The sequence below is a fragment of the Mesocricetus auratus genome, unplaced genomic scaffold (genome assembly GCF_017639785.1).
Source record: "Mesocricetus auratus isolate SY011 unplaced genomic scaffold, BCM_Maur_2.0 Super-Scaffold_6730, whole genome shotgun sequence".
In the NCBI taxonomy this organism is placed as follows: Eukaryota; Metazoa; Chordata; class Mammalia; order Rodentia; family Cricetidae; genus Mesocricetus; species Mesocricetus auratus.
The window spans coordinates 17578435-17865351 of record NW_024429184.1 but is presented as its reverse complement, the minus strand read 5'-3'; the positions used below and the strand labels follow the sequence as shown (position 1 = coordinate 17865351).

General features: G+C 46.3%; 6 protein-coding genes, 2 long non-coding RNA genes and 1 other non-coding gene across 16 annotated transcripts; 6 read left to right on the top strand and 3 right to left on the bottom strand.

Annotated features, from left to right (window-relative positions):
• Positions 1 to 7872: 7872 nt before the first annotated feature.
• LOC121138939 lies at positions 7873 to 10976 on the top strand. Its single transcript, XR_005875803.1, has 3 exons — positions 7873 to 8108; positions 8321 to 9827; positions 10720 to 10976. It is a non-coding gene; the product is annotated as an uncharacterized LOC121138939 (long non-coding RNA).
• A 14426-nt stretch (positions 10977 to 25402) lies between these two features.
• On the bottom strand, positions 25403 to 75510 carry B4galt1 (beta-1,4-galactosyltransferase 1). Its single transcript, XM_005078859.4, has 6 exons — positions 74872 to 75510; positions 47579 to 47814; positions 33697 to 33884; positions 30668 to 30790; positions 28556 to 28660; positions 25403 to 28144 (listed from the first exon to the last, which is right to left on the bottom strand). The coding sequence occupies exons 1-6, from the start codon at positions 75284 to 75286 to the stop codon at positions 28012 to 28014; spliced, it is 1200 nt and encodes a 399-aa protein (XP_005078916.1). The 5' UTR covers positions 75287 to 75510; the 3' UTR covers positions 25403 to 28011.
• A 64549-nt stretch (positions 75511 to 140059) lies between these two features.
• Positions 140060 to 148135, top strand: Spink4 (serine peptidase inhibitor Kazal type 4). Its single transcript, XM_040740176.1, has 4 exons — positions 140060 to 140172; positions 145513 to 145553; positions 146175 to 146287; positions 148011 to 148135. The coding sequence occupies exons 1-4, from the start codon at positions 140112 to 140114 to the stop codon at positions 148054 to 148056; spliced, it is 261 nt and encodes an 86-aa protein (XP_040596110.1). The 5' UTR covers positions 140060 to 140111; the 3' UTR covers positions 148057 to 148135.
• Positions 148136 to 152876: 4741 nt separating this feature from the next.
• On the bottom strand, positions 152877 to 165630 carry Bag1 (BAG cochaperone 1). Of its 3 annotated transcripts, none has more exons than XM_040740156.1 (8): positions 165436 to 165630; positions 164453 to 164790; positions 163112 to 163240; positions 160064 to 160146; positions 158335 to 158448; positions 155076 to 155183; positions 153610 to 153672; positions 152877 to 153136 (listed from the first exon to the last, which is right to left on the bottom strand). In XM_040740156.1, exons 1-8 carry the CDS (start codon positions 165588 to 165590, stop codon positions 153047 to 153049), a joined length of 1080 nt encoding a protein of 359 aa, XP_040596090.1. In that variant the 5' UTR covers positions 165591 to 165630; the 3' UTR covers positions 152877 to 153046. The 3 variants fall into 3 exon arrangements, with proteins under 3 accessions (XP_040596090.1, XP_040596092.1, XP_040596096.1); XM_040740158.1 differs by having other exon boundaries at positions 164453 to 164785; positions 165436 to 165559; XM_040740162.1 differs by lacking the exon at positions 165436 to 165630 and adding an exon at positions 165017 to 165104.
• Positions 165224 to 181612, top strand: Chmp5 (charged multivesicular body protein 5). Its single transcript, XM_005078856.4, has 8 exons — positions 165224 to 165413; positions 166184 to 166288; positions 167213 to 167259; positions 169340 to 169433; positions 170029 to 170100; positions 175030 to 175138; positions 176924 to 177036; positions 180916 to 181612. The coding sequence occupies exons 1-8, from the start codon at positions 165345 to 165347 to the stop codon at positions 180964 to 180966; spliced, it is 660 nt and encodes a 219-aa protein (XP_005078913.1). The 5' UTR covers positions 165224 to 165344; the 3' UTR covers positions 180967 to 181612.
• Positions 181613 to 188324: 6712 nt separating this feature from the next.
• Nfx1 (nuclear transcription factor, X-box binding 1) lies at positions 188325 to 251362 on the top strand. Of its 2 annotated transcripts, XM_040740142.1 has the most exons (24): positions 188325 to 188440; positions 193806 to 194795; positions 200742 to 200900; positions 203063 to 203140; positions 207389 to 207494; positions 210064 to 210135; positions 211220 to 211359; positions 214859 to 214958; positions 215247 to 215464; positions 217633 to 217730; positions 219111 to 219141; positions 223495 to 223574; positions 225453 to 225561; positions 226271 to 226390; positions 230087 to 230166; positions 237195 to 237425; positions 237971 to 238044; positions 240272 to 240373; positions 240889 to 240930; positions 246020 to 246118; positions 246598 to 246664; positions 248146 to 248291; positions 248905 to 249009; positions 250620 to 251362. In XM_040740142.1, exons 1-24 carry the CDS (start codon positions 188416 to 188418, stop codon positions 250690 to 250692), a joined length of 3345 nt encoding a protein of 1114 aa, XP_040596076.1. In that variant the 5' UTR covers positions 188325 to 188415; the 3' UTR covers positions 250693 to 251362. The 2 variants fall into 2 exon arrangements, with proteins under 2 accessions (XP_040596076.1, XP_040596084.1); XM_040740150.1 differs by lacking the exons at positions 237195 to 237425; positions 237971 to 238044; positions 240272 to 240373; ... (4 more) ...; positions 248905 to 249009; positions 250620 to 251362 and adding an exon at positions 233326 to 233863.
• LOC121139052 lies at positions 224700 to 224826 on the top strand. The gene has a single exon (XR_005875907.1).
• A 9444-nt stretch (positions 251363 to 260806) lies between the features above and the next one.
• Positions 260807 to 274231, bottom strand: Aqp7 (aquaporin 7). Of its 5 annotated transcripts, none has more exons than XM_040740103.1 (8): positions 274079 to 274230; positions 273091 to 273167; positions 271153 to 271270; positions 262836 to 262962; positions 262301 to 262438; positions 261980 to 262098; positions 261621 to 261838; positions 260807 to 261338 (listed from the first exon to the last, which is right to left on the bottom strand). In XM_040740103.1, exons 2-8 carry the CDS (start codon positions 273114 to 273116, stop codon positions 260861 to 260863), a joined length of 1224 nt encoding a protein of 407 aa, XP_040596037.1. In that variant the 5' UTR covers positions 273117 to 273167; positions 274079 to 274230; the 3' UTR covers positions 260807 to 260860. The 5 variants fall into 5 exon arrangements, with proteins under 5 accessions (XP_040596037.1, XP_040596055.1, XP_040596045.1 ...); XM_040740121.1 differs by having other exon boundaries at positions 271153 to 271240; XM_040740111.1 differs by lacking the exon at positions 274079 to 274230 and adding an exon at positions 273929 to 274072.
• On the top strand, positions 271396 to 282737 carry LOC106021830. Its single transcript, XR_001196984.3, has 4 exons — positions 271396 to 271501; positions 271838 to 271948; positions 281412 to 281513; positions 282170 to 282737. It is a non-coding gene; the product is annotated as an uncharacterized LOC106021830 (long non-coding RNA).
• The last annotated feature ends 4180 nt before the right edge of the window (positions 282738 to 286917 follow it).

Below are 286917 nucleotides of genomic sequence, written 5' to 3'. Positions count from 1 at the left end.
CTACAACTATTTGTAACTCCAGTTCCAGAGGAACTGACACCCTCACACCAATACACATACAATTATTTTTAAAAAGCAATTGAAATGGAAATTCTAGAATTAAAAAACACAAGTTAATAGTAGGCCATTGATAGATTTACAGTTCACTTGGTAAGCCTGAGAGACTTTCTGAATTACAAAATAACTTTTAAAATAACCAGAGATGGGTGCAGGAAAGCAATACAAAAGAAAGGAGATGGTTCCCAAAGGGTATGGATATCAGTTCTCACACACACACACACACACACACACATCCACACACACACATCCACACTCACACACACACAGACACACACACACTCACACACACACCACACACACTCACACATACCACACACACTCACACACACTCACACACAGACAGACACACACTCACACACACTCACACACACACAGACACACACACACTCACACACACATACCACACACACTCACACACACACAGACACTCACTCACATACAGACACACAGAGACACACACTCACACACACAGACACAGACAGACACACAGACACAGACACACACACTCACACACACAGACACACACACACTCACACACAGACACACACACACACACCACACACACCCCCCACACACTCACACACACACAGACACACCCCCACACTCACACACACAGTTCAAGTGCCACGAAGGCAGATAAGAGAGAAACACAATGTGAAAGGCTAGCCACAAATTCAAGGAGGAAATCCGAATAGGATTTCAAGGGACTCAACTAGGTGCTTTATCTAGTACGAGTCTAGGGACAGACCTGACAGGGGTGTCAAGGGAATGAAGAAAAGACAAACGCAGATACTCAGAAAGCTGGGGTAGGGTGGTCTGGACTCTTGGCTGGAGAAACTACAGCACTGTAAAAGCTCAGCATGTTTATTATATAGAGTTGAACAGAGAGTCAAGGTTATGTACAGCTGAACAAGGAGACAGGGTTATTACACACAGCTGATCAAGGAGGCAGGGCTATTACACACAGCTGATCAAGGAGGCAGGGCTGTTACACACAGTTGGTCCAGGAGATGGGGTTAGCCAGTCTCTGGAGGGCGGCAGTCTTCAGGCTGAAAACATCCAGAGAGGAGTTATGGTGAACCTTTACTGACAACATTTGCACATGGACCAGAAGAAAAGGTTTTGCCATTTCTCACTGAGCCTCATCCCCAGGGAAGGCTTTGCTGTTCCTCCATGAGTCTGATGAGACTCTGGGGTCCCTGACATGGCAGGTTCATGTCAACACATACATTCACTCAGGCTTCCTCTGCTCCCAGCAACTGTGGTCACTGACTTTGCCAGTCTGAACAATATGCTGGCAGCACAGGGCCAGTTCTTCCAGGACTTGTGGGTGCTGCTCTGGATAGTACCATCCATTACACACACACACACACACACACACACACACACACACACACACACACACACCCGGTATATTTGGAGAAGAGGGATTTCTGGTACATAGTCTTTCTTGAGTCATAAATGGAAGAGTAGAGTACCTGTAGTTACCATCTGTAGTAGCCCGATGTTGTTGTGACAATCTGTAGAAGCCTGTGAGGGGCCGTCTGTGTGAGCCTGTCTTTTGGGTGCTTCTGTTGGATCCAGCCTACTTTCCTGGTTTGTACATGAGAGGGGGAGTATGGATTAAGAAAGATACAAAGGAAAAGACACAGACATAGAATAGAGTTGGGAGGGCAATCCAGTGGACACTGAACACACCAAGTTTATTCTTCAACATTCTAATATACCCAAACCAAAAAGGGGGAAATGGCAAAAGACTTCTTTAGCATGATACAAGGAATAGAGTTTCTTTCTTAATTCTCCAAACATTTAGTAACAATGCTTTAGACTAAATCTCTCAGTATCTGGCCTTGAGGGTTAAGAGTAACCACACTTTAGACCAAGTTTCTTGTTATTTAGATTGGACATCCATGCCTAAGATCAAACATTCTACAGTAGCCACACCTTAGGACTTTAGGTCTTACAACTTGGATCTTGGAAGAGTAAGGATAGTTTTGAAACCTCTGACCTGAAGCCAAGTTGAAGGGAAGCCATTTTTATGAACCTCAACAGGTACCTTCTAAAGTAGAGGTATTTCTCAAATAAGGACAACACATGAGAGCCAGAAAAGAACTGGGATTGCTTGACATCACAGCTGAGCTCCAAGTCACAGCAGCACACGAGACAGACACCTGGATCAGAGGGCAGCAAGTGCTAAGCCCATCCTGATTCAGAAGACAAGGAAGAGGAAAGCAAACCAAAGAAGAAAGGACCCAGAAACCAGGAAGCTTGGGCCTGCAGATGGAACCAGTTATGGGAGGAATCAGTTCCAGAGGAGCGCTCATGCACCCATCAAAACAGGCAATCGAGAAACCCTGTCTCCAAAAAACAAAACAAAACAAAAAACAACCCAAAACAAAACAGGCAAGGCCCGGAAGGCACGCCTGGTTGTTTTTTAGGTAGTCTATGTCAAGTGCACACAGGGGACCATCCTTCTACTCGGAAAAGTTGATGTGGCATTTCCACCTCTTCAGAGGCAAAGGAATCATAAGTTCAACCAAAGATTGCCTAGGTTACAGAGTGAGTTCAAGGCTAACCTGAGACCTGAGAGAGACCCTGTCTCATAATAAAGTGGGAAAGGGGAGTATTGCCTAATGGTAGTATTGCTTGGAGTGAACAAGGCCCTGGGTTCAATCCCCAGTACTGAAAGAAAAGAAAAGCATAGAAGAGGAGAGGAGGGGAGGAGAGCAGCCAGATGCCCAAATGTCCTCAAGATGTTCAAAGATGTGTAGTTTAGACACAAAAGGAAAACAAGGTTTCAAAGCAGCCCATGCTGTAGTTAAAAAGCAGCAGGCCTTCTGTGAGGGAGTAAACTTGCAGAATGGGATGTGTGGGACCGTACAAAGAAATCATAGCTCTTCAAAGAACATATCCAATGACCCCCAGCTTTCTTCCCAATAGTGTTACCTCTATTTCTTTTTTTTTCTTCCGCCCCCCCTCCTCCCACTGGCCTAAAACTCACTGGATAGAACAGGCTGGCATTGGCAACGAACTCACACCGATCTGACTGCCTCTGCTTCAGAGTGCTGGCATTAAAGCTGTGTGCCATCATGTCTGACTTTACCGATCCCTGTAGACACATGTGTGATTTGGGACTAATGTTGATATGTTATTTAGGGATGAAAAGGACAGGGGAAAGGAAGGGAGATTGAGTAGGAATATTTTGGTTAAAATTTGGAGTCTGACTAGGGGAATGGACAATAATAGAAACAATGATTGGGTTGTAAGTACAGAACATTTTATCTTTTCAAAATAAGTTAATGGCACCGTAAATGAGGACCGGGTCCTACTGTTTGAAAGCTGTCACTGCCTGAAACCCGCAAGCAAAGGTGTCGCTGCTTAACCTTAGTGGTGTTCCCCATAAAACATTAAGCCAGATGTGGCTTGAATTCCAGAAGGGGGAGGCAGAGGCAGGCAGAGTTACAGGCCAACCAGGTTCACGTCGACAGCCTGACTCAAAAACAAAAAGGCTACATCAGTTTCCGAGTTACCAAGCTATCATTTGGTGTGCTGTTTTGTTTCTCAAGACAGGATCTCACTATTGATGCCGCCCTGGGACTGGCTACATAGCTGAGAATGACCTTGAACTCCTGACCCTCCTGCCTCCACATCCCAAGAGCTGGGATTACAGGTGTGCTGAGAATGACCTTGAACTCCTGACCCTCCTGCCTCCACATCCCAAGAGCTGGGATTACAGGTGTGCTGCCACCATTTAGGAGATGGAAACTGAAGGAGAAGTTTTTAGAGAGTGGACACAGGCAAGGCCGATCTGTCCTAGAGGTGTTAATTTTGAAATTAGAGGTGGGGGGGGAGACCCTTTTCTACATACAAAGTTATAAAATCAGTTTGTCCACCTGAGCCACTGGCTGGAGTATTGTGGGAGTAACTGGCGGTCAGGGGTTATGAAGAGGAAAGTCTGTGTTCTAAGGGTGGAAACTCTTGGAGCCTATGTTTTAGGAACTTTGAAACCCAAACCATTAGGGACAGGGTTTAGTCAGGAGGAAAACTTTGCTAGCTGAACATCTAACTGAGGGTTCATTATCTAGAACATACAACAGTCCAAACCTAAGCAAAAAAATCGAACAACCCAATGAAAATGGGCTAATGAACAGATGGATGGCCCTCACCTCAAAAGATGAAGGTCAAGTGGCCAATTAACTGAAATAATTAGGAACAGGGTTTAGCCACTGACTAAAAAGTTTCACCCTAGTCAGTCCAAGGGCTGATTGAATTCGAAAGCTCATATCTCAGATTAACTAACACTGGGGCAACAGTTCACTTGAAAACACAAAATAGCCTTGAAGTAGAAGCTGAAACTCTGCAAGTGGGGGGAGGGGGTGGGGAGCAGGGAAAACAAGTTATAGACACTGTTATGGACTTTCTGCATAAGAATCAAGTTGCTCAACCTGACAGAGAAATGCAAATTAAAACTGGAGATTTTATCTCATCCTAGTCATAATGGCAGTCACTAAAGAAACAGCAAGCAGTTTGGTGAGGATGTGGGAAATCCTACACACAGCTGGTGGGGATGAAAACTGTCGTGGGGTATCCACCTGAGAAGACTCCTCAGACATGGGGTTAAGCCAAAAGAAAGTCTCTTTTAGCTGGACAGTGACTACACTGGGTGTTCGGGATCCCAGTGAAGCACTTAGCCTTTCTCACTGTGAGCTTTCAAGCATAAAAACCATGTTCTGGATTGACATACCTCAGTTAACAAGAACAGTTAGCCTGAAGCAGAACTATGGAAGCCAAAAAGCAAGGTTAGTTCATTCAGAGACTTTCCCAGAACTATGGGCTTCAATGGACCAGGTCTTTGTTTTCATGTTTGGAAGATGGTGCTGTCTATGTACTGAGTATCTATAGCCTGAGTGGCATTTCCATCATAAAATCAGTTGTGCTAAGGTCCAGGGTCCTCCTATGGTCTGAGGCCCTATTGAAAAAAAATGAGTTCAGCCTCTGGAAATCTGTATGGAAGTTTCTCAAAAAAACAAAAAGAGAAAACTAGGCACGGTGGTACATATAATCCCAGCATTCTGAGAGGCAGAAACAAGATGATCAGTACTTTAAGATGATCCCTGGCTACATTGGAAGTTCATGATCAACCTTGGCTACAAAAGACTCTAGTCTCAAACAAAAAAATAATGACAAATATCAAACAACAACAAAAAGTACAAATATCTGGGCATTGGTGGCTCACGCCTTTAATCCCAGCACTCAGGAGGCAGAGGCAGGCAGATCTCTGTGAGTTCGAGGCCAGCCTGGTCTACAGAATGAGTCCCAGGACAGCCTCCAAAGCAATACAGAGAAACCCTGTCTCGAAAAACCAAAACCAAAACAACAATACCAACAACAACAAAGCACAAACAAACAAGCAAAAGACAAAAAGTAGATCTAGAGAGGTGGCTCAGTGATTAAGAGAACTTAATCTCTTGCAGAGGACCCAAGTTCAGTTCCCAGAACCTATATGGCAACCCCCAGCCATCTGCAATTCCAGTTTCAGGAGACCTAACACCCTCTTTTGGCCTCCACAGTCACTGAACACACACTTGAAGTCAAAGCACTCATATACATTAAGGAAAAAAGTAAATCTTGAGAAAATAAAAAGTTAAAAACCAAAACCGAAAAACAGCCACACTGCATGCATGACTCAGTTATACCACTCCTGGTGTTTACCTAAAGAACTCCAAATGAACACATCACAGAGACCCTTGCACATCAGTGTTTACTGCAGTACTGTTCATGGTAAGTAAGTTATGGACCAACCTAAGTATTCCATCAGAAAAACATGGGTAAAGAGTCCCTCTCACACACAAAGGAATAGTTTTCAGTCATGATGAAGAACGAAGCCATGTCCTTCAATGGAAAGTGACTACAACAGAAGAATAAGCAAATTAAATCAGTTTCAGAAAGACAAATACTTTTTCTCCTTTGTGGTTCCTAGATTTTTGTTTGTTTGTTTTTCGAGAGAGGGTTTCTGTATATTGTTTTGGAGGCTGTCCTGGGTTCCTAGATTTTATATAGACAAATACAAACTTTTTTTTGTTTTTTGAAACAGGGTTTCTCTGTATAACAGTCCTGGCTGATGTGCTACTTGCTTGGTAGACCAGGCTGGGTCCAAATTCACTGAGATTCTCCTGCCTCTGCCTCCCAAGTGCTGGGATCAAAGGTGTGCACCATCACCATCTGGCAAGCATGAATATTTTGCTTGTATTTATGTATGTATGTGCACCACATACGTGCCTGGTGCTGGGAAAGGTCAGAAGGGGCCGTTAGATCCCCTGGAACTGCAGGTACAGATGATGTGAATGACTATGTAGGTGCTGGGAATCAAACCCAGACCCTCCAGAAGAGCATCGTGTGTTCTCAACTGCAGAGCCATCTCTTCAGCCCCTTGCTTGTTGGTGGTAGGGTTTCCTGCTCTAGGAACTGTTTGGGAGAAATCAGGAGCTTGACCATCAGACGCCCTCAAGACAGGTTTGGTGTCTCATTTTGTCAGCCAAACTATGTGCCTGCAGCTTCCGTCCTTGGGGTGACACAGACTCATAGGAAAGCCAGTTTGCCAATGGAACTTGCATAAAGGCCTGTTCCAGGTCTCTGTGCCATGCCCTTGGGGGGGCTTCCTTAGAAGTGTCACAAGCTGTCCCTTCTCCCTCCCTCTCTCCTCTGGCTTCCTGGATTTACAAAGTAGATCTTTGTCTCTGTCCTTGAGGTCTTACAGGAGGATGGGAGTCCTGACTAGTTAGAAGGTTCAAAGGAGTAAAGCTGAAAACCTTGGTTTTCTCAGAACCACAGCTTTTGGCTACAAGATCCCTTGCCCCAAACCGCGGGACATTCAGCATGGGGGCTGGAGGGCACCTAGGAGAAAGTTGAGAATAGGCGATACCAAAGAATGGACGTCAAGTCAGGAGTCTGATCAAGGAGACAACTTTATTTCATCCCAAAGGGATTTAAATAAGGGAAGGGAGGAGGGGAAGAATGGGGGTGTGCTGCAGCTGTGATGAGCCTGGCGGAGCAAAGGTCAGGGGGAGGGGTAGCCCTCTGTGCTGCCCGGAAACCTAATTCCCAGGGCAAGAGGGGGGGGGGTAGAACCTCCTGTGTTGCTAGGTAACCTGACTGTAGGTTCTTACTTTATCTAGCTCAATCTTTCCTATGTCCTCACCTAACTCCTGGCGGGATTGGGGGCTTTCTGTTGAGCTAATCTTTAACTGATAATTAAGCTGCAGGCCTGTTTCGGGAATCTAGCAGAGGGAGCAGGGTGGTCCAGAGTCATGCACTCTCTATGAGGGTTGAGTCACATCTTCTCTTATGAGTACGTGAGGCAGCCATATCTGGATGATGGCCGGAGGACCCTGACAACCCCTCACCACCTCGCTGCCCAGACAAGCGTCAGAGATGCCTTGGCCACTCAGGACTACCCGTCCAGACTTCCTCTGCTCCCTTTATGGCACCCCACCAGTGGCCAGCATATGCCATAACCTCAGCAAGAGAAAGGGGACAAAAAGGCTCACCAGTCCTTGTTTCCATGAAGAAGGGCTTAGAACCCTTGGAGGTGGTGGCAGTAAATATGTGCTATAGAGCAGGCACAAAACAGGCTCGGCGCCCAGGCTCACGAAGAAGGCAGGCCTGAACCTCACCAGCCACACTCGACATCCCAGCCAGGGACGGCGAAGGATACAATCTCAGCACCAGATACAGAGCTGGGATCGGCCCAGGCTGGTGTCTGTGATGGCTGATCCACAGGGCACATTGGTCACAAGGGCGGTTTCTCCTCTCAACATGCAGACCTTCTGTCCTCCATTCCAGTCTCACTGTGGCTGGGTAAATGTCTATCCAGAGTAAGGCACATGGAATCTGAACCAATGAGGTCTGGAGCTAACGTTAATGCAGTTAAGCCCATCAGCCCTCGTGACTCATAAGAATAAACCACTGTCGCTTGGCTTGCTGAAGACAAGACAAAACCTCCCCAAATTCCTTTGCCTGGGACATGCAGGATTTTAAGGAAGACAGCGGTAGTTACTCTCCTTTTAGGGAGAGGGGGCGTGGTGGGCAGGAGTGGAGGGTTAAGGGAGAGGGGGCGTGGTGGGGAGGAGTGGAGGGTTAAGGGAGAGGGAGAGCTGGGGAGGAGCCAGCTCCGAGGGATGGCATCTCTCCACCCTCCCACCCCCGCTTCGGGTTCCTGCAGCCTTGTGGCAGATGCTACATTGAACCCTTCTGGTCCAAGGCAGGGCAGTCCAGGAGGATGGCGGAGCTGTGCTGTCTGTGAACCAGGGATTGGTGTTGCTGCTCACTGTGAGTTTCATGAGAGAGAAATTTCCTTATGTTTCATGTCCATGTGGGTCCCCAGTGCCAGGGAGCCCCTGTTTCCCTGTCTCCCCATCTCAGTGCTCTGTTGAGGGCTAATGAGGCTGGGTACAGAGCTGAGGGAGGAGAAGTAGGAGTCTGTGTTAGATTAACTCTGCGTCACCTCTTGTAGCACATGTGACCTCCTTGAGTCTCAATTTCCAGTGATGGGGTTATTGTGAGGGGCATCACAGAGCAGGGGGGGTTGTAAGTGTGCAGCCGCTCTCTGAGTCCCCCAGCCATTTCCCCCACATCCCTCTGGGATTGGCCTTTGTGATGTTGGGAACTAAGAAGGTGTTGGAGATGGCTTGGGTGCTGTGCCGCTGTCATCAGAGGAGACCAAAGTTAGGCAGGAAGCACTGTGAAGGCCTGTAATGTTCCAGCGGCCTGGACTGGACACTTCTAGTGGCTCACTGTCAAAGGCTCTCGATGTAGGAAGCTCCAGCTGCCTGGGCGAGGCCAGGCACGCAGGATCCAAAGATAAAGGCATGCCCTTTAGTTGCTGTGTCTTGGCATAGGCCTCTGAAGCAGGGACTGAGTCCAGGAACACAGGCCATTTGGCCAGCATTTACATCTGGCCCGGAAACGAAGCTCCCATGGCTCTGGGACTTGTCTATATCAAAATCCAGATGTCAGGGTCTGCCTGGGCAGAGTCCAGGGCTCCTGGATTCTAAGACCAAAGCTCTTCTGGCACTGGGATCTGCTCACTTCCTCCCATGCTGCTGCTTCTCTTTTTATTTGTCATCTCTCTATCTATCTATCTATCGATCTATCTATCTATTATTAATTTTTTGAGACGGTGTTTCTCTGTGTAACAGTCCTAGCTGTCCTAGAACTCGCTCTTGTAGACCAGGCTGGCTTCAAACACACAGAGATCTACCTGCCTCTGTCTACCGAATGCACCCAGAAAGGCATGCAGCACCAGCCTCTCCCCAGTCCTCGGCCAGAGCGAGCACGTTACCCCTCAGCCCCATTTGCAGGAGCAGGACAGTGCACCCAGCCAGAAAGCCGCGGCCTAGAGGTCTACCGTGATTCCTGCCCCGAGCATCTCAAAAGCCGAGCGGTGCAGGGCACGGTGTTCGCTTACCCTCTACCTCCCGCTCACCTCTCCTCCGTGGGTCCCTCCTCTCCTCCGTGGGGCCCGCCCTCTCCTCCGTGGGTCCCGCCTCTCCTCCGTGGGGCCCTCCTCTTCTCCGTGGGTCCCGCCTCTTCTCTGTGGTGTCTGCCTTCCCTACGCGGTGTCTACATCCCTTCCACGGCCCACAGGATAGGGCCAGTTTTCCTCCCTTTTAATAAATTGGCTCGCTAATTTTTTGTGGAAGCTGCTTGGAGTTTTCCAGATTCGCCTGAAGATACCTAACTTTCCCGGCGGAGCACGATAACTACAGGTAAAATTCCTCTCATCAACCGAAATTAATTAGAGGTGAATTTTACAACTCAGTACTTTAAAATTTGGTGGTAGGAATACCTTTTTTATACCATGGCAGATAATTTAACAATGCAGAACGTTAGAGATCTCACTGCCAATGTCATGGATTATATATTGGGAGACAATTATGATATATTTCAAATGTATTTGTGTCTGATGCTCATGATTAACTTCCTCATACATATAATCACATGGAAGAGAGTCAATAAGAAGACAGATTGTACAGATGATTAGAAAATTAGAGTCAAAAAATCAAAATCTTCAGGAAAAGGAGGAATTGTCTACCAGAGTAGATAACTTGGAACTTAAACAGAACAACCTTCAAGACACAATTGATTACATGTCCACTGCAATTATGGCCAAAATCGAGTCCAATCAGGAGGAAACTATCAAATTATCAGGAACAATTCATTCCAGGCCTGAAAACAATGAACGACTAGCAGATAGGATGATATTCCTAAAAGGCAACTTACACACCATTCAGGCCTCTAGAGATGACAGTATGAAATGCTTGGAATCATGCTTAACTGACAAGTCCAAGGAACGGGCAGATTCTATTAGGTGCTTAGAAAAATTTTTGAGCTAGGAATTCCAATCACTTAGAGACACAGTGGTTACAAGACTGCAGATCTTAAATGATATACAATCTGACACATCAGATTCAGAAGCACTGGCCACAGGTTGCGGGGAGTGATCATTGGTATATAGGACCTTTTGTAAATATTGCCAGCTGTGGAGGACTCTAAATTAGGATAGTAGGATAATAGAAGCCATCTTACTATTCCTACTGCATTCTTAGAGACTAACAGTTAAGTTTCTGTTTCTCTGTGTCTGCTTATCTTCCTGTACAGCATACTTTCAAGGCCTGCAGGCCAGGCTCTCCCACCCTTCTGCCACCTGGCCTGCAGTCCAGACTCCACTAACTGCAGACTTGTGTCCGTGGAACACACCCTGCCTATCTTCAAGTGACCCTGAATAAGAACATTCTGTGGCCTGGTTACTAGGCAACGACCCCTCCCTCATTGTCCTGCATTCCTCTGCCCCCATCCCCCTGCCTCATTTCCCTATATAAGCTTGTATGAAATCCTCAATAAACAGAGCTCAATCAGCCATGTTGTCTTGCTCCCATTTCTCGTGTCTCTTGTCCCGTCATTCCAGGTTCCCGTGGGCTAGACCTTCGTTGTGCCCTGCCGGTCAGGGCAATAGGTCATGACAGGGGTTCCTGTACACCCTTTAGACGGTGTGAGGAACTTCCTAGGGGTTTTAAGTCACCTCATAAGGCCTTTCCAGTAGCTATGACTGAAAGGTCAGAAACGCTAAGGCACCATAATGGTTCCATCACTTACCAGTGGGAACCGATACAGATGAAGGACCTGAAGGGGGCTAAGCCGGCCATTGTTTCTTATGGGGTCCATAGCCCCTAGGTAAAGGAATTGTTGAACTCTTGGGCAAGCATAAATAAAATAACACCAAAAGATTGGGATCATCTGATGTCAGTGGTACTAGACAATTTGTCTCAAACACAATGGAGGGCTTTGTGGAGGGAGGAAGCAAAGCTGCTCAAACTTCAAGGCCTAAAGAAAGGTTTTGAGGCTCCCTAAGATAAGATTCTTAGTGCTAAGATAAGTTCTTAGTGAAGGTGAGTATGCTGATTCACAGGCCCAGGCTCAATTTGACAACCATATACTTTCTTTATGCCATACAGCAGCTATGAATGCTTTGAATAAGGTTCATGAGCCAGGAGAAAAAATACAGCCATGCACCAAGGTGATACAGGGTCCGAGAGAACAGTTCACTCAATTATTAGAATGACTGTCCAAGGGGCAGTTATTACAGTTAAGAGCACTGACTGTCCTTCCAAAGGTCCTGAGTTCAATTCCCAGCAACCACATGGTGGCTCACAACCACCTTGAATGAGCTCTGATGCCCTCTGCTGGCATGCAGGCAGAAGATTGTATACATAGTAAATAAATAAAATATTCAAAAAAAAGAAAGACTGTCCGAGTAACACAATTACAAGTATCTGACACAGAGTCTAGCAAAAATCCTTATATAGTCTCTAGCTTATGAGAATGCAAACCCACAATGTAAATAAATACTTTGGCCATTAAAAGTTAGATCAGTACCATTGGATAAAGTGGGTTTTACATACAGCAAACATCGAGTATAATGATCAGGACACAGGAACCTGGGTAGGAGAGGTTTCTAAGGGCCAAAAAAGGCACCAAGATGACAAATGCCCTAACTGTGAGGAGATAAGAACTTGGGTTTGAGAAGCAATCTCCAGAAGTTTAAAAAGACATCGTAATATTAGATGTTTTAACTGTGGTAGAATAGGACATGTGAGTAGGAACTGTAGGCAAAGCATTCCTAGAAATAATGCTCTTTCTAGGAATGATTCAAGCAGAAGGCCTCAGCCTTTTGGATTATGTAGGAGATGTGGCAAAGGCTGATACTAGACCAACGAATGTGAGTTGACCACAGACAAACAAGGTGACCTTTTACAATTGGGGAGCTCCTCAAGGGGCCTCTTGAAGTCCCCCATGTCTAAGTCCAGTCATTCCCAGTCACTGTGGAGGACAATTTCTCTCAGGACAATTAGAAGATCCACTGCCTATTGTAAAGACTATACTGCTGTGGATGACAGATTAGTTACTGAGGATAAACCAATCGATACTGGAGAAAACAAAAAAATGTGTATTTTGGCAGACTTCTTTTTTTCTTCTTCTTCGAGACAGAGTTTCTCTGTGGCTTTGGAGGCTGTCCTGGAACTAGCTCTTGTATACCAGGCTGGTCTCAAACTCACAGAGATCCGCCTGCTTCTGCTTTCCGAGTGCTGGGATTAAAGGCTTGTATCACCACTGCCCAGCATTTGGCAGACTTCTATAAATGATAAGAGACACAAATTAAAAGTGCAGATAGATAACATTATTCTGGAAGGCTTAGTGGACATAGAGAGGACATTATTATTATAACTCAAGAATCTTGGCCCTCCAGATGGCCCCTACAAGAAGTAAATGTTCAATTGTTAGGGATTGGAAACCTATCTCAAATAAAATAAAGCACGAGACGGATTGAGTATATAGGGCCCGAAAGACAAAGACGGAGGCCATATGTCGCAGATATTGCTATGAATCTCTGGGGTCGTGATTTATTGCAACAATGGAATACTCAGATTAACATCCCTCTTATGTCAGATATGAATCATAAACAACCTCTTAGTGGTAGAAAAAATATTGTAAGACACTATAGTAAACAGATGCCAAACATACAGGCTGTACATAAACAGGATGCTAGTGCCAAACCTACAGAAGAACCAAAAGCCCCACCCTTAAAATGGCTGACAGATGAACCTGTCTGGGTAGAGCAATGACCTATGACCTCTCAGAAGCTAGAGGCATTAGAAAAGCTATTTCAGGAACAGTTAAATGCTGGACATATTGAAGAATCCACCAGTGTGTGGAATTCTCCTGTTTTTGTTATTAAAAAGAAGTCTAAGTAAATGGAGAATGCTTACTGATCTGAGAGCCATCAATAAAGTTATTCATCCTATGGATTCTCTACAGCCTGGGATGCCATTACCTTTCCTGATACCTAAAGGATGGCCAATTATAGTAATTGATCTAAAGGATTGCTTTTTCACTATACCTTTACAAGAAAAAGACAGGGAAAATTTTGCTTTCACAGTGCCTACCTATAACAATTCTCAACCAGTTAGGAGATTTCAATGGAAGGTTTTGCAACAGGAATGTTAAACAGTCCTATTTTATGACAGTATTTTGTACAAAAACATTTGGAAATAATTCACAGGCTATTTTCACAATCCATAATTTACCATTATATGGATGATATATTGCTGGCTGATTTGAAGGAAGGAATGTTGGAAAAGATGTTTGAGGGAGTAAAGGAAATTTTACCTTGCTGGGAATTACAGATTGCCCCAGAAAAAACACAAAGAGAAGATTCTATTAGTTATTTAAGTTATAAAATACATCTACAGAAAATTGGACTGCAAAAAGTACAGATCAGGAGAGATCATTACCAGATTCTTAATGATCTCCAAAAACTAGTAGGAGAATTTTCTCAACTACAGACAATTATTGGAGTAGAAGGGCATGATTTAAAACACCTGAAAATGGCCCTAAAAGGAGACAAGGACGTAAATAGTCCAAGCATATTATCATTTGAGGCTGAAAAAGAATTAGAATGGGTAGAACAAAGAATATTAGAAGCACATGTGGACAGTGTGGATCCAAAACTAGACTGCATTCTGGTTGTTTTACCATCTAGAGAATACTCCTCTGTAATATTAATGCAGATGGAAGACATCATACTAGAATGGCTATTTCTGCCACATAAACCGAACAAAAAACTAAAGGCATATAGAAAAGATCTCTGATTTGATATTAAAAGGTAAGTTAAGTCTTCATCAACTAACTGGAAAGGACCCAGCAGAGATTATTGTACCTTTAAAAAATGAGGAAATTTCCTCCTTATGGGAGGATAATGAATATTGGCAAAGGACTTGCAGTAACTTTTTGGGAACGATTAGTAACAATTATCCCAAAACAGAGAGAATCAAATTCATAAAGAAAACAATTTGGATCCTTTCACATATTGTAAGAAAAACACTAATCTCTGGAGTTCTTAAATTCTACACTGATGCAAACAAGTGAGTAAGGCAGGTTATAAATCAGGAAATATAAGTAAAGTAGGTCAAAGCCCTTACAACTACGTACAAAAGGCAGAGTTGTACGCCATTCTCATGGTACTTAAAGACTTTACAGAGCCTCTCATATAGTTATGGTTTCTCAGTATGCAGAGAGAGTCATCTTACACATTGCGACTGCAGAATTTGTTCCTGATGATACAGAATTAACCTCATTGTTTCTACAATTACAGGAAACTATCAGAAATACAACTCATCCTATATATATAACATACATCAGATCCCATACAGGTCTGCCAGGTCCTCTAGCACAAGGCAATGATGAGATTGATTGTTTATTAATAGGAAGTTTATTAACAGGAAGTGTGTTGGAAGTCTCAGAATTTCATAAGAAACACCATGCTAACATCAAAGCCTTAAAGAAGGATTTTTCTATCTCTTGGCAATAAGCCAAGGAAATAGTAAGAAACCGCCACACCTGTTTATTCTATAATCAAACTCCATTACCAGCAGGCAGGAATCCCAAGGGTATTCACAGAAATGAAATTTGGCACATGGACGCATTTCACTCTCCAGAATTTGGAAGTTTGAAATACGTACACCATACCATAAACATGTTTTCAGGCTTCCAACGAGGTACTGCTTTTACGTCTGAACAGGCTGATTCTATTGTTACACACTTCTTAGAAGTGATGGCTGTTATGGTTATACCTGCACAAATAAAAACTGACAATATTGCAGCATATGTCTCCAGAAAATTGGAACAGTTTTTCAAATATTATAACACAAAATACGTGACTGGTATACTTTACAATCCTACATAACAAGCAGTGGTTGAGAGATCTAACTGAACCTTAAAAGAAATGCTTCATAAACAGCCAGGGGGAGCAAAGACCCCCAAACACAGGTTACATAATGCTTTACTAACGTTGGACTTTCTTAATGCTAATGAGAAAGGACAAACAGCAGCAGAAAGACACTGGACTACAGAAAAAACTACTGAGCTAAACAACCAGTGTATTTCAAGGATGTTATGACCTCAGTTTGGAAACCAGGATATGTGTTATGTTGGGGAAGGGGTTTCACCTTTGTTTCCACAGGGGAAGAGAAGCTTTGGATTCCATCAAAATTAATCAAGATTCGATCTGAACAGGAGAAACCTCCGGAAGAGGAAAGATGACAGCTCATCCACAAGGTCATATTCTACTATGTGTAAGGAGACCTCATAAAGGGGAAGAGAAGTGTTTTGTTTTTGTCTTCACAGGAAAACCCATCTCTGAACAAGTGAGAAAATACTAAACGTATGGATACCTGAAGAAGCCAGGATAGCTACCCGAAGGACCATCAAACACACAAGAATCCACTGCTTGGTATAAATGTCTAACTCTCTCCATCTTGTTCTTATAATATCCATTTCTCCTTACTTCCCTATACTTTTAGTCCCAATTCACTTAAACTGAAGCTGGCCTTGGAGTTGGATTGGCTCTCCTCCTCTAAATCCAAGCATGTTGTTAAAATAAAATTCAGATTGTCTGTATTATATCAAGGAGACACTGATGTAATACAGAAGAAAACAAAACTAGGGACTGTCATCTGTTTAAACTCGGTTCTTTATCTGAAAGTCTAATTTCCCTCACATTTACCAACTTCCTTATTGTTGCCTTTCCTGGTATGCATACATATAAAGGTTGAAAAGTTTTCTGTTAACATTAACGTTTGAGTTTTCCACAGAGAACAAGGAATTTTCCAACAGCAATCTTCGAAAACTTCATAAAGAAAATGGGGCCCCACTTCATCGATTCCATCTGATCCGACTTGATGCATCTGAACTGACAAGTACCACCCCAAAACCAGTTTGGGACTATATCGCTCAACACAACTCCCGACCAATGGACTGATACGGTATGCCTGCTACAATCTGGCCAGAGCCTCAGACAAGAGCTTCAGTCAACATTAGAACTTCAACCAAGCAACTCCCGACCAATGGACTGATACGGTATGCCTGCTACAATCTGGCCAGAGCCTCAGACAAGAGCTTCAGTCAACATTAGAACTTCAACCAAGCATCTCCCACCAACAGAGACTTTCGTTACACTAACATTTTCTTCCTACAGATCCCATGAGGTTGTCGTCATCCCATTTCAGCAGAAAGTAATCTTGAGAACACTATGCCCCCTTCCCCTCCTGTTGAAACTGCAGGATAGTTTACATCTGATAGGGTTAGTTTTCAATTATTTAGGGTCAGAATTAGAAGGAGGTGTTTAGGCTTGGGCATCTCTTTCAAATAAGTTTAGGGTTTAGGTGGATAGATATACTTAGGACAGGACATAAATAGATTATAATTTGCTTATCATCTTCTATGTATATATGCTGTATATGTTTGAGTTTTGTAGAAGTCTAAATCTTTTATTTAGACCTAAAGGGGAATTGTAGGTACTTGCAACTGGCCATGAGCCCTCGGGGTGTGGTCACGTGTACACGGGAAGATTCAGGACATAAAAGAAGGAATAGGTGGGCGCTCCTGCTCTCTTGGAGGTTGGCTGTATTTCAGAGGGCAGAGCGCTTCCCATGTAAGTGATTTCTCCCTTTAATAAATAAATATCTTTGTTTCCCCATTGCATTGTTGCCTTATCTGGGATCAAAGGTGTGTGCCACCACCGCATGGGCCTTCCCAGTGTTTCTGTCTTTAATGTTTTTACTGCACACGTGTAACAGGCATGAGGGTTCTGCTGCCCTCAAGAGAGCAGCAAGAATTTTCTACAAGTCTTTCCAACCTGCGCAAAGCTCCTGTTCAAGCTCCACAGGGATTCCACGGGGAGGCCACAAGCTACCACATGTGCACAGTGAGGCCACAAGCTACACATGTGCACAGCGAGGCCATAAGCTACCACGTGTGCACAGTGAGGCCACAAGCTACACATGTGCACAGCGAGGCCATAAGCTACCACGTGTGCACAGTGAGGCCACAAGCTACCACATGTGCACAGTGAGGCCACAAGCTACACATGTGCACAGCGAGGCCACAAGCTACCACATGTGCACAGCGAGGCCACACCCTACTGCATATACATAGGACTCAGGCTTCTGTCACACACACCCATGGAAGGAAGACTTTCTCTCCTCCCAGGCGTTGTAAGATTTGCAGCTTTCCAAGTGGTAGCAACCCCAGTCTGTCCATCTTCCCCCACTACTCCTCTTTCTCATTTTTTCTTGTGACTGAGAACCTGGGGCTTTGTCCACGCTACACCCTTAGTCTTCAGCTCGTTCTCTCAATGGGGACAGTCCCTAAAATGCAAACTCAAGGTACCTACCCCTGGGGTACCAGAACACGAGAGTGACCCCAGTCTGTGAAGAGAAGGGAAACTCACCCTCAGTACTCTGTTTATGTTTCACCCCTGGGCACTTTTTCCTTTTAAAACCATTAAGCCCAACCCCTAGTTTCTGCCGCCAGCAATTATGCAATCATATCTGCACTAAATTGTGCAGAATTTGACACAACTCCCTGCTACGTGTGGAAGTATTCTGTTTTGTTTTCTCTTAGACCTCTTTGTAGTAAATGAATACAGCCCACTTTATTCTCTATACTGCAGTAAAATGTGCTTCATTTCCTTAGCACAGCCCCCTCTTCATGACATCTTCTCATTTCCAGGCCTAACAGCAGGGGAGATACGTCTTGTGAGAGGAAGCAGATTAGTTTCTTCAACTAAATTCCAAGAATTGGAATTGTGGGCCCAGACGATAGGTCCCACTCTAAGATTTATGCCCCCACTAGCCACTCCCAGAAACACTGTGCCCGTATGGAATTGATGTAGTCTTGGGGTCTTGGTTGGGTTCATATTCTCTACCAAATAAAAAATTAAAAAGCAGGAAAATTCTCGAATGCAACAGCTGAAAAATTCCAAACCCTGCAACAGTGTCAACAGTTGAAGGAGGGGGTTTCTTGCGTGTGAGGAAACACACAGAAAGAGCAGGCACTAGGAGAAAAAGACCTTCTGCAAAGCAAGGGGTACTCTAAAAGCCAGAAAAGGCCCGTCTCTTCTGGAGGGCTGGGGCTTTTGAAGTCTCTGAACTTCCCTGTACTACTTGGGTTGGTCAGTTTGAAGAAGACAGGATGGTAGATTGGCCCACAACTTGTGTAATGCGTCCTGATGCAGCCTGGAACTTGCAGAGCCTGCTGGTGGGAGACAAGAGCCTACAAGACCTTTGTTTTCAGCTGCCAGACTTTTGTCTCATTTCAGGAGGTTGAGGAAGAAGCTGGCCATCTTGGAATTAACCCTTTATTACCTAGCCCCACCCCCTCTCCCTGTGGGATGTCTGCCTAACTCCTAGGTGTTCAGTCAGCATCACTCTCACCAATACCAATACCAAGTCATGATCCCATCTCTCAGGAGCATCTCCCCTGCCCTCCAAACTCCAGTGTGACCCAGAACTCAGTGTTCCACCACCAGGGAATCTTTGTCTCTACCTCAACAAAACTTGTCTAGGTGACTCTCCCTGATTTCACCCCTGGGCATAATCCAGCCCTCAATTGTCACTTCTTCCTTTTAAAACTATTAAGCCCAAGCCCTAGTTTCTGCCAACACTAGATGAAAACGAGTGGGCTCTTGCTTTCTGGTCTGTGCTCTGCCTGAGTCCCGGTTTCACTTTTTCACACTCGATTCCCACCTGACTAAGGGACGGCTGTACATACGTCAGAACCTTGCAGTCTAGCCTCTGGGGGAGGAAGGATGTTTGTCTTGGGGAAAAGTAGCAACTCACAAGTCAGTCCTCTGGGGCAGACTGTCAAACTGGATTTAGAAATCAAGCTAAGCCTCTACCATTTGACAGTCCTCAGGTGGCAGGCCCTGTGTGGCCAGCCACCTCCCTTGCTAACCTTCTGGTGGATGCTGGGGCTAGCCACTGCACCCTGTCACCCCCTTGACCTGGGTTCAGTGCTACCCGAGTTCCGATGGGAGTTAGTAATAAAAGCCCAGAGTCAGGCATAGAGGTAGAAGGTGAAGGATGAGAAAGATGAAGGAGCAAGTCACAGCCACACCTCACCTCACCAACATCCGTGCTGAAAAGAGTGAGCTCCTGTTTCCTCCAGCCCATCATCCTTCCTCTGGCCAGCCCTCTTCCTGTCTGTCTGCCAGCTAGTGGCAGGCTCCACCCTGCGATCTTCAGGCACTCTTTATTCGTACAAACAAGACATCACCACAGTTCAGACCCCCACCAGGCACGTAAGAGCCAGGCGTGCCAGTACTCTTACAAACACAGCACAGGTGGATCTTCAGGGCTCGCTAGCCAGCCATAGGAGCTGAAAAGCTAGTGAGAAGATTCGGTCTCAGACAACTGGATGGAAAGCAACGGAGGAGGACACCTAGTGACCATGTCTGGACTCTGCTTGTATATGCAGGGGCACACACACCTGGTACACGCACACATATACACAATTTGTGGAATATATTTAACATAGCACACCATTTAAGAAAGATTTATCATGTGTGTGTGTGTGTGTGTGTGTGTGTGAGAGAGAGAGAGAGAGAGAGAGAGATTGCCATATGTGCAGGTGCCCTAGGAGGCTAGACGGTGTTATCCTTTGAGGCTAGAGGTCTAGGAGGTGAAGGGAGCCGAGCTGAGGTCCTCTGGAAGAATAACGAGTGCTCTTAACCACTAAGTCATTCCTCCACCGGCATGACCGTGTGAAGAGGTACAGCTCTGTGTGCAGCAAGCACACTCATAATGTTACGCTATCATCACCATTCGTCTCCAGAACTTTGCCAGTCTTTTTAACTAAAGTCAGCGTTCATCCACCAACTCCTTACCCTCCTCCCCCTGGAGCTTTTGGCACTCATGCTCTGCTTTCTGTCTTTATGAATCAGACTGTTCCATTTAACTCTTGTACATAGAACAATACATCTCATTGTTTTATTTGCTTGGCTTTTTAAATTTTGTTTTTAGACTTATTTCACATGTGTGGGTGTTTTGCCTGCATGTACACCATGTGCACGCCTAGTGCCCATCGCGGTCAGGGATGTGCATGCCTAGTGCCCATCGCGGTCAGGGCGGTGAGTCGAATCTTCTGGAACTGGAGTTACAGACACTTGTGAGTCATTAATGAAGGTGGGTACCAGGAACCGGACCTGGGACTCTGCAAGAGCAGCAAGTGCTTTTAACTGGTGAGCCATCTCTCTAGCTTCCTTGGCTTTGTTTTTGAAACAGGGTCTGGCCACTATAGCCGAGGCTACTCTGGTACTCTCTCTGTAGCCAACACTGGCCTCTGAATTTTGCTGCCTGAGCCTTTCAACTGTTGGAATTACAACCCTAGATCAGCAGATCTGGCTACAGCCTAAGGAATGTACGTCACTGGGCTTTGTTTTTGTTTTTTTTTTTATCTGCATTTCCACTGAGAGTCTTCTCTCCAAAGTCCAGCTGCAATGGACCTGATGTGGAGCTTGGTTCCTGGATCGCCTTCCCCCAGGAGCTGAATAGAGACCAGTCCACACTCCACCCCCTTCCCGTGACTCTCCCGCAGGTCCCTCCCTCGGCTGAGCTTAGGAGGGGGCTCATCAACAAGCTGATTTGAAAAGGTAAAAGGTGGATTGGAGGAAAGAAGAGCAGAGACAAAGGAGTATCTGGGGGTGGGGATGCCACAATCAGCACAGACCAAAGGGAGGGGATACCCTCAAGCCTCTCCAGACCTTTCCTTAGCAGGTAGAAAAACACCTCACCCTAAAGTGCAGGCTGGGTGGAGGGCAGGGTTGGTCCTGCTGTTGTCACAAATGAAAATGAAGTTACAGTGAATTTATCCACATCACAGACCAGAGAATTGGGAGGTTCTCTGTTGGGAGGGCAGAGCTACACAGGAGACCAGGGGTGGGTTCTGAGAGCAGCTCACAAAAAATCAAAAGCAAAGTAGGGTGTGCGCATTGTGTGTGTGTGTCGCAGTGTGTGTGTGTGTGTGTGTGTGCGTGTGCGTGTGCGCACTCAGGAGGCAGAGGCAGATTTCTGAATTTGAGGCCTGGTTTACAAAGTGAGTTCCAAGAAAAGTCAGGACCATACAGAGAGACCCTGTCTTGAAAAACAAACAACAACTGATGGGGGAAGTCCTGTGTATATGTCAATAAAGCCCTGTTGGCCAATAGGGAACCAAGATAGGTGGGACTAGGAATCCAAGAGGACTCTGGGTAGGAGAAACACAGAGAGTCGAGATGTAACACCATGTGGTAGGAAGCCGGGAAACTTCTCCGGTAAGAGAAATACTTAGATTAACAATTATGGGGTAATTACTTAAGTCAGAGCTAGCCAGTAAGAAACAAGCAAGGCCAACACTTCATAATTAATATAGCCTCCTGTGTGTTTATTTGGGACTGATGCTGCTCTGGAACCAGGCTGGCGGGAAGGCTTCCCTTTACAAACAACAACAAACAAAACAGAACAAAAAAGACTGGAGAGGTCTGGAAGGGAAACTGATTTGCCCAGAGTCACACAGCAAGGGCGAAGGCAGAGACAGCCAGTACAGTAGTAATGACCGTGGTTTGTGTGCTTTCTGCCTTCCCCTGTAACAATCTGTAACGGGCTGCTGCCCTTCCCCTTCAGTCACCATGGCCTGTGTCTGGGTGATATACGCATGTCCTCAGGAACCTCTGAGTTTGGTCTAATAATGTTTACCCAGTGACACTATACCCACAAAAGTCAGTGACCGTGACCTTTGCATGGGTCAGCCCCACAAGAATGCCGCAGCTATATTCCCTGCCGGGGGACATGGTCAAAGGAGGAAACGAGGCTTGGCTGGAAGAACTGGCTCAGCCAGATCTCATTTCCTTTCTGACTAGGTAAGAAGTTCCAGTTCTTTTTTTCTTCCAGACAGGGCCTCACTGAGTAGTCCAGGTTGGTCTCAAACTCAGAGATCCACTCAGCCTCCTGAGTGCTGAGACTACATGTATGTGCCAACACGCCTATTCATTCTGCCCTTTTAACCTTACAAACTGCCAAGGCCCGTGTCACTGTGGTTGATGGGACACACACTTGGTCTTTGCCCTGAAAACTTTCCTGCCTTTCTTAGCAGTAGTGGCAGGGACTTTAGATCTCACATTTGGCTTTGCTCCTGGCACGCATTCCTTGGACTCGCCTTCAGGACACACATGTCCTTTGTTTTAGGAAGTAACTTCTGGTGGACTCCTGGATGGAAGCTGACCACTAGGAAGACGAAATCATGAGGAGAATGCAGGAACTTGCATCCTTCTCAACCCAGTCACACCAGGAGTAATGACAGGCTAAATAAAGGTTTGGCAGATCACAAATGGGTCACCTGTAATCAGCATCATAAGATGAAGCCTTCAGAACTTCCCAAAAGAACAGTGTTTGAGTGACCCTCCGGATAGATAACACAGGGAGATGTCTGGGGGTACACTCAGAGAAGGCTTGGGGTTCCCTTCCCCTTCCCACAGGCCTGACCCTGTGTGTGTGTGTGTGTGTGTGTGTGTGTGTGTGTACGCGTGCACGGACGGCCAGAGGACGACACTGGGTTTTTTTCTTCTCTCTATAGCTGAGGTTACAGCCATGCCTAGCTTTTTACACGGATTCTGGGAATTCAAATTCAGGTTCTCACACTTGTACAGAAAGCCCTCTTATCTACTGAGCCATCTCTCCAGACCCAATATCCTCTGCTACTACTTATATTTATTATTGTTGAACCCAGAGTTTCACTTACACAAGGCAAGTGGTCAACTACTGAAATATTTCTTTCTTCTTCTTTTTATTTTTCTGAGACAGGGTTTCTCTGTAGCTTTGGAGGCTGTCCTGGAACTTGTTCTGCAGACCAGGCTGGCCTCGAACTTACAGAGATCCACCTGCCTCTATCTACCACCCGAGTGATAGGATTAAAGGTGTGTACCACCACCACCCGGTCACTACTAAGCTATTTCAAGTTTCTTTCTGTATTTCTGAGACAGTGTCTCACTAGTCTGTTCAAGCAGGCCCCGACCTTTTGTGATTCTCCTGGGTCAGCCCTGAGTGCTCAAGATTACAGGCCTGGATGGAGCTATCGCTTTATAACAAGTTGTAAATGTATGCTTCCCTGAGTTCCGTGCACCATCCTGGCAAATTACTTGACCCTGCAGCAAAGATCCTGGGGATTTACAGCCAGCTGGTCAGGAGTGCAGGTCACAACCTATTAACTTGCTGTTAGTGTTGGAGGTAGGACAATCTTGTGGTTGAGTCATTAGCCTGTGGCATGCAATTGTGACTTCAGAATGAGTTACACTAGAGAGAGTCCATACACCTGGTGTCAGATGTGAAATGCTGAGAGAAGTCATGTGTGAGAAGGAAAATACATTTTTTTTTGGTTTTTTTTTACGAGACAGGATTTCTCTGTATTGTTTTGGAGGCTGTCGGACCAGCCCAGCCTTGAACTCACAGAGATCCACCTGCCTCTGCCTCCCCAGTGTTGGGATTAAAGGTGTGTACCACCACCACCTGGCTAATACATTGTTTTTTCATTGTGCTCTATGAGAACACTGTCAAAAGTCCCGAGTGCATCATGTTGGAAGGTCACATCAGAATATTTCCTATGGATTCTTAGGTTAGAAGCCACTGTATTCCTCCAGTAGTGTAGCTAACCCAGATGGTCCCGGGGTGACTAACCAATGTTCGTTTTTCTTGCCTCATTCTCGTAGGACAGCCAGAACAGCATCTCCGGCACACTGACAACTTTGGCCTGTTTCAAGTCTAGTCAGCCAGCCTACGAGAGGCTGTGGTGCCTGACATGGGGTAAAAGAGGACACACCTGGGATGTACTGTTTTAAGTAACTGGTCAAGATGCTTTTCTAATAGTCCCGGGGTAACGAGGACATTCTAAAGAGACACTCCTGGCAGGGCTAAAGAGATGGCTCAGTGGTTAAGAGCACATACTGTTCTTGCAGAGGACCCACATTTGGTTCCCAGCAACCACTTCAGGCTGCTCACAACCTCCTCTATCTCAAGCTCTAGAGGATATGCTGCCCTCTGTTGGCCTCCCCGGACACCTGCACGCACGTGTGCATACACACATAACCCTAATTCAAAATACAAACAAATCTTAAGTGAGGGAGAGGGAGAGACACTTCTGTCCCTTCCTTTAGGAATCACATTACAGTGACAATGCACCCCAGGGAACTGGAATTTTCTCCCGAATCTCATGCTGGGAGGAAAAGGCTAACTTGTCAGCCAGAGAGGAAATGTGTCTCCTGGAAAGAGATTTCCCACACTGCTAGCAGATGACTTGGAAGGAGAGACTAGAGCTGAAGACAATGGAGATAGGTGGGACCACTCCTTGATAAGGACTGTTCTGCAGTGCATTATCTCCTGCCCTCTACTTCAACCTAAGCACACAGTAGGAAGCCAAAGACTTGGGGCAGGACCTCTTAAGTACCCACACTGAACAAATCTCCATTTCCTGCTTTTCACTGTGACCTGTTTAACTGGCTTATTGAGAGCTGGTGGCTCTTAGGTTCTGATCCCCTAACTCTATAATACTAGTTTAAACTCTCTGGGCTGACAAGAACCCCAACATGGGAAAATAGCGTGTAATTTACACTGTGACTCCCTTGCACTGATGGCCCTCAGACCAATCCTGATGTTTGTTGAGAATGGCAGACTTTGGTCAGAGTACTGCTAGGGACAGTTTTATTTTGAACTGGGAATAGAATCTATGTAGTGAGTACCTGTTTAAACATATCATCTGTTTTAAGTCTACAGTAAATAGTCTCTACATTATATCTTCTCACTGTCAGATAAGAAGAATGAAGGTTCTATGAGGAAACTCACGAATTCTCAGAGGCATGTGTAGCCTGTTGCTGCCCTCTTCCCTCTCTACCCAACCCCTTAAATTAGAAGAGAAATCACACTTACAAAGATAGGGTCATTTATTCATGTTATATTACTGCATTTCAAAGGCAAAAATACAGATGTCTGTTCTGAACATCAAGGTCAGAGACAGCTCCCCCACACCAGCCCCTAGGCCCAGTGGTAAATACACACATTTGCATACACAGCATATCAAAGTACATACACAGCATCACAGGTATCTAGAACAGCTCAGTGGTCAGTGTGGACCCTGCCAGGCTGAAGGCCAGCAGAGCATTTCCTTTGACTTCCTGTGCCACTGGTATTTCCCAAAGCCACTCTACACAGGTCAACAGCAAACAAAGACAGAGACAGGCACAGCATGAGACACGGGGATCTGAACTCGCAGGCCAAGGAAATGCTCCCTGACTCCTCAATCCTCCAGGCCCCAAACAGGAGGCTGACATCGGCATCTCCTGGGCAGGGCAAATGTCCATGCCCAGCAGCATCTTAGTTGTGCACGGGCCCCGAGGTGACCCGGAGAATACTGGAAGGAGGAGGAACAGGCAAGACAATTTCCCTTGGTTCTGCAATTGAACTACATTTGACATGAAGAAAACCCAAGAGGAACAGCATTGAGAAAAGGCAGCTTTGCTTTAGGAGGCAAGGAGGTGACACAGACACCGCCACCCAGCATCTGTCTCCCTTCTTTTAAGGCACTTTGGAAAAGTCGGGATCTGGGGACAGAAGAAAAGTCCTCTCCATTTCCCCCAAGCCCTCTCACTGCAGCAGTATCGGTTTCAGTGACCTGCTAGGGGGATGGGCCATGGAGGGGGCACAGATCTTGCACAGCCTGACTGCTTTGGCTGGGGATAAGTCTCTAACCCACACATTAGGAAAGCTTCCGGAACGAGCAGCAAGTCAGCACTGTGATGCTCAGAGCAATGAAGGCACAGGAAGGATCAGAGCCATCCCTCCTCTCGGCATCTACCCAGGCTGCCACAAGGAAGAAGGGGGCTTAGCTCTGGGATTAGACTGCGAATCTTAGGGTGTCAACCCAGGCTGCCTCTTTTAAGCCCTCCCAGCCTGATGCTCTCGATACCTCCAGACACTGCACACCAGCACAGGTGAGTTTGCGAATGACCCCTGTGGATTAGACTGAGGAGGGGCAGCACCTGCTGAAACCCTGAGTGGTGATGAGGGACTTTGTAGGCACCAGGATTCTCAGGAAGGAGGAGGTGTGGGTTCCGGTGAACTTTCTAGGTCTCTAATTAAAAGGCACAATCATGCTGGAGAATGAAGTCTGACCTGAGTGCCACGGGAACTTGTGGGGAAGGAAGCCGAGGAAAAAGAGCAAGAGGGAGTAAGAACTGGTTACTTTGGGTGGGTCAGGGAGTGTGGCACGAGGCTCTGAGGGACGGTGAACAACCTGACTGCTATGATTTCTCAACCCCACAGCCTAGGGCCCTGAGAGGTCAGTTCTAGAAGGCTGAGGGTCCCTCCACCAGGCCCACCTGGGGGAGTGGAGGGAGAGTTGTTCCAGGCAGGCAGAGGCCGTCTCCCACATGCCTGACCCAGAGTCTGGAGGATGATGCTGACCTGTAGGCTTTGCCCTCACCAGGGGACCTGAGGGTAATTTTGCTCTGCCTGCCTGCCGGCCAAATCAGAGGCTCACTTGTGACCACTACAGCATACATTATTTTTCTCCCTAAAAAACACTCAGTTCCTTCCCCACATTTAAAATACTACAATAAAAATACATAGGAAATTCAAGTTTACATAGCATGCCTAGAAAAATAAATTGTCATGACTTAACACTCAATAGCTATTCCAATTTGGATCAACACAAAATCAAGCTATAGAGTAATTAGAAGATCTCGATTTATTTTTTAAAACACCACAAACTGCTTCTTAAAAAACAAACAAACAAACATCCCCAAAGCTTTACATTCAGAAACCAGCCAGGGATCTGGAGACAGGCCATGTGGGTGAGAGGAGCTGAGGTCCCCACTCTGAGTGCAAGGCCTCAGACTCCACACACTAACAGGGCACCAAGTTCCAGGATCAAGTTTTAAATTCTTTTGCTAAGAACACACACATACACACACACACACACACACACACACACACACACACACACACACACACACACAGTGATTGCAATAGTTGCATACCATTGAGAGAACATAGGACAGGGACAGAACATGAGACTGACTGAAATTTTGATTTTTGTATAAAAAAATTCAAGAGTATCACATCAATCTGAATCCAGCAGCAGTCTTCAATTTGTCGTGAAGTCTGAACATCACAGATTAAAGCAAAGTTCTTATCCATTTCAGGATTTAGCAGTTTCACCAGTGGGAATGTGATCCACAGCCACTAAGTTCTGAGTTGTTTACAGTTCTGTTTCTTTGGAGGTGACACAATGGACATGTCCAAGAAGCCTCCAAATGCTTTTACACTGACAAACGCCTTGCAGAATTTCATCCAGTGCCAAGCCAGGTTGGGGTGAATGTTGCATTCGCCATGGGCATCTGGAAAGGTGTCTGAATGACAGCAAGGAACACTATCATTCAGATTGTACAAATGAGAGGGACCAGCCCAGTCTACTGGCAGAGACACACATCTGAGGCCCCTGGCCATTTTCAGGTCTCTTATTCGTTCCAAAATGCTATCTTGGTGTCCCAATGTCCACTGTGATTTTGGTAAATAATGGGTATCTCTCTACGTCCAACACCTTGTATGTAAGTGAGTTCAAACCATCAAACCGCATAGTTTCCTTTGTGTGAGCAATCCGGTCAAACCTACCAGGAGAAAAGTGCAAAGGGAGAATCATGAATCTTAAGAAGCTGGTCAACATCTGAACATCTTCCCCAACAGCCCCTGCCCAGGACAGTTACCACAGATGGAATACCTCTACCTCACTGGAGGAACAGGGCCCTGAGCGAAGCCTGACTAGAGCCTGCCCCACTTGAAAGGAGGGAGAGTGAGTTAGAATGAGGAGGAAGCTGGAAAGATGACCCTGGCTACTCGAGTAGAGGAAACCCACACGGTGGGTCACAAGTCCGATTCCAGAGAACCAGATGACCATTTCTGACCTCCGAGGGCAGCAGGAGCACATGTAGTGCACATACTTACATGCAGGTAAAACACTCATATACATAAAAAAATAAATCTAACATAAACATAAATACAAAAGAACACAGAGAACATACCTCTGAGGATTGGGCTCATTTTTCTTGTCTCTTGAGTGTCGTATCATGCGACACCTTCCGACTACAGCATTTGGGCGTGATATAGACATTCCCTTATGAACTATTCTGCAAAGAATAAACAGACAGCCATTACCGTAGTTGTCATAAGGCTTGGGTCTAGTAGCTCAGCTGCAAGATTGTGGAGTCTTCCATGTACCTAAAAGCTGCTCACTAAGCCCAACCCCTCAGCATCATACTGGTACACAGCCCACGAAGACTTCAGTTAAAATTTAGACTCCTTCCCAATATCCTGAAATGACAGATTTGTAGTGTTTGACTCATTAATGCCCCAAAACCAAGTTAGGGGGAGACTGGCCGATCTGGATGAGCTGCAAGTCTGTGGCAGTGTTTTCCCTGCGGGCTCATCCTCGTGTCTGGCATGGTTAGCAGGTGCATAAAGCTTTTGCCTCTTTCCCCTTCTTTCTAGTCCTGCTCGCAATGCCCCAACCCTTCTGACTGTTCAGGTCTGTGGTATACCATGAGCCCTTGCACTGCCACAGCAGTCCAGAGAGGCTTGGCCAGGTAAGGTTCTGTGGAAGTAGGTGTGTCTGGCTGAACCCTGTGTCAAGGTTCTTTGCATCTTCCCTGCTGGATGGGCCTTGACGTGTTCTGTATGCAATAGATGTTCAAGGTGGGCATGCTTGGTAACCAGTTTGCACACTCTAATACTCAAGTTTCTTTCAAGACCCTTATTAAGGACTTGGAGCTTTGACAAGCTCTCACATACAGGTAACCTTTAATGGCATGGATGCTATTCTGACAGACACCTTCTGCTAACTCATCAAATGTATTCCAATTCAAGTAATGGGTTCAGATTGGCTCCTAGATGAATTTTACCACCAGCAACCTACAGGAGACAGGTCTGCCAGGTTTAAAAGTGTCTGGGGATGTGAATGTGGCAAGATAGGCCACAGCATAATGAGCATGGACCAGGTTCCACACAGGCTCACTAAACTATTGTCTTTGCTTTGTTTGTTTGTTTGTTTTTTGAGAAGGGTCTCACTATGTAGCTCTGGCTGCCCTGGAACCCACTCAATAGAGCAGGCTGGCCTCAAACTCACAGAGATCTGCCTGCTCTGCCTCCCAAGTGCTCCACGATGCTTGGCTGATGTATTTTATTTTTAATTATTTGTGTGTGTGTGTGTGTGTGTGTGTGTGTGTGAGTGCAGATGCCTGCAGACCTCAGAAAAAGGTATTGGATCCTCTGGAGCTCGAGTTACAGGCAGCTGTGAGACACCTAAACCTAAGATGGGTGCTGGGAACAAAACTTGGGTTCTCTGCAAGAGTAGTATGTGCTTTTGACTACTGAGTCATCACTCCAGCCCCGTTTTCTGTCTTTTCTTATTTGTGGTTAAAATATTCCAAAATAAAAATATGGCTTAAAGATTCCGTGGGAGGAACTTGCTTTACAAAAAAGGGACTACAATAAGATGCAAAGTCTCCTTTTAAAAAGGGCCTCAAAGTTGGGTGGTGGTGGCACACGCCTTTAAACCCAGCACTCAGGAGGCAGAGGCAGGCGGATCTCTGTGAGTTTGAAGCCAGCCTGGCCTACAGAGCGAGTTCCAGGCTCCAAAGCAATACAGAGAAACCCTGTCGAAAAACAAAACAAAACAAAACAACAACAAAAGAGCCTCAAATCTGGGGCGACCTCACCAGAGAGTGCTGGGGTCACAGATGCACTCACTGCCGCACCTGGCTTTGGAGGCTTCTGAGTTCAAGTCTCACTTGCATGGGAAAGTGCGTTACCCACTGAGCCATCTCCTTGGCCCTTTCACATAGGACACAGGTTTGCCTCCTGGGTACAGAAAGTCCATGCAGGAAGTAACCCTGCCCTTCCATCCATCCCGCTGCCACCTTACACTTTCCAAAGCTGTTCTAAAAACCCCAGAAGCTCACTTTTCTAAAGACTCTGCTAAGCACCTGTAGGACCTACAAAACATGGACCTCAGCACAGGGGCTGAGTGGGGACTGCTTCCTCCTGGGTACTAATCCTTCCAGAATACCTGAGTACTGACTCAAAAACCAGAAGGAAAGCCTAAGAGACCAGAAAGAGACAGAAACTGTGAGCATTACCTGTTAAAAATGTCATCATCTTCTCCTCCCCAGCCCCAATAATTATTAGGAAATCCATTGATGGCAAGAAACTGTTGTTTGCTGAGAGCAGAGACACCTCCAAAGTACTGGACGTAAGGCAGCCTGGAGAGAAAGCACATACACAGAGGTCCATGGTTAGTAAGCTCTGACTCCAAGTAATGACTGGAATACACCAACGTTTTTCCACTTTGAGACAAGGTCTATGTATCCCTGGATGGTCTGCGACTCACTATGTAGACCAGGCTGGCCTTGAATACACAGAGATCTTCCCACCTGTCTCCCAAGTCTAGGATTAAAGGCACCTGGCCATGTGAATATTTTTGAATTTTTTTCCTTAGGCACTGGGAGGAAATCATTGTTAAATTTCTCTCCACACCGCCTTTAAAAACCCAGTTTACTTGGTCACCATCTTTCCGATCCAGACCCTAACAAAAACCGTTCCTCTGGTGTTTAATTTGCTTTATCAGGGTTCAGATTATCTTAGACACACAGATATGTAGACTCTCTTTTTCTAAGAGTACGGTATTGTACCTATGGTTCTCTAGAAAACAGTCAGTTACAGGGAGGCTAAGCAGCTCTTCTTCTGTGGCTCTGGAATCTGTTTTCCGTGTACCTTGTTCCTGCAAAGATGTCCTCATTCAGGCTGCCCTGCCCACTGTCACACCGTGCTCCTTTGTTCTTCTTATCCCAAAGGCCCAAGGTTTGAACACTGACCCTAACAATGGCAGCTATATCTTTGGAAACCGCCTAGATTTTCTACTTTATCCTGACATAGTTAGATGATGAACCTACTTTTCCGCATTTCCAAGTACTGGGACACTGGGAGATTTTGTCCTTCTATACCCTTTTCATCTTAACATCTTCATGGTTAGGAAGGATGACTCAGCCCCAAAGGCCATATAAAGGTCTGTCCAAGGGCCCTCGAAAGGCTTCAGTTTCCTTTTACCCTAATACAACTCCAAATTACACTTAGGTTGCTACTGGACTCCAAAGAGACTGAGAACCATCTAAGGAAAACACCAGCCAAACCATACAGAACACACACAACTGAAAATCAGTAGTGGCTCCTTTTACTTTTGAAGAGGAAGCTGTGTGTGGAGAAAAGTTCTCACTTTGTATCCCAGGCTAGCCTTGAACTCACAATTCTCCTGCCTTACTTGGCCTCCCAAGTGCTAAGATTACAGTTATGTGCCACAGTGCTTGGAACTCGGAACCCTTCATCACACACACCACACACATCACTCACTAAGTCGCCTAGGGTATCTTTGGACAGATGACCCTCCCAACCTCAGCCTCCAGTTGCTTCAATTACAGGCACAGAATACCTCACGGGTTCGGAAGGACTATTTTTCAAAGATCCCTGAGGTTCTGCGTGGATGAATCTAACGCAATGAATTCAGATTTAGATACTATCACTAAGGGATCAAAGCATCCATTTTTGGCACACCTCACACACCTTTCTTTTGGGGTCAAATGCAGAACTGGGATCTGAATCCAGGGCCTCAAGCATACCAGGCAACTGCTCTATCACTGAGCTATAGCTTCAGCTCCTATGCCTATACCTTTAATGCTGGTTAAAAGCAAAGGTGGCTAGACTAATAATTGGTCTTGTTAACCAGTACTGTCCTAGAAACAGATTTCTGTTTCAGTGGTACATACTATCTTGACTAGATTCAATTATGCTACCTCTGTTATTTCTCTTATCTACCTGCTCTATTTACCAAACACGGCAGGGTGTTCACAAGCCACCACTGGTGTTATGGTAATGAATTCAGTAGTTACTTGGGCCACACCATCACAATTCAAGAGAGGAATAAGAAGGGTCAGAGTACAAACCTGTTAAAGGGAAGGCATTCAAAAAGAAGGAAGGAAGACAAGAGGACACAGATTCATTCCTGGAGTCTAAATGTGATATTCTGTTTAGACCCCGAACAGTTCTGACATAGGGAGACCTGTGCTCTATGTGGTGCTATAGCTCTCAAGCCCCATCAAGCGAGGGAGGAAGAGAGGACAAGAAGAGCCAAGCCTGACAGAGAGCAGCTGTATTCACAAAGGCTCTCTGCACAGTATACTGGGACCCAGCCTAAACCCAAGGAGCTGCAGAACAGCTTCCTGTACCTTCATGTTTACTTAAGGAAGGGAAAGATGTCAAATATGATATGATACTTCAAAAATATTTCTATGCCTAGTGCAAACAAGGATGTCAACTGTGAAACAAAAAGCATATTTATTTACTCACTAACTTTTTTTTAAGACAGGGTCTTACTATGAAGCTCTGGCTGTCCTAAAACTAGGTATGTAGCCAGGCTAGCACAGGGTCTTACTATGAAGCTCTGGCTGTCCTAGAACTCAGTCTGTAGCCAGGCTAGCCTTGAACTGTAAAGATCCACCTGCCTCTGCCTCTGGAGTTCTGGAATTTAAAGGTATACATTTTTATACATGCATACACTATGGTCTGGCCCATTGTCTTTTAAGAGTAAACAACTGACTGTAAGGCTATGTTTTACATGTATCCATAAGGTTTGGATTACACTCCTGCCCCTGGGGACAGGAATATATGGCATCTTCACTAGCACTTTGATAGAACAGTTAGAGCCCCATGTTTGAGCAGAAGCCCAACTTCTTCTTGGAAACAGAACCGTATCTCTTTGACAAGATATCCAAGATATCCAAGCTCTAGAATCTGTGTATCTTGGGGGTCCACTTTGCTTCCCAAACTGTGGGGCAGAGGAGAGTAGAAGGTGAGGAAATCCAGTTGTGGGTCTGTTGGGTGCCCAAAGGTAAGAGCCACGCCTAACACTAATTAACTGTTATCAGGGTACACAGTAGCTACAGGCACTGCTGGACTCTCCTTCCCCAGCAATAAATGACTGCAGACTTTTAAAAAAAGCAACCATGTCTCAGAGGTGGCATTCTCCTGCAGAGCCTAAGGTACTCTAGAACTACATTTTTTAGACCACACTAAAATGTAGCACGTTTGCGGCAGGCTCTTGCTGAGTGTGTCTTACCTAAACCCAAACTTGTCCATTGCAACGGAAATGTGCCGTGGCTGTGCAAAACACCTGTAGGCATTATGGTCGTCCATCGGAATGAGGTCCACATCACTGAACACAAAGCAGTTGTAGTCATGGTCCTTCAAGGCCTCCTGGAAGCCAATGTTGAGGAGCTTGGCGCGATTGAACATGGTGTCTCCGGCCTGGTGTAGAGACAGAAGAGGAATGAGAATGCCCAAGACCTTCAGAGAGAACACTCACAAGGGTCAGTGACTTGTCTGCTACACGTGGCCATCAGTTAACTGGCCGACCTCATTTTTCTGCCCTTACTGCACAAATCAATACTGAGTGTCAACCCTCTGAGCCAACAATCCCATTTCCAGGAATCTGTTCAGGAGAAGGGCTTACATATGTGACAAAATGAATAATGTTGTTCCCTTTGAAGTGTGCAGCAGCAGACTGCAAACAGTTACATACCTAAGCATCCCTGGGAAACTGGCTAAACAACTCATGCATAGCCACATAATGGAAAAGAGCTGCTAAAAAAAAAAATAAGGGCCAGGTGTGGTGGTACACACATGTAATCTGGCTCCCAGGCACTTGAAGTATGTAGAATATGAGTCTGGGAGCAGCCAGGGCTAAACAGCAAATTCCAAAGCAGCTTGGGATACAGTAAGAGTCTGTTTTAAAAAATGTGTGTGTGTGTGTCTAAAGGAAAGATGGGAAGGCATTTAAACATGTCATATGCTATTTATATTATTACAAATAGAATCTAGGAACAAAACATGGGAAATGGTGAAAATTAGGCGTCTCCTCACTTCCACGCTCTATTACAGTCTGACTGTCGTATTTTTGGATGTCTATCAGATCATCAACTCAATGCTTCGGGAATGTGGTGAAGCCCACTCAGTCTTCGCCCTCATAATGCTAACAGTGTATAGCAGGAAGCAGTTGAATACACATGACAGAGTTAGAGACAAAGTGTCTACTTAGGTCCAGCTGATGGGGCCAAGTCGCCAAGTCTGATGATGGAAAAGATCCTTCATATTTAATGACTTACCTTGTTTAGTTCCAGTATCGTCCATGAAAATATAAGTGTAATAAAGAACTTATACGTTGTTTTATATTCACTTAGTGCCCCACTGTCATAAAATAAAGATGTAATAGTTGCTGTTAAGCTGAATGGAAGGATGGAAGGAAGGAAGGAAGGATGGATGGATGGATGGATGGATGGGTGGATGGATGGATGGAAGGATGGATGGATGGAAGGATGGATGGATGGATGGAAGGATGGATGGATGGATGGAAGGATGGATGGATGGATGGATGGATGGATGGATGGATGGATGGATGGATGGATGGATGGGGCAGATGGACAGATTGACTGATGGAGCGGTTTCAATGTACGAAGGCAGACTGTGGCACTTTCAGTAAAGTTTCAACCAAAGCAGCTCTTTGTGGGTACCTCTGGGGGTGTCTGCTCTTATCAACTTCTGGAACCCAACATTAGCAGAGACAGTCCTAACATTTACCCCGCTGCCCTTTGCACTTAGCGGCTCAAAAGCCCTTCCTGAACATGTGCTTTCGCTCTGACCTCATAGTGCCAGGAAGCAGTGAAGGCCCCACAGTCTGGAATCCTCACTCACTCACTGAGGCTCTTTTCCCTGAATCTCGAGATCAAGAGACTGGGGCCCCCACTTTGAGTATCACTGTCCCACAAGGGTCTGTAGTCCATAGATGAAAACTCCTCTCTCCCCGTGCCTGGATGAAAACTTGGAAACTGGCACTCTACAGGCTGCCCATCAGGTAGATAACACAGAAACAAACTATTTACAGCAGGCAGGTACCAGGAAGTCAGAAAACAATAAACGATTTAAGAACCATGTAGCACACAAGAGCTCCTTTCTCCAGTCCTAACAAAACCCTTACCATGCACAACGAAAGAAAGCCCTGCCCAAAGGAACACTGTGTTCTTTGGCTGCTCTACCACAAAGAGTTGATCAGAAATTCTGGGTTCAATTAATTCCATGTAAGCCATGGGGCAAAAATCCAAAGAGTACAAACTGAATAGGAAAACTAAGAAGTTATTGGAACTTCTGTTATTGTAACAACATATTGCTAACGTCCACTGGGGGATGTCATATACAAGGCAGAGTAATTGTTTCTACCCTTGTGGTGCATGGCTTGATCATCTTGACAATCTTTTAACAACCACTGTCCCAATCCAAACTACACTTTGGAACACAAAGCCCCAATGACCACCTTTCTAACAAGTGAAAGGGATGTAGTCCCAAAGTCTCTAACCCCTCTGTAGTATACTCAAAGGGCATACTAACCCCTCTGGAGTATAGTCTAAGGGTATACTAGCCCCTTTGGAGTATAGTCTAAGGGTATACTAGCCCCTCTGGAGTATACTCTAAGGGTATACTAACCTCTCTGGAGTATACTCTAAGGGCATACTAACCCCTCTGGAGTATACTCTAAGGGCATACTAACCCCTCTGGAGTATACTCTAAGGGTATACTAGCCCCTCTGGAGTATACTCTAAGGGTATACTAGCCCCTCTGGAGTATACTCTAAGGGTATACTAGCCCCTCTGGAGTATACTCTAAGGGTATACTAACCCCTCTGGAGTATACTCTAAGGGTATACTAGCCCCTCTGGAGTATACTCTAAGGGTATACTAGCCCCTCTGGAGTATACTCTAAGGGTATACTAACCCCTCTGGAGTATACTCTAAGGGTATACTAGCCCCTCTGGAGTATAGTCTAAGGGCATACTAACCCCTCTGGAGTATACTCTAAGGGCATACTAACCTCTCTGGAGTACAGTCTAAGGGTATACTAACCCCTCTGGAGTATAGTCTAAGGGCATACTAACCCCTCTGGAGTATACTCTAAGGGTATACTAACCCCTCTGGAGTATACTCTAAGGGTATACTAACCCCTCTGGAGTATACTCTAAGGGTATACTAGCCCCTCTGGAGTATAGTCTAAGGGCATACTAACCCCTCTGGAGTATACTCTAAGGGTATACTAGCCCCTCTGGAGTATAGTCTAAGGGCATACTAACCCCTCTGGAGTATACTCTAAGGGCATACTAACCTCTCTGGAGTACAGTCTAAGGGTATACTAACCCCTCTGGAGTATAGTCTAAGGGCATACTAACCTCTCTGGAGTACAGTCTAAGGGTATACTAACCCCTCTGGAGTATACTCTAAGGGCATACTCCAATGATCTGGGGTGGGGGTTCCTGACGGCCTTTTCTATACCACAGGACTTGTTGGCAATGACTGTTTGATCTAAGCATTGCCTGAGACTAGCAGTGTACACTTTCCAGGAGCTAAAAATTTGGAACCATAGGCCATAAACAATTGCAGCCTGGAGGAGAAGCCCCAGCAGACCTGCTTCAGCCAGTTTCCCTGAGGGGAGTGAAACAGACCTTCAAGCCAGAAAGGACCCTGGTGTCTGGACCACGTTTAGAACCGGTCAGATAATTTTCCAAATAACCTGTGCCATATCCTTCCTCCTATGCTTCCTTTCCAGGAATCAGGAAGAAAGGAGTACATGGTACATGCTAGCAGATGGGCTGTAGCCCATTGAGAACCTGAAACAGGAAGATGGGCAGAGTGTGAGAGAGTGTGTGTGTGTGTGTGTGTGTCTGTCTGTCTGTCTGTCTGTCTATCTGTCTGTCTGTGTTCCTCCTCTTGCCTTGAGGCTGCAGAAAGGTAAAGTATTTTCTAATTTTTTCAGGGGGGGGTGAAATGCTTACCTTCCTTGGTAAGGACAGCATGGCAAACCCAATTATCTCCCCCCAACCCCCTGGCTGTCCTGGAACTCACTCTGTAGACCAGGCTGACCTCAAACTCAGAGATTCACCTGCCTCTGCCTCCTGAATGCTGAGATTAAAGGTCAATGCCACCACACACTGGCTTCCAATTATCTTTTTCTAAAACTACTACACCTCCCCAGAGGTGGGCCTCATTCCCACCCCTCCTCATACAAGCCTTCTGCTACTTTATTGAGTCAAGTGCAAATTTATCAAGCCCTTAATGCCAGACCAGGCTAAATACACAACTGAGACAAGACACACACTTCTATTCCAGCTTCTCCACTTCCAGCTAAGAGAATGGGTAAATCACACCTCTGACTGATACCTGGAGAGTTGTAATAAGTAACATGTAGGGCATGAAAGACTTAGTGCACTACCTACTGACAAGTCAGCTACTACCACAGTTATGGAAATGGGTTTTTCCGTCTGTCTGGAACTATCAGATTATCAAAATGATTCTTGAGTCCTGTGGCTATTCTCTGACACCCGTGGGGACTCGATCTTTAGTGTTTACTTACGGCCTTTCCACCAGCTTCAAGAGTCAATTCCCACTTCTCTGACAGACAGGGATTTCTAAAAAGGATTAGGCTTAACTGAGTCAGCCTGTGGCTCACATGATTAAGACTCCAGCAGAAAAAGAAGTAAGGCCTTCAGAGACCAAGGTATGTGGGAATGCACTGGGAAAGTCTGGGGAAGAGAAGTTTCATGCCGAAGCAAGGGTCTCTTTAAAAGGTGACTCAACTTTCTCCCCCCTTCTGTTTTGGGTATTTTGAGGCAGAATCTTACTGTGTAGACCAGGCCGGCCTCAGAATCAGAGATTGAGTGTTGGGATTAATGGCGGCCTCAGAATCAGAGATTGAGTGTTGGGATTAATGGCATGCACCACCACCATGTCCAGCATGATCCAGTTTTTACTGGGCTTCTTCTCACAGCTCACACTGGTAGACAAGACTTATAGCTACCCTTTCCCAATTAGAGGGAGAACAGGAAGAAAGAAGAATGGCCCAAAATAGCTCCAATCTCCAAGTGGCTGAGAAGATGCAGATAAGAGCAGACGCTGGGGGCGGGGTGTGGTGATATGGGATGGGAGTGGGGTGGGATGGGGTAGGAGTGTGGTGGGATGGGGGTAGGGGTGTGGTGGGATGGGGGTAGGGGTGTGGTGGGATGGGGGCAGGGGTGTGGTGGGATGGGGGTGGGTGTGGTGGGATGGGGGTAGGGGTGTGGTGGGATGGGGGTAGGGGTGTGGTGGGATGGGGGTAGGGGTGTGGTGGGATGGGGGTAGGGGTGTGGTGGGATGGGGGTGGGTGTGGTGGGATGGGGGTAGGGGTGTGGTGGGATGGGGGTAGGGGTGTGGTGGGATGGGGGTAGGGGTGTGGTGGGATGGGGGTGGGTGTGGTGGGATGGGGGTAGGGGTGTGGTGGGATGGGGGTAGGAGTGTGGTGGGTGTGGTGGGATGGGGGTAGGGGTGTGGTGGGATGGGGGTAGGGGTGTGGTGGGATGGGGGTAGGGGTGTGGTGGGATGGGGGTAGGGGTGTGGTGGGATGGGGGTAGGGGTGTGGTGGGATGGGGGTAGGGGTGTGGTGGCTGGGGTAGGTGGGGTGGATGGGGTGTGTACACAGGAAGGCATCAGATAGAAGAGCACTTGTAAAAGCTGTGAAGAAATGGGAACATTTTTGAAATTACAAGAATTCAAAACAGAGGTAGAGGCAAACCTAATCATGGGCAGAGAGGAAGGTGGGCCCTTGCTGAGGCTCTCCATTTAGGCCACACGGAGCCTTACACTATGTTTTGCAATCAAGGGACACTGGTGTCTCAATCCAAGTAAAGGCTCCAGTTAGAAAGCTGTCTTATGATTTATGCAAGACAGGAAAGCCTAGGAAGTGATGGTGAGTAAGTTCTGAATCCTTCCTCTAATGGCTTGAGGCAGAGGCTCCACCTCCTCCTATGCCCCTGTGTCTAAGAGTGTACTCCTGAGAGCCTTTTGGGGGAGGGGCCAGGACAGGTTCCAGAGTCTAGTCTAGTCTCCAGAAAAACTTGAGGGCAGCTAAGGAAGGCAAGAGTAGACTTCCCTTAATTGCAACAAAGGCCAGAGGACCAGCCACAGAAAGCCATGTCCCAGCAGCTTCTAGAATATTCTTTCTGTCCAAGCATGTTCTGCCTTCCAGGAATGCAGGCCCACATATGTCCCCAGGAGCTATATCCCGAGACCTGGATGGACGGGGGATAGGTCACACATGCCTCTCCTCCAGCAAAAGACAGCTCAACAACCAAGTTGCTCCCAAGAGTCTCTCTGGATCAGAATGTCTGTGATGGGAGAGATCTGGTTGCTGTGGCCCCATTACAAAGCCACCCCACTCAGACAGTTACTCCAGATCCAGCTGCAGGTCTCAGTTGCTGACCAAGCCCCAAATGTCTTTCTGTGCTTCCTCAGATGCCAAAAAGACCTGGCTGAGTGGGTTGTGGCGAGGCTAGGACAGCTTAGGGCTGAGGAAGCTCTGACTGGGCATCGCTGCAGGCCTCCTCGTGGATCTTAGGACACCACAGTCTGAAGGTGACATAGAGGGAGTTAATGTGGGACCCTGGAGTCACACAAACACTGAATCTGTGGTGGGCTAGTATCCATTCCTCTTTGAGTCCCTAGCAGTTGAGTTCTAGTTTTTATCCATGAGAAGGTGGTCTTGGGCTTAGACACAGTCCCCAACAAAACTTGAACCCGAGACTAGTTTTTCACCCAGCGAGTAAAAGACACAGGCCCTTCAGAAGGAGGGCCCATACTCTTGGGAGGCAGTTCTCTGTTAGCTGAAGTCATCACTCTCAAGGACTGGCACATTTGCTTTCCAAGAATGAACAGCACAGAATTTTGAGTGATGTGGGCAAAGGTCAGCTTACAACTCCAATTCCACAGAGGCTAGAACAAGAAGGCTTGCCTCCTTGCCGGGCCCCCAGCAAAAGGTGGTACTAAACACTTCCAAGATGTGTAAGACACAAGCTAAAATAAAGACATCTCTTTCAAAAAGCAATTTGTCTATTTGTATCAGTTAACTATAAAAATTTGCAAAGTATTTCTTAACATACTATTCTATGTCTGAAAATCCAGCTTGAGGGAACAATCTTGAATGTAGAGGCTAAGACAGCAAACTTGAGACTTGGATGTTTGCTACTGTTTAATCAGGCTTCTAATTAAGGGAAAGGTAATTATGGCAGAACTCAGAGATCAAGCACTGTGAAAGCATGGAGGTCATGAATATGGAGGCTATGAAACAGTGTGGGAAGACGCTAATGGTATGGACCTGAAGAGAAAGGCAAGATACAAACATTTATATGCATACATACACTATGAGCTCTAGCAGGGTTTATCGAAAGACAGCGAAGTCTCTCGGGCTCTGCACCATGAGCTGGCTTCCACTGATCTCGATGTTTCCCCAGCAAGCCCACAGCAGTCCTGTGCTTGTCTGGGAGGCCTCACAGCTGGAGGACAGCACAGTCACGGGCTTATTCACAGCTTTCCTGGCCAGCAAGGCCTGGCACTGTGTCGGGTGTGAGAACGTTACCAGTGCAGTGGAGCAGCAGCAGCGTTGGCGGCGGCAGTTAGGATAGCAGCAGTAGGGAAGTCGACTTTTCTTTCTTTAGAGGAGGCAGAGAGGACAGAAGAGAAGGTGGGTGAAGAGTAAGAAGCCGCCCACAAGTAGGAGCTTCTCCTTCAGCTTGTTTTGCTACGAGGATTAACAAGTAAAGGAAAGTCCCCCACTAGAAGGAAAAAAAAAAAACAGGCATATGCTAAAGAGATTGGTGAAGAGGCAAACTTCAGACCACAGCAGGGAAAGGGACCATTCTGCCCACCCTTGTGCCAAGGCCAAGGCCAAGGCCAAACAGCTGCCATTCCTTTTTGTGGAACCAAGGGTGTGCAGAGTAAAACTGGCATTCCCCAGAATAATGTCTGGAGGTTATTCGCTAGAACTGGACCCCAGGAAGTGCTAAGATACAGTCCCCAGGAGAATACACAGACATGGTCAGGAAAGGAGACGGCACACAGAGAGTGGCTCTCAGACTAGGATGAGAGACTCTCAGCCTTCCCATGCCACTGAGAGGTCCAAACTGCCCAAGGAAAGGGAGGGTGAGCATCTGAGCCCTTCTACTTCTGAAACACACACACGCACACACAGACACAGACACACACACAGAGACACACACACAGACACAGACACACACAGACACACACAGACACACACAGACACAGACACACACACACAGACACACAGACACACACACAGACACACACACACAGACACACAGACACACACACACATACACAGACACAGACACACAGACACACACACAGACACACAGACACACACACACAGACACACAGACACACACACAGACACACAGACACAGACACACAGACACACACACACAGACACACAGACACAGACACAGACACACACACAGACACACACACATACACAGACACACAGACACACACACATACACAGACACAGACACACAGACACACACACAGACACACAGACACAGACACAGACACACACACAGACACACACACATACACAGACACACAGACACACACACATACACAGACACAGACACACAGACACACACACAGACACACAGACACAGACACAGACACACAGACACAGACACAGACACAGACACACACACACACACACACACACACACACACACACACCCCTCCACTGACAGTTAGCGGAGGTTATAGAAGACAGAGGCGACATAGAGATAATCAAGACAGAGGCCAAAGCATAGGGTCATAAGGCAGCCATCCTCAAGCCTCACCACAACTGATCCTGACCTCCTGGAGGAATCCTGCTGCCTGCACCACAGCCATGACAGGTGCAGTGGTGGCTGTTCTTGCTCACCAAGGGTACAAAAGTCTCTAACTACAGCCACAAGCTGACAGACATGTCATCTTATTAGCCTAAGACAGTCCACAGAAGGAGGGGTTGGAGATGGCTCAGTGGTGTAGCATACACACTGCTCTTGTAAAGGACCTGAGTTTCTTTCCCAGTACCCACAGCAGGAGGCTGACAGCCATGACTTGAGCTCCAGTGGATCTGATGCCCTCTTTTGGCCTCTGTGGGCACCTGCACTCATGTACACACACACACACACACACACACACACACAAATATCTTTGAAATAAAAAACCAAGACAGAACAAAGTCACAATCAGACAGAGCACCACCTGTCATCCTAGCCCAGGCTGGGCTCTCCCGCTTTCTCAGAGGCAGGTTCACCTGGAAGCATACAAGTGAGAAAGGCTCCAGGTCTGGGGTCTCTGTGGCTATTACACATAAGCCGCTGCCCATCTCACATGGGCAAGTGTCTGTGGTGCATTCTAGAAACAAACAGGATATTCCTCAGCACCTCTGTCTAACCCCAGCTCTGCTACCGGCCATGATATGCTTACCTTTGCCCCCTTGATAGCAGGGACAAAGAGAAGCCCTCATGGAGAAAGTCAAAATACAAAGGAACACAAAAGACTTTGCTTTTGGTTTTGGTCTTGCTATATAGCCCAGGTACCCTTGAACACACTATGTAGTGGGGGTTAGCCTCAAACTCACAATCCTCCTCTTTCTTACTACAATTACAGGTACGAACTGACCATGTCTGGCTCAAAAATGAGGGTTTTTTTGTTTTTGTTTGGTTTTCATTTATTTATTCATTTTTTGGGGGGGTTTCAAGACAGGGTTTCTCTGTATTGTTTTGGAGGCTGTCCTGGAACTTGCTCAGTAGACCAGGCTGGTCTCGAACTTACAGAGATCCTCCTGCCTCTGCCTCCCGAGTGCTGGGATTAAAGGCGTGTGCCACCAACACTCGGCTTGGTTTGGTTTTTTCGAGACAGGGTTTCTCTGTGTAACAGTCCTGGCTGTCCTGGAACTCATTTCATAGACCAGGCTGGCCTCAAACTCACTGAGATCTCCCTGCCTGTGCCTCCTGAGTGCTGGGATTAAAGGTGTGCGCCATCATGCCCGGCTTCAAAAATGAGTTTTATGACCATGAATAAACACCGGGCTAAAATACAATGTATCTTTCCCAAAAAGGAAGGCTACACCAAGGGACAGATCACAGGCAGCCCACGCCCAGCAACTGACAGGGACTTCAAGGGAAGGGTGCTGGGGAGGGACAGTGCCAGTTTTGCAAGGGTCATGATCTGGCCAAGCTAGGAAAGGAGACTTTGCTTCCAGCAGGGATGAACCCAGTCAGAGAACCAGGAGCTGGCATCCTGAGTGTGCGTATAAAGAAATGGACAGGATACAAGGAAAGATACTCCATATTCCAAACCCTACAGAGTCTACACTGGACTGCGGAGGAGCTGCACGATCAGAGATACGGGGATAAGTCTGGCCAGCAACTGGAAATCCAGGGCCAAGATGAGGCACAAAATACATGACCATCCCTTCCGCCAAGTGGGTTAGGAACAAGGAAGAGGGAGAAGTCACCTGTACTCCAGGGGTTTCACAGAGCTACTGAGGTAGAGGAAAGAAGCTTAAAATGTATCCAGAAAAGGCGGGGAGGGCAGTGTCAGCAAAGGCACAAGAAGGTGACAAGTGTCTGGTATCACACACTGAGGTGTCAATCACTGTGGACCGTGCCGGAGGCAGTAGGGACATTATTGAAGGGTCTAAAAAGGGTTAGTGACAGGGTCAGAAGCAGAAGGATCTTGAGCATCTGAATGAGGAGACCAACGGTGTCAGAAGCCATATAAATGGAACTACAGATACCACTCCTAGTTGCTGACTCTGGGACAAAGGACTGTCACAGTTATGATCCAGTGTGTAATTTTTATGATGGATAGTCCCCAAAGCAGTTTGCATTTCTTTTTTCATTTAAGGTTGGTGGTACCAGGTCAATGCCTTCCCATTACCTGGCTTTGTCTTTTCCTGACTAAAGAATGAGGGACACAATGCCTCCCTGTTTGCTGTATGATACCTTGGCATTCGTATCCACATCAAGGTCCGTCCCAGCGCTGGACTTAGCTGGGTATCCATCTCAAAGAAGGACCATGGCGCTCAAGAGGATGTGTGGGGACTCTAACAGGACCCGCACATGTTACGGCAAGAGGAGAAACAGAAACCCAAAGGACAAAAGCCAGACTTGTTCCTCTGCAACAATTGGGAAGCCCCTCCCATCCCCTCAAGCACACTTATTTTGAGCTTTAAGTTTCAAAGTGGCTGGGGGGGGGCTACATTGAACGAGGTCAAGAGCTTCCTATAGACAGAAGTATAAACCGTAAAAACTCATGGGAGTTCATTTCTGTGTGGGGGACTCGAGACACAACCCTCTCTAAAGAAGTTTATAAGACATAAGGCTCCGTCCCTGAGTCTTCCGAGAGAGTACGCACTCTCGGAAGACTCCCACCACTATTCATTACCTTCTGACCCCACAGAGGCCCCAACAGGTGGGAGGCAAGATCCTGATAGCGGGAACAATAAAGACTTTATCAGTAAAGTACCAGGCAGAGGCAAGAGGCAGGAAGAGTGCGGAGAGGGGAAAGAAATCAAGACAATAACAGCTAATATTTACTAAGGGTTTGCCATACAGCAGGTGCTTCCCAGCACAGTGAGGAAATACTAACTTTCTCTCCTATCTTGGAGGGAACCGAGTTGTCAAGGGCTGATGTGGCCTGCCCAGGATCACTGACTGGGAAATGGCTCCCAGCCCTGGATACCAGGGCTTTGAGAAACACCCCCAAGAAGAGGTTAAATGGTCTCAGAAAGAGCTACCGTGACCCAGGAGGAGGGCATAACCCTGGAGTCTGGGTTGGGGTGTAGTTGCAGCCTACTGTTATTGGCGACCAGTAGGTCCTCTGCTGGCTATTCCCACCCTCTGAGTCTCTTAGCTGTGACACACAGCAGAACGTACACTTCCTGCCCTCTAGGGTCTAGGTCCTAGCCAACAGTGAAGAGGAAGCACTCATGATTGTTTTTTTTTCTTTTCTTCAATGCTGGAGCTCAAAGACAAGCACTTGAATGCTTGGCAGCATTCTACCATTGAGCTACACCCCAACTCCTAAAAAAGATTCTTTTTCTGGTATTAAGATGCTAGTAGGGAACAAGAGAAAGGAGTTCCTAGTATTCCAGGGAGAGTAGGAGGAAGTAGAGAGGGGGCTGACTTAGGGTTGTTTTCCCCAAAGTGTGACTCACACAACACTCATCACTGGAGACAATTCTCTAGACTAGTCCAGGAAGAGCTTGCAGAGGTCACAGTGTGCCGGTGCATGGAAAGCTCTATACCAATGAGATCTACCTTCTCACATACTTAGGAACCCCTGTACTAGATTAGCAGGGCACAGCCTTCTCTCCTTCCTCAAAGCTTCCAAAGCATTGGACACTCATCATCCAATCACATTTTTTGGTTTTGTTTTGTTTTGTTTTCTCTGTGTAGCCCTGGCTGTCCTGGAACTCACTCTGTAGACCAGACTGGCCTCGAACTCACAGAGATCCGCCTGCTTCTGCCTCCTGAGTGCTGGGATTAAAGGCGTGTGCCACCACAGCCCAACTCACAGCTACTTTTCATTGTTAAAAAAGTGCTTCATAGCAAAGTCTCAGCTGCCTAAAGTGGGCTGGGAGCCTCAGGATGGCAGAATCTTACACTAGAACAGCCCTGTAGCAACTGAGGCAGCATCGTACCATAGGAGCCTCAGCTAGATGGGTAAACAACTACTCTACCTTCCCTGAAGTAACATACAGTCAAAAGGCAAGCAGAAAACAGCAACCTTACTACCTCAAACAGGCTCAATGTTGACCTTGAAACTGTCTCTTTAAACACATTTCCATGAAATCTGGCACACAGATAACTCAGGCCTTTCAACCCACCTAGGAGATTACAGTATAAACATGAATTTAAGTGTTGGGGATAAACCTGAAACATCAAAGTTATATTCATGGAAAAAGCAACAACACTCATTAAGCATACTAAAATAAGCAAAGCTCTTTATTTGTATTTATTTTTTTAAAAAGTATGGGGTTGGAGAGATGGTTCAGTGTTAAGAGCACTGACTGTTCTTCCAGAGGACTTGGGCTCAATTCCCAGCAACCACATGGCAGCTCACAACTGTCTATAACTCCAGTTCCTGGGAAATCTGACACCTTCACACCAGTGCACATAAAATAAAGTTAAATAAATCATTTTTTAAAGTTCTTGGTGCATGCCTCTAATTTCAGCCCCCAGAAGGCAGAGGCAGGCAGATACACCTGTGAGTGTGAGGCCATCGTGATCTACAGAGTGTGTTCCAGGACAGCCAGGCTCCATAGTGAGACCCTGTCTCACAAGAACCTTTAAAAGGGTTCTTAGATTTTCCTGAGTCTCAAGGTCCTGGTGACAGCATTCATGTCCTAAGCAGACAACAGCCTGACAGATGTGATCTGATGTGCAATGGGAAACTCAGCCTAGTCTGCGTCACTCTCTGAGGCTCTTGAATAGGATTTTCCCAGACTTTTCACTAAGGGCTGGCTGCAGATACATACAGCCTCAACTTGGTATATGGTCTCTTATGGATGCCCTGGAAGAAACACTGTCCAGCTGGATCAACTTCAAAGTTATCCAAAGATCTGACACAAAAATGGATTATTGTTTTTGATTTTTTTGTAAAGTAGGAAGAAAAATATACAGTTACCTTAAAATTATAATCAGTGATAATTGGAGGTGTCTTTTTTTCCTTTCATTTTTGCTGGAAGGTTACTTCCAAAACCCAAACACACCCTTCCTATTTCCCTTGGCTAACAGAGCGGATTATCAACAAGCAAGCATACCACTTGGCACTCAGCTCACTGCACAGTTTAAATAAGGACGGGAGCAGTGGCAGAGTTGGCACGACGCTGTGACATGCCAGGTTATATATGAAATCACTCCCTTCCCTTAGTACTAACTGAGCACACATTTGTGTACCCGACTTCCACCTCCCTCATGCCGTCTTCCCAAACCTCACCTGGTTATATATGAAATCACTCCCTTCCCTTAGTACTAACTGAGCACGCATTTGTGTACCCAACTTCCACCTCCCTCATGCCGTCTTCCCAAACCTCACCTGGTTGATGACGTAGATACCATAGTCCAGTTGCTGGCGCTGTAGGACTGGATGCAAATAATAGAGCCAATATTTGAGATGCTCCTGCCGGTTGCGGAATGGGATAATGATGGCCACCTTGTGAGGAGAAATGCAGTCCTTGGGGGAGTAACGACCGCCCGTCTTTATCTCTGGGTTCTTCTTTGCCAAAAGCTCCAGATCCACAGCAATATTAAAGTCAATCACCATGGGGCCAACTAGAGAGGTGGAAGGAAGAAGTTAGCGAGCCGCAGGAGACACCATGCCACAGACCTGCAGGGGGCACACGGGACACTGCAGAAAGGGCATCCATGCCCAGCGCTAGTGTGGCCAGTCACCTCAGGAAAATCCTTGTTCCAGGAACTCCTAGTTCCGGGCAAACCCGACAGTCCATGACCTACGGAATACCCCCTGCCCAAGAGACCCTCCCTCTCCCCCTTGGGCTGCCCTGGAAACGAATCAATTTCTGCTCGGACCACTTGACTGTTGCAGTACAGATCAGTGAGAACAGATGAGAAGGCACTTTCTCAGAAATCCTGAGCTTGAGACCTAGCTCTGACACCTGCCAGCTGTGTGCTTTTGGACAAAGGACTAACACGGCTCTTTCGAAACTTAATCTGAGCAGGGCGTGGTGGCACCCTTTATTCCCAGCACTCAGGGAGGCAGAGGCAGGCCTATCTCTGAGTTTGAGGCCAGCCTGGTCTGCAAAGCAAATCGAGGGCAGTCAGGGAGGTTACACAGAGAAACCCTGTCTCAGGGGTAGGGGGAACCCAAAATAAATAAAACCTAACTAGCGGGAGGGGGGGTAACTAGAAAAAAACCTAACTAAGAAAACAAAGGAGGAGTGTAGTGTGTGAGGAGAAGAACGGAGGAGGATGGAGGCAATGAGACCCCGGAAGGGAAGGAGGAGAAACAAAAGGAACAGCTGGGAAGATCATTAAAAAAGAAGAAAACAGCAACAACAAAAAACCCCAAGTTGAGGTGGCACTCGAGAGGCAGATGCAGGCAGATCTCTGAGAGTTCGAGGCCAGCGTGGTCTTCAGAGTTCCAGGAGAGGCTCCAAAGCTACAGAGAAACCCTGTCTCGAAAAACAAACAAACACACTTCATTGCTGATGAAGAATATGAACCAAAAAGGCAAGGTCAGGATGGCTCCAGAGTTTCTGTCCTCAGGTCAGAGAAATGGGCCAGTAAGAAGTGCTTGGCTCAGAAGACTAGGAAGGCAGCCAGCAGATTCTGACATGGTGGTCAGAAACAGAGGGAAGGGGCCTGTGGAGTGCACCAAGTGGCCCAGATACACACAGGGAATCAGGCAGAGACTCAAGACTGCAAGTCCAGGCTCATAGTGCTCCACCATCCTCAGAGATCCTCAAAATAGGATCCAGAAACATGAGCCCCAGCATGCTCAATGGAGAACTATGCCCAAAGGCACTGAAAAAACTGTGCTGTCAAGAAACTCCTTGCAGTTCACTAACGCACTATTTCCTAAGTCTACATCATCACTGAAATAATGCTGTCATTTGGGGGACTTTTACTGTGCTGTGGCCAGCTTCATATGTGAAACAAACCAGGCACTAGAACAAACACAGGGAGAGACACTAACCAGACCAGAGGCTCCTGAAATACACGAGTGGGAACCACTACTCCTGCCCACCCCGGTGCAGACCCCAATCTGTCCTGTTCATAAAAAACAAACAAACAAACAAAAAACAAAACAAAACAAACAAAAAACAAAAAAACAACGCAGCTCACATGTTCAGGGAGATTTGCCCTTCTAGAATCTTCCTCTAGCAAAGGAAGCCGTGAGCCTGCTCCCCCTGCCTGGTGAGCATTTCTGGACAGCTGCCACCTGCCACCTGCCTGGAAATCTCCTCAATCTCATCTCTCCGTCCTTAGCTCAGGACCTGTTCCGATTGGTTAATTTTCTTGAGACACAGTTCTGATCATATCACCTTTGTGGTGAAAGCTGTGTGGTCTTGCACATAAGGTCAGATGCTTCGGCTAGTCAACAAGGCCTACCACTTGGACCAACTCACTTTTGCACCAACAGGCAGGCCTCAGCAGAACGTCATCCTTTGACTCTCTGACGACCACAGAGCTCAATGAAGGAGAGCCTCAAACTCAAAAAAGTTGTGCCTCAAATCCGGGCTATGACCTCCCTTTTGGGGAGGTCTTAACAAGACTGCTATTGTCCCAGCTCTGACCTTCCAAGATGACCTGAGGTGAGCAGGCACTCTGATCTAGAACTATGTTTGTGGTCAGCTTGTACAATGCACCTCAATCCTATCAACAGAATTTCCTGGGGTAACTGGCACCAATACACAATCTCAGTTCAATTCAGCTGACCTTGGGAGGGACAGAAGTAGATAATTAACAAAAAGCCCAAGAGATTTTGGTTTTAAATGTGTCTGTGTACTTTGTACACATATGTTCCTATGGGTGTGTACTGGTGTGTGTGTATCCGGAGGCCAAAAATCAACATTATTTTCCCTGATTGCTTTCCACAAATTGTGAGCGAGGGTCCCTCCCTGACCTGGGTCTCACTGATGCAGGGTCCCTCACTGACCTGGGTCTCATTGATGCAGGGTCCCTCACTGACCTGAGTCTCATTGATGCAGGGTCCCTCACTGACCTGGGTCTCATTGATGCAGGGTCCCTCACTGACCTGGATCTCATTGATGCAGGGTCCCTCACTGACCTGGGTCTCATTGATGCAGGGTCCCTCACTGACCTGGGTCTCATTGATGCAGGGTCCCTCACTGACCTGGGTCTCATTGATGCAGGGTCCCTCACTGACCTGGGTCTCATTGATGCAGGGTCCCTCACTGACCTGGGTCTCATTGATGCAGGGTCCCTCACTGACCTGGGTCTCATTGATGCAGGGTCCCTCCCTGACCTGGGTCTCATTGGTGCAGGTAGGCTGAGTTCTAGGAATGGGTGTGTCTCCATTCCTGCTCCCCACCCCAGCACTGGGGCTACAGACATATGCTTCCAAGCCTGGGATCTGGGGATCTGAACTCAGGTCCTCATGTTTGTGCAGCAGGCACTTTATTGACTGAGCCATCTACCCAGGCTCCAAATAATTCTTACTGGGCACACTGGACAACAGAAAGCTTAATGGCTCATTTTCACAACCCTGAAACTTTCAAGCAGTGAAGGTCCTTAGGGAGTCCACGCTTTCCCACAAGACCTACTAGGCTTAGAGACTCGACTCTCCAGTCCTAGGACAAGAGCGCTGGGAGATCCCAAGGTACAGAAAACTCACAACCCATCACTGGTTCTTCCTTCAGGGGCCCCCACACCATCTGTTCCCTACACTACTCTTTGATTCCAGAGATACTGAGACACAGAACCCTCTTTACAAGAACCCAAGAGGCATCTGGGTTGCCTTCCTACCAGCTTGTTTATACTTTCTGAAACTAACTCAGAAGACACAAGTTCACATGTGGTCTGCCAAGTCACCCTCAAGGATACACCTGCATGGTGAAGTGTCCTGTGTTGCCCCTGCAGAAAGATGCTAACTTAAAGAACCCCAAATAAAAGCGGGATTCCCAGACCCCAGTACAGCTCCATTAGTGACTTACTGGATGATCCTTGACAATTTCCATCTACTTTCAGGGTATCTATTTTCCCATTCATAAATTGCAAGGATTGGATAGACGAACTCTTAAGGTCTCACAAACACCCAACGGGCTTGGAGTGCTGGTTAAAACTAGGAAGAACACACCCCAAACTAGTATCGTCCGAAAATCCTTATTCTCACTTTCCTTGCTCCCAAGATGGCATGAATGACCAAACAGAAAGGAAGAAATGAATTCTCTGGATAGGAAGAGGGATACGAAGGATGCCTTAATTCCCAAGTGCCACGCCCACTCATGTCCCCTCAACTTACCACACACACTTTCTCAGCCTCTTTCCTTGATTAACACTCCACCTTTCACTCGGGTTTCTGATTTAAACAATGACCATTCCCCAAGTTGTCTCCATTCCCTATCTTTCTGCTGGTTACCTAGGTTCCATAGACACCTTAATTAACCTACCCAAATGATACATATGTACACTACCCTTCAACACCTACCCTCTAACTTGTTTCTCCCCCAGGGTTTCCTTGACAACAACACTGCTGTCTATCCAGTGGGGGAGCTGCCATGGACTGTCTATCTTCCTGTCTTCCATTCCCTCCTCTTCCTACCCAACTCCAATACTCTCTATCCGTGTCTGTCTGTGTGTCTGTGTGTCTGTATGTGTCTCTCTGTCTCTCTCTGTTTCTGTCTCTGTCTCTCTGTGTCTCTGTCTCTCTGTGTCTCTGTCTCTCTGTCTGTCTGTCTGTCTGTCTGTCTGTCTGTCTCTCTCTCTCTCTCTCTCTGTCGCACACACGCACGCATGCGGCACACACAAAGGTATGAAGAGCATGCTGACCAAGTCCCTGGGAACTTACCAAGAATAAAACCACAACTCTCCTTGTGATAAGACAAGTTATTTTTCAATTTGTGTCAGTCAGTGCCTTCTGGGTACCAACTGAGTGACCATTTGTATGCCAGCCCAAGAAGGGTAAGTTGAGGGATCTAGAGAAAGAGGCCAGAAAAGAATGTTCTCACCTCCCAGAAGCTCCCTACTGAATATACAGTAATTATAAACGAATCTTCTCTGGTTTCCAGCTGCCCAAAGAATGTGCTTTTCCAATAGCTCCATACAGAGCTTGGCCACTGATGAGCCTTTTTTCACTCTCCCTCTCCCCTCTGTACCACTCTCACAGTTCACCTCTGACACAGAGAGCACCTCACCCCCATGCCCCTTACCACCCCACCCCCACCTCACTCCACCCACATTCTGGGAATCCTGCTGCTCAGACCTCTAGAGTGAAGAGCACACAGCAGCACCAGACCCAAAGGTGAATGGCTTCTTGGGTCCAACATCAGCCAGCAAACTGCAGACCTTTTCGACATACTACAGAGGTGAGCATCTACAGCACATCCAGCTCTACCTCCATGAGAAAATCCAAGGAGCTAGACTCCAGGCAGGCAAGGACGGACACCATTCACACACACACGCGCGCCTCTGCTACCAGTTCTCAGAGCCACTGCCTATGGACACAGGAAGAGGAACAAGAGGAGCAAAGGCCCGAGAGCTTCACAGCTATCCTCAGGCTGCACCAAGGCACCCTTGCTGCGTGGCGCATGGTGTGGGCTTCCACAGGCTCTCAGCCCTGCTGGGCTGCCTTGTGTGTTTTCTTGGCTCTGAAAGCTGGGAAGCAGGGTTACATAAGCAGATGAGACGTGAGCTGTTCTCAGCTCCCCAGGCCCAAGCACTGCCACGTGGGCCTCACCGCTGGGAGTCCAGGTCATGGCCTTTTGTGTAAGTGGCTCAATAACTTCAATGTGTGAGTTCAACTCTGCAAATTCCACTGCTTCCTTAAAGGACACACACAGCAAGCCCAGGGCTAAACTGGGTGTGGTGGCGCACATCTTTACCCCAGCACTATGGGGAAGCAGAGAGGCAGATGGATCTCTGTGGGTTTGAGACTAGCCTGGTCTACAGAGCTAGTTCCAGGACAGGACCACGCACGCACGCACGCACGCACACACGCACGCACGCCTGCTTCAAAAAACAAAACGAAAAACAAGAAGAAAAAGAAAAAGCAGGGCTAATCTAAGATAATCCTAACAGGCTCACTTTCATGTTGGCTGGGCCACAGGTTCAACCCTTTAGCCTCAGCAAAACAGGCTGGAACAGTCAGTTCACTGATTTCAAACTCACAGGCCAGTGATAGGTTTAGGACTTACTTGAGGTTTGGCTGTGACAACAGTTTAGAGAGTTAAGAAATGCTAAAATCAGCTAGGCAGTGGAGTCACACACCTTTAATGCCAGCACTCTGGAGGCACTTTGGAGGCAGAGGCAGGTAGATCTCTGAGTTCAAGGCCAGCCTGGTCTACAAAATGAATTCCAGGACAGCCAAGGTTACACAGAGAAACCCTGTCCCAAAAATCCAAAAAGGAAGAAAAGAAATGCTGAAATCATGTACATGAAGCCAACATAGCCCACAGGGGGAAGCTTCTTTCTTCCAGGACTGAGTCTGTCTTAGTCTGTTCTTAAAATAAGAAATCATGGTGAGTTTTGACATTGGATTGATTTTGTTTTTAATTTTACAGTAAAAATATTCTTCTTGATATTCAAGGATCAGCCTTCTAAATTTCTTGCGGAAATTCTCTGAGCAACAAATCCCACCATTTGGGAATGTGTAGGCACAGACAGCCTAGGAGGCTGACACTCTGAGAGCTGTGGTTTTGTTTGTCTTTTGGCGCCAGGTCTCAGATCTCATCATCCAGTTCCTCTTCCCACCTTCTCCCCCAGGCACATGCTGTCCAGACTCAGTGTGCGTGTGTGGTGAGCCTTTCCTCTGTGCCCTTGTGATTCCAAAGAGCAGGAATGCACCAGAAGCCAGTCAGGCAGTACAGAAGGAGTCTGGGCTTGGGAAAGATGTATTATTAAACTAAGGCTGATGACACACCTGGGAAGTGTAGCCTGAGCAGAGGATCAAGACCAGCCTGTGCTACTTGAGGCTCTATCTCAAAACACAAGACTCAAGTGGTCTTTAGACTAGACATGAGAGCACTAACTGCTGCAGGGAGCTGACCCCAAACCTCTCAGCCCTCTAAGGACAAGCTCTCTAGATACATCCACCGAATGATTAACTGATACCACTAAGTCCAGTCAAGCCTTTAACTCCCACCCCCGCCAGGACGCCTTCCCAGGAGGTTTGTTCTTTATTTTCATCCACTTATTCGAAAAACTCACCACATCAAATTCACTCAAACATGCACCCCATCAGTAATTACCATGGACCCAGTAGCACCAGGCACACAGAAGGTGGGTTAAGAAGTGCCTATTGCCCTTAGTGTGGCAGTTGGGGAGAGCACAAGACCAAGCATGAGGACCAGCAAGGCAGATCATGGTTGGACACGTGACAGTGGTGAACTGGTGCCAAAGAGAGGAACCAGCACCAAGGAAGAGAGTCAAGGAAAGCTTTGCAGACAAGCGGCTAGCTCAGCTTGGTTCATCACACAGATTTGTATCCACTTGTCAGCGGGCTCTCTTGTGAAACACAGTACACATCAAAACAAGCAAAGAAAAACACCTTATGTTGTGGAATAGTAGTTTAAGATGCCTTACACTCATTTATACTGTGGAATATTTGTTTAATGAATCAGAGATGAGTTGCATTCTTTTATGTGGCATTTATTTAACTCAGTAAGGCTGTGTTACTTTGCCTGTCTAAAACACCTGATTGATCTAATAAAGAGCTGAATGGACAATAGCTAAGCAGGAGACAGAAATAGGTGGGGCTGGCAGGCAGAGAGAATAAACAGAAGGAGAAATCTAGGGAAGAGACGGAGGAGTGAGAAAAGGAAGAAAGAGAGACACCAGGGGCCAGCCACACAGCCACACAGCCACACAGCCAGCCATGGAGTAAGAAGGAAAGAAAGGTAAAAAGTCCAGAGGCAAAACATAGTTAAAAAGAAACTGGATAATTTAAGTTAGAAAAACTGGCTAGAAACAAGCCAAGCTAAGGCTGGGCATTCATAAGTAAGAATAAGTCTCTGTATTTATTTGGGAGCTGGGTGGTGAGCCCCCAAAGAGTATAAAAAACAAAAACAAAACCCCAACTATACAACCACACCCTGCATTCTGTTCTCCTCCATGCTCTGCTACTGACATAAACAACAGAGGATAAAGAACACCAGAATGGACTCTGTTCCCATGGGAACCGTTTCTTACTGAGGGTAAGGTGCTTACTACCATGCTTAATGACCCGGGTCTGACTCCAGGACCCACATGGAGAAAGGGGGGGACTGGCTTCTCCAAATTGTCCTTTACACCTATGCTGTGGCACTCATGCATACATACACAAACACTATACATTAATAAAAAACGATAAAATTATTTCTAAAGAACTGGGCTAGTGAGATGACTCAGGGATGAAATACCTGCTGCCAAGCCTGAGGACCTGAGTTTGAACCCTGAGATCCTAGGGTGGATGGAGAGAACTATCACTCACAAGTTGTGACTTCCACATGCATTCATGGCATGTGCCCCCCCAAAAATATACATACAAAATAAATAGTTATTTTCAAATTTTAATTAAAAAACATTTAACAAAGATTTCAAAGGTACTTAAAATGGTTCATCTTTTTTCTTTTTTAAAGACAGGGTCCCATTCAGCAGTCCTGGCTGATTTGAAACTCCCAGAGATCTGGGATTAACAATGTGCACCACTACACCCATCATAATTTACTTCTTAAATCAAATGCTTGCATCATTTTATTGTACCTTGGGAGCATGTCTTTAAAGCTGAACTAAAAACAATTTAACTATAACCCAAGGACAGGTGATCCCAGCTTTCAGTTCCATCTACAAACAAACATCTTCCAATAGAAAGACTTCAAACATAGGCTGGCAGGATGGCCAACAGTAAAGGCGCTTGCTGCCTGATGACGCAAGCCTAATGAGCTGAGTTCAGTCTCCAGAACCCACGTGGGGAGGGGACAACTGCCTTTCATAGGTTGTCCACAAGTGTTCCATGGCACACCCCCAAGCACACACTCACTGTGGTGGTCTGACTGTAACTGGCTGCCACAATCTCATAGGGAGTGGCACTATTTGGAGGTGTAGCTTTGTAGGAGTGGCATTGTCTTCCTGGAGGAAGTGTGTCACTGTGGGGACAGGCTTGAGGTTTCCTATGCTCAGGATACCACCCCAGTGTCTCAGCCAACTTTCTTGCTTGCAAGTTGTAGAACTCTCTCAGCTCCTTCTCCAGCACCATATCTGCCTGCATGCTGCAATGCTCCCCACCATGGTTATAAAATGGACTGATGCTGGGTGGGGGCGGCGCACGCCTTTAATCCCAGCACCCGGGAGGTAGAGGCAGGCAGATCTCTGTGAGTTCAAGACCAGCCTGGTCTACAAGAGCGAGTTCCAGGACAGCCTCCAAAGCCACAGAGAAACCCTGTCTCGAAAAACCAAAAAAAAAAGAAAAAAGAAAAAAAACCAAAATAAATAAATAAATAAATAAAATGGACTGAACCACTGAAACTGTGATTAAATTAAATGTTCCCTTATCAATGTTCCAAACCCAATTAAATGTTCTCTTATAAGAGTTGCCATGATCATGATTTCTCTTCACAGTAATAAAAACCTGAAGACATATACATGTAAATCTTCTTTAAAGATTCAAGCCACAGAATGGTTTTACTTTGAGACAGATTCTCATACAGCCCAGGTAGTTCAAACTCACTGTGTAGCTGAGGATGACCTCGAACTGCTCCTGCCTCTGCTTCTCAAGTGCTGGGATTACAGGTGTGTAAAACTATGCCTGTTTCCAAATCATAGGACTTGGCTATCAAAAGAAAAAAGAAAAACGTATCTTTTCCTACTGCTGACACAACATCTTGGGCACTGTTCTTTCTGCCAACTCATCACCCACTGTTAGACCCACAGGAAAAAGCCCATTTTCAACAGGAAACAGAACATATCTGTGGTATAAGAACTCTACACTTAGAAACAGACAAAAACAAACTATTTGTCAAAAAATAAAAAATAAGGGGACCTGCTGGAGCAGATCTACAAAGACAAGGCCAAAAGGTCAAACAGAAAGCTGTATCGCTGTATCATAGTGGGACTAGTTGTTCCTCTGTCCATCTCTCTGCCTGGGGCAGCCTTGTCACAAGCCTATACAGCTCCATTTTGTAAACTTCCATGTGGAGAAAGTAGCCTCACCAACAGTGAGCCACCAACTTCATGAAACTGTCATTTCTCACACTGTGACACAGGACTGCTTACATCATTAAAGACCTACCTAATCTTCAAACGCCAAGGTTAGCTTTCAAAACGCTGGTGAGGTTGCCACCTGTCACACTCAAGCTGGGCAGTGAAGGAAAAGGCATGCTGGGAAGCTCTGCTCACCCAGACATTATAAGTAGCCCAGAAAGCTACATCTTTGATTCTGGTGCTTATTTTTTTTAAAAACTGTGCATATATGAGTGCTTTATCTCCATGTATGTGTATCACATGTGTGCCTAGGGCCCTCAGAGACCCCCCTAAAATAAAAAGGGACATCTGACCCCCTGAAACTGGAGCTATAGACAGTTATGAGTCCCCATGTGGATACTGGGAATTGAACCCAGGTCCTCTGGAAGAGCAGCAGCTAATCTTAGCCACTCAGCCATCCCTCCAGCCCCCAGAAAGCTGCATCTTAATACGAGAACTAGGGTTGTTTTCTGATTGCTTGCTCGGGTTTTGTTTTGAGACAAAACCACTCATTTCTAGACTCTAAGCATATCTTTTGTTTCCAGACACAGCTTCTGATTCATCAGCTGCTAGCACTGACTGCCCAAAATAAGTTTAAATTTTAAATTTACATTTTCTTCAGGCTATAGGCCTATAATTTGAGTTCGTGGTAAAGGATGGACTAGCCGTTCCTTATCTGAGCATCACACTGCCAAACAAAACACACTCTCATCCCTGGTGAGAATCAGACCAAATCTTCAAGTCTCGAAGTCTGATTCTGGCTGTGGGATGACCAGACCAGCCTTAGCCTTGGCCATTCAGTCCATGGAGATGTCACCGAAGGCTAAAGCATTTGCTGCACAAACATGAGGACCTGAGTTCAAGTCCTGAGACCCACACAAAGCTGGGCTTGGTAGTACATGTCTGTTATCAGGTGTCCCTCTGACGGTGCGGTGGAGAGGCTGAATGTAATATATGATTTCTGATTTTCTTTTTACCACATTATTGGTACAACTGACAAAAATCTTCACAAGGAGCTAGGCACGGTGGTGCATGTCATGCCAGGACTCAGGAAGGTTAGAAGGAACACGAATTCTAGACCAGCCAAGACCATACAACAGAGATCTGGTCTCAAAACACACATACACACACACTTCCTTTAAAGCTGGGGCTCAGGGGTAACTTGTTTACCTATTATGTGTAAGGCCCTAGGATGAAGGAAGATAAAAGTAATAAACAGATGTCTGGGTGTGGTGGTTTATACCTATAATCCTAGCATGTGGGAAGCTGAGGCAGGAGGATTATTTAGAATCCAATGCCAGCCTGGCCTAAACTGTGAGTTCTAGCACAGTGTGAACTATAAACTGAGACCCTGTCTCAAAAAATAGAGTTGTCTGGAGTTAATGAGGAGAAGACGGAAGGGACTAAACTGTTCTGCATTTTGAGTATGATAGTGTTTACACAACTATAAGCATGTTTGAGTCCATACAACTAAATGGCAAATAAACCAATTTTTACTGTGCGTTAATCTAAAAAATTGAATGGTTTTAAATAAAAATATACACACAAACACACCGCAGTGGTTTCTATGTGGCAAGTGGAAGCACATGTGCTGAAAACACAGGAGTAGGGCTGCCTGTAGTGGGGTTGAATAGTGGAAACAAGAATACAGATGAACTACAACAAATAACAAACAAGGCAAGAGAGTCTACACGTGGGACGATGATGATAGCGGGCCGTGAAATGAAGTTTGATGGATGGATAGGAAGGAAGAACATAAAGAAGAAAGGAAGAACATACGGAGTGATAGCACAGAGTGGGATGTGTTCTTCAAGAGCTGCCAGGGGAGGGAGGAAGATACCTTGACTCCTAGGCTTACAGGTCTGGGTTATTTGTCACCATGAGAGCCTGACACAACTCGGGGACGGAGTAAACTTACTTCTCTACTCTGGCTCTTGACTTCCCAGTTCCCTGAGCAACCTGTGACCTTCTGTGTAGGGCTGTTTGCATCCACAGAATTCTTTTGTTTTGTTTTTTGAGACAGGGCTTCTCTGTGTAGTCCTAGCTATCCTGGCACTCACTCTGTAGACAAGGCTAGCCTCGAACTCACAGAGATCCACCTGCCTCTGCCTCTCCACTTCCCAACACAATTTTTAACAGTGGAAACCTGAGTATTTCCCCACTCAGAAAGAACAAAAGGATGTCCTCTTTTACCATACCTATTCAGCGCTATAGCAGGGTTCTCATCAGGACAACTGAATGAGCTGCTTGAGTGTTAATGAAGAACTTTCCCCCAATGCCTAGCATGAAGGGAATGCTCAACAAATATGAAGTTATGCATGGTTGTTGTGGTGGTGGCTCCAGCCTAGGACTCTGAAGTCAGAATGGTTCCTACAGACTAGCTTTTCACACTGAGCAACTCATCAACTGATTCCTCCCTGACTTCTGCCTTCCTGCTTAGGCACTGGGTTTGCCAGGTGAATCTAAGCAGGTATGTCTGCCACAAGCAACCATGGATAACTAATGCAGTCCAACAGTTATAATTTACTTCAAACAAGTAGTGCTCTGTGTGTGTGTGTGTGTGTGTGAGACAGAGAGAGAGAGAGAGAGACAGAGACAGAGAGAGAGAGAGAGACACAGAGAGAGAGAGAGAGAGAGAGAGAGACAGAGAGAGACAGAGAGAGAGAGAGAGAGACCTTTCTTTTAACTCAATTGCGAATCTGTATACAACAGCATCATGAGAGGGCAGGACAGGTGTGCATTTCTTCAGTTAAGACTCAATCCTAGTTCTCAAGGCCCACTGACTACTCTCCTAACTTTACAAGGCAGCCCCAGTAAGCACTCCAGTGTCTTATAATGAAGCCTTTTGGCTACCCATGGCTACACTAGCAACATCAGGCAGGAAGATACTCCAATGAGCACTCAAGCTGATCGTCAGTCTCATCCCATGATAAACTGAGACCCAGAGGTCACTCAAGACATTGACAACAGACTGACTTCTGGACTGGGCATCCTGGATTTCAACATAGGAGGCTCTCCCAGGCTTGTGCTTGGGGGTCTACCAGCATGCCACACATACAACCTAACTCACTATATTCACAATATGTCCACCTGGAGAAGGCTGTGTGGAAAGCTACAGATAGCTGGGACACCTAACATACAGAAGCTCATACTCCACGTATGTTCCCAGTGTGGATTAACAAGAGAAAGCTTCTCCTTGTGGCCTGAAGTAGGTCTGTCCACACGAGCCAGGCAAGTCTCCCCCAGACCACAACACAAGCTTTGGTTATAGCTCCACTCCTCTCCATATGAAGAAACTTCACTATGTCAGTCTAAGGAACTGAATGTATGCCTTCTGGGCCCAAGGGAACAGTAATGACCAACAATTACCTGCCTCATGTCATTGAATCCTCTTGTGAACCCTCCAAGGGAAAAAAAAATGATCCAATTCCACATAAGAAAAGTCAGCTGACCTGAGTCAATGGACAGAGTGTCCTATTAAGTCAGAAGGGAACTGTGAATTAGGAAGTGGCTTCAAGAGGAAGGCAATGTCCCTACAAGTTGAGTATGGGCCCATCTCCTGGGCCTACAAACTTATAAACATCTGAAATCACTGGCTCTAATCATTTTATGCAGTTAAGCAGGCTTCTATTAGTCTCCCAAAGAGGCTTGCCTTGGCAAGTATGAGGCCCTGAATTCAATCTTCAGCCCTGTAAGCCAGACAAAAGGCATGTGCAAGGAAAATACTAGCCTTCATATTTGCAAATTTTAGGCAACTGCATCAATTTATTTTTAATCCAACATAATTTCATTGTCCTTTGATTTGGGCACTGTTGTTGGCTTCTGTAAACCAGAGCTGTTATACAGGAATTTGTCGGCTCAAGTTAAATGACCAAGCACCCAGGCTAGTCTATCACAAACTATTAATAACAGTTTCTATGGCTGCAAGCAGCAGTTACCAGCAACTAACTCACAAAGGTTTAGACCAATATCATTTTAAGTCAGGTTTTTATAGTCAACATCCAATCCTATTCTATCGGTTTGGCTTTACATATACAGGAAGCAGGAAAGTCCATTCCCAATTTGTATAAATCATCCCTGCTTATGGAGCATAAATCATCAGCAGACTCCTGTTTAGAATACTGAGTACCCAGGAAGTAACAACCCAGAGGAAATCACTTTCAAGGAAAGCATGTCTCGCTTGGGGAAGCCCCCTCCTCCCCTCCCTCCCTCCCTCCCTCCCTCCCTCCCTCCCTCCCTCCCTCTCTCTCTCTCTCTCTCTCTCTCTCACACACACACACACACACACACACACACACACACACACACGCAGTGGGGAGGAAGAGAAGGAGAAGGAGGGAGAGGAAAGAGAAAGAGAGATACTAGAAATGTTCACATGAAGCTCAAGCTAGAGTCAACACTCTCTGGGGCTACATTCTTTAGAAGCCAGGGATTTCAAATTTAGAGCCTGTGAATGATTCCAAATCTCTTAGAAAGCAGTGTGGCAGTGTAAACCCATGTTGTCAAGCGACCATATCTGACCTACAGATTCCTTCTAAGAATGTATCTCAAGGAAGCAATTCATCTGAAATAAAGAGCTATGCCCTGCAAAACAAGATTATGACAGTGAAACCTAGAATAAAAACCATTAAGGGATTAAGCAGTAAGGTTAGTAAACAGGCATTAGGCTGAGGCAGGAGGATTATGAATTTCAGGTCAGTCTAGACTACACAGTGAAAACTAGAGGAATTGGGGGAGGAAAAACCTTATCAGAGTATATCATTTGAAAAATTTTAATTAATTAAAAAAAGTTAAGCCAGGCAATGGTGGTACACACCTTTAATCCCAGCACTCTGGAAGCAGAGACAGGCGGATGTCTGAGTTCAACACCAGCCTATAGAGCAAGTTTCAGGACAGCCCGGGCTACACAGAGGAATCCTGTCTCAAAAAACCAAAATAAGTAAATAAATTTTTTTTTAATTTTTAAAAAGTTAAGAAGATACTAGGCCAGATGGAAGCAGATACAGAAATCCACAACTAACCATTGGGTCAAACCCCTGGAGTACAATCGAGGTGAGGGAGGAGCGATAATATGAACAAAGGAGTAAAGACCATGATGGGGAAACCCACAGAATCAGCTGGCCTGAGCTAGTGAGAGATCACTGGCTCTGGTCTGACAAATGGGGAACCTGCATAAGACCGAACTAGACTCCCTTAATACAGGTGACAATGGTGTGACTGAGACAACATAGGAGGCCACTGGCAAGGGATCCAAGTTCTGACACTAATGCACAAACTGACTTAGTGGAGTCCATTCTATATGGAGAGATACCTTGCCCAGCCTAGAACAGGGGTGTGGGGGTGGAGAGGCGCCTTGGTCCTGCCTCAACAAGATGATGGGACAGACTTAGCAGACTTCCTAGGGGAGGCCTTACCCTCTCAGAGGAGTAGAGGAGAGGAGAGGTGGAGAGTGGGGGAGGGGTGGAAGGAGAAGAGGGAGGGAGCACTAGGATTGGAATGTAAAAACTAAATTAATAAAAAAGAAAAAAACTAGGAAGCCACAACTAAAGATAATCAGGTTAATTATAGGCAAAATTACACTTTAGAAGGTAATGGGCAGAAAAAAACTGAATATAAATTAGTTTCACATAATAATTATGATAGTAACATAGTAAATTGTGCATGCATTTTTGAAGTAGTAGCTTTGTTACAGTGGTAGGGAGAATATTAAAAAATCTAATGCGGTATCATTTTCAACCATAAAGGGAAGTGATCCCATAAAGCAAAAATTAAAGTAGGGATAAGTAAGTGGGGGAGGGCGGATACAGCTCAGTGGGCAAAGTGATTGCTATGCAAGCCTGAAAATTTGAGTTCGAACCCCCAGCATCATATGAAAGTCAGGCATGGTGGCACATGTCTGTGACCTTAGTTTTGGGAAGAATGAGCTATAGGGTTCCAGAGCTTGGTAGCCGGCCACACTAGACAGTGAGTTCCAGAGGAACCTTCTCAAAAAGTAAGGTGGGGAACCATTGCGGAAGACACAGGATGCTGATCTGTAGCCTCTACATGTACATAGTTCATGTGCACATGCAAACAAGCATGCATGTATGCACCCTCACATGCGCACACACAAGGGAGGCGGGGCTAGGGGTTCCCAGTTCTTTTCCTGGCCCCTGACAAGAGGGAAATTCAACAAAAATTAAAACTACAGCCCCCTTCCCCCGCCACTCAGTTTCCTATCCCACAATTTCAGTCACCATCCCATTCCAGTCATATCCACTGTCTAAAAGTACTACATGGAAAATTCCAGAAACGAGCAATTCACCATTTTTAAATAACTTTTATTACAGCATATTGGTAACAATTATAAAAATTTTCTATTTTTACTACTATTGTCTCTTTACTAAGCTTGACTCAGAAATTAAGGTTTGTCATGGGCAAATAGGGTTCAGTACCATTTGTGTGGCCTCAAGTATCCTCAAGGGACTATATAGTATTACTACTATCAACGATAAATAACAAAATCAGAGCTTAACATGTGCTAGGCACTATTTTAGGCCATGACCACTCCCTAAACCTCTCATCTCTTAAGAGATACTATTATTATCCCATTTTATACATAAGAACACTGAGGCACAGAGAGGCAACCTTCTCACATCTCACGGCTGCCTAGTATGACAGAGGCATTTGTCACGTCATTCTTCTAAGAATCATTTTTGTATTTGTTTGTGTGAGTATATACTGTGCGTGCTCAAGTGCCCTCCAGAGGTCAGGAGAGCATCAGATCCCAGGGGCTGTGAGCCACTTAACGCTGGTGCTGGGAACCAGACTCCAGTCCTCGGGAAGAGCAGTGCCTGCTAACTGCTGAGCCATCTCCAGGCTCCTTGCTCCATTTCGTAGTCGGTCATCGGTCATGCACCTGCTAAAATCATCATGCCTAATTGACAGAGATGACAAAAACCCCAGAAGAAGCCTCACCGCAAATGCTCTGACAGTAGTGGGTGGTGAGCTTCACAAAGAATTTCTGAGTCCTTTCACACTACAGATACAGCTACTATTTCCATACACGCCCCACACTAGAATTTAGGAAGGAGGGAAACAGTCCACTTGAACTTCAGAAAGGCAACATGAACCAAAGGGGTCTAGATTGGTCTAATGCCCAAGGAGCAGAACTCGGAATCCTCTGCGGTTCCAGGCTTGCCCCTGCCCGCTACGGACTCTGCAACAATTCCTGAAACCCCTTCCTTCACTGCCTGCCTGAAGTCCCCGGGCTTCCCACTGCCTACAGCAGTCCCAGCAGCCCGAACCGCACCAGGCCTCTTATCATCTTCCACTCCCTCTGCCTTCACTTCCTATCCTCTCCTACCCCGAGGATAGCTATAGGCAACAGCTGGAGATTGGCTGTGACTGCAACTAGAAGAAATCATGGGCTATTTCCAGCAATAGACCCCAGCCCACCACAGCAGGGAAAGAGTGTTCAGACAGGCTGAGGCAGGGTTGCCAGAATCAGTGTATGCAAGGGGCCCTGGGTTTCTGATGCTGGCCCTAGTCCAGACCACCCATTTCACTCCCTGCCCCTCGGAGCCTCTGAACAGCAAGGCTTCTGGACCTGGCTGGCCAAGATTCACACACTGTGAAGGGACTCTTCCATAAAAGAAGGCTAGACCTTGGTTGTGTCTACCCCTTGCCCTTTGTACAGTGTAGTTTCCCATAAAAGTCTGCTGTACAAGCGAATGAGTTCACGTCCGTCACCTTCCTTTGGGGTTTCTCTTCAGTATGCTGGCCAGCGGGGCCTCTGCTGAGGCTTGCCTACAGTGTTTATCTGAGTACAAGACGCTACCCCATGTCTGTCTAACACAATGCCAGCTTCTCCGAGTCCCCTTATCTTAGAGTATTCTTCTGTCCGCTTCTTTTCTCAAGCTGCTGGTGGCTTCTCACACCACCAGCACTCTGTGGTTTCAGGATGTCAAAGGCAAGAGGACAATACGCAAACCAGGAAGGAACTTTTAAAGAAAATGTTGTTAAAGGCATTTTTAGAAAGAACCCTGTCATTGGGCCAAGCATTTACTGACGCCCCTGCCAGGCCCCTTCAGGCCCATATGGAAAGGCAGGAAGGAACCTGACCTCAGACGCTAGCTTCGTGGGTCAGGCTGGTCTGGCAGAACCTTGCCCCTTCCTTCAACACAAGCCTGCTCTAACTACAAAAGAATCAGTGCCAAATGATCCCCCAGAAGACTCTCCACACCAAACACCCCCCAGAAGAGAATCTAGCTCCTCTGAGAACATTCAAAACGGAGTAACTTCAAAATATACTCCTTGGGAACAGTCAAGCACAGCAGCCTGAGGCTTTGTTGACGTAATCTACCAAGTCCTCACTGAAAGCCGGCCTCTGTTGCTTTCCCAGGCTTTTCCCTTAAGAGAATTGCCGGAAATGTAAAAGATTCTCACTCCCCAGCCCCTCCCTAGCAACACGTGGTAGTAGGAAAGCTGTGCATGTTTCAGAATCTTTTTGCTGGCTCATTCCCACCTCTCCTCGGTGTCACATCTCGATGATGTCAACAGTGCGGGTTGGCTCACTATTATTCACTAGCACTCAGTCCTGGAGCCATATAAGCCTACCCAGGGATCTGGCAGCTAAGGAAACAAGTGGAGAAGTTACTGAGGACATACCATCCCCATGGATATATTGACAGCAGATGTGCTCGGCCAGATCTAAAGATCTGTGTGTACTGTACTCCGGCCCTGCCGAGGCACTTCTAGACTTTTTCTCCTTTTAATCAGAATTCTAGACGTATCATTTCACATAAGTGACATTCATTTGACAGCACTGTGCAAACCTGTTATTTCCAATACACTTAACCCTTGGTAAGAAAGCTTGTGCTTCTCAAAAAGAACTCACCCTTTTTTTCTCTTTTGGAAAATGCCCTACAGACCTTATACAATTTTTCACACAAGGCTCACCACACCACCAGGAAAGCAAATATATATGTGTCTAATGACAGCTGAGTGATAAGAAAGCTATGGCATATTCTGCTGACCAAGATGATACTGCTTTCGTTATTTACTGGTTAGTTTTGTTTTATTTTCTTACAGTACTGGGGAGCAAGCCTGGGGGGGCCTCACACCTACTAGCAATCATCCTTCTACTGAATTACACCCCCAACCCACCTCTGTGATCCTTCAAAAGATGCAGGACCAACATTGTAACAAAACCTTAAATGAAAAGGATGACCACCGCGACTTTTTCTATTCTTCCTCCTCAGCTATACTGGGGGTCTTAGTTAGGATTTCTATTGCTGTGACAGAGACCATGACCAAAAGCAACTTGGAAAGAAAGGTTTATTTCATCTTACACTTAAAACTGAAGAGATGGGGCATATTGGCTTGTTCCTCTCTCATGGCTTGCTGGGCTACTTCCTTATAGCACCCAAGATAATCTGTCCAGGAGTGGAACCACTCACAATGGACTGGGCCCTTCTTCATATATCAATCACTAAGAAAATACGCCGTAGGGAACACGTTCTCAACTGAGGTTGCCTCTTCCTAAATGACTAGTTTGTGTCAAATAACATAAAAATCAGCACGTACACTGAGCATGGTGCCAACACACACCTGGAGTCCTAGTCCTTAGGAGGTTGTAGCACCAGTTATCAGCCTGGGAAACCTAGAAAGAAATTGCCAAAGAAATCCAGAAACAAGGTATCAGCAATATCGCATGTTGCTTAAACATGTTGAAGGAAAAGACTAGCAGAAAATAGGGAGGCATGTTTATCTTAGGTGGAAAGAATGTACGTGTACCTTTCTTTTCTTTCCTGCCCCCCCTTTTTTTTTTGAGACAGGGTTTCTCTGTGTAGCCCCTGGTTGTCCTAGCAATCCTTCTGTAGACCAGGCTGGCCTGAGTTTTAACTTTGCAAATTATTTTCAATGTGCCTAGCTTTTGTTTAAATGCTTTCAGAGCTGGGGATCATCAAATCCAGGACTTCATACAAATGCTCTGTATTGAATTATACACCCCCAACCCCTGCATTACTTTCCACAAAAGAAAGGTTGGTTACTCCTACGCCTCCCTTCAAAAAGAAAAAAGCAAAGGTGAGGACCCACAGCCTTTGTCCTGACACCTCAGTGAAGCAAATCATTATAGTTACACAATACACTCTGAACATACTTAAAATCACTGTCAAAGAATCCAGCAATAGCCAATAAATGATACAACCCCTGGCCTCCACTTGTATAAGGAAGTGGAACCAGAGAGTATGTGACTCACCCCTCTGTCTCCTAATGACGAATCCCTTTAAGCCACGTTCCCTTAGAACTAAGATCAGGCCAAACCACCACAACTCTCTAAGCTGAGGTCTCTGGCTTTCAGACCAGGACTTAGAGAGCACTCCTCAGGCAATGGCACCCTCACCTCACCCTGCACAGACCCAGACAATCAAAGGCTCCACAACTGAGGTCTTTTACGTCACAGCTGCGGTCAGCTTTTAGGAGAGCTTAGATACAGGAAGGCTAGCTCTATAGAGATCATGAAGTTCAGTCCCAGGCCTTGCTAAGACCCTTCAAAGTTGCAGGGTCAGCCAGCACATCATATATGGCAGAATCAAATGTAAAACCATCACAGTATCAGATTTTCAAAGGGAAGCCTGCTTGTCATAAGACCACTCCAAAGCTGGAGAGAAAGTTCAGTGGATAAAGTTGTTGCTGTAAAATCATGAGACCCTGAATTTGAATCCCCAAATAAAAGCCAGACCATAGCATGTTATATTCTCAGTGCTTCTACAGCAAGTTTAGGAGGTCTGACAGGAGAATTCTAGCAGCTCATAGGAGGCAGGCCCAGTGTAGGCAACAGCAAACTACAAGAACCCTCATCTCAAACACAGTGGAAGGCAAGGACTAATACCCGAAGTTGTCCTGTGACCTCCATGATGGTACCATGGCAAGCATGCCTACATACATAATTTCTTATAAAAGTTCACCATTCCACTGCATTTTTTTAAAACCTGCAAATTACAAGCAGAATTTCGGTCTCTCTTGGCAGGAACAAACAAGGAACAAAGAATGGGAATAAGGAACGGAGGCAGAATATCAGTGGGAAGTAAAGGAATCATCAGTCTGACCAAAAAAAGAACCAGACCCCTTTCACAGAGACCCTTGGCCCACTGAGCCCAAGACGAGCCTACTGACTGCTTCCAAAGTCTGAACGGTCACAGAGTAGAATCTGTGGGAGGGCTCAGACTGACTTGGCATCAACTGCCCCATCATTCCCAACCCCTAAATTAGCTTGGAAATCCCTACCCTGCTGCTACTCAAAGACCATAATACCCAGGCAGATGGCTGCTGATATCTCATTATAATCTTTATAAGGCAGCAAGTAAAGATTACCTGGCAGAGCTAATGGACGGCTTTGGAAAGAAAAGGAAAATTTTCACACAATCAAATAAAACCAGGACGGAAGAACTCTGATACGAGCCTGGGTTTCTTTCTGAATAAAAGGCAGCAAGGATAGTGTTAGGGAAGGTGTTGGAGGCCATGCAGACATGCAGCAAACGGCAACTGACAATTCAAGTGTCGACTCACCAAACTCTGATAGAGATGGTCCCGTCTGCAAGGACCACAGGACCACTGACTCTGAAAACCGGTTGCATGTATCTGTAATTTCTCTCATGTGCCATTTCACGTCTTCCCTAGAATAGCTCTGGGTGTGTTTATCTCATGAAAATATTCCATCTGCTCTGTACATATCTCTGTGGGTGATCGACAGGATGACCTTTCAGTTAGTTATATAGTTTTCATATGCAGAATCTATATTGGGACAAGCTTCATAAGCGGATCTATTTGTCCCGCAAGGACTGTGAACTCTTAACAGCCCGCCTTGTTCTCTTGCTCAGACTACTACACACAGTTAGCTCACTTTCACCTCAGATTAAATTCAAACTAGACTAGAGGCTTTTTGTAAAAAGAAAATTTTACAGCTTGCACAAGGTCAGAGTCACAGACGTCTACCAAGGCTACTAAGAAAAGTGCTCTTTCCACCATTACTCTGAGGAGGCAGACAGATTTCTGTCTGTCTCTCTTTCCCTATGTCTCTCTTCCTTCTCTCCCTTCCCTTTCCCCAATAAAGCTTCCTACCCATGTAAAAGAAAGAAAGAAAAGAAAGGCATGCCTTTGCTTGCCAATCTGTTAACTATAGACCTATGTCTCAAAGCTTATCTCACTGTACCCCCCTCTGCCCGCCCTCTGGTCACAGTCTCACTTCTGTAACCTTGGACCCTTATGTTGCCATGGTAATGGCTCTTCCTTTATAGCTTAGCCTAGCAATGTGCTTCTGACCAATGAGAAGCTAACTTTGTGGTTCTTATCTTTTGCTTTAAGCCTCTGGGAGGAGACTAGAGAGTCTAGTCTAGCTGGAGGGAGAAGATGGTAGAAATGAGCAGAAATGTAAATGGGTAAGAATGCAGGAAAAGTAGGTAGGTAGGAAAATAAGGAAGAAAGGATAAAGCAGATAATTAGAATTAAGACAGAGAATTAAAGTTAGGACATTATAGACAATCAGGACAAAAGAATTAGAATAGGGAGCAGCAAAGCGAGAACAATAATGAGCACATGAACAGAAAGAACGTGTGTGAAAAGAGTTTGTTCTATAGTCCTCAGACTTAGATCCTACACTTATTGTAGTGTCTCTTTCTGAAGCCTGAGCGAAAGCTTTTGAGCAGGCCCTTGCAAGTTTTCGATAGTAAAGGATGGACACACACACACACACACACACACACACACACACAGAGAGAGAGAGAGAGAGAGAGAGAGAGAGAGAGAGAGAGAGAGAGAGAGTTCAGACACATTAGAATAGTCATTATGTCTCTCTTGCCTAAATTGTAAATTGCTACAAGGGCGACCCTTTTCCTTCCTTGTTGCTCAGTGTTCCACATAGTGCACACTGTAAATGAATGAAGTCTGCAAAGTCATCCCAAAATCCACATAAGACCTTTCAGAGGAAGGGATCCACACGCACACCTTACAAGGATCGTCTTTCCAGTCTTTGGGCCACATCAAGGCAACTCCTGGTCCTCTGGACAAGTCTCTCTGGGCATTAACCTGAGACAAGAACACTGCCAGGTCCCCTCCAGGAATACTAAACCAAGAAACTGTGGTTTAAACAGAATCCCACATTTGGCTTTTGTTTTCCATATCCCAAGAAGCATCTGGCAGATCATCTGATGCCCTTCCACCAAGGTGGTTCCCACACTTGCTCAGAGAGAACCTGGGATGGTTTGGGACTTTTTCGGTTGTTGTTTTCTGTTTTTTTCCAGAGCTAGATTAAGCCCAAGATATTGTATACGCAACCACTGAGCCACAAACTTAGTAAGTATGGAATAAACAACAGGCAGGGGTCACTTCTCTTGCCATAATGCTATTTGGGAGAAATGACCAGGTTTCACGGTAAAAAAAAAAAAAGATTCAGACTGTTGGGCAGTGGTGGCGCATACCTTTAAACCCACCACTTAGGAGGCAGAGGCTGAGGGGTCTCTGTGAGTTCCAGGCCAGTCTGGTCTACAGAGTGAGTTCCAGGACAGCCAATACTGTTACACAGAGAAACCATTTCGAAAAACAAAACAAAAAAATATTCAGTCTGTCACGGAGGGTATTTCTGAAGGATCTTGGCAATCAGGTTTCCACTTTATGGGCACCTGACTGTGTCTGAGATGGGGAGAGCTGAGGCCTTGTAATGCTTTTCCTAGAACGAACATCTCTGCTCTAGGTAAGTTAGGGTATGTCTACTACGACTGTTAGATAAAGACAGTGGGATCTATGTGCACATCAGTAAGTTATTGCTCCAGAAAAAAGCAGCAAGACAAAACTGGCTTAAAGGCTAGTTACTGAAAAGCAAAGCTGAAAAATATGCATCTAAGTGAGGATCTCTGCACCTCTTCTAACACCCGGGATGAGATTCCATCCTAAAACAGAGGGTGATGGGGTCCCAAGAGTCATCCCAGAATGAGTGAGTCAAGGTCAGACCTCTCCAGTGTCTCACAGTACATGCTGTTCTAATCAGCCCGCTCATGTCTGCATGTGCACACATGAGTGAAGACAGCAGCGTGATAAAGAGAAATGTCTGAGAGCCAAGAGCCCAGCAGAGACCTGCCAAAGTACTTCATCTTCAACATCACAAGCCATGGCAGAGGCCCAGCTAAAAGGACCCTCCAAACGTCAGGGAAATTGGCTAATGAACAAGTACTCTAAAAGGGCCTTGGCTACCCATAGCCCCTGTTTGTTTCCAGATTGCTCAGCAGGTAAAGGTGTTTGCAACCAAGATTGACAACATGAGTTTCATCCCTGAAACCCGTATACTTGAAGACCCCATAGGGTGGAAAACTACTGACTCCCACAAGTTGTCCTCCAATCTCCACACTCACACCATGACATATGGGTCCACATAAACACGAATAAATAGAAACAACACACACACACACACACACACACACACACATTAATCCTCCCTTTTGAACAAACTCCTTAAAGCATAATTGGGCAAGAGGGGCCTCTGAGGTTTAAGCTGCCCAGAACTCACTGCCCCCTTGAAGGATTTGTACTATCTGTCCCAGGCCCCAGCTGAGTCAGCCAGCCCTGCTTCCTCCAATTAATCCAGCCTGTGCCACCTTCTCCACCAACACCACACCCTAAATGCCTGTGCCACAGCCAGTCAAATCATGTTGAGCAGTGCCAAATATGAGCAGATAAAACATTCTGGAAACACATAAACATTCCGGGAAAGAACCTCAAGGCTGCGGCTCCTCCCATCTCTGGCAAACACCCAGGTAGTCAGAAAAGAGAGCTTCAATGCCATGGCCAGTAGGGTACACAGTTTAGTTACCTGGGGGCTGTCACAGAGCTGGAGAAAAAAGCCTGAACTAACTAGAATTCTCTGGGCAAGTTGGAGAACTTCTCAGGAAAGGTCAACTAACCCCTGTAGCCCACACTGGGATGGGAGAGGCTGGGACAGGCAGCCAGGGACTCACACTAGCCCTAAAAGGAGAGAGGAGTCCCCACCCCTACTAGTATTCCAAACAATACAGCCTGCCCCAGTCACACGTATTACAGAAGTACGATTCTAACCTCAGCCTATCTAAAGTCCCAATGAACCAAAGACAGATCTAACATCGACTAACAGCAGCCTGGTCTGGGCCCTTACCACCTCAAAGTCACCAGCTATCAACTGAAAAAGATCCAAGCATCTGGCTTAGACTGCTGGACACCAGAAAGTAGAGGAAGGTCAGGGAAAGGAACTGTAAGTAGTGAAAGGGCCACTATGCTCACCCCCAGGGATGCTTTCTCCCACCAACCTCAAAACCACGGCCAAGGGCTTTGGGACACCTGCCCAGCGAACAGATGGGCTCGACTCCACACACACACACACACACACACACACACACAGTCCCTGGCAGATTTAAAGCTCTCCTCCTAGTCAGGAACTGTCCTGCAAAAGTTACACCGAACCATTCAAATCTAAGAGCTCAATTAAACAAACAAACAAGCAAATAAATAAATCTTCTGTCCTCATTTGTGGTCTCAGCAGCAGCCTAAACATCAGTCCCATGCAAGTCACATGAAGGTAGCCAGGCTAGAAACGGCCCAGGCCTCTCGCTCCACAGTCTAAAATGTTCTCTCTCAGGAAGGTCCTTTTAAGCTGTCTATTTCAGAATTAATTTAGCAACACCACATTACCAAACCAAACCCAGCAGAACTACAGTCACCACTGTCTCTCATACTTCAGCAGGAAGACCCTATACGCCAAACAAACATGGGTAGCTGGTTTTCATTTTGAAACATGGTCTGATGTTTCCCAGGCTAGCCTCCAGCCTATCAGACCTTGAACTTCTGAGCCTGCTGTCTCCACCTCTCAATTGCTGTGGTTACTGGCATGTACCTCCATGCTCAGCTCTATGTGGTGCTGGGATCAAACCCAAGGCCCTCTACATGCTAAGCAAGCACTCCGCCAACTGAACTTTGTGCCTGGCCCTTGAGTACTTAATTTGTCTTTTTATCTGCATAATGCCAGGCAACAACCAAAAACAAAGCAAAAGGCCCGGACACTCTGGTTGGGGACCGCAACGGCTGAGGGGCCAGGCGGGACAGAAACTTCCGTCTACACTGCTCTTCAGTGTCATCTCCTTGGAGGTCTAAGAAAACGGCACTTCAAAACCTCCAACTGTACTGCTGATTACTTGCTATCTTGTATTGAGTGCCTACTACGTACACAATCTCAATTGGTTCTTAAATAACCCTGTGAGGTAAGCACGGACAAGTCTATTTTACACACTAGGAAGGAATACTATATGTTTGAAGTCAGACATTTATCAGTAGGACTAATATTCTACTTCGCTTTCCAGAGGACTATTCCTGTTTCCCAGATTAACAACCAAGTCCAAAGGAATTCAATTTCCTGCTCATGTTGGCTAATTCCAAGAGGTTCCTCCCAAACTTGATATGAAAACATTGAAGTAATTACTGGAGAAATTGAGCAAGAGACTATAGGAAGGCCTACTCTGCCAGGGCTCTCTGGGAACGTGACAAAACTACAGGCAGGCTGCCTGCCCGTTTGTGGAGAGGTGGGGTTTCTCTGAACAACATTCTCTAAAACCTGGCATTAAAAATGAGCAGCCACCTAGCTGGTAACGGGGAAGCAACCTGTGGTCTTCAGGTCAAACAGAGATCTACCCCGGGCCAGCCTCCAAGCACTAGAAATGTAAACTCATCTACCCGCTCCCTGCCTGGTGAAGGTCAGGGTTCAGATCTGCTAGGCAAGTAATGCCAGGAAAGTGCAGCCCCCAGCGATCTGGTTAATTTTAGCCCTCCAGTCCCCTGAGTACACAGGCCCTCCGCCCCTGGAGAGGCCCCGCTCACTTTGGTTAAGAGGAACTTCAGGAGGAAGAACTTGGGGCTGGGGACCGAAAAGGCCCTAAGTCTAGGACCAACAAATAGGAGGAAACCCCACACTTGTAGCAACTTTCTAAAAGTTCGTCCTCGTTATTTAAACTCTTAGTTACAGTGTTTCATTTACTCCTTCAAAACAACTCCCTAAAAGGATGAGGTTTACCATCCCCATTACCAGAAAGAAACCTTAAAGAGAAAGTTAAGTCACTAGTTGAAAGCAGAGCAGAGGGTGGTTTGCTCACTGTCCTGTTCTCGAACCCTACCGGCAGGCAAGACTGCAAGCAACCTACCTAAGCCAAGCCCAACTCCTAAGTTTCCTGAGCCTTAGGTCAGAACAAGGGTGTTCCCAGGGCCTTCTCTGGCGCTGGGGTCAGAAGAGACTGAGGGCCCAAGCGGCTGAGACACCAGCCAACCTCTCCCGGGTCAGCCCCGAAGACCGTCTTGGGGGATTAAACACTCTGATCAAAACCTGGAGGCTGGCAGTCCTGAAAGAGATCACAGGGTAACGTCCCGGGGACCCTGTTGAGGAAATCCGAGGGGTCCCTGACCTCGGATCCTGGTTCTTACCGAGCAGCGGGGACTCCTCGGGGCAAGCGGGCAGCGTCAGCACTGCAGTGGTAGGGGGCACTAGGACCGAAGTCAAGTTGCTCTTCAGGCCGGGGTCAAAAGCCACACTAGGGCTGGAGTCGGGACCCGGACGAGGCTTCGAGGAGACTCCCGCAGGAGGCGGCGGCCGCGCGCCCCGAGGCCGGAGCTCTCCCGGGGGCTGCTGGTTGGCGGCGGCGCCCATCGTGCCGCCCTGAAGTGTAGAGGAAACCCCGACGAGCTGGGGCAGGCGGCTCAGGTCGCGGCCCGAGAGGTAATAGACCAGGGTGACGCCGAGGTGCAGCGCGCAGACGGCCACGAGCAGGCGGCAGGCCCGCTGCAGGGTCGCGCCCGGCATCGCGGCGCTGCCGCCCAGGAGCGGCTCACGAAACCTCATCTTCCCGCCGCGGCTTTAAGAGGGGGTGGGCTACGGCTGAGAGGGCGGCCCGCCCGCAGGCCGCCCGCCAAGGACTACCCGAGCACAGCGATCGAGGGAGGGGCCGAGGGGGGGCTAGGCAGCGCTGCGCCGGCTGCCTGCGGCGGAAAGCTGACACCCCGGGCCGCGGGACTCCGGAGAGACCAGCGGGGAGCCACAGGCGCGGATGGGCACGGGGCGGGGCCTCGGCGGGGGGCGGGGCCTCGACCGGGTTTTCAGAAGGCGAGGAGAGCGGAACCTGAGGGGGCGGGGCCCGAGCGCGGGTCTTCTGAGGAGGGCGGGGCTTGAGGGACCAGGCTTGGGGCAGAGACCAAGGGGCCGGACCTTCGGCTGGGGTTGCAGGCCGCTAGGGGAGGGCGGGGCTTGAGGGGCGGGCCCTCGGGAGGGTGGGATGCAGTGCGCAGCGGCTCCTGGGGACTAAACGTGGCGCTCCGCCAGCCCAACTGCATCCAGGGGTTGAGCCGGCATCCCACGCCCAGCGGCGCTCGGCTTTTCTTTCTAGCGTTCATCGAGGCGCTTACATCTCTTCAGACCGTGCCTCCTCGTTCAAAGAGCTGCTCTCGGGCGGCCCCACCGCTTCCTGACGTACCCAAGATCTCGGGGTGTGGGTTTGGGACACAGCAGCACGTGAGACCAGGAGGACCGGCGGGTACCCCTTGGGGGCAATGAGAAACTGGAGCGGAGAAAGGTCGTCTAGGAAACAGGCTTCGACGCCCCGCGAGGCCAGCGGACGTATTCTCTGAGGCGTTCCGAAGAGCCTCTTAAGCCTAGCTGGGTCCACCTGCCTGTGAGCGGGACTAGCAAGGAGGGGCGGCTTACTGCGAGTCCTGCAATGAGTGAAATGACCAAGTCCCCTAACTCCCACTTTAGTGTTCCGGTTGGAACTTCGGGGGCCAGCCCAACTCGGTTCTAGGTGCGTCAGTGTAGAATACAAAGCAGGTTCTTCTCCACACTGGCTTGGGAATTAATGCAGCTTTCTGCCAGTACCATCACTACAAGCATGTGTCCTCGCCCTGCGTTGAGAACCCTTGAAACGGGAAGTGGTAACTAATCCTAGCTACTCCTATATTTGGAGAATTTATTGTTAACCAGGATATGCACCGAAATAGGGGTTAACTGTCTCCGTTTCATAGATGAGAAAACAGGCTGAGATGTTTGACATTTGGTTGCAATCATATAAAGTGTACTTTTCTTCTGTTAACTTCCTGACCACTCATCTGGCCTCTTGTTTTGACTGCTCGAGGCTCCATTTGTTGGTGGGGTCCTTAGGCTGTGTTCCCTGAGGCTTTTTTATGTCTATACTTATTACTTAGGTGTGAGTCTGTAAACTGTAAGCTGATGACACCCAAAACTTCTGTCTCTGGCCCACATTTCTTCCCCAACCTCTACCTTCCTGTATCATCTCAACTGAACAAATCCTGTCCACCGAAACCTAATCCGTACAGTCTGCGTCCATCCTCTTCTCCCTCAGAAAGAAACACCATTGCTTGCCCAAGTCCCAACAACCAAAACCTATAACCCAGCTCCCAGACAGTGCAACGTCAGCTTTTCAGCTTGGGTTGTTGGCTGGGTTCCGATTCCTGTAGTAATAACCAGGACAGTAGCACAGTTGGAAATTTCAAAGTACCTTCACACAGTGCTACTCCAAGCTCCTGTGTGTGCCCTGGAGATTGGTGCTAGTAGCTGGAAGCTCATAAGGTCTAGCTCGGTTGCATACCGGGACCTTCATCCCCCAAGTTGACCCCCTCCCCAAAGGTTTTTCCATGTAATGATGTAGGGTGACAACTGCTTGGGGACCTCACAGGCTGGAGGACACATTCCAAAAGCAGCCCAAGACAAATGTAAGTGCATTTCCTAAGACTCCGCCTTAAAGCACCCCTTCTGTTCACATATGTGTGTTCGCACGTGTCACAAGTGTGTGAAGTTCATAGTACAACTTTGAGTAGTAAGTTCTTCCCCCGTGGCATCTGAGGATTGAACTCAAGTCATTGGCTTTGGATGGAAATCATGTTTACCTACTGAGTCGTTTTCTTGGCCCCAGAGCATCAATTCTTAGAGAATTCTTTTGGTTAAGATAAATTCCAGAAGCCGGGTGGTGGTGGCACACGCCTTTAATCCCAGCACTTGTGAGGCAGAGGCAGGTGGATCGCTGTGAGTTCGAGGCCAGGCTGGCCCGACAGCCTCCAAAACAATACAGAGAAACCCTGTCTCGTAAAAACCAAAAAAGAAAAAAAAAGATAAAGTCCAGAGCTAGACATGGCTACATGGGTAATCCTAGCAGCACTTAAAAGTTTGAGGCCAGCCAGGGCTACATACTGAAACTGTGTCTCAAAATAAAAATTTTAAATAATTTGGGGACTGGAAAGATGGCTCAGTGGTCACTGACTGCTCTTGGGGAAGACCGGGGTTCAATTCCCAGCACCCACATGACAGCTCACAACTGTCTAAACTGGGCTACAGAAGACCCTGTCTCAAAATAGACAACAAAAAGTTCAGGGCAGTCTAGGGCCAAGGAGAGTTTAAAAAAAAAGACTTCTTGATAGATGTAGGAGGGGCAAGAAGTAGCTTTTGTTTGTTTGTTTTACGAGACAGGATTTCTCTGTATTGTTTTGGAGGCTGTCGGACCAGCCCAGCCTTGAACTCACAGAGATCCACCTGCCTCTGCCTCCCGAGTGCTGGGATTAAAGGCGTGCGCCACCACTGCCCGGCTCAAGAAGTATCTTTAACATAGCAGTTTTTCCAGTAGCTACAAATTATTTAGATTTTCTCACATGTAAAATATATAGTATTTTATATTATGGTTCCAAGTCCTGTCCTCCCCAAAAATCTCATTCAAGTGTAAAATTTCATCATCTAAACCATTTCCAGGTATGGTCCCTTGAGTTCAGGAACCTATACATTATAAATCTTCCTCTTCCTCATCCACCCTTCCTGAGAAATTCAGTCCAGAAGCCGCTAGTTTGAGTTAAACAAGGTAAGCACTCCAGGTGGCATGCACATAATGGCAAAATCCACCACGAGCAGGAGGATGAAGCTGAGTAAGGACAGCAGCCTGACATAGTAGGAAGGGCCAAGCAGAGTAAAGGGCACCTACGGCGTCTCAGGGCTAGCGGATGGTAGAAAAGCTCTTGTAAAGTAGAGCAATCCAAATCAGGGCCTATAACCCAAGTGGGGAAAGGACATTGTTAAATAGAGGCAGATGGCCTTAAAAAGAAACGCCATAAGTATGTGGATAAGGAGAGTTACTAAAGTCTTCAACTGCATGCCAAAGGGAGGTAAATGCAGAGAGCAAAAAATTAATAGTTTATTTCAGTGAGAGAAACTGGTATGAATTCATGACTTTCCACTTAGAGCTATTGCTTTTGCATTGCTGGGATTTGAACTCAGAACTTCACACATGCTAAACAGAGGCTCTACCACTGAGCTGCACCTGCCACACACTCAGGTTAAAAATAGAGAATGGAATTGATAGAGGCATCAGCAAATTTATGTCAAAAATTGTGTGTGGTAATATTTAAATATAATCATAGTGCTCAGGAAATGGAGGGAGGAGGACCCAGAGTTTAAGGTCATTCTTATCCAGTGAATTCCTGACTAGCCTGGGCTATGTGAGACTCTATCTGAAAAAAAAAAAATGAATGAGAGAAAATAAGTACAGGGGCTGAGAATGTAGCTCAATAGATAGAGTTACCTAGTATGCTTGAAGCCCTGGCTTCCATCCTCAGTACCAAATAACCCAGGCATGGGCCCCACACCTATAATACCTGTGGAGTGGTGGTGAACAACTTTAATCCCAGCACTCGGGAGGCAGTGGCAGGCGGATCTCTGTGAGTTCGAGGCCAGCCTGGTCTACAGAGCTAGTTCCAGAACAGCCTCCAAAAACAATACAGAGAAACCCTGTCTCGAAAAACCAAAAAAAAAAAAAAAAAAAAGGAGAATCCTCTGCTAAAGTATAGTGTTGAGATACATAGCAGAATTGAGTGGGAACTAAGGGTAGAATTGATAATCATTTATCAATGTCAATTTTCTTATTTTTATAATCGTTATACACATGTATACATATTAAATATATAATATATAATGAATAGAATATATTATATATCAATATAGTATTATATTAAGGATATTTTAAAGATTTGACGTAAGTGTGGGTCAATCGTTTTCTTTATTAATGTAGCCACTAGTATGTTGCCTATGCTCCAAGAAATGGCACACAGAAGCACGCATACACACACACACACACACAAAATACACACACACATGCTCATGCAAGCAATCCTAATCAAACTCAGCAGTCACAAAGCAACAGACAGGAAAACAGAAAAGCAGAAGAGAACTGAGGAAGAGGTTCCATGAGAGTGGTCAGGGCATGAGAGAGGGTCATGAGGAGTGAAAAGGGCCAAAATACATTCCACACATGTGAATAATTGTAAAGAATTTTAATTTATTAAGAAGGGTTTGTGGTAATATGGAATCGTATCAAACTTACTCTGAAGCAGTTCACAGCATGATTTGTATTTATATCACAGTTCTTCTGTAACATCTTTCCCCCACATCCAGCATGTAATGGGAAGACAGACAATAGACAAACCACAATCAAAACTCCCATTTAGAAAGAAGTTATTTAGAAGCACATAACAGCCATTAGTAAATCTGAAAACCAATCATGTTCTTTTGGACAATTCCCTGGGCTCTGTTCCAGAAGCAGTGAATCTATTTCTCTGTGGCTCTTACCTCTACCCTTTCTGCTTCTGGCTGAACTCTTAGCACAGAAAGCAGTTACTCCTTTGAGTCACTCCTCCTTTTTCTTAAGAGATAGTCCAGCTGTGTATTCAGGGTGTCCAGCTATATAGCTAAGATGACTTGGAACTTCTTATCCTCTCTTGCTTCTCCCGCCCGAGGGCCGAGATTATAGGTGGGCACTGCCATAACTAACGATTTGTTTGCTTAAGATTTATTTTTGTCATTAGTTCTGTGAATTTGTGACTCTGTGCGTACATTATGTGTGCGAAGATAGCTGAGGAGATCCGAGGATGGTGTAGTCCCCCAGTTGTGAGCCTCCTGACATAGGTTCTGGGAGCTCTACCTGGGTCCTCTGGAAGAACAAGGGCTCTTAACCACTGGGCCACCTGTCCAGTCCCCACCTGTAACAGGCTTTCTTTGGGGCCGCCAACCAGCTCCTAAATCATGACATGGAGACTTATTAATTATGAATGCTTAACCCTACCTTATGCTTCTCCAATAGCTCTTATAACAATTTAACCAATGCTCTTCATCTACATCTTGCTTTGGGGCTTTTTACTTTTCATCCATTCCGTATGTCCTTCTCCGTGTCTGGCTGACTGGCCCCTGGAGTCTTCCTCTCTTTCCTTCTGTTTCTCTCTCTCTCTCATTGTCTTGTTCTTTCTCTTCTCCTATGAGCCTAGATTTCTTCTACTTATTCTCTCTGCCCACCAACCCCGCCTATGCCTCTACTGCCTAGCTATTGGTCATTTAGCTTTTTAGTAGACCAATAATAGGCAGGCAAAGCAACACATCTTTTGTTTTGTTTTGTTTTCCAGACAGGGTTTCCGTGTGTAGCTTTGGAGCCTGTCCTGGAACTCACTCTGTAGACCATGCTGGCCTCGAACTCACAGAGATCTGCCTGCCTCTGTCTCCTGAGTGCTAGGATTAAAGGTGTGTACCACCAATGACCAGCCAAAAACAACACATCTTTACACTATTAAACAAATGCAGCATAAACAAATGTAACACACCTTTACACTGTTTAAGTAATATTCCACAACACCTACCATATCAGGTTTTATGCTGTGCTGGGGATTGAACCTGGGCATTGCGCTGTAAGGCAAGCACTGTATCAAACTGAGCTACAACCCCAACCTCCCTGCAGATTCTGTGCTTTTTTTTTTTTTTCCTACTTTGAAACAGAGTTTCTCCATGTAGCCCTGGCTTTCCTGGACCTGGCTCTGTAGATTAGGCTGTCCTCTAACTCACAGAGATCCACCTGCCTCTGCCTGCTGAGTGCTGGGATTAAAGGCATGCGCCACCACTGCCCAGCAAGGTTCTTTATTGGGGGAGGGGGCAACACTGGAGAGATGGATCAAGAGTTTAGAGTGCTTATGGTTCTTGTAGTGGACCCGCATTCAATTCCTAACACCAACATGGTAGTTGACAACCATGGATAACTCTAGTTCCCGGGGATCTGATGCTCTCTTTTGATCTCCAAAGACACAAGGCATATATACACATCTATACACATAAAATCAATAAATGAATATGTTTATTTATTTATTTTACAAAATTCCTTTTTGACGTTTGAGACAGTCTTGGTATTAGCTCCGGCTGTCTCTGAGTTCTTTTTTTCTTTTCTTAAAATACACTATGTCCAGTGATATTTATTACAGGCATGTAAGGCTTATTCAATGTCTAAAAATCAATTATATCAGCCTCTCCTTTTAGCAAAGAGAAAAATCTTAATATATATTCATAAGATTTATGCATAACATAAAAATAAAATTTAATGTATGCAAATTTTTGTTTTTGAAATTGTAATTTTATTACATTTCTCCTTTCTATTTCCTCCCTCTAAATCCTCCCATATACCCCTCCCCTACTCTCTTTCAAATTTTTGACCTCTTTTTATATTAATTGTGTATATAAATTCTTGATCCTCCTGCCTCAATCTCTTTAGAGACGGTTGCCTCTGTCTTAAGGTTACTTTTTTTCCCTACCTCTAGAGAATGTCCTGGCTAGGCCCTCTTTAGTTCCTCTAAATTTTTTATTTTGTTTTTTTGTTTTTCGAGACAGGGTTTCTCTGTATTGTTTTTGGAGCCTGTCCTGGAACTCGCTTGGTAGACCAGGCTGGCCTCGAACACACAGAGATCAGCCTGCCTCTGCCTCCTGAGTGCTGGGATTAAAGGCATGCACCACCAATGCCCGGCTTAGTTCCTCTAAATTTTGCCAAACCGATCATTTTCTTCCTGTTGTCATGAATGTAATAAGCCAAAAATAGATGAACACTTTTTGTGTCTTTGCACAGTGAGAATTTACTGAATAACAGTAAATTTACAAGGTTTAGAAGTTTCAATGACAACAATTTGTCATAAAATCTACCTACCTTAGTTGCCTGGCCAAGGCAAATGTAAGTTCTTTTATCCTAGTCACTAATATTAATGTTAACTCTTCGCATACAGCAAATATGCCTATAGAGCTCTATACATATCCGTATAAAAAAGCTGCCACTGAGGTCAAGAGGTTTCAGAAGAAGGTTGAGAAGGAGTTGGTAATGATGAGGTAGTGAACCAGACCAGGGCTGAGAGGAACTGCTGCAGAAGCTGCCAGAATCCAGTTTGAAAGTGAAGCTGCAGAGCCCAGCTCTGAGGGGAAAGGTTAACTGGAACTGAGCGGAACAGGAAATGGCAGGTCAGATCCAGGTCCAGACAGATGGACAGGTGGTCCAGCAGACAGGTCAGTACACTGTTCAACCGTGGGGGACTGTTCTGAGTTATGGAGTTCTTGACATATATGTCAGATGTGGTCAGGTGACAGGCTGTCACGGGATCATTCCATTGTGGTGCTGGGTGTCCATCGCTTTTGCCTGGCAGGTGTTGCAGTTTCTAGGCCCACTCGAGTGGTTGTATCAACCTCTCCTCTCAAAATGAGAAGAAAGCACCTGTAAAATGGAGTCTCCTAGAACAATACACAGCCCAAAACAAAACAAGCAGAAACAGAGAAGCACAGCGTTGTATACAATTTGCAGTAACCTGAAGTAGAGCACAGCCTCATCTCAATGCTGGACTCATTTGGGGCTGCTAAAGGAGTCAGTTGGAACTTGGAATAGTGCACTTACAAGTCCCTATGCAAAGGCCATGTCCACATGAAGGCACATTACAGGCGTGTAATTTACGTGAATAAACACTAGAAACTGTTTGCTCACCGGAATTTGATCATCCTCAATGCAATTCAGAACTCTGTAGACTTCCTGGTCCTCAAGTCGGATATCACGCTTCAGGTTTTTATTACAGAAGCATATATGTGATGGAAACTGCAATTTCTGTGTCCATTATCAGCCACAGAGTTTGGGAAGCTTCCATCTCACAAACCAAACCTGTCCCTCCACCTATTTCTGTCAAAGATAATGCATTAGGACTTAGCAGTGTACTTTTGTGTGTATCTTGCTTACGGTGACTTTCAAGCTACAACTGCAGAATTAGAGAGTTACAACAGAGGACACATGCCTACAAAGCCAAAAATACTTATTGCATAATCTCATCTTTCACAGGAAAAAAAGTTTGCCAACCTTTGATTTATCACTATGCAAAACAAAACCAAACAAAGAAAAATTCGGACCCAAAATGTTCCCCACCCTCACTCCCAATACTACTGGCTTTGAAATTTCTCTGTGTCAACCAGATTGACCTCAAAACCCTTTATCTTCCTGACTCTACCCCACAAGTGCTGCCACCATAAATGGCTCAAAAGTGAGTGTCCTCTCTCCCTCCCTCCCTCCCTCTCTCCCTCCCTCCCTCCCTCCCTCTCTCCCTCCCTCCCTCTCTCTGTCTCTCTGCTGCCTTTTTTCTTTTCCTGTTGGTTTTTCAAGACAAAGTTTTTGTTTTTGTTCTTGTTTTTGTTTTTTGTGTAGCCTTAGCTATCCTGGAACTCAATTTGTAGACCAGGTTGGCCTCAAACTCACAGAGATCCTTCTACCTCTGCCTAATGAATGCTGAGATTAAAGGCATGTATGTACCTGACTCTAAAAGTGGTTGGTTTCTTTTTTCTTTTCTTTTCTTTTTTTTTTTTTTTTTTTTTTTTGCTTTTTCGAGACAGGGTTTCTGCTTTGGAGGCTGTCCTGGAACTCGCTCTGTAGACCAGGCTGGCCTCAAACTCACAGAGATCCGCCTGCCTCTGCCTCCCGAGTGCTGGGATTAAAGGCATGTGCCACCAATGCCCAGCTTCAAAAGTGGTTTCTTAAAAATTATAACATTATATATTTCTTACGAGTCTGTGTGTTTTCTGGGATTATGGAATGTGTGGAAGGCACTAACTACCTCATTCACATGGCTGACAGCTGGTGGGGTTGGCAGCTGGAAGCTCAGCTGGAGTTATACGCCTGCTGTCTTTCCCTGCCCCCACCCCCACGCCCCCCAACCCCCACTCCGGAGCTATTAGCCTGCTGTCTTTCCCTGCCCCCACCCCCACCCCCGACCATGCTGTTTGAGTTTCTATGCAGAATGGTAGCTGGGAGCCTGGGGAGATGGCTTCTCGGGTAAGGCACTTGCTGTGCAAGCATGGGGACCTACGTTCAGGCACCCAGCACCCACACAAAAGCCTCTTGTTGCTGTGCACACCTATAACCCCAGGAGATGGAGATAGGTGGGTTCCAGGGCCTAACTGGCCAGACAACTTAACCAACTGGTGAGCTTCCGGTTCAGTGAGAGACCCTGCCTCAACAAAAGGGGGGGGGGCAATCACACACACACACACACACACACACACACACACACACACACACACACACACATCGTCATCAGGGTTCTAAGAAGGAGCATTCTAGGGCTGGGAATGCAGTTCACTTAGAATGCATGCCTAGTACACTGGAAACCCTGACGCTTTTGGTTTGGGTTAGTTTATGCTCCGGGACTCCAAGCTACACCCTCTTGCATGCCCTCTATCATGGAGGTGTGTCCTCAGCTTTAACACCTGACGCAAAAAAATACCCAGTTCTTTTGGCTGCTGCTGCTGCTGTTGTTCCTAAGCAACAACAGAGGTCCTATTATGTAACCCAGGCTCTACCCCCAAATTTATTTCCTTGTTTTTTGTTTTATTTTTTTCCTTTGTGGGGTTTGGGTTTAGGTTGGATTTGTTTTTGGAGACAAGGTCTTACACTGGAGCCTAGGTTAGCCTGTAACTCACCATGTAGACAAGGCTAGCCTTAAAACTCAGCCTCTTCTTGCCTTAGCTTACAGTGTACTGGGATTACAGGCAGGAGCCAATATAGTTGGCTAATAGTCACCTTTTGTTTGTTTTTAAACATCTATTTAGTGAGAGGGCACTTGTGTAGAAGTCGGAGAATAACTTGCAGGAGTCAGTTTTCTTCTATCATGTGGGTCCCAGGAATGAAGCTCGGGTCTTCCGGCTTGGCAGCAAGTGCCTTTATCTACTGAGCCATATCGCCAGCCCATGTGTTCACGTCTTGGCATGTATGCTAATCTGAAAGTTGACGGTGGAAGGCAGATCCTGGAGCAGTGGAAACACTCCTGGAAGGTAACTCGAGTCCTTTGAATAAAGTCATTGCATCGGTGGGGCCCTGACTGCAAAAAGGTCTGGCCTGCCATCACTGCTGTTGAGAGTGAACACTCAACAGCACATTTCAGGACTTCCATGCTGCTGCTACCCCCTGCCTGGTAGCATCACCTCCTAAAACTTCAAGTCCTCCGTGGGCATGGTGAGCCCAGTCGCATGCTTGGACCCTTCTGTTAGAAAAAACAACCTTCCTCTCTCTGCCTCCATGGTAGGATTCAGGGCACGGCAGCTTTCCTGTACTGTGCACACCGGAATATTCTTCCAAATAAGAGAGGAGAGCACATGCTGGTGGGCAATATGGTGGCTAAGGGTCACTGAGGTCATTCAGCCCCTCTCCCTCCCTCCCTCATTTTCAAAATGTGTACTATTGATTTGTGTGTGGTCATCTGTCAGTGCATGTGTGTGCAGGTGCCAGAGGAGGCAAGAATAAGGCGTGAGATCACTCGCCCCCGGAGTTACACAGTTGTGAGCTGCCAGACACGGACACTGGAACCCAAACCGTCTCTCTCTCTCTGTCTCTCTGTCTCTGTCTCTCTCTCTGTGTCTCTCTCTCTCTCTGTCTCTGTCTCTCTCTGTCTCTCTCTCTCTGTCTCTCTCTCTCTGTCTCTCTCTGTCTCTCTGTCTCTGTCTCTCTCTCTCTGTCTCTGTCTCTCTCTCTGTCTCTGTCTCTCTCTGTCTCTCTGTCTCTGTCTCTGTCTCTGTCTCTCTCTCTCTCTCTCTCTCTCTCTCTCTCTCTCTTCAAGACAGGTTTTCTCTGTGTAGCCCTGGCTGTCCTGGAACTCACTCTGTAGACTAGGCTGGCCTCGAAGTTAGGGACATCTGCCTGCCTCTGTCTCCCGAGTGCCAGGTTTAAGGGCGTGTGATACCTCACCCAGCCTGAGCCATCTTTTGAGCCCCATTTCAGTTGGGTTTGTTTTGTTGGTTTTGTTTTTAGATAGGATCTCATGTAGCCCAGGCTCTGTAACCAAGGTTGGCCTTGAACTCCTGATCCTCCCACCTTTACCTCCCAAGTTCTGGAATTGCAAGCATTCACTACCATGCCTGCTTTCCCTCTTAATTATAGCATTATCCAATTCTTCTATTTTACCTATAAGAATACCATGCCCCGGGCCCAGTTTGCAAACAGATGAACACATAGATCTTTGTGGTCTGTAAGTTCAGAGACTTGTCAAATAGGAAACGTGATTGTGTTTGCCCTGGCTTATTCTGAGAACTCTCCACTTCCTTTATATCTTTCAAACCCTACTTTCATGTAAGAATCATTTTTTTCTCACTGTAGTGTGAATCCAGAGTGTCCCCAAAATGTCCATGTGTAAAACATCTCAGCCCTCAGCTCAGGGCTACTGGGACGTGGTAGGTGTTTTAGAAGCTGCAGGGGTTACTAAGAAGTCTCCAGATAATTGGAGGTGGCCCTTGAAGATTTATGGGACCCTGGCCCCTTCATCATTCTGTTTTCACTCCTGGTGATGAGGTGTGTGGTTTTGTTCCACCGTATACTTCTGTGATCTTGCCCCAGACCCAAAGGAACAGGTTCAGTCAGTTATGGACTGAGAACAGTGTGTGCAGGTTCACATCTGTAATTTCCGCTGGTGGAGGATCAGGAGTTTTGTATCATCGTCAGCTACATAGTAATCCAAGGCCAGCCTAGGCTACTTGAGATCCTATCCCAACAAACAAAATTGTAGGCTGAAATCTCCAAAATTTTAAACGAGAATGAACTTTCTATTCATAAGCTGATTATCTTCAGCATGTTATAGTAACCCCAAGTTGAATAACAAATTCCCTGGAATGGACAGATACTGGTTGTGTCTGACTTTCATTCGTTATGTCTTCTAATAAAAGACACTGCCCTTTCAGGACTGGAGAGATGACTCTAACAGTTAAGAGCACTGTCTTCTCTTCCAGAGAACCTAGGTTCTAGTCCCAGCATCCACATAGTAGCTTTTAACTATCCAGTTTCAAGGGATCCAACGTGCTCTTCAGGTCTACAGGCACCAAGCACCCACTGGCGCAGACATGTGTGGAAGCAAAACCCCCATACACATAAAAAATACTATATTTTAAAGAGAGACCTCTCTTTCTTCTCCACATGGTTAGGACAGGTTAACCATAGGTTTCTGAGTGGATCAAGCAACTTATATTAGATAGAGCACTAAATCTCCCTGACAATAGTGATTAACTCAGGGAACAAACAGGGCCCAAGGATGATTGACAAGTAGTGTCCGTTCTTCCCTTAGAATCTCTGCTACTGGTGTTGAGAAAGGGCTTTCCCTTTCCTCTGCAATTGCCATTCATAGCATGTATTGCATTATCTTCGTAGGACTCCTGAAACAAATTGCTACAGGCTGAATGGTTTAAAACAACAGAATTTCAGTGGTGGCACACGCCTTTAGTCCTAGTACTCAGGAGGCAGAGGCAGGTAGATCTCTGTGAGTTCAAGACCACCCTGATTTACGAAGCAAGTTCCAGGCCAGCCATAGCTACACAGTAATACCTTGTCTACAAAGCAAAACCCAGAAATAATTCTTGCCCAGTTCTGGAGGTCAGGTCTGAAATCCAGATGGCAACAGGGCCATGGAGCTCCTAAACATGTTAAAGAATCCTTTGGGCTGGAGAGGTAGCTCAGAGGTAGAGAGTGCTATTGCTCAGAGGAACCTGGGTTGGATTCCAAGCACCCACATGCTGACTCACAATCATCCATAACTCCAGTCCAGAAGATCCAGTGTTCCCTTCTGAGCTCCTGGGTAACCAGGCATGCACATGGTGTGCATATTTACATGAAGGCAAAACATCCAGACAGGCAAATAAATCTAAAATATTAATTTAAACAAACAATCCTTGCATGCATCTTCTAGCTTCTAGTGGCTCTCGGGAACCTTGGCACACTGTGATTTGTAGCTTCTGTCTTCCAGTCTCTCCCATTGTCTTCCTGTAGCCTTCTTTCTGTTTATGGCTCTTGAATGAGTTACTTTTCTTGTCGCTGTAATGACATACCTGACAGAAGCAACTTCGGCTCCCATCTGGAGGGTGCAATCCATCGTGGCGGGGAAGGCATGGCAGGAGGAGCATGAGACTGGTCATGTGCTTCTGTTCTGTAGGACTGTCGCCCATATTCTGATGGGCCTTCCCTCTTCCTCCCATAGTCAAACCTTTCTGGAAACACCCTCATAGGCACACCGGACTTGGTCTCTGTGGGCATGTTAAATCCAACCAGGTTGACAATGAAGGCTACGAATCATCACAATCCCATTCTCGTCTATGTGACCACCAAGCACATCACTTTGAATCATGAACAGTTCTCCTCTGTTCATGTGTCCTGGCTTCTTTCTCTGTCCCCTTTCTCTTTTTCATTTGTTACTCTTGCTTGAGTTTTTGCTTTTTAGGCAGGGTTTTGCTATGTAGATGTCAGCCCACATCTTCCCGAGTTTCTGGGACTAGAGATGGTCACAACACACCCAGCCTTGCCTTTTCCTCTAAGACACCAGTGTATTTGAGGTCTACCCTCATCTTCACCTAACAAATGCATTTACAAAGACGGTGTCTCCAAATAAATACGATTCTGAAGCTTTGAATGAGGTAAAAATTGGAAATTCACTATGTAACCAACTGCAGCCCCATGTAGAAGGCACCAACAAGGATGAAGCCAACAAGGACGCAGGAAGAATGTGACATGGAGTCTGGAGAGTCACAGGCTGACGCAGAGAAACAGGATGGGCATGTGGTACATGGAAAAGGTACTGAGCCACATGGAACAGTGTAGGTAAGAAATATCGTTGAGCCAAGTGATGGTGACAAAAGCCTTTAATGCCAGCACTAGAGAGGTAGAGGCAGGTGGATCTCTGTGAGTTTGAAGCCAGCCAGGTCTACAAAGTGAGTTCCAGGACAGCCAGAGCTGTACCACAGAGAAACCCTGTCTCGAGAAAAAAAAAAGCAAAGGAAAGAAATATAAGTTAATTTAAAATATCAGAGCTAGTTAGTAATAAGCCTGAGCATTTATAATTAATGTTAATATATTAAGCCTCTGTGTGGTTACTTGGGAGCTGCTTTCAGGACAGAAGCTTGCATCTATGTGCCCTGCTATGCCTTGTCTGACTCCCTGACACCCACCTGCTGTAAGCACTGCCTTCCCTTTTTCTTTAAGTTGATCTGAGCTAACAGCACTAAACTACTATTTCTCCTTCGATGGAATTAGACTAGCATTCGTGGTGAGCAATCCTCCAGACTTCCCCGTGCTGTCCTCATCTCCCAAACCCTCCAACTGAGGACTGAGCAATTTCATTTGCAAGTAGGCTTCATGCCTTGGATTACTTCATTTGGCTATGAAACAAATTTATTTCGAGCAGCAGAAGACTGAGCCCTTGCAGTGTCTTTAATCAGTATTCTTTTCTTTTCATATTTGTTATGGAAAACTTGAAACGCATATGAAGTAGAGAGAAGACAAATCCCCATGTTTCTATCACCTCATTTAAAACAAACCACTTGCCTGTCTGAATTCAGTCTTCCAGCTCCATAGAGTGGGAGGAGGGAACCTTCTCCATCTTCCACAAACTCACAGATAAGTAAGAACGTAATTTTTTTTTGTTTGTTTAATGCAGGTGCAGCTTCCCTAGGTCAGGGAGGAATTCTTCAGCATCTTTTGTTCATTTGCTTGCTTTACTTTGATTTTATTTGCTTTAGATTTTTTATTTTATTATATGTTTATGATGTTTCACCTGCATGACTGTGAGTCATGTGTATTCAGGGTGCCCAGGGAGGCGAGAGGAGGGCATTGAGGCCCCTGAAACTGGAGCCCTGTGGGAGCCATTGTGTGGGTGCTAACAACTGAATTCAAGCCCTCTGAAAGAACCATAAGTGCTCTTTTTATTTGCTTTATTGAGACAGGATCTCATTGTATAGCCAGGCTACCCTGGAACTTACTGGATAGCCCAGGCTAACCTCAAACTTGAGCTTCTCCTGCGTTAGCCTCCCTAGTGCTGGGATTGCAGGCTGGAAAGCTGCACTCTAACGAACACTTAGGTGACACAAATGCCTCACGCCTAAGGATCACAAAGTACAAGGCCCTAAACGGTAAAATAGAGAAGAAAATAACAGGGTGCTATAGAGGTAACGGGCCACAAGGCTTAAGAGCTGGCTTGCTGAAGAGCTTACAGCAACTACCCAAGCTAACCTATAAAATATTCCAAACTGAGACTGGGCCAAGCACTGAAGGAGATACAGGAGATCTTGTGATTTCTGGGAAGAGGCTGGCGCTGCAGCATAGCCCCAGGAAACTTCCTTAGCCACGAATGGGGTCCTGCTGGCTTCAGTCCCCAACACCCGAGGGAGAATGGAGTTCTGAGAAGTAAAGGCACAGTTATGTGGTGTTTCTAGGAAATGTGACAGAATGAACATGTCCAGCAACTCAGGATCCCTGTTTTCTTTTAAGACTTTCTCTTTTGCAAGAGGGGCCTTGGCAGTTCTCTCTCTCTCTCTCTCTCTCTCTCTCTCTCTCTCTCTCTCTCTCTCTCTCTCTCTCTCTCTCTCTCTCTCTCTCCCCTCCCCCTGTCTCCTCTTTCACCGACCAACCACTTGCAGCTGATTATATTAGGGGTGAGTATCTGACCCAAGCTAGGTTGATCAGGCGGTCAATACTGAGTATTTGGATTTGAAATTCAGACTAGCCGGTGGTCCGCGGTGTGACTGGCATTTAGCTCGTAGGCATTACCCCTCTGCCATGTGCAGAGAAGCAAAGAGAGCTGAGAGAAGGAAGCAGACCAGGGAGTGACGAGGCATGGGAAGGGGGAGAGGACCTGGCTTGCATTCCCGAGGCTTGCTTGCCCTCTCCCTCATTCCTGAGGCCTAGCAACCTTTCTGCCTTGCATTTGTGTTTTAGGACCCAATCTCCTGGATAGGTGTAGAGCTCAAAAAGAGACCGCTTGTTTGGCATGGGCAAGACCCTAGGTTTGACTCACACTACATATCATTTCCTTATATTAAAATCTTCCAGTGTTGTGCCAGTGAGTTTCGAAGCTTCAAACCCAAAGGGAATGACTGACAGACAGACAGAGTCTCACAAATGGGAGCAAATACTGAGGAGAAGGTGTTCCGGCCTAAGAGCACACATCAATATGGATCCCTAAGGGGAGGTGGTAGGAGCCATTCCTGACAGTAGTAAGTTTCAGACACCAAGGAAGAAACTTGCTAGGCCCTACTCCTTCCTGCTGGCAGAGAGGACTTGTTTCTGGACTTCCTTCAAAGTGACCAGGTTCATTCTGACCTCCTGGGGTAGTCCCCATTGGTAACTCTGGGACCAGCGTCCTTGACTTACTGCCACGGGCAGTTGCTTATAGCCTGGCCCTCCAAGTACGATGGAGAGCTACACGCAGCTGGTTGATGCTTTGCCCACCATCCTATAAGGAACACGTCACCTTCTCCGTCCCCGCACTTCTCAACCCTGCGGAGCTCGTCTTTCCCAGTGCAGATAGGTGACCAATTTGTTCTGCTTTGCCCAGAACCACCCTCCTTTTAAGGCATAAAGTCCAGCATCCCAAGAACCCTCTCAGACTCTGGAAAACTAAGATGATTACAACAGCTTGAGGGTCTCAATGGAAACCTGGCTGAATACTGTCCCCTAAAGATATCATTCCAAGCTCAAGGCCACCAAAATTCCGAACCCACGGTTCTAAGAATTGTCATATAACTGAGAATTTCTATAGTACTGGGGACTGAACATAGAGCCCAATGCATGGTAGGGAGTTGTTCTATGACTTGGTTAAATCCCTACTCCACTGAATGTTTTTTGTTTGTTTGTTTGTTTGGTTTTGTTTTTTGGCTTTTGTTGTTGTTGCTTTGGTTTGGTTTGGTTGGGTTTTTTTGTTTTTCAACATAGGGTTTCTCTGTGTTGCCCTGACTGTCCTGGAACTCACTCTGTAGACCAGGCTGACTCGAACTCACAGAGATCCACCTGCCTCTCTCTCCCAAATGCTGAGGTTAAAGGCGTGGGCCACCACCTTCTGGCACCATTAACTAGTTTTTAAACTTATTCCTGAATCAATTACAATCTCTCCGGAAGTTTTTCACAATAGAGTAGGTGAAGCAGGGTCTAACTGAGAGCAGCACAGAGTCTCCCACGCTAAACTATGCAAGGATTTGAGATCAGCCTGGACGGCACACCTTTAATCCCAGCACTCGGGAGGCAGAGGCAGGCGGATCTCTGTGAGTTCGAGGCCACTCTGGTCTACAGTGTGAGTTCCAGGACAGCCAGGGCTGCACAGAGAAATCCTGTCTCAGGGGAAAAAAAGGGAGGGTGGATAAAAAAGCACCACAAATAAGGAAGGAAGGAAGGAGGCCACTTCAGTTCCATCAAGCAGCAGAAATTGGAAGCTTTGGAGTCAAGAATACAAGAAAGGGTTTGGAATTTCCCCCAAGGCTAAGAAAAGCTGCTGAATCCAGGCGTGTGGCAATAGAACAGGGACTAAGACAGTATCTTGTCTGAAAAAAGGTAAGCGCAGTACATCCATCCTAGTCCTGCAGAAAGAGCTGGGACTCCCTCATAGCCCTCCTGATTAGGTTAGAATTAGCTGTACCAGTAGACTCCTTGCCTCACCCAGACCTGGAGGCTGCAATGCCCCTCCTTACTGCTGCCAATGATCATAGACCTCAAGATAGTCCATTATTATAAAAGTCAGCAATTGCATTTTTTGTGGTAGTCGTAGGTTTTTGTTGTTGTTTTTGTTTTTAAAAGAAGGTCTCACGAATGCAGCTTTGGCCAGCCGGGAACTTTTGGTGTAAACAGGCTTCAAACTCACTGAGTTCTGCCTGCCTCTGCTACCTGAGTGCTAGGATTAAAGGTATGCACCACCATGTCCAGCCAAGCAATCCAGTGTTACTCCCTTACTCGTCATTGCCTCCTCCTGCTAGGAGAGGCCTCCCCACCGAGTACACATCAAGATGCCAGATCCCATTGCAGGGCCGTGAGAGGACACAGGCTGTCCCCAGAGGCCTTGTCTAACCTTTCTCTGGCTGCAGGTGTTGGGGTTGAGAATAGAGCCTGGTATCTCTCATTTCTGGGCTGAGTCCCTGGAGGGGAGAAGGGCTGGGCAGAAAAGGGGCTGCAGGAACAGAAGACCTCACGTCCCTGCCCTTGCCACTGTGTCGGCCCAGCCCCTTGACATGCTTTCTTTCCTAGCTGCCATCCTCACACCTGCCAGCCAGAACTCAAGAGAGTCTGGGAATTCTGAGAAGTTACAAAAGGCATAAGCACAGTTTGTGTTCGGTGGTGGTAGCTTCCAAAGTCCTTACAGCCAGCTATTCGGTCTGACCATTGTTACTTGGGGTGAGGTCTGTCTAGTTACAAAGGCAGACTGGCCCGTGTGGATTTCTCCATTGCTTTTCACCACTGCGGCTTTGTAGGACTCGATGATAGCTAGTTCCAAAGCCCTGGTACTAGGTTTCAGGCCCTCTGTGGAATAAAAGCCCAGGAGTGCACAGAGGTCTCACCATCCCCCCTCAGGCCAACCTCACCAGGCTGCTCTTTCTCTAGCCTTCCCCCACTTTGATGAATGTCCTGGGATTAGCCCTTCTGTGTTTATTGGACAAGCAATTTGTGTGTGTCTGACAAAGCTACATCTGAATAATATTTGGCACAAGCTGAAGAAATGTGATCCACCACATCTCTCTCCAGCCTGCTCTCTGGAGCCGGCCCAGCTCCTGCCAAAGGGGTTATAAGATTCTACAGCTGAGTCTGGCAGCCTAAACATGTTTGTAGGGAGTGAAGGCGGGGGAGGTGCCTAGGGGTAGGGCCAGGGACAGAGAGGCAGAGCAGCCAAAGTGAAACAGCCCCTGATTTTACAGCCCCTGTAATAATTTAAGGATATTACAGGTGGTCACCCAGTCCTGGAGACATGAAACTTGTGGGGGGGCAGGTAGCTCAAGAGTCTGGGTGGTTTCCTAAGCCCAAGTCCTGGGTATGGATTCGGTCAAGAAGATTCTAGTCCAGATGTGGGAGGGCAGTTAGTGCTGAGCCCTTGTGGGTGGGACGAGTGTGGGGCAGGGTGAGATGTATGGAGACCATTTAAATGTACCCTGTTGGTGTAGGCCCTTGAACTGAGGAGCACAGAGCTGGAAGCTGAGGTAATCACAGGACCCAGGTATAAGGGGCCGAGGAGTGTGGAGGGAAGAGGGAGCTTAGTCTGTGGGTGTGGGTACGTGCCAGCAACCTCCACCACACCCCATCCCCCCCCAGGCCTCCCACCTTTCCCCCTTAGCAACCTCTGTGCTCTTTCTTGGGGCCTACACGTCATTTCCTTAGTATCCATTACTCATGTCTCAAGACTTATTTCACCTCATTCTGTGGAAGTTAGAGGCTGACGGCAGGCAGGTACTACCCAGCACCACTAACAGTGAGCCCAGGGCTGGCCAATGAGGAGATATGGACGATGGTTTCCTGAAGGAAGCGCTGAATGAAAGAAGCTGGGACCTCAACCACCAGTAGTTATAGGTCACAAGCATATAGCAAACAGCAGGTCAGTCAGAAGTAACCATACAGAAAGTGAATGATTTCAGGCTTGAGAAGGAGGTTGGGCGTGGTGATAAAAGGCCTGTAGTCCCAACATGTGGGAGGCTGAAGGTAGAAAGGTCAGAAGTGGCCAACTTGGGCTGCTTAGTGAGACTCTTGTCAAAACACACACTTGGTTGGTGCTGGGTGTGGTGGCATATATTTATTTATTTGTTTTTGTTTGGTTGGCTTGTTGGTTTTTTGAGCGAGACAGGGTTTCTCTGTGTAGTCCTGGAACTCACTCTGTAGAGCAGGCTGGCCTCAAACTCAGAGATCTGCTGCCTCTGCTTCCCAAATTCTGGGATTCAAGGTGTGTGATACCACAACAGGCAAATAGTGGCACATGCTTTAAATCCCAGCCCTTAGGAGGCAGAGGCAGGCAGATCTCTATGAGTTCAAGGCTAGCCTAGTCTACATATTGAGAGTTAGGCAAGCTAGGGCTTACAGTAAAATGTCTCAGAAAGGGAGACGGGGGACAGAGGGGGAGAAGGGAGGAGGAAGGAAGGAAGGAGGGAAGGAAGGAAGGAAGGAAGGAAGGAGGGAAGGAAGGAAGGAAGGAGGGAAGAAATGTGTAAGAATGATGGCATGAGTTTTCATCTCCAGCACCCACGTAAAAACCCCAGAACTGGAAAGGGTGGGGTGGAAGCAGAGGACCCTTGGAGTGTTTGTTCTAGATCATCAGTGTAGCCCAAAAGGTAGAGAACAACGGCTCACACACACACACACACACACACACACACACACACACACACACACACGCACGCACGCACGCACGCACGCACGCACGCACGCACGCACACGAAAACACGGCTACAGCAACAGCATCCTCAGAGTCCACTGGACAAATGCCTGGCATTCGAGAAGCCAGTTCTTTACCACAGACCTTGAAGCACCTGTGCGGCTGTGCAGCTGAGCATCCGTTCTGTGAGAGAACAAGTGAGGTTTCACATAGCTCCGGTTTGTCAGTAAACAGATTGTTCCACACACCACAGGATACCATCTGTCGCTCAAACACAGGAAAACACACGTACCCCATGAAAAGGCAGCAGCCATCTGTGCCTGAGCACAGAGGCCATATTATGAAAGTTTAGAAACGGATGAGGTCAATTTCACTTGGAGGAATAAGGAAGGTTTCACAGAGACAGGTGACATTAGCTGACTTTGGAACAAGGGTGCTATTCTCCTTACACGCAGTGCTTTTCCCCCCTCTCTCTTTTCATTTTTAATTTTTCATTACACTTACTTATTTATATGCACGTGCACACGAGTGTGGGCTCTCACACCACGGTGTAAAGTCAGAAGACAACTTGTGGGACTCAGCTCTGCCCTTCTGCCATGCGGGTTAGAGATGAAACCTAAGTTGTCGGGCTTGGGGATTACCCTTGGACCATTTTTCCACCCCCCCTACTTATTTTTAAATCTACTTATTTTGCTGTGCTGGTGGTAGACCCTAGGGCCTCACTAATGCTAGCAAGTGTTCTCGGGGCTGAGGTACACACTCCCAATCTGGTAGCCATGGCAAACGCCCCATATGGATCCCCTTGCTCTTTCACTGGACCTGGGTGTGTGGATGGGACTCTTTGCCACACAGCTCTCCAGCCAGACTGCCAGAGGCATCCCATGAGAAGAAAATCCATCCACACCCTACGGAGGAGGAGAGGCGCCCTGGTGGGGGAAAGTGCTGAAGGGGAGGAATGAAGATCGTGGGCTGATTGCACTGGAAGGTTTGTGAATGGGGAGCAGTGGGTGAGAAAGGGGGCTAAGGAATTATCTGGATTGGCGTTTTGTTCGACTGAGGAATTTGCTCTCGGCCTGCAGGGACAGAGAGGATAGCACAGCTGTGTTCGGGAAGCCATTCTGGCAGTGGCATGGAGGCAGGCTGGGCTGGGAGAAGCTGGTAAACCAGCCAGACAACTGTCTGGGGCAACAAGTGAGGAAGCCTGTGAGCAACTGCAGCCCTTGGCACAAACATCTGCTCGACACTCACCCCAGCGTCTCTCAGGGCTGCCTTTTGACAGCCTCACAGCCCTGGGTCTGTAGCTTCATTGACAGCAGGGACTGTTTGCCGCCTCTCTTGGGGCCTCCAGGCTGACAGGGTTCTTAGCAGGTGCTCATTATCTATCTGTGAAGTTACTGAATAGGGCAGCGGACAAAAAGGACAATGGGTGTACAGAGAACGGCACAGATTTCCGTAATAGCATCCTGCTTAGCAAGTGCCTGAGCATCGGCGTGGTGTGTGTGTGGTGTGTGTGGAGAAGCAGATGTGTGTGCAGAAGGTGTGTGCATTTGAGATGCTTTCGTTAGAGCTGCCATTGTTCTGTGTGGGTCAGGGGAGTGCATCCAAGGGCTTTGAAGTTTTTGGAGAGGAGGCTGTCAGATGGGAGACCTTGCAATGTGTACCATCCTTAGATGCCTCAGGGAGAATGGGAAAAGCCCTTTTTAGGTTACAACTGACAGAAGTTCAAAGTGAGCTTAGGGGAAAAAATACTACGCATTGGTTCATGAGATCCTTTTCTGGACAGCCTCGAGGTTCTAGATGGCCAGGTTCTCTTCCTTCCTGTGATGTCCGCTCCTCTCCACTTATCAGCCTCATTCTTGCACCTGGCCTCCTCGACAGGAAACATGGCTGCCAGTAGCCTGGGCTTCCCATCAGAAATAAAGGTATCACCCTGAAAGGAAGGGACAGAGATCATTTCTCCCAGGACAATCCAAAGGCTAGACTGAGGGAAGAGGTTGATCTGGTGTCTCCATGGCAATCAGGAATAAAAAACATCACCACCAAGCATCAAGCTCACTGGGACCCAAAACAGGGCATCTGATTTTGAGTTACTCTTTCTTCAGTCTTAACTTACTTAGAGTGAATTTGACAAAGATGGGGCGGGGGAAGAAAGAACGATGAGGCCCCATCTTCACCTATTAAAAATGTAAGCAGTCAATAGTCTAATAGCCATGCTGACAGTGATGGGGAAATGGTTTGCTTCTAAACAGCTGGTGACAGGATAAAGTTGAAAATTAAGCAAAATAACTGATAGGACATTTTTCAGGCTTCTAAAAAGAAGAAAATTCTGGCATATGCATGAGTGGCAGTTGAGGATACTGTGCTAAGTGAAATAAGCCAGACATTAAAAGGGTATGCTATATGATTCTGCCTTTAGAAATTTACTTAAAAGGGCCAAGTTCATAGAAACACAAAGTGGAATGATGGTTTCCTGGTGCCAAAGACAGGAAAAATGATAGTTATGTTTAATCAGTACTAAGTTTTAGTCCTTTAAGATGTAGAAGTTTGGGAGCTTGTTTGCACAACGGAGTGACTATGCTGAGCTCTACTGCCAGTTCACATGGAAATTACTGAGAAGGTAAACTGTTTGGTGTACTAGTTGGAGATGTGGCTCATTTAGCAAGTGCTTGTCCACCATCCACAAAGTCCTGTGTTCAGCTCCCAGCACTGCATAGAGCTGGGCACGGTGGCCCATACCTGTAGCCAGCGCTTGGGAGGTGGAGGCAGGAGGATGGTGAGTTTAAGGTCATCTTGGCTACAAGTACAAGGTTAGCCTGGAATACATGAGACCCTTTTGTCTGCAAACCGAAACAAAGACTCTCTACTTGAGAATTAAGGCATTCTCTCCTGCCCACTATTCATACCTATATTCCTAGCTGCTCAGGAACTGAGGCAGTAGCTTGCCAAGCCTGGGCTTCAGAGTGGATTCCAGGCCAGAGTGAATCCTTGGGTAACTTACTGAGACCACATCTCAAAATGAGACATTAAAAAGGAGAGTCAGCCGGGAGTTGGTGGCACATGCCTTTAATCCCAGCACTCAGGAGGCAGAGGCAGGCGGATCTCTGTGAGTTCGAGGCCAGGCTGGATCAACAGCCTCCAAAACAGAGAAACCCTGTCTCGTATAACCAAAAAAAAAAAAAAAAAAAAGGAGAGTCAGTTGGGGAAAGCGCTCATCAGTCAAAAAGGGTGAACATTTGTGAAGTTCTGAGTTCAAACACCAGAAACACACACACACACACACACACACACACACACACACGAGAAAAAGAAACTCTCAATTAATTCTTAAAGTACAAAATGACTTTTGAAAACAAGAGATAATACCCAAGGAAATAGTCTAAAATACAAATCAGAGTATTTTTAGACTTTTAAAAATTATAATTGTTATTATAATTAGAATAATAATATTATTTTGTTTGTTTTTGGGGGACAGAGTTTCTCTGTATAACTGCCCTAGCTGTCCTGGAACTTGCTCTGCAGAGCAAGCTGGCCTCAGACTCACCTGCCTCTGCCTCCCAAGTGCTGGGAAGTGGCGTGCCACCATGCCCGGCTCACAATTATTATTTTATATACCTGTGTGCATGTGTGTATGTCAGCATGAATATGACATACACAGAGCTCGGAGGACAGCTTTGTAGAGTTGGTGCTCTCCTTGCACTGTGTGTTTCCTGGGGATCGAACTCAGTTCTTGAGTCCTGGCAGCAAGTGCTTTTACCTGATAAGCCATCTTGCCAGCTCAGGAATGATCATCTTTATGCTTCTTCCTACATCTTGTGTTATCATCAGGTGAAGATTCATAGTGATAGACTGATAGATTCTCAACATTGCAAGATCCAAGACTGCCGTGTAGACACACACACAGGTGCACACACACACAGGTGCAAACACACACACACAGGCACACACACACACAGGTGCACACACACAGGAGCAAACACACACGCACAGGCACACACACAGGTGCACACACAGGTGCAAACACACACACACAGGCACACACACAGTTGCTTTCCTTCTTACACTTATTTAATATATGCTGTGGCTTGCCCCTAAAGGATCACTTGCTGAAATCTTCATTCCCATTCCTGGTGTGTCAGTGATGAGGCAGCAGAACTTTTACTAGATGGAACCTGGTAGACCCGAATTAAGTCTGGCTGCTGAGAGGAGATGGGCTCTGCAGGGATGAATGCTTAAGTAGTGGGACTAGATCAGTTCTCCTGCGAGTAGAGTTTTACACCCCCACGCCCTGCACTATGCTGGTGCTGATGCTGGAACCCAGAGCCCATGTATGCTAGACCAGCTGTCTACCATTAAGTGCATCTCTAGCCACTGGTTTGTTTGAGACAAGGTCTTACTATGTGCCAAGGCTGATCTTGAACTCACATTCCTCCTGCTACAGCCTCCTGGTGCCTAGACACAGCCATGTGCCACCATGCCCCAGCAAGACTAAGCAAGGCTGACCCTTTCTTGAATCCTGGTTCTTTCTTACTTTGGGGTGGGACAGCTATTAGGGTTGGAACCGAAGGCCATCTGTATGCTAGCTACGTCACAGGCCCTGGGTTCTGTTTCACGGGTACTGTCTTTTCCTCATGTCCCACTGCTGATACACATCCCTATGGAGTCATGTGCCAAAAGCCGCCTCCAAGCAGATGGTGGTGCTGTGCTCCCGAACCTCAAGGACTAAATAAACCTCCTTAGTCTCGGCCTTCGGCGTCTTGTTAGAGTAAAACAAAATACACTAAGACAGACAAGCGTGAATGGCAGACCGTGCATCAGGTCCTGGAGATTAAAAAAAAAAGGGAGGTAGGAAGGGGTTGTTTCATCTCTCCTTTCAGGACTCAGCCTGGAGGAGGACAGGGCCCTGGAGGTGTTCTCGGAGCAGGAAGAGGCAAGGGCAAGGAGGCCACACCCTGGAGGTTGCCTTTGAGAAAAACCACTGCACTAGAGCCTAAGGGCAGAGAAGGGCATCACCAGCAGTAGAACTAACTCCGCTATGCCCACCTGGGGCTGTTGAAATGACTCAGCGGGTAGAGCACTTACTGCTCCTCCAGAAGACCTAAGTTTGCTCCCTGGTACCCATGCATGTCTGGTTCACAGCTGCCTGTAAGTCCAGCCCCATGGCTTTTGACACCCTCTCCTGAATCGGGCTGGCAGCTGCACTGAAGCATCCACGTCTCCCAGATAGCCCCTCCCATACGCATATGATTTAAAATAAACCTTCGAAAAGAAAGCAAACAGTTCAAGATTGAAAGTCCTGCTCCACCCTACTAACTAACTTCAAGAAGTAGAGGAGGCCAACAGATAGGTTCTTCTCGCCCAAGTTAACCTTTCACCTCAGGTCCTGAATGTGGTTTCCTCTTTGTGAGCTTAAGTAAATCGTTTCCCCTCTCTGAAATTCAGCTCCATCATTTGAGAAATGGAATCAATAATGCCACCTGGGTTTTTATGTTTTTTTGTTTATAAATCAAATGAAATAGTGTGTGTTATAGTTTAAAGTTTAGAGCTCTAGGGTAGTGTGAAGGCACACATTTGTAATCCCAGCACTTGGCAAGTGGGGGCAGAGGGTCAGGGGCCAAAGCCAGGGAGGGAGAGATGCTCAGCATTTAAGATCCCTGGCTGCTCTTTCAGAGGAAGGACCCCAGTTAGGTTTTCCTCATCCACATGGTGACTTGCAACCCTGTGGAACTCTAGTTCCGGGGAATCAGACCCCCTTTTGTGGCCTCTGCAGGGACTACATGTACAACATTCACACCATAAAAATAAATAAAATATTTAAATGTTTTTGTTATTTTGTTTTTTGAGACAGGGTTTCTCTGTGTAGCCCTGGCTGTCCTGGAACTCACTCTGTAGACCAGGCTGGCCTGGAACTCAGAGATCTGCCTGCCTCTGCCTCTCTAGTGCTGGGATTAAAGGCATGCACCATCCTGCCTGGCCAAAAAAAAAAAAAAAACATTAAGACAGTTCAAAGCCTTGACTACATAACAAGTTCTAAGCTATGGGCTACATGAGACCCTGTCTCCAAAAACAAAGTAAAATAAATTACTCTAGAGTTATGTGTCTATGAGGAGTATCTGAGCACTTTGGGTGACCAGTGGAGACGGACTTGGGGACTAAAGAAAGAAAATGCAATTCAGAAGTAGTGCTTGGGCCAGTGCTGCTGTTCACAAGGCTGGGGGCTGTTTCCCACGAGGTGGTGCCCGTGCCCGGGGCCCAGTGGCCGGAACAGCAGGATTTAGCTTCTCCAGAGACTTCTATGTAAGCTTCCCACTCTGCAATCACTGCTCAGAGCTTTTCTCTAGAGTCCCTGAGTAAGCCGTAATGGAACAGAAATTAGGAGCTGGCTGGGTTATAGTTTAGCATCTCATTTCTTGACTTTGAAGCCCTTATGGAGCCCTGAGAATTGAGTCATACTTAGAAAACCCACACATGAAAAACTCACCATTAGGAACAAAATTCATTTGGAGCCCAGGCATGGCTGACATTAGAATAAATTCCAGATGGCTTAAAGATTTGCATGTAAAACATGAAACCATGAAAATAGTAAAAAGAACATAGGTGGATGTTTATAGTTCTGGAAGGAAAGAGGAGTGTGAAAGAGGGTGTTCTAAGTTTAGCACCAACGGGAAATAAAGAAAGAATGATACCAGCTGAAGAAAAGAAGACTTCTACAAAGCAGAAGGTTAAGCCAGACCTCTGAAGTCAGGGTTAACCAGCTCGAGGAAGAGGGCCCTGGGCCATTCTCTGGAGTAGTTTATTGGGTAACTCCATCTGGAGTATCCTAGGCAACCACCTTCTCCTTCCTCCTGCTGCACTTGGACTGATTAGTCACTCCAGCCAGTGCCCCAAGCAACAGATACTCTCACTCAGAGGAGAGAATTGTCGTAGCCAAGACCAGGTCCTTTTTATCCAAGACTCTCTCTCTTTCTTTATATATACACATGTGTGCATGTATGTAGGTGTGTATGTGTGTACATGTATGTACATATACATGTGTAAGTATACACATGCATACATATATCCCATCAGTACATTCTACTCCTTCTGCTAATTCACTCTATGGAGGATCAGCAGACAGAAAAAGAGGACACAATTAAGAGTTGAAGGGAATGACTTGGAGAAACAGTTCAGTGAATAAAAGCAATGGCTGTTCTTCCAAAGGAACAGGATTCAGCTCCCAGCACCTGCATGCTGACTCACAACCACTTGTAACTCTAGCTCCAGGAATCCAACACCCTTTTGTGGCCTGTGAAGGCACAAGTTATACAAGTGGTGGATAGGCATACATATAGGCCAAGCAAAGCACCTATACACACAATTTTTTTTATTTTTAAGGTAAGCCAGGCATGGTGGCACATTGGGAGGCAGAGGCAGATAGATCCCTCCAAGTTCAAGGTCAGCCTGGCCAACACAGGGAGTCCCAGGCCAACTAAGGCCACATAGTGAGGCCTTGTTTCAAAAAAAGATTAAAAGATGAACAGACTAGGGTGTAGCTCAATGGAGGCATACTAGCCTACCTTGTAACAGAGTTGCCAGCACCACACCACCTCCCAAAATATTTGGTCCAGAGTCACTAAGTAAATTTCTGAGTAAAATGAACACTATGAAGCAAAGTCATGAGAATCTACTGTGAGAGACAGAAAATGCCATCCCAAAATATATCACTTTGGCACACTGGTCACTTTGACCTAAAGACAACTGAGAAGAAACAAACATAAATTTTGGTCCTCCCATTTACCCAAAGTCAAGTCACAGGTTCGTAAAGACAAAAATATTTTCCTGCCCTCTCAACAAAGAACAAAGATTAACACTGAAGGCAACTTTGGCTCTTAAACTAGCTTAAACTAGAGGTAGACACAGAAGACGCGTCTGGGCCAGCTTCCCTGACTGGCTACATCCGTCTTCTCAGTTTCTTGCAACTTCTTTCTTCATCTCCTTCCTCCTCTTTCTCCCTCACCTCCTCAGGCTTATTTGGAGGAGAAATTCAGCCAAGTTCAAAGCCAGACTTCTGCAAAGCAGACAACGCGTTCTGCTTTTTTCTCTCTGCAAGAAACATCTGCAGAGGTTTCCCTTCAGGAATGTGCCTGCTTTTGAGTTTTTAGCCTCAAGAAAGCTAGTGTTTTAACTTCACTGTAATCTAACCTGGATAAAGGACAGAGAAGCATGAGAATCTCTTAACATTGGTGACATGGTGTCAGGACTTGGAGTCCTGGCTCCACTACTCAATTTGTAATCCCAGGGGGTCTTTTCTTCCCCCCTCTGTCTGAGTCTCCATTTCCTGGTCAGTGAAATGGGAGCATGCTTGCCTAACCCTGAAGATAGTTCTGTGGCTAAGAACATAAAATGATGAAGCAGTGTTCCGAGGCCATTAGTTCTAACCAAGATGTCAGAATGCAAATTCCTTCCAGCGCCAGAACGACAATGTGGTTTTGTAAAGTGTCTAGCATACAACGTGGGGGAATGGAAAGGACTCTCTGGCTTGACAAACATGCTTGAGACACAAACTTACTTCTGATTTGCCAGCTTGTGTCTCCTTCTCTAAGCAAAAATAAGGCTAATTATATCAAAACAATTCTTGAAGATGTAAAATCATACTCTTTTTTTCCCTGTTGTGGGTTTAATTTTGTCCACATACACCAAAAAAAAGTCTTTTAAAATGAAAGACATGTTGAGTTCCTACCTCACAAAACCTCAGCCAGGGACTTTATTTGGAAATATGGCCATTACAGATGTAATTACTTTTAAGTTGGAATGAGATCATACTGGAGTGTTCTGGCCATTGAACACACACACACACACACACACACACACACACACACACACACACACACACAATGAAGAAGCCACGTGACAATGGAAGCAGAAATTGGAATGACATGCCTATAGCCAAGAAATGCCAAGGATTGGGTGTCCAGGAGCTAGAGAGGGTCATGGAATATATTCCCTACTGCTATTTTCTTTTTAACGTTATGTGCCACACATTAGCTTCCTCCGTAGACTTTAACAGCTTCTTCTGTAGGTAAACGTATCTCAGAGTGTGCATGAAGTTACATTAGGGTTACTCACTTATTCATCAGCACTACAAATGGCCGCATTATTTACCACACCTCATTCTTGGCACTCTTCCTTACAAGCAGCTTCATCTTCCTGCTTCCCTTTCTGCGACCTTTCTCGGGGATGTCTTCTTCCTCCCGCCAGGCACAGAGTGCCCATGGCTTTGGCCATTGGTTCTCTTGGTCTACATTTTCCTTCCCAGAGATAGGAAAGGCGTATCCATTCATTAAAAATTACATTGGTTGTTGGAGCCCATTCCCTGTGTTGGGATGCCGTGCTCAGCCTTAATGTAGGGGGTGGGGTTTGCCCCAACTTAATGTGCCAGACGTCATGAACTCCTCATGGAAGCCCTTACCTGTTGGGAGGAGTGGATGGGGGTGAGCTGGGGAGGGGGGCATGAGAGGGGGGAGGAGAGGTGAGAGGGAGAGCTGTGGTTGGAATGTAAAATGAAATATTTTAAAAACTACATTGGATTTGAGCTAGAAAGATGGCTCAGCAGTTAAGAGCATTTGCTGGTCTTCCAGAGAAGCTGGGTTCAATTCCCAACGCCCACATGGCAGCTCACAACTGTCTGTAACTCCAGTGCCAGGGGATCTGACACCCTCACACAGACATCTGGGCAGGCAAAACACCAAATGCACATAAAAATTACAAAAACATTCTACTTCGGTTTGACTTCCTTTAACAGCTGTAGGTACAGGGAAGTTTCTTTTCTGATCCAGTTCTAGGTGACAGTCAGGAAGGTGTGTCGAGGAGGAGCAAGGAGCAGCTTCTGGTCAGAAAGCAGGGAGCTTAGAAATGCTGGCACTCAGCTCACGCCCTGCGTCTTATGCAGTCCAGGACCCAGCCAAACCCTGGACGGGTCCCTGCTGATACTGTCTACAATTTAATTTTATGTTTATTTTATGTGTATGAGTGTCATGCCCACATGTCTGTTTATGTTCCTGGTTACTGTGTAGACTGGAAAAGGGAATTAAATCCCCTGGAACTGGAGTTACAGATATTTATGAGTCCCCACATAGGTGCTGGGAATAGAATCTGGATCCTCCATAGGAGCAGTCCGTGCTCTTTACCAATTTCTCCCAACCCCACCCTACTCCCACCGAAAGATGAGAAAATGGGTTTTTATCTTTTGAGACAGGGTCTCACTCTGTAGCCCAGGCTGGTCTGGCACTCACTCTGTAGTCCAGGCTGGTCTGGCACTCACTCTGTAGTCAGGCTGATTTGAAACTCACACTGGAGTCAGGCAGGCTCGCATCTCATGGCACTCCTCCTGCCCTAGCTTCCTAAGTGCTGAGACTGCAGGTGTGAGCCTCCATGCCCAGCACATACACTACCTCTGGAACAATGGATAATTGTTAGTCAGGAGAGAAGGAAAGAGCGATGATGATTCGTATTAGACAAAAGACAAAAGGTGATGAGAAGGAGGCCCAGAAGCTAGGTGTGGTAACAGCCCTTGGGCTGAGGCAAGAGGAGGTCAAGGTCACCCTCAGCTACTTAGTAAGTTCAAGACCAGCCTGGTTACATGAGACCCTGAGAGTGAGGGTAAAACACTCAAGAGGGAAGTGGTGGTATTGCGTTAATCCCAGTGCTCAGCAGGCAGAGGCAGGAGGATCACTATAAGTTCAAGACTGTCTTGATTTACAATAGAGTTCTGGGTGTACATATCAATACCTCAAAGATATTTTCCTAAAAGACATCCAGATAACTTGGGCGGTAGGCAAATGTGACAGTAGTCACTAAGCCAGGAAAGACCAGAAAAGGAAGAAATGTCAAGAAAAAAGGAAAAGGCTAATTCAGTCTTGGACATGAAGAATCTGAGGTACTTACGCGCAGAGTATTCTAAGAACCTGAGTTCCGGGAGGAGCAACTGTTTCAGGAAAAGAGGAGCTCTTGGAAGGCTGTTATGGTCCAATCTCTAGAAGACAAAGCCCAGGACAAGGATTACACAACCAAGCTTTCAGAGAAGTGAACCCTGCATGTGGGGAACAATGCAAAGTGCTCAGAGGAGCCGGAGGCTGTTGGCGGCAGCTTAGCTGACCTCTGACCTCTACAGTCATGTGCTCACTTGATTGACTGTTCCCCAAGCTGCTTTCTGAATGTACCTGCGGCCGTCATTTTTATAGGACAGATTGGTTTTTCATAGTCGTAGAGTCTGGAAAGGCCAAGGCCCAGAGTCTTGAATCTGGTGAGACCTCTTCGCTGAGGCACCGGCAGAAAGGCAAGAGAGCTGTGAGGAAGCATGGGATCACCCTCCAGCCTCAGGGCCTGTGGTAGCAGCATCCGTCCATGCTTGAGGAGCACTCTCTCCGTCCGTGCATGATGAGCACTCCCTCCGTCCATGCATGATGAGCACTCCCTCCGTCCATGCATGAGGAGCACTCCGTCCGTGCATGATGAGCACTCCCTGTTAGGCTGTTAGGAACGCCGCTCAACACGGCTGCATTTGTGATCTATCTTCTAGTACATTCATTCACGGGGGTAGGAGGGGTGGGGCTCGAGACAGTGAAGACTGCCTGCTTCGGAGGCTTTTCCTGTCATTTCTCTGCTTCCAGGACATAAGCAGGGCGAGGATGACCTGGGCTATTCAACACCATCCAGTGTTGCAGCACATCTGGTGACCTTGGCCTTCGCTGCTCCAAACACTGATGCTGATTCAGAAACAAGGAGTATGGGAGGATAGGAATGGGAAACATCTCCGAGAAAGTGCAGTCTGGAGCGAGATTCAAGCTCAACTAGAATGACTGCTGCTAACTGCTTCCAACCTGGAGGACTCTTTGTCTACTGTGTATGTGTGTGTGTGTGTATGTGTGTGTTTGTGTGTGTGTATGTGTGTTGGGGAGGGAGATGGCACACATGTGGAGGCCAGAGGATGAGTCTGTTCTTTCCTCCCTAACATGAGTTCTGGGAATCGAACTCAGGCTGTCAGGCCTGCCTTTACCTGCTAACCACCTGCCTCCAACCCCCTCTCAGGACACCAGCTGCATCTAGGTGGTCTCCTCTGCCCCCTCCCTCCCACCCTGCTCTCAGCTGCAGCGCAGTCCCAGATCTGGAACCAATGCAGTCAGCAGCCTCAGCACACGTGTGGTACTAACGTCAAAGCAGACCACAGTTTGTCCTCTGGAGAGGAGGCCAGCCCACACCATGTGTCCCGGTTTCTCTTCTAACCTGGAAAGTCTTCTGCCTGCACTGTTACTCATGCCTGAAGCATAATTTCCTGCTCTGTCTCTGTTTTACTCTCTGCTGACACTCCTTCTGTCAGGTTGTGATAAAAACCACTCTTCCAGTCAAGGCTACCTTGTGCCGGGAACCCATTCCAGTTCCTCACAAAACAGGACAAAGGTTGCTCACCTGTGGGGAACTGGAGATGGCGATGACTCAGATGTCAGCACGGCTGCAGGAGCAGAATGGCATGTGAGCCTGTTGAGGAGGACTTGTCGTCCTGAGTGCCTGACCCCTGGTGGGGACACAAGAGTCAGTTCATACTACTACTTGGGAGGATCTAAGGGCCCTCACTGGCATTTGGCAGTCCCTGGACCAAATTGTCAGGCTTTGGTGGCTAGCCCCATGGAGTCTTAGTCATCTGGGGAGAGTGAGGTCACAGGCCAGAGATCTTGAGCAGGCTTTTACTCTCACCCCAGCTCTTCCTCACGAGATCTCGATACTCTGGAATATGGTGGCTTCCATAGTGGACTGAGGGGCAAAAAAGGAAAGTTTCTGGCTGGGGGCTGGATTCGGTGATAGGGGCTGGCTTAGTGTGTACCAGGCCCTGGGTTCCATCACCAGCAGGAGCAATAAAATAAAATAAATAAACTGTGGGACATGACCACATGTTATCACTACCCTCCACCCAATCTCCCAGTACCAGAAGCCCCATCAAAATCCAAATCTCAATCTTTGTGGGTTTTTGTATTTTTGAGACAATGTCTCACTGTCACTCCAGATAGCCTGGAACTCAATGTATAGAAGAGGCTGGCCTCACACAGATCCACTTGCCTCTGCCTCCTGAGTGCTGGGATCGAAAGTGTGTGCATGACTTGCCCTCCTCTCAGTCTTTAAAACAAACCTCAGTGTTGGGGAAGTCCTGTGTATATGTCAATAAATTACTGCTGGCCAATAGGAATCTAGATAGGTGGGGCTAGGAGTTCAGGAGGATTCTGGGAAGGAGAAACACAAGAGAGTTCGACATGTAAACGCCATGGGGTAGGAAGCCCGGAACTATTCTCGGGTAAGAGAAATACTTAGATTAACAATTATGGGGTAATTACTTAAGTCAGAGCTAGCCAGTAAGAAATAAGAAAAGGCCAACAGCTTCATAATGAATATAGCCTCCTGTGTGTTTATTTGGGGACTACAATGTGGCAGAGCCCAGGCGGCTGGCGGGGGATAAACCAAAGCGGCTAGCAAAGAAAAAGCTTCCCTTAACACCTCAGGGTCATAGATAGCCCTGGAGTAGATAAGAGCAGAACCTGGTAGAGTCAAACCAATACCAATGAATGCGGTTCTCTGATGGCCTCCTTCTCCTCTTTCTTAAAAACAAAAACAATGTGTGTGTGTGTGTGTGTGTGTGTGTGTGTGTGTGTGTGTGTGTGTGTGTGTGTGTGTGGCACTGAGTGTTACATGTCTGGGTCCAGAGAGCTTGGCCTCTGATGTCACTTCCTCCTAGAGCTAGAGGTCTCCAAGGGAAGCCCTGAAAGCTTGTCTTAGTTAGGATTTCTATTGCTGTAAAGAGACATCATGGCCAAGGCAACTCTTATAAAGGAAAACATTGCACTGGAGCTCACTTATGGTTCAGAGGTTGAGTCCATTGTCATCATGGCGAGAAGCATGGCAGCGTGCAAGCAGACATGGCGCTGGTGGAGGAGCTGAGAGCTCTATTTTTTTTTTAACCAGAAAAGGAGATCCGAACACAAGTTGGTGGGTTGTCTTTTTGTTTGTTTTATTTTATGATTTATTTATTTAATTATTTATTATGTACACAGTGGGCTGTCTGCATGTACCCCTGCAGGCCAGAAGAAGGCACCAGATCTCATTACGGATGGTTGTGAGCCCCCACATGGCTGCTGGAAATTGAACCCAGCATCTCTGGAAGAGCAGCCAGTGCTCCTAAACACTGAGCCATCTCTCCAGCTGAGTTCTTGCCCCTTGATCCAAATGCACAAGAAAGTGAACTGAGACACTTGGTGTTTCTTGGGCATAGGAGATCTCAAAGTCCACCCCCACCATGACACACTTCTTCCTAGAAACCACACCTACTTCAACAAAGCCACACCTCCTAATAGTGCTACTGCCTATCAGCCTATGGGGGTCAACTACATCCAAACCACCACAAAGGCCCGTATCAACCAGCTCTCTTGGCCCAGTTCCCTGGAAGAACTCTAGCATCCTGCTGGTCACACAAGTTTCAAAGCTGCAAGCCAGGCATGTCCAGGCAGAGGAGACGCCAATGGCCCAGCAGGTGAAGTAGAGTGGGACTGGCCCAGCAGGGAGGTTGTCTCACCCACAAAGAGAGGGAGGAGGAGAACGAACAGGGGGAGGCAGGAGGGATGCCACCAGAAAGGCAGGGCTTGGAAGGGAATCCAGGGAAGCCTGACTCAGGATAGGTAGAAGAGAAGGGGGGGGGATACGGTATGCTCCATGTTTGCCACCTGTACAGAGACCCCTGCCCACACCTCCATCTGCATCTCCTCTCATGCCATTTCTAACTCTTTCACAGAACTGCTTACAGACAGATCCACGCAGCATCCAGACTAATGTATTGTGATGTGCTTTGGGGTGGGTAGCCTTGTATCTGAATTGCTTTTCTGTTTACATAGCTGGAGGCTTCCTGGGAAATATCGACTTCTTCACGAAGTATTCGCCAGGTCAGACAGAAATACACCTGCCTCTGCGCTACCATCAAGATCAGAAAAGCAGCCGGGCGTTGGTGGCACACACCTTTAATCCCAGCGTTCAGGAGGCAGAGTCAGGCAGATCTCTGTGAGTTCGAGGCCAGCCTGATCTACAGAGCGAGTTCTAGAACAGCCTCCAAAACAATACAGAGAAACCCTGTCTCGAAAAGCCAAAATAAATAAATAAATAAAACAAAACCAAGTTTCTGATTCTTATTCTGATCTAAGTGGAGACGTTGATTTTGCTGCCGATCCAAGGAAAACACTCGGAGAATCATGTATTTGGCACAAAATGTATAATTCCTGTATATGGTGGGTGTTTATATGTTAACTCATTCATTTCTTGTCTAATGAGGACATGCCTTGGGCTAGACCTAGACCTGATGTTCACTAATGAGCGAATTGGGCAGAGAATTTGCCCCCACAGAGCTTCCAGTCAACTAGAGGAGACAAATTCAGCAAATAAACATATCAGGAAGATTACAGCAACAGGGGCCAGATAAAGGTGGAAGGAGAGAACAATGCAGATCATCCTCCGACTTCCACACATGCACTGCGGCATGTGTGTACATACATATGCACATACTAAATAAACATAAAAGAAAAAGTAAGACTATGACAACAAATTTTGATAAGTGCTGTGCTATGAAATTAGAAATATACAAGAAAGAGAATCAAAATGGATTTTGACTAGTTGGTCAAGTAAGACCTTTTGAGGGGAGGGACATTTATACAAGCTTTTTTTTTTCTTCTGAAACACTATGACACGGTGCCACTCAGACTGGCCTCCTACTCCTGGGCTCAAGCAATCCTCTTGCCTCGGTATCTCAGGTAGCAGGCACTACCCTCCCTGGCCACTTTCAGCAAAGAGTTAGACGGACGCTTACTGAGTTACCTTGTTTTTCATTTTAACATTCCTTTATAAAAGGAATACTGAAGATTGAACTCAGGGTCCTTGTAGATGCCAGATAAGCACTCTACAACTTGCTATCTATTTCCAAGTGGCCAAGATAAGCTCTAAGCTGTGTGTTTCTTGAAAGTTAGTATTTTGCCTATTAATATTTGGGATGTGGCTTGTCTGCAGAGAGCACGCTTGAAGTGCTGGATTCAATCCTCACCACTACATAAAGCAAACACTGTAATACAAGACTGTAAACTGAGCACTGGAGAAATCCAAGAGGACCAAAAGGGAAGTGTTTATCTAAATTGTTCTATTACTAGTAAATACTTGGGAGTCACATATTACAGGATATTTGAACACGATGTGAAGATATATGACTGTGATTGGTATAATAAAAAAGGTGAATGGTCAATAGCCAGGCGGGAGAGGTTAGGCGGGATTTCCAGGCAGAGAGAGGAACTCAAGGGAATGAATCTGGCACAGAGTGAGAGACCAGTGAGACACAGAGAGTCAGACATACAGAATGAAGGACAGGTAAAAGTCCTAGGCTAAAGGCCAAGCTTTCATAATTAATAGTAAGTCTTTGTGCCATTATTTGCGGGCTGACAGTCCAGACAAGAAAGCCCCAAAACAGTCAGATATTGGGTAAGAACCTGACAGATCAAGAAAGCGGTGGAGGAATGACCAGCTGACCCTCTCCCCACACTTCCCAGATGGAAAAAGGCCTCAGCTCCTCCCTACTCCTTCCTATGCCTCTCTATCATATCCTGGGTCCTCCAAAATCTCTAGGGTCATTCCAGTCAATTAGTTGCTGATTCTGCCCCTTATCCAAGGTTAACTTTATTAACAGTCTTGGAGGGTCACAATTCAATCAAATACAACACAAAAGTGTAAGAACCTCCGTGGCTTCATACACCTTGTGAAATAGAAGACTATATCTCAAAAGAGGGAGGGGCTCCATGTGCTACGGAGCAGGGCCTTGGCGATGTCAAAAGGACAGAGAGAAAGGTGATAGATCATGCAAAGAATGAATGAAATGTAGTAATTCAGGTATGCATACATACACGCCTGGATAAGTGGATGGATGCATGGATGGATGGATGGATGATTGGTGAGTGGGTGGTGGTGGATGACACCAGGATGGAGGCTCTGCATCCTGAGCAGTTCTTTTGAAGAGACCTCCACTCTGGTAAAACCAGATCCTTGGTCACAACCACAGAAAATAATTTAATAGCAAATCCGTATGAAGTAGACTTGGAATTTATTTAAAAAAAAATAGAAGGAAATACGTACTCAGGGAAATAATGTGACACACCCAATACTATGGGTGTGGTTTTCTCAAGAGAAAGTTGCTTTTAATTACAGGTCTTAGCAGTAGATATGTATACATGCTGTTCTGGTGGCTCTCAAGTTACATCTCAACAGGTTACTAAAAAACTTTTCTTCTTCTTCTTCTTCTTCTTCTTCTCCTTCTCCTTCTCCTTCTCCTCCTCCTCCTCCTAAAGAATTTATTTTTATTTTATGTGTGTTGGCTTTTTGCCTGCACATATGTCTATGTAGTGTGTCAGGTCCTCCAGAACTGGAGTTTCAAACACTTGTGAGCAACCATGTGGATGCTGGGTATTGAACTCAGGACCTCTGGAAGAGCAGTCAGTGTTCTTAACCACTGAGCCATCTCTCCAGCCCTTCCTCCTCTTTTTCAATAAATAATACTTTAGAGTTGCTCTAGGTACCCTGAATAGAATTACAGTCTGACAACCTAACAGGCTTGCATAGGAACATAGGGGCATATCTTCTATTGTAAGGGAGATTTCTGGTGAGATTCCCAAACCATTACAGGACTCTAACCAAGCAAAAAGCCATCTATGCTTAGGCTTTAAGCCTCCATCACTGCTATTGATATTGAAATATCAAGCCATTATTACCCCTCAGTAAATATTGGCTGAGGCTACAATGCTGGCAAAAGGCTTCAGTCCATTTCTAGGTAAAGGGTTCCTTTCTCATCTCGGGTCTCCATAGCTTCTCCTTTGTACCCTGCCTCCTCACCAAAGTTTCTGATGGTACCAATGAGACAAAAGTAGAAACTTAGCTGACTCCTTTAATATATTTCCAAATCCTGCCTATAATGTCAGATGGCCAACAGTGGTGACTCTTCCCTGAAGCCCTCTGCATTGCCAATGCTTAGCTCCAGCACACGCAACCTCTGTCGCCTCCTGTGCTCCTGTACACACCCACAACTATATAAAACTGTGCTAGTCAGGGTTCTTTAGAGTCATAGAACTTATAGAATGAATCTCTCTCTCTCTCTCTCTCTCTCTCTGTGTGTGTGTGTGTGTGTGTGTGTGTGTGTGTGTGTGTGTGTGTATGTGTGTGTGTGTATGGCAATTTATTGGAATGACTTATAGGCTGCAATCCAAAATGACTAGTAGTGAATGGAAAGTTCAAGAATCTAGTAGCTTCTCACTCCTACAAGAATGGGTATCTCGGGGCTGGAGAGATGGCTCAGAGGTTAAGAGCACTGACTGCTCTTCCAGAGGTCCTGAGTTCAATTCCCAGCAACCACATGGTGGCTCACAACCATCTATAATGAGATCTAGTGCCCTTTTCTGGCCTGCAGGCAGACATGCAGACAGAATACTGTATACATAATAAATAAATAAATCTTAAAAAAAAAAGAATGGGTGTCTCAGCTGGTCTTCTGTATGTGCTGGAACCTCCCCAAAATAGGCTCCAGTGACCATGAAGAAATGGATGTGCTGACAAGTTGAGGGCAAGCAGGCAAAAAATCTAATGAGCCCTTCTTTTTTCCGTTGTCCTTATATAGGCTTCCAGCAAAAGGTGTGGCCCAGATTAAAGGGTGCATCATTCTACCTCAAGATCTGGATCAAAGGTGTGTTGTCTTCCTCCATCACAAGTGTACCCTCCATTTCTGGATTGTAGTTCATCGCAGATATAGACAGCATTGACAATCAAGAATAGCATCACAACCTGTAAGCTACTAACCAACTGTGTGCAAGCTACACAGAAAACACATGCCCTCTGTGTCAGCCCCAGAAGGCTCAGGGCTCAGTGGTGAGATTCTTGCTCTGATAATTTATCGCATGACTTCCAAACAATGATTTTTAAGTGAATGTTGTTCTCTAGAAATGTATCTAGGCCTAGAAAGCAGCAGAGTTTATTTAGATACTAATATTGGGTCACAATAAAGATAAGAAAATACTGAGACCCCTCTGTGTAAAGGGAAGCCTTCCCGCCAGCCTGTTCCAAAGCCACATCAGTCCCAAATGAACACACAGGAGGCTATATTAATTATGAAGCTGTTGGCCTTGCTTGTTTCTTACTGGCTATCTCTGACTTAAGTATTTAATCTAAGTATTTCTCTTACCAGAGAAGTTTCCGGGCTTCTTATCCCTATCGCGGTTACATCTTTTTTTTTTTTTTTTCGTTTTTACGAGACAGGGTTACTCTGTATTGTTTTGGAGGCTATCAGTCCAGCCCGGCCTCGAACTCACAGAGATCCACCTGCCTCTGCCTCCCGAGTGCTGGGATTAAAGGCGTGCGCCACCACCGCCCGGCTTCGCGGTTACATCTTGACACTTGTGTTTCTCTTACCCAGAGTCCTCCTCGACTCCTAGTCCCACCTATCTTGCTTCCCTATTGGCCAACAGTGCTTTATTGACATATACACAGAACTTCCCCAACATCTCTGGACTGTTAGGGTATAGAAGCATTCTACCAGACTTCTGTCCCTTGAAGGAAATGGCACTAAGATAGAGCTCACCCAATTGGCATGCTTCAGACTCACATACACTTGCTTACAGGTCCAACCACGATGCTAGGTCCCCAAGTCCTCCTCCTAGGTCAAGAAACTGAAATTCAGCAGGGAAATTCCTAAGGGTCTGAAACTAGGAAGATAGAGTCTGTCTCAAGGAACAGAAATATAGAATCTGAGTCATGAACTTCTCCAGGTCAAAACGTCTTTGTTTGTTTGTTTGTTTGTGTTTGTTTTGTTGAGACAGAGTTTCTCTGTGTTGCCCTGACTGTCCTGAAACTCACTCTGTAGACCAGGCTGGCCTTGAACTCACAAAGATCCGCCTGCCTCTGCCTCCTGAGTGCTGAGATTGAAGGTGTGCGCCACCACTGCCTGACAGATTGAAACTTCTTAAACGTAAAGGACCTCAACAGACAATTCTCAAGACAGGAGAGCAAGAGATTAACAAACTGGGCATGAATACCTAACTCCAATATCAGCTAAAGAAATGCAAAAAGAGATATTGGCACAGTTCTTCTGAAATCATTGGATACTGAGTCTTAAAGGTTTATAAAATGTCATACTTTTTCCCAAGAAAAGAGCAAGCTGGTAACTGGAGATGTAATGCAGTTAGAATCCTTGCATAGCATGCACAAAGCCTGGGGTTCCATTCCTGGTACTCCACAAACCTGGGATGGTGGAACATGCCTGTAGTCCCCAAAGTTGGGAGGTGGAGGCACATGGATTAGGAATTCAGTGTCCTCCTCAGCTACATAATGAGTAGCCTGGGCCACATAAAATCCTGTCAAAAGAGAAAGGGAGGGGGGAGAGGCTGTATTTGCCATCATTTTATTTCTAATTCTGCCCTGAGAAAATCACTTGAAATACAAAAATAAACAAAGACAGCAAAGATAAGATGAATTGCCCACTCAGAGCTAATCACAACAATGCAGTTATGGCTCTGGGCAAAGGTGAAGGCTGGAAACAGCCCAAAAAACTCATCAACCAGAAGCACACATTAGGAGAACAAACTGTGACTATGCCCAATTATATGCCCTGCAAGCTTCTTTCCTGGAGAATATATTAGCAGCATTGTCTAGAGCACAGGCTCCAGAGCTTACAAGGAAATGACTTGCTTGAGTTCCCTAGTTCTTGGCTATTCAGACTCAGAAACAGTTTTTCTAGCTAAGGATGGTCTTTGGGGAAGACTTACTTAGCCCATGTCCTAGTTTGAAGTGGATGGCATCCCTTTCTAAACAGCACAGCATTGTACAGATACTGGGCCTAAGCCTGCTGTCCAGATGGTATCAGAGCAGGGGGAAGAAAACTCCAAAGGTTTCTTGGTGAGCATCATGTGTGAATAAAAAGAAATGGAGAAAGCCTTGCTGGTTTCTGCAGACCGTGGTGAAGCCGGGTAAATGTCCCTGGGCCACAAGAGCAGTGATTGCTTCTTACTTCAGTGTTTCTCCCCGAAAGAGGCACGTGACCATTTGGCTTCCCACCTCCTCACTCACCGGTTATCTTACTAACTCAGTCTCGTTCTCAGCACAGGTGAAGCGTTCCAGGATGGAAGCTGCTAAGCCAGCCATCATTCCTTCCCTGGACATATGGCTTTGGGATTGTGCAAATTTTCAAGATATTGCCTCTTAGCTCCAAATTCAGTGCACACAGAACACCAGCTAGAACACCAGCTCTCTTTTTTACTTTTTTTGGGGGGCCGGGCTTCAAGACAGGGTTTCTCTGTGTAGCTTTGGAGCCGGTCCTGGAACTTGCTCTTGTAGACCAGGCTGCCTCGAACTCACAGAGATCCGCCTGCCTCTGCCTCCTGAGTGCTGGCATTAAAGGCTGCGCCACCACTGTCCAGCAGAGCAGCAGTTGTCAGCCTATGGATTGCTACCACTTTGGGGGTTGAACTGTCCTTTCACAGCGGTCACATATCAGATATTTACATTATCATTCACAAAAAATTCCGAAATTATTGTTAAGAAGTAGCAACCAAATAAGTTTTTTTTTTCAAGACAGGGTTTCTCTGTGTAACAGCTCTGGCTGCTCTGGAATTCACTCTGTAGACCAGGCTGGCCTTGAACTCACAGAGATCCACCTGCCTCTGCTTGCAGCATCTGACTCCTACAGCACAGACAACTTCCATAGCATCCAGCCCCTCGGTGGTATCAGCACTGGGCTTGTCAATACAGACGGCTTCTCCAACACCTGCTTACAAGAGCATACAGTGACCAACATCATCTAAAGGCCAGCCACTTCCCCAAATATCTTCCCTACAAGGTCTAATAGAAGAGTAAGTATGGCAGGCACCTCCCAAGTACCTACCTAGAAGATGAAGTTCAAGTAAGCTCAACTCCCGTGGAAACATGGTGACCACCATTCAGTGAAGCAAGGCACACTCTCTCCAACAAGATCTAGATCTTAACTACACTAATGATCAGTCTAAGGAGGGATTGGCAATTAAGGGTGAGAACTCTTCAGCATATAGGAAAAGCATCTGTAAGAAGCCACTGCCCTCCCTAGGGCTGGGACAGAGCATCCATGGGAATTCTGTCTCGGATGCTCTATCCTGGTCCTAAGCACAGCAGCGTCCACTTACAGATGCTTGCTCCATACTCTGCAGAGTTCTCATCCTTAACTTGCCAATCCCTCCTTATTCCTATCATTAGTATAGCTAATAATTATTCAGGTTAAACCTTCCCTATTCTAAGTGGAGAAGAAGCTGGTCTGTAGAGTAGGTTCTGAGTTGGGCACGATGGAACTATAATCCCAGTGCTCAGGAGGCAGAGGCAGCAACAAAAAGAGATGACAAAACTCCATGGCAGTCTAACAATTAGTGCACTCTACCCACCAACTTAGGCTAGCTTTAGTGCATTTCTGTAGTTTTGAAACCAAAGAAACCTCATCTAGTCTGACTCAGAAAGAAATCGTTTTCTGTGGCACAGGTAGAAATCCCGGCTTCACCTGAGTGGAGGTGTGTGAAAAGAACACTGCAGGCTGCTGCAGGGACAGCACAAGCAGTCTCTGGGCCCTGTCCCTCAGCCTCTGACCATTTCATTGTGTGAACTGGAAGCTGTCTCAGTTAACGACACAAATAAAGCCACTCAGGTCTGTAACTAAACATGCTACAGGCTTTGACCGCAGCCTCACCCCCAGTGCTGTAAGACCCGATCCAGGGCTGCTGCAATGCTAGATAAGCCTCTCTCTGGCAGTGAGCTGCATCACCTCCAGTCCATAATCATAGAGATGATATTTTCCATCTCCCCTTCTGTTCCTCCTTCACTGTCTTCTGCTCCTCCTTGTGTGTGGGAGGCTGACTGGAACATACTTAACTCTCTGCCATCCAGTCCAGTGATTCTGGGAGGAGGTGTGGGATCCCCAGGGAGATGACAAAGTGTTTACTGCCCCCCCACCCCATACCCTCCCCCAGCCTGCCTGGAAAGCCCAGTGCATTTCACCACCTGAAAATTACAAATTCCTGTCCAGCCTTCTCTCCCAGAGCATCTTCTGCTGTGGTTCTTTCGGGCCTCCGAAGACGACGGCTCCACCCCAGGACACTGGTTCCAAGTACCTCATGGATTCCCAATTTGAAAGCGATGTTTAAATGAGTCCCCCAGACCCAAGATAAATGAGAAATAGGTATTTATTAGGGAAGCACTTACACAGATAAGAGTAAATAGCCACCTTGGTCTTCCGGCTTCAGAAGATGCAGTCTCTGTCCTTCCGATGCTCATTTGGTTGTCACCTGTCCCTCCATAAACAGCCCCTGCATCACACTCCTCATTGACATCGTAGGCGCCTCAGTTGACATTCCCAGCAAAGGAGGGGCATAGAGGATTAGAGCGTTTTAGATGGAGTGCAAGAGAAAGATGGGGCTTTCTGACATGCTTAGTCAAAAGAAGTAAAAACCACAGGGATGGTGGCGCATGCCTTTAGTCCCAGCACTCCAGAGACAGAGACAGGTGGATCTCTGTGAGTTGGAGGCTATCCTGGTCTCCATAGTGAGTTCCAGGATAGACAGACAGAGTTACATAGTGAGACCCTGTCTCAAAAATAAATAAATGAATGAATAAAAGCCCTTAGAGGCAAGATGTCTAAATTATTGCTTCATACTATTCTGCAATTGGTTAGATGTTTTATCAGCTTTCCTTATTAACTGTTGGGAGGAGAAGGAGATTGTGAAAGAAACTTCATCGGTTAGAATGAAGAATTTAGAAATCTCAGTGCTGGCGAGGTGGCTAAGCAGCTAGGATTGCTTGCTGCCAGTAACCTAAGTTTGGACCCCAGGACCCACACTGTGGAAGTGTTACAGGCATGGATTGGGTAGACAGCAGATGCTTAAGTTTCCAGGTTTTTAGGCCACCCCTTCCTTAATTATTTATTTGTTTTTATTTTATGCGTATGGCTGTTTTGCCTCCGTGTATGTCTGTCTGTGCACTACATGTGAACCTGGTACCCACAGAAATGAGAAGAGGGTGAATGGGCCCCTGGAACTTGAGGGCATAGGTCATTGTGAGCAGCCCTATGGGTGCTGGGAATCAACCCCAAATCCCCTGGAAGAGCAACCAGCTGTCTTAACCACAGAGCCATCTCTCCAGAGCCATGCCTCTAATGGGTTGTGTGGACGCGGCATGTGGAAAGTTACAAGAAAGGGGATAGCTTATTAAGGGAGAGGCACAGAGGAGCCTAGCGGTACGCCAGGCGTCCCCCGTGGCCTGATCCCAGGAGGCAAGAAAAGAGAGAGGAACAGAGGACTGCAGTCCCCTTTTATGTCTTGTTAGCGTAGCACCTGCCACCGCCGAGTTCACTAGCTGCCTGTTTCTCACGCATGCTCTGAAGAAAGGCAAGCGGCTCTGGGATGTGGTCTCTTGTCACCTCTGCCATCCGTACACTGACCTCTAGAATCCCCATCTCCCTTTCTTGCTTCCTCTTCTCCTACCTAAGAAGGCGAGAATCAGCTCCTACACATGGTCCTTTGTAATGAGAAGCTTTTTCTTTGAGAGGAGCCTTCCCGCCAGCCTGGTTCTAGAGCCGCATCAGTCCCAAATAAACACACAGGAGGCTATATTAATTATGAAGCTGTTGGCCTTGCTTGTTTCTTACTGGCTAGCTCTGACTTAAGTAATTACCCCATAATTGTTAATCTAAGTATGTCTCTTACCGGAGAATAAGTAACTATCTATAGTCTGTATTTAATTATACATAATGTTTTAAATGATCAGTATAAGCACAGTACTTAATCAAGAGGAGAAATATACATGTCACAAAATTGACCTTGAATTTGTATCAATAAATGAAAACCATACCCATAACAGTCCTTTGACTACCGTACAAGCACCAAGCACCATCGCATGTGACACACACACACACACACACACACACACACACACACAAAATAAATGAATAACATAATTTTAATAACGTTTTAAAGAGGAAAAAAGCCCCTTGGAAATCCTCCCAGTTTTCCTACACGTCCCCAGTCACACAATGTCCATCCATCTGTCTTTATTACAGGGACATGGCTAACTAGCTTAGAGACCCATAGGATAGCATGTTAATTATTACAGCAATTGTAACAATGAAGAGTTCATAGGGCATTAGGTGGAAAAGTTGGGCATGCAATGCATTGTAGGCAGTTTCTTCGTAACTATCAGCTCCCCAATAAATGACACAAAGACTTATTGCTCGTTATAAATACTTGGGTGATAGCTCGACTTGTTACTAACTAGCCCTTACAACTTAAATTAGCCATATTTATTATCTTACATGGTGTCACAGGGGTCATGGCTTGTTACCTCATCATCTACGCCACCCTCTGTGTCCGATTGGTGGCTCCACCCTTCTTTCCGGTGTTCTCTTAGTGTGGTTCTCCTACCTAGCCTCTCCCTGTGGAGCTATTGGCCAGCTGACTCTTCTTTATTAAGCCAACAAGAGCAGCGTATCTTCATAATGTACAGAAGGACTATGTACACCATGAACTGTGAACTAAAGCGCACGGGGCAAAAAAACTTGTAAAAATCTTTCACCAACATGTACTGACAATTGCCTTTAGGAAGTGAGTTTAGGATCAAATCTATTTTCCCTTTTTAAAAAACACAGTTATTTTATATATTATCTAGTGAGGAGGGAAGCTTGAGTACTATAGTGGACACCAGAGGACGACTTGGGGGAGTTAGTCCTCTCCTATCATGTGGATCCTGGGGCTTGAACTTGGGTCTGCAGGCCTGGCAGCCAGCTCCTTTACCCATGGGGCCATCTCACTGTCCCCAGACACTCTTCCTTTATAGGCAGAGCTTTGTTTCTGAAGAGAACGCTAATCCAGCTCTGCTTCCTTTGCCAGGAACAGCCTGACCTTGGCAACTTCCAGCAGAGGAATAGGCCTCCTCTGATACAGCTGGCAGGGTGGGGGGGTGGGGGACAGGGGAGGAGTGGGGGGAAGGGGGGTGGGGAGGCGCAGCCTCAGCAAACTCTCTGTCTCCAGGAGGCGCCAAGGAGAGCCAGGTGAGATGTGTACACTGTAGTCATAGCACTCTGAGGGACCGGGAGTTCAAGCTTAATATGGGCCATTTAGTCAGAAGCTGTCCAAAGAAAGGAAGGAAGAGAAGGCGGGAGAAGGAAGAGGCTTATAGGAAGAAGGGAAGGGGGAAGAAAAAAGCCAAGAAAGAGCAACCTATCTTAATTAGAAATGAGTAGACATGCAACTGATACCTCTTCCTTTCCTTGTAAATAGAGTAATGCCTTTGGGCCGTCTGAGAGAGATGCAGCTCCCCATCCTGTCTCTGTCTACTATGTTCCTGCCTGCCTCTCTTCTGAGTTGTTGGATACGATTAAGAGGCTACAGGACATTGGGGGACCCACATTTGTGGCTCCCATAGGCTCCTATGTTGGTCCCTAGTAGGTGGAACTGAACTGTTTGGGAAGGATTGGGAGGAGGTGTGGCTTTGTTGGAGGAAGTGTGTCCCTTGGGATTGATAGGTTTTGAGATTTCAAATCCCAGCCATTCCCAGTTAGCCTTCCCTGCCTCCACCTTGTGGATCAGATGTAAGCTGAGATCATGTCTTGAAGGTGGTATTTGCTACGATTTCAGCCCAAATTCTCTATTTCCTCATCTTCCAAAACACAAATGGCTGTGCAGCAAAGCTCCCAACACCACAGGCTGAGCGACCACGGCTGCCATGCTCTTTCCCCACCACGATGGCTGAACTGCATGTGTTGAAACTATAATCCGAAGTAAACTTCTCCATCCCCAAGTTGCTCCTATCAGACATAAAAGACTAATGGGAACAACCCTTTCCACCTGAGCCTTCCTTATCACCCCCTCCCTGCCCCTGAAGCCATTGAGGGCAGCTTGGCAAGAAAGACCTCCATTTCCTGCCCTTGCTTCCTGCATGGCTGTGTAGCAGCCCTGGCCTCCTGAATCAGCCATTTCTAAGCTAGGGCCGGGAGAGAAAGACGCTCATGGCCTCTACTTTTGACTTTTGCATTTCCTTCCTGCTCTACCTGCCTGGCTTGCCATAAAAACCAAAGTCAGCTTTGGCCAGGAAGCCACCTGGAGTCTCCTTGATGCTCAGGTGTTCACTTGGTAGTTCTAGTGTATGTAGCCTGAGATTCTGATTTCTAACAAGTGCCTGATACTGCCCAGATACGAAGCCTGTTTCACTAAGATTATCAGAGTGTGGTGTAGGAATTGGTCACCATCTCACTGTTCTCCAGCACCTGCCTCCACCCTTTTGTGTCTTGTCACAGTTGGTCATGGTTGGGCTCACCTGAGTCTGCCTGTGTCCCCCTGCTAGTATTTAGCCCCTGGGACAAGGACTCATTATAGCCTGAAGCCCTACCATGGTGGGTGCTCAACAGTTTGTTGAATAAACAGACAGATGGCTCTTGAAGGCAATTCACAAAAGGTATAGATGGCTGAAATCTAAGGCAACATTTCCTAAACTGCTAATTAGGACATTAATTCTGAGGATTGTTAATAGATATTTGTTTTGGAGAAGGTGAGAAGGTTTTGTAATCACTTAAACTGGGAACTACAAGACAAAAAATAAAAACCTAAAGAAATCCTAATTAGCTACCGGTTCTTGACCTCAGAGCGCATCTATGGAGAAACATCTGGTGGGTGAGTGTGCTGAGGGAATGCAGGAATAATTGCAAACTGGCATTCACCAAATCATTGTGGTCTAGCCGAATTGGCAAGCTTCAGGTTCAGTGAAGAGTTCCTGTCTCAAAAAGGAGGTATCAGGTGCTGGAGAGATGGTCCCACAGTCAAGAGCACTTGTTACTCTTTCAGAGGACTTGGTTTGATTCCTAACACCCACATTTGGCTCACAACCATCAGTGGCTCCAGTTCCGGGAGACCCAGTGTCCTCTTCTGAGCTCCATAGGCACCAAGAAGGCACAGGCTGCACATGTGCAGGCAAAAAATACACATAACATTTTAAAGTCTTAAAATATTAACTAATTAAAGTTTAAATTTAAAAATGCAGTAGCAAACAATAGAAGACACCCAATATTGACTTCTGGCCTCCATATGTACTGCAACACACACACACACACAGGCATGACCCTAACACACACACATAAATACATGAGAACAAAACAAAACTTTAGAACATTGCTTGAATTCAACTGTAATTAGCACCAAAAAAAATTTAGAGGCAATTTATTAAGAAAAAAGGGATGATGTGTGTGAATGAAAAAATATAGGATAAGAAGCCTGCCACTCGGGGCTGGAGAGACGACTCAGAGGTTAAGATCACTGACAGCTCTTCCAGAGGTCCTGAGTTTAATTACCAGCAACCATATGGTGACTTACAACCATCTGTAATGAGAACTGGTGCCCTCTTCTGGCCTGCAGGCAGAAGGTGGAGGAGGAGGGGGGGAGGGAGAGGGGGAGGAAGAAAAAAAGAAGAAGGAGGAGGAGGAGGAGGAGGAGGAGGAGGAGGAGGAAGAAGAAGAAGAAGAAGAAGAAGAAGAAGAAGAAGAAGAAGAAGAAGAAGAAGAAGAAGAAGAAGAAGAAGAAGAAGAAGAACACTCTGTAGCCAGTCAGAAGTGTATGCCTGTAATTCCAGTAGAGGCATAAGGATCACAGGAGTTCAAGGTCAGCTTCAACTATATATTGAGCTCAAGGCAATTGGGGCTACATATCTCAGAAATAAAATACAGCAATAAATCTTTCACAATAGAATGACTTACAAATCATCATTCAACAGTTAAACTTTTGTGAATTAGTTATCACTGCCACCTTGTGGTAGTAACTCCAAATTGAGCCAGAACTCCAATTAAAAATAATTAATTTGTAGTTGGGTGGTGATGGGAAATGCCTTTAATGCCAGCACTTGGGAGGCAGAGGCAGGAGGATCCTTGAGTTTGAGGCCAGCCTGGTCTACAGAGTGAGTTTCAGGACAGCCAGGACTACACAGAGAAACCGTGCCTGCCTGTTTGGTTGGGAAAAGTGAATGAGATGTACCCATGCCACAGCGTTGTGTGGAGGTCATAGGACAGCTTGCATAAGTCAACACTCTTTTTCTACTATATGTGCTCCAGATATCAAACCCAGGTCCTCAGGATCAGCATCAAGTCCCTTTACTTGCTGAGCCAGCTCACCGCAAGCTCACTGACTTGGAACTTGGCGTGTAGATCAGGATGGCCTCAAACCCACACAGATCCACATACCTTCCTCCCCCACCCCTCTCCGGTTTTTGAGACAGGGTTTCTTGCATAGCTCTGGCTGTCCTGGAACTCACACTGCAGACCAGGCTGGCCTCAAACTCAGAGATCTGCCTGCCTCTGCCTCCCAAGTGCTAGGATTAAAGGCTTGCCCAACTACCTTTGTCTCTCACGTGCTAGACCAAGGACATGTGCCACTTTGCCTGGCCCCCTTTAAAAACAAACAAGTAATCAAACAAAAAATAAAATAAAATTTATATACAGCCAATAGTTCAGGTCAGTTGCACATTTTGAGACTGCATTGTGCGAATGTCATAGATTTTATTTACAGGTCAAGCACATGCTATGGCCTCCAAGGCAACCAAGAGAGGCAGTAAAGATGAACAAGGTGACCACAGTGCAGTTTTCCACAATTAGAAGCAGTATATTTTAAGCTAACAAAAAGCTCATCATGGATCTGGGTGTGGTAGCGCACGCCTTTAGTCCCAGCTCTCAGGAGGCAGATGCAAGTGGATCTCTGAGTTCGAGGCCAGCCTGGTCTACAAAGTGAATTCTAGGACAACCAAGGCTACACAGAGAAACCCTGTCTTGGAAAACCACATACATATAAAGCATATCATGGTGAAACATACACTACTAACATAGAAATGTATTTATTTTTAAATAATTTCTTTACATTTATTTTATGTGAATTAGTGTGAAGGTGTCATTTACTGACATTACCAAGTATCATGTACTGTATATAATTTCATGAGATATACTTTTTAAGATTTATTAATTTATTTGCTATATATACAGTGTTTTGCCTGCATGCATCCCTGCACACCAGATCTCATTAGATGGTTGTGAGCCACCATGTGGTTGCTGGGAATTGAACTGTGAACTTCTGGAAGAGCAGCCAGTGCTCTTAATCACTAAGCCATCTCTCCAGCCCATGAGGTGTAGTTTTAATGTGTTTCTTTAATCATTGTGTGCGTGTGTGTGCGTGTGTGTGTGTGTGTGTGTGTGTGTGTACGCGCGCGTGCGACTGTATTGCCTGTTGTCCACCCATTGTTGAAACATCATTATGCAGTGTACACCTGTCTTTAATTTTAAGGGGTCTTGTTTATTTGCTTCATTTTTCTCAGTCCTTGAACACGCCAGGTAAATGCTCTACCACTGACCTATATCCCCAGCATTAATATGATGATTTTTGACAAGTGTATTCACCTTTTTAATTAATGTTTTAAATAAAAAGTATGGCACACGGGGTGTGGTGGCATACGCCTTTAATGCCGGCATTTGGGAGGAAGATCTCTGTGAGTCTGAGGCCAGCCTGGTCTACACAATGAATTCCAGGTTAGCCAGGACTACATTATAAGGATATCTTGAAAATTATATATAAATATAAATATCTATATGGTAGGGATGTGTTTTAACATCTGAGGGAATGCATTCCTGTTATGGCATGGGGACTTTATTCCAGGTATCTAATTAGGGTATTGTCCTCCCATTATAGGGTACCAATCATTTAATTTCTTTTATGTATGTATGTATTTAGAAAGCTTCTACAGTAGTAGGCTCTCATATGACTTTTCAAAAATTCTCTCTATGTTTTCTCTCTCCATGTTCCCCCTCTACCCTGCCTCCCCATCCCCCACCATTTAACCCTTTATGTTCCATTTCTCCCATTCATTCCTTTGTAACACTATACTCTATTTCCCCTTCCGTGAAAGATCTCCTCCTCCCCCAAAACGGTCAATGTACAGAGAATAAGAGACTTTGGGATACTCTGTCCTAACTGAGATGTCTGTATCACACCCCTCCCCTCAAGACTCAAGGACCTATGGGAAAGAAAGGCCAGAAAGATTGTAAGAGCCAAGAGTGGAGGATTCCAAGTGTTGTCTTCCACACACACAGTGCAGATGCACATATGACTCTCCAAAGACTGAGGCAGAGTGTGCAAGACCTGTGCTCGCTCATGCCAGACAAAACCCCAGCACGGAAGAGGACAGGTGAGCATGAAGTCCCACGCCTAGCTGAAGAGCTTTTGACAGGCATTTGGTTGCTGCCGAGAGACAGAAACGCTGACATGAGGGTGTGCTTCTGCGGCTGTTCTCAGATGGGTCCCTCCTTGCCAACCTGGGACTGAGAAAGCCACCATGAAGAGACCCTGTCGGTGTGCCACAAACTTGGCTACTGCACTTAAGTTGCCCCATTAGTCTAATCTAGCAGGATTTGAGACCTCCCTTTTGCAAAAGGCGAAACAAGCATGCACAGTCACGAGGCAAGTAAGTCACAGTGATGAAAAACAGGTTCCTGCTCTTCCCAGCTCCTAACCCGACTTCGGGCGAACCCCAGAAGGAAGAACTTGCAGCTGTTGGACAAGTTAAGAGGTAGGGCTGCTGGTCAGGGTTCAGGAACCCCTTCCGGTAATCGGAAAGGACAGGGAGGACCAGAGTCCACACCCTGCCCCACCCACCGCAGAGTGGCAGCAGGATCTTCTGCAAGCTTTCAGGATGGATCGGAAGCAAACACCAGGGATGGGCCGACCAGCTCTGACACCTCACCTGTCAACTCTCCCGAATAGTAAATATTTAGCGAGTGACACTGGAACAGAAGAAACCTCTTCTTTGTCTGGCTCTGGACAAATGCCCACGAGCTGTGAAAGGCAGCCTGGAAGGGAGTGGCTTTATTGAGACAAAATGGACCAGGCTGGGAACCTTGGTCAAGAGATGACTTTCTCAGGCTCTCAGGACCAGTAGGACATTAGTTTTTAGTAACCTTTGAAGCAGAAGTCTGCTAGCCCACCCAATAGTTAATTATTTCACTCTGCTCCATTGGCAACAATGTGGCACATGTCCCTGGCCTCCCTGATTAGCCGAGAGGTGAACATGTGCTTTGCAAAACCCTAACTCAGTCTTTGGATTTGAAATTTTTGTTGTTGTTTTGTTTGCTTGCTTGGTTCTGATACTTCCTGTTTGGATTTGGTTTAGTTTGTGGCTTTTTGAGACAGGGTCTCTCTATGTGCCTTGGTTGTCCTGGAACTCTTTATGCACACCTGGCTGTCCTGGCTGTCCTGGCACTCACTGGTGAAACACTCTACACCAAGTCATCTCCCCAGCCTGGCCTGAGGTTGCAGTTTGCAGCCATGTCTATCCCCCAGTGGTGTAGATTAAGCCTGTCTACAGCAGGTGAGCATAATGACAGCCCCTGAGAGATGACCTCTTTTGGTCTCCTCTCCTGTACAGGCGTGAACATGCATGGGCTTCCCCCATGCACATACAATCACACAATCGCACACTCACACACACACACACACACACACACACACACGATGGTTTTAAAATATTATGTATTTAAGCTGGGCATTGGTGGCTCACACCTTTAATCCTGGCACTCAGGAGGCAGAGGCAGGCAGTTCTCTGTGCGTTTAAGGCCAGCCTGATCTACAGAGCAAGTTCCAGGTCATCCTCCAAAGCAATACAGAGAAACCCTGTCTTGGAAAAACAAACAAACACACAAAATAAATAAATAATAAAATATTATGTACTTATTAAGACAGGTTCTTACTGTGCAGCCCTGACTGACCTAGCACTATGTAGATCAGGCTAGCCTCAAAGTCATAGAGATCTGCCTGCCTTTGCCTCTGGAGCAGTGGGATTAAAGGAATAAACCACCATGTCCAGCCCATTTTTTAAATTTCTTAGATTTATTACCTTTCATGCATATGAATGTTTTGCTCACATGTATGTCTACATACAACAAGCATTCCTGGTGCCCATGGAAGCCAGAAGAAGGTGTCAGATCTCTTGAAACTGGAGTTACAGGCAGTTGCGAGCCATCATGGTGCTGGTAACTGAACCCAGGTCCTCTTCAAGAACAACTCATGCTCTTAACCACTAAGCCATCTCTCCAGCCCCTGCCCAGGCTATTTTTATTTTTAACTGTGTGTACATGTGCGTGTTTGTGCAGGTGAGGGAAGAGCTTGAGAAGCCCAGGAGAGGAACTGGGGCTCCTGAAGCTGGAGTTGCAAGCAATTATAAACCACAAATGTGGGTGTTGGGAATTGAACTTGGGTCCTGAGCAAGAGCCATATGCACTTAGCTGCTGAGCCATCTCTCAGCCACCAAGTAAATCTTTTAAAATACATACAAAGATTTTCAACACCATGGAAGGAAGGGAAGGCAGACCTGTGACACTCTCGTCTAAACGCCTGTGTGTGTGCTGAGAAGGTTCGGTCCTCTAGGCAGCCTGTGAACGGAATTGTTCAGGTGATGCATGGTCCAGAGCACCAGGCATCTCATGCAGGTCCCATTCCGAAGGCAAGAACAGGATGATAGTCCTTCCACTTGAGGTGTCAAAGCAGAACTCCTCCATGCACCAGCAGAGAAGAGAGGTCCCTGAAACTGCTGTCTGTGACCCAGAAGACGGTCTTGGGGTAGCTTTCGGAGAATCACATGCAGGTCTTGGGGGAGATGCTGGGTTTATGGATGCCAAGAACAATAGAAAGTTGTGGTCCTTGAAATATAGCATCACCTCCTTGCTAGCTGTATGCACACAATGCAGCATGGCCAGTGTTGAGCCCTTAGAGCCCCCTGAAGCCCTTGGGCCAGCAGAACAAGACTCAGGAACTAGGTCCCTTGCTGCGTGGAGATTTCACCCAATGCCAGACACACTCACGGAGCTAACAAGAACATGGCATGCCAGGGCTTATGCAGAATTCTCTCTCGCTGGGGACATGAGGTGAATTGGATGCCCCTCCCCTCTGGAATTAGGACAGTCACATAATCAAGGGTTGGGGGCAGTGCAGGTAGCATAGGGATAGTTATCTGGGCAGATGGCACACAGACTGGAGTGGCCTGGAAAGAAAATCAAGGTGCTTCCAAGTGCAGCAGAGGGAGAAGCACAAAGAAAGATGTATCCACGTGGGAGCCTGAATGCAGCCTGAATGCAGCCTGCCTGCGCTGAAGGGTCCAGAGTCTGAGAGTCGAAGTCAGAGGATCCCTCAGCTGTCCACTTAGAGGGTCATACCCAAGAATTTGGTCCTCATTTTTGAGTCAGTGATGATTAAGTAGTTCCCTTTGAATTGGCTAATTATAATGGGACAATATTAAACACAGATACGATATGGCCACTTTTGAGTTTTAGAGAGACCGCTCTGAACCTAAGAGTATAGATAAGTGGTAAAATGCACACTCAGCATGTGTATCCACTGCCCGAGGAGGAGGGAGAGGAGGAGGGAGAGTGGGGGAGAAGAGGAGGGAAAGGAGGAGACCACTGCTCTAGAAGCAAAAGGGTTGTAAAATAGATGAGTTGAACCTGGAGGTAGAGAAATAACCTAAATGATGGAGGTGACAGGTCCCAGAGGCCAAATTACAAGAAATGTAAAGGAGGTGATGAGTGTGAGAGAGGCCCAGATCCTGCTGGGCGGTGGTGCACACATCTAGTCCCAGCACTCAGAGGCAGGCAGTGAGTTCCAGGCTACAGGGCAAGTTCTAGACAGGCTCCAAAGCTACACAGAGAAACCCCGTCTCAAAATACGAGAGAGAGAGAGAGAGAGAGAGAGAGAGAGAGAGAGGGAGGGAGGGAGGGAGGGAGAGAGGGGGGGAGGGAAAGAGGGAAGGAAGGAGAGAGAGAGAGAGAGAGAGAGGGAGGGAGGGAGAGAGAGAGAGAGAATTCCTTGAGGTGAGAAAGACACTCAGGGTGAAGCCCAGTTCTGCCTTGAGTACAAGGATCATGGTGGCACTGTCTCCCTGTAAGTTTGAGCAGTCTGGGTGGATGGTTACTTGACTTTTCATATTGAGTAAAAAAGGCTATAGGATACCAAGGAGGAAGAAATAGTCCCTGTGTGAACTGCAGGTGGTGTAGCTATGTTAAAAGATTCTCCAAGACTGACTGGTTAGAATTATGACCGTGTCGAGTTGGGATGTTTGGGATCCAGAGCCAAATTATTCCGGGATATCTTAGGTTCCCTAAGTAGCTATATATCATCTACCTGTTCCCGGCCTAACTTCCTTGTATCTATCTAGTGAAAACTTCTGGAATGTTATTTAACAGATCACTACGTTTCACCAACCCAAAAGCCAAGAATGTCACTAGATGGTGTCTGAGACCATGGCAGAGACTTCCACCTTGTTACCATAACTCACCTACCTGATGCTCCCACCAATGTATTTGAAAAGTGCCTTGATTTTTAACTTTCCTTTCTTCTGTAGCCATAACAAACTCATTGCAACATGAACTCACTGTGAGTTCATGCTCCAGGGTTGCAGTCACGTACTTTTGACTCAACAATAATCACTGCCTTTGTGTGGAGAGCTGTGGTTCGTAACACTGTCACTCTGCCGCTGCTCTGTCTACAGCTTAGCTGTCCCCATCCTAGCTGCCCACCACCGAGAGTGCCAGCTCCCTAAGACTGGACTCTGAGCCTTACTGTAGTCCTGGGAACTGGCATGTGATCGGTGTGCCACATAGTAGGTGCTCAGTCCTGTCTGCTGTGTGGCAGGATGGGACATGCCTATGGAGAGATGACTTTGACCATGTTCAGGGCCAAGTCCTCTTTGGATGACAAAAAGATAAACAGCAGCTAGGTCTGTGGGAATGAGACTGATAATGTTCCCTATTGGAGAAGGGAGGGAGAGCCACAAGACTCCCCGCTAACCACCACTCCACCCTGGCCCAGTTAGAAATGCTGACATATGTGTGAGGTCCAAACACTAACAGGGCATGGAACTTGGTGGTTCTCCTGTAAATAACTCTGATTAACTCACGAATTTGCCAAACTAGACTTGATAGAATCTCCTTTTCAAAAACTCCTCTACTGGGGGAGATGGCTGGAGAGCTGGCTCAGCGGTTTAGAGCACTGGCTACTCTTCCAGAGGACCCAGGTTCAATTCCCCCCACATGGCAGGTCGCAAATGTCTGTGATTCTAGATCCAGGGGACTGTAGCCAACACCCATGGCAAAACACTGATGCACATACAGTTTTAAAAGCAAATGAATTAATTAAAAAAAAAACAACTTCCTCCTTCATCTGGGAATGCAGTTCAGTTAGTGGAGTGCTCCAGGTCCTGTGTTCTATTCCCAGCTACACATAAACCAGGTGTGGTGGCATGGGTTCCTTGCTAACAACAGCTAAGAAAATCTCCCTTGGAGCCAAGTGGCTAGCATCCATCTTCCCTAACAGAAGCCTCAGGTCAGGGGTCTGTGATGGATGAGGAGGAATAGGGGTGGTGAGTGTCAGGGTTGGGAGTCAGAGGGGCCCAGGACAGCACAGGCTTGGAGCTGCCTGGGTTCAGTCCCAGCCTCTTTAGCTAGAGTGAATGCTGACACCTAGGCTTCTCACAGCAGGACATGGGCAGGTCAAGGCACTTCAAACTTCAGGAAGGGTGGAGCAGGATATGGGCCGGAAGCCAGGGAAAGTGGTCCAGACACAAGCTGGCCACGTTGACCATGCCATCTGGCAGACCCGAAGCCGGCTTGAGCTCAGTTAATCCATCCCAAGCCAAATAAGACCCTGCTCCCTCCACCCATGAACTGGACTTGTGACTCAGACCTCATGGATGAGATGCTGCTGGCCTTGATGAGTGGCAGTATTCCCGGGAGAGCTAGCCCTGTTCCAGGCTGAGCAGATGACCTGAAGGCCCCTGGTGAGGCTAGGAGTGTTAGCCTAGCCAAAACACCTGTCTTGGCCTTTACCCCAGTAGGGCAGGTGAAGAAATGTCCAACCGCCCTGGTGGGGCCCAGGTTTGGGCCTCTCTGTTCAAACTGTATCAATCCCAGCACCTTATACTCTCCCTTTCCAGGAGTCCCGGCTCAGTTTCCTTTCCTGGTGTCTCATGACTGCACCAATCCCATCTCACATTCTTCCCTCCAGGGCCCTCAAGCGTTCTGGGAGCTAGTCTGCTGGCAGTGTGTATTTTCAGGCCTATCCGTTTTTTTAAGATTTTTTTTTAGTTACGTGTAGGTGTTGGGGTAATATTTGCATGTGAGTGTAGAGCTTTTAGAGGCCAGAAGCGGGTGACGTGTGCCCTGGAGCTGGAGTTACAGGCAGTTGTGCAAGAGCAGTACCCGCCCTTCACCCTTGAGCGTCTCCCCAGCCCAAACCCATTTCTCAGATGAGTGAACACGCGCAGGCCCGAGGAGGAGGAGGCATGCGCTTAGTTCACCAAGGAGTTGGCTGCTGACTGGGGCTGGAGAGTGGGCTGGCTTTCATCCCCTGCATCCACGGTCTTATTCATCTCCCCCTGGCTGTAATGCACTTCCTGGCGCTTACTTTTTGAGACCGCTGGGCTTGTTCCCACCGCAGGACCGTTGCACTGACATCCCTCTGCTCGGAAAGGTCTTCCCTCAGCTCTGCTCATGTGTTCTGTCTAAAAGAGCAGCAGCCTTCGCCCTCTATCACTCAGTCTCACATCACGTGGTTTTCCTCCTCCACGGTGTGCCGTCTGTTTCCTGTTGTAGTCTTAGATGTCTGTCTACCCAGTAGACACAAGCGCCTCACGGCAGGGACTTTATCTGGCTTACAGCTGAGTCCCTGTGATTAAAGAACACATAGAACGTGAGAGGCATTTAGTAACCGTTTGTTGAATAAGTAAGCAAACCCAGTCTGCCTCATTCCTGACCCAGAGCTGTCCGCTGGCCCCTTTGTGCATCCCATAGCAGCCACAGGAGGGGTAGGGGTGGGAGAACTTGGCTCAAGCTCCAGGAAAGCAACCTCATCCTGTGTCTGGCTGTCTCAGGGCACCCAAAAGTGTTGGAACGTCAGCAGGGGCAGCATTTATGCCCCTCTTCAGCTTCCTTTTCTCTTCAGAATTGGCATCATATCTACCATGGTTTCTCTGCCTTCTGCTTCCTCTAGGGTGAATCACTCCCGTGTTAACTGAGCACCTACTGTGTGCCAGACTTAGGGCAGATAACTGAAGTATCATCTTGTGTATAGTTTTTTTTCTTGCCAGTCACCTGGGTCCTGGCACATTGTCTGAACCCCCAAATAACTCACAGGACACTATATTAATTATAAAGCTGTTGGCCGTTTGCTTGTTTCTTACTGGCTAGCTCTGACTTAAGTATTTCACCCATAATTGTTAATCTAAGTATTTCTCTTACTGGAGAAAAGGGTCCAAACCTCTTACTCCTCTGGCCACCTACATGGTGTCTCTCTGTGCCTCTCATTCCCAGAATTCTCCTCGACTCCTAGTCCCAACCTTCTTGCTTCCCTATTGGCCAACAGTGCTTTATTCAACAACCAATAAGAGACAGATTTCAGAATGACATCTCCCATCAACCCTGTATCTCAGGGGTCTCATAGCTGTCAGCAAAGCAGACGAGCCAACATCGTCAGAGCATGGTGGGGAGGGCAAAGAGGAGGAGGAGGTGGAGACCTGGGAGCAGGACATTGACAGTGAGGGCAACGCCAGGTTGTCAAGGGGCAGTTAGGGAAGGTTTCAGAAGAGCTCCTAGGGCTTGCTCTGAAGGGCTGGGCCTGCAGTGGAGAGTGGGCAGAGAAAGGGGAGACTTAACATCAGTCAAAACACACATCGTGCAGGGTTGGGGAGTAGCTCAAGGTGGGGCACTCCCCCACATAGTGTTCAAGCACCTGGGTGCCTTCCTCATGGGAAGTTTGGAGTAGCAGATGGGTGTCCCGCGCTACCGTCTCGCCAGCAAGAACGATGCGGCACACTTAGGATCCTTCTGCAGAACAGCTTTAATGTGTCTTGAGAGGGAGAGCATAAGCTTACAGAGTGGAGACCCGGGGAGCGAAAAGCCCAACCCTTATATAGCTCAGCAGTCCCCGCCTCGGACGTGTCATCTCCTGACTGGCTCCTGCTCGTCAGCCCATATGACGCCACGGGAGAGGCAGAGAGTAAGGGATGGAAAAGTAGCAGGCACGTGCACACCAAGGTTGTTTACTCCAACTGACAACGGGTGTCAGCGCCATCTTGTAACGGAGAATGTGGGGGCGGCTCCCCACAGATGGGAGCCAAGGAAATGGCTTGAGGGCACCGTCAAATGGCCAGGGATGGAGACAGAAGTGGGGAGACTGGGGTATACCGGTCGATTTGGAGGAGGAGAGGTGGGTTCAAGAGAGCTATTCAGGGTCATTTGTCATGGTGGCCCACACCCGTCATCCTTGGGAGAAGGAGGAAGATCAGAGGTTCAAGGTCAGCTTTGCCTTTACAGGCTAGCCTATGCTATTGGAGACCCTCTCTAAAAACAAACAAGAAATGTTTAGGAGGCAGACATGCACACTGAGTGGTAAGGCAAACAAGGCTGAAAGTTGATTTCTGGGGTCCCACTGTTGGGTGTTACTGGAGCATGGGGTGGGCAGCAGAGATCAAGGAGGACTTGACTCCAGAGACTGTTCCAGGCTCATACCACTTACCTCCCAGCTCACTGACCTTACCTCCTGCCGGGCTTTCTCAGGTCTCTCACATTGTCCCCTCTGTCTACAGCACCTCTCCAGTAAGTTACAGGATGCCTTACTCCCAGGCTTTCTTGGACTATCCCCATAGACAGACCTATTGTAATTTCTCTCAGACGACACCAAGGATGTCTCATTTATAGGATTTACGGCAATGATAACCATACAGCTAAACTGCTTGGTTAGATGCCGTGGAATATTTGTTTACACTGCAGAGACACGTCTTTGCCAAGGCGCCTTCTGATTGGCTTAATAAAGAGCTGAATGGCCAATAACTAGGCAGGAAGATGTTAGGTAGGACTTCCAGGAACAAAGAGGACTCTGGGAAGAAGGGTGCAGTCACCAGCCAGATGGAGAGAAAACAGAAAGTACAAGATGGAGAGAGGTAATGCCACATGACAAAACATAGATTAATAGAAGTGGGTTGATTTACGTTAGAAGAGCTAGTTGAGACAAGCCTAAGCTGAAGACTGAGCTTTCTTAATTAATAAAAGTCTTCCTGTCATTATTTGTGAGCTGGCAGTCCCGATGAGAAAGTACCATTGCAGTTAGAACTGTCACCCCACCGTACCAAAGCTTCCTAGGAGGGGAGGGGGACCGTCGTCGGGTTGTTCCCTAATGTATGATGCTTTCAGCATTGAGCTTGGCTTTAGCTGCTCCTTAAACATGCCTTAGTGAATGGGCTGTGCATTAGTGAATGCATTTACTGTCATAGGGTGCCATGCAGTGGCAGGCAGATACAGGACTGAGGACCATACTCGGATGGGATGACAGGCTAGGAAGTCACTAAAAGTGACTCTACAAAATGCCCAGAGGGTAGGATGATGGAGGACCTGGCATGACACGACTGTCCCCCATACTCTGAAGGATGCACAGTTCCAGATTCCTGCTTCCTTACAACAAGTAGAGCCATTGGTAGTGTCTTAGTGAGGGTTGCTATTGCTGTGAAGAGACACCATGACCATGGCAACTTTTATAGAGGAAAGCATTTAATTGAGGTGGCGGACTATAGTTCAGAAGTTCAGTCCATTATCATCATGACAGAGAGCATGCCGGTGTGCAGGCAGACACAGTGCTGAAGAAGTCATATATCTTCAGAAGACAACAGGAAGGGGACTGTGACAACTGGGCAGTTTCTTGAGCATATATGAAACCTTAAAGCCCGCCTCCACAGTAACACACTTCTTCCAACAAGACCACACCCACTCCACAAGACCACACCTCCTAATGGTGACTCTCCCATTGAGGGCCAGTTTCTTTCAAGTCACCACATTCCACTCCTGGCCTCCAGAGGCTTGTGACCATATAATGCAAAATGGCAGTATCTCGCCATATTGGTAGAGGTCTGGAGTTCAAAATGAGGGAGGAGACAAACTCCTGTGTCCCCTCTGTCCCTTTCTTACTCTGAGGCGGGACAATGACAGACAGGCCAGGAGATCAGAAACTGTTTGAAAGCCGACAACCGAATTACTCATCCACGTGTGTTATCCAAGCATGGGGGTTATAGATGCTGCTCTTCTTGGAAAGAATCTTGTCTGTATCCTGCGAAAATGCAAAAGGGCACAGAGGACCTGAAAAGCAACAGCATTTACTTTTGATAAATTTGGGGACTTTACCATTTACTTATTTGTTTATTATTGTGTGCATTTGTGGTATGTGGGGTGCCGGTACCATGGTGCATGTGTGGGGGCCAGAGGTCAGCTTTATGGAATGTGTTCTCTCCTACTTTATATGATTGCCTGGATAGCCAGGCTTGCACCACAAGCCCGTTTATCTGTCACGCTATCTCAACGGTGCTTTTGATTCTCTGAGACAGAACCTCAGTCCAGACTGGTCTTGAACACCTGGCAGCAATCCTCCTGCCTCAGTATCCTAAGCTAAGCACTGAGATTACAGGTATATGCCACCACAGCCTGGTTGGTGTGTCTCTCTTACTATGTTTTATTGAGAGGCGGTTACAGGGGGTGGGGCTAAGCCATTGAGTATGCGAAGTATGCTGCAACTTGTTTTATTTTTTAGATTTATTTACTTTATGTGCATGAATGATTTGCCTGCATATATATATGTATATATATATATATGTGTGTGTGTGTGCATATATGCACTATGTGCATGCCTGGTGTTTGAGGAAGTCAGAAGAGAGCTTCAGATCCCCTAGTACTGAGTTAAAGATGGTTGTGAGCCACCATGTGGGTGCTGGGAATCTAACCCAGGTCCTCTGCAAGAGCAGTAAGTGTTCTTAACCACTGAGCCATCTCTCCAGCTCCTGTATGCTATAACTAAAAATGCACATATATACATATGACTATATATAGAATAATACAGTCAATTAGTCGTACCTACTTTGTGGCTACCAAAAAAGGGGGTAGGCGTGGATGGCTCATTAGTTAACAGCATATACTGCTTGTGCAGAGGATCAGATGCAGTCCCCAGCATCCACATCAAATGGCTCAGTCATCTGTAACTCCAGTTCTAGTGGGTCTGATGCCCTCTTCTGGGTGCCAAGAGCACCTACACTCATACATACACACACTCACATGCACACACGTTTCTAAAGGAAAGAAAAACTTTAGAAATGTTTTAAAAATAAAACAAAGGTAAGTTTTAGTGGCTGGAGAGATGGATCAGTGGTTAAAAGCACTTGTCGCTCTTGCAAAGGACCTGAATTTGGTTCCAGCACCCACATGGTGTTTCACAGCCATTCTTTTTTTTTTTTTTTTTTTTTTTTTTTTTTTGGTTTTATGAGACAGGGTTTCTCTGTATTGTCAGACCAGGCTGGCCTCGAACTCAGAGATCTTCCTGCCTCTGCCTCCCGAGTGCTGGGATTAAAGGTGTGCGCCACCACCCCCCGGCTCACAGCCATTCTTAATGCTGGCTCCAGGGGATCCAACACCTCTTTTTTGTTGTTGATTTGGTTTGGTTTGGCTTGGTTTTGGTTTTTCTCTGTGTAGCCTTAGCTGTCCTGGAACTCTCTCTGTAGACCAGGCTGGCTTCGAACTCACAGAGATTTACCTGCCTCTTCCTCCCAAGTGCTGGGACTAAAGGTGTGCACCATCACTGCCTAGCTTCAACAGCCACTTCTGATCTCTGAGGGCAACAAACATACACATGATGCACATATATACACACAGACAAAACACTCATATTTAGAGAGAAGCCTTCCTGCCAGCCTGGTCCCAGAGCTGCATCAGTCCCAAATGAACACACAGGAGACTATATTACTTATGAAGCTGTTGGCAGTTTGCTTGGTTTCTTACTGGCTTTCTCTGATTTAAGTATTTATTCCATAATTGTTAATCTAAGTATTTCTCTTACAGGAGAAAGGGTCCGGACTTCTTACTCCTATGGTGGCTACCGGTGACTCCCTGTGTTTCTCCTTCCCAGAGTCCTCCTGGACCTATCTTGCTTCCCTATTGGCCAACAGTGCTTTATTGACATATACATAGGACTTCCCCATCATTCATATGTATAAAATACACATAAGTCTTTCTTAAAATCTCTCTTAAAAGTTTTTAGCCGGGCGTTGGTGGCGCACGCCTTTAATCCCAGTACTCGGGAGGCAGAGGCAGGCGGATCTCTGTGAGTTCGAGACCAGCCTGGACTACCAAGCGAGTTCCAGGAAAGCCTCCAAAGCCACAGAGAAACCCTGTCTCGAAAAACCAAAAAAAAAAGTTTTTAAAATCAGTTCTATCTGCAGTTACCTCATTCCATACTTCACATTCCTGTATGCTGTCACCACCACTGTCCTCATCGAATTACTAGGATGTAGGTAGAGCCAGAACTATCGTCTTTGTCTTGCGTATGGGCAAACTGACACCCAGTTGCGTAGACCTGGTATTACTACTTGGAAGGATGAGGCAGAAAATTCAAGTTCAAGGCTTGCCTGGCCTACAGAGCAAGTTTGAGGCCAGACTAAGCAGCCAAGTGGGACCCTGTCTCAAAGAGGGAAAGGAGGGCTGGGGGGTGCATCGGCCGAGAAGCATTTGCCCGGCACACACGAGTCCAACGCCAGTACTCAGCAGCAAAGCCACGTAAGCACTCAGCTGAGGTCTAGGAAAAGCCACAGATTTGCCAGAGGCGGCGCTGACAAAGCCACCCATGACTCCCTTCCCTATCCCTTGTCTCCGGCTGCCCGCCACTTACTTCTCAACCCCCATCTCTGCTCTGTTCCGTGTTTCTCTCTGCTTCCGTTCCTTCTCTTGCTTTAATCGATAAACGGAATTGGCTTTGCAAACTGTCCAAACCATTGTTCGCTCTGGAAACCTGCCCAGTCCTAGCCCGGGCCCAGGCCCTGGATCCAGCATCATACTGCCACATCGGCATCATGCCCTAAGCAAGCCTTTTCCAGGTGTCAGGATGAAGAGATTAACTTGGGGTGACACTCTGGCTGCCAACTGGCCCCAGATAAGATAAGGGCGGAGATCAGCGCAATAAATAGGCCCCAACCTCACTCTTGGCGCAGGCCACGGTTTGCTGAGGTCACCCCGCCTCACGAGCAGCATGGCTATGCGCCTGTGGATGGTCACCCTGGCCTTGGCTGCCCTCCTTGCCATGGACAGTGGTGAGTGGGCAGAACCTAGCTTCTCTGAAGCTTGATCTTAGTAGGTGAGCTTGGGTGCAAGGACGGAGGCAGGGTTTGGAGCTTCCTGCGAAGCCTGGACTTGCTGCATAGCCCTTCCCTGGGCATTCATCTGCTATTGTAGACAACACACAGGCTAAGAGCAAATAAACAGGTTCAGTCCTGACTCCGGACCAAAGCTGCCAAGTCCTTGCCCCTTGGCACTGTGGGGTGGGATGGTCGTCCAGTTCGAAGCTGCACTGAGCAATTACAGACCGGGGGCTGGGGAGACAGAAGGAGCAGTCAGGCCTCAGGTTGGCTGTGGGGTGGCGAGTGCTGAGACTTGGCCTGTGCCTCGGGTTCCTGTTCTGCTTTGACAAGGTGTAATATGGGACCCAGGGCAACCAGTTAAGCAGATGGTGGGGGCCCTTGGGTGGCTGGACACCAGAGGTGAGCTTCCTCGCGCCTGGAGCACCCTTAACATATGAGGGGCCAGAACAAGAAAAAGTGCCATCCCAACAGACCTTCAACCTAGTGGGACTGAGGAGGGGAGCAATGAATCGCATATAAGAACACAATAAAGGCTAAGAAAAAAAGGGGCTGGGTGCTAGGGCTTGGGAGGGAGCTGCACGTTTAAAGCAGGGGTCTCTTAGGGAGGCTCGGTGTGAGGGAACCCTGAAGAAGATATTTTGGGCAGGAATGTTCTGGTGGAGGGAACAGCCAACACAAGGGCCCTGATGTAGAAGCATGTCTGGAATGTCTGAGGTACTGTGGGGATGGAGGAGCAGAGAGTATGGTACAGACTGAGAGGGGAGAGGGGAGGGGAGGAGGGGAGAGATGAGGAGAGGAGGGGAGAGGGGAGGGAAGGACAGGAGAGGAGGGGACAGGGGAGGGAGGGGAGGCACAGCTGGGAACTGTTAGGTAGTCTTAGGAGTTGATGTGAGAACTTTTTCCTCTGAATGGAGTCGGAGCCAGTGCCATATTTGGTGTGGAGTCAGTCCCTGAAGGAATGCTCTAGTTTGTGTGTTGAGAATAGGGCTGGAGAGATGGCTCAGCCGTTAAAGGCTAGGCTCACAACCAAAAGTATAAGAGAATAAACAGAACAGGGAAACAGAGCGACTCCCTGGGACTCACTAGACAAGAGCCATAACATTATAAAGCGGAAACCGGGCAGAAACTGGGACCATTGACTCCATCCCATTACCTCACGTTAGTCACAAACCTGGCAGCTGGGTTGATGAGGAAGAGGCCTGCAGGCTCTGGTCAGACCCAGGCTGCTTACTCCCCCCACCTCCCGCCGGCTCCCCATTGGGAACAGGAAGCAGCCTGCCTTGAAGGTCCGTGTACACACTGAGATTCCAGCCTTGGCAGAATGAAGAAGGGTACTCCTAGGCAAAGGGCATGGGATGTCTGGGGTTAACCACAGCTTTTTCACAACCCCAGGAAGAAATTCTGACCCTGAAGGGTCTGTACTCTCCCTTCTAGTAACACACTTCAGTGCTCAATCCCTGGGTGCGGCACTGAGGAGGTGCTACAGGAGCCCCCAAAAGCTTGAGTTCCCAGAGAGGCAGGGTGACCCAGTGACACAGCTCAAATCCAGGTCTTCTTAGTGAACGGTGGCAAACAGCAGGGAAAGCGGGAAAGCGGGAAAGCGGGAAGCGGCTGAGCCTCGGAAGGATGGTGTGACTTCAGTGGAGGGGGGGTGGGGGCGGGGCATCTCAGGCAGCAGATCCACAGGAGTCAAAGACGGCCCTGTTCCGGGACAGCGAGCAGTGAGGAACCTCTGGGTCATGGGACATGGAGGATATATATATATACATATTATATATATATATATTAGATATATTAGATAACAAGCCCATATATATATATTAGATAACAAGCCCAGGGAGCAAGACTGGGGACAGTTCAGACATGTGACTGTGGGGTGCTGGTCCAGACAGAGACTCAGTGGTGGGAGCCAGGGAAGGTCGTTCTGCCTTTTAAATGTTTGAAGTTTTTGTTTTATAGTTCACTTTGACCTTGAAATGTTTATATTTTTGCTTCAACTTTCTAAGTGCTGGGACTACAGGCCTCCCCTCACATTCACTCAGCCTTTGTAAACGCCTTTCTCCTAATAGTTACAAGGCTGAAACACATAGCATTTTTACTCAGTAAAACTCACGGATGACTGGTAACAAGGTACACGCATATGTGTGCCAGACCACTATCAATCAAGACACAGAATTCAATGGGCCATAGTGGCGCACGCCTTTAATCCCAGCACTTGGGAGACAGAGGCAGGTGGATCTCTGTGAGTCTGAGGCCAGCCTAGTCTACAAAGTGAGTTCCAGGACACCTAGGGCTGTTCCACAGAGAAACCCTGTCTCAGCTGGCATTATACTCCTGTAATCCCACGACTTGAGACAAAAGCAGATAAATGTGAGTTTGAAGCCAGCCTGATCTACATAGCAAGTCCCAGGCCAGTCAAGACTACATAGCAAGACTTTGTCTCAACAACAAAGAAACAAACAAGCCACAGAAATTTCGCTCCTGCTGGTCCATCCTGGTCCTTCCTTGGCCCAGAGGCAGCTATACTGCTCAATGCTCAGAGGCAACCACACACACACACACACACACACACACACACACACACACACACACACACACACACACACACACACACACACACCCTCCTTGTCACCCTGATCTGCCTTCTCCATTGTATCACACACTGGCAGATCTGTTCTAGATGTGGCAAGAATGGCATCCCACTCCATGGAGTCTTTTGTGATTTTTTTCCTTCGCTCAGCTAAATATTTTTGCAGTTTAGTTTCAATGTATATATCTGGTTCCTTCATTGTTGCTGTCATTGTGTTTTAGCTTTTAAAAGATTTAATTTTTAAAATTACGCGTATGCATGTATTTGTATGTGAGATATGTAAATAAGTGTAGGTAGATGGGAAGGCCAGAAGAGGGCGTTGGACACCCTGGAGTTGGAGTTACAGGCAGTTGTGAGATGTTCAGCATGGGTGCTGGAACCAGAACTCAGGTCCTTTGCTAGAGTAGTATGTGCTCCTTTTCAGACAGGGTCTCTTTTTGTAGTCTAGTTTGCCCTCAAATTCCTGATCCTCTGAGTACTGGGATTGCAGGCATTCTCACTACAGAGGTTTGAAAGGGAATGTCGTCCACAGGCTCAGGCATCTGAACACTTGCTCCCTGGTGAGGTGCTGTTTGGGAAGGTTGTGGAGACTTTGTGAGGTGGAAGCTTGGTGGAGAAAGTACTAGGGGTGAGCTTTGAGAGCTTACAATCTTTGTGCCTGTGGTTGAGGATGTGAGCTCTCGGCTTTTGCTACAGCCGCCATGTCTAAAGATGGCTGCCATGCTTCCTTGACACGATGGACTCTTAGCTGGCTGGAAACAGAAAACAAAGCAAATTCTTTCTCTTAGAAGTTGCTTTTGGTCGTGATGTTTTATCACAGCAACAAAAAAGTAATTAATACACACATCAAGCCGGGCGTTGGTGGCGCACGCCTTTAATCCCAGCACTCTCAGGAGGCAGAGGCAGGTGGATCCCTGTGAGTTCGAGGCCAGCCTGGTCTACAAGAGCTAGTTCCAGGACAGCCTCCAAAGCCACAGAGAAACCCTGTCTCGAAAAACCAAAAAAAAAAAAACAAAAACAAAAAAAAATACACACATCAGTCATTGGTTGCCTTTTTGCTGTTTATTTGTGTGTTTTTTGAGACAGGGTCTAACTCTGCAGCTAGGATGCCTGGAACTCACTCCATAGTCCAGGCTGGCCTTGAACTTTTGTAACCCCTCCTGATCTGCCTCTTGACAGTGCTTGTTTTCTTGCCAAGCAGTACTCCACTGTATACAAGTTTCACACTTTATCTGTTCTCCTGTGAAAGGACGTTTAGGTCATTCTGAGTTATGACAGTTGTGAGAGAGACTCTGAGCAGTGTGGTGACAAGGTTAGATTTACATTTTGATCCTCCCTTGCCAGACAGACAAAGCACACTAGAGATGATTTAGTTTTAGTCCTTTTTTTCCTCTGCATCTGGGAAATCACCAGGAAAAAGTCCAATCAGCTAACCGTGCAGTAGATGTGGAACTCCAGTGCTGGAGAGAGCTTCCTTTACTATTAACACAGCGTTGCTGCTCCATATGGAATCATAGTCCGCCTCCCTGCAGCTTCTTGCACTGATCCCCCCCCCCTCCGTGTGAGGCTGGGTAGAGTCCATCTCTCCATTGGAGAAGCATCCATCCCTTCTCCATCTTTCAGAACCACTCTTCCTCCACCTGGACCTTAAATGTGGCTCAAGTTCTCCTGCCCACAGGCCATGTCCATGATCACGATGCTTTTTGCTCAGCCAAACCTTGTTTTCGTAGGGAGTCAGGCTTGGGGTGGTGAAGGCAAGGATGTAAATATTTCACTAGACCCAAGATAAATGATAATTGGGTGTCTGTTGGGGGACACGGGACACTTACACAGAAAAACACAAAGAACTGTGGGAGCATTTCTCCGCCACACCTCTGTTTCCGTTGGCCTGAAGCCACACCCATAGGGTGTGGCCACCATTAGAGTTTCACAGACAAGACACCAACAGGGTGGCAAACCTATATTGTAAATCCTAGCTGTCTTATCCAACCGTGTCATTTGAGTTCTCTGAGCCTTTCGTAGGTGGTCAGTCAAGTATTCCAGCAGACAGACCCGAGTCTTCATGCATTTACTGGGAAGTGTAGGAGTGCTGAGGGTAACCCACGTGTCGGGTGGCCCTGCAGGAAGCCTTTGAGCAGGAAGCATGAGCAGGAGGGCTGAGATCTTGCAGCCACACCGTAGTTAGGGGATGTCCATGGCACTGGAGACAAGGTTGGGTGAGTGAGGCAGCTCCATGCCATGAGGGCAATTCCTAAGTAGGGACTGGTTGTGAACAGCCAGCGTTTCTGGCAGCTGGGGCTGGCACCTCAGTCCTGTGCTGGGCTCTGGGTAGCAGATCCAGCATTTACTACCTCCTTCTGTTACAGAGTGGGGAGAGGTATGGAGAGTACCAGAAAACATGTATTTCAATGTCTGGCACAGCTAACTGCTAATTTTTATATCATTATTTGATAGAACATGAAAATTCCAGTGGGATGAGTAATTAGAAGCAGGTTGGGCTTCTAACTCTAGACTTTGTCGTTACTCATGTAAGCCAACACGTCAGCTTCCTGGCAACCCCACCATCGATGCCTCACTACCTTTCCTCAAGAAATCTGGGTTGGTAGCATCAGGCCCAGGTGCCCCGGGCTAGGAGGAGTCCTCAGACCCTGTCTTGGCAGCCAGAGCTGACAGCATCTTGTTCTGCTCTTCTTGTCTTTCAGAGGGCCAGGCGTCAGCAGGGAAGATTGTTTTCTCGAGAATGGTAAGTCCATCCCTTGCAGGAGTCTGCTCATCCCTGCTACACAGCCACCCTTTCCCTGACACCCTCAACGGTCCCAAGGCAGCCAAGGTGGCCTCCTGCACCTGCATTTTCCTCAAAATACTTCCTCCGGACTGAGCAGGCCCAAGTCCTGAGCCTGACTTCAGCCCTCAGGATTTGCCCTAAACCTGGTCTCCAAGGTCCCTTCCTCGGTGGGCACTCCCCACCAGCACAGTAGGACACTGCACCTGCTATACTTTGTGTAGCACAAGACAGGCCACAGGTTCCAGGACACAGAGGTGACCCCAGCCCACTGAATGGAGCCGCGGCAGAACTTAAGAGTGTGTGAATCAGTCCCCAGAAGCCTGAGGGCACAAACTTCCTACACACACACACACACACACACACACACACACACACACACACACACACACCCCACAGGATAATAGGCAGGATGTCACACACACCAGGGATCAGCAGACACAGGCTCCAACTTACCCAGACACATGCACACACACATAAGCAAGCAGCATAGAGTCCTGAGTTGTTGATTTCATGTTCCAAGCAGAGCCCCTGGGCCCCATCACTGACTCTGAATATCCCTACTACTTCTATTTTCCACAGCCCATTTGTGAGCACATGGCAGCATCTCCCAAGTGTCCCCAAACACCTGAACTGATCTGTGGCACGGATGGGGTGACATACAAAAATGAATGCCATCTCTGTGTGGCTCGGATGTAAGTTCCCTCCCCCATCCAACCTACTTGAGTGGTCCCTCTCTGGTACATGCAGGTCTGAAAGGAACAGGGCTTGAGTTCACCCTCCATCACATACATGGACTTGACCAGAAGAATCCTCAAACATTTGACTAACAGAATGAGTTGAATGTAACTCAAAGGAAGCACAGGGTCCAGGTCAAAGGCCAGAAACTGGTAGATGCTGAGGGAGTGACAGAAACCCTGGGTGATTTCCCTGTTCTGCCCGAGTGACTAGACAATCTCATCTGATTTTTCATCCCTCTAGCCAACTATTTTTTATTGAGCACTTACTAAGGCTAGTCCCTGAGAGCCTCTCTAGTCTCTTGGAGGCAGGCTAAGAGAGAGAAGCCAAGCCAACAGCCAGTCACCAGCAGCAGCTCAAGACTGAGATGGAACACACGGGAGCAGGGCCGGGGAAGACCAGAGGGGGCGAACCCCAAGCCTACCCTGCAACATTAGTAGAAATCAGCTAGAAAAAAGGAAAGATAATTCCAAGTAGAAGGGGAATTTAGAGAGGTCTATAAAGGAAAATTAGTCTATGGAAATATAAGACATGGGACATCCTAGAATGTGAAACAGGGGAGAAGGGATACATGAGCTGGGGCTAGACCATGACCTCTGTACATTGTATCACCTACCTGGTCTCAGTTTTCTCACCAGTAAGATTATCAATCAGACTGAAAGCCCAGTGAGATCATGGAGGAGAAATCTTTGACAATGCAAAGGTGTCTAGGCAGATGTGAAAGTCTACACTGGGAGGAATGTAAAACGTCCTGGCTTTGAAAAAGGTCTTGATCAAGATTCCTGGGTAGGAGGTACATTGGGGGTAAAGCTGACAGGCTCAGTCTACAACTGGATGTGAAGGGTGAGGGGCGAGAGTGGGTAAGAACTGCCCTGTCCCTTCCCTCTTCTATGTTGCCCAGATTGCTCTTGAACTCATGAGCTCAAGGTCTGTTGTTTCATGTTAGGGACTGAACTCAGGACTTCCTATGCTACGCAAGCACCCTACCGTTGAGCTACAGCTCCACCTTTACTTTGAAACAGGGCCTTGTTAAGTTGCATAGGCCTTGAACTCATTTTATAAAGCTCAGGGAGGCCTTGATGTTAGAATCCTTTGCCCAGCCTTCCGAGGAAGGTATTCCAGCCCTGTAGTTGCAGGTCTAGTAACACATATGGCCTGCAGTGGTTAGTGGTACCATTTGCTAAGACAGGGGCTATAAGTGCAGCTTTGGAAGGCAGCGATTTTTATTTTGTTTTAGTTTTCAAGACAGGGTTTCTGTGGCTTTGGACGCTGTCCTGGAACTAGCTCTTGTAGACCAGGCTGGTCTCAAACTTAGAGATCTGCCTACCTCTGCCTCCCGAGTGCTGGGATTAAAGACACGTTCCACTACCACCCGGCTCGGGAGGCGGTGATGTTTGTGGACAGTCGGTCTCTGGTGTATCTTGGTGGAGTCATGCAACAGGTGCAAAAACAGGCAGGCCAGAGGTCTGGCAGCCATCAGCAAGCAGTGGTAGTTGAAACCCCAGGAAGTTGAGAGTTCTCAGGGCATATATAAGAGGGTCAGTTATAGGGGGATTTGCTTTTAGATCCCCACTACCTGCTCTGCATCTGAACTCGGGAGGATGGACTGGACCTGGCTTTTGAATCGCCCCCTATAGTTCCTACAGCTAATGTCCTCATTCTTTTCTTCTTTAATTCTAGAAAAACTAAAAGGGACATCCAGATCGTGAAGGATGGCGAGTGCTGAGCACTCACGCCATGACGCTTCAAGCTGGAGAGCAGTGATGCTCCAGAGGCTATGATGTGAAATAAAAGATGCAGCCCAAGCCAGTGAAGTGGACCGGTCTTTGGGAATCTAGGGAGGAGGTGGCAGCAAGGGGTGGGGACAGCCTTCACAGCCCACCTAGCTCCAGTGTTATCCTGCTACCCTGGTGGTCCTCAACCTTGTTACATGTCCCAATTAGAGGTCCCAGGTACCTTCTGTCTGCTTGAGGTCAGACTCTGAACCTAGGGCACTGCCTGTCTCTGCTTCCTGAGTGTTGGGATTAAAGGTGTGAAGCTCAGCAAAATTTGATTATTACAGATGTATGGATGTCTTGCTTGCCCATATATGTCAGTGTACGAGGAGGCCAGCAGAGGGCAGCAGATCCCGCCACCTGAGAACTGTAGTTACACATGTGCCTTCTAGAAAGCAGTCAAGGCTTTTAACCACCGATGCATCTCTTCAGCTAGAAGTCTCTTGATATGATGGCAGGGTAGTGGAGTGCAGAGGGGCCTGGCCAAGCAATAACAGTTTTACTCAGGTTGAGATTCCTGCTCTAGGGTTGTAAAAAGGACAGAAATGCTCTGAAATGATACATTGGGGAAAGCTGGTCACGAAAGGCAAAAACATCCCCTGGACCAGTGCAATGAGAACCAAGCAGTGAACACTGATTTACACATAGCAGGGGCTTAGGCTATCTACCAACAGGCCTTCCCATTGCTACTGATCAACTGCTTTCCCACCTGCAGGTGAACAGCATAGGATTAAATATTGGTTGTAAAACACAAACCCAAAATAGTAGCAGGCTTAAATACATAGAAATTAATCTTCCTCGGACAGATCTATGCAGACTGACAGCTTTGTGCTCCTTCTGCATTGTTACCCTATCACCTTCAGCCCGTCTCAAAGCACAAAGCAGCTGCTCTGGCTGCAACCATCATCTATATTCTAGACCACGGACACGGAAAGTGCACCACTTACCTCCAAAGACACCTCATGCAACACAGGCATAGTATGTTCATATCCCAATATCTAAAATAGCAACTCTTGGCCAGGTAAGAGCAAGGAGACTGAGAAATCTAATCCTAGTCTCTGTTAAAGTAAAAATCAGGAGTTAGTGTAGGAGGGGAAAGTGGATACTGGTGGCATCTGGAAGTTTCCATTTCAAGCAGCAAGTCTCTCTTACATAACACACAATACTCAGACCAACCACACATTTCCTCAGTGACCCTTCCTTCTCAGGACTCTATTTACTCCAAGGAATCACCAACAATAAAACTTGACAACTTGCCTGACACTCCCACTGGAAGAAATGAATAATTCCCTATTTACCCTGTGGTCTGAAATGTAACTGTGAGCCCCTAAAGACAAGGCAGTGGGGCTTTTTTTTTTTTTTTTTTTTTTTAGGGAAAAGGTGTTGGTGTGTTACTGAAGGCAGAAACCATGGCCATGCACATGCTAAGCAAACTACCACTGAACTACATGCATCTCCAGCCTTCCTAAAGACTGCCTATGGCGAGTTCCTCCGAGGCTGCGTGGGGCACGAAGACTGCTGATAGCCAGGTTTCCTATCTTGAGGGAGGACAATGCTGGAGTGATGAGGACACAGACAGGAGGGGTAAGGACTATGTGTGAGCTCCTGAGGTCCAGCTACCTTTCACCTTCCCAAAGCTGCATGCCGTAACTTGGCTGGTATCTTGACCAGTTATTTTTTTTCATTTTACATACCAACTCCAGTCTCCCCTCCCTTATCTTCTCCCATCCCCCTCCCTCTTGTCCAGTTTTTAAAAACTACTTTTATTTAATTAGTTTTTGGTTTTTCAAACAGGATTTTCCTGTATCATCCTGGCTTGTTCTGGAACTTATCTCTGTAGACCAGGCTGGCCTGGAACTCACAAATGCACCTGCCTCTGCCTCCTGAGTGCTGGGATTAAAGAAGTATGCCATGCTGACTGGCTTAATACTTTTATTTTTTGAGACAAGCTGGGTCTATACACAGATATTTGCCTATAAAAAGACTGTGGGTTCTGCTCATTTTTCTCTTTCACTCTCTTTGGAATTAAGCTCTTTTTCCATGTCCTGATCACCACATGGAGAAAGGCTTTTCAGAAGAGAGGGTCAGCAGTGATGGTGCCTCTGTAATCCCAGCACAGAAGGGTTACTATTTGATACCAGTCTGGGCCACATTGCAAACCCTTACCTTCAAAGATAAACACAGAAGGAAGAAAGGAAGGAAACGAAAGAAGAATGTAGCCGGGTGTTGGTGGCGCACGCCTTTAATCCCAGCACTCGGGAGGCAGAGGCAGGCGGATCTCTGTGAGTTCGAGGCCAGCCTGGTCTACAGAGTGAGTTCCGGGACAGCCTCCAAAGCCACAGAGAAACCCTGTCTCGAAAAACCAAAAAAAAAAAAAAAAAAAAAAAAAGAAGAAGAAGAATGTTGGGTGGATGGCTTGGCAATTAAAAGCACTGGCTGCTCTTGCAGAGGACCTGGGTTCAATTCCCAGCACCCACATGGCAGCTCACAACTGTCTGTAACTCCAGTCCCAGGGGATCTGATGCCCCTTTCTGGCCGCTGCAGTCACCAGGCACACACATGGTGCACAGACATGCATGCAGTCAAAACCCCTACACACACTACATGTGAAGGTTTTAAGACGCACACAGCTTTGTCATAGCTTTGCCATTCTTTCCCATTTCCTCCTCCTCTTTACTATGTGAGCATTAGATCACTAATACCTGCCAAGAACAGTATCTAGTGCTAAGTAACTGTGTGATCAGGTGTGTGTAGGGGCTAGAAGACAACCTCAGGCTTTGTTCAAGAGCCTCCAGCCCTGTTTATTCTTTTTAAAACAGTGTCTCCCAGAGCTACACTGGCTGGCCAGTGAGCCCCCAGAATCAGCCTGTCTAGTGCTAGGATTATAAATACGTGCCACGACTCTCAGTTTTAAAAACATGGGTTTGAGTATCAAGCCCAGGTCCCCCTGCTTGTGTGACAAACACTTTACCTACTGGCTCTCTCCCCAGCCCCAAGGTAACTTCTTGTTAACTGTGACCCAGGGCCAAACAGCTGCCACAGAAAACAGACAGTGGACTGGTCCAGCAGAGTTGGGAATGGACTGGGTTGGGCCCTATCTACCTGTTTACCTCTACTACCACCAGGTCAGATGTCTTTCCTACCCAATCCTAAGTCTCTGAGACTTGAGTGAAGCCCTCTTGAGTGAAGCCTGGAGGGGGGAGGAGGAGCCTGTTGAAAGTCTGTCTCCTGAATACAATAAAAAATGAGCTGACAGAAACTGACTAGCTTAAAGGGATTCTAACACATAGAGTCACTCTCAGCTTCAAACATAAATGCTGACAAGCCACAAGTCCTTTCTTTCTCATACAAAAAATAAACACTATATACAGTCTTGTATACCTATAATTCAAGAATTCAGGAGGGAAAGGGTGACAAGTTCAAGACCAGCCTAGGCTGTATAGCAAGACTGTATCCAAAAAAGAGGGACACACACACAGGTGGGCGGACACAGAGAAAGAACATTCCAAATAACATACAACATATAAACTGGTTTTAAAAGCAATGGAGGAGCTGAGAGGTGGCTTAGCAGGGGAGAGCACCGACTGCTATTCCGGAGGGGCGAGCACCCATATGACAGCTGATACTATCTCTTGTTCCAGTTCCAAGGGCATATGACGTCTTCCTCTGGCCTCCATGGGCACAGCCCGCACACAGCACACGGGCATACATATATGCAAAACACTCATATGCACAAGATAAAAATAACGTAAAACTATTAAAAAACAAACAAAAGCAGCAACCACAAACAATGGAAGTGGACGTCCACAGCATCAACAGGAGTAGCCTGAAGGAAACCTAGAGTTCAGAGGGTATGGATAACAGAAGTTGCCAGGGGGTTCACCCCTACTGCATACATTCCCACTACCCTGTGCCTTTCTAATCCACGGTTTTGAACTGGTTTCAGGCAGAGACCCAGTTGCCACTGGGTTCTTAACAGTAACAGTCCATAGACTTGTTTGGGGGCAAGAGCATCCACATACTAATCACAGGGCCCATCTTAGAATAGCACCTTGACGCCAGGTAGTGGTGGCACAAGCCTTTAGTCCCAGCACTCCGGAGGCAGAGGAAGGTGGATCTCTGTGAATTTGAAGCCAGCCTGGTCTACAGAGTGAGCTCCAGGACAGCCAGGGCTACACAGAGAGACCCAGTCTCGAAACAAACAAAAGAATAGCACCTTCAGGAAAGGCATGGAGGCAGAAGCCTTTAGTCCCAACAAATGGGAGGCAGAGGCAGGCAGATCTCAGGTCCACATAGAGAATTTCAGGACAGCCAGAGCTACACAGTGAGGCCCTGTCTTAAAAACAAAACAAAACAAAACAAAAACAAAAAGGAGAAGAAGAAAAAGAAAAAGGAAATGTCACCTTGAAACCAAGGCCTGTGGCTGGGAAGGAACAGTGGGGGTTGAGGACAGGTCCTTAAAGCAACAATCCAGCCAGATGTTCTGAAATTAAGCTAAAGCAAGGCACTCTGGATTGTCCACATGTCAAACTTCTATCCAACATTCCTACCTAGATGATTCTGGTTTTACATCTACAAACTGAGACCACAAGGTCATGAATCTGAAAACTAGGGTGCTCTACAACCTGGGAACTAGTGCAGATGAACGTGCTCTTCCCAGCCCAGAATGTCAAGGGCTAGTAACCACTGGGCAGCAAGGCCTCTCTCCTAAAAAGGCAGCTGCTGCACAGCACAGCCATACAGAGCCAGAATGAGGAAGCAGGAACTCTACTTCAGGTTGCAAAGACAGTACTCTTTCATTGAGAACCGATGGAGGAGTAGGGAAATTGTCTTTTGGCCGGTTGCCTCTGGCAGCCCTGGAAAAACAAGCAGTTTCTGTTCCAGAGAGGACAGAGCTGTGAAGTTGCTCTTCAGGCCAGCACAGTCACTCTCTACCACACTTCATTCAGCAAGAGCAAAGTTTGTAGACTGCAGCCGCTGTGTCTCTTGGCAGATGTATTGTTCCACCGTGTCACATTCAGCTAGGAACACCTACAAGACAGACACAGACAGTAAAATTCAAGGCCCTCCTAGGACAAGCCAACCACTGCCCATACAAGGTTCTTTATTCAGCCATTCTGGGGAACCTGTAGATGAGGTCTAAACAGGTTGTGCAGGGATGGACATGGACTCCCAGGTTGGAGGGGGCAGGGATAGTGAAACGTTGGGCCAGGTTGCTGACTATGCCCCAAACCAATGACCTCCAAAAGGGGGCACTAGACACACCATTGGCCCTAACTGGAACTTTGCCAGCCCTATCTCCTATCCAGTGAACTTGCCCAAACTGATATATCAAATACACAGTGGCAAGAATTCCCTTCTTGGGTCCATGCTAATAAATAAACAATAACAATAGACCATGCCTCTTAGCACAGTTTTACACTACCCTGTTTTAAGCAGACACACACACACCAACACACTAAATATATTATAGCCTGTCATGGACTACCATATAACTCACTTACCTGAACCTTTTTTACCAAATTCTTCCTTTTTAGCCTGCTGTCTTTAAAATTTTCTGGTAGGACCTATGGAAAAAACAGTTCACACCAAACAATTGACATCCAAAGTGACAATGACAAGAGACATTGGAAATTCACACAATACATCCACAGGTCACTGTATAAGTAAGATGTGCACTTTCAGGCATCATTTCTCCCGGTCTGCATCCTATATGGCTCCTTTCATGGCTCTCGTTCCTATGAGTGCTCCCTCCCTTGGTTGCAAAGTCTGGAGTGTAACCTGATCTGAAACACAGATTTTGTTTTGTCACTGTGTCCTACATATGGACCTTCCATTGTTTTTTTTGGGGGGGGGGGAGTTGTTTGTTTAGTTGGTTTTGAGACAGGGTTACTCTGCATATCCCTGGCTGTCCTGGATATGATGAGGACCAGACTGGCTTTGAACTCACGGATATGCACCTGATTCTGCCTCCCGAGTGCTGGGATTAAAGGCCTGTGCCACCACCACCTGACTGTTTTGTTGTTTTTTAACCCCTCATTCACAACAGAATTCCAAGCCCAGAGAAATTCGCTCTCAAGTACGAAGCATCAAGCTAGAAATACCCTTACAGTCATCTGTTAAAGGCAATTCAACAGCCTCCCAAGATGTGGCTATGGTTGAAGAAATGTGGTAGTATAGAAATGAGCTTCCTTAACCACGAGATCAAAACTTGTTGGGTTCCAGGTTCATGATCACACATGCACGAACGCATGCATATTACAAGCCTCTGTGAATGCCTACAGGTCAGAAACTCCACATACTCACCCATAGCCTAGCATGCTAACCTACTTTCCTCCCTATCGCTGTGAGAAAACACCCTGATCAATTGGGGGAGAAACTTGAAGCAAAAAACATGGATGAAGGCTGGCTCACACTTAGTTTTCTTTCTAAGGTTCATTTATTTTAATGTTATGGGTGTTTTGCCTACAAGTATATCTACACCATAAGCATGTTTGATACTTAAAGAGGCCAGAAGAGGACACTGGATCCCCAGGAACTAGAGGTAAAGATGGTTGGGAGCCACAATGTGGGCTCTGGGAATCAAACCTAGGCTGTCTGGAAGAGCAACCAGTACTCTTAACCACTGAACCATCTCTCCAGCTCAAAGCTAGCTAGCTTTCTTACACAGCCCAGGATCATCTGTCTAGGGATGATGCAATCCATAATGGGCTATTTCAATTACCAAAACATCCTCACCCCCCCACATATGCCCATGACCACCCTAATCTATGTAATCCCTCAACTGAGAGGCACTTCTTATGTATCTCCAGACTGTGTTGACCATTCAAACTATCTAGAACACATAGTACCTGGCACACATGCTTAACATCCCCAAGTAACAGATTTTCCCAGGCAATACAAGTGTAATACTGATGGACTGAAATGCTGTCTTTGAAAACTAGTATCTCTAAGCTGAATATTTACTTACCATTGTGTCAATCTCCTCCAAGATCTTCATGAACTGCTCAATTGTGGCCTTTACTTTCCTATCAAGTTTGCAAAGAGCCTCTGCTTGAAATTCCTTAGCCAGAAAACCCTGTGAAGGAATAAGAATGATAGCAAGTGTTTGTTTTTAAAGATTTAGTTATTTATTATAAATACAGTTTCTGCCTGAGTGTATAACTGCAGGCCAGAAGAGGGCACCAGATCTCATTACGGATGGCTGTGAGCCACCAAGTGGTTGTTGGAAATTTTATTCAGGGCCTCTGGAGGAACAAACAACCAGTGCTCTTAACCACTGAGTCATCTCTCCAGCCATGCAAATGTTTCTTAAGACTCCTGGGATGGCCGGGCGTTGGTGGTGCACGCCTTTAATCCCAGCACTCCGAAGGCAGAGATAGGCAGATCTCTGTGAGTTCGAGGCCAGCTTGTTCTACAGAGCGAGTTCCAGGACGGCCTCCAAAACAATACAGAGAAACCCTGTCTCGAAAAACTAAAAAAAGAAAGAAAAAAAAAAAGACTCATGGAAAACCATGCCACTATACTGATGAAGTTACCCAGAGTTTACCATTGCTCTAATAAGCCAGGCTGAATCTCAGACCTTCAACCCTTGGGAAAATTAGAAATGCTGCTACCAGGCTACAGACTGCTCTTCCTCTTATGGTCCACTGGGGCTCTGAATGCCACTGAAGCCTAACTATAGTGTAGCCTTCAGTCACAAGTGTACACGTGCACATAGAGTCAGACAGACATTAAGAGTATAGACTTAAATGCTGGACATCGTGGCACAACATGTGGACATCAAAGGTTGACATGAGGTGCATTTGTTAAACACTTTCTGTTTGGTGAATAGGAACGGCCCCCATCTGTTAATATATTTGGATACTGAGTTGCTAGGAAGTGGCACCATTTGACAGGGATTAGGAGGTATGGCCTTGCTGGAGTAGGTATGGCCTTGTGGGAGGAAGTATATTGCTGGGCTTTGGGTTTTCAAATACTCAAGCCAGGCCCAATGTCTCACTCTTCCTGCTGCGTACAGATCCAGAAGTAGAACTCTCAGTTATTTCTCCAGCAACGTATCTGCAAGCTGCCATGCTTCCTGCCATAACAATGGACTAAACCGCTGAACTATAAGCCACCCCCAACTCTTTTCTTTTTAAGAGTTGCCATGGTCATGGTGTCTCTTCACAACAATAGGACATTGACTAGGATACTCTGCCTTAGCCGGGCAGTGGTGGTGCATACCTTTAATCCCAGCATTTGGGAGGCAGAGGCAGAATCTCTGTGAGTTCAAGGTCAGCCTGTTCTACAGAGCTAGAACTGTTAGGCCAGGATAGCTAGGACTGTTACCCAGAGAAATCATATGTCCAAAAAAAAAACCAAAGATACTCTGCCTTATTTTTATTTTTTGAGACAGAAATTTTACTGACCCTGGAGCCACCCAGTTTGGCTAGACTTCTTGGCAAGTGAGCGGCAGAAACGCTCTTGTCTTTGCCTCCCAGCACTGGAGTTCCGAATGTGTCATCATGTCAAGGTTCTACACGGATGCTGGACCCAGGTCCTGGCTGTGTGCCAAGCACTTTACCAACTGAGCCATATCCCCAACTTTGGCTTAAGATCTAAAACAAGTTAAACTTTCCATGTCTCAGTGCTCTCGGATTATGGGATGCGGAAGGGAAGATATGTAGACGCTCACATAACTTACGGCACAGGTAGATTCATACAGTAACAGAGGATGACTGTATTCATTTTAGTTTTGTTTTGAGACAGGGTCTCATGTAGTATAAGCTGCTCTAACTCACTGCTTAGTCAATGGTGCCCTTGAGCTCCTGATCCCCTGCCTCCTTCCACCTCAGAGGAGCTGGGATTACAGGTGTTCGCTTATTTTTATTAAACCACCTTGCTGTTTATTGACATCTCTAAGCCTAATGATCAGTTATTTAGTGGCTGAGTTGAAAAGCAGGAATTTCTGAGGATGGCTATCAAAACAGTGACAAATACATATTTTACAACACATAGCAAGAAGTTCAAAAATTACTCAGAAATCCAAACTTAATCCTATCAAAACCAATCACAACTATTCAAAAACGATTCATGTCTAATTGCATTCAAAGAAGCATCACATGTAACAGAAAAAAATTATTAGGTAAAATGACTGAGAATAGAAACTAGTTAGGTAAACCATGATATGCAATAAAATATGACTAATGTGGGAAGTCCTTTTGTGTATATGTCAATAAAGCACTGTTGGCCAATATGGAAGCAAGATAGGGTGGGACTAGGAGTCTAGGAGGATTCTGGGAGATGTAGTGAAGAGAATCGTCGTTATGTGATCCCTGGAAGAACGAACCAAGTCTGGGGTTCTCTGAAAGATAAGTCTTTATAAAATATATATTAGTAATTATGGGTTAATAATCAAGTTAGAGCTAGCCAATAAGAAACCAAAGAAAACGGCCAACAGTTTCATAATTGATATAGTGTCTTTGGGGACAGAAAGCGACAGCAGGACCCAGGCAGGAAGAGGACACGTTACATATGACCATTTTCAACGACAAAAGAAAATGTTATTTTTTTAATCAATAAAAGAACAATTTACCAAATGTATACATTATTGAAATTTTGATAATAAGACAAAAATATTTTCAGAGTGACAGTATCTCTGGGTCACAAGTACACACATGCAGGCAAAAAGCAGCAGTAAGAGCAGAGTTTAGGATATGATGGCCTGCTGTGAGTCTTTATCTGTATGTACATTTAAAACTCTCAGATAAGCACCACAATTATCATTTCTTTTTTTCCTTTTTTTTTTTGTTGTTGTTTGTCTGTTTTTTTTAGACAGGGTTTCTCTGTATAGCTCTGGCTTTCTTGGAACTCACTCTGTAGACAGGCTGCCTCTGCCTCTCCAGTCCTCGGATTAAAGATGTGGTTGCCACTGCCGAGCACAAACCAGTTTTATAATTAAAGCACAAAACAGGACTGGAGAGATGGCTCAGTGGATAAGAGCATATATTGCTCTTCTAGAGGACCTGAGCTATGTTCCCAGCACCCACATGGAGGCTAACAACTTCATGGAACTCCAGCTCTGGGAGAATCGGAAACCTCTGGTCTCTCTGGCCACCAGCACTCACACGCACATACCCCCCCCCACATAGTACATAATTTTAAAATGAAATAAATCTTTTTTTAAAAAGACACCCAGGTAGCAGTACCATACCACTAAATCCAGAGAATTCTTATAGATGAGTCACCTGCTGAATGCCAGAAAGTTCTTTATTCATCTCCTCCAGGCGGGTAGCTGTCTTCTCTACAGATACCTCCAAATCTTGCAGCTTCTTTAACTCGACCTCTTCCTCAGGGTTGCTCTAAGAATCAAAAGGAGGTCAGTAACCACAAAGGCCAGCTGCCTGTGTCGGAAGAAAATCTGACAGCACTGAGCTCAGCCACTCACTGAGGAGGACGGACCCAACCACTGATGCTTCTTGGAAAGCATGTCAAAGGTTAGACAAAAGATTGTCTGTCTACAAAGCCTAGTCCAGAGAATAGGAAGGCGTGTGGCACCCTGATGACCTACGCTCAGAGAACAGAGCCAATCCAAGGGTTCAGCCTCTGCCTTGGGCTGATCCCAACAGCCAGCCTAGAGTATAATCAAGGACTAGAGAGCACTCACTACTCTTCAGAGCACCTGGGTTCAGGCCCCAGCATCCACACAATGATTTACAATCCAACCCTCTTATGGCCTCCATGGGCAACAGACATGCACATAGTACACACACATACAAATGCAGGCAAAACACACATATACATAAATTATGTTAAATAAATCTTTACCGCGATCCTAAGAGGAACTATTATTACAGATAATGGAAGCTGGGGTTAATGCAGTAAAGAGACCTAAGATCCCAATGCCCAAAGGGGAACGTGCTAGAATCCAGATGCAGCTCCCTGTTCCTAACCAGCTCCAACAGAAACTCTCATAGTTTCTTCAAACTGAGACCACGGGTGCTGCCTGCTGCTCACACGGCTCTCCCCAACCCTTCAGCAACACATTCAGAACATTCTCCTTTCTCTCCCCCACAGCTGGCAGCTAGGGCCAGCAGCTGCCTGCTTTGTTACACTCCCCTAAACTGTTGATTCTTCTCTGTGGCCTCATCTCAAGTCCAGTCCTCTGGAGGCTCCGAATGGAGATCCGACTCTCCTTGCTTCCACTTAGCTCGTCCCTGCCTTCAACGGACTCAGCCCCCTCACTCTAAGTAAGAGCCCTTCTGGACGCAGCAATGCCACTGTGTCACAATGCAGGGTTGGGCACAGTATCCATCACGGCAGGAGCCACAGACAGCCCTCACCTGTCACCAACTAACTCTTTTTTGCCCCCTCAGTTCTTCAGTCTGAACCTTCCTACTCAAAGGGGGTTTTCTTCTCGTAGAATTCAATAAGAAGAGCAGTTAAAGGAAGGCAAATTCCTAAAACCTGAACAAGTTCTTGGGTGTAGTAGTATCTATAGCTCTAACAAAAAGCTCTCCTGAAAAGTCTACTTAAAACCTGATCCTGGAACATTTTAACTACACTGAGGATTCACCAAATATAAAAGCCACACCACTGAAGTAGCAGAGTAGTTCCTAATTCCTAGAGTGAAAATCCTAATCACCAGGGTAGAAATACACAAATAATGCAACAACCAAACTGGTCATCTTATCAGACCACGTATAAGGAGGCACGCCACCAGCGCTGGGTCTGGGTAAACACTGTGGTCTTTTTTTCAAGACAGGGTTTCTCTGTGTAGCCCTGGCTGTGCTGAAACTCAGTATGTAGATCAGGCTGGCCTCAAATGCAGAGATCCACCTGCCTCTGCCTCCCAAGTGCTGGAACTAAAGGTGTGCACCAGTACTTCCTGGCCAATTTGGCCTTTTATACAGAACTGTGTATGAAAGACTTTAGTCATTCAATTCTGAAGAATTCTGACAGAAAAAAACAATTTACCTTTTCTCCAATTAACATGACCCGGCAACCATTTTGTATTCCAAGTGTTGACAATGGTGTCTCCATTTCTTTCAGAGATTTTCCTGAAAAAAAAAAAAACAAAAAAACAAATAAAAAAAAAAAAAAACAAAGGTATGCCAAATTGTAACTTCTGGACATCACTGGAAATAGGCTTTGCAAATGTACATGAAGAAGAGGTGGGGTTAAAGCCCCACCACTAGCTGTGGAGCTATTGGCATTTAGTGGCTGTGGGAAAGAGACAATTTTCTTTAAGTGTGTGACTCCCGGTAGGTCCACCTCACTCCAGGCCACCACAAACTATATAATGATTAGTATAATTCATATAATAGATATATTTCTTTTTTTGTAAGATTTATTTATTTATTACATATACACCAGATTAAATTGTAGATGGCTGTGAGCCACCATGTGGTTGCTGGGAATTGAACTCAAGACCTCTGGAAGAGCAGTCATTGCTCTTAACCTCTGAGCCATCTCTCCAGCGCCCTGGATATATTTCTTTGAACATTTTTATTACTGTTTTATGTGTATAGGTATGCTGCTTGAATGTATGCTTATGCATCTTATGTGTGCCTGGTGCCAGCGGAGGCAAGATCCCCTGGAACTGGAGTCACTGACTAGTTTAGAGCCTCTATGTGGATGCTGGGAACTAAACCTAGGTCCTTTGGAAAAAAAGAGCCAGGGCTCTTAACTGCAAAAACATCTCTCCAGCCCCTAAAGGTTTTGTTTTAAGTGTTATTTTATTCTTACTTGTTTGTTTTAAGATAGGGTTTCCCTATGTAACCTGGCTGGTCTGGAACTCACAGAGATCCAACTGTCTCTGCCTCCCGAGTGCTGGTATTAAAGGCGTGTGCCACCACGGCCTGGTGATTGTATTTTTAATTCTGTGAATCTGTGTAAGTGTGTGGGTATGTTCATGTGGCTGCAGATGGCATTTCTTCAGCCCTAACAGATAATTTCTGTGATAAAATGTTTTATAGTCATGAAAGCTGTCTTCTCAGGACACTTCAATGATTGCTGGTAAACTTAATGTTATAAAAAAGAAAATGCCGGGCGGTGGTGGCGCACACCTTTAATCCCAGCACTCGGGAGGCAGAGGCAGGAGGATCGCTGTGAGTTCGAGGCCAGGCTGGACGACAGCCTCCAAAACAATACAGAGAAACCCTGCCTCGTAAAAACAAAAAAACAAAAAACAAAAAACAAAAAAAAAAAAAAAAAGAAAATGTGGGGGGGAGTGGGAGGAACTGTAGTTGGTTGTGTAAAATGAAAAAGAACCTTCTAAATAGATACAAAATTTCAAAGAAAATGTAAACTACATAGGCTAGGATAGGCTTAGTGGTTTGGTACAGGCCTAGCATGTATGATTGAGTAACATACCATTAAAACAGTAATAAGGAGCTTTATCCAGCGAACATTTTCTTCTTTGTGCTTTCTATCTTGAAACTTGATCTTCTCTTTCCACTCTCTGCCCTTCTCCCCACTCCCCCTCTCTCTGACAGAGCCTGACTATATTACCCAGGTGTACAGCTGGGATGAGTCTCCAGATTACTAGGATCATAGGTTGTGCTACTATATCCAACTTTGAAAGATAAGTTTCTATTGTCTTTATAATTCAGAAATTAAGATATTTGAAAAGAAAAAGACAGCCAGGCGTTGGTGGCGCTTACCTTTATTCCCAGCACTCGGGAGGCAGAGGCAGGTGGATCTCTGAGTTTGAGACCAGCCCGGTCTACTGAGCAGGTTCCAGGACAGGGTCCAAAACAATATAGAGAAACCCTGCCTCAAAAAATTAAAAAAAAGAAAAAGAAAAAAGAAAAAAACATGGAGCATGGTTGTACATATCACATGGCCAGTTCCAAGATGGCTTGGACTAGAAGAAGCTATTACACTCCCATCAAGAAAAAGGCAAAACATTTCCTTTTACTAAAGTTATACCCCTGCCATAATGTTCATTATTAAATTCGTTACAATGACGGAAACCTAATGAGATAAATCTGGCCCTATCATGTACCAAAATAATGGGTTCCTATAAGAGTGGGAAGGCAGAGGATAGGGAGGGGCGGGAGGAGCTAGTGCCTCAGAAATCAGCATCAGCATCACCTGACACACTCTGCCCAGCGTGATGTTACATTAAGTACTGGCAGCAGAAGGATCTCTGCTATCATACTAACAGAAATCAGACATTAGGAAACTAAGGTAACATTACTTAATAGTATCTTCGATACAATCATGCAGAAATATAATGGGGAAAGGATCTAGCCTAGCCAGAGAAGACTGTCCATATGTTCCCTCAAAAAAAAAAAAAAATGACATTTAGCTGGGCGTTCGTGGTGCACACTTTTAATCCCAGCACTCGGGAGGCAGAGGCAGGTGGGTCTCTGAGTTCGAGGCCAGCCTGGTCTACAGAGCTAGTTCCAGGACAGCCTCCAAAGCAATACAGAGAAACCCTGTCTCGAAAAACCAGTCGACATTTCTGTCATGTTACTCCAAACCTGATACTTATCTAGACATTTGAAAGTTTTAGAAGCAGGACCTTAATAAATATCTGTTGAATGAATGAAAGAAAACAGTTCTGGTCTGAAAACTGAAAGATGGAGAGATAGCTCAGTGGTCAAGTTACTCTCACAGAGCACCAGGGTTCAGGTCCCAGTACCCACATGGTGGCTCACAACCATCTGTAACTCTAGTTCCAAAGAAGCTGACATCTGCTGGCCTTTGTGGGCACTGCATAAACATGGTACACAGACATGTGTGCAGGCAAAACACCCATGCACACATACACACACAGAAAACTCAAAGTCACCATTAGGTAGGACTAAGCAATTTAAAGTCTGACCTTACTGGGGTGGTGGTGGCGCATGCCTTTAATCCTAGCACTCAGGAGGCCAACCAGGTCTATAGAGTGAGTTCCAGGCCAGCCAAAACTACACAGAGAAATCCTGTCTCAGAAAAACCAAAATAAACAAATAAATAAATGAAATCTGTCCTTTAGCCATAACCACTCAAAAATGAATGAGAAACACCTACCCTTAAATATGAGCTTCTGAAAAGGTATCGGAACCCCTGTGGCCTCTTCAACAAGCTGCGCTAGGTCTTGGACAACTGGTTCACTAAGACCCTGCTGTGGGGTAACAAGAAGTTCATACCGCTCATTGCCTGGAGAGAAAGAACAGAATTCAATGAAGATAATTCCCATACACCTAAAAATGAGCTGATGTTTTCTTATGGAGATGAGGATTGAATTCAGTGCCTTGGGCTTGCTGGGAAGCATTTTACTACTGAGCTATGTCCCCACCTAGAGACACATTTGCATTCAAGGCACAGCTCATATGCTACCTATCACAAAGCTCTCCTTTGGGGACCTTCTCAAAGATTTGTTTCCTCTAACATTAAAAAAAAAACTAATATAACGATAGCTGACATTTTGTGTAAGCATAGGTAATGAGCTGTGCAAGACTTGTTCCATACAACATCTTAAAACCCCAGGACAACACCATAAAACAGGTATCAGTTTAATTAAGACTTGTTTGGGGAAACCTTCAACTGCCAGGGCCAGAATCTGCCCTTTCCAAAGTCCACATTTTCCATCAGGAGCTGCCTGTTTCCTGTGGTCTGACTGCCCGATTGTCTTTATGGCATTGGTCTTCTGGTGGTGGTCCCTGACTCACCAGCAAGGGACTGTTTCCCTCCACATCTTTCTTACCGGGCACACCTAAGTAGACCATAATTAGTGCTTAGTAAAGACGAATGAATGAAGCCATTTCTAAAGCACAGGTGGCCAATTCTTTTCTAAGTAGGTGAAGTGCTTATTAGACCACTCTCCCAATTGACCCAGGGTCAGAAGAAGCCCTAGTTCCCATCTGTGCTTCGCAGATCAGAAATCAGAGGCCTTAAGAAAGAGATGTCCATCTCAAGGTCACTTAAAGCTGGACACAGAAACATGTTTCCAGACGGCAAAGTATGTGGATCTTTCCTAACTAACTGGTAGTAAGGAAACCTCACGGATTCCGCTTTCTCCAGTGTTTGGTTCTGTGTTAATTTCACCAAGTGTCCAGAAAGCAACTGTTGGACTCCCCCCCACCCACTGAACGCGCGGTTCTGTGACATCCAGTACAGAAAGTACTCAGTAAGTGATGAACAGCCCGACCATACACCAAGTTCAGACTCACTATAAAAGTTCTACATACAAAATGTCCAAATACAAGACTGACACACTCAACTACGCTTCCAAAATAGAAAAGCTAACAAATATCCAGGGACAAAACACATTGGCCACACAAAAAGATGTCCTGACACCAGCCCCAGGCCAAAACCCATGCCAAACCCACGGATCCCAACCCGACCTATGAAGCCCACTCTGGTGCTCACTGTGGGTGACGGTCACACTGAGCCCGGGTGTTTCCATTTCCTCCGTCTGAACCATCTGCTCAATCTGGGCCAAGCTCTCGGTCTGGGTCACCTCTTCGGCCATGATCACCTCCTCGGTCTGGGTCGCCTCCTCGATCTTGATCACCTCCTCCACCTGGGGCACCTCCTGGGTTCCGGCCACTTTCTTGCTGCGGGTCACTTTCTTACCCCTGGTCAACTCCCTGCTGTGAGCCACCTTCTCGCTCTGAGCAGAGCGGGGACGGACTTTCTTCTTCACCCGCGGCCTGCAAGCGCCGGCGGCGGCGCCCCCGGTGGATCGGTCATGCCCGCTGGCTACACTGCGGACAGATGAATGCTGAGAGGGAGGCGAACCGCGCTCGGCCCGGGGCTCCGACTGGAGCGGCTCCCGGCTGGGCCGAGAGGCGCGCAGCCGGGGTCCCAGCGGCTCCCGGTTCCCTCGCAGTCTCCGAGGGCCGCTGCGATCCGCCAGGCCAGCGTTTGTTCACCGCCCAGCGGTGGCAGCCGAGCGCGCAGTCATGCAATCCCGCCCTACTACTTACTCACCGTCTCCGCCCCATCTGCTCGCCACGCCCTCGGAACTGACCCCGCTCCAGGCCCCGCCCTATCCGCCCAGCCGCTTCTAGGCCCCACCCACTCCGCCGAAGCACCGCCCCTTCCCTCTCTAAGGCCCGCCTCCAGAGGTCTTTCCGCCTCTCCCAGAGCTCCGCGCTCCTTCTCCGGAAGGAGGAGCTGAAAACCCGGAAAAAAGATCGGGAAACTCCAGCGAGCACTCTGCGCTTGCGCATGGGGGGGCCGGAAACTGAAACCGGAGCGACAACGCTTCCGTTTCTGGTTTTCCCTCAGTGTTTGGGTTTTTTCGCCGCCGGCCAAGATGAACCGATTCTTCGGAAAAGCAAAACCCAAGGCTCCGCCGCCCAGCTTGACTGACTGCATTGGGACGGTGGGCATTTGACTTTGTATACCTAGACTCAACTCCGATCGTCCCATCCCGAATTCCTACTCCATCCCATTCCTGGTTCCGGCCCATTATATCGGAGTCTTGTCCATCCCCACCCCTCTCGTCCCCGATTTCCAGGTCATTGCTGACCCCGCAAGCCGGAGACACTGACTCCCTCATTACCTCATCCTTACTGCACTCAAAGCCCTTTCTGACGCCCCCTGCGTCCCATCGCTTCTTGCTTGCTTTGGTCCTCACGTTACAACCTTCCCAACCTTGATCCGTACACCTCACTCCGTCTAGCCTGGTCTTTTACCAATTCAGTTTTCATTTCTCTTCTCTCACCCACATCAGGGTGAACACTCTGTACCTTAGTCTTGGATCTGAGTAGCACAAGATTCTGAACCTTGGTCCCTGCAGATTAAAGACCTGATTTCGGAAAAGGCATTAGATCTCGTCTTAGCCTGTATCCACTGCCTCATTCCATACAACATTATGTTGAGTCCTCAAACTGACTATTCTCCCATTTGGAAAATCTCAATCAACCCAGTAATTACCAAATTGTTTTTCTCGAGGGAGAGCTGCGATATCAGAATCTGGGACATGGGAAAGAATTTAGGAAATCCTTCCAATGATTCTGGCTTACCCTTAAGTAAACCTCTATTTTCCACAACCTTCCTTTTGTTTTCTTCATCCATATTCCTTGCTCTCCTGCCCCTTTCTGTGTAAATATATTACGATAATTACCACTGCATTTGACATTTTCCTCCAAGGTGGATAGCAGGGCAGAATCCATTGACAAAAAAATTTCCCGGTTGGATGCTGAGCTAGTGAAATATAAGGATCAAATCAAGAAGATGAGAGAGGGCCCTGCCAAGGTAAGGTCGGTGTTAACTGTTGTAGTTAGTACTGTGTAGGAATGGAAAAAGTACGCACAATCTGGCAAGGACAAAATGCATGTGAGGATGTATTCTTCAGGGAAGAGAGTGCAGCCAGGTACAAAAGGGGGGGGTTAATATGGTATATGGAAGGTGCTGATCACATGTCCTGAAGCATATAATGAGAATTACTTAGCGTACTTTACAGAATGGAGGGTTTGGTTGTGCTCAGAATCTGGGTGTGGTCAGGCTAGTCAGGCTGGTCGGGCTGGGAAAAAGTACAGAATTAGCATGTAAGACCAGTGTTCTAATATTATCAGTAAGTAGATTATGGATGTATAGATCTTTTTCCCCCCAACTCTTTAACTTATTAACAATGTGACCAGTACCTCACTCAGCCTCGATTTTCTCATCTGTTACTTGAAAATAACACGTACATTGTAGTGTGAGGATTAAATAGCGAGCCGCCTACATGGTGCTATGTGTAGAATGTAGTAGTGTTTGATAAATTTGCAGGAAGAACCAACAGGGGAAACAAAGGTGTAGCGGTTCTCAGCTTCCAAAAAGGAGAGATTGGTGGGGTTGTTGTGAACTGTTTCTAGCATGAGGACATGAAAGAGATTGAACATGTTCTGTTTATGTTGAAGGCAACTGGATATACACTGGGCACCATTGGGGCTGAAAGTGGACATAAAATGCATCAGGAAAAGGGAGAGTGGGTCAGGATTCTGAGATGTTGGGTGCAAAGGGTGCTAAGGCTTACCACCTAGACAGTTACCTGTGCTTGGAGGGGAAGAATAGACTCAAGGAGCCTCTGTGCCTACCTTTTTAAAGAAGAAGCAAGTAGGTATAGGAGTTTTAGCATGGGGGGGCACTTCTATATATGTTCGTTCCCCTTTTCATTAAATCTGTTTTTCTCCTCAGAACATGGTCAAACAGAAAGCCCTGAGGGTTTTAAAGCAAAAGCGGATGTAAGTCATATGCACCATCTCCTTTCTAAGAACAGTTAAGCCAAAAGCAAAGAGGTCTTCGTTCCTTCTGGCTTTCATATCGTTTTCTATGTACTCTTGATTTCATTTCCAATTTATGATCTTTTGGGTTTGTTTATGAAGTTAAGGATGCTAAGTATTTGTTCTCTCTCACCAGAAGAAGTGTAAAGGTCCACAGTTTGTTTTCATTTACTATTTCCCAGTGTTTTTGCAAAACCCAGTTAACTATCTGGTATTTACCCCTGTAGACTGCTCAGTCTGTGAGATCATCTGTGTAGAAGCTAGGTATAATCAGCTTGTAGGAAACCAGAAAAATTGTTGACAGCTTTGTCCCAATTTTAAAATTACTTTGTAATATATCAGATGCTGTCTTTCTTTTTTTTTATATTAAATCACATTAGAAAAAACTAATAATGCCTACAATAGCCAAAATGTGTTACAACTATTACTTTCTTAGTGGCAATTGGTTTTATTTATTTTTAAAAATATTTTTATTTTATTTGCATTGGTGTTTTCCAGGGATTTATAGTTACAGACAGTTGTGAGCTGCCATGTGGGTGCTGGGAATTGAACCTGTGTCCTCTAGAAGAGCAGTCAGTGCTCTTAACCACTAATCTGTCTCTCCAGATCAGCACCTGGTTTTAAAGTATTACGTTTTTCTTATAGAAGAAATACAATTTGGCTTCCATGGCCTAGGCCTGTATTCCTAGCACTTGGGAGGTAGCCGAAGAAGGACCAGAAGCCTACAAGCCTTGGCTACGTACAACCCTATCTCAAATTAAGTAAATAAATAAACCGAGCATGGTGGCACACACCTGTAAACCTAGTATTTGGTGTGTGAAGAATAGCAGGGGTTCAAAGCTATCCTTGACTAGTAAATTCTAGACCATTGTGGTCTGTATGAGTCCCTGCTTCAAAAATGAAAAATAAAGAATTTTTTAAAAAACTATAAACTTGGAAAATAAGCAAGCAGAAGTAAAGAAATTTATCTGGATTCTTAGGAAACTGAAATTATAATGTGTCTTCTATATAAGCTATTCTTTTCTACTTAAAACTATACTTTTTTTTCCTGTTTCTGTTTTTAGAGACAGGGTCTTGCTATGTACCAAGACTGGCCTCCAGCTCCAATCCCCCAACTTAGCTTCCCAAATACTGGGATTATAATCATGTGCCACCATGCCTAACTTAATGGAGTCATTTGCCACTTGCCTAGATCATGAACTACATATTTTTCTTGTGTTAGTTAGATGGTTTCCAGATGTTGTGTGAAGATGTGGTGATATAAGTCTTTAACATAATATTATAATTTGATAGAAAGCCTTTAAAGAGTATCAGACATTTCAAGTATCAGTATTTCTAGTATCAGACATCTGACTTACATTAAGTCAGATATATAGCCTAATTATGAATACAGGCTTACTAAAGTGTCATTAAATACACTTTTGAGTCTACCTGAAAAACATTTGGATATATATTAAAAAATAGTCTTATCCTTTACCCCAAGAGTTCCACTTCTGATAATTCAATCTGGGAAATAGAAAAATATAAATATGATGTAATAAGATGCAGCATAGACCAGGAGACACACATCTGTATTACCAGCCTTTGGAAAGTTGAAGCAGGAAGGTCACTACAAGTTTGAGGCTAGCCTAGACTACTAGACCCTTTTTCAAGAAATAGAAAAAGAAGCAGATAATGTGTTTTTAAGTGGGAATAGTTAAAACTCAAATACATGCAAGGGAAAAAGATTTGGAGGGATTTTGTAAGAGTGGGTAGTTTTTTGTTTGTTTGTGTTTTGTTTTGAGACAGGGTTTCTCTGTGGCTTTGGAGGCTGTCCTGGAACTCACTCTGTAGACCAGGGTGGCCTCAAACTCACAGAGATCCTCCTGCCTCTGCCTCCCAAGTGCTGGGACTAAAGGCGTGTGCCACCACTACCCAGCTAAGAGTGGGTATTTTTTAGTGGTTTGATTTTGGTTTCTTTGAAGAAAATTCTCTTATTTTAGGTTAAGGCTACTTCCTTCCTTCTGTCTCACATTTCTAACTCTCACTCCACTCCAAAAAGGTATGAGCAGCAGCGAGACAACCTTGCCCAGCAGTCCTTTAACATGGAGCAGGCTAATTACACCATTCAGTCATTGAAGGACACCAAGACCACGGTATGCCCAAAGCATTTTCCCATTCTAATTCTTTCGTTTGGTTGCTTGTTTTGATTTTTGAGACAGGGTTTCTCTGGTACTCCTTGCTGTCCTGGAATTCATTCTGTAGATCAAGCTGGCTTCAAACTCAGAGATCCGCCTGTCTCTGTCTTCCGAGTGCTAGGATTAAAGGCGTACGCCGCCACTTCTCTCAGCTCTGTTTTAATTTTCAAATTTGATATACTTTCCCATGGTTTTTAAAAGATGGTTTAGCAAACACGACTTTATGTGTTTGGATGTTTTGCTTGCATGTTTGTACGTTGTGTGTCTAGTGTCAGAGGAAATCAGAAGAAAGGTTTGAACCCCCTGAATCTGGAGTTACAGATGGTTGTGAGCATGGCTGCTGGGAATCAAACCCAGGTCCTCTTCAAGAGCAGCAAATGCTCGTTATCACTGAGCTTCTGTCCCCCCCAAACATGACTTCTCAAGACAGTGTATTTGGGGCTTGGGGATGTAACACAATGGTTGCTTAGCGTAAGTGAGGGTCTAAGTTCAAATCCTCAGTACTTCAAAATAAAACAACAAATATGTTATGCTTTCTTCTACCCCTTTTTAGGTTGATGCCATGAAATTGGGAGTAAAGGAAATGAAGAAGGCATACAAGCATGTGAAAATTGACCAGATTGAGGTGAGTTGTCTGTCTGTTGCAAGGTGTGTACTTGTTACTGCAAGGTTGAGAATAAATGCATGGTGAGACATGCACAGAAAAGTGATGACATCCTGGGCTGCTGTTTATTTGTGTAGTGACTTCAGGAAAGGGAAGGATGCCGAAGGCCTCAGTTTCCTCGTTGCTAATGCAAAAATCCCAGTATCACACCCAGTTACTATGCAGGTGAAATAACTGAGCTGTCTGCAAGTATCTCTCTCTCTCTCTCTTTCTCTCTCTCTCTCTCTCTCTCTCTCTCTCTCTCTCACACTCACACACACACACACACACACACACACACACACACACACACACAAGATCTTGTGACAAAGCCCAGACTGGCTTTGAACTTATGGCCTCTTGCTTTATCCCTGAGTGCTAAGATTAGAGCGTACACCATAGATGTTAAATAAAGATGGGTATGTAATTGGTTTACACAATTTCTGGCCGACTTAGTCCTCTTTTCTAATATTTCTAGTAGTTTCTTTACATTTTGGTAATAAATTGCTAGCGTCTAGAATTCAGCATTTCCTTTAGGGTCTAGGATTTGGCTAGGAAGGCAAGGCCTGTGAGCCTGGCTGCTCAGTTGGCTGTCAGGTGAGCATCCCACATGGCAGGCAGAGGAAATGGGAGTGACTAGTGGCCTGCCAAAGGGAAGAGGCCCCTTCCCATATCTCCAGCACAGGAGACATAGGAAGGACCTCTGAGTTTGAGGCTAGCCTGGTCTACACAGGGAGTTTCAGGACAGCCAGAGCTACATAGAGACCTCTGCCTCAAAAACAAAAAAAGTTGTATTTTTGAATGTGTGGGAGGGTGGGTAGGAGGGTGGATAGGTGGTTTTTGTGCAGATGAGTGCAGTGCTTCTGGAGGCCAGAAGAGGGCAACAGATCCCAGGAGCTGGAGTATAGCTAGGTGTGAACTCAGGTCCTCAGCAAGCAGTACACACGTGTGGCCACTGAGCCATCTCTGTGTCCCCCACCCACCCCAGCTCCCTTTGCAGGCCTTTTGTCTTTGCATTTCCCAGAGCACTAGGACATCTGTGCTTCCTAGGTTAGTGCTTCTGTGTATGTTGCTTTTGTTGATGCAGTGTTGAGTTGAAGGGCAGATTAATCTGATGTGTTTGCGATGACTTCCCTTTTTTCTTCCTGTCTCTATCCTAGACTGTAGACATAGAAACCCTGTTCATACATAGGCTGTATAGTGGTTGCAAGCCTGTGACCTCAGGAGTAGGAAGGCAGAGGCAGAAGAATCTAGGTTCAAGGCCAGCTTAGCCCACAAAGCAAGACCCTGTTCATAAAAATAAAAGAAAAAAAAGGGCTCTTACTCATCAGATGATTTGAGAAGTCCCCCCCCCCTTTTGGAGGGGAGACAGGATCTTACCATGTAGGTGTGACTGGTCTAGAACTCATGACAGTCTCCTGCCTCAGCCTCAAGTGTTGGGAACACACTTGAACAAATCCAAGAAGATTTGAGTTCTTCTTCTGTGACTTTGCTCCTTCCCAGCTTCTGTTTTGCCAGTGCTTCTCTGTAGCAGGGTGACTGCCGCGCACTGTGGCAGTTCGACACAGTAGGGAAGCGCTCTAGTTAGTGTTCTCCGCTTTCATAGGCTGCTAGGAAGGAATTTACAGATGACTCTGTTGCTCTGGAAATTGGTGGTGGGGGGCGGCTGAAAATGCCAAAGCCAGCAGAGTGTCCTCCGGGAGAGGCAAAAGGAAGGCCAGGTCAACATGACTCAGCCGGCGTTGGTTCAAACTTTGCCCAGGTCGTTTATTTTAGGTATATTTAAGCACAGCACAATTTGAAAAGGGTTTCCTAATTCTAATTAACTCAGTCCTGCGTACACACCAAAGCTTAAGACATGATTACATCAAAACTTGTGAAATACAAGTGGCATCTTCCATATAGATAGGTTCTCTAGATTAAGGAAGCCGCTTCAAGGTAAACAAGCCTGTAACAAGGACCTGGGGAGGGTAGCTCTGTGTATTGGCTGAGATAAACAGGCCCAAGATAGGCATCTAGGAGAGCCTTATGGCCCGGCCTGTGGCAGTGCAGAGGTCACCAGGCTGTTAACCACCTGAGTTCCCAGCCTTCTGGACTGAGAACATGTTATACATCTCTCCCTATGAAGAGACAGCCCTGTGTGTTCACCACTCCTGGTTTCCCTAGTGCCTGTCTGAGAGCACAAGGACCTACATGCCTCGTACAGGAAATTCTTTTTTTTTTTTAAAGATTTATTTATTTATTACATATACACCAGATCTCATTACAGATGGTTGTGAGCCACCATGTGGTTGCTGGGAATTGAACTCAAGACCTCTGGAAGAGCAGTCAGTGCTCTTAACCTCTGAGCCATCTCTCCAGCCCCTCGTACAGGAAATTCTGATGCCGAGTGAAGCCTGGTGAATTGTGAGCAGTGGCCTCATCCCCTCTATGTGAAGACATACAGGTGTTTGGCCTCCTTTTTTTCCCTTTTTGGTGGTGGTGGTATTGCAAATTGAACATGGAGTCATGTGCATACCTTGCCTCTTTTTTTCCCACTTTCTAAAATTTATTTAGTTTTTAGATGGAGTCTCACTAATTTGCTCAGGCTGGCCTTAATCTAAGTACTAAGTGTTTTATATACATTATTGCAATAAATCTTATAGTAGCCATATAAAATATGGTTTTTGTGTTTTTTTTGTGTTTTTTTTTTGTTTTTTTTTTTTTTGTTTTTACGAGACAAGGTTTCTCTGTATTGTTTTGGAGGCTGTCGGTCCAGCCTGTAAAATATGGTTCTTAATGATCCCATTTAAAAAAGATTTACTCACTTTTATTTAATGCATTATAAATGTTTTGTCTGCATGTTTGTATGTGCACTGTGTGTATGCCTGGTACCTTTGCAGGCCAGAAGAGGCATCAGACCCCCTGGAATGGTTAGAGGGTTGTGAGCTGTCATGTGGGTTCTGGGAGTAGAACCCAGATGCTCTGCAAGAGCAGCAAATGCTCTTAACTGTTGAAGCATCTCTCTAGCTTTCCCTCCTCTTTGTTTTAAAGACTTAAATTATGTCTATGCGTGTGTGTCTGAGGAGGGGTTTATGTATGTAAGTGCAGTTGTCCTTTCAATAGGGAATCAGGTTCCCTGGAGTTAAGAGTTATTGCCTCCCACATAGGCACAAGGGACCAAGCTCAGGCCCTTGGAAGAACAGTGTGTGGTCTTTACCATAAGCCATCTCTGTAGTCCAATAATCCCTTTTTTTTTTAATGAGGAAAACAGGGCTGAGGGTAGAGCTCAGTGTAGAGCACTTGCCAATCATCATCAAGACTCTGGCTCCATCCCCAGTAAGGGAGGGTGAGGGGAACTTGGGTTTTTCTTTTTTTAATATTTTTTAAAATGTTCTTTTATGTGCACTAATGTTTGCCTGCTTGTATGTCTGTTTACCATCTGCCCACAGGGGCCATTAGAGGACTTCAGATCCCTTGGGACTGGAGTTACAGACTGATGTGAGCCATCAAGTGGGTGCTGGGAATCAAATGCTGGTCATCTGAGAGCAACCCACTAGTGCTGTTAACCGCTGAGCTGTCTCCAGCCCCAGAAAGGCTTAGATACTGCTTCTCACTAAGCAGTGCAAGATTTGAGCTGGGACTGTAGCTCAGTGTTAGAGTGCTTACCCAGCATGCAAGGCTCCAGTTCACTCCACCACCAAATAAAATCCGTTTCTAAGTACTAGGAAAAAGAAAAGCGGATGCCAGAAGTTCGGCTCAGTAGCATACACCTGTAATCCCGGAACTCGGGAAGGAGATAGAGTCAGAGGAATGAGGAGTTTAAGGTCATCCTTAGTTACAAAGTGTATTTAAGGTCAGACTGGGCCACGTGCGATTCTGTCTGAAAAAAAGGGATAAAAGATAAATAAATAAAAACACCTTCAGGAGTCCTTTGGAGCATCTGTTCAGTTGACTAAAGCCAGTTCCTACTAATGGAGAACTGATTATATAGTCAGCATTTTTTAAATTTTTGGTTGGGGCCATCGAGATGGTTCAGTAGGTGAGCTTGTCACCAAGCCTGATGGGCCTGAGTTCAATCCTTGGGACCCACCCACATCGTGGAAGGAGAGAACCAACTCCCACAAGTTGTCCTGACTTCTACTTGTGCACTAATGACGCATGCTTCCATATACATGCACAGACACACACAAACACACACACATATGTGAACAAATGAATATAATTTAAAATTAAATTTTAGATCTCGTTTCTACGTGAAAACCTTGTCACAGGAAACTCATTTTGAGGTCCTTTACCTGAACTGCTGCAGAGATCTGTTGTTTACTTCTCAATAAAGCTTACTTCTTTACACTTAAAAAAAATGAGGATCAGCAGAAAGAAGAGTCTGGAGATGGGGGCCACAGGTGTCTCGTCAGCCGAGAAGGTCGAAGAAAAGCCCAGAAACAGCTAAGAAGCAGGTCAAGGAGATGGGCAAGGCAGGCTTTCAGGCAGAAACAAAAAGAAGGGCAGAAGAAACTCAGGAGATGGAAGCCAAGGCCAAGAGGAATCAGAAATCTGGCAAAAAACAGGCTGTCCTTGTACCTAAGACGATGGTGACCCTTCTCCATTCCTTCCTGTTTAAAACCCCTGGGTTCCCTGCTCTAACATCCTTGCCACCTATACCTAGAATGAGATGTTGTACTAGAGCCTGCTGTACAGTGTAATAAAGTTTTGTTTTAAAAAAACAAAATCATACAGTGGCTCATTATCTCTAGTTGTCATTCAGCTATTTCCAGCTTAGCTGTGAGTTTAAAGGAAACTGAGTCTGAAGTCCTGCCAGAGCCTGGTATCCCATCTTTGTTGTATTCTGAATTCTGTGTCACCTTAAACTAAACCAACTAATGTAAAAGGCTAAGTGAAGGAAGAAAACCCTGTCATGTCTTTCTGTAGGATTTACAAGACCAACTGGAAGACATGATGGAAGATGCAAACGAAATCCAGGAAGCGCTGGGCCGCAGCTACGGCACCCCGGAGTTAGATGAGGACGACCTGGAAGCAGGTGAGTCCCGTGCAGAGTCTGTAAGGAGCAGCTGCTGGGACCCTTAGCCAAATGCTGGTCAAAAATTCTATCAGGATGCGGAACGTGGTGGCGCACGCCTTTAATCCCAGCACCCCTGAGGCAGCGACAAGCAGACCTCTGAGAGTTTGAGGCCAGCCTGATGTGCAGAGCGAGTTCTAGGACAGCCAGAGCTGTTACACAGAGAAACCCTGTCTCAGGACAAAAAAAAAAAAAAAAAAAAAAAAAAAGCTTCAGGACAACCAGGGCTATGTAGAGAGACCATGTCTCCAACAACAGAAAACAGTTCCTATCAGGATGCGCGGGAGTTGGTTTAGGCACAGTCTCTGGGCAAAGAGCCTGTAAGGCAGCTGCGTCTACCTTCTGCTCCACAGTAGTGGAGAATCTACTAAGGAGAGGCTGGGCAAAGGCTCAGTGTGCTCAGTCTCTGTATAGATTGAGGGTTAAGAAAACAAATGTGAGTCCTGCATCCATACTTTCTTATCTCATTATATTAATTTATTGGGGAGTGCACACAGTTGCCCTGGCCATGCTTGTGTAGGTCATTGAACAACCTGCAGGAGCCAGCTTTTCTGCCATGTGGGTCCCAGGGATTCAACTCAGGTCACTGGGCTAGACATCAGGTTCCTTTATCCATCGAGCTGTTTCACCAGCCTGATTCCTGCGATTATAAAACTCCTCTACCAGTGGGAGAAATGTAAACTGCCTGCTTGAATTCTTTGTTTGTTTGTTTGTTTGTTTGTTTGCTTTTTGAGACAGGGTTTCTCTGTGGCTTTGGAGGCTGTCCTGGAACTAGCTCTTGTAGACCAGGCTGGTCTCGAACTCACAGAGATGGACTGCCTCTGCCTCCCGAGTGCTGGGATTAAAGGCAAGCGCCACCACCACTGGGCAACCTGCTTGAATCCCTAATTGTAAGCACATGCGTGATTGGAAAGAGCACAGACAGAGCAGGGACTCTAACCTAATAATGAGAGGGGACAGTCAAGAGACCTGTAGGATGATTAGGGGCCGCCATGAGGAAATGCAACAAGAATGAAGGCTACTGCTCTGGTCACATAAGAAAGTGGTGCGGGCTGCTTGCAGACACAGAGGAATGCACCATGGTGGGGTGTGAAGAAGAAGGGGCTGTCAAGGTGGTTGCCAGTTCCTGGCATGACGGAACCAACCCACACGGGGTCTTCTGTGGCTCTCGGGAGCACTTTGCCTTCCTTCCCTCCTGCTTCTTCCATGTTTAGAACGGTTTTTAATTTCCTGTCTTTAGTTATCCCTGATGACTCCCTACCTGATGTTGTCATTACTTATGACTGTAGTTTTTACTGTAGTTACCCCTACAGCCTGACTTCATCTAATGATCACATGATGTTCAATAGTTCTCTGCTTCTTTGCTCTGCTTTCTTTGAAGTTCATCAATAAATGAGATTTCTCTCATTAAATAGAAAAAAATTAAAATAGAAAAATAAAGATCAAGAGATACAAATGAGTTCCTTTTCCTTTACATTATATTTGGTCATTACAAATCACTTAGCTAACTTTTCGATGAGAAGTAGTTTTCACATTTTTTTGTAGTTGTTGTTTTGTTGTTTTGTTTTTCAAGGCATGGTTTGTCTGTGTTACAGCTCTGGATGTCCTGGAACCTTAGACAAGGCTGGCCTCGAACTCACAGAGATCCACCTGCCTCTGCCTCCCGAGTGCTGGGGTTAAAGGCGTGCGCCACCACCACTCTGCTTCTCTTCACATTTTTCTATAATGTAGCCTGTTCAATTTCAGAGCTGGATGCACTGGGAGATGAGCTTCTGGCTGATGAAGATAGTTCCTACTTAGACGAAGCAGCATCTGCACCTGCAATTCCAGAAGGTGTTCCCACTGACACAAAAAACAAGGTATTATGTTTTCCCTTAAGGTGTATGTTTAGGTTACTGCCTATAGTTTAAACAATTCTACAAATAACTAATGTGTCCACAATAGGGAACTCTTTAAGATTTACTTATTTTATGAGTTTTGCCTTCATGTATACTATGTATTTCCATGCAACATATTAAAGGTTTTCTTTATATTCACAAATCTGGAAATCTGAAATATAGTCTTAAGTTTAATAGCCCTGATCATTATTTTAATAACTTTTGAAATTCCAGTTTTCCCGCATTGGGCAACTAATAAGCTGCATAAAAAATGTCAGTGAGGCGCTAGGCGGTGGTGATGTATGCCTTTGACACCAGCACTCAGGCAGGGGCAAGCAGATCTCTGCGTTTGAGTACACCCTGATCTACAAAGTGAGTTCTAGGACAGCCTGTGAATAAGGGAGTCCATGAAAGCCCGAATAAAAGCATATCAAATATTTATTTGGGGAACAGTCACCTCATAAAGGTAGAGAGCAGCTGTGTTCTTCTGCCCTGGGGGCACTGGAAGCTGCGGTCAGATCTCCCACCACCACCCAAGACAGAGAGCATGCCTGTTCTCTCCCCTGTAGTTCACAGGTAGCGCCTGAGACCACGCCTTAATGGACTGGTACCCCAAAGGGTATTGGCTACACAGAGAAGCCATGTCTTGAAAAAGCAAACAACGCCGGGCGTTGGTGGCGCACGCCTTTAATCCCAGCACTCGGGAGGCAGAGGCAGGCGGATCTCTGTGAGTTCGAGGCCAGGCTGGACCGACAGCCTCCAAAACAGAGAAACTCTGTCTCGTAAAACCAAAAAAAGAAAAAGCAAACAAAAAGGCACTGAGGCTAACCAGTGGTTTGGTTTGGTTTTCCTGGTACTCCTCCACTGGAGCTCTATATTCTTTTGAGACAGGGTCTCATCGGCTTGGCATTGAACTGTTAGGCCTCTGCCACTGGGCCAACTGTCTTTATACAGTGGCATCTTATATAATATATGCAATCGCCCTGTAAACTAGCATTAGGTGCTATTTACAGGTTTATCATTTCCTTGGAAAGCATTATTGATATATGCATGAGCCTTGCTTAGTAGAAGTATTAATTGGTGTGCTAGGGTGGGGGGGATGTTGGGAATTTATCTTGGGGCCTCACACATGTTAGGCAAGCACATTATACTGAGTTATATTCCTGGTCTGCTATTGTATTTTGTTAAATTAATTTAGAGACAGGATCTCAGGTGTCCTGTTACCCCTGAACTCAAGCAATCCTTTTGGCCTTATCCTCTCATTTAGCACTTCCCTGTTTTCCTTTTGAGTGTTCATGATAAAGAGTCCCACTCCTGAGCTGACAAGTTGGCTCAGTAGTTGAGTACTGGCTGCTCTTGCAGAGGACCTGGGTTCAATTCCCAGCATCTACGTGGTGACTCACAACCATTTGTAACTCCAGTTCCAGGGCATCCAGTGCCCTCTTCTGACCTTTACAGACACAAGACATGCACAGAGTGCATAGATATACATCAGAGCAAAGCCCATACACATCAAATAAATTAATATTGAGGGAGAGGAGGGGGAGAAGGAGAGAGAGTCCCACTCCAGACACACGAGTTAATTGTTTATTGGATTATTGTAAACTTATAAAACGTATTAATAACTAAGGCTGGGAATGTAGGTCAGTTGACAGAGTGCTTCCCTTGCATGTACAAAGCCTGGATGTGATCCCAGGTCTCGTAGAGCAGGTATGCAGCACAGGCTGTAGTTCTTTTCTTGCAGTTACCAGTAGAGTAGATGGAACACAAAACCATGCTTCAGTCACTGGTAGATGAAAACATGGACCTCGAGACTCAACAAACCCATGTGGAGTTTATTGAGGGGGAAGGGAAGGAGAGGGGGAAGGGGGAGGGAGAGAGAGAGAGAAGCACAGAAGGGGAGAGAGGGGTGGAGAAGGAGCGAAGGGAGAGAGAGAGAGCGAACATGTGGAGGTGCTCACCTAAAGGGGGAAGCTTGCACATGTGTACTGAGTCCTTATGCAGCCCCGTAATGCATGACATAGCCGTGACATGGCCATGCAACACAGGGCCCTTTGAGCTGCCTAAGTATCTGCCTGAATGCCGATATGCATGTCCCACCCATTGTCAGGGGGCGGGGTCAGCATAACGCCTGGTTCCAACACAGGCCTGTAAACCCAATACTGGGGTGGTAGAGAAGGAAGATTAGAAGTTCAAGACCGCCCTTGGCTACAGAGTGAGTTGGAAGCGAACCTGAGATACATGGAGACCCTGTTTTGGGATGGGATGGAAACCTTAATATTAGAAAGATCCTAGTCCAACAAAGGAAGAGAATCAGGATTTCTGACACTGTAACAGATCACTTAGCTTTTTTTTGAGTTTTTCTATTCTTTGCATATGTGACGTAGCTCATGTGATGTGATTGTTGTTTAGAGCAATCTTGGTCTTGTATGTAATGGACTTAAACTTTTATCTTATCTGTATAATTGTGAACAGAGTACTTTACTGTTTATAAAATTTCACTCCCTCTTAGTTAATGTTCTAGGGTAATGTGCTATTTGTCATGAATATTTATAGCCCTGGTTCTATCTGATCTCCCCATAAACATACTGAGTACTCACAATACAGTTGACTGAGTGGGGTCCAGTTCTAATCTGCCTCTATCCATTATATAACTCTAAGCCAATTAGAAATTAGTTTCTTCTCCCTTGCTATGATGAAACACGATGACCAAAGCAAGTTGGGGAGGAAAGGGTTATTTGACTTCACTGAAGGGGGTCAGGGCAAGAATTCTTAACAGGGTAAGAACCTGAAGGGACGAGCTGACAGAGTGCTGCTTACTGGCTTGCACCCCATGGTTTGCTCAGCCTGCTTTCTTATGGCACCAGGACCACCAGCCCAGGGATGGCACCACCCACAATGGGCTGGCCCCTCCCACATCAGTCCCTAATAAAATCCCCAACGTGCTTGCCTACAGCCCCATTTTATGGAGGGAGTCTTTTCTTCAATAGAGGTTCATTTCGGGCAACTATAGCTTATGTCAGTTGACAAACTAGCCAGCACAACTCTGAGCATTACTTCCCCTCGCTATAAAATGTAAGGAGCAACAGGGTGGGGAGCAGATAGTTTTGTAGGTCTTTGTAAATGTGCTTCCCCTTGTACCCTACATCCTTCTTGGAGCTCAGAGTACCTCTCTGGCTTCTTCAAAGTCCCAGGTACACAAGTTGCTTTAAGTAATTATATAATTATCTGCTATTTAGTAATTATGCTGAAGCTATTTTTGTGAGCACTAGTGTAACTGGCCTTTTCAGTTTCCTAGTAACAAGTCCTGAAGCATCTGTGGTGTTTGAACACAGAGCCTCCCACATTCGAGGCCCGCACTCTTCCGCCGTGCTGTGTCTCCAGCTCTTTCCGTTTGTAGACACAGGTTACTGTGAAGAGGAAATCCCAGCTGACACTGGCTGATTAGTAGCAACATGTGGTAGAGGAAGCAGCTGTCCACCTGAGACACTCCCTTAGGGTTCGCCAGGCTGGAAAAGACATTGACCCACTTAAAAGATGACAGTGAACATAATGTGTCTAGAGGCAAGATCTTCATACCTCCCCCTTGGTCCTCGCAGCCACCTCTCTTCTTTCGGGGGTTTCCCCTTTATGTTGTCTCCTCTCTGTTTCCACCCTGCAGAGGACCGCCCCCTTTAACCCTTTTATCTCTGCCTGAGTCTTCAAGCCCCTTTGCCTTTCATGAAAAGCCTAGTCGCCAGCTTCCAAGTGAGATTTTCGTTGTGACTGGTTAAACACTTGGACATGACTTCTGATTACTAAATGTAACAATCGTTTTTACCAAGTCAAAGAGCAGCACTGACCCTCAATTTCTTCTTACAGGATGGAGTACTGGTGGATGAATTTGGACTCCCACAGATTCCAGCTTCCTAGACTTGCAGCATTCCAGCACACGACGTAAAAAAATATGTATTCTGGGACTAGGAAATACTTCCCAATTTGCCAAACAGATTTAGGTTTCTATCCTTTCTTTGAAGGAAAAGCTAATTACACTGCTCCTGTACTTTAATTTTTTCCGTTAAGAAATTTATTGCTTGGGGGAAAGCTTTCTTTCATTAAAATTAATTTTTTTTTCCTCCTAGGAAAGACTAACAGAGAAGTCCCTTTGACTTTGTATGATGTGTTTTCACTCATTAACAATAATTTGAAATAAAACCAAGCAGATGAGACTCTAAATTTTATGTAGAAGTACAGTCTCAGGTGTGACTTGATACATTGATAAGATAGAGATTATTAATGAGATTGGGACTGTTGATAGTATGCTTCAAAACCATTGTCTATTGTGGTGATATAGGTGGGCTTAAATGGTGGCTTTTTTTGGTAGGTTTTGCTGTGTCATGTGAGCAAATCATTACTCTGTCTAATGTTGGAATGAACTGTCACTACTGTATCATGAGTTGCTATTTTGATCCCTTGGTTCCCTCAGTATTATAGCCTGACTTGTAATGAATAATGACTATTTCTTGATACTTAATGTATAGGACATTTATTTATACTCAATAAATATTTTTCAAAAGGATATAATTGTAACATCACTTTAGCCTAAACCCTCCACTATAGAAAGCAAGCTTAGCCAGTTAGCATCGACATAGAGAGGAGAGGGCAGAGGGCAGTCCCAGGTTGGGTTTAGAGTAGATCATTTACGAACTACTGTTTCTTGTTAATACAGTTGTACTTACCTCAAGGCTCTCCTGGAGAGTAAGTGAGGAGCTAGTCCTAAGTACTGGTTAACTTTGAGGTGCTATTCTCCCAAGAGGGACTCACAGTAAAACGAAAACGCAGAACTGCATCTTTCCCTGGTGAACTGCCTAAACTACTCATACATAGAGTACGTTTAACTGCTGCTTGATTTCAGGGACTTTATTTTATTAGTTTTAAATTCTGTTTATAGGTGTTCTGCCTGCATGTGTGTCTGTGCACCGTGTCTGTGCAGTGCCTCACAGAGTTACAGACAGTTGTGAGCTAGCTGCCTGGTGGGGAGCTGGGAATTGAACTTGGGTCCTCTGCAAGAGCAGTCAGTGGTCTTAACACTGAGCCATCTCTCCAGCGCCTAACTTCAGGATCCTCTCTCTCTCCATCTGGTGGTTAATCTTGTCAGCCTCGTGGGGTCTAGACTCACCTAGGAGACAAGCCTGTGTGTGCCCGTGAGAGACTCTAGATTAGGCTAACTGAGGTGGAAGCCCCACCAGCTGGTGGCATGATTCTATGGGATAGAGTGCTGGGTTGATAGAAAAGGACAGTAGTTGAGCACAAGAATTCACCGCTCTGCTCCCTGCATCCTGATGCCATGTGACCAGCTGCCCCGAGCTTATGCCACTGTGACTGCCCACCAGGTGGACTGTACCATCAAACTGTGAGCCAAAATAAACCCTTATTTTTTAAGTGGTTTGTCAAGCATTTTGTCACAACAACCAGGCAAGTAGCTAATACATTTTCCTTTTTTTTTTTTTTTTTTTTTTTTTTTGGTTTTTACGAGACAGGGTTTCTCTGTATTGTTTCAGAGGCTATCGGTCCAGCCCGGCCTCGAACACAGAGATCCGCCTGCCTCTGCTTCCCAAGTGCTGGGATTAAAGGCATGTGCCACCACCGCCCGGCCTACATTTTCCTTTTCTCATTCACTTTTTAATCAATCAGCTCCCTCTCCAACCTGGCTTGGCAACTCATATTGTCATGTACACTAGCTTTTCATGTTTCTACAGATGAGACCAATAAACATATTTGCTGTAATTTTCAGCACAAGAGAAAAGACTACATGCTGCAGAGCTCATGTGGAGAGGTTTTTATATTAGGGGAATAGGGAGACAGCCTATGGGGACAAGAGCAGCAGAAGATAAGGGGGGTCAGAAAGACAGGCAGAGAAGCAGAGAGAGAAAGGAACAGACAGGCAGAGAAAAATGGGAGGTGGGCAGGGCCCTTTTAAAGGGAACGTAGTGAATGTGTACAGGTGGTGCTCTTAGTGGCTTCAGCTGAGGATGTATCTTGTCAGAACCCCAAGGACAAGCCAGTACAGATACCTGAATACTAATAATATTGAATCCTACTTGTTTTGAACTCTGTAACAGCCCAGGGACTTTTAAGAGCAATAAGACCCTCCCTTCAAAAGCTCACTGTCTAGATACAAGTGGAATAAGGAATATCAGTAAACTCTCTCCCATGTCCACAAACCTCACTTTCTCAAAAAGTCTTCCATGAGCAACTTACAATGCCTATCATAACTTCCTTGAAGCTTCTCAATTTTCCTTTATTGTCTGAATTTTTCTACTTATCTGGTCACTTGGTCTCGTCCATGGACTCTTTCTCACTCAGCCCCTGAAATGTTTCTTCTATTGTAGTTACAAAGCATACTCTTGTTTTTGTTTGTTTGTTTGTTTGTTTGGATGTTTTTTTTTGTTTTGTTTTGTTTTGTTTTTGTCTAGACAGGATCTCATTAAGTAGCTCTGGCTGTCCTGGAACTCTCTATGTAGACCAGGCTGGCCCCGAAACTATATATACTCCTTTTTAAGGGTGATGGGATTTTTTTTAGACTGGGTTTCTCTGTGTAGCTCTGTCTGACCTAAAAGTTGCTCTGTAGACTGGATGTCCTCAAACTCACAGAGATTTTGCCTGCCTCTGCCTCCCAAGTGCTGGGACAAAAGGTATGCGCCACCCACGCCTGACTCAGTTTCTTAGTCTTAACTATAAGGGCCTGTTCCCCTCATAATTCCCAAAAGAGAAGGTCCTGATACCTAACTCTTCCCATTACACCGAACCATTCTGATTTCTCAGTTTTATTAACTGAACTCTTGACCTTAATGGCCTCAGGATCTGAATTGTAGGCATTCCATCCTGGAAATCAGGTGTCTAGTAAATCTCCAGTATTCAGTGCTGGAGAGATGGCTCAGCAGTTGAGGGCACTGACTGCTCTTCTAGAGGTCCTGAGTTCAATTACCCACAGCCACATGATGGCTCACAACCATCTGCAATGAGATCTGGTGCCCTCTTCTGGCCTGTGGGCATACATGCAAACAGAACTCTATACATAATAAATAAATACATCTTTTAAAAAAAATCCCTAATATTCCTGTTCTTGGTGTAATTAGGAGGGTACATTGGAATTCCTTGTTCCACAATGGTGGGGACTTTTCTCCAAAGAATTATTTTGTTTAGTGAAGTTACATTATATATTTTAATCCTTTACCAAAGCCCATACAAAATTTCCCAAAGGGAATGGCATTAATACTGAGAATGAAAATAAAAAGGTGCCAGAGAATTGTGTTCTGCAATGTTGAAATGCTGAACTTTGTCAAGCAGCAATGGTCACCATGCAGTTCACACAGTTATTCATCATTATTTTTGTCATGACTGGTTGTCTTGGTATGTTTTCTGAAGGTATAACAAAATGCCACAGCCTGGGTAGATTAGAAGCAATATGTTTGATTCACAGTTCTGGAGGCTAGGAAGTGTGAGACTGAGGGGTTGTATTTGGTGCCGGGTCTTTTGGCTACATCATAGCACAGAGGAAAGCATCACAGGAGACTCCATAAGAGAGACAGTTTGAAGACAAATCTCCACCCCTTTTAGTCGTAATCAACCCACTCCTAGCATAGTGGTCTTAATCTATTCTTGACAGTAGAGCCCCTGTGACCTGATCACCTTGAAAGGTCCTACCTTTGAATACTGTTACAATGGCAAATTAAATTTCAACATTGAGTTGGGGGTATATTCATATCTATGTATTGCCAATTTTAATGTTTTATTTAATAACATCTTTAATAAGCATTCTGTCTTTAGCCTTAAACACTTTTGTTGTTTAGTAAAAAGCAAACTTCCAACCTTGCAGTAGTCTGATCTGAGGCCTCTCGGTGGATTCTCATGGAGACATTGCACTGAGGAAGCAATGACAGTAAAAGCACAGCCATTCCCCAAAGCTCCTGCATGATTCACATGGTCTTAGCAAGCAAGGTTACTGAAATAGCATATGAGGGAGTTACCACTTCACCTCATCTTGAATGGTGTTTCCTGCTTCGTTTTGGTTTTCACCACCATTCAGATAGGGTGTTCTTCCTAAGAGAAACTGCTCCCTTCTGGGAACATGTTCTTGTATTAGTTCCAGTCGGAGTCTCACGAGAAAGCACTCCAGGCTGTGTCTGTGGGTAAGCTTGGTCTGTAAAGGCGTACAGCCCTTACAGCCTCAGCAGAAGACAAAGACTGCTTTTAAAAGTGGCTCTGCTGCTTGCAGGTGAAATACCTAGGCGGGTAGTGGTGGCCCACACCTTTATTCCCAGTGCTGGGGAGGCAGAGGCAGGCGGATCTCTGTGAGTTCAAGGCCAGCCTGGTCTACAGAGCGAGTTCCAGGACAGCCTCCAAAGCTACAGAGAAACCCTATGTCAAAAAACAAAAGATAACCCTTTTCTGTGTGCTGATCTCCATTTTTCTGAAGTAACTTTAACCTTTGTGATACTATTTCATTTCTTTTAGAAAGGTGAGTTTCTTAAGTGAACAGGAAGTTGACTTTTACCAAAGCTGCGCTATAAGTTTACTGGCTTTCCCCTAAACAGCTTTCTCCTTACCAGCCCACAGTAGCCACACTGCACTCAACTCCAAGGTCTTTAATTTTTAATCTCTGATGGGTCACATTCAGCTATCCACATATACCATGTTAGTCCACTGAGCAGAAAACATTCTACTTCTCACTGTTGGCTGTGTCATGCTATTCATTTCTCCTGTTCTGACTGTGCCTCCACAGCTCCCTGAAACTCCCCTCTCTCCACCCCTGCAGTGTTAGTGCTCCTCAGGATTCCAGTTTGACCCTCCATACTTCCTTTGCTCAATTGTTATCTAATGAAACCTCAGCTATCCTTGTGGCTACTACTGACCTTCAGGTCTGTGCTTCTAGTGCTAGTCTTCCTCCTGGATTTCCTACTTGTTTTTAAACTTTTTGAGAATTTTATGTGTAAATACACTATCATTCCCCCCCCCCAGCTTCTCCCACCCCTGCTTCAGCTCCTCCCATATCCCCCACTCTCTTGAACTCATGACCTTCTATAATGATTACCTGCATAAATATGTATAACCTACTGAGTCTGCTTAGTGTTGCTCACATGGACATGTGTGTAGGGCTGAACACTTGAGACTGGATATTCTTCGGGGGCTCATCCTTGGAGATAACTGATTCTCCCTTCCTCAACAGCCATTGACTAGAAACTTTCTCCATTCACATTGGTGTATCAACTGGAGTTGTCATTATGCAGATTTTGTTCAGGTAACCATAGTAAGATTTCATGAGTGTAACATCTAGAAGACACTAACTCACGGCAAGCATCCATCCTGGTCCTCTGATTTTTAAAATCTTTATGCTCTCTCTACCAAGATATTCCCTGAGCTGTAGATGTAGAGATTGTGTTATATAGATGTGCCCACTGGGACTGGGCCCCCCATGGCCACTTATTGTTTACATTTTAATCAGTTGTGGATCTCTAGTACATTCTGTAAGTTGCAAATATCCAGATATTTGTCAGACAATTATTTGGATGTCCCAGATTCACACAAGCATCTCAGTCACATAGCAACAACAGCCCATCACCTTTCTCAAGATCCAAATCTCTGCTGCTTTCTCTCCAAACTAGTGAAATCATTATCCTATCATACAAACAGAATGCTCTAGAATTGTCTTCAGTGCCTTCATCTTGCTTCATTCTACATAGTCAACAAATCAGTAAGCCTTGCTTTTTACAAATTATTTATTATGGAGGACCCATGTGCCAGTGTGGGGGGTCAGAGGACAACTTGCAGGAGCCAGTTCTTTGCCCACACCCTGTGGGCACTGGGGACTGAATTCTGGCCGTCAGACTTGGCAGGAAATACCTTTATCCACCAACTTACATCACTGACCCAGTCCTTGCTTTTAACTCCTAAATGTTTCTCAAGCCCAGTTCCCTTCTCAGTGTTCACTGGTCTAGATATATTTCATATAATCTTTTAGAATGATGACCCACTTCCTCTGCATGCAAAATTTCACTTCCTTGAATTCATTTGTCTTGTACAACTAATCTTTGTGAATATATATATGACTTGTATATATGTATGTGTGTATATGTGTACATATTATATGTGTATATATGTATATATATGATATACGTGTATATGTGTGTGTGTAATCACTAACCATGCCGGGCATTGGTGGCCCACACCTTTATTCCCAGCACTTGGGAGGCAGAGGTAGGGGATCTCTGTGAGTTTGAGACAAAGCCTGGACTACAGAGCGAGTTCCAGGCAGCCTCCAAAACAATACAGAGAAACCGAATTGAAAATCCAAAAAAAAAAGTTACTAACCACTCCCTGAATTCACGACTGCCCATATGTAACTCAAGCTCCCAGGGAATCCAATGCCCTCTTCTGGCCTCCAAGAACACCTAAACAGAATGTGGTGTACATACATGCATACATACTCGGAGACAAGCACACTTGAACACACACACACACACACACACACACACACACACACACACACACACACATTGTTTTTAGAGAAAGAAAACCTTTTAACAAGAAAAACGCAGCAATCCCACAGGGAAAAAAAATAGGCAACATATAAATAAGCAGCCTGAAAAAGGTAATCCACAAGGCCATCAAGAAATGTCCAAGCTTGGGGTTGACAAAGTTCGGTAGTTGACAGTACTTGCTGCTAAAGCTAATGACCTGAGCCGGGCGTTGGTGGCGCACGCCTTTAATCCCAGCACTCGGGAGGCAGAGGCAGGCGAATCTCTGAGTTCGAGACCAGCCTGGACTACCAATCGAGTTCCAGGACAGCCTCCAAAACAATACAGAGAAACCCTGTCTCGAAAAACCAAAAAAAAAAAAAAAAAAAAAAAAGGAGGCTGAGACAAGGAAGAGCCTACTTCAAGGCCAACCTGGGGTTCCATGGTGACCCCTTGCCCCCGCCACACCCCCCCCACGCCGCCTTTTGATTACTACAGAACCCCCTCGCCGCCTGTGTCACTCCAGGCAGACTATCTGAAGGCCATCTAAAGCTGGGCGGACGGCAGGGCATGGCAAAAGGCTCCGAAGCCGGAGAACGAAAAGCAACGATTACGCAAGCCCTGCCCAGGTCCCGCGGCTCCAGGCCCCCTCGGCCACCCGTCCCCGCGCTTCCGCCCAGGCCCGACGCGCGTGTCTGACGTCCCAAACGCGCCATTCCTCTGTCTAGGGGAGAGGCACCGCCCCCGGGGCCATCTGCGCGCGCGCAGGAGAGGCTACTCGGCGCCGGAAATCCGGGACACGTGACCAGGTGACAGCCCTCGCTCGGTGGCGGGGCTCGCTTGAGGTGCTGCGGCAGAGCACGGGATGGCGGAGGCGCCTCCGGTCTCAGGTACTGTTTCCCCGCGCCGGACCTCGAGGGGCGGCGGCACTTTAGACAGCAGTGAGATCGGAAGGGCTCGGGCCACTGAGGTGGCGAGAGGGGCGCGTGCTGCGCGGGGACAGGGGCTCGCAAGGGCCAAGCCACGCGCGCTGCACGCACGGAGCTCTCCACCATCTTCCACAGGGCGGTGAAGCTCGGCCCTTGGGCTTCCGAGGTGGAGGGAAGGGTCCCGGTGCCCCGAGAGCGGACATGGGCTCCTTCCGGCCTTCCCGAGGCAGCGCGGCGGAGTCCGGCGGGCGGGCGGGCGTAGGCGAGGCTCGTAGCGGGCCCTGGAGTCCAGAGAGTTTGCGCGCAGGGCTGGGGGTGTGTGTGTTCGTCACCTCTCGGAGCGGCGGCGTCCCGCGCGATCGCGGGCAGGTCCAGCCTCGGGTGGTGGCGTGAAATCTCATTTTGCCGTACGTGTGTGAACCAGTCTCAGCCTCCTCCTCTGTTAGTTTGGAGGCTGGTTCCCGGGCCCTGCCCGTTCTGTTCCTAATTGTTGGCTCACTCTCCTTCCTGGAGCCTCTCTGTGGCAGAGACAGCCTCGTTTGATTGTTAGTGTAAGCTATTTCCATTTTCTTCGTGGTTTCAAATTTTGTGGACAGCAGTCAAAAAGAAACGTGTTTGCACTGGGATATTAGTGCACACTTACCCACACGTAAAAGTGAGCCACGAAACTGGAGAGTTGGTGCGGTATTTAAGGACACTAACTCCTGCTGGGCGTTGGTGGTGCATGCCTTTAATCCCAAGCACTCGGGAGGCAGAGGCAGGAGGATCTCTGTGAGTTCGAGGCCAGCCTGGTCTACAGAGCCAGTTCTAGGACAGCCTCCAAAGCAATACAGAGAAACCCTGTCTCGAAAAAACAAAAACAAACCATTAACTCCTTCCACAAGAACCACGTTTGGTTCACACAACCATCTGTCACTTCATCTCCAGATCTGACGCCCACTGCTGACCACCGTGGGTATCAGCACACACGTGGTATATATCCCGACCCCCCTCCCCATTGTAAGGTGCTTGCTAACACACCCAGACGCTACAAAAAAATTTTTTTAAGTGAACCAAATGTTTCAGAGTTATCAGGCTTAGTGGCACATGGCTTTAATCTCAGTACTGGGGAGGCTGAAGCAGGGGGATCTCTGAGTTCAAAGCCAGCCTAGTAGTCTACGTAGCCAGTTCCAGGCCAGCCAGGGTTACATAGGGAGCCCCTGTCTTGGAAGGGTGGGGTGAGGGTTGAGGGGGAGAAGCAGTAGTTTCTTTTACTATCAACAGCATACTGTAATGTTAAAATTTGAAAAACTGCGTGTCACAACCCATGCCACAGATTTGTCTTCATGGCCTGCTCTTCCTGAGAACCAGCACAGTAATGCCCAGCACTGTCTTGAATTATAGTTGTGCCTCTGACAGAGTAACAGGCACGAGTAAGGCTGTGCCTGTGTGTGTGTGTGTGTGTGTGCGCGCGCGTGTGTGTGTGTGTGTGTGCCTGTGTGTGTGTGCGTGTGAGTGTGTGTGTGAGTGTGTGTGCGTGTGTGTGTGTGAGTGAGTGCCTGTGTGTGTGTGTGCGTGCGTGCGCGCGCGTGTGTGTGTGTGCGTGCGCGCGCGTGTGTGTGTGAGTGTGTGTGTGCGTGCGTGTGTGTGCGTGCGCGCGCGTGCGTGTGTGAGTGAGTGAGTGCATGTGTGTGCTGAGTGAGAGCTGAGCCGTGCAGCCCCGTCTCTGTAGAGTGGGAGAGCATTGGTGTACCCCAGGCTCGGCTTGGATATAAAACTCTGGAGGAGTGGGAAACTTTAGACAGATGCGGTGTTCTCTCTCTCTCTCTCCCCCCCCCTTCACTGGCCCTCTAAACTGAGTCTGTTCATCATCTCATCCGCACTCACTTCTGACTTAGAGATCTGAAGCAGAGCTGAGTGAGGGCTAGTTGTGACTCATAACTTTAGCCTTTGGGACGGTGCCCTGGGTCACTACTTCCATAACCTGAAGCATTTGCTGAGTCCCTTTGTTTCTGTAGTTTATTTCTTCCTGTAGCATCCTGTCTAGTTCACACACTCCCTAAGATCCTCTACTACATTTGCATTCCTCATGTTGGGGGGGGCAACATAAAGTTATTTTTGTTGATACTTTATAGCTAATTTTGCTACTGTTATGAATCACAATGTAAATATCTGTATTTTCTCATGGTATTGGGTGACCCCTCTGAAAGAGCCGATCAACTTTCAAAGGGGTCCAGACCCACACACAGGTTGAGAACTGCTGCCCTAAGGTCTTAAATGGCCGACTAATACAGAACAGAAGAATCTGGTTTTTTTCCATGATCAGATTTTCTTTCTTTCTCCCCCTGTACCTCCCCCTGAAATAGTTTCTCTGTGTAACAGCCATGGCTATCGTGGAACCTGCTTTGTAGATCACAGAGATCCACCTTCCGCTGCCCCTCCCCCCAGTGGTGCCCAGCCTGTGGTCAGACTTTCTAACGCCAGCTTTGTGGACAACGCTACACACTGCTGTGTTTTGTTGGGTCTGCAGTGCTCCTTACTTGTGTTATAATGATGCCTTGGTGAGAAGACAGCTCACTTACAGAAGACCTTGCAGTAGTGAAACAAGTGTCCATGCTCTGCTATAGTGCCCTTCCCCGTCCTTGTGTCTCTTTAAGGGTCTTCCTGAGGGCTTCTGCTTAGGGCTAGTGAACACAACTACGTATGGCTAGGTCCCGCGTTGTCTGGATCTGTTCACTACTACTCAGTGTGAAACACCATTTACCAGGCTATTGGGCAGCTTTACTGACCTTTCTTTCCAAGCCCCTCCATCCTTGCTTCTTCAAAGCAGGAAAGAGATGTATAATACTTCTTGGTACAGTTTACTCATTCCCACTTTATCACGTTTCCAATACCTCTGCCGCTCTCTGAGGTTGTCTAAACCTCTTGGCATTTTGTGTGGCCCTCCACCCTCAGGACACTACCTATGTGGAAGTGTTTGGGACAGATCCTGGATTAAATGAGAGGTTTCTCTATAGCCTTTGTGATCTCGCCAATTCTTCACTATGTTTCTATGGTATCTGCTGCCTTGACCCTGTCGATGTGCAGTGTAAGAGTGAGCACAAAGTCACGAATGCTGCGTGTCCTAAGTCAGAATTCTGAGCTGCCTTGGAGTGCCTGTGGCCTTGGGCAAGTTACTGTGCTCTAGTTCTCTCATCTGGAATGTGAAGATCAAATGAGTTAATGGGGCTGGAGAGATGGCTCAGCTGTTAAGAGCACTTTATGCTCCTCCAGAAGACCAAGTTTGGTCTTAGCTCCTACACACCAGGTGACTCAGAACTGCTTGTAACTCCAGCTCCAGGGGATCTGATGTCTTCTCTTGCCTCAGGACACCCACATACTCATGGTGTACACGCACACAGATACCTACACGTACACAATTAAAATGGAATAAAGAAGTTAACACCTGGAAAGTGCTTAGAAGCAAGCAGTGGTGGCGCATAACTTTAATCACAGAGACAGGCAGATCTCTGTGAGTTCCAGGCCAGCCTGGTCTACAGAGTGAGTTCCAGGACATGTTCCAAAGCTACACAGAGAAACACCGTCTCAGAAAAAAAGAAAAGAAAAGAAAGAAAGAAAAGTGCTTAAAAGAGTGTGTAGTACATACTAAGTACTTAATAAGTGCCAAGCCGTATTATTAAACTTGAAATCCACAAGTTTTGCATTATACCCATTGGAGTCTGTGTTCAGATAGTAGTAGCTCCAAAAGCAATAATAAGATATCGTTTTAATTATTGTAGGCATGTTATTGCTTTACTAACTTGCTTAGTATCCCTAGCAACTCTGATATAGGGATTACATTTTCCATTACATATAAGAAAACTGGGGCTAAGTAACATATTAAAGCATGATAAAGCAGGATATGATAGTGCATGCCTGTAATTACATCACTTAGAAGGTTGAGAAAAGAGGATTGTACGTTTGAAGCCAACCTGAGCTATGTAGTGAATGTGAAGGCAGCCTGGACTACATAGTGAGGCCTTTTCTCAAATGACAGAAGACGGATGATTTCAAGCAGCCATAAATGGTAGGCAGAGATTTAAATAGCTGTGACTGACTTTGTTACTGACTGGTTGTCGGGTTGTTGTGACCCCCACCCCTACGGGGTCTTACGTAGCCCTGGCTGACCCATTCAATATGTCTCAAGCTTACAGGCATCTGTCCACCTCCACCTCCTGAGACCTGGGATTAAAAGTGTGCACCACCATGCCCCTTCCCTGGCAGATGATGTCTCTAGGCTACAGGAACTGAGCCGGCTGTACTCAGAGTCACCTTGTGGGGAGAATGAGTAGGCTGGAGTTAAAGTAAGGTTGCATCTTAAGACTTGGAAATTATAGAACATATTGTAGGAGTTATGTGTAAAAAAAAAAACCCAAACTACATTCCTAGGGGGAAGAGATGGAGACTAGCATACTCACTATGCTAGTAGTCTCTGTGTGGAGTCTTAGGTGCCATAATAACCCCCTGAGATAAACATTGTTATCCTTTGTTATAGATGTAGGAACTAAAGCTAAGGGTGGTCAGGTGATATCCTTAAGCTCATTCAGACTTTAAACCCATTGTAACTGATCTCAAACCCTGTTTGCTTGCTGTTAAGCAATGCTGCTTTAGCGTTTGGAAAGACCACGTGGAACTTCCTGACTAGTATCTCATCCCTAACCCTGACGTTCATTTTTTTATTGAGACAGTGTCTCACTCTGGAACCTGGGCTGTCCTCAAACTTGATCCTCTTGCCTAGACCTCTCCAGTGCTGAGATTAGAGGCATGTAGCCACTTGCTCTGCCCTCTTCTAAGGTCTTGGTTTTGGTTAGAGGTTCTCATGCAGCTCAGACTCTTCCTGAATTTCACTCCCAAGTGAGGGATTACCAGTGCATACTACCATGCCTGGCTTTGACTCTTCTAGGATTTTTGGATAAATGTGTGTTCATAGTGCTAGATGGCCTTGGTCATCAGTGGATATCAGTGTGGTCACTATAGACATGGGATACTAATCATACTCCATAAGGACTGAGAGTCTGACACTTTCACAGGAAACCGATCTCATTGAGCCTGTTTTATACAACGGTCCTTAAGAAAATTATTTTAGATGTGTCTTTTAGAGTCTTTTTTGGGGGAGTTTCAAGACAGGGTTTCTCTGTATTGTTTTGGAGGTTTCCTGGAAGTCACTCTGTAGACCAGGCTGGCCTTGAACTCACAGAGATCCGCCTGCCTCTGCTCCCGAGTGCTGGGATTAAAGGCATGCGCCACCAACGCCCAGCTTCTTAAGCAACATTAATTTCTCACTGGATATCTGTTTCTTGTTTCCTAGGCACTTTTAAATTCAATACAGATGCTGCTGAGTTCATTCCTCAGGAGAGAAAAAATTCTGGTCTAAATTGTGGAACCCAAAGAAGACTAGACTCTAATAGAATTGGCAGAAGAAATTATAGTTCCTCACCTCCCTGTCACCTTCCTAGGCAGGTTCCTTATGATGACGTCTCTGCTATTCATCAGCACAGTTACGCCTCTGGAAGCAAACCTAAGAGTCAACAGGGTTTTTTCCAGTCATCTAATAAACCACTCAAGAACCATGGCCTTCAGAGTCAGCCGTGGCAGAAATTGAGGAATGAAAAGCACCAAAGCAGAGTCAAGAAAGCACAAGGGCTCACTGACCAGGCTTCAGATGCATCTAGTTTAGAAAGCGTGGCCAGGTCAGAGAGTGGAACAGACCCTAGGGAGCACAGCCCTTCTGAAAGTGACAAAGACGTGGTTATTGCAGACCCCAGGGGAGCAAAACCCAAAAAGGCAGCACAGCTTATATACAACTATGGCAGAGGACCAAAGGCCAAAGGGAAACTCAAATGTGACTGGGGTAATAGAATGAGTCCTAAGTCTGAGGATGAAAATAGCAGGCCTGTGGGGGTTTCGCACACTGACTTTTCAGATGTGTCCTCTAGAAAAGCTGTAGTGGATGGATGGATGTCAAGACGGAATGAGCAGAGAAGATACCCACAGAAAAGGCCTCCCTGGGAAGTGGAGGGCGCCAGACCACGACCAGGCAGGAACACACCCAAACAGGAGAGTCAGCGACATATAAATTCAGGGCCCAAAAACAGCATGCCCCCCATTCCAAAGGATAATCTCAGAGAAAGGCCAGCGAAGTCAGCCTGTGACACTGGCAATTTGGCAGTTGTCAACAAATCTTCCAGAAGGGTTGACCAAGAGAAGAATGCTGTAAGGAGACAGGACCCTCAAGTGCTCTCCCCTTTCCCCAGAGGCAAACAGAGCCATGAGCTAAAGAATGTGGAAACACATACAGGTAAGTGTGCCTGGAGGGGAGGAAAGATCACTTGATGTTAATTTTCAGGCATTGTACTCACATATTTAGAAACTAGAGAATAAAAAAGGCAACACGGTGAAGTCTTTGCCTTAATCTAGCACCTGCTTGGATCCTGCCAGTACCCATTGCTTCCCTCATTGGTAACCTCTTACTTTTTGTTTGCTGTTTGTTGGAGACATGGTTGCAAGCTTCTGCTACTGAGCTATATCCTCAAATCGTTATTATTTGAGACACGGTCTTTATAAGTTACCCAGAGTGGCCTTGAACTTGCTCTGTAATCCAGGCAGGGCTTGGATTTGTGCTCCTCCTGCCTCAGTATCCTAAGTAGCTGGTATTACAAACAAACCTATACCACCAGGCCCGGCACTTTTTTGGTTTACTCATTTTCCTCCAGTAAATTATTATGTAAGGACTTTAAATGTAACTAGAGATGATGCAGCTGTCTAGTTATCTCTTGTTTGAGTTATGATGACAGAAGCAGGACATGGTACCATTTCGTTGCCCCCGTTGATTACAGCTTATATCACCTTGTCATCTTATTTGCTCCATTGTGATGATCCTGTCTCCTGTCATTTTTTTCCAGTTTATCTTTTGCTCCATCAGTGAACAATTTTTCAAAAACATATCTTGAACTCATCATTCCTCTATCTTGGGTCCGGTCACCTGTAGATTCTGGCTTCTGCATTCCTCAATAGTCCCACCTTCTATTGCTGTACTCTCTGCCACTTTATTCCGGATTCCTTCCTGTTTTGTCTATACAAGCCTGTATGCAGTTCCCTCTATCTAGAGTTCCTATCCCTTAGCTCACTGCTAAACTTTTTTGTTTGTTGTTTATTTTAATCTTTCAGTTTTTTTATATGTATGGCTGTTTCACCTGTATGTATATCTATGTACTATTTGTGTGCCTGGTGACCATGGAGGCCAGAAAAGGATTTCAGGCACCCTAGAACTGAAGTTACAGCTGATTGTAAGCCACCAATGCTGGAAATCAAATCCAAACCCACTGGAAGAAGCAGCTTGTGCTCTTATGCACTGAGACATCCCTCAAGCCTCTTGTTTTTGTTTTGAGACAGGGTCTCACTTTGTAGTCCTGGCTAGCCTGGAACTTGATATATAGACTAGACTGTCCTTGGACTCAGAAATTTGACTCCCTCCTTGGTGCTGGGATTATAGATTTGTATGTGTGTTGGGGGGGGTGCACCTGAGTGTATTGTGTGTGCCAAGAAGCCCTCTGAGGCTGAAGAAGGCATCGTATCCCCTGGAACTGAAGTTACAAGTGGTCATGAGCTGCCACAGGGGTGCTGGGAACTGAACTCAGGTCCTTAGCAGGGTTAGTATACCATTGAGCCATCTCTTCAGCTTTAAACTCCCTTTAGACAGGATCTCACTATGCACACCCTGGCTGGATTGGAAGTCCCTATGTAGATCAAGCTGGACTAGAACTCCTAGAGTTTCTCTGCCTTTCGAAATGCTAGGACTAAACGTTTGTGCTCCAGTTCCAGGAGTAAACTATAGATGTTTCAAAAGCTAATTGAGTTACATATCCAGGGAGCCTTTTGTTATCCCTGTTGTATTTATCTCTTCCAGACCTTAACAAGTATGCCTTTTTGTATCATTTGCATACATCTGTTTCCAAATTTATCACTTGAAACCATAATTTGTGCCTTTAATCCCAGCACTCAGGAGGCAGAGGGATGCAGCTCGCAGAGTTCTAGGCCAGCCTGGTCTACAGAGCAAGTTCCAGGACAGCCAGGGCTACACAGAGAATTTCTGTCTAGAAAAAAAAAACATAATTTGTTTCCATGACAGTGCTGGGTCTTAGATTAGTTAAAAAGAAGATACTTTCTTCCCTTTTTCTGAGTCTCCCTGTGTAGCCCTGGCCTCTGAGTGCTGGGATTAAAGGCGTGCATCACCATCCCCTGCGCTGTTTGTTTCTTTGTTTTTAGATATGGGTGTCCCCTGTGTAGCCCTAGCCTGGAACTTGTTAGATAGACTAGACTGACCTTGAACTAACAGAAGTCTTCCTTTCGCTACCTCTTAGTGCTGGGACTCGAGGCATGGGCCACTATCCTTGGCCTAGATATCATATCTATCTTTCTTTTTTCCTAGTGTTCTTGCCTCACACAACTCTTAGAACAATTGATAGTCAGCTCTGAGTGTTGCACAGAACTTAGGTTGAACTAAATACTTTCCTGTAAGTACGCTCTACACTTTGATTCTTCTGAAGACACACAGCTTCTCTCTCCTCACAGTTATAACCCTGTTCCCTTCTTTGCAAAGAAACCTTTTACACCATTTGAAGACATTGCTTATTTTGCCCTGAGTATGTATTTTATCAAGGCAAAGAGTACGAGCACTGGGAAGACTGAATTTGAGGACAAACTGTGCTACTTAGCAAGACCTCCGTGTGTTGTGGGTGGGGGGGATAACTTCATAAGTAAGAGCTTCCTTCCTTGTGAACTTTCACTTTAGTTGGTTTCCTTTTGGTTGAGCGTGAGACTTTGACCTAATCAATGATGCCACCACCTGCCCCCGGCCTGGTTTTTCACTGAGCTCCCCCAACCCCACTCCCACAGTGGTAATCTGTGTGGCCTCAAACTCAGATCTATACCTTCTTTACCTCTCTACCCCTGCTTATATCACCTTCTTTAAGAACAACTGCCTTTCCAGTCTGGAGTGGACAGTGGTGGACGCCTTTAATCCCAGCACAGAGGCAGGTGAGTCTCTGTGAGTTTGAGGTGAGCCTGGTCTATAGAGTGAGTTCCAGGACAGCCAGGGCTACACAGAGAAACCCTGTCTCAAACAAAACAACAACAAAAGCCCAAACAAAAGAAAAACCCAAGAAAATGAATGCACATGAAGTAAAAATAAATAAATTTTTAAAAAGAAGGAAGGCAATTGAAGGTGAGTCTGCAAAGCGAGCTAGTAAGCATCCTCCATGGCTTCAATCTTGTCTCCAGTTCCTGCCTTGAGTGCCGGCCCTGATCTCCCAAATTAAGTTTCGTAATGGTGCTTTATCACAGCAACAGAAAGCAAACTAGGACAGTTTGTTTCTGGTTTTGCTTTTAAACTCAGGAACAATTTTTATTAAAGTTTAAAACAAAACAAAAACTCCAGGAAAGCAAGCTGTAAATCTCAGCAGCTGCCTACAGCGAAGAATGGAGAAAAAAATGGGTGTGAGGAGGGTGCCACCTGAGTCAAACCAGTGTGGAGGTTAGCCACTTGTCAGCAACAGAGAGGTGGGCAGAGAAAGCTTAGAACAGAGACTTTTGTCGTTGTTTTGGTTTTGTTGTTGTTGTTTTTAAAGAGTTAATTGGTGGGTGGACCTCATTATAAAGATCTGAGAATTTTGGTGAGGAGTTGGGGGTTGGAAACGGGAAAAAAAGTTAATTGCTGGCTAGGTAGTGGTAGCACATGCTTTTAATCCCAGCACTGGGGAGGTAGAGGCAGGAGGATCTCTGTGAGTTCGAGACCAGCCTGTTCTATAAGAGCGAGTTCCAGGACATCCTCCAGAGCCACAGAGAAACCCTGTCTTGAACCCCAAAGTTTATTGGTGTATCCAAAGAGTTTGCAGTGTCAGGTCCTTTCACTGACGTGCTGTTCAGCTAGCATCATACAGAGGACACAGTCATGTCTCAGAAATGATTGGGCAGCCCCAGTGCGAAAAGGCCAGTGGTCACACAGGACTTGCACCTAACATGCGCAAGTCTTGGCACTGAAACCTGATGGTTTTCCAGATCATAGCAGCTCTAAAATTCCACAAATACCATATTTTACCATTAGACATGCTTTGATAAAAACCAAAGAGAACGGTACTATTGCCAGGGAGCGATTTATATTTCTCTAGGACCTCTTTGGAGCTGTTGTTATGTGGTGTGGCACCCTCTGTGTCTTTGTTCCCACGTAGGGTACACTCAGTGTATACAGTTAGATGATAAACAATGTAATACATAATACATAAAGACTGTCTGCTTGTGTCTTAGGTGAGCCTCCGAGTCTTGATCCTCCTGTCTCAGCACCAGGAGTGCCGGGATTGCAGGAATGTACCGTGGTGCCTTTAAATATTGCTGAGGGAAAAATGCAGTGTGGAAGAAAAATGCAGTGTGGAAGAATAGGTTACATTAAGTGTGGCTGAGGACTGTTTCATGAGGAAGTCCCGTATTGAGTAAATGCTGGGGTGAATGAGGAGCTGAGCCAGTCCTAGGCTCAGTATGGAGCATAAAGTCCCCAGGCAGAAACCTACCTGACCGTGAGAAAAGTAAGACCGATGAACCTGGGAGGAGAGGGGGCTACTGTGAGAATTTGTGCTTTTACAGTCACAAGATAAGCACTGTTAACAAGGGGCTAGGGAGATGGCCCAGCAGTTAAGAGCACTGGTTACTCTTTCAGAAGACCCAGGCTCAGTTCTAGCTCCCACAAACTCTGGTTCCAGGGAATCTGATACTTTCTTCTGACCTCTGAGGTCATCAGGAATACATGTGGTGCACATGCAGGCAAAACACTCATAACCATAAAGGTTATTTTTTTGTTTGTTCTGTTTTGTTTTGATTGGTAAGCTTTGACCAGGAGAGTACATCCAACTTTCAGTACCCACCCCTGTACCAAAACTGGGACTTGAACCTAGTTTCTCAGGCAAGCACTTACTGCTGAGTTGTATTCCTGCCTCCTTTTCCTTTTTATTTTGAGACAGTGTCTCACTGAGTTGCCTACGCTAACCTTGTCATTATTCTGTATCAGGCAGGTCCTAATAAACTTGTGATCCTCCTGCATGAGTCTGCCAAGTAGCTGGGATTGCTTACAGCCTGGTCCAAGCCAGACTTAATTTACAGTGTGTTGCTCTTATTGCTGTGGCCAAAAATAGACTAGAAAGGAAGGCACTGTAATAATCCAGGTAAATGGAAAGCAGCTTAGACCAGAATGAGAGCAGCAGAAATTGGATTCTAGACATACTTTGCGAATTTCTGACATGAAGAATGTGTGAAAGAAAGCCTTTATAAAAGACTTACCCGTAACGTGTGGGGTTCTACAGTTGGTAGCTCTGATCAGCACGTCTGTATCATTTGTATCTTAGTGGCCCAACTTTGCTACAACGGGATTATAAAGCAGTAGTTTATAAGGCAGGTGTGGTGCATATCTGCATTCGAAGTCCTCTGGAAGTTGAGGAAGGAGGACTGAGGGCAGCCTGAACCCATGGCAAGACTGTCTTAGCAGCAGCAACAAAAAGACTGTCTTAGCAGCAGCAACAAAAAGCTGCTTATTAACAAACTGTAAGAATAGTGCTCGCCGGGCGTTGGTGGCGCACGCCTTTAATCCCAGCACTCGGGAGGCAGAGGCAGGCGGATCTCTGAGTTCGAGGCCAGCCTGGTCTACAGAGCGAGTTCCAGAACAGCCTCCAAAACAATACAGAGAGACCCTGTCTCGAAAAACCAAAAAAAAAAAAAAAAAAAAAAAAAAAAATAGTGGCTAGGCAGTGATGTCACACCTTTAATCCCAGACCAGGCTGGCCTGAAACTCACCCAGATCTGCCTGCCTCTGCCTCCTAAGTGCTGGGAATAAAGGTGTGAGCCACCACTGGGAGATTTATTTGTGATGTTTGATACAAAGTTTCATTAGATAGCCCAGCTGGTCTTAAAATTTTGAGGTCAAGTGAGTCTCCTGAATCCTGAAACCACAGGTCTGAGCTACAGCTCTGATAATCTGGGTGGATATGGGAGAATGTTTCCTCCATTATAGGAGTCCCTACCTAAATGCCTCCTTTCTCAGTCCTATCTCAGCAGCTTCTGCAAAGTCTGAATAACCACTTATTCAGAATCAGGTACCCACCCCCCTTAAGTCTGTTAGAATAAGCCTCGAATGGCTTGTTTTTTTATTGACCAAAGTGAGGACGGTTTTCTATGTTTCAGTTTGTTTGTTTGTTTTTAACAGGTTCCCTAATTGAGCAGCTAACTACAGAAAAATACGAATGTATGGTGTGCTGTGAGTTGGTTCAAGTTATAGCCCCAGTGTGGAGCTGTCAGAGCTGTTTTCATGTCTTTCATTTGAACTGCATAAAGAAATGGGCCCGGTCTCCAGCATCTCATGCAGGTAATTTATTTATGTTTCCTGAGTTTTTACTCACTGCATTGATATATTTGGGTTACAAAACTAGCTTAAAAATACAGGAGGTGGCGGTACATGTCTTTAATCTCAGTACTTGTGAGGCAGAGGCAGGTAGCTCTCTGTGAGTTTGAGGTCAGCCTGGTCTACAAAGCAAGTTTCAGAACAGACAGAGAGCTACATGCTTTGTCTCCCATAAAAAGAAAAGAAAAAAAAAACCCTTAAGCATTTTATCTTTAAGTAGAATGTTACCTTATTCTCTTGTTTTATGGTGGGACTTAAGTTGTAGATCTTAGACCAGCTAGATATAACTGAAAATATTTAAGATATAGTAATGAAATCAATAATTTTTAAATTGAAAATGAAAGGTTCCATTGAAATGGCAACTATAAAAAGTGCTTGTTGGACTAGTGAAATGGCATAAAGGGAAAGGTACTTTTTTTTGTTTGTTTGTTTTTTTGTTTTTTGAGACAGGGTTTCTCTGTATTTTTTTGGAGGCTGTCCTGGAACTCGCTCTGTAGACCAGGCTAGCGTCAAACTCACAGAGATCCACCTGCCTCTGCCTCCCAAGTGCTGGGAATAAAGGCATGTGCCACCAATGCCCATCTGGGAAAGGTACTTTCTATCAAGTCTGAATTTCATACCTGAGAGCCACATTATGAACCAATTCCTGAAAGTTACCCTCTGACCCCCAAGTGTATCATGGCTCTCAAGCACATACACACACAAGAAAATGCAATATTAAAATGATTTGAAAAAGTATTCATTACCGGGTTTAGTGGCCCACACCTTTAATCCCAGAACTTGGAAGACAAAGGTGAGTGTATTCCTGTGAGTTTGAAGCCAGCCTGTTCTACATAGCAGGTTTCAGACTAGCCAGAGCTACCTAATAAGACTCTGCCAAAAGTACAGACATATAGCTGGGCAGTGGTGGTGCAAACCTTTTATCCCAGCACTTGGGAGGTAGAGGCAGGTGGATCTATGAGTTCAAGGCCAACCTGGTCTATGGAGTGAGTTCTAGGACAGACTCCAAAGCTACACAGAGAAACTGTCTCAAAAAACCAAATATATACATATAGTTTGCTTAGATGTTTATGTAAATTGTTTATCTCCGAGGTATTAGGTTGCTTCTGCATTTCACAAATCTCTGTAGTATTATAGGAACTTCCTAAAGTATGCTAGTGTCTGTGGGTAATTCAGAGCTTGCTTGTAATATGCTCCTTATGCTGCGACTCTTTAATTCGGGACATGTGCATTTTCCTGTATACTAAATAGTTTTTGTCCTCTTTTCAATATGGATATTAGAGATGGTTGAGCAACATGGTTATCTACTTGATTCACTGTATTAGTGAGTCATTATAGCATGAATATAGTACTAATGAAGCAGTCAGCACTGTGATTTTTATTTTTAAGAGAACTGTATTCAGAAGTAAAGCAATAGGGAATTAATACAATGCAGGATGAGAGTTAAAACTTAAGATCCTAGGTTTGCCAGGCCAGCGGATCTCTAGTTCTGGTTTACAAGAGCTAGTTCCAGGACAGCCTCCAAAGCCACAGAGAAACCCTATCTCAAAACAACAACAAGAACAACAAAAAGGATCCTAGGTCTGTTTCTTAAATGTCTGATAATACTCAGCATTTTAATTCTAACTACTTCAATGGTGTGAATTCCTATAGATTTCTTTTTTTCTAATTTTATTTATTTATTATTAAGTATACGGTGTTCTGCCTGCACACCAGAAGAGGGCACCAGATCTCGTTACAGATGGTTGTGAGCCACCATGTAGTTGCTGGGAATTGAACTCAGGACCTCTGGAAGAGCAGCCAGTGCTCTTAACCTCTGAGCCATCTCTCCAGCCCCCTCTTTTTTTCTTTTTGAGACATCATCTCACTAGACCAGACTGACCTTGAACCTGGAGAGATCCTGACTCTGCCTTCCAAGTGCTGGGATTAAGGGGATATGTCACTATACTTGGCCAGACTTAAATTTTTAAAATTACTGTGCTGCTTTTTCAGGAGGGAGCGAAGGGTTAAGGCCTAGGGCCCTGTATTGACAAAGCATGTTCCCTACTGCAGAACTATAACTCTAACCTAGCTTATGCTAAAGAAGGAGATTATATTTTATTTAATATGTTCTTTTTTCTTGACAGATGGCCAGAGTGGTTGGAGGTGTCCTGCTTGTCAGAATGTTTCTGCACATGTTCCTAATACCTATACTTGTTTCTGTGGTAAGTTTGTGTACACACTGGAGTACTTGTTATTCATAGAGGCTACAGTGTTGTACTCTTGCACTCCATCACCAGGTGGAGCCATGGCCTTGGTTCTCGGCAAGCTGTTGTAGAGTTGGGTCTTCTTGTTATGCCAGCTAGGCTTGCTTATGCTAACTCGAAGCTTGATGCTGACCCCTGGTCTTAGTGTGACACCAGAGCAATCAGTTGGCAGAGACAAATGTTGATGTGGGCTCCCTCTCTACTGCAACGCCGTTGACATTTTAGATTAAAGCAGTGTAAATAAAGTGTTTAAGAAATAAGTAAACTGGAGAAATGGCTCAGCACTTAAGAGCACTAGCTGTTCTTGCAGGGGGCCCAGGTTCAATTCCCAGCACCCATATGGCAGTTTACAGCTATCTGTAACCCTGAGATCTGACACTCTCACACAGACATACATGCAGGCAAAATACCAATGCAAATGAAAAAAATATTAAAAAAAAAAAGAAATCAATCATTTGTCTTTATAATGGAGAGATTCTCTATAAACTGGTAATACAAATTAACTTTGAACCTCTATATAGGATAGTTTTTCCTGTTTGTTTTTTAATTTAAATTTAAATAGATTCTTTATTGATTTTTTGGGGGGAATTTTGCATCAATCACTCTGATTCTGCTCACCTCCTGGTCCCCCCATATCTTCCCCTCATCCCAGTGGTGTTCCCCTCACCCACCAACAAAAAGAAAACTTTAAAAACAAAACAAACGCTGGGCAGTGGTGACGCACACCTTTAATCCCAGCACTTGGGAGGCAGAGGCAAGCAGATCAATGTGAGTTCGAGACCAGTCTAGTCTACAAGAATTAGATCCAGGACAGCCTCCAAAGCCACAGAGAAACCCTGTCTCGAAAAACTAAAAAAGAAAAAAGAAAAGAAAGAAAGAAAGAAAAAGAATCAAACAAGAACAAAACAATTCCCCCCAAAAAACCATCTTTGGCTGGGAGGTGGTGGTGCACGTCTTTTTTTTTTTTTTTTTTGGTTTTTGGTTTTTCGAGACAGGTTTTCTCTGTACTTTTTTGGAGGCTGTCCTGGCACTCACTCTGTAGACCAGGCTGGCCTTGAACTCATAGAGATCCACCTGCCTCTGCCTCCCAAGTGCTGGGATTAAAGGCGTGCGCCACCAACGCCCGGCGGTGCACGTCTTTAATCCCCACATTGGGGAGGTAGAGACAGGTGGATCTCTGTGAGTTCGAGGCCAGCTTGGTCTACTGAGCAAGTTCCAGGACAGCCTCCAAAACAATACAGAGAAACCCTGTCTCTAAAAAAACAAAACAAAACTCTTTGTTTCTCCCTTCCTGCCTCTCTAACACCTCTTCATTCCTCCTGGTGACATTGGGAGCAGTGTGTCACACAGTGTACCCTTTTGTTAAATCACTTTTACTAGCAAATGTTATAGCAATGAGTCACTGGTCTGGGTCAAGGCCTCTGGTTTCTGGTACACCATCGTCACTGGATCCTCACCGGAACTTTTCTGGGATATCCTATAGCTGCGCAGGGTCATGGAGATCCTGCTGGTATCCTTCTTCCACAGGACCAGTCCCTTCACGACCTCCAGCAGATCATAGATGGGGTAGATACTAGGGCGGGCCAACCCAAGACCTGGTTGTGGGCCTGGGTGATAGCTGAGCTAGTCATTTCTGAACCACTGGGGCCACCAGCCTCAGATGAGGGAGCAGACCCAGCCCCCTCTACGTCCATGCCATCAGTGTCTGTTCTTCCTCACTTGTGGTTAGGGTTGGGACCATATTTCCCAAGAGCAGGGGTCACCTCTCCAGTGAGAGGCAGGACCCCAACTTTCTTGCTGCAGGGCCAGCTTTCCCAGGCCAGCAAAGGGTGGGGTCAGCTCAGGATGGACCTCTGATTTCATCAGGCATGGTTCCTTTGTCCCCTTGAGGTGACAAGAGCCACAGACTGATGATGGGGGCCACAGACCCCAGCTGCAGCTGGACCACGGACCCAGACATGACCCTCGGCAGCAGCTTGGACCCAGACGACATCCTGGCTCTGGGTGGAAGCATTGACCACTCAGATTGGGATGACTCTAGTGGCAGTTTGGCCTTCAGACATCACCAAGGCCTTAGGTTGTAGCCCCAACCCCCGGCTTCTTTGATATAGGATTTGGACTGTGGCACAGATCCCAGCCTCTGCAGGATAACAGACCCAGGCGCGGTCCCTGGCAGCAGCTGTATCTGGATGTCACCATTGTCTCAGGTGGCAGTATAAGCCACTCAGATTGGCACGGCCCCAGACTTTAGGTGTCTGCATGAGTTCAGTGGTAACAGGATCAGCATAGAGGGCTGCAATAGGACCACGTCCTCAGACTTGGCCTTCAGATGCAGCTCTGTCCTGGACATCACCATAGTATTGGGTAGCAGCACAGGCCAATCAGATCTGCCTGTCCCTTGGATGCTATCATGGACTCAGGGGGCTGACTCAACCCTGGGCATCTGCACAGCCCTTGGTGGCAACAGGAACCAAGTATATCCACCCAGACCCTGGCTGCTTTAGGGCCAGGGACCCAGACAGGCCCTCACAGCAGCCTGGACCCAGATGACACTAAGTTTCCTGATTTGGTTGGTTTATTTTGAAACAGGTTCTCACTGTATAGTCCTGGCTGGCCTGGAACTTATTATGTAGACCAGGTTGGACTTGAACTCAGAGATCCACTTATCTGCCTTTGCCTTCCAAGTGCTGGGATTAAAGACATGTGCCACTCTGTCCACCCCCCTTTTCCTGTTTTTTAAATAGCTGCAGCTTTCTTTGATCCAGCTGCTAATTCCCACTGCTTGCTATATATCGTTTTGTTGTTGGTTTTGCTCCTTTTTAGCGACTAATCTTCTAGTTGATTCTGTTTCTCCACAGTTTGTTCCTCCCTTTGAACCATTAGGTTTTTCATCTGCCTTTGTTGCCTCACTGAAACTGTCCTCAGTGACCCTGGCCATATGGGCTGATATAAGAATGAACTTTTTTTGACAGCATGACTCCATTGACACCTTTAACCATTCTCTGTGTTTAAAGAGCTTTGTTCCATTTCTTTTTGTCTACTGTCTTTATTTCCTGACCAGTTTGCTCATATTCCTCTTTTTTCATGATGAGTAGTTACTATTCAATCCCTTGATTCCTTCACTAGCAAACATATTCTCCCTGCTCTCCTGCGGTTTGACCCCAGAGCCTCACACATGCTGGGCAAGCACTCTGCCACTGAGCTATGTTCCCCACTCCCCTTTCATTACAGATTCACTTATCTCACTTCAAATGCCTCTTTTTCCAAAGGACGCTTTGTTAGCCACATCTCACTCTGGCTTCTCTGTATGTGAAATCTGCTGGTTGCATATGTTTTATTATCAAAGTCTCAGTTTTGGATATTAAATTGGTTAAGGGAATGAATAATCTTAAGTAGTATCCTACTGAAAAGGGAATGTAAATTAGAAATAAGGAGACAGAATAATAGCAAGACATAATTATCTTAAGGGATATGCATTTATTTTGACTTTTGAGATAGAGTTTCGCTCTGTAGCCCAAGCTCCAGGAAGCTCTCTGAAGATTGGCTATGAAATTGCAGCCCTTTTCTGCCTACCATGAAGCTTTAGAGCCAGGCTCCTCTGCAGGGTTATGTCTTCATCTCACAGCCTCTTCCTGGTTCGCTCCAGACTTCTGTCCTTTCTTATCCACCCCCCTCCCCGACGGTCAGAATTGATCCCGGGCATGGAGCATGTTAAGGTGTGTCCTACACTGAGCTGTACCCAGTGCTCTTCCTTATTTCCTTCTGATCATTACCACAGATGAGTCTCTGTTTATTTAAGATTATTAATCTTACATAAAAAATCTAGTAAGTATTTGTCTTAAAAAATAGATTTTGCTCAGTAGTCAAAATGGCATTTTCATAGGTAAAAAGTGACTATCTTTTTCAGGTAATCTTGGCATTAAGATTTATCATGCTTTAGTTCCAGGACAGTCTCCAAAGCTACACAGAGAAACCCTGTCTCGAAAAAAAAAACCAAAAAAAAAAAAAAAAAGATTTATCATGCTCAGTAGAGTGTTTGTTAAGTAACATTACAGCCAGCTTTTTGTTTTGGTATGTGAGATAACATAGTTGTACTGCTGAAAACCACGCTTAAGTTTCACACCGTCTAGCTGTTTGTGCTGCTTTGTAAAAACTGGAATGTGGTTGAAATGTATAGCATTGACTTTCTCCTCTGATATGTCGTAGGCAAAGTAAAGAATCCTGAATGGAGCAGAAATGAAATCCCACATAGTTGTGGTGAGGTTTGTAGAAAGAAACAGCCTGGCCAGGACTGTCCACATTCCTGTAACCTGTAAGTTGGAATGATAGATTTCTGGGGACTCCTGGTGGGTGTGCTTTGCTAATGGCTTTAAGTACACATACTGTTATCATGTAACAAGATGGGATAAAAAGTGATACAAAGCATTTGCTGAGTGCTGGAGAGATGGCTCAGAGGTTAAGAGCACTGGCTGCTCTTCCAGAGGTCCTGAGTTCAATTCCCAGCAACTACATGGTGGCTCATGACCATCTGTAACAAGATCTGGTACCCTGTTCTGGTGTGCAGGGATATATGCAGGCAGAACACTGTATATATAATAAATAGATCTTTAAAAAAAAAAGCATTTGCTGACCACTGAGTCTGTAGCAGACTCTCTACATACGTTATTAAATTCTTTCCACAGCCTAGGGATGTGTAGGTATGATCATTTCTACTTTATAGATGAGGCTTAGGAAGGCTAAGTGTCATGCTCAGGGTTGCAGTGCTAGGAAGGTGATGGGACTGGGTATCAGAAGCCGGTGATTATCCACTGTTTTATACTGCTGGCTCTAAAAAGAAAAGAGCCTCAGATACTTTATAGGAGGGTATAGGACAGCCCAGGAAAGGTATTTGTTTAACATCCAGTATAATAGTACTTTGAGGATGTGAGGAATATTTGTTGTTTGTTTGTTTGTTGTTTGGTTTTTGTTTTGTTTTCACAAAATTCTGTTACCCATATGCTTATTAGACTTTCCTGTAATTGCCTTTAATTTCCAAAAGAGTGCATTTGCCGTCATTTGGAATGCCCCTCTCCAGAATACACATTGTAGACCCATGTTATCATATGTGTACTAGGACATGAACTCAGGTTCTCTGGAAGAGCAGCAAGTGCTCTTAACTACCCAGCCACCTCTCCAGCCTGTTGATTCTTGGGTTTTGTTGTTTGTTTGTTTGTTTGTTTTTATATTTTTATTTGTTTGTTTGCTTTTAGAGTTTCTCTGTGTAACAGCCTCGTTGTCCTGGAACTCACTTTGTAGACCAGGCTTGCCTCTGCCTCCCAAGTACAGGGGTTAAGGCCATGCACCACCACACCCAGCCTGTTTGTTTAGGGGGGAAAAAAGGAGACATGAAAGTAGGAGAAGGGGGCCGCTGGAGTAAGGGGGGAGTGGACATCATCAAAAATACATGACATACATGTATGAAGCTATCATAAAGAAACCCTTTATTTACTTTGGTTTTATTATTTGTATGTGTGCATGCCTGTGTGTACAGGCCACAGCACACATGTGGAAGCTAGAGGAGTATTTTGTGCAATTAGTCTTTCTTTCCACTTTTACATAGCTTCTGGGGAAGAAATTCACCAGGTCACCAGGCTCAGAGAGCAAGTACCTTTTCATGCTAAGCCATCTCCACTGCCCGATTTTGTTTTGTGTTTTAAGATAAGATCGTGTGCTATAGTCCTGGTTGTCCTTAGCTACTGTTATCCTCATGCCTCAGCTTCCTGTGTGCTGGAATTACAAGTGTGTGAGCCACTATGCCCAGCAGGAACCATATATATTTATAGGAACAATATACATTCATTTTTAAAGCCCCTCCCCAATTTGCAGAAATCCCCAAAATAGGGCTAAGTGAGGTGAAATAGTTCTGCAGACCAGGCTGGCCTCAAATTCACAGAGATCTGCCTCCTGGGTGCTGGGATTAAAGACGTGTGCCACGACCGCCACCTAGCCACTTTTGTTTTTCTAAAATGATTGTTATTCTGAAATGATAATGCTGCCAACTTTTCTACATAAAAATATTACTTATTCTTGGCTTTTTGAAACAGTCTTACTATGTAACCTTGGCTGACCTAAAACCCATTATGCATGCCAGGCTGACCTGAAATTTGCAGTGATCCTCCTGCCTCTGCTTCCTCAATATTGGGATTATGTGCTACCTCATTTGTTTGGCTTTTTGTTTGTTTGTTTGTTTGTTTTGGAGACAGGGTTTCTCTGTGTAACAATCCTAGAGGTCCTGGAACTCTGTAGATCAGGCTGGCCTCACAGTCACAGAAATCCTCCTACCTCTGCCTCCACCATGCCCAGCTAATTTGTTTATTTAAGTAGGTTTCAAGAAATACTGTGACGTTTCATAGTAGTCTTATCTGTTGCCTATCCTAATTTGCTTTTGTTTCTGTGATCAAAAACTGGCTAAAAATACTTGGAAGGAAAAGGTTTATTCCATCTATGGATCAAAACTCAACATCAAAGGAAACCTAGGAAAGAGCTTAAACAGGAGCCTGGGGGCAGGAACTGAAGCAGAGCCCAGGAGAAACATTGCATACTGGCTCGCTTCCCCTGTTTGTATCCAGTCAGCTTTCTTACACAACCCAGAACCACCTGCCAAGGTGTTACCACCCACAGTGGAACCATCAGTCATCCACTGAGACAGTGTCCCCAGACATGTTCACAGGACAGTCTGGTGAAGACAGTTCTCAGCTCGTTTTTCTCCTCCCTCTTGTCCAAGTTGACAACAAAGATTAGCCATCACATTGCCATATTCACAGTAGAGCACAGCTGAGGCAGCTTTATTTTAGTTTTGGTACATATAAATTGTTTATTCATTGAAGCTTTTTTGTTTCCAGTCTCTGCCATCCTGGACCCTGCCCACCCTGTCCTGCTTTTACAACTAAAACATGTGAATGTGGACGGACCAGGTAAAGTTAGAGTTGGACTGAGGAAGAACTCGGTTTCCATATGCATGATTTACTGGTGAATGTCTAATGTAAAAGATTAGTAAGCAGATAGAAGTGAATGGTAAGTGTAAATAAAGTCATCCCTTGGTATCCCTGGGGACTTGGTTCCGGGACCTCTAGGGATAAAAGGCAAAGCTAGAACAGAAGCTCTGCTTAGTGTCTTTTGAGTAAGTAAGTATTATGCTGTACGCAGTGAACATGCCTGATCCCAGGAAACTACTCTTGTGCTCCTAGTCTGAGTACAGCAGATCTGGGCACACTGCTGACTCCTTTCTTCCCTGTTTGCAAGAGGAAACCAGGTGGAGGAGAGACGTACCCAGACTTCACCCATGCTTCCAGGGGTCTTTCCCTCATGCCTGCTCCTCAGTAGAAACCACATAAATGATGATTAATTACCTAGAACAAACTTTCAGAACTAGCCTTCATTTCACAGCTAATTAGAAAACAAAGAGAGAAAGGCAGGGCAGAGAATAGGAACATAGTAGAAAGAAGTGGGAGAAATGGAAATTAAAAAAAAAAATAGGAGGGAGCTGGAAGAATTGCTCAGTGATTAAAACTGCATGACTATTGCAAAAGACCTAAGTGAGTTCCCAGCACTCATGCTGGGCAGCTCACAACTGCTAGTCACTCCATCCCAGGGGTTATGACATTGCTGACCTCCATGGGCACCTGTACCTAGGTTGGCAAGCATACTTTTGCATACATATATGCACAAAATTTAAAATAATAAAAATAAACCTTTAAGAATTAGAAGGCCATGCATTGGTGGCACATGCCTTTAATCCCAACACTCTAGAGGCAGGCTGATCTCTGAGTTCAAGGCTAGCCTGGTCTACAGAGTGAGTTCCAGGACAGCCTCCAAGACAATACAGAGAAATCCTGTCTTGAAAAACAAAAACAAACAACCAAAAAAAGAATTAGAAGGAAACATTTATGTTAAGGCAGCAGTCAAGAGAAATTGGGTGTAGAGGGAAGGGTTTGAATTTTACTGTTATTTTGTCTCTACGGTAGGGACTTTCAGGGTGATGTACTTGTCTACTTATAGGCACACTGTTCGCTGTGGCCAGGCTGTCTCAGTCCACTGTTCTAACCCGTGTGAGAATATTTTGAACTGTGGTCAACACCACTGTGCTGAACTGTGCCATGGAGGTCAATGCCAGCCTTGCCGGATCATTTTGAACCAGGGTAAGTGGTGTATATATCTGTTAGCAATGCTCATGAACTATTTTGGAATTGTATATCAATTACAACAAAACTACTTCAAAGAAGCCTACACTAGGAGTGTGGTCTGGGGAATAGGGATCAAAAACAAGCTCATAGTGAGGTATCTATGCTTATTAGGGTTTCTAAAATGGAAAAAAGACTGAAAACCAAATGTTGGCAAGGGTATAGCATCTGGTATCTTCCTACGATGCTGACAGATGTACAAAATGCTGCAGTCACTTTGGACAACTGTTTTTCAGTTTCTTACAACATTAAGCATGTATATATGTTATGACCCAGCCATTCCACGCTGATGTTTGCATCCCTAAGTATGCAGAGAAACGCTTGTACAGGAATATGTGTTTCTATGTACCTCAAACTGGAAGCAACCCAAATGTTCTTTAACTGGAGGAAGGAACAGATAACTTAGCTGACTTTTTTTTTTTGAGACTAGTCTTATTTTGTTGCCCCGATTGGTCTCTGTTGAGTGTATTTTTTTCCTTGTCAGTTGCCGGGCCCTGCCGTGTTGCAGTCCCCCAAATAACACACAGGACACTATATTAATTATGAAGCTGTTGGCCATTTACTTGGTTTCTTACTGGCTATCTTCTGACTTAAGTATTTAACCCATAATTGTTAATCTAAGTATTTCTCTTACTGGAGAAAAGGGTCCAGACCTCTTACTCCTATGGCCACCTACATAGTGTGTCTCTCTGCCTCCCTTTCCCAGAATCCTCCTTGACTCCTAGTCCCACCTATCTTGCTTCTCTATTGGCCAACAGTGCTTTATTCAACAACCAATAAGAGACAGATTTACAGAATTACATCTCCCATCAGTTCTCAAATTCCTAGGGTTTTGTCTTACCTGCCCAAGAAACTGAGACTAAGGAGTGTACCATTAAATAGTCTTTTGGCTGCATATGTAGTTTTTTTTTTGTCACATGGTAAGTCTTCTACGACCCCTTTCAGCCTTATATAGAAATTTAATGAACGTTGCTTCTGAGTGTTCATAATTGCTAGGCGTACAGCTTAAGGCTGGTTCCATAATACCGTTCAGCCGTCTGTGACCCTTGACCCTGCTGCTACCATCTTGTGGTTCTGTATCTTGTGCTAAGCATACCCCTACTCTATTGGTACTTGCTGGGAGCCTTTATCATTTATTACAGAAGTAGCAATTAACATTTTAGGTATCGACTCCAGAATGTTTTCTACGAATTTGGCTGTATATAGGATATATACTGGGTGCTCTATATTCTTCAAAGGGCACCAGAGAGAAGTCCTCTTTAATCAGTTAACAGCATGTGTTGCAAGTCATGTCTCCCCGACCCCCACCCCAGGTGCCTTCCTGGCTCTGAGATGTGCATGCCCTATTGTCAGAGAGTTGCTAAATGTGTCTAGGGCTGTAAAATCTAGAAGCCTTGTGGAAAGAGAAGGAACTCTTAGCGAATTTTTAAGGAGAACTTTAATAGGGGAAAGATTATTAGAACTTTTAAGGAGAGCCGGGTGGTGGTGGCGCACGCCTTTAATCCCAGCACTCGGGAGGCAGAGGCAGGCGGATCTCTGTGAGTTCCAGGCTGGGCTGGACTGACAGCCTCCAAAACAATACAGAGAAACCCTGTCTCGTAAAAAAACCAAAAAAAAAAAAAAAAAAAAGAACTTTTAAGGAGAAATCTTGAAGAGAACTTTTAGGAAGAACATTTTTTGAAGAATAAAGAACCATGAGAGGAGTGATATGTGTATGAACTGATTCCGTGACCCTTAGATCAGGACCTTTTTAGCAAGCCCCTGTTCACCTGCTGTAAGCCTCCCATCTGAACCCATGAGAGGTATTGTGCTCAATCATTTCCTGATTGGACAGAGAGCTCCATTTTGTTTTTGTGATTTTTTTGCCATTCCCCCCCCCCTTGTATATGATTGTGTGATATATGTTTGTGTGTATACTAGGCATGTTCACATGTTGTCCTGTGTGCATGTGAAGGCCTAAAATTGACATTGGGTGCCTTCATTGATTACTCTTTGTTTGCATTTTATGGCATTTATGAAAGTTGTGTGTGGGCACACATGCCATGATGTGTAGGGATTAGAGGATAACTTGAGAGTTAGTTCTTTTTCCTCCTGAGTTCCAGTGATCAAATTGAGATTGCTGGGCTTGGCAGTAAGCATCTTTACCTACACTCTCTGCCTGCCAGCCCTGCGTGTCTTTGCTCCTACCTCGCTATTGGCTGTTCAGCCCTTTATTAGGACCACCAGGTGTTTTAGACATGTACAGTAACACAACTTCACAGAGTTAAACAAATGCAGTATAAACAAGAGTCACACACCTGAAAATAATATTCCCCAACACATGGGTGCTGGGGAATCGAACCTGGATCCTCTATAAGAACAACTAATAATCTTAACCACTGAGCTATCTCTCTAGCACTGGAATGTTTATTTTTAAAATGTAAAAATTTAATCCCAGCACTCAGGAGGCAGAGGCAGGGGTGTCTCTGTGAGTTCGAGGCCAGCCTGGTCTACAGAGCGAGTTCCAGGACAGCTCCAAAACAATACAGAGAAACGCTGTCTCGAAAAACAAATAAAAAAATGTATGTCTCAGTGACTGAGGTTTTCCTCTTCCCATACGCCAGTGTAAGTGTTTGGTTCTGTTTAATACACTATCTTATTTTATGGGTATGGCTTTTTTTAAATGGGTTCTCACTATGGAGCCCTATCTTGCCTAGAATGTGTTATTAAACTAGGCTGGCCTTGAACTCAATTGCATTTATTCTGATGTTCATTTTCTATGCCAGTAGATAGCCTAAATTGTCCTTAGGAGGAAATTACCATTAATTAGTCCCACAGAATTTCGGGTTCATTTCTACTCCTTTTATTTACCACTTATTATGTGGGCAAAGAATACATGCATAGATTAATTTGTTATAAATATTTATTGTGAAAATGCAGAGTGGTACTTATCAGAAAAATTATGTAATTTAATGAAATCAACCCTTCAAACTTAACAATAGTGGTAGTATCCAAATTAAGAATTTCATATTGTGATAAATTTTTTCATTAGCAGAGACCTTTTTAAAAGCATTTTTATATGAACCCGAATATATAAAGTGTCAAACCCATCCTGCTTGTGTTTAAGTGACGATGGGGATCTAGATGTCAACCCCTCTACTACTACTCCCAGTTAAGCTTGCAGCGCCCTTTGTCATGTCCAGAGAGCCTCACATCCATGGTGTTCCACCATGGCCTTAAACACTGAATTGTGTCCTTGAGGCAGTCTGTTTGCAGGATATGCTGCAGAAGCACTAAGAGATATTGGCAGAGGAACAGGAGTTTTTTATGTATTTATTTAGGTGGGTCAGAGATCTGCTGTGTAAACCACATTAATTTCTGCATCATGTCTGATCTATGCTAATGACTTGTAGATTGTTGGGAATATTTTGAAAGCATGGGTAAGTTACTAATTTGTCTTTTAAATTGTGTCCTCAAGTGTGCTACTGTGGCAGCACCTCCCGAGATGTGTTATGTGGAACAGATGTGGGAAAGTCTGATGGATTTGGGGACTTCAGCTGTTTGAAGATATGTGGCAAGTAAGGTTTTACGGTTTTCTTATTTAAAGTTATTTTTGTTTTTTTTTGTTGTTTTTGTTTTTGTTTTGTGGTTTTTCGAGACAGGGTTTCTCTGTATTGTTTTGGAGGCTGTCCTGGAACTCACTTTGTAGACCAGGCTGGCCTCGAACTCACAGAGATCCACCTGCCTCTGCCTCCCAAGTGCTGGGATTAAAGGCGTGCGCCACCAACGCCCGGCTTAAAGTTATTTTTGATTGAAGCTCCATTTTATGTAACAGTTACACAATCGTCTGTTGTTTTTCTTAAAAGGGACTTGAAATGTGGTAGCCATACGTGTTCTCAGGTATGCCACCCTCAGCCTTGTCAGCCTTGCCCGCGGCTCCCCCATTTGGTGCGATGTTGCCCTTGTGGCCAAACGCCTCTCAGCCAGTTGCTGGAACTTGGAAGCAATGGTCGGAAAACATGCATGGACCCTGTCCCTTCCTGTGGAAAAGTGTGTGGCAAACCCTTGTCCTGTGGTTCCTCAGGTAACTAGGTGACATAAAATTTATTTTAAAAATATTTATTTGGGGACTGGGCTGGAGAGATGGCTCAGAGGTTAAGAGCACTGACTGCTCTTCCAGGGGTCCTGAGTTCAATTCCCAGCAACCATATGGTGGCTCACAACCATCTACAATTCAATCTGGTGCCCTCTTCTGGCATGTAGGCAGAACATTGTATATGTGATAAATAAATAAATCTTTTAAAAAAAATATTTATTTGGGGACTGAAGAGATGGCTCAATGATTAATAGGGCTGCCTGCTCATCCAGAGGACCCAGGTTCAATTCTCAGCACCCACATGGTGGCTCACAACTGTCTGTAACTCCAGTTCTAGGGGATCTGATGTCCTATTCTGGCCTACGTGAATACAGGCAGGGCCCACACATGGTACACAGACATACATGAATGTAATACATGTTTATCAGTAATGACACTTTTCACCAAGTAGTAAATGCTACTCTTAAGAGCGAAGGTTCTCATAAACATAATAATGATCAAATTTGGATAGGTACTTTTTTTCCTTTTTATTCAGAGTACCCTTGTGAAAATACAGATTTTTGTCTTCCTCTGTCACTCTCCACTTTATATTTAAGACCCTTGTTGTTTTGGCTAGACTTTCTGGCTCAGCCTAGTTTTTAGGTGGTTGTTGGGGATCCAAACTTAGGTCCTCATTCTTAAACAGCAAACACTTTACTCGTTGAGCCAGCTCCCCTGCCTAATAATATATTTGCAGAGATTATTTTTGGTCAGTATAAAAAATTGGAAACTTATTCTTTTTAGAAATATCTAATTTTTATGTTGGGTGTTGTGGTATATGCTTGTAGAATTCAAGGGCCAGCTCAAGCTTCATGACACCTGTCTCAAAAAGGGGGGGAGGGGTGTGGTGACACATCTGCAGTCCCAGCACTTGGGAGGTAAGACCCTTGGAAAATAACGGCTGCTCTAATTAAGAGCCAGACACTTAGCTGGGCGTTGGTGGCGCACGCCTTTAATCCCAGCACTTAGGAGGCAGAGGCAAGAGGATCTCTGAGTTCAAGGCCAGCCTGGTCTACAGAGCAAATGCCAGGATAGGCTCCAAAGCTACACAGAGAAATCCTGTCTCAAAAAAAAAAAAAAAAAAAAAAAAAAAAGAGAGCCATACACTAGACCATAGTATAGGTTAGCTAGTTCACTAGAAAAGAACTTGGGAAAGAAATATCTAAAAAGAGTCTTTTTGGAGTCAGGACAAATCTCAAAGACTGTCTTCTTGACCACATGTAATAGGATTAGACTGCTGAGCAATCCGTGCTCCTGGGTGTAGTTTAAAAAAAAAAAAAAAAACAAAGCCTGTTGGATTAATGTAATCCAAACAAGGCACGACATTTAGTGTACCCAAACCATCTTAACAAGTCTATCTCAAGGAAAGAGGTAGTTAGAAGAAGAAAAAAACAGTTCTCTTGGGTAAATTGTACTTCCAAGGCTTGGTTACCCAAAGAACACTAGTAACTTCATACTGTAAGGGAAGTAAATGACTTTGAAATAGTCTGACCACATCACAAAATAAGTAAGTCACAACCACAAATGCTGTAGAGCTGGACATCATCTCACATGCCTTTAATCCCAACTCTCACTCGGGCGACAAGTTCCTTACTGTAAGCTAGACGTCAACCTACCTGATCTACTTAAAGAGCTCTGGGCCAAGAAGTGGCTCAGCGGTTAAGAACACTTGTGGCTCTTGCTGAGGACCCAGTTTTGATTCCTAGCACCCACATGGTGGTCATGGTTCCCTACCATCCACAATTACAGTTACAAGGGTTTCGGTTGCCCCTTCTGTTCTCCAAGGGCACCAGGCAAGTAAGTGGTACACATACATATATGCAGGCAAAACACTCACATATAAAATGAGAAAGTCTAATAACAAATTAAATAGATAAATTAGCCAGGCAGTAGTGGCGCATTCCTTTTATCCCAGCACTCTGTCTTTGAAAGTGCCCAGCCTGGATGAAGGGAAGCTGAGGCAGAAGCACTGGCCGCCTGCTCCTTGCCTCTGCTCTGATTTCAGAGCCGCTGGGAGTAGAGGTGAAAAACACTGTTGGTAATGAGTTTGGAAGGATGAAAATGAGTTGCTGCACTTTTCACTCCCAACTCTTTTTTCCCTTTTTTTTTTTTTGAAGATTTCATCCATACCTGTGAAAAGCTCTGCCACGAAGGAGACTGTGGTCCGTGCTCTCGCACATCAGTTATTTCCTGCAGATGCTCTTTCAGAACAAAGGTAAGCCTTTAAAATGATAGAATCACTGTTATCATTGCCTTCTTAAACGGTACTTGTGGGCAAGGAGGCACCAAAATTACCAGTTTTACTCACTAAATCTCACCAGTATACACTAACACATGTACCCACCATGTACCATTTGTATGATAGACTGGAGGGTTATAGCTCTCACGGTTCTGAGGCCAGTCATGGGGGTGAGGCAGCGCTACCAAGTGCAAGTATGAAAAAAGGAACAAAGATGGCTGTGATTTAGCCAGTGAGAACTGGTCACAGCCCACAGAGCCCCTCACTTGAGAGTTTAGATAGCAGCAGCCACCATGCCCACTTAATTCTCATATGAGCTGAAGGTCAGTGGGCCCCTTGACCACTCACAGCTTGATAATTGGTAGACTCTTTGAATTCACTGGAAACTGCCACAGTCGTTGTTTTTTTTTTTTAAGATTTGTTTATTTTGTGTATGAGCGCTCTATCTGTATGTATACCTGTACGCCTGAAGAAGGCATCAGATCCCACTAGATGTCTGAGCCACCGTGTGGTTACTGGGAATTGAACTCAGGACCTCTGGAAGAGTAGCCAGTGCTCTTAACCTCTGAGCCATTTCTCCAGCCCCATTGTTACAGGTTTATTACCAGGAAAGTACACAAATTAAAATTAGTCAGTAAAGGAAGCATGTAGGAAAGAATTCAAGAAAGGACCAAATGTGAAGCTTTTGTTTGTCATTTGTCCTTCCGCAAGGAGTTGGGACAGCATTACCTTCTCAGTATCTGACAATATATAATGGGGGGAAGGGACAGGGTTTCTCTGTGTAACCTTGGCTGTCCTGGAACTCACTCTGTAGACTAGGCTGGTTGGTCTGGAACTCACAGAGATCCGCCTGCCTCTGCCTCCTAAGTGCTGGGATTAAAGGCGTGTACCACCACTGCCCAGCAAAAATTAATTTTTTTAAAAGTTACTTTTTTGAGACAATGTCTCACTATGTTGCCTGGCTGTCCTTAAATTGGTTGTCCTGATCATGCCTTCCAAGTGCTGGGATCACAGGTGTATGCCAGCAAGCCACTCTTACATCTGCTTTTCATGGGTTTTGCTGTCTCTGCCCTGGTCAGACAATTATTTCTCTTCATTTTGATGCCATTAGTAACCCCTTTCTTTTCAGATTTCATAATCCCTAATCTGCTCTGAGTTTCAAGACCAGACACAAAGATTGTTGGAATCACATGTCATGAAAAGCAGGAAATCTGGGGTTTTTTTGTGAAGCACACTGATGTAATGGGCTAGCCCCAGGCTGGAGGTGGTGAATAGCTGTGCTATGTTTCGTGTTCTTCTGCAGGATCATTTTTATTACTCCTAAAGCAGCTGTTGTCTCTTTTTCTTTTTCTGTAGGAGCTTCCATGTACCAGTCTTAAAAGTGAAGGTATGACTGTAAGGGGCACAAGGGTACTTTCTGGAATGAAGATAATGCCCTGTGTGTTCGTAAAATACTGTCTTTGTCAAAATTCAGTGAAGATTTATCCATTACATTTATAACTTTTACAGTAAAGAGGGGGGAAATCATACATTGAATTCTAATTAGTAGGTTTCCGTTAAAAAAAAACTGAGCTAAATACATTCATGTCTGCAGCTTACATTGAAATACTTACTAAAAATTAATTGAAGCCAGGTATGGTGGTACATGCTATAGTCCCAGCATTCTGAGAAATTTGAAGCCTGTTTGAGTCTCTTAACACAGCAAGTTCAGGCCCGCCTGCATTATATCCCTATATAGTCGCCTATTTTGAAATAAGGTAAAAGCCACACAAGCCTGATAATGTGAGTTTAATCCTAGAACCAACATAAGCCAGATGTACAATAATTCCAGCATTCCTACTGTAAGATGGGCAGCAGAGAATGGGTCAGACACTCATGGACAGCTAGTCTGGAGTGTATCAAAGCTACAGAGACAAGATACTGCTGAACCAGATGAAGAGAGAACCAACTCCCAAGTTGTTCTCTGACTAACTCTGCACTTGCCTTTTCAAACCAAAAAGTAGTTAAAGGGCTCCCTCGAGACGACTCAGAGACATAGAGTGCTTGTATGCAGTCATGAGACGCAGTTAAGATAATAAGCCAGACATCTTCTACGTGTACTCCCAGCACCAAGGAGGATTTTCTGGCTTCCATCCTAGCTAAGAACACTTGAGCCCAGGTCCAGAGAGAGGCCCTGCCACAAAGGAGCAGAGTACTAGAGGACATCTGATGCTTGTACCTGTACATGTGTTCACACTCACACACACGTACACACAAACACAAATCTTTTAAAAATAACTTTAAGAATAAATAACAGCTAAGGGGCTGAAGAGGAGACTCAGCAGAAGAGTATTGGCTGTTCTCCTAGAGGACCTGGGCTTGGTTCCCAGCACCCACATAGGAATCTGTGACCACCTGTAACTCAAGTTCCCGGGGATCTCATGCACTCTTCTGCACAAGTCACACACATAGTACATACACATGCACATAGGCGAAACCCCCATACACGTAAAATTTTAAACAAAAACAATATTTAAATTAAATAAAAGATAAATGAGAAAAATAGTTATGTTAACGATAGAGAATAGTTGGGTATATGGATATTCACTATAAAATTTCAAGCTTGTTTTTTGAATTATATATTTGTTGCTTCAGGGGCTTGTTTTTAGACCAGGCCTGGCCTGGTTGCTGGGATTACAACATGCACTACCATATCTGGCGATAGGTTTAAATTTTTCATAATAAGAAGTTGTGGGTGCAGAGCTGAGTGTGATGGTATATGCCTTTAATCCCAACACTCAGGAGGCAGAGGCAGGTGGGTCTCTATGAGTTTGAGACCAGCCTGGTCTACAGAGCGAGTTCTAGGACAGCCAGGGCTACACAGAGACACCCTGAATCAGAGGGAAAAAAAAAAAAAAGAAGTTGTGGATACAGATAAAGCCAGATAATCTTTCTGCTCTGATGCCTGCCCTGATGCTTGTTAGGACTGTAGGGTCTTCCTTGGCCTTTGATCCTGATCACCCACTCTATCTGCCAGTCTCTGTCTTGAAAGCTGTCATGGAGTCTTGTCTAAGTCACCCTAAAACTCATATTGGAGAAGTTTTAGATGACAGTGTGTACAAAGTAGTTTTGTTCTAGTCAGGAGGAGAGCAGTGTTGATGAGGATAGTTCTGAAAAGGGACAACAGGAAAGTCAGGTTCACACCACAGAATTAGCTACATTAGAGCTTGCAGCTCAGTGGCATTCAGTACACTCCATGTTATTTAAACATCATCCTATCATGTGCCAAAAATATCTCCCTTACACCAAAGGAAGCCGTGTACTTCTTAAAAATTCAGTCTTCATTCGGCCTTCCCAATATAACCACTATCAACTTCAGTCTCTGGATTAGTATATGTGAACAGTTATATAATGTATTCTTGGTTTATTTCACTTAGTATTTTTGTGTTTGAAGTTTGCCACTTTTATGGCTAATAGTCTGTTTTATCAATATGTACTGCGTTTTATTTATCCATTTATTAGTTGATACCTATTTAGGTGATTTCTGCTTTTTGGCGACTGTGAATAATGCTATTATAAAACTTACGCACTGGTTTGTTTTTTCTTTTTTAGATAGGGTTTCCATGTTTAAGGTGGCCTTTGACTCACTCTATAGTCAAGGATGCCCTTGACTTTCTGATCCTCCCAGCTACCTCCCTAATGCTGACATTATAGGCATGTACCATTATGCCCAGTTTAAAAAAATTATTGTTTGCCGGGCGGTGGTGGCTCACACCTTTAATCCCAGCACTCGGGAGGCAGAGGCAGGCAGATCACTGTGAGTTCGAGGCCGGGCTGGACCGATAGCCTCCAAAACAATACAGAGAAACCGTGTCTCGTAAAAAAAAAAAAAATTATTTATTTCTATTGTCTGTGCACTGGTGTTTTGCATGTATGTGTGTGTGAGGGTGTCAGATCCCCTGGACCTAGAGCTCCAGACAGCTATGAGCCACCATGTGGGTGCTGGGAATTGAACCCAGGTGCCCTGGAAGAGCAAACTATGCTCCTAACCACTGAGACATCTCTTCAGCCCTGGTTGTTTGATTGGTTTGTTTGCTTTGAGGTAGGTTTTCTCTGTGTAGCTCTGGCTGTTCTGGAGCTAGCTCTGTAGACCAGGCTGGCCTCAAACTCAGGGATCAGCCTGTTTCTGCCTCCCGAGTGCTAGGCTTAAGGTATATGCCACCATACCAAGCTGTATACCCAGCTTTCAAACAAGTTTTTGTTTAAAAGATTTATTTTTTTATTATAGTGTTCTGTCTGCATGTTTGCCTGCATGCCAGAAGAGAGCATCAGATCTCATAGATGGTTGTGAGCCACTATGTAGTTGCTGTGCATTGAACTCAGGACCTCTGGAAGAGCTCTTAACCACTGAGCTATCTCTCCAGCCCCGTAATAGTAATAATTTATTTTATGTGCATTGTTGTTTTTGCCTGCATGTCTGTGTGAGGGTATTGGATCTTCTGGAACTGGAGTTACAGACAGTTATGAGCTGCCATGTGGGTGCTGGGAATTGAACCAGAGTCCATTGGAAGACAGTCAGTGATTTTTAACTGCTGAGCCATCTCTCCAGCCCCTAAGTAACTTTTAAACTTTTTGATTTTATTTATTTTTGACACAGGGTCTCGCTCTGTAGCCAAGGCTAGCCTAAAGCTCACTATTTGTAGCCCAGGCTAACCTTACACTTGTGCTGGTCCTCTTGTCTCAGCCTCTTGTTTCAGTGCTGAGTGAAACACAATACTCAATACTGCTTTATGATTTTTGAGGATATACGTAGGGCTGTCCTAGGGTTCCCTATGCAACTAAAGATAACCTTGAACTTCTGAGTTCTGGGATTACAGGTGTAGACATGTATCACCACATTTGGTATGCAAATTCTAGCCCTACCAGGGCTATACAGTGACACACACACACACACACACACACATTTGTCATAACATTTATAATAGGTGGGTCTTTGATTTTCATTTCCTTAATGGCTAATGATGTTATGACCATTTGTGTGTGTGTGTCTTTGGGGGGAAAGATCTCTCTGGGTCATTTGAACTTTTTAAAAAGTGGGTTATTGGTCTTTCTGTTGTCAGTTTGTAATATCTATCTAAATCTTAGATGCTTTTGAGATACGTGATTTGCAAATACATTTCCATCTTGTAAGTTGTTGCCATTTCTTTATGGTGCCTTTCATTTTCATACACAAAGGTTTTTTTTTGTTTTGTTGAGTCCAATGTTTTCTGCCTTTTGTGTTTGCCTTAAGGGTCCTGACCTTTTTATTTTGATTTTTTCTTTTTGGTGGGGATTGAACCCAGCGCCTCTCACACATGGTAGAAAAATGCCATAACACTAACCTAATTCTCTAGTTACTTTCGAAAGTGTGTATAAGACATGGAATCACACTGCATCTTTTCTCTTTTGTGTGTGGTGCTAGCATCACTTGGGCCTTCAACAGGCTCCAGAGGCACCCTACCACCAAGTGAGTCTCTAAAGGCCATTTGAATTTTTATTGGGTACATATATACTCCATCTATGAAAAATAATTACACCTTTTCTCTACATCCTTACCCATGTATTCATTTGACATGTGTAAATAATATTTTAAAAGCATTTTCATCTGTAATTTATTTATATTATTACATCTGTGTTTCTTCAGTCTATAGTCACTCATAGGTATGTTGAGTGAATGTTCACATCTTTTGTATGTTTTTTTTTCTTTAACTGTCTGTAACAGATGCTACATTTATGTGCGACAAGCGGTGTAACAAGAAGCGATTGTGTGGGCGGCATAAATGTAACGAGATATGCTGTGTGGTAAGTGGACATAGCGCTGGGTGATGACATTGGATTCCATTCCTCTGGAAGCCTCTGCCCTCTGCAATGTGACCCAGGCTTAGAAGTCAACAAGAGGGGCCCCTAAACAGCAGTCAGAGCTTTCAGTCCCGTGCGCACTCAGCAGACACAGCCTTTTTAGGCTTTTAGAGGCACATACTGCACAGAGGGAGAGGAGGAGTGGAGAAGGCCTCCAACCCCAGTCCTAAGAAACTTCACTTTTTCTTTTTCTTGTTTTAGTTTTGTGGGTGTGTACCTGTTTTGGTCAGTGTGGGGTGTGTATACATGAGTGCAGGTGCCTGCAGAAGCTAGAGGTGGGTGTCAGAGCCCTCTAGGATTGGAGTCACAGGCAATTGGGAGCCACCTGACGTGGATCCTCTGCAAAAATAGTAAATTCTCTTAACTATTGAGCCATTTCTCCAGCTCCAAGACAACTTTAGAATGGTCCTTTGGAGTAACAGTTTTCCCAGCATAGACTGGCATGGACTTAGCAACCTGAGCTTTGGGTTTCATGTATTCATTGGACCATATCAGAGGCCAAAATGAGTATGCTGCGTTTTGTTTGTTTTTAAATAGAGGTTCTCCATTATATTGCCCAAGCTGGCCTAGAGCTTGCCTTGTAGCCCAGGCTGACCTTGTACTTGGGTGGAGTCTCCTGCCTCTGCCTTCCTAGTGCTGAGATTACTAGTGTAAAGATACCATGCCTGGCCGACTATGGCATTTTTTTTAAAGACACAAGTTTCATTTATATAAAATGTTTCTGTAGAATTAATTGTAGAACCACTAGCTGGCATTGATATTGCCTTATCTATATGTGTATACATACGTGCGTAATGAGATGTTGTATGATACATATTAATAAGGCAACATGTATGTGTACATGATTATGTATATACAAAGTGCAATAATAACAATAACAAGGTAGTATAAATGAATATTTGTATATATGTTATTCACATACATAGGCGAATAAACTGCAGTGTTCCATTTTCTTTTTGAGACAGTCTCACTGTGCAGCCCTAGCTGGCAGTCAGGTGAGTAAAGTGCTTGCCTCACAAGCATGAGGACTTGCATTTGAACCCAGCACACATTAAAAACGCTGGGCGTGCTGGAGGACCAAGAAGGCTGAGTCTGATGAAGCAAGACTTTGCTGATACACTCCTCCTAGACATGGGGGTAGAGAGCAGCAGCCCTTACAGGAGAAAGCCAGAGCTGGCTGTACTACCCAACATTTTCCGATGTCTTTGCCCTTTTTTTTTTTTAATTAACATCTATTGAAGAGAAGTGGGTATACTTATTCAACACTGTTTTAAAAAAAATGCTGGGCATAGTGATGAGTGCTGATTCCCAGTAGTGGGGATCCAGAGGCGGGAGACTCCCTGGGCCTTGCTGGCGAGCTGCTCTAGCCTATTGATGAACTCCAGGTTAGTGAGAGACCTATCTCAGGAGGTGCTCTGAGAGTCACACCCGAAGCTGGCCTCTGGCCTCCACATTCCCGCACACATGTACCTAACGTCCATCTATGAAAACCTTTGTCCTGACAAATGAAGAGCGATGGCATCGTGTTTTATACCAAGGTTGATAAGTCAATGACTGGAAGCCGAAAGACTTGCTCTATCAGAGCTCAAACAAAAGCAGGAAGGTGGTACAGTAAAGCTCATCTACACAGTACCCAGCTTCAATAAGTGTCTTCCTCATGGCTAATCCTCTGTCATTCCTCTCTTCCCCTCCTCCCTTCCTCCCTTGATGCTTCTGAAGCCCTTCCCACGCATCCTTCCATTCAGAAATGTGTGGAGCTTTGTTTTAATTTTGTTTGTAAAATGGCAAAACAATCATGAACAAATAGAAATCTCTCCTTAGGACAAGGAGCACAAGTGTCCTTTGATTTGTGGGAGGAAACTCCGTTGTGGCCTTCATCGTTGTGAAGAGCCTTGTCATCGAGGGAACTGTCAGACCTGCTGGCAAGCCAGTGAGTGCCTTCACTGTATACTTAAGGCTTCTGCACGGAGCGGGTCACCGAACCACGTGGCTTTATTTTCAGCCCTTGGAGGTTCAGATCTCGTCAGTTTGAGGCTAGCCTGGTCCACATAGTGAGTTCTAGGACTACATATAGCCAGAGCTACATAGAGAAACCCTGCCTCAAAAATACAATTTCTACCAGGCGTTGGTGGCGCACACCTTTAATCCCATCACTTGGGAGGCAGAGGTGGGCGACTGTCTGAGTTCAAGGTCAGCCTGGTCTACAGAGCAAGTGCCAGGACAGGCTCCAAAGCTACACAGAAAAACCCTGTCTTGGGGAAGAAGAAAAAAAAACCATAATTTTCTGGCATATTTTGAGCAATTGATTTGCTTAAATTGATAGAATTTTTTAACCTGAGCCTTACTATTTCAAACGTGTCAAGGCTTTTTAGTTATTCTTAGCCAAACATGTAGTACATCCTAAATGACAGTACAGGGAACAGCAAGGCAGAGGCAAGAAGATAGCAAGTATGTGAGTACAAAACCCTGAGTTCAGCCCCCAGAACTAGATGGAAGCGTGCGTGCGTGCGTGCGTGCGTGCGTGTGTGTGTGTGTGTGTGTGTGTGTGTGTGTGTGTGTGTGTGTGTGTGTGTGTTCGCTCGCACTTTATTATATCCGTGTATATCCCAAACTCAGGAAGTCGTGTTTTGTTTCCTCAGGTTTCGATGAACTAACCTGCCACTGTGGCGCCTCTGTGATCTACCCCCCAGTTCCCTGTGGGACTAGGCCTCCTGAGTGTTCCCAAACCTGTGCCAGAACCCATGAATGTGACCACCCAGGTGAGTCACAACACCTCACAGCCTCCTCATCCCTGTGGTTTGGAATGTGCTGTGGCCATGTGGGCTGGCTGCCGAGCTCACTGCTTCTCTGAAGGCCTTTCTTACATCCATGACTCCACACCATGCTCCTTTTTTAGTCCAGAGAACAGGTTGGGAAGAAGCCCTAGCTTGTTTGTTTCAGAGATTTTTCTTCCTTTGTTGCCTCTACTTTTGATACATATTAACATTCTTTTTTACAGAACTAAAAATAATTTAGTGAAACCAACTCCTGAAAAGTCACATACACACAGCCAATAAATAAGTAAATATAAAGAATCTTTTTTTTTTCCCAAGACAGGGTTTCTCTGTATTGTTTTGGAGACTGTCCTAGAACTAGCTCTTGTAGACCAGGCTGGTCTCGAACTCACAGAGATTGCCTGCCTCTGCCTCCCGAGTGCTGGGATTAAAGTCTCGTGCCACCACTGCCCAGCTTAATTTAAAGAATCTTAAATCCGGTCTTTGTTAGAGAAGCAATATGTTTATTAGGTAAAATTAAATTATAAAAAAAAATTAAATCTGAGCCGGCCGTTGTTGGCACACACACTTGGGAGGCAGAGGCAGGTGGATCTCTGTGAGTTCGAGGCCATCTTGGTCTACAGAGTGAGTTCCAGGACAGGCTCCAAAGCAATACAGAGAAACCCTGTCTCAAAAAACAAAAAATAAAAACAAAAAAAAAATTAAGTCAGGCTTGAGAGATGGCTTATCAATTAACAGCACTGGTTGTTCTTCCAGAGGACCCAGGTTCAATTCCCAGCAACCACACGTGGTAGTTCACAACTGTCTACAACTCCAGTTTCAGGGAATCTGGCACCCTCAACACAGATATACATGTAGGCAAAACACCACATAAGATAAATTAATTTTAAGAAATTTAAATCGAGGGGCTGGAGAGATGGCTCAGTGGTTAAAAGCTGTTCTTCCAAAGGTCCTGAGTTCAATTCCCAGCAACCACATGGTGGCTCACAACTATCTCTAGTGGAATCTGATGCCCTCTTTTGGCATAAAATCATACATGCAGATAAACCACTCATACTTAAAATAAATGAGTCTTTAAAAGATTTTTTTTATTTTTAATTATGTGTATGTGTGTGAGTATGTTCATGAATGCAGAGGCCAGAAGTGGGTGTCAGATCCCCTGGAGCTGGAACTACAGGCAGTTGTGATTTGCCTATTAAGAGTCCTAAGAGGGGCTGGAGAGATGGCTCAGAGGTTAAGAGCACTGGCTGCTCTTCCAGAGGTCCTGAGTTCAATTCCCAGCAACTACATGATGGCTCACAACCATCTACATACAATTCAATCTGGTGCCCTCTTCTGGCATGTAGGCAGAACACTGTATATGTCATAAATAAATCTTTAAAAAAATAAAAATAAAACTGGGTGATGGTGGCACATACCTTTTAAAAAAAAAAAGAGAGAGACCTAAGAACTGAGCCTTCCATTATGTCCCCTTTTTAGAGTTTTGTATCTCAATGCATATATATCATGTATGTTTGCCTTTTTGTTAGATTTAAAGTGAGGTCTTATTGAATGTAATGATTTTAAATTTGCTTCTTTTTTTTTGTGGGTTTTTTTGGTCGTTGTTTTTAGTTTTTTGAGATAGAGTTTCTCTGTGTAGCCCTGGCTGTCCTGAAACTCAATCTGTAGACCAGGCTGGCCTTGAACTCACAAAGATTCGCCTGCCTCTGCCTCCTGAGTGCTGCAGTTAAAGACAAGTACCACCACCACCGCCCGGCTAGATTCTTAAATTTTATTTTTGTGTGTGGGTGTTTTGCCTTTGTGTATGTCTGTCTTTACTTATACTAGTTGCGTATTATTACCAGACCCTCTGGAACTGGAGTTGCCAGTGGTTGTAAGCTGCCATGTAGATGTTGGGAATCAACAGCATTGGTCTAAGCTTCCTGCAGGCCGCAAGTCCAGTCTCAGGTCTTCTTTGCAATTTGTCTGCTGGCTTTATTGTTCACTCTGAGAAGGAGGAAGGGACCAAGGGGCCTAGTGAACCTGGTCGGTTTCAGAGACTTCCTGAAACTGTGCTGAGTTGTTTACCTTCCTGCTTGAGGAGTTTCCCTCTAGAGTAGAATGTTTCCGTCTCAGTGGAAACCGGTACACAACAGGGGCATTGTTTCATTTACTAGGCCCCTAAGAAATAACTCTGGACCCCAGATCTGATACCTTCCCTAAGGCTAGCCAATGTGATTTGAACTTAAGTTAGATGACTGTCTCTCAGTTTTTTTAAGTTAATATAGTAAAACAGAACTAAGAAAATTTCCCTTTCTTGGGAGACTTTGAATGGTCTTTCTGGCATGGTTTGTAAATTCCTTTCTTGCTACTTATACCAGCATAAGGTGTCCAGACCAGTTCCCACCCAGCCCCTCCTTTCCACCAACTTGCAAGAATTACAGATGCTGTTCAAATCCTGCTGGGTAGTATCCTTAGTAAGAACTTATAACCTATAAATTGTGGTGTTTTGACTTTTTTATTTAGCATTCATTTTTTTTCTTTTTTGGTTTTTTTTTGGGGGGGGGCGGTTTCCGAGACAGGGTTTCTCTGTGGCTTTGGAGGCTATCCTGGAACTGTCTCTTGTAGACCTGGCTGGTCTCAAACTCACAGAGATCCGCCTGCCTCCGCCTCCTGAGTGCTGGGATTAAAGACATGCACCACCAACGCCCGGCTGGCTTTCATTTTCTTGAGTGTCTTTTTGAATATCCAGCATGGTGTCAGTCAGAGGGAATTTGAGAGAATGAAAAAAATCTCGCGCGTTACTAGAGTCTTGTGTTCCTGAGAGTTAGAGAATAGTGGTCACATATGTTTACATGTGGTTGGGCCAGGTAACAAGGCAGCAAGCCTTGTGTTGGAGACCTAAAATGCATCGGGGAGTAGGAAGCTCGGAACAGAATACTTACTTAATCTGAGGCACTGAAAGTAATCAGTAGAAGCAGTTTAAATCATTTTAAAATGTATTCTGTGTGGATGGTATTTTACCTACATGTGTGTCTGTGCACCCCTTGCGTGCTGGTGACTGGAGGCCCAAGAGGGCATTAGATTCCCTGGAACTGAACTAAGAATTGTACCCATGTCCTCTGGAAAAGCAGCCATTTTAAGTGTTCAGCCATCTGTGCACAACAGTAGAATCATTACATAGACTATATAACAGGTGTCTGGACAGTTTCAGTGTCAAACACAGAAGCATAGGCAGACCAAGTGACTGTCTCTCGGGCATGGTGAGAAGACTGCCTTGTTTCTGGAATTCGGCATACCTCTTCTCATCTCCCTTAACTTTTTTTTCCATGCCAGCTCATTTTTCTTTCTTTTTTCCTTTTTTTAAGATGTGTGTATTTGGTACATGTATAGGTGCCAGAATAGGTAAGAAGAGGACATTCAGTTCCCTAAAGCTGGAGTTATAGTCAATTGTGAGTCACCAATGTGGGCGCTGGGACCCAAATTTGAGTCCTCTGGAAAAGCAGCCATCTTCCTAGCCCCAGATCTCATTTTCCAGGACTCAGATATAAAGCCAGGTCTGTTTCTACTTCCTTGTGACCATTTAGAGTATGTCCTCACTAGAATTTGAAAGTCTGATATTACACACCATTTGTAACATGCTTATGGTATTTGTGACCTTATTCAGAAATTATTCCTAAAGTCACGTTTCTGTTTTTGCAGTGTATCACTCTTGTCATAGTGAGGAGAAGTGTCCCCCTTGTACGTTCCTGACTCAGAAGTGGTGCATGGGCAAGCATGAGGTAAGTTTTCTCTGTCCTGGGTGTCCTTTGTTCCAGTTAGAAAGTTTAATATAGTCCAAGAAGCAGAAGCTTCCTGCTAACACCTTTAACACTTTGATGTTAAGATATGCATATAATAGAATTTACCATGGGCTGGCAAAGTGACTCAGCTTAAAGATACCATAACAAACCTGACAACCTGAGTTTAATCCCTTTAACCTACATGAAAGGTGGAGGAGAAAATTAGCTGCATAAAGTTGGCCTCTGACCTTCATTCACATGGATGCCATAGCTCACATGCATGCACACATACAGTAATAATAAAGTAAAATACGTTTTTGAAATTTATTTTAATTACATGTGTATGAATGTTTTTGCCTGCATTTATGTCTGTGTACCCTGTGTGTCTGGTGTCCATGGAGGCCAGAAGAAGACATCAGATCCCTTGGAACTGTGGTTACAGATGATGTTGTGAGCTGCCATGTAGGTGCTGGGGATCAAACTTGGGTCCTCTAGAAGAGCAGCCAGTGCTCTTAACTCTAAGCTATCTCTCTAACCCTGTTCTATTTTAAAATCTGGTTGCAGCCAAGAAATACAGCCGAGTTGACCATGAGAGCACATGATGTGTTTAAATACTAGGTTGCCCAGCATGGACTAGATAGTCACTGGCCTAGGAAAAGTGTTTCAACAACAGTGCCCAGGTTTAAAGACAGCCTCTACCAGCTGCCTTTCCTTAGACCTTATGTAGGTTTTTACCCTAATTACTGGGCCATACGGCCTCTACCACTGGACACCTTCATTCTTAAACTGTAAGCCATGCTTGGCTAATTGCTATGAACTCTTTTAAACATATTTTTTATGTTTAATTGTGTGTGTGCAGTGCAGGTGCCCTCAGAGGTCAGAGACATTGAATCCCCTGGAGCTGGAACAGGAAGTTGCAAGTCCCTGACTTAGGTGCTGGGGACTAACTCGGGTCTTCTGGAAGAGCAGTGTGTGCTCCTGACTGTTCAACCATCTCTTTAGCCATTTTTTAAGGGCATAATTGGGCCAGCAAGATGGCTCAGTGGGCGGGGGCACTTGCTGACAAATCTCATGACCTGAGTTTGCTTCCTAGAGTCCACATGGTGAAAGGAAACAGCCAACTCCATATGTTTGTCCTCTGGCTTCCATATATGCACATATATGTATGTGCACATGGGCACTCAAATACACATACATAAATATGAAGGATGGATATAATCAAAATACATCGCATGTGAAATTTTCCTTTTTTGAGACAGGGATTTTTTTGTGTAGCCCTGGCTGTCCTGGAACTAGCTCTGTAGACCAGGCTGACCTTGAACTCAAATCTGCCTGCCTCTGCCTCCCAAGTAGTAGGACTAAAACTGTGTGATACCACCACTAGACTCGGTATGAAATTCTTAGAGAGTGTATTTTAAATATTATGTAAATAGAGGCAGGAGAGATGGCTCAGCTGTTAGGAGCACTTGCTGCTTTTCCAGAGGACTTAGGTTCAGTTCCCAGCACCCACATAGCAGTTCAGAGCCATCTGTCACTCCAGTTCTAAGGGATCCTTTGTCCCCTCTGACATGAAGGACATAAGGCATGCATGCATGCATGCAGACAAGACTTATACGGGTAAATAAATAAATAGAAATTTTAGGTGTTGATGTATATTTAGGAGTCAGCAAGGTGGTTTAGTGGATAAAGGTGCTTGCCAGGCTTGGCAGCCTGAATTCAGTAGTAGAGCGTATGGTAAAAGAGACCCAGCTTTCTCCAATTGTCCTCTGACCTCTACACAGGCAGCGTGGCACATATGTGATCACACACACACACACACACAAGTTACAATTTGTTAGTGCATATTTATTACAGATAGCTAAGAAAATACTGTTCTGGTACAAAAACAGTTTCTTTGTTTGCTATGCTGGGGATTAATCCAAGGGCTTTGCACGCGTTGGGTGTGTTGATTAGTTTTGAATAACACAACTTAATACACCCTAGAATGACCAGAGCAGAGAGTTTTAATGAGAAATTATTTAGACTGATTAATTAGCCTGTGAGATTATCAGTTCTTAACTGATGGGAAGCCAGTTTCCTTCGGCACACGGTCCTGACCATGTAAGGGTGGAGAGACCAGGCTGGGAGCACTCTCTCCTTCTGTGATGGTGGATGTGGTGTAACCAGCTGCTGAGTTTCTCCCCTGCTCATTTTAGTAATGGATTTTAACCTGCAATTGCAAGCCAAAAACCACTGGGGTTTTCCTTAGGCTATTCTGTCACAGCAACATAAATGAAACTAGAGCCAAAATCAGTACTGAGGAATAAGGTTGTTGCTGTGATAAACCTGGCCATGTTTGAGGGGGAGGAATATATATGGGAGGCTCTAGAACTGGGCTCCACAAGCCATTGAATGCTGTTGACAGAGCTAAATGGGCTGTTCTAGTAGGTGCTTGGAAGAAATGTGTTCCCTTTGAGTCTGGTTCTTGAGGTTTCAGCTGGGAGCAAGGACTTCAGCAGGAATTGGGCTTTTCATGTACTCTTTTGGCTAATAAACCGTGTGCTGATCAGACTGGGGCTGAAGAAAAGCCATGATTGAGAAGAGATAGCACCAGTGGGGCAAACCCTTCTGTGCCTCCTAGAGACAAGTATTTCCCTGGGGTCAGCACAATGAAGCTCATATAGATAGCTGTTGTCCAGGGCCAGGCTACGTCTCAAGCCTACAGCAGAACTTGACGTTCTAGGAGTTACCACATGGTAACTGGTTTTGAAGGCACAAAGGGGTCATGGAGAACAGCTGAAGCCAGACATCATGTGGCAGGGTCCAAATCCCTACAGAGAGCACCGGAGAGGCCACTGATGAAGGGGAAGCCTCAGTTGCAATGACAGCCCCACAGTATTGGAGAAGCCAGAACTTCAGAGTGTCCAACAATGAGAAATGCTGGTGTGGATGGATCCAGCCTAAAAGAGAAGCTGTGTGCCCTGTGGATACCAGAATTGAAGATGTAAGGCTGCTTGAGCTCTCTAGAGCCTGGAAGATTACATTATGATTGAGTTCCCCGTTTTGGACATTAAGCTGCAGGATTTGGTTTTGCCTTATTAGTATAGCTGCTTTTATGCCCTAGTTCTTCCCTTTTGGAATAAGAATGTTTAAGTATGTAACTTGTTTTTTATCTTGCAGGAACTCACAATTAAGAAACTTTGGACTTTTAAAGAGACTTTGGACTTTTGAAGTGTTGGAATTTTTGAAGACTTTGGGGGGCTTTTTTGGAGTTGGACTATATTTTATATTAAGATATTACCATGATATTTGGGGTCAAGCAATGTAAAATTATTGTTCAGAGTGATATGTTTGTGTGTTAACTTGACAAGGGGTGGGTTGTGCTGGTTTAACTGTTAACTTGCCACAACCTAGAATCACCCAGGAAGAGGATCTTAATGAGGAGTTACTTAGATCAGCTTTGGCCTGTGGGTGTGTCTGGGGGGGGATTAGTCTGATTGTTAATTGATGCAGGAAGACACAGCCCACCATTCCCTAGGCAGAACATCCTAAACTGTATGAATGGAGAAATGCAGCTGAGCAGCAAGCAACATGCATGTATTCATTTCTCTCTCCCATTGACTGGATATGACTAGCTGCTTGAGTTCCTGCCTTGACTTAAATGCAATAATGAACTGTAACCTGGAATTGTAAGCCAAATAAACCCTTTCCTCCTCTATGCTTCTTTTTGTCAGGCTATTTTATCATAGCAACAGACATGGCCAGGGTCCTGTGCTGAGCTTGTATCCCTAGCCCGGGAAAGAAGTGTTCTTTAACATCTTGTTGTACAACCAGGGATGTGTGGCATGTGCTTCTCCAGCTCCCAAGATGATATATTTCTGTAGCCTGCCCTTGTCTCTTTATAACTCTTGATATCTGTAACACGTTTTCAATGTTCTTTTATCTTTAATGGACATATTTTTCCTGTGCTTATTTCCTGTGGTGGTTCTTAAGTCATAGTCCTTCATGTGCCTTCTCAATTTATTGGGTTTTTTTTTTTGGTTGCTTTGAGGCAGGATTTTATATAGCTCAAATGGTCTTGAACTTGCCATGTAGCCAAACACCTTGGACTCCTGACCCTCCTAGCAAGCATGTGCCACTAGATTTAGTCTGTGGGTTTTACTTTCTCTGTCAGCTTATCTGCTATAAAATATTTGTATTATCTTTATTCGGTAAATAATTGAATACCTACTTTATATCAGGTAATAGACTAGGTATGGGATGACTCAGAAGTTAGCCTTTGTGGATCCATCATTCAGGGATGAGTGGGTAGACAGAAGCAGACAGTTGTAAGTACAGTGCTGTGAAGAGTGTGGAGTGCTAGGGGGATAGATCTGCCAAAGACAGTCATTCGAGAGGAAACAACACTATAATGGACAGTAATGGGTAACAAGAGCGCAGAACATAAGCAGAATGTATCCCTAATTCCAAAGCAATTGGGAGTGTGTGTGTTCTCAATCTGGAGGATGTCACTGGGGCTGGACGTGTTAGTAAACGCTTGTGATCTCAGCATTAGAAAGGCTGACTTGAAGGAAGACAGACTTCATTTCATGTCAAAATAAAAAGGCAGGTGTTACTGGATAAAACTTGTTTCCTAATTTCAGCGGCTCTTGAAGGAATTTGAGTGAATACATAAAAGTAACTTTGAAGCTGAGCATAATAGCACATACCTGTAATCCCATCACTTGGGGAAGTAGAAGCAGGAGGATCAAGAGTTCAAAGCCAGCCTATGCTACATAAGACCCTGTTTCAGCGGGGCAATGGTGGTACATACCTTTAATCCTGGGACTCGGGAGACAGAGGCAGGCGGATGGATCTTTGTGAGTTTAAGGCCAGCCTGGTCTACAGAGTTCCAGGATAGCCAGGGCTACACAGAGACGTGTCTCCAAAAAGAAAGAAAACCTTTGATCTAGTAGTAAGTTTCCAGTGTTTTTCCAACAATGGGAGGCCTAGAAGCAGGTAGTTTCCCAAGAAACAAAATGAGTTGAGAGTTCCTGTTACATCTTCATTTTTAAAAAATTATATTTGTGGGCTGGAGAGATGGCTCAGAGTTTACCGAGTTCAATTCCCAGCAACCACATGGTGGCTCACAGCTATCTACAATGAGATCTGGTGCCCTCTTCTCAAACATACATGCAGGCAGAATACTGTATGCATAATAAATCTTTTTTTAAAAATTACATTTCGGGCTGGAGAGATGGCTCAGAGGTTAAGAGCACTGACTGCTCTTCCAGGGGTCTTGAGTTCAATTCCCAGCAACCACATGGTGGCTCACAACCATCTACAATTCAATCTAGTGTATATGTAATAAATATATCTTTAAATAAAAAAAAGTTACATTTCTATGTGTGTGAGTGAGAGTGAGGGGGCAAGGGTTGTGTGCCACAGAGCTATGTGTGGAGGTCAGATGACAGCTTACAGGAGTTGGCTCTTTGCTCCTGTATGGGTCCTGAGAGTTGAAGTCAATTCGTCAGGCTTGGCAGCATATGCTTTTACACACTTAGCCAATTTGCCAATCCTTGGCTTGTCGTTTCTTTATGACAGGGTTACCTGAAGTTAAGAGACCATCAGCCAGGAGATGTGATGGAATAGTTGAATATTTAATCATGTAATTCAGCCCTGCAGCAGTGCCAAGAGCATCCCTGTCCTAGCATATAAGGGTTGGTTTTTCAACTCAGAGACCTGTGAGACTGGGTGATGGCATCATCTCATTCTAGTTTGTCCTAGAGGTTCTGGGGGGAGGGAGGGAAAGTTGAAATGTTAAAGCGGGGTCTTGTGCTCAGGCTGATTTCAATCTCAGTCATCCTAACTGTACTCAGACATTAATCATGTACCACCATCATGGTTACAGCATTTCAAAACTATTCCCTAGTTACCTGGTCTCATCTGTTTATTACCCATTTATTAAGAAGTTTGTTGGGTCACGTGTGGCTGCTGCCACAGCTTTATCCTTAAGCAAAGTTTCCATTTTTCCCCCGCCCACTTGGACACCTGGACCTTATTTTATTTTACGTTATTTATTTGTTTGTTTATCTATTGGTTTTTCAAGACAGGTTTTTCTCTGTGTAACAGCTCTAACTGTCCTAGAACTAGCTCTGTAGACCAGGCTGGCCTCAAATTCATAGAGATCCACCTGCCTTTGTCTCCCGAGTGCTGGAATTAAAGGCATGCGCCACCACTGTCTGGCAAGGACACTGGACTTTGAAAATCAACTGTTGCCAGGCAGTGGTCATGCACACCTTTAATCCCTATACTTGGGAGGCAAAGGCAGGTGGATCTCTGAGTTCAAAGCCAGCCTGGTCTACAGAGCTAGTTCCAGGACAGCTAGTGCTGTTACACAGGGAAAACCTGTTTCAAAAACAAAGAAAATTGTGTTTTCAGTTAAAGAAGTTTTGGTTTTTTGGTTTTGTTTTGTTTTTATCTTTATGGATGTGTATAGTGGTACCCAACTTTAATCCAGTACTCAGAAAACAGAAGCAGGTGGATCTCTGTGCTTTGAGTTCAAAAAGAAAAATTTATTTAAACCAGGCACTATGGCACATGAATAGAATCCCAAAATCAGGAATCCCAGGCCACCCATGACTGCATAGTTTTAGGTCAACCTGAGCTATTGGAGTTCCTGTCTCAAAAATTCCTCAACAGGGCCAGCCATATGGCTCTGCAGGTAAAGGCACCTGTCATCAAGTCTGATGACCTGAGTTTAGTCCCTGGAACCTTCATGCTGGAAGCCTGAGAACCAACTCCTGCAAACTGTTCTTTGACCTCTACATGGATGCCATGGCACACACACTAAATTAACATATGTCAAAACAAAATAAGGAGCTCATTTTCTGAAGAGTCTAAGGTCTAAGAACATAGCTCAGGGCTACAGTATTTGCCAAGCATGCATGAGGCTCTCAATTCAGCCTCAGTACTGCAAAAAGTAAAAGGTAAAAGAATGCATTCTAAGAGTGAAAATTGACCCAGAACACACACAAAGATGAGAATTTGGCTGCTTCTCTCTCTCCTAGTTACGAAACAACATTCCCTGTCACCTGGTTGATATCTCTTGCGGATTACCCTGCAATGCCATGCTACCCTGTGGGATGCACAAATGTCAAAGACTCTGTCACAAAGGAGAATGTCTTGTGGATGAAGCCTGCAAACAGCCCTGTACCACACCCAGAGCTGACTGTGGCCACCCATGTATGGCACCCTGCCACCTCAGTTTACCCTGCCCTGTGACAGCTTGTAAAGCCAAGGTAAGTGTTGACTCAGCTGCTAGTGAATTCAGAATTGACCGCAGTGGCCCCTGTATATGCATCTAGGAAGTGCAAGTCACCATTGAAATGGTACAGTCTGCATGATACTGGGAGGCACTAAACCTCGTGAACAAGAGATATGATAGGACAGACAATAGCTAAGTGAGGACCCGGGTAATTAGGACTCTGGTGTCAGAGAGTACTTATGCCCTCATGGAAGGTAAGTGGGGGTATAGTCTGGTTGAGAGATCAGCAAGGGCCACTGAGGAGATGAGAGCCGAGGCGTCATCTGGACCTTGGTTGGACCTTTGCCAAGTGTGCAACCCAGATTCCAGGTTTGCTCTTTCAACTGGGAATAAGAGAAGTACATTCCAGAAAGGGGCGTTCAGTCTGCATGTTCGGTGGTTAGCCTCTTCAGTCTCTGGAGAAGCTGAGCCGACTCTTCTCTGTATGCTGTGGTTTGGGAGGGGCTTTAAAGGGGAGCCCTGCCTGATTCTCACAGTTCTCTTGCGGGATGAGTCACCCCCTGCTCACTACTGTTTCAGGTGGAGTTACAGTGTGAGTGTGGGAGGAGAAAAGAAACGGTCATCTGCTCCGAAGCATCCGGCACCTATCAGAGGTCAGTGCTGCGTAAGGACTGAAATCGGTGTGCTTGACAGGGAGTCATGGGTTAATGCTGGAGACTGAGCCCAGGGTCCTGCACGTGCTGGGGAAATTGATGCTCTGCCACTGAGCTATAGCTCCGGCCCTAAGAACTTGGTGATGTTTGTCGTTAATTGGAATTTGTTTTTTGTAAAATTTTGCATGTATTATCTGTGTGTGTGCACATGCATGTACATGTGTGTACACACACATGGCACCATGCATTGTGGAAGTAAAAGGACATCTCAGGGAAGTTGGTTCTCCCCTCTGTGTGTTCCAGGGATCAAAATGAGGCTGTCAGTCTTGGCTGCAAGCTCTTTGACCTGTTGAACCATCTTGCCAGTCCTTTGGAAGGTTTTTAAAGTAGAATTTTACATCTAGGCTGGAGAGGTGGCCCAACAGTTAAGAACACTTACTATTCCAGAGAACCTGAGTCCAGATCCCAGCTCAGACAGTTCACAACTGCCTATAATTCCAACTTCAGGGAATCCAGTGCCTGCTCTGGCCTCATCTGACACCCACAAAATCACATGGCATACATACACACAATAATTAAATACATAAACGGAAGAAAATGAAAGTAGATCTTTAGAAAAAAGATGATTCTAATGTATCCGAGGGGCTTTAAGGGGCTTTTTCTGGGCTGGTGAGCTGGCTCACGAGGCAAAGGCTCTCCTGCAAACCTGAGTTCCAGCCCTGGGGCCTTGAAGAAGGAAAAAGAGAACAATTCCAGTGTCCTGTGACCTCCATGTGCATCATCGTGACATGTGTGCCCTACCAACACACACACATCATGTATATACAATAATAATGGGTTTTTTTTTTGGTTTGGTTTTTTTTTTTTTGGTTTTTACGAGACAGGGTTTCTCTGTATTGTTTCGGAGGCTATCGGTCCAGCCCGGCCTCGAACTCACAGAGATCCGCCTGCCTCTGCCTCCCAAGTGCTGGGATTAAAGGCGTGCGCCACCACCGCCCGGCCAATAATAATGTTTTAAAATACTTAATGTCGCTCTTTCTGCTCGCTCCTCTTTCCTGCTCTCTTTCCCTGAGGCGCCCCCTCTTCTCTTCTGTCCTCTCTCTGTGTCTCTGTGTGTCTTTACCTCTTTTCTCTTTCCTTCCCCCTTTCCTTTCTAATAAAACCTCTCTTTCTCTCTCTCTGTCCCTGTCTGTCTCTCTCTCTCTCTCTCTCTCTCTCTCTCTCTCACACACACACATATTTATGTATATATGTATATTTATATTTAAATGCCTTTTCTTGCTTTTAATTTGTAAAAGAAATACTTCACTTCCTCATTTCCAACTCTTTCCTCCTCTTTTTCATCTAATTACACCATGAGATAGAAAGGAAAATGTCTTTTAAGTTAGGTAAACTGCTTTACTATTCTACATTTTTTTGTTGGTGGCACAGCTAAGGTACTCTGTCTCATTACAAGCATGGGATTTCTGATTATTCTGGTAGATATCCTTATAACCTAAAGTATTGACACCCATGTGGTTTTACAGAGGTGAAGTATTAAGGAATGGTTGGCCATGTATATCTCTTAACTATATGTGAAGGTATTCCATAGCTATATGACAACAGGCTTACATAGATATCTGGTTGACTAATTGTTGGTTTTATATGTTGGTTTTTGGCTTTTGAGACAAGGTTTTACTTTGTAACTCTGGCTGACCTGAACTCACTGTGTAGACTAAGCTAGCTTGGAACTCACAGATCTACCAGCCGATGCCTCCCAGGGCCTGGGATTAAAGGCATGTGCCACCATGTCTGGCCTGAATGCTCTGGAGATAGAAAGTTGTGTTAAAGCCATGATGGTGGCTCACCTTTAATCCCAGCACTCAGGAGGCAGAGGCAGGAGGATATCTGTGAGTTCGAGGCCAGCCTGGCCTACAAATCAAGATCCAGGACAGCCAGGGATACACAAAGAAACCCTGTCTCAAAAAAAAAAACAAGAAAAAAAGAAAAGAAAGTTGTGTTAACTCTTCCCTTCCTGTGCAGCTGCTTAGAATCAAACTGAGGACATAAACCATAAGCGTGTCTGTAGTTCCCCTGTAGTGCTACAGTGAACGTGTAGTGACAGATGAGCTTCCAGGGTCCCAGAACTGTCTTGTGGTAGGTGAGCTTTGAAGGAAGCGCCCGTGTCCCTAGCATGGGCAGGGTCTAATGATGCTGAAGTACCTTTTGTATCTTTTCTATATTTCAGAATAGCTGCTATTTCTATGGCCTCTAAAATAATGGACATGAAGCTTGGAGAGTCAGTAGAGATCAGCAAGTTCATTACCAAGAAGGAAGTTCAGCAAGCCAGGTAATTTTGGAAGTGGTCTCCCTTCTCCAGTTCATCAGTCTCTACAGGGACTCTCCCCGCCCTCCACGGTAGCGCCTCAGACAGTTGGTATTCAGGACACTCCACCACAACACAGTGAGTCCTGCTTGGAACACAGCAAAGACTAAAGTAGGTTTCCCAGGCCTCACTTCAGGGATTGGACAGAGAAAGCAACGGGGACCTAAATTTGTCTAGTCCAGCCCACAGAACCAGGATCCAAAGTGGTGGCTGTACCTAGAAAGGGAAGTGGGGGGCAACCTCAAGCCTGCAAAGGACTGCTAGACTCCTGTGAGGCCTGCTCATCACCCCTTGAGAAGGGGTCCTTCGGCCGTCTCTGAACTGGGGCTTAGGGAAGATAGTAAGATAAGTAGATAGCCTCATAATTGCTTCCAGGCCTTAAAAAGCTGCTATATTTTGACATAGTCTACCTGAGATTTTCTTACTAGATGGGAGCTAGAGAGCCTGTGCCCTGACTTTTGTTTCATTTGTTTTCCAAGGTTGCAGTGTGATGAGGAGTGCTCTGCCTTGGAAAGGAGAAAGTAAGTGGTTTCAGCAGCTTCTTACTTCTTGAGCCCTGTGGGACTGATGGGAGGAGACAACCCTTCATCACCCTGCCTCTGTTCCGAGTCTTAACTGCTGTCAGCAGAGGAATGTGGTCATTAGAGTTGAACTGTCTGAGATAAACCACTTGGGTAATTTCAGCATGTTTAGAAACATGAGCTGTGTGGTTTTGGGTGTGGTGCATCTTTCATATGCCTCAACATGCTTATTTTGTGACTGGCCAACTTCCTAATCCCAGCAGAGATAAGAGGCTCTAAAAGATGTTGAAACATAAGAAGCTGGGAAGATAGCTCAGTCTATAAAACATTTGCCACACAAGATAAAACCCTGGGTTCAGATCCCTAACACCCACGTAAAAGTTGGCATGCTGACACACACCTGTAACTCTAGCATGGGGGCGGGTAAGGGGTTAAAGGCAGAAGGACCCTTGGGATCTCCTAGCCAGCCAGGAGCCAAATTGGCAAGCTCCAGGTTCAAAGAGAGACCTTGTCTCGAAAAGAAAAAAAAAAAGTGGATCCTAGCACTCTAGAAGCAGGGGTAGGTGGATCTTTGTGAGTTTAAGGCCCAGCCAGGTCTACATAATGAGTTCCAGAACAGCAAGGGCTATGTAGAGAAAACCTGTCTCAAAAAATAAAATACTAAAGTGGAGACTGATGAAGGAAAATGCCCAGCATCAACCTCTGCATGCACAGTGTAAGCCAGGCATGGTGCTGCCTGCAAACCTGTAACCCCAGGACTTGGGAGACTGCAGCCCTGTGTATCTGAGGCCAGTCTGAACAACTTACTGAGACTCTGTCTCAAAATAAAAAAGGCTGAAACTGTAGCAAAGCGGTAGAGCTAGCTAACATGCATGACGCCCTAGGTTCATTCCCTAGGACAATACCCCTCAAAACAGTTTTGATCTTGTTTTCTTTGCGTCTCTCACCCTAATCCCTCGCCCTACCCATTTCTTTTTCTTTTTCAATGCTTAGATGCAAACTCAGGGCCTTACTTACACCAGTCAAACATTAAGCTTGGTTGGCCTTAAACTCACAGAGGTCCACCTACCTCTGCCTCCAGAGTTCTGGGATCCTTTTTGTTTCTTGAGACCAGGTCTCTGCTTAAATCTAGAGGTTGCCAATTTAGCTACTGGCTGGCTCGGAGATCCCAAGCTTCCTTCTGTCTCTACCTCCCTCCTCCCACCCCGGCTCGTGCTAGAATTATAGACTGTACCATTGAACGGCATTCCCAGCCCTGGTTTGTTGGCTGGCTATCTGGGTTTTGTTTGACAAGGTCTTACTGTGTAACTCATGCTGACCTTGTACTCCCCATGTAGGCTTTGCTTCCTAAGAGCTAGGATGTTGGGATCATAGGTGTGTACCACCATGGCTAGCTGCCACTTTCACTTGGCAATACATGTTTCTGTTAAATGTGAACTTAACAGTAACATTGCTGATTTAACGGAGTATGCATATGTTCGGTTCTTGTGCAGTCTGCCAAACTGTATTGTACCTTCTCTAGCAGTGTAGTAATTCCTACTGCTACACATTTTTTCAGAACTTGGAATTGTTTTTTTTTTTTCATTTTAGTTATGCTTCTAACTATATATAGTTGTCCCTCATTTCCCTCGATTTGACTCTACTGAGTAGTGCTGTTCAAAGCTCTTGTCTTCTTTTTTTTGTTTTTTTGTTTGTTTGTTTGTTTGTTTTGTCTTTTTGAGACAGAGTTTCTCTGTGGAGCCCTGGCTATCCTGGAACTCACTCTGTAGACCAGACTGGCCTCAAACTCAGCGATCCACCTGCCTCTGCCTCTCAAGTGCTTGCATTACAGGTACGCACCACCACCCCCCAGCTAAAGCACTTGTCCTTTCAGAATCATCTATAGCCAGGTTAGTGGTACACACCTTTAATCCCAGTACTCAGGAGGCAGAGGTAGGCGGATCTCTGAATTTGAGGCCAGCCTGGGCTACAGAAGGAGTTCCAGGACAGGCTCCAAATCTACACAGAGAAACCCTGTCTTGGGGGGGGGTATCATCTGTAAAATGTGAACTAGAAAGTAACTAATGCAGTGGACTCAAAGAGGACCTCCAGAGCCACATCTCCTTGTTTGTAGTTGAGAGACAGAACTAAAAGCCGTCAGTGCTGCTCAGAGCTGTGTGCTGGATTCACATCATACATTCACAGAGCGTGTGACCTCTGACAAATCACATTTTTTCAGGCTGGCCTTGAACTTATGAAGATCCATCTGTCTGTACCTCCTGAGTGCTGGGATTAAAGGCATGCACTAGCACTGTTTGACCCTTATTTTCTGTTATTTTTTAGATGTATTTATTTCATGTGTATGAGTGCTTTGCCTGCATGTGTGTATTTTCACTGTGTGTATGCCTGGTGCCTTCACATGTCAGAAGAGGGCTAAGATCCCCTGGAACTGGAATTATAGATGGTTGTAGGTGCTGATAACCACTCCTATGTCTTCTGCAAGAGCAGTAAGTGCTCTTATCACTGGCCTGTAGAGTGCAGCCTGCCCCACCATCCGCCTGGGCCCTGCCACAATTGCAGTCCCCAAATAATACACAAGACACTATATTAATTATGAAGCTGTTGGCCATTTGCTTGGTTTCTTACTGGCTAGCTCTGACTTAAGTATTTACCCCATAATTGTTAATCTAAGTATTTCTCTTACCGGAGAAAGGGGTCCGGACCTCTTACCCCTATGGCAGCTACATCGTGGCTCCCTGTGTTTCTCTTTCCCAGAATCCTCCTTGACTCCTAGTCCTACCTATCTTGCTTCCCTATTGGCCAACAGTGCTTTATTCAACAACCAATAAGAGACAGATTTACAGAATGGCATCTCCCATCACTGGGCCATCTCTCTAGCCCCCTTACTCCTTTTTAAAAGATTTATTTTTATTGTATGTATGTGTCTGATTTTATGTCGCATACGTGCAGGTGCCTGAGAACCTGGCATCACACAGATGCTGGCACCTAAACTCCGGTTCCCCAGGAGAGCACAAGCCACTCTTGACCTGAGCATCCCTCCAGCTTCATTATTTTAAGCATCAGAGAAGGTCATCTCCTACATACCATTCCACTGACCTGAAGACCAGCCGCCTTTCCCTCGGCCATCCGTCTCTCTGCTGTGTTACTTATGTAGACCCAGCTATTTTGCATATTTTCTATGAAAACAATACCATTATTTGGGTATGGGTGTTTTGCCTGTATGTATATCCATGGAGACCAGAGAGGGTATCCACTCCCCTGAACTGGAGTAACAGATGGTTATGAGCCACGTTATGGGTGCTGAGAGCCAAGCCTGAGCCCTTTAGAAGAACAGCAGTGCTCTTAGCTGCTGTCTCTCAGCCCCAACTACATACTATTTGGAGTGAAGCAGTAAAGTCTCATGCCGTCCACTCTGTCTTGGAAGGATGAGACTCTCTCCTTTGTCTCACATGTCCCCAGTAAATAAGCTGCCCAAATGACTGTTACTTAGGCATCTCAGCTGTCTGCTCCACTGATGGCAATATCACAGTATTTGTGTCCATGTAACCCTTGTAATAGCTCCAGAGACTAATAGCTTTGGGTTTGGTTGGTTTGGGTGTTTGTTTTTATTGTTTACTTGCTTACTTAGGGTGTGTGTCTACCTGTGTCTTCTGTCTGTCTGTCTGTCTGTCTGTGTCTGTGGTTTTTGCTGACTGGTTGGTTGCTTGGCTGGTTTTGAGATATGATAATTCTAGTGCTTGAGAGACTGAAGCAGGAGGATTGCTGTTCAGGGCCATCCTGCCATATACTCTCCCTGTTTCAAAACAAAACATCCAAAAGACCAGGTATAGCTGCATATACCTGTAGTCCCAGTACTTGGAGGGTAGAGGCAGGATGATGAGGAGTTCAAGACCTTCCTTGGCTCTTAGTGAGTTTGAGTCCAGCCTGGAATACATGAGACCCTGTTTCAAAAACAAAGTGTGTGTCAGGGGTGACTTCTGTAGTAAAAAGGGGTGAAGGCCGGGCGTTGGTGGCACACGCCTTTAATCCCAGCACTCGGGAGGCAGAGGCAGGCGGATCTCTGTGAGTTCGAGACCAGCCTGGATTACCAAGCGAGTTCCAGGACAGCTTCCAAAGCCACAGAGAAACCCTGTCTCGAAAAACCAAAAAAAAAAGGGGGGGTGAAAGTTCTTGACTTACATAAGAATGTATGCTAATATTACTACAATCTTGGTGAGCTAATGTCCATCTCTTACTGTACCAAACTTATAAATTAAACTTTATTGTAGGCTTGTATGAAAACAAAAGGCAAAGCTGTGTGGGACCGGGGTGTAGCTCAGCTAATAGAGTGCTTGCGTGGCATGCAGGCAGCGCTGGGTTTGATCCCAGCACCACATGGGCCTGGTGTGACGGTGAGCTCAGGCGGAGGCAGGATCACAGTCATCCTTGGCTACGTAAGCATTTTGAGGCCAGCCTGGCCTACGTGAGACCATGTTTCAGTGAAAGGTGCAGTGTTGGGAAGATAGGTCAGTTAGAAAGCACTGTCCACACAAGCGCGAGGCCTAAGTGTGCTTCCCAGTGGCCATGCAAAAAGCCAGGTATGGGGACACGCGTTTGCTGTCTCAGTGCTGAGGAGGAAGAGACAGGATCTGTGGGACTCACTGGCTAGCCTGGCCAAGACCCTGGTCCCAATGAGAGGTCCTGTCTCAAAAACCAAGGTGGGGCTGGAGAGATGGCTCAGAGGTTAAGAGCACTGACTGTTCTTCCAGAGGTCCTGAGTTCAATTCCCAGCAACCACATGGTGGCTCACAACCACCTAGAATGAGATCTGGTGTCCTCTGCTGGCGTGCATAAGATTGTATACATAATAAATAAAATATTTTTTTAAAAAAACCATGGTGACAGCATCTGAACACAACACCCAGAGCTGACCTCTGCCCTCCACACATACACATGCATGCACGTACACTCCCTTTCCCCCAAAGCCGGAATGTTTGGATTCAGGCATCCCTAGAGACTTTCGCAACAAATGACCTGTGAGTAAGAGAGAAGTGCTGTTTATTTTCCCTCTTCTTCCCCTTATATTTGCTTATTTCTCGATCATTTTCAGGAGGTTGGCAGAGGCCTTTGACATCAGTGATGATTCTGACCCTTTCAATGTGCGTTCTTCAGCATCAAAATTTAGTGACAGTTTGAAAGATGATGCCAGGTATGCGACTGGTTATCCACTTTCCTAGCTGTGGCTTAGCAGCGTTCCAGTTAGTATAAGATACGGTAATTCATATGGGTTTCTTCTGTTAATTACACCAGATAAAGTTAACTTAGGTTGCAAGAAATCACATGAGCTTGTGCTTGTGGGGTGGTCCCCACAGTGAGAGTCCAGACCTTCCAAGGGCTCCGTAGGTTGTGCTGAAGATGGTGGTTGAGCCTCCTCTCACCCCAGTCTCAGTCCCTTCTCTGGGGCTGTAGCTTTCCTTCTGGCTCTCTAGTGGCTGTTTCTCCTCCTCCTCTCCTATCCGTTTCTTTCTTTCCTTTGTCGTCGTTGTGCTGTGACTGTTGACTGGCAGTTCCTCACCTCTGCACTCTCTCTGTCAGCATTGTCTCCTCCCTGTGGAGGCAGAGGCTGGGGGGAAGATGTTCCCAGAAGAGCAAGAACAGATGGAACTAACTGATGGTTTCTCATTTCAGGAAGGACTTCAAGTTTGTCAGTGACATTGAGAAGGAAATGGAGATGCTTGTGGAGGCCGTGAATAAGGTGGAAGTAAACTCATCCAATTGGGCATTTCTCTGAGGCCAGCTTAGTCTAAAAATAATACTAATAATAAATAAGTTCCAGAAAGACAATTAGCCTAGAGGGTTGTAGGAAAAGGTTGGAAATTCCCAATGCCCAGCCATTGTAACACTCATGGAAACCTGGATTGCTTCCATCATTATAGAAAAAATGTCTACATTTAAATTAAGTGTGCATTAAAAATAACCCTTGGTCAGACATGGTGGCACACGCCTTTAGTCCCAGCATTCAAGAGGCAGAGGCAGGCTGATCTCTGTGAGTTTGAGGCCAGCCTGGTCTACAGAGTGAGTTCCAGGACAGCCAGGACCACACAGAGAAACCCTGTCTCAAAAACAAGCAAAAAAAGAAGCCTCAGCAGTAACACTTGGATAACTGAGTTAGAAGACATGCAAGGCCCCTTGGGTGACAGAAAGGAGAGCCCCACTCAAAGGTGGGGCAGAAACCCTTGTAGGGAAACTAAAGATGAAGGTCAGGGGGGCAGACTGAGGAGAATGGACCCTAGTCCGCCACAGATGTCCAAGTGGTAACTCTAGATAGAAAAGTAACTAGTGAACACCATTTATCCTACCACTCGGAAACAGAGACGGGTGGGTCTCTGTGAGTTCTAGGCCAACCTGATCTACATGCCAGGTAGCAGGATAGCCAGGGCTGCGAGATAAGATCCTGTCTCCAAAAGAAAAAAAGTAATTTGTTAGAAGTAGCCAGTACTGCTTTGGCCCCCTCTCCAGTCATGGGGTGTGAGGTCCAAGTGGCTGTTTCCCTCATGCTCTTCCACCGCCTCCCTTTTCCCTTTCTGTTCCCACTTCCAGCAGGGTACTAACCTGAAGAGGAAACTCGGTTTGTTCCTTTTCTGTGTAGGAAACCTGAGCAAATGGGTTTCTATGTCTGTGTACCTATGTCTGATACTTAATGGCTTGAGTACACACAGGCTCCTATGGGAAGTGAGTTTCTTGCTTAAGTCTCTGTATCTAGGCACATCTTGGGAATACCATTCCTGTTACGGGCTCCCTCAGGAAGATCACCACCACTACACCACTTCTCTTTGTCTCGTCCCTGGCTGTCTGCCTTCCAGATGTAAGTTAGGAATGTGTCAGAGCCCTGCTCACACACGCAAGTAGTGAAATGGAAGGCATTTTGAACTCTATAAATTTAGTCACAGACTGACGAGATAGTAAAAGCACTTGTCACACACAACCTGAGTTTGATCCAAGAACCCACAGTGAAAGGACAGCAAACTCCCAAAGTCATCATCTGACCTCCACAGAACAACAATAGTAATAAAGATTCAAATATAATAAATAAGATATAATAAAGATTCAAATGGGAAAAAGTAAAGTAAAATTCAGTCACCTTGATTAGCTATATTCTTGTGGTGTTACAGGTAAGTCACGAGCGTTTTCTGTTTCTAGGGGATGGTGCTAATCAGTGTTCTCTTCTCCAATCAGGGAAAGAATAATAAGAAAAGCTACTGCTTCCCCCCCATGAACAGAGACCACCGCCGAATCATCCATGACCTGGCCCAAGTCTATGGCCTAGAGAGCGTGAGCTATGACAGTGAACCAAAGCGCAATGTTGTGGTCACCGCTGTCAGGTGGGTTGACCTTGCTGTCACTGGGAGAGCTTGTCAGCAGGGTGGGCACGATGCCAACAGTCGCTGTGTGCTTTTGTTACCTTCTCTTCCTCCTGGAGTGATGCAAGGGCAATACGTTTCTCTGGAACAGTCTTTTCACCATTGCCTAAAGATCCAAGCCAGAGAGCAAAGTCCACACCTCATCCCACAGGGCAGGGACACACAGACACCCAAGTCCACAACTGCTCTGATCCTTTGCAGACGCCGGAGGCAGCAGGTGGAGGGGTGTGAGCAGGATGCTGCTGGTGGCTTCTACACCCCCACCCCCCACCCCACTCCGTCTCCTATTCCTTCCTCTGACCTCCCCGGCTCTAATCTTGGTGTGACAGGGACAGAAAGAATGCTGGGCTCTGACTCAGCTGTCATCAGAGGAAATGATGTGTGAGACAGGACTGGACAGGAAGGACCTAGACTCACATCTGAACCTGAGGCTGTTGAGAGCCGCACGGTGAAAAGTGGAGAGTGGCATGGGACGGTCAGGGACCTGCTGGGAGGGTGGACGGGACAGCTTGGGACAGGTGGTGTCCGGTGTGCTCCGTGTCTCTCTGTTCAGCACTCTGCTTTCCTCCTCCAGAGGGAAGTCCATGTGTCCTCCTACCACGCTGACCAGTTTGCTCGAAAGGGAGATGCAGACACGGCCTCCACCCCCAATTCCTCATCACCGACACCAGACAGACAAGTAAGGGTTCTTCGGCTGCTTCCCGGTAGAACTGTGTGGGCACAGGAGCTAGGAGTGGTAGCCGCTGGGGCTGTCTGCCATCGCTGGCCTCCTGGGGCTTGTCTTTAGGGTGTGAATCTCCAAATAGGCTTTGAGTGGGGCATTTGTTCAAGACAGTAATGCCTTAAGAGAATAGCCACTTGGGCCAGCAAGATGGCTTAATAGATAAGGCACAATCTGACTTGGATCCCAGGACCCACATAAAAGTGGAAAAGACGATGAACTCCATAGAGATGGCCTCTGACCCCCACACACACATCATACTCACAGACTAGTAACAGTGAAAAAATGTTTTAAATGTTTGTTAAAAACAAGAGACTATTGAGAGTCATTGAATATAGTTTCCACAGTGTAATCAGGAGGTGGTGGCGCATGCCTTTAATCCCAGCACTCGGGAGGCAGAGGCAGGTGGAGCTCTGTGAGTTTGTCAAGTTGACAACAGATTGAGTTCCAGGACAGCCAGGGCTACACAGAGAAATCCTGTCTCAAAAAAAAAAATTCATAATGGAAGACTAAAAAGCATTTATTTCTAGTGTGCATGCGCGCTTGTGCATGCGGGTGCGCACATGCCCCACATGCATGTTTGGTGCCCACAGAGTTGTGAAGAGCCTGTTGGAGCTCCGGCAGTTAGAGTTACAGATGACTGTGAGCTGCCATGTGGTAGTGGGAATTGAACCTGAGTTCTTTGCAAGAGCAGCCAATGGTACTCATAACCTCCAAGCCATCCGTCCAGCCTGGGTTTCACATTTTGCTCCAGCTACTTCTCTAGGGTTTGAGTGATTTCTATGGTAAAAATGTTGTTTTGATATAAAGAACAAAGCAGGAATCTGCCAGGAGTTTTTTCAGATTAGCAGAGGAAAATCGTCTTCCTTCCTCTCCCTGTCTCCAGAGGTGCCCAGCCTTGCCCCTGAGCCAGGGGAGATGGCTGAGAGTTACTCTGAAACCCATGGGTCCCCTTCCTCTGCAGCCTTCCACACAGTAGTCCTGGAAGTGCCTCTGCTGTGGTCCCTGCACAGAGCCTCTGCACAGGTGACGAGCGTAGTTTACAAGATCATCTTCAGAATGGTCACCACGGTGCTCCTGTGGGCTCAACAGGCACAGCCTTAGCCACGAGTACCTTCTCTTTACTCTAAACCAGGTAGCCCAGATAAGGGTCAGCAGAGTCTATGCATCCAGATAGGCAGTGGCTTTTAGATTCAGGTTTGGGTTTAGGTTTGGTTTTTTGAGACAGGGTCATATATTGTCCTTGGTTTCAAATTTGCTGTATAGGCAAGGATAACTTTGAATTCCTGATCCTCCAGCCTCTACCTGAGATCACAGTTAGGAAGTTGTTTGGAAAACATGAAACCACAGTTTTATTCATTTCCACTTAGACTCAACCATGGGGAGACATTAGCCTGCTGATGCCATACATATAACCTTTCTCTACCCCCTTTGCTTGATTGTTTTCTATGTAATTTTGGGGGGGTTCGAGACAGGGTTTCATGCTTACCCGCAGATCCTTAGCTTTCTAAAGACCTAGGTTTATTTCCCAGAGAGGAAAAGACTGACTGTTCTTTGCTTGCTCTCAGGAATCCCGGAAGCAGTAATTTACAGAAGATAGCTAAGGAGCCAGTGATTGACTACTTTGATGTCCAGGACTGAAGAGACAGATACATTCAGATAAAAGAATGACTGTGTGGTGGAGACTCACATGCCAGCAGATAAATCATGCTCATTCCTGCTGCGTAGCTGAGCCCCAGCACACATACTGTCTTGTGCTGGCACATCCAAAGCATGAGTGTCACAACCCCTTGTCCACCCCTGTCCCAGATAGCTCACTGCCAGAGTGGCTGTGTGGCTCCTGGATTTGTAGTCATGATTGAAGAGGCGCCTTGCCCCATCACTGGGATTACTAAGGGTTGGGGGCATCATATTTTATTTGGATAAACCAGCATTTTTATCCCAAACTGGGTTTGTGCACAGAGCCATAGTCTTGGTTGTCCCAGTTGTTCACCTGCTAGGCTTCACATTCTGTGTGCGGAAGGACACATGAAGTACCGACCACAGGTGAACATGTCTGGAATCATACATGACTTAAACCATCTTATCCAAGACTTGCACTGAAAACTCCCGTGTGTCTCTGTAGACTGGTCAGGTTATAGAGTTCCATTTTCTCAAGTCCCCACGGCATTCTTCCACCACATCACCAAGCCTACCCAGGGACAGTTTAACTGCCCCCATAAGGGTAGGGACGTGGAGCAAGCACTTCGCACATATTCACGCTGTGGGGCTATGTATTGTCCTCCCTAGTTGATAAAGACTCTCACACAGACAGCTGTCCTGTGTTGCTTTTTCCTAGGCCTTCAGCAGCCACACCAACTCCCTGCCTCTGAGCTCTGAACGGCTGTTTGAATGTTCAAAGAAGTATGTGGGCAGTCCAGCGCTGATGCCCAGCAGCCTACTGTAGGCATTCTTCTGTTTCCTGTACAGCAACTGTGTGGCCATCTTTATTGGCCCCTCTTCATCACAGGATGGACTGGGTTTTTTTTTGTTTTGTTTTGTTTTTTGAGACAAGGTTCCTCTGTGTAGCCCTAGGTGTCCTGGAACTCACTCTGTAGACCAGACTGGCCTCGAACTCACAGAGATCCACCTGCCTCTGCCTCCCTAGTGCTGGGATTAAAGGCGTGTGCCACCACCGCCTGGGCCCAAATCATGACTTTTACATATTAGAAGATGTTCTGACTTTCCAAGGCATTTTAAAGTCAAAAGGAAAAAAAATCTGGATTTAGTCATGGACTTGGTTCGTCTCCCTGACCTCAGGTGAAAGAGTGTACAAGGGAACTGTGGGTACCAGCACAGCCATCTAAATGGCTCCCAGCCCCATGATCTCCGCACGTGTTCTTTATGGACCAGAACTCCCCAGAGACTGGCTTCTTGTCTCAGTGAATCTGCATCCTATCTAGCATGGCTGGCCCCTTTCAGCCTTAGGACCATCCAAGTGGACAGTGGGATGGCATATGTACAGCCAAAGATAAGAAGCCTTCCTGACTACAGGTCGTGGAAAGGCAGCTCAGATCCTGTCCCGCCATGTTTCAAAGGCCAGAGTAGAGGAGGAAGGCTCGTGGGCGGGCTGGCCTGGAGAGTTAGGTTTGAGAGGCTCCTTCCTGTGCTGCTGGACTTTTAAGTTTCCTGTTCAAAGGGCTGGGGACCTTGCTTCCTAAGGAAAATGGAGCATGTACTTCCTCTTCTAACGGGACAGGCTGACTGACCAGGCTGGCATCTCAGCCTTCACTGGACCATCTTTCTCAGTTACCACAGCAAGAGAAAGCCCTGCTTCTCACATACCACATGCCCTCAGCATTCCTGTACCATCTCCCATGCGTTGTGGAAACCGAGGTTCCCCAGAAGGAGTTGGGGAAGCACTCAGACCAAGTCTGGAAGAAACAGACTTCTTGGGATCACGGTGTGTGCCACATCTAGGCTGGTGTGCAGGCCTAGAGGGGGCTGAGTCCCCAAGAAAACGAGCCCTCGAAGTGTCCACGTGTAGAGCTCACCTGGCAGTCCTCCCCAGGGGTCCAGTGGGACAATGGTTCTGGCCTGTGTGCTGCCCCAAGCCTTCCGGGCAGTCGTAGACAGGGTCCAGGAGGTGGAATGTCTCCAGGTGCCGCAGGTGTCACACCAGGCCTCCAGCCGAGACCTGGGCACTCAGCATGTAGTGTGGGGGAGGGGAGCAGTGCAGCTGTGGTCAAGTGGCCCTGGCGAGTGCAGGAGCTTCCGGACCACACTTTCCTCTGCTGTTCCCAACACAAGAGTGGAGGAGTCCAGAGTCCACCTCTCCACACTTTCCCAGGAGCCTTTTCTGTCAGTGGACAACAATTAACAAGACAACCACCTGACCAAGCATGACCACTACACCCATCTACTCATCCAAGTCCTAGGGAGCACGCTAGGCCACTTTCCCAAGGTCACTCACAGACATAAAGCAAGTTCTCTGGGCTCCCGTGTCCTCACCAAAGCACAGAGGCAGCTTTTTTGGAGTCCCTGGGGGCCCATGCTGGCTGGGCAGGATGGCCCAACAGGCCCAGTCAAGTGGGTAGGGAGATCCACCAAGTCCCCCAAACAAGCTGAACCTCTCGGGTAACAGGACTTCGTCTACAGTGGCCACTAGAGTGCAGTATAGAACCCTAAGCCAGAGGGTGGGAGTTCTTTTTATTTTATTTTATTTATTTATTTATTTATTTTTGGTTTTTCGAGACAGGGTTTCTCTGTGGCTTTGGAGGCTGTCCTGGAACTAGCTCTTGTAGACCAGGCTGGCCTCGAACTCACAGAGATCCGCCTGCCTCTGCCTCCCGAGTGCTGGGATTAAAGGTGTGCGCCACCAACGCCCGGCCGGAGGGTGGGAGTTCTTACAGGGTATCAGGAAAGCACTGTAGTTCAAACATTTTAGTAACGGTTTCCAGCCCGCCCCCCACCTTTTTTTTTTCTTTGAGACAGGACTTCTCTGTGTAGCTCAGGCTGTCCTGAAATTCACTCTGTAGACGAGGCTGACCTCAATCTCCCTCTGCCTCCCAAGTGCGATGCACCACCACACTATACTTTTTTTTTTTGTCACGTTATTTTCAAGACAGGGTTTCTCTGTGTAGCTTTGACTGTACTGGAACTCGCTCTGTAGACCAGGCTGGCCTCGAACCCAGAGATTCTCCTGCCTCTGCCTCCTGGATGCTGGGATTAAAGGCGTGCACCGCTGCCACCTGGCCTCTTTTCTCTTTTTTGCTATTTTTCTCTCTGGTTGTTGATACAAACTATAGACATGGGGAGAGAGCAAGTCATGCAGACACAGGGACAATAACTACTCCAGGCAGCAGGGACAGCATCGTAAAGGCAGGGTACCACACCATGAACTGTGGAGCCAGTAACGGAATAGCAGGTATCCAAAAGTTAACAGAGGGAATTTGATAGAGTCAGGCCTTGTTGGTCAATGGACAACTTTAGGCAGGATGGTGCTTAAGATCTAGCTCAAGTTTTCCAGTGGATCCAGGGTGAAAGCAATGACCCTATTGCTCTTCCAGACGACCCGAATTTAGTTTCCAGTACCCAACTCATAACCTCCAACTCCAGAGGGGACCTGTGTCTCTGGCTTCCATGGGTGAGCACACCCCCCACCCCCTGCATTAAGACCACTGCAAGGACAAGGATCTTCAAAGAGGCTGTCGCCCAGTGCCGTCATCCAAGGAGGCAGTGATGGTGGTGGGGTGGCGAGGACGGCTGGGTTCTGGATAGTTTGTAGACAATACTTAAAGGATTTGTTGGCGGCATGTGGAATGTGGGATGTGAGGAAAAGGACATGGGGATGATTTCTGAGTTTTTGGTCAGAGTAGCTAGAGGACTGAATTTGCCATTTACTCAGGAGAGTGTGGGAGGGACAGGCTTTGGAGATGAAAATCTGCCCAGTAGGCGCCTATACATGGAGTCAGGTCTGGAGACAGGGCGGGGCTAGGGAGCTAATTTGGGGAGCTATGATACATAATGGTATTTAAAGGATGGTGAGATTATGTCCAGAAAGTGGGCAAAAAGAAAATTCTAGGACAAGCCCAGAGCACCCTTTGATGCAGGCGACAGGGCCGGGCAGAGGACCAGGGCAACGGTGCCTCCGCTACTCCCTGCCTTCCACCCTTGGCCCACACCCCTGAGCCCTGGCCGCTTTTCACTGAAGCCCGTCTTTGATGTAGATGACTCCAGCCTGGTGCAATGAGCTCTTGCAGATTCTTCAGGCCATGCTACAGCACAAGGGAAATGCCAATAGCAATGTTCGCTGAAGCGCCTTGTTTACAAGTACGCAAACGCAAGTCCAGAGTCTCCACAGCCGCTGCAGTTTCAGAAGAGGACACTTGAATGTCGGGCTTTTTAATATAAGGAGGGAGTTTGTTGCTTTGTTTTCAAATAGTGTCCATGTTGCCCTGCTGCCTTCAAACTCCGGGGCTAAGCAGTCCTCCTGCTTCAGTCTTTTGAGTAGCTGGGACTACAGGCCCTGTGCAGCTATGGCTAGCTGCCTTATTTTGTGTGTGCGCGTGCGTGCGTGTGTGTGCGTGCGTGCTGAGGTCATACCCTTAGACATATGGACCTTGACTGTTGGAGAAGTGGATGAGAGATTGCTTGGTAAATTTGGCAAGCATGAAGACCCATGTGCCAGGCAGCAGCCAGTCTCCATGGCAGAAGCGATGTGAGGTGGGAGCTGTTTTCCTCTTACCTCAGGTCCTACAGCTAGTGAGTGGCAGAGCAAGTACTTGGATCCAGGCTGGTGGCTTCACTGGGCTTTCAAATGTCCCAATATGGTCCTAATGTATTAGGACGGCAACTCTAAGACCTGCTATAAGGTCAGTCAGTGGAGCCACAGTGAGGACACAGATGGGGTGGTCACAGCCTTCCCCATAAAGGGCATCAGCAAGAGGCTTGGGCTGAGGTGTCTGCAAGACTCCATCTGAAGGTCAGTAAAGACCAGCCAGAGCAGAGCGCAGCCAGCATCCCTAGGAAGACCTAGAGTAAGTGGGAAGGCAGGCCAACAAGGAGTGATCCCTGCACTCAGGAGGCAGAGGCAGACGGATCTCTGTGAGTTCGAGACCAGCCTGGTCTACAGAGCGAGTGCCAGGATAGGCTCCAAAGCTACTCAGAGAAACTCTGTCTCAAAAACAAAACAAAACATCAGAAGCCAAGGAGTAAGGGACTCTTCCCAATGCTAGACAACAGGGCTGAGCACCAAACCAGAGTCCCAGAAGAGCCCAGCATGGGACTGGTTGTTCCCACCTAATCCCCATCACCCTTCTCAACAACAGACGCAACTGGAGAGGGGACATAACATGACTCTTCAAGGTGCTGGAAAGGTCATCTGGGAGGCCACCAAACACCAACAGATCCAACTCTCATTGTATAGATTGGAAAACAAGGGGCACGCAGCCAGTGTGTGCTGGGACAGGAAGGACGGCAGAGAAACGTATTAGGAAAAAGCCAAAAGGCTGAGCCCCGCGGGTCCTGTGACGCCCACCCTGCCCATCCTGGCTGCTTCCTTCCTTCCTGTGCTGAGACCTGCCTCTCTCCTCTGTGGACTTCCTCAGCTGTGCACCACACTTATCTAGTATCCCCTGGGCCTGGCCTTCAGCACCATTGTACTCCAGCCGATGGCTCCTCCTGCCTCCTCCGGTTCCCGCTTCCTATCCCCTCGGCATCATCACTCACACGCCATGGACAAGGTCTAGCCTTGAAGCCAGATGGCATCTGCCTCAGTGCAGACTTTCAACCGTGTCTACTGAGAATGGATAGACCTGGTCTGTGCTCGGGGTCAAGCCTGACACTAAGCAGAAACCGAAAGATGTTAGAGGAACCAGTTATGGTCCCACGACTCTGGAAGCCCAGCAGGAGGGTTACCAGTTAGAGGCCAGCTTGACCTACAAAACAAGTCTCCAAATTGCAAACAAAAGGCTTATTTCAGGGCCAGTGTGATGGCTCAGCAGGTAAAGGCACCTGCACGGAGTGGGTGCGGAGAGAATCTACAAAGGAGGCTGTATGTGCCTCTCATGTGTTCCTCTAGAATGCCACAATGAAAACGGGTTCATGCGTACTAGGCCGCTGGGGCTGAGACAGGAGGAGCCGGCCCAGGGTCAGGAGAACGCTGTAGAGCTGGCTGCAGCCATGTGACTGCCAGCTCTTTCCTGATCACCTCCAGCTTTGGTCACTGGCTTTCGGCTTCCTAAGTGCGACAGCAGATACATTCAAGCCTTTCCCTTCCCTTCCTGATCCCATGTGATCCCAGCAGGCCCCGTGCCTGTCAACCTTCTCGTGCTGCGATGATTTGCTCTTTAGAGTTTCTGCTTATTGCTTTTGTGGCACTGGGACCGAACCAGAGCGTCCTGCACATGCTCACACCTGCCACAGCGTTCATGCGCAGGTCAGAGAACGGCTTTGGAGTCTTCTCCCTTCATTCATCACATGGGACCAAGGAATCAAACCCCAGGAGGCAGGAGGCTTGGCAGCAAGTCCCACTCCCTGATGAGTCATCTCACCCCACCTCTTTTATTATATATATAATATATATACTGGTTTTTTGAGGCAGGGTTTTTCTGTGGCTTTGGAGGCTGTCCTGGAACTAGCTCTTATAGACCAGGCTGGTCTCGAACTCACAGAGATCCGCCTGCCTCTGCCTCCTGAGTACTGGGATTAAAGGCGTGTGCCACCAACGCCCAGCTTTATATTATTTTTTACTTTTGTTCTGAAATAGGATCTCACTGAGTTGCCCAGGCTGGATTTGAACCTTCAGTATGACAAGTGTGAGTTACTGTGCTCAGTTCAGACTTTTTTTTTTTTTTTTTTGGTTTTACAAAACAGGGTTTCTCTGTATTGTTTTGGAAGCTTTCGGTCCAGCCTGGCCTCAAACTCACAGAGATCTGCCTGCCTCTGCCTCCCGAGTGCTGGGATTAAAGCACTGCCCGGCTCTTTTTTGTTTTTAAATACATGACATGTACACATATGAGTTTATAAAACAATATGTTCAGTCATATAACAAATTCATAAATGTAATACTAGAACTAGAGAATCATTAAAATCTTACCTGAAACTTGTGCTCTGAACACCCTCTAGAGAAATCATCTCTCCTTTTAAAGGTTTATTTATGTATTATGTATATAGTGTTCAGCCACCATATATCATTACAGGTGGTTATGAGCCACCATGTGGTTGCTGGGAATTGAACTCAGGTCCTCTGGAAGACCAGTCAAGTGCTAAAACTTCTGAGTCATCTCTCCAGCCCTCATCTCTCATTTTAAAATAATTTTATCACAAACAGGTGTATATCCAGAGAATATATTGCTTATTTTCAACTGTACTGCATGGCTTTATGTTTTGTTGTTTGTTTTGAGATGGAATCTCACTCTATAGCCCAGGCTGTCTGGGAACTCACTATGTAACCCATGGCCTCAAGCTCACGGCAGTCCTTCACACATGCTGAGCAAGCACTCTACAAACTGAGCCCTGTCTCCAGCCCGGCACTGTTTTCTATGCCCACAAAACGCTGCCCTGCCAGCCTGCGTCCTGCGTAGGGATTGATCAAAACCCATCCACAGGCCACAGTACCGGCCCCCATCAGCCTAATTGCATCATGACGGCTCCATAGGTCCATCTGTCCCAGCTCCAGTGTCCAGCACTCTACAAGCTTTTAAAATCGCACCTTGTCTTCACTTCCAGAAGGAAGTCCCTCCAATTCCCCTGTCCTCTCAGGGTATAAAGTGTGGCTCTCAGCCCCAATAAAAGACACTTCACACACTCCCACCCCACCTACCCCTGCCAACACACACACACACACACACACACCATACTCTCACACACACTCACACACATACACACTCACACACATACACACACATGCACACTCACAGTCACACACATACTCACGCACACTCACACACATACACACATGCACACTCACACACACTCACACATACACATTCACACACACACACCATACTCTCACACACATACACACATGCACACTCACACACAGTCACACACATATACTCACACACACTCACACACACCATACTCTCACACACATACACACATGCACACTCACACACAGTCACACACATATACTCACACACTCACACACATACACACTCACACACATACACACACAGGCACACTCACACACAGTCACACACATATACTCACACACACACACACACACAGAGTCCTCCGATACAAAGGCCCAGCGTCTCCCATCATGCCTTCCCAGGGCCTGCACACAGGAAGAACTCAGCACTTGTGGAAAGCAATGACAGGACAGAAGGATGCTGCTGGAACCCTGTCTGACCCCACCAGCACTTGGTCCCCTACGCCTGCTTCCCTCTCTCAGGAGGTTTTTTCCATGTCTCTTAGCCCATTTGAAGGATTGGTCAACTTGCTTCCTCCTTCCCAACTCTGGAATCAGCTACTCCTCCTATTGGTAGGAAGGAGAGAATTAGAAGAGGACAACCCCATAGACGCTTTCACTCCACACCAAGCAATCCTAAGGAAATAAAAGCTGATTTTTTGGGGGAGGAGGAGTTTCAAGACAGGGTTTTTCTGTGGCTTTGGAGGCTGTACTGGACCTAGCTCTTGTAGACCAGGCTGGTCTCGAACTCACAAAGATCCCCCGTCTCTATCTCCTGAGTGCTGGGGTTAAAGGCGTGCACCACCACCGCCTGGCCTGGAAATGGATTTTTAAAATTTCAGTCAGGCATAGTGGTGCAGGACTTTAATCCCAGCACTCAAAAGGCAGAGGCAGCTGGATCCCTGTGAGTTTCAGGCTAGCCTGATCTACATAGCAGAGTCAGTCAGTAAGAGAGAGCCTGTTGAAGAAGGAGGAAAAGGAAGGACGGGGGGAGGAGAAATACACACACACAGACACACACACACACACACACCACAGACAGAAGACATAAACATACACAGTGTGCATTTGGTATTAAAATCTTTAATTAAGCCGCTCGGTGGTGGCGCACACCTTAAATCCCAGCACTCGAGAGGCAGAGGCAGGTGGATCTTTGTGAGTCCGAGGCCGGGCTGGACCGACAACATCCAAAACAATATGGAGAAACCCTGTCTTGTAAAACAAACAAAAAAAATCTTTAATTAAGTTCCAGGACAGCCTCCAAAGCCACAGGAAACCCTGTCTCGAACCCCCCCCCAAAAGAAAATTGTTTAATTAAGAAAAAAACCTGACCTGGAGAGCTGGGATTTAAGTTAGTTGATAGATATTACATAGCATACACATGTTTGATCCCGGCATCACATATAAACTGGGTATGGTGGTGCACACCTGTAATCCCAGAACTTAGGAGGTGAAGGAGGCCAGAAGATCAAGAGTTCGAGGCCAGCCTGGTCTACATAACACCCAGTTTCAAGGAATGGGGGATGTGAACCTAGAGGCCACTGAGGAGGGTGCTTTGGAAGGCGCTGAGGGTCGGTGATGTAAACTCTTGGCCTTGCCTTCTCCGGCTCAAAACTGGAGGAAGGGAGAAGCAGGAGACCCGACAGTCCCATCCCAGGTCTCTCTCAAAGAGTCCCCAGATCTGACCCCCACCTGATCTGACCCCCACCTGATCTGACCCCCACCAGATCTGACCCCCACCAGATCTGACCCCCACCAGATCTGACCCCCACCAGATCTGACCCCCACCTGATCTGACCCCCACCTGCTGCCTCTGGTCTTTTCTCACCATCCCCCAGCATGCACACCAATGAATGCATGAAGATCCAGCAGCCCATGTTGTGTTCTTTATATCGCCCTGAGGCCCCAAGCAGACATTTTCCCAGGTACACCCCTCCTGGAGCTGGAGAGAGTTGGAGTCTTTTGTCCCTAAGCCCCCGAATTAAGAAAGAAGAAAAAGAAGAATTAAAAAGCCAGGCGGTGGTGGTACACGCCTTTAATCCCAGGCCTTGGGAAACAGAGATTGGCAGATTTCTGTGAGTTCAAGGCCTAGTCTACAGAGAGAGTGTTCCAGGACAGGCTCCAAAGCTACAGAAAAACCCTGTTTCAAAAAAAAAAAAAAAAAAGTCCAGAAGAATAACCCTGGAATACGCCAGACAGGGTGATAAATGCTTGTGTCCCCAACACTCAGGAGACAGAGGCAGGAAGATTGCCACCAGTTCAAAGCCAGCCAGCTCCACAGGACAAGTTCCATGCTAAAACAGCTCCCGGAAGATCCCAGGAGGGAGTCCAGCTGAAGGAGGTCCCAGGGAGTGAGGGTCATTACAAGTAAGGTGTGCTTTATTGCAATACGGTTGTGGTCACAGATAGCTCTACTTAGAATTGCTCTAGAGTCATAGAACCACTTGGGAGTGGGGCAGGTTGGTTGGGAGCTTGTGTAGAAGAGGGTGTAGAAGAGATGCGGGTAAGGGGAACCATGGGTGATGATGCAATTGGGGCAGGTTGGTTGGGAGCTTGTGTAGAAGAGATGCGGGTAAGGGGAACCATGGGTGATGATGCAATTGGGGCAGGTTGGTTGGGAGCTTGTGTAGAAGAGGGTGTAGAAGAGATGCGGGTAAGGGGAACCATGGGTGATGCAAGTGGGGCAGGTTGGTTGGGAGCTGGTGTAGAAGAGATGCGGGTAAGGGGAACCACGGGTGATGCGGTTATCTTCTGGCCCCCTGCTGCAGAATTCTCCAATCTCTGAGGTTGCTGAGGTATGCTGCAGTGAATTAAGCCCAGGTACACAATGCCTCCTATGTAGGCACCCACGATGGGAGCCACCACTGGCACCCACCACCAGTTGTCCCCGGCTCTGCAAGCAAAGAGAGGGAGAGGCCTGTTGAGGACACCGATGCCCAGGATTCCGCTTGTGACCCACTCAGGCCACCCCATATCCTAAGGGACTCTGAGCCTCAACCAGGGGCAGGGTTGACAGTCCAACAGCAGGAACCACATCTGAAGATCTCTGGGCCCCTCCTGATCCCAGATCACCTGGAGACTTCATGGGACCTGCCTGTGTCGCCATTACAGCTCATACCCTCTGCATGCAGGGACCCCCAGAGAGCAGACAGGAATGGATCTGGAGGGGCAGTACCTGAACACTTTTTTGCCCCAGCCAGCAATGAAAGTGAAGAAGCGGGGAGGCAGGTCACGGGACGGATTGATTGCATATCCCGAGTTCATGCCTAGGGACACGCCAATGACACAAACGAGGATGCCTATCACCAGGGCCTCGGTCCCATGAAGGGCTGGACTGTTCTTCTTGTCCGTGATGGCGAAGAGACACAGCTGGAGCATCGCAGTCACGAATACCTGGGGAGCAAATGTCACGGCAACCTACTGAGGACACAGCCAAGTGAGAGGTGCTCAGGCAGGACCCCAGATCTGCAGTGGCAGAGACGTGTCGCAGTGCAATCCCATCCAGAATTCTCCTGTCCTCCTGTAGTCACTGACCTCATCCAGGAAGCCCTGCCACACCGTCATGTGCTCGGGGAGATAGGTAGCAAAGATGTTTGCCGTGGACAAGGGCCCTGTCACCAACAGGTCTCCGCCTGCAAAGTGGTCAATGGCACCTGTGGGGACAAAGATTGAGTTAATTCCCAGCGGGGTCCAGGACAGGAGGCTGTGGGCAAGTGGCTGGGAATACTTCAACAGCTGTACTCAGCTAGTTGTTTTGGGTTTTGTTCCTATTCATCCAGAACAGGACACCGACATGGGATCTGGTCATAGTTCAGAAAAAGAGACTGGAGGCAGAGGACCCGGAAGGACACTCACTATAGAATATTAAGTAGGTGGTGGCTGCCGCTGAGAAGGAGCCCAGGAACTGGCCCAGCACGTATATAGGGAACTTCCTCCAGGGCATCCGGCCCAGGGCACAGTTGGTGAAGGTCACCGCTGCGTTCATGTGGGCCCCTATTGTGAGAAAGGCGTGGGTGTGGTGGGGGTTAAAAGTAAAGAAACAAGCAGCAGAATGAATCATGTGGATGGCAATAGCGCAACCTATAGGAATGGCTACTGTTTGTGGAGTGTCCCTTAAAAGACCACACGCAGCTGGGACCACCGTCTCCATCTTTGCCATAAGGTAAGTGAGGATGGAGTAGGCAAATCCTTGCTTAAGATAACCCAGCTAGGACATTTGGTGAGTCAAAGGGTACGTGAAGAGTCTGGGGAAGACGGGGCAGAGGCAAGGGCTTCACAGTGGTCTCCTCCCTGTGGGTCACCTGAAGGTGCAGCACTAGCTGAAAGGGACAGAAACGGCCCACCAGAAAGGCGTGGCCTTGCTTGTAAGACCAGATGTGGGCTCACTCACCGGAGATGCCGCCTGCCACGTGCACTCCCATGGTGACTCCGAAGCCAAAACCCAAGTTGACACCAAGATAGCTCCCAAGCTTTTGGTCTCCTAGAACCATATGAGCCACGGAACCAAGGCCAAACACCTGTGAGGGAGGACTTCTGAGGGAGCTGCCTGCCCAACATTCCCCATCAGAGCAAGGTTCAAAACTCAGTTTCCCCTCCTCACTACCCCACTCCCATTCCCTCATCCCTGGGCCTCCTCAGCATCTCCTATAAAGACCATGCTTTCTCCTGCAGGCTTTTCTAACAAACTTTCCTCCTTGGCTCCTAGCAAGGCCTCTCAGACCCAAGTCAATGACAGCTGGCTGAAGGGGATACAAAAGGTCCAGGTACAGGATGGTACAGTCAGAGGCTACCCACGACAAGCCTGAAGTGTGGAGTGGGCGTAGGGCGTCAAGGAGGACAGCCAGTGTAAATCGCCATCCTCAAAGCATCTCATGCTCCAGGCTTGCCTTAGGAGGTTTGAGTCACCCATCTGAAAGAACTATTGCTCTCCCCTTCTGACAGACGGCCATCTAAACGTTAAAGAAACCGAATGACCTAGTCAACGTCACCTGTGGCATGAGCCAAGCATGAATCTAGAAAGTCTTTTATGCCAATACTTGCTGCTATGAAAGCCTTGGTGTTCTTAGAAATACTGACTCCTCCGGAGTCAGGCGGTGGTGGTGCATGCCTTTAATCCCAGCACTCAGCAGGCAGAGGCAGGTGATGTCTGTGAGTTCGAGGCCAGCCTGGTCTACAGAGTGAGTTCCAGGACAGACTCCAAAGCTACACAGAGAAACCAAAAAGGAAGGAAAGAAGGAAGGAAGGAAGGAGGGAGGGAGGGAGGGAGGGAAGGAAGGAAGGAAGGAAGGAAGGAAGGAAGGAAGGAAGGAAGGAAGGAAAGAAGGAAGGAAGGAAGGAAGGCTAACCACTCGGGTAATGGTGGTGCACATTTTTAATCTCAGCACTTGAGAGGCAGAGGCAGGTGGATCTCTAGGAGTTGGAGGTTAGCCTGATCTACAGAGTGAGTTTCAGGACAGCCACAGCTACAGAGAGAAACCCTGTCAAAAATACAAAAAACAAACACAAAAACCCCTCTGCCTATAATGCTTGATCCTACATCATAACCCATTTAAGGGACCAGCAAGAATGGCTCACCAGGAAAATGTGTTTACCACCAAGATAAACAACCTGAGTTTGATCTCAGAACCTACAAAATAGGAGAAAGCCAACTTGAAAAATTATCTTCTGCATAATAAACTTCTTTTGTTCTTTCTGACACAGGGATTCTCTGTGTAGCTCTGGCTGTCCTGGAACTTTCTCTGTAGACCAGGCTAGCCTAGAACTCAGAGATCCACCTGCCTCTGCCTCCCAAAAGCTGGAATTAAAGGCATGTGGTACCACCACACAGCCCATAATAAACTTTTAAAAGTAAAAATATACTTACACTCAGATGGTGCGTCCTTTGAGATGCCCATGTGTTTGCACACGTGTTGTAAAGAGATCTCTACTATCAGGGTGCTGGCAATCAGAGTCTACATATGTGTGCTCTAACGTGGTAGTCAGGGACCACATATGGCTGTTATGTGCTTGAGTGTGGCTACTACAAACAGAGATCGGCCATAAATGTAAAATATGCACCAGATTTCACATACTTAGTCACATCCACTGACTACATATTGACATGAAGTTTGGAATATGTGGGTTAAATACCATAGTGATTCAAAATAATTTCACCTATTTCTTTAACCTTTTAATTGTGACTACCTCAAAATATTAAACATACCTGACTCGTTGCATTTCCCTTGTACACCTTTGGTTATGAGAGGGGAAAAAAACCTAAGGAATTGTGAGTGCGAGAGCTGAAACCAACTTCAATAGCGGTTGATGATGCCAGGAGAGGGCATCGGGCTGGACCTGTACAGGACTCATGCTGGGTGTTATAAATCTCGACTGAAGCATATTTTGAAATGGCAAATGGAGAAATAATGTCATGGATGCCAGGGAGAGATGGCGTCCTGAGGAGGGCAGAGTAGCTCTGTCTTGGCAGCCTGAGTCACATGTATAAAGGTCTAAAGAGCAGTCCTGCGGTGTGACACTCCAAGAGTCATTTGAAAGGCACCGAGCGCCATGTGGTCAGGCCCTTCGGACAGTGGCTGAGTCTGGAGATTGAGAGGTCATGGTGGCGAGGAAGAGTCTAATCTTCTGGTTTGTGTTTTTGGACACGAGGCCTCTCTGTATTGTGCAGAGTAGCTTTAAGCTCCTCAGCTCTACTATCCTGATCAGGCACAAATCACTGTCTCCTGCACAGATTGTTCTGAGGGACAGCGTTGTTGAATTCCTCTTGTCTGAGGCGCTGAGGGTGAAATTCAGGCCCTCATTCATGCAAGGGAAGGGTTGCGCTATTGAACCACAACGCCAAAAGATAAGGAGGAATTGGAAGGAGCTGGTAGAGACCGGTGGCATGTTTGTGTCTGGTGTTGTTTTGGGTAGGGAGACTTTGATATGCTCACAGGCAGAGAGAGAGTCAGAGACAGACAGACACAGAGACAGAGAGACAGAGAGGAGAGTGAAATGGAATAAGGCCTGTGCAGGCGGGTTCAGAGGTGGAGGAAGGAGGTATCTGCTCTATCTGAGGGGAGGTGGGCACAGGTCACAGGTCACAGGTCACAGGTGGGTACAGGCACAGATCACAGCTGAGGGGCGCAGGAGAGGGAGGATCTGGGGTACAGGGAGCCCCCTGATGATTTTCTCTGGTGAGCCAGAGATCAAGCCCTTTTCAGAGTGTGTGTGGGGCAGTTGTGAAGATCCAGGCCAAGCATGGTGATGCACATCTGTAATCCCCACTCTCCAGAGGCAGAGGGTTGTCCTAAATTCAAACCATCATGTTTTATCTTCCAGGCTAACCAGGGCCCAGGGCTATAAATGTAGACCTTGTCTCTAAAAAAGAGGGGAGGGAGCTGGGGAGATGGCTTAGCGGTTAAATAAAGCACATGCCATTTAAGTGTGAGGACCAGAGTTCAAATCCCCAGAGGCCCACTTAAATGCTGAATCGTGGTGTGGTGACCCATGGGTGATTCCAACCTCAGAAGGCAAAGACAGGGAATATCCCCAGAGTGATCGGTCAGAAAACTAGCCACATCAGCAAGCTCTAAGTTTGACGGAGAGACCCTGTCTCAGTAGGGGGGAAGGGTGAGGGCTCTTGACATGAATCTTTGGCCTCCACATGCATACACACACCACACAGGGAAAGTGGAAGACAAGCAAGCCACCTGGGCAGAGTAGTACACGCCTGGGGCTAGCCTGGACTACATAGTGAGACCCTGTCTAAAAATACAAACAAAACGATGGCTAGTGGCAAGGAGCTCACCCTCGCAGAGGATCTGAGTTCGGGCCTGAGTACCCATGCCAGCTGGCTCACAGCTGCCTGCAGCCCCATCTTCAGGGGAATCTAATGCCTCTGGTCTCCGTGGGCACCCGAACTCACATGCACATACACACCGGTATACACACACATGCGCGCGCACACACACACACACCTCAAAATAATTTTAAAAACAGCAAGCAAACAAAAACCTTAGGGGGGAAGTGAAACAACCCCAAGAGTTGACCGGGCTCACAGGAGCCCAGGTCAGGTGCAGGGGAAGGCAGGGATGGCCTGACTTGCAGTCTGGAGGATGCAGCATGAGAAAACAGGACTCCATGGGTGTGGAAGACCAAGCCGGGCTGACAGCTGGGAGATGCACAACGTGGCCAGGCCTGGACAGGTGTGCAGGGCTTTAGGCAGGAGGTGCTACCTCCATCCGCCTCATGTCAAAGCCACTGACTTGGTTGTTTGATCTTGAGACAGGCCTTCTCATGGCAATCCTCCTGCCTCGGCTCCTGGAGCTCTGGGGTTACACGCATGTGCCACCACACCTAGCTTCAAAACCCTTTGCTAATGGTGATGAACTCGTGGACCAGCTTCACAAGATGGGATCCTGCTGCCGGGTCCACCCAGTGCCCCTGATCCACCCGGCACACAACTTTTGTCTGAATGACTGACTCTGGAAATTTCAGCTGCTCTTGGAAAACGAGACAATCCAGGAATAATGGCCTTCATCCCACTCTCCATGACAACCGACAGCTGGACAGTAGTGGCGGCACCCTTATAACAGACGGGGACCAGAGCCCTTTGCACCCTGCTGTCTGTCCGAGGCACGGGAGTTTGCAATCCTCGCCCTGTAATTCACAAGTGCAGCCAGGTTTCCAGGGCCCCAATGGTTCCAGCCCCTCCCCTCCCTGGTCAGTGAATGCAGCCCAGCCCGTCAAAGTGCCAGCAACAGCCAGGAAGCCAGCTCTGAACAACAACCTCATCCCAGCTGCCGTAACAGGGCCCAAGGTCACACTGACCTTTTCTGGCACAACCTTTGCCCTGGTGATTCACTGAGCTTCCTATAACCAAAAAAGCTCCCGCTCGTTGGCACAAGACAAGGAATTAAAAATAACAGCAACAGCACAGTGTCCTCCAGAAGTTTAGCTTCAGAAAGTTCTTTTTACAAGCGGTCCTTCTGAACCCTCGCAGAAAATCAGTGGACAGATGGGGCCTGAAGGCCAGGAGGTGTTCTTGAACTTCCCAGAGACTGAGAGCAAGCACCCCGCCCACCTGGAAGAGAGGCAGCAAGCTTGCCGTCTCTAAGCTGAGCAGTAGAGCAAAAAGATAAAAGATCAAGACAGACATCAGACTGGCCCGGATTTGCTTTAGACTTTGACAGGAGACTTAGTCTCATAGAACCTCATTTCCCCAGCCGTAAAATGGGCGTGATAATAGTACCTATCTCCAGCCGGGCATGATGGCACACATCCTTAATCCCAGCACTCAGGGGGCAGAGGCAGGCAGGTGACTGAGTTTGAGGCCAGCCTGGTCTACATAGGGGGTCCCAGGACAGCCAGGGCTATGCAGAGAGAGCCTGTCTGAAATAATGATAACAGTACCAATCTCATAGGCCATTGCAAAGATTTGGAGAGGTGCTGCATGCGAGGGACTTAGCATCCTAGTGCTCGGAATGCAGTAGGGGATCAATAATCACCAAAGTAGAAGACAACAGAAGCCTAGCGTGGTGGCACACACCCTTAATCCCAGCTCTCAGGAGGCTGGAGCAGGAGACGTTCAGGATAGAAATCAGCTGAGGTGACGCAGAAAAAAATCCTGTTTTAAATAAATAAATAAAAAGTGTAAAGGCGGAAATCTGCTGAGATGACTCCCAGGTGAAAACACGTGCCGCCAAGCCTGGCTGCCGGGGTTCTGTCCCCGAGACCCGCCCCACAGAAGAAGACAGCCACTCCGCGAGTTGTCCTCTGGCCTCCCAACTCTCAGTGGGGCCTGCTTGTGCCACACAAAATGTGTGCCCACACACGTGCCAAAAGAAAATGTTTAGTTAAAGAATTCAAAAGGAAGGACTAGGAGCATGACTTGTAACGCAGTGGTAGAGTACCCGCTGAATGTACAAGTTTCAGGATTGGTCCCTGGCACCAGCAAAAAAGAAAGAAAGAAAGAGAGAGAGAGAGAGAGAGAGAGAGAGAGAGAGAGAGAGAGAGAGAGAGAGAGAGAGAGAGAGAGAGAGAGAGAGAGAGAGAGAGAGAGAGAGAGAGAGAGAGAGAGAGAGAGAGAGAGAGAGAGAGAGAGAGAGAGAGAGAGAGAGAGAGAGAGAGAGAGAGAGAGAGAGAGAGAGAGAGAGAAAGAAAGAAAGAAAGAAAGAAAGAAAGAAAGAAAGAAAAGAAAGCAGATGCAGGCATGTGTCAAGCCACGGGCAGTGGCTGCGTCCCCATGTGTCAAGCCACGGGCAGTCGCTGCGTCCCTAGGCACCCTCCAGCCTCCGGCATTCCAAGGTTTAACAGCCTTCATAAGGCTGGAATGTCTTGTCATAAATGAATTACTTTGCCCTGGGTTAAGGAGGGACAAGATCAGGTTATCCTCCCCACAACTCAGGAGCCCAAGAAGGTAAGGATGGAGGAGAGGGATGTGGAGAGGAGAGTATCAAGAGTGCCTGTCAAAATAATAAGGAACCTAGTGGTGCACACACAGACACAGACACACGCACACACGCACACACACACACACAGACACACGCACACACGCACACACACACACATGCACAGTTTTGTAAAAACTTTTTTTAATTTTTAAAAAACCCTGGCTGGCTAGGCAGTGGTGGCGCACACCTTTAATCCCAGCACTTGGGAAACAGAGGCAGGCAGATCTCTAGGAGTTTGAGACCAGTCTGGTCTATAGAGTGAGTTCCAGGACAGCCAGGACTATTACACAGAGAAATTCTGTCTCAAAAAACAAAACAAAAATAATAAAATAAACAACTCAGGCTGGAGAGATGGCTCAGAGGTTTAGAACACTGGCTGCTCTTCCAGAGGACCCAGGTTCAGTTCCCAGCACCACATCAGGCAGCTCACAGGAGAGCCAACCCTCTCTTCCGGTCTCCACAGATACCTACATTGGCATGCAATACCCACACACCTGTGTATAAAGCTAAAAATAAACTCTTAAAAAAGCAAAATAATAAATAAATAACAAGGAACCAACCATATTTATGTACAATATATACTGGGTGTTGACCTTTGGCCTCCTTCATGTGAGTCTTCCAGCTTAATGCCAGTTTTACATTTTTTTCAACAAAGAATCTAACTCCATGAACTATTAAAATGTACCAGGAGCCGGGCGCTGGTGGCGCACGCCTTTAATCCCAGCACTCGGGAGGCAGAGGCAGGCAGATCTCTGTGAGTTCGAGGCCAGGCTGGACCGACAGCCTCCAAAACAATACAGAGAAACCCTGTCTCAAAAAACAAAAAAACAAAAAAAAATGTACCTGGAACATTATACGGCTGAACCAGAACTCAGACCCAACTCCCAAGCCCGGAACTGGAATTCCACACTAGGAAACTGGGAAGTCAGGCTTGGAGCCAAGGAGAGACTTGCTCCAGCCAATCGTTGACAGCCAGGGTTAGGATAAGAGCCTAGGTGTCCAGAGTCCCTCCCATGTCATTAATTCTGAAGTTTTTATAACTGCCCGCCATAGTGCCATAGTGAACTTTACCTCCTCCACTGAGCCTCCCTTGAGCGCCAGCGCCCCCTATTTAACTACCTCCAGAATCTCTCCACATCTCATCTATCCAAAGTAACTTCTCCCCTGGGCCTGTGCTGGGGCCATGTTCCAGAGGGGCCCCTAAGAGCTTACCCTCCATCACCACCCAGTCTCCAACCTCCAGGACGCTAACAGCCTGATGATTGGTTCCTTTCCACAATTACCTTCCGAAATCCAAATACAACCATAGCATTCTACTAGTTTTTAAAAGTGTGTGTGTGTGTGTGTGTGTGTGTGTGTGTGTGTGTGAGAGAGAGAGAGAGAGAGAGAGAGAGAGAGAGAGAGAGAGAGAGAGAGAGAGAGAGAGAGGCAGCAGTACTGTGTACACGCCCCAGTGCCTGTGTGGAGATCTCAGGACAACCTTGTGGAGTTCAGGCTCGAGTCATCGGTCAGACTTGCTCACCAAGCATCTTTACCTGCTGAGCCATTTGCTTTCCCTTCATTTCCCTGCTTGATAACCTCCCCATTTCTCTCACACCAATTCTCAAAGGTCTCCCAACCTTTCATTATGTAGCCCAAGACTGGTCCTGAACTTGCTATGTAGCAACAAGACAAAGGACTCAAACTCCCAACTGCCCCACCTCAGATTCATAGTGCAGACGCGCCCAGGTCTTTCCTCCTTTTCTCGTTTTTGTTTGGCTTGCTGATTCAGTGTGTTTTGTTTTGGTCTTGTTTTTTGTTTGTTTTTCAAGACAGGATTTCTCTGTGTAGCTTTGTAGACCAGGCTGGCCTCAAACTCACAGAGATCCGCCTGCCTCTGCCTCCCCAGTGCTGGGATTAAAGGTGTGCACCACCACCGCCCAGCTTTTGTGTCATTTTGAGACAGTTCCTTCATGTAACACTGACCGGCTTAGAACTTGCTATGTACACTAGGCTGGCCTCAAATTTGCTTCAATCCTTCTGCCTCCGTCTCCCAAATACTGACAGCACAGACGCACCACCATGCCTTGTCTCTCGATGGCCCCTCACTCACCAGCCCCCGGCCCCACTCTCTCCTGGCCTATCATAGGCCCTTTTCTGTCCCCAAAGACTTGCGTGTCTGCTTCTTTCCCACGCCCCCCCCAGAGACAGAGGAAGGAAAGGTATGGCCCCTGGGGTCAACAACGTGAAGAGGTGAAGAACGACCCCCAATCCACCCAAGGCCACCCGCCCACTCACCATCATGACATAGGTGCTCATGGACTCAGCCAGGAACTCTCGTACCATCTCCCTCTGCAGGATTGATTGTATGTTCCTGAGGATAGGCCTAGGGGACATAGTGGAGTTCTGGATGGACCTGAAGCAGCAGACCAAGCCAACAAACACAAGATTCAAGTCTGCCTCCTGCCCATCGGCCCTTCCACACAGGGCTGAGTTAATGGGTAACTCGGTAGCCTCTCCCCGTGTACCTTCTCCTGCCCAGGGCAGCAGAGAAAGCCGGGATGAGAGGCCCCTGAGAGCCACAGGGACATGGACTGGAAAGATGGCCCAGCTAGTCCTCCTCTTCCTTCAGCCCCAGGCTGAACAGGTAGGAGGGGAGCACCGCTGCGGCCACCTTGCAAAGGGGGTAGGCCAGGAGCTGGAAGCGCAGTCTGCACTGAGCTGGGTCGTGTCTGCCTCTTTGCGGGAGTCAGAGCTTGGGGCCACCGGCCAGGGTTTAGGAGCAGTGGGGAACTCTGCAGGCACATGAGACATGGCAAAGTCTGGTGCCAGGCTCTGTGAATGGCACTGAAGCCTGGGAGCAAATACGAGGCTCTTCAGAAGGTGGGGGAGGGGGTTAGCAACCAGGCCAGCACGGAGATACCTGTGAACGAATAAAGAGGAAAAAGGAGGGACAGGGTCTTACAGCCCTGTGTGCCCTCAGGGGAAGGCCCACAGACGGACAGGAAATTTGCAGAATGGATGGGAACCAGGCAATCTACTTCTTGGCCTTAACCAGATTGACATCAAAGCTTCCTAAAGCGCCTGACACTTGGTAAGTGCTTGTTCAATAAAAGCTCGTTGGGGTGGTCAGTTAGATGAAGAAATGTGAGTTTCAGGCACCAGTGTCTGTTAGGGGGATACAGGGTTGGCATGTAGGGAGGCGCTGGATCTAGAGGATGAAGAGAAGTAGGGTGGATGTGGCTAGGTGGGTCTTGGGGAAATACGGTAATGGTAGGCTCCATGGTGGGAGACACGAAATCTAAGTATTTTACGGTATCAGTGAGAGAAGTCAGTCACGGTGGAGAGGACAAGGTTAAGGACATGGTCTTCTGAGGAGAGGGGCACCCCTGCAGAGCTGAGGTCACAGGAAGACTGGGGCCCATGGAGAAATTATTTTCACCTGGGATATGAGCTGCTTAAAGTGGGTTTAAGCCAAGAAAGGAGAACATGGCTGAGAGGCAATGCCATCAATGTAGGAGCCACTCGGTCTTTAAGTCCAAGAGAGGGCATGGTACAAACATCTGTATTCCACAAGCAATGATCGGAATGAACAAGTGTGCTTGCCTGAGAGGGTAATAAGTCCTACAGAGATCTGGAAGCCAGAAGAGGAGACACTGGGAATGCAGTGTCTTCGAAAGGAGTGTGACCCAAAGTGTGTTTGGGAGGGTGGGGTGGTAGTCCCCGGAAGCCTTGTTGAGAAGCCTCGGTGGAAATGGATGGAGGAGGAGGAGGATGACCGTGTGAACAAGCGTGAGGACAGAGCCTCAGGAAGAAAGAGTCTGAGACGAGTACAGGAAGCAAGGGAAGTCGGTGCAGCTCGGAGAGCGAGGAGATTGAAGCTTGGGGCAGAGAACAAGGAGGAACCTAGCCCTGGCCAGTGCAAAGACTTGGCTTTTATTTCAACCCAAGAGTCAAAAAGATTGATGGATTTGGTTCAGCGAAGTACCAATTACCCAGGGACAGTCAGAACCCGTTCGCCAATCCGGGATCCTCGTCTTGGTCTTCAGAGCTTCCCCTAAGCCCAGGGCCCGCCTGGTCTTGGTTGTGTCATGCATGGGAGATCAGAGGGGCTGGGCCCCATGGGCTGCTGGGTGGGTGGGTGGGGCACAGGAGAGCCCCTGCTCTGAGGGAAAAGCTGGGACAGGACAGGGAGGCGAGGAAGGACCTAGACTTGGGGGTATGCGGGATGCTTACCGCCTCGGCTGGGATATTTCAGCCATCGTTTGTCTTCTTGCTTTTTAGATGCTATGGACTCAGAGAGGAACCTAGGGCTGAGAGACACAGAACTTGGTTCCGTATTCCCAGCAGACCTCAGTTTCCCAGGGCAGGAAGCCACAGGAAGCTCTTACCAGTGCTGCCCCAAACCCAGACAAGTTGAGAGAGGGGTGGGAGGGAGGGAGAGAGGAGGTTTGCCTAAAGCAATTGCTAGGGGTCCTGCAGTCCCACTCACCTGTACCCACGCCGTCTCAGGACCCTAGCCCTCAAGGCCCGGCTCTTCCCAGGTCCTCCAGGTCTTCCCAAGTCTGCCATCCACCCAGCCCTGGATGATGTAATGCCCAAAGTCTGCCCTCCCACATTTCCTAAAACTTTCCCTGTGTCGCATGCTTCTCTCATACTGTCAAGGTAACTCGAGTGGCTCTCAGCCAGATTCTACCCAATTGTCTCTGGACCGAATCATCTATTTATACCCTAGTGGCAGAACCCCTGCTTGCTGGCCCAGCCTCTGAGGAGGACTCTAGGAAAGAAGCCAGCAGTAGACCCATCTCTGACCCGTTTCCCTTCTGCCCAGCCTTTCGGATGGGATCTTCAGCTGTTCCTCCTCACTCCACCAGGCACAGCACAAGGCACCCTCCTAATCCCTGCTTCAGCTCTGCCCCCGCCGAGTTACAGCTGATCCGTCCATGTGGGGCTGAGCCAGAGCAGAGAGTCCTACGTAAACTCCTGATGAACCTTCTTTCCCAAACAATCTCACAGTCACCCCTACGTGGTCCCGGGTGGGCTTGTCCCAAGGAGGCCAGCTGGCCCAGCCTACCTCAGTCTGCTGATCTGTTTCTCAGCCTCTGTCTGGGCCCTTCCGTTAGTGTGGAAACTGGCTTAGATTCTGCTCCACCATCACTGTGGCAGGCTCAAGCTGCCACTAGAGATCTGCTGTCTGATCTGCAAGTCCTCAGTTAGAGCCTACCTCTTAGCCCTGCTCAGGGTGGTCCTGAGTCCTGTGGTGCTCCTCCAGGGGAGAGGTCAGTAGTGCAGAGGTTTGGCTCCTGCCGATTAAGCCAAGTCCATACGCACTGCCCAGAATAGCATCTCTGAGCTTGCCAATAGCACCATGGAGACAGAGTTCTGAGGCAGCTCTTGTGAGGTCAGAGATGGAGTTCCAGGTGTGCCTTCCGGGTCATAGTCCCAGAGGAAAGGCCAATCCGATAAGCCAAGCATCTGGCTTCTCTCTCAGGCCAGGGCCAGAGGCAGCCTGCGGATGTGCGCAGAGGGTCTTGAGCCCCAGGATGTAGAGAATAGCCATGCAGATGGGGTCCTCAGGTAGAAGTTTCTAGAACGATCACGGGTCAGTCCTTAAAGAGCCCCCAACCTGAAAGAGAGTGAGGGAAATCAGACTTTGTCCTAAGGGGTCCCCTTCTGGGAGGGGGCCCCATCCCAGGGCCAGGGCTCCATGAGAGAAACCAACATGGGCCTGGGGTCCAAGAAATTGGGACCTCAGTGATGAGTGGGGTCTGGAGGGACCCTGAGGATCACCTACAAAGAGGCCCCCTGGATTCAGAGGCCTAGGTGGGCCTAGAAGAACAGGGCGGGCATGGAAGTGGCAGCAAGGGCTGCATGCTGAAGCATGAGGTGGGTGCCTGCTACTGGAGAGGTAGCAATGGGCAGGAACCCCAGGGAGACCCATGGCCTCTTGATGGGAGAAGTTATAAGATGTGCTTTCCCGGGGCTGGAGAGATGGCCCAGAGGTTGGTCCAAAGTTCAATTCCTAGCAACCACATGATAGCTCACAGACATCTGTAATGAGATCTGGTGCCCTCTTCTGGCGTGCAAGTATATAAGCAGGCAGAAAACTGTATACATAATAAATAAATCTTAAAAATACTTTTAAAAATGTGGTTGCCTAATAGTCTTGTATGGGGCCAGGAGGGTGGTAGCATACACCTTTAATCCCAGAACTAGGGAGGCAGAAGTAGGCGAATCCCTGTGTATTACAGGCCAGCCTGGTCTAAAGAGTGAGTTCCAGAACAGAGAAACCCTGTCTCAAATAAAAACAAACAAACAAAAAGTCTTGTATGGGAGTTAAACTGTCCTCCAGAGATTGTTGGACATGATGGCACATGTCTGTAGCCAGCATCCATGAGGCTGAGCCAGGAGAGATACAAGTTCGAGGCCAGCCTGGACTACATAGTAAATTCCAGGCCATCCAGAGCTACACAGTAATCCTGGCACTTGGAAGGCAGGGGAAATGAGGTCATCCTGGTCTACACAGTGAGTTCTGAGCCAGATGGTGCTATATATGATGAGACTCTGTCTCAAAAACTAAATGAAGAGCCACATGCTTGCAACCAGGAGTTCAAGGTCACCCTCAACTACATAACAAGTTTGAGACTAGACATCCTGGGCTACATAAGACACTATCCAAAAAAAAAAAAAAAAAAAGCTGGGCGGTAGTATTGCACACTTTTAGTCCCAGCATTCGGGAGGCAGAAGCAGGAGGATCTGTAAGTTCAAGTCCAGCCTGGTCTACAAAGAAAGTTCCAGGACAGGCTCCAAAGCTACAGAGAAACCCTGTCTCAAAAACAAAAAATAAATAAATAAAAAGAAAGGAGGAGAAAAAAAGAATCGGGTGTGGAGGCGGGGTGCATGAAAAGTGAGCAAAAAAGTACTGTCCGCTAGAGGGTGCCAAAGGCCAGGCCATGCCTGGAGCCTGCATAGCAGGCCCACACTCCCAGCAGCTCAGGAGTGCAGTCTCAGAGGCCAAAGGTTCTGCCTCACTCCCTAGCAGGTACTGAGTGGACTCAGACTGCTGCATTTCTTCCACGAAAGCAGAGCTGCACGCTGGGAAAGAGAGACACCTTTCTTCACCCCTGCCCTATGTGAGCTGTAAGGTCCAGGGAGAGCGACGGGCTGGGTGTGGTGGCACATGCCTTTAATCCTGTGAGTTCAAGGCCAGCCTGGTCCACAGAGCGAGTACCAGGACAGACAGGGTTACACAGAGAAACCTTCTCTTGGAGGGGGAAAAAGGGTAGGGGGCTATTGACCCTGGTGTGGTGGCACACATTTGTAATCCCTGGACTGGGAAGGCTTGGGTCAGGAGTACTGAGTTTGAGGATACCTGGGCAACAGAGAAACTGAGTCAAATAAATAAACTTTTAAAAAACAAAATAGATTCTTCTCTCATTCATCACAAATACAGTTTCGCATGGAGTCAGAGCTTGGCAGTTAGACAAGGAAGAGAGAGAGCTAGACTATGTTAGAGTCAGGCCAAGGGGCACATTTACTTAGCAGGATGTGGGAACCAAGGTGGACACAGCACCATCTGTCTCATGGGCAAGCACAGGATACTTAGAATCCACTGTAACAGACAGAAGGAATATCTGGTCTAGAGAGGCAAGAGTCTTCCAGGAAAGGTGGCATGGAAGACAAGTCCTCCAAGATTCTGCCATCGAGAAAGAGAACCTCTTGAAGCTGCTTGAAGCCCCAAAGGATTGTGAAAATCTAACTTGGAAATGGATAGTGGTTTGCACAGGTGAAAGCCTTGGGCTGGATTACCATGAAACTTTTTACCTGATTTCAACTCTATCCCATGGGCCACACAGCCTCTAAAGGGATCTAACTAAGCCAGGAGCAGAGTGAAGCCTCTTTACTGGACCACTGAGACACTGGGCTTCCAGCAAATTCCAGAGGGGTTCCAGTCAAAGGATGAACAGGTGCTATCAGCCCAGATGACTCAGGGTTATCCAGGAATCACAGGGAGTGGGGTCAGGACTGTGGGATGCAGGGGGACTAAGAAGGAATGGGTGGGAGGGGGATGGGAGGCTAGGCACCCGGCTGCCCAGAGGCTGTGGAGCCAGCTGGTAGCAGTGTTGAGTAGCAAGGTGTTTGCAGAGCATTGGCAGGGAGAGAAGATGGGGCATAAGGTGGTCTCCTTGCTGAAAGCCTGCAAGCTAGGAGACAGTTCCTTGGAGGAGAGAGGAGAGGCAGCTAAAGGCACCAGGATTGGAGATACAGATCAGATTAATGAATCGTGCTAGTCTGGACAGGATCAATGCAGATAATTGGGGATGGAGAGGACACACCCAGAGTCCTTTCTCCTGAGGGTTAGCTGAGTAGGGTTCCAAACAAAATACAAGACAGTTAAATGTGAGCTTCGGAGAAACAGTGTTTGCAGTGTTTGGGATCTATGTATAGTTGAAACCTTTTCTCGTTGTTTCTCTGAACAGTGTGTGTGTTTATTTGTGCGCCAGGGATCAGCCCCAGGTCTTCGTCACCTTTAATCCCAGCTCTGGTGAAGCTGAGGCAGGAGGATCACAAATTTGAAGCCAGGCTAAGCCACAGAACAAGTACCAGGCCAGCCAGGACTGTAGAGCAAGACAAGATTCTGTCTCAAAACAATAAAGCAGAGGGGGAAACAAAGCTGGGCTCTTCCAGAGGACCCAGGTTCGAGTCCCAGCACCCACGTGGAAGGCAACAACTGTCTGTAACTCCAGAAGATCTGACACCCTTCGGGCCTGTGGGCACTGCACGTGATGTGCAGACGCATGCAGGCAAAACACACCCACACCCACAAAATAAAACGATGTCTGAGTGAGTGCAAGCCTGCTGACCTGAGTTTCATCCTAGGACTCAAATAGTGGAAGGAGAAAACTGAGCCCAACAGACGCATACCAAAACAACAACAACAACAACAATGTAATATTGTTTTGAAAAGCACAATCAATCAAGCAGCGTATGGTAGCCACGCCTTTAATCTCAGCACTTGGCTGGCAGAGGCAGACAGATCTCTGTGAGTTTGAGGTCAGCCTGATCTACAGAGTGAGTTCCAGGACAGCCAGCGCTATGTAGGAAGACTCTGTCTCAAAATAAATAAATAAATAAATAAAGATTAAGAAACACCAACAAGCTTTGCAAAATGTCAGTATCATAACCAATGAGGGTTAGCTGAGGCACTATTACTGCTAACCAAAAACAAACAAAAAAAAGCATAAAAACAATGCTTTACTACTGAGCTACACCCCCTGAAGTTTTTATTTATTTTGTGTGGGTGGTTTGGGATTTTTTGTTTGTTTAGTTGATTGGCTTGGGTTTTGGTGTGTGTGTGTGTGTGTGTGTGTGTGTGTGTGTATGAGAGTGTGTGTTGAGATGGAGTCTCACTGTGTTGTGTGTTGCCCAGGCTGGCTGGGAAGTCACTATGTATATCTGGGTAGTTTTGAACTCCCAGACATCCTCATGTCCTTCCCCAAAGTCGTGTGCCACCATTCCCTATGAGAAGTGAGTAGGGGTGCAGAAGGTGGTCAGAGGCTGACCCACAGGAGTTGGTTCTCTCCTTCCACCATGAGGGTCCTGGAACTTGAACTCAGGTGTTGGGTAACAATGAGCCATCTCTTCAACCCCATCCCCCTGAAATTCTCTAACTGGCCACCCTATATCTTTCACTTGTCAAGTCTAGCCACTCTCTCTGGTGTCTTGCTGTTGACTAGAGTTTGGTCTTAGCTGCAAGCGGCTGCTCCTCCACCTGATTGTGAATTGGGGCCAGAGGGTATGAGCGCTTCCTGCTCGGCGATGGAAATAAGTTTGTGAAGGCAGAAGCAGACCAGGAGGTCAAAAACTAACGTGGCAGGGGCTGATGACACCGCTGAAAATGAATTGTAGTATTGGTAGTTACCCCTTTAATCCCAGCACTTGGGAGGCAGGGGCAGGCGGATCTCGGTGAGGTCGAGGGCAGCCAAGGCTACACAGAGAGACACTGTCTCAAGAAACATAAAAAGAGGGGTGAGGGTGTGGGAGAGATCAAACCCCAGCACTGGAAAAAAAATACAAAAATATTGGCTTGGTAGCTCCTGCCTATAGTTCTAGCATTCATGTGGCTAAGGCAGGGGAGAGCCTTGTTTGAGAGCAACCTAAGCTATACAGTGCCTTCCAGGCTAACCTGAGCAAGACCATATCTCCATAAATAATTTTTCCCCTTTTAGACATGGTCTCACTATGTAGCACTGACTGGCTTGAAACTTACCAATTTGACCAGGCTGACCTCAAGGTCACAGAGATCCACCTGCCTCTGCCTCCCAAGAACTGGGATTAAAGACATGAGATACCAGCATTGCACCAGACCATAGACAAGTTTCTGACTCTATTTTTGTCTGCTGTCCAGCTGTTTGCTAATGAAGTTGGCCGTCACCTACTGTCCACTGACCTCTCACTCAGTACGCACTAAGGATCTGACAGAGCCAAGTGGTGACTGGAAACACTAACGTTTCCCTATCTGAAAATTTAACTATTTACAGACACATAGCCAAACACGTTCATTATAATCATTGTCTATTGGGCCAGAAATTTTGTGAAGGGGAAAAGATTAAAATTGTTTTCTTTTACTACTTACTCACTTGAAATACAAAAGGGCCAAAAGAACCTTTATAGACCTGTTTCTGTTCACTGACAGCTACTGTTGACCTTCTGATAGATCTAATCTTTTCTGTGTTCACACATACGCATATCCCCTGACACTTTGTAAAGTAAATAAACAGTACTCACAGAGGGCGTCTGGTTTTTGAGACAAGGTCATACTATGTAGCCCTGACTGACCTGGAACTCACTATGGAGACCATGCTGGCTTCAAAGTCACAGAGCTCTGCCGGCCTCTACCCCATGGATGCTGGGATCCACCATCACAACACCCAAAGGCATGAGGTTTTGACGTAATTTCTTTTCATTCTGACGTAGGTGCGCAGCCTCCTGAAATCTACTTAGCAGATTTGCTGTGTGGACTCCCCTAGTGACAGGTGGTTAGATCGTCTCCACTTATGAATGGTTTCCTTTCATTTTATGGAGTGCTGAAGATGGAACCCAGGGCATTACACATCCTAGACAAATTTCTCTACCCCTGAGCCACATCCTCACCCACTTCCATTTTCAGGAAGGGAAACTGAGTTTCCTTTCCCAAGGTCACGCAGGGGATGCACTCAACCCTGACATTTGCCCGTTGCCAGAATTCCTTCAGCCCTAGTCACCTCAGGTCATCTTCCCGAAGTCATAGACAGCTTTGAGGACAGAGAACATGGCGGTAATGCTGGGGTGATGAGGCAGGCAGGACCAAGCATCCTGCAATTTGCCCAAGGGATGGAATGCCGCTAAAAGACCCATGTGTCTGTGTGTGCACGAGCACATGTAACTTTTTAATTGAACCTAGTGCCTCCCACATGTTAAGCAAGTGCTCCCCAGCCCTGAGGAATAAGAATTTAAAGCCAGTCCTTAAGCCCATGTGAAGGCCAGCTTGAGCTATGTAGCAAGTAGCAAGCCAACTAAGGCTATACTGTGAGATGATGTCTCAAAAATAAGTAGGCCATGGAATGTAAAAAATAAATTAATAAATGAGAAAATTTCAAAAGAAATTTAATCCCAGCACTCGGGAGGCAGAGGCAGGAGGGTCTGTGTGAGTTGTGAGTTCCAAACCTGCAAAGCCTGCAAATAGTGAGACCCTGTCTCAAAATAAAAAGGAAGGGACGAGCCAGTGTCAAACTGCTTGACTGAACATCAGGGGCCAACCAGACAACGCAGGCCTTTTCTTCCTAGTATAAGCTCCAAAGGAAGGCTTCGGAAGCCTAGAGGAGGCTCACTCATGGACAGAGGCAGCTGGGGAGATAGCACAGGGTCTGGACATATGAGAAGAATGGAAGTGTGTGTGTGTGTGTGTGTGTGTGTGTGTGTGTGTGTGTGTGTGTGTGTTGTTCAGGACAGGGTTTCCCTATAGCTTTGGAGGCTGTCCTAGAACTCACTCTGTAGATCAGGCTGGCCTCAAACTCACAGAGATCCACCTGCCTTTGCCTCCTTAGTGCTGGGATTAAAGGCGTGTGTCCCCACTTACCACCATTTTTATATGGTTTAACTTTTTTCTTTTCTTTTCTTTCTTTTTTTTTAAGTAGGGAGGTGTAGACAAACATGTTGTGGAATAATCTTTTTGTGCACTAAGAAATGTGACAGTCCGACTCTGCCTCTCTGCCTTCTCTCCAGCTTCCTCTCTGCCTTGAAAACCCTGCCTAGCTGTTGACCATTCTGCTTTTTACTAAACCAATCCAAGTGACAAATCTTCACAGCGTATGAAAAGATTATTCCGCAACACAGACAGGCACACATATGTGGAGGTCTGAGGGCAAATTGGGATGTGGTTTTCCTTCCATCGTGTGGATCCCTGAGGGCAAATTCCTTTCATCAGACTTGGTGGTACACCCCTGCCCCATTGAGCTACCTCACTGGTCCCATCAGTTGAGCTACCTCACGGGTCCCGTTTCTGGTTTTTGATCCAGGCTCTCAAGCAGCCCTCGCTAACCCAGAACTAGCTATATGTGGCCTACAACTTCTGATCTTCCTGATTCCACCTCTCGGGTGCTGAGGTCATGAGATCATAGGTGAGTACCACCACACCTGGCTTTCCTGTTTTGGTTTCTGGTTTTTGTTTGTTTGTTGGTTGGTTTTTTGAGACAAGGCCTGTGTGTATCCCCGACTGGCCTCAGAATCCTGTTGCCTTGGATCCTGTTGCCTTGGACTCCAGAGCTGGGATTACAGGTGTGGACCACCAAACATGACTCTTCTGTGTTTAGTTTCACACATGCGGGCAAACACACACACACACACACACACACACACACACATACACACACACACACACACACACACACAGAGTTACGCACACGTGAGCATGCGCCTATTGGGCTGGGTTAATATTTTCCTGCCTGCGTCAGCATGGTCCAGTCAGCAGGCAGCTTGCTATGGGAACGTGTCCTATCTGATTTGGTCCGGGGTTGTGGGCCTGGAACAGTGGGCTTGAGGTGGGCAAGGAGCCCAACTCAGCTCCCCCAGGCAAGCCACACTCTTTGCTGCCTGCTCAGCCTGAGGAAGGAGGCAGGCCCAGAGGCCACATAGCTCCAGCTTATGTGACTCACTGACTGACGCCCCCAACCCCACATCCACTGGGGGCTCCCAGCTGAGAAGCCTCCCTGCAAGTAGGGGAGGCCAGCCACCCCCTGACATCTTTGCCACACATCTGTCTTTTGGGGATAAACAGGTGCAGAGACCCCAGCAACTTTGAAACGGCCTTGGGAGCCTGGGGAAGACAGAACAGAGCCAACTTTCCAGTGGCTGCATGGAGCCTGCTCAGAGGTCTGTGTGGGCAGCGTCTGGGATGCCAACATCCATGGGCTCTGAGCCTCAGTCAGGAAGGCCCCCAAGCAGGGTGGGACCTTCCCTGTTCCTGGGCCTCTCCCTGTGTCATTCAAGGGGGCCTCCCACACCCACACTGGTCCCTGCGGTGCAGGCTGGGCCAGCCGGGCTAGGCAGGCAGACACAGTCTCTTCTGCTCCTGGCACAGCCCAGCATCCAGGATGAGTCAAACTCAGGTGTCCTGGCTCCCAGCCCAGCTGGAGGATGCCCCAGTGTATATCTGAGCATGAACAACAAGGATGCCACACGGAGGGAGAAAACTGTCATCTCGGGGTCTGTTTCTCTCAGCACAGACCCTGAGCCTTCTCACCTGCCTCACACGCTCCGTCCCTGGACAGCTTCCCCTGCAGCCTAGGCAACGTGCATACTGGCTTCCCCCACCCACCACAGTAAAAAAAAATCATGAGTGAGAATTTGCCGTCTTTTTTTTTTAATTTTTATGGCGTGGACTAATGACATTATAAAAAAGCATCAAAGTGTGTGTGTGTTTGTGTGTGTGTGTGTGTGTGTTGACCCTAAGAAGGAGAACAGTGATTACGTGCTGCACAGAAACGCCTGCTGATAGGAGGTCCTGAGCTCCTGTTGGCCCGCAGTGTTATATATAAACAACTCAGGAGTTTCTTGTGGTTCAAAGCATGTAGGCCTGGCAGCACCTACACATAACGACTGGTGTGTGGGTTGTTCACGTGGATGGAGTGCTTGCAGAGCCAGAACCGGTGTCAGATCCCCAGAGCTGGACTTACAGATGCTTGTGGGCCTCCTGATGTGCGCGCTGGGAACGGGACTCAGGTCCTCTGCGAGAGTGGAAACAGCTCTAACTGCTGAGCCAGCTCTCCTGGCTTGTTTGGTAGTTTTGTAGGTTTTGTTTGTTGTTGTTGTTGTTGTTGTTGTTATTGTTTGGTTTTTCAAAACAGGGTTTCTCTGTGTAGCTTTGTAGACCAGGCTGGCCTCAAACTCACAGAGATCCGCCTGCCTCTGCCTCCCAAGTGCTGGGATTAAAGGCGTGCGCCACCACCGGCTTTGTTTTTCTTTTAAGGTTTATTTTTAAGGGACTGGGAAGAATACTCAGCCATTAAGAGCATCCACTGATCTCCCAGAGGATCCAGGTGCAATTCCTAGCACCCACGTGGCAGCTCACAACTGTCTAAAACTCCAGTTTCAGGCAAAACACCAATGCACATTTTAAAAAATTATACAAAAAAAAAAAAGATTTAGTATGTGTGTGAGAGGGGAGGGGGAAAGAAAGAGAGGCAGAGACAGAGACAGAGACAGAGAGACAGAGAGAGAGAGAGAGACAGAGACAGAGACAGAGACAGAGAGACAGAGAGAGAGACAGAGACAGAGACAGACACAGAGACAGACACAGAGACAGAGACAGACACAGACACAGACACAGAGACAGAGACAGAAACACAGAGCGCGCATACACAGGTGCCCCTGGAGGCTGGAGGCATTAATTGCCCCAGAGCTGGAGTTACCGGTGATTGAGAGCCACCCCTACAGGAGTAGCAAGTGCTGTTAACTTCGGAGCAGTCTCACCAGCTCCTAGTGTTTATTAAAAACATGGTCTAGCCAGGTTAGTGGTGCAAGCCTTTAACCCCAGCAGCACACGGGAGGCAGAAGCAGGTGGATCTCTGTGAGTTCAAAGTCAGCCTTGACTACAGAGCGAGCTCCAGGACAGCCAGAAATACATAGAAAAGCCTTGTCTCAAAATAAATAGGCTGCTACAATGTGATCTCACTGTGTCTTCCTAGCAGGCCTGAATTTGCCAGGTAGCTCAGGCTGGCCTCAAATTTGAGCTGCTTCTGTTCTTGGCTCCCAAATGCTGAGACTGCAGTCATGCACCAACACACCCAAAGCATTTTTCTTTCTTCTTTCTTCTCTCTCTTTTTTTTTAATGCTGGTTGACTTAGAATTCACTATGTAGATGCCACCATGCCTGGCTCTATCCTGATTATTTTTAAGTGAACAATTAGTAATGGGAATACATTCTCATTGTTGCACAGTTGATCTCCAGAACATTTTCATTTTATAAAACTGAACTTATCTGCCTATTGAGTGACTTCCCAGAGGCTCCCAGCCTCCGACAACTGCCATTCTACTATGGATCCTGCTTCTCTAGTTCCCTCGTGTCCCTGGGGCATGCAGTATGCCCCGTCTTCCTTGCAAAGTCCTAAGATTCCGTCATGTTACAGCATGTGTCAGAAGAGCCGTTCTTTGCAAGGTTGACTAAATGAGAGTCCATGGCTTAATATGGACACGTGGGCACTCTCTGCTCTTTGCTTTTGGGAATAATGCTGCTATGAACACAAATGCAGAAATATTTCTTTAGGATGCGATTCGTGTGTGTGTGTGTGTGTGTGTGTGTGTGTGTGTGTGTGTGTGTGTGTGTGTGTGTAAGCGTGTGCTGGCATTTTTGTCTTTTGGACAAAATATTCTTTTTTTTTCTTTTTTTCAAGGCAGGGTTTCTCTGTGGCTTTGGAGGCTGTCCTGAAACTAGCTCTTGTAGACCAGGCTGGCCTCAAACTCACAGAGATCCGCCTGCCTCTGCCTCCCAAGTGCTGGGATTAAAGGTGTGCGCCACCAATGCCCAACAGAAAGTATTCTCTCTTAAAACTGTGATGAGACACCTGCATACTAATATTGCACATTACAGCATTTTTCTCGTTGTATGTGTGATCCTAGCACTTAGGAGGTCGAGGCCTTTTTTTTTTTTTTTTTCAAGACAGGGTTTTTCTGTATTGTTTTGGAGGCTATCCTGGAACTAGCTCTGTAGGCCAGGCTGGCCTCAAACTCACAGAGATCCACCTGCCTCTGCCTCCCAAATGTTGGGATTAAAGGTGTGCGCCACCAACCCCTGGCGGTCGAGGTCATTCTTGGCCACAGTAGTAGCTCAAGTTCAAGTCCAGCCTGGGCTACATAGGAGTCTGTCTCAATAACCCAACATAATAGTAGTAATAATATTTTCTTCAGCCTGGAATTCATTTTTTCTTCTTAAAGTTTTTCCTTTGTTGTGCATATCTAATGGATATATTACTTCACCTGCCTCTCCTCTGTCTAGATGTCCCCCCATCTACCCAACCCTGAAGCCCACTCCGAGGCATGCAATTCCCCACCTCATCTTTGGAGCCTTCCCTCTGGAGTCTGTTCCCTCTTGAGCAGCTCCCTCAGTTGGCCACAAGGTTCTCTTCCTGCTCAGTTCTGTTTCCATGACCCCAGATCTATCCCACCTTAGGTCCCAAATATATGCCTTCCCCAGGAACCTCTTTGTGGGTCTTACTGCCTTCATCCCCCTCACCCATTATCCCTTCAGTGATATTTCTCACCACCAGGTTGCCATGTTTCTAGATTAGAAAAGCAGTTGAATGCTTTAAGTGTTGCTTCATGGGCCATCCTAGTAGGAACACGGGAGACAGTGGTGCTGAGTGTGATTTGATGAACTGTGGGTGCCTGGCTCAAGAAGTTTCAGAGGAGAAAGAATATTAATATGTGGTCTGGATATCATTCTTGTGATATTTTGATGAAGAATGTGGCTGCTATTTGTCCTTGTCTGAAGAGTCTGCCTGAGACTAAGGTGAAGAGTTTTGGATTAATTCTGTCAGCAAAGGAAATCTCAATATAGCCCATTATAGACTCTGTTGTGTGATTAGTGGTCACTCTTATACAGATTTATAATGGAAAGGAGCAAGCTGAGAAAGGAAAAATACAAAATGTACAATTTGAGGAGAAAAGGGGAACCAGGAAGTGGAATGGTGCCAAATCCTGTGTTCAAGGAGATAAACAGATTAAGAAATGGACTAAAGAGAGTGATGACTTCAGAGTAAGATCCCACCCAGCTAAACTTCCAACTTGTGAAAAGAGATTAAAGGAAAGCAGGGTGTGGTGGTGCACATCTTTAATCCCAGTACTCAGAAGGCAGAGGCTGGTGGATCTTTGAATTTGAAGCCAGCCTTGTCTACAGATCCCATTTCAAGAGCCAGTGAATGAAACCATCAAAAAAAGAAAATTGGTAAAAATGTAATTGAATGAGGGGGCCATGTTCTATCCCCAGTAAACAGCAGAACTTAGCAGCTATGGAATTTGTCTCCATGACTAAGGAAAGCTGCTGAGGCCAGGCATGTGTCAGGGTGTCCCTGCATGGAGACCTAGAGAGGCCATTGTGTGAAACTGTGAAGTTGAATCCTGGATTGCCTTGGAGACCACAAGATGTTGGAGATGCCAGAGCCATGGGACACCTGCGGAGGAAGCTGCTAACAGGGAGTAGAACCAGCCCAAGAGAGAGAGATGAAGATGCCAGGGCTGTGGGACACCTGTGAGGAGCGCTGCTAACAGGGAGTAGAACCAGCCCAAGAGAGAGAAGTGTGTTGCAGTCAGCAGAGCTGAATGGAGTTGGAGATCTGAAGAGTGTTTTGACATCAGACGTGGAGATGCAGAGTTTGGAGTTTGCCCAGATGGTTTTTAGTCTTGCTTTAGTCCAGTATTTCCTCACTAAGCTCCCTTCCCTGTGTTTTGGAATAGTAATGTATGTCCTATGCTGTTATATGTTAGAAGTATGTGATCTGCTTTTTTATTTTGTTTTTTCAGGGGATTACA

Coding starts and splice junctions, on each gene's coding strand:
- B4galt1 (XM_005078859.4), bottom strand. CDS start 75,286: ATGAGGTTTCGTGAGCCGCTCCTGGGCGGCAGCGCCGCGATGCCGGGC. Junction 33,885..47,578: donor GTATCTACGTCATCAACCAG/GTGAGGTTTGGG, acceptor TCTCTACACCAG/GCCGGAGACACCATGTTCAA. Junction 28,661..30,667: donor GATGATGACATTTTTAACAG/GTAATGCTCACA, acceptor TATTCTTTGCAG/AATAGTTCATAAGGGAATGT.
- Spink4 (XM_040740176.1), top strand. CDS start 140,112: ATGGCTATGCGCCTGTGGATGGTCACCCTGGCCTTGGCTGCCCTCCTT. Junction 140,173..145,512: donor CCTCCTTGCCATGGACAGTG/GTGAGTGGGCAG, acceptor CTTGTCTTTCAG/AGGGCCAGGCGTCAGCAGGG. Junction 146,288..148,010: donor CATCTCTGTGTGGCTCGGAT/GTAAGTTCCCTC, acceptor CTTTAATTCTAG/AAAAACTAAAAGGGACATCC.
- Chmp5 (XM_005078856.4), top strand. CDS start 165,345: ATGAACCGATTCTTCGGAAAAGCAAAACCCAAGGCTCCGCCGCCCAGC. Junction 169,434..170,028: donor TGAAGGACACCAAGACCACG/GTATGCCCAAAG, acceptor ACCCCTTTTTAG/GTTGATGCCATGAAATTGGG. Junction 175,139..176,923: donor TGAGGACGACCTGGAAGCAG/GTGAGTCCCGTG, acceptor GTTCAATTTCAG/AGCTGGATGCACTGGGAGAT.
- Bag1 (XM_040740156.1), bottom strand. CDS start 165,590: ATGAGGGAGTCAGTGTCTCCGGCTTGCGGGGTCAGCAATGACCTGGAA. Junction 163,241..164,452: donor CAGTGTGACCGTCACCCACA/GTGAGCACCAGA, acceptor CTTTCTCTCCAG/GCAATGAGCGGTATGAACTT. Junction 153,673..155,075: donor TGGAGGAGATTGACACAATG/GTAAGTAAATAT, acceptor TTTTTTCCATAG/GTCCTACCAGAAAATTTTAA.
- Aqp7 (XM_040740103.1), bottom strand. CDS start 273,116: ATGGCTGAAATATCCCAGCCGAGGCG. Junction 262,439..262,835: donor CGTGGCAGGCGGCATCTCCG/GTGAGTGAGCCC, acceptor TTCTCACAATAG/GGGCCCACATGAACGCAGCG. Junction 261,839..261,979: donor GGCAGGGCTTCCTGGATGAG/GTCAGTGACTAC, acceptor TTTGCTCCCCAG/GTATTCGTGACTGCGATGCT.
- Nfx1 (XM_040740142.1), top strand. CDS start 188,416: ATGGCGGAGGCGCCTCCGGTCTCAG. Junction 200,901..203,062: donor GTCTCCAGCATCTCATGCAG/GTAATTTATTTA, acceptor TTTTCTTGACAG/ATGGCCAGAGTGGTTGGAGG. Junction 225,562..226,270: donor TCAGACCTGCTGGCAAGCCA/GTGAGTGCCTTC, acceptor TTGTTTCCTCAG/GTTTCGATGAACTAACCTGC.